Consider the following 282,767-nt stretch of genomic DNA (forward strand, 5'->3'; position numbering starts at 1 on the left):
CCTTGGAAGAGACTTGCAGGTCGCAGGAGCTTAACAAGTCAGTTTAAATGCCCCTTGAAAGAGACGCGCAGGTCGCAGTAGCTTAACAAGACGGTTAAAATGCCCCTTGGAAGAGCGGTGGAGGTCGCAGTAGCTTAACAAGACGGTTTAAATGCCCCTTGCAAGAGACGAGCAGGTCGCAGTAGTTTAATAAGACTGTTTAAATGCCCCTTGGTAGAAACGTGCAGGTCACAGTAGCTTAACAAGACGGTTTAAATGCCACTTGGAAGAGACGTGCAGGTCGCAGTAGCTTAAAAAGACGGTTTAAATGCCCCTTGGAAGAGCGGTGGAGGTCGCAGTAGCTTAACAAGACGGTTTAAATGCCCCTTGGAAGAGACATGCAGGTCGCAGCTGCTTAACAAGACGGTTTAAATGCCCCTTGAAAGAGACGTGCAGGTCGAAGTAGCTTAATAAGACGGTTTTTAATGCCATTTGGAAGAGACATCCAGGTCGCAGTAGCTTAACAATACGGTTTAAATGCCCCTTGGAAGAGACGTGCAGGTCGCAGTAGCTTAACAAGACGGTTTAAATGCCCATTGGAAAAGTGGTGGAAGTTACAGTAGCTTAACAAGACGGTTTAAATGCCCCTTGGAAAAGACATGCAAGTCGCAGTAGCTTAACAAGATGGTTTAAATTCCCCTTGGAAGAGACATGCAGGTCGCAGCAGCTTATCAAGACGGTTTAAATGCCCCTTGGAAGAGACTTGCAGGTCGCAGTAGCTTAACAAGACATTTTAAATGCCCCTTAGAAGAGACATGCAGGTCGCAGCAGCTTATCAAGACAGTTTAAATGCCCCTTGGAAGAGACTTACAGGTCGCAGTAGCTTAACAAGACGGTTTAAATGCCCCTTGGAAGAGAAGTGCAGGTTGCAGTAGCTTAACAAGACGGTTTAAATGCCCCTTGGAAAAGACGTGCAAGGCGCAGAAGCTTAACAAGACTGTATAAATGCCCGTTGAAAGAGACGTGCAGGTCGCAGTAGCTTAACAAGACGGTTAAAATGACCCTTGGAAGAGCGGTGGCAGTAGCAGTAGCTTAACAAGACTGTTTAAATGCCCCTTGGAAGAGACTTGCAGGTCGCAGTAGCTTAACAAGATGGTTTAAATGTCCCTTGGAAGAGACATGCAGGTCGCAGTAGCTTAACAAGACGGTTTAAAGGCTCCTTGGAAAAGACGAACAGGTCGCAATAGCTTAACAAGACGGTTTAAAGGCCCCTTGGAAGAGACGAGCAAGTCGCAGTGGCTTAACAAGACGGTTTAAATGTCCCTTGGAAAAGTGGTGGAGGTTACAATAGCTTAACAAGACGGTTTAAATGCCCCTTGGAAGAAATGTGCAGATCGCAGTAGCTTAAGAAGAAGGTTTAAATGCCCCTTGGAAGAGATGTGCAGGTCGCAGTAGCTTAACAAGACGGTTTAAATGCACCTTGGAAGAGACGTGGAGGTCGCAGTAGCTTAACAAGACAGCTTAAATGCCCCTTGCAAGAGACATGCAGGTTGCAGTAGCTTAACAAGACGGTTGAAATGCCCCTTGGAAGAGCAGTGGCGGTATCAGTAGCTTAACAAGAGGATTTAAATGACCCTTGGAAGAGACATGCAGGTCGCAGTAGCTTAACAAGATGGTTTAAATGCCCCTTGGAAGAGCGGTGGAGTTCGCAGTAGCTTAACAAGACTGTTTAAATGCCCCTTGGAAGAGACATGCAGGTCGCAGCAGCTTAACAAGACAGTTTAAATGCCCCTTGGAAGAGATGTGCAGGTTGCAGTAGCTTAACAAGACAGTTTAAATGCCCCTTGGAAGAAACATGCAGGTCGCAGTAGTTGAACAAGATGGTTTAAATGCTCCTTGAAAGAGACGTGCAGGTCACAGTAGCTTAACAAGATGGTTTAAATGCCCCTTGGAAAAGAGGTAGAGGTTACAGTAGCTTAACAAAACTGTTTAAATGCCCCTTGGGAAACACGTGCAATTCGCAGTAGCTTAACAAGACGGTTTAGATGCCCCTTGGAAGAGACGTGCAGGTCGCAGTAGCTTAACAAGTCAGTTTAAATACCCCTTGAAAGAGACGCACAGGTCGCAGTAGCTAAACAAGACGGTTAAAATGCCCCTTGGAAGAGCGGTGGAGGTCGCAGTAGCTTACCAAGACGGTTTAAATGCCCCTTGGAAAAGAGGTGGAGGTTACAGTAGCTTAACAAGACGGTTTAAATTCCCATTGAAAGAGACGTGCAGGTCGCAGTAGCTTAACAACACGGTTAAAATGCCCCTTGGAAGAGCGGTGGCGGTAGCAGTAGCTTAACAAGACGGTTTAAATGCCCCTTGGAAGAGACATGCAGGTCGCAGTAGCTTAACAAGACGGTTTAAATGCCCCTTGGAAGAGCGGTAAAGGTCGCAGTAGCTTAACAAGATGGTTTAAATGCCCCTTGGAAAAGATGTGCAAGGCGCAGAAGCTTAACAAGACTGAATAAATGCCCTTTGAAAGAGACGTGCAGGTCGCAGTAGCTTAACAAGACGGTTAAAATGACCCTTGGAAGAGTGGTGGCAGTAGCAGTATCTTAACAAGACTGTTTAAATGCCCCTTGGAAGAGACGTGCAGGTCGCAGTAGCTTAACAAGACGGTTTAAATGCCCCTTGGTAGAGCGGTGGAGGTCGCAGTAGTTTAACAAGACGGTTTAAATGCCCATTGGTTGAGACATGCAGGTCGCAGCAGCTTAACAAGAAGGTTTAAATGCCTCTTGGAAGAGCGGTGGAGGTCGCAGTAGCTTAACAAGACGGGTTAAATGCCCCTTGGAAGAGACATGCAGGTCGCAGCAGCTTATCAAGACGGTTTAAATGCCCCTTGGAAGAGACTTGCAGGTCGCAGTAGCTTAACAAGATGGTTTAAATGCCCCTTGGAAGAGACATGCAGGTCGCAGTAGCTTAACAAGACGGTTTAAAGGCTCCTTGGAAAAGACGAACAGGTCGCAGTAGCTTAACAAGACGGTTTAAAGGCCCCTTGGAAGAGACGAGCAAGTCGCAGTGGCTTAACAAGACGGCTTAAATGTCCCTTGGAAAAGTGGTGGAGGTTACAATAGCTTAACAAGACGGTTTAAATGCCCCTTGGAAGAGACGTGCAGGTCGCAGTAGCTTAACAAGAAGGTTTAAATGCCCCTTGGAAGAGATGTGCAGGTCGCAGTAGCTTAACAAGACGGTTTAAATGCACCTTTGAAGAGACGTGGAGGTCGCAGTAGCTTAACAAGACAGCTTAAATGCCCCTTGCAAGAGACATGCAGGTTGCAGTAGCTTAACAAGACGGTTGAAATGCCCCTTGGAAGAGCGGTGGAGTTCGCAGTAGCTTAACAAGATGGTTTAAATGCCCCTTGGAAGAGCGGTGGAGTTCGCAGCAGCTTAACAAGACGGTTTAAATGCCCCTTGGAAGAGATGTGCAGGTCGCAGTAGCTTAACAAGACAGTTTAAATGCCCCTTGGAAGAAACATCCAGGTCGCAGTAGTTGAACAAGATGGTTTAAATGCTCCTTGAAAGAGACGTGCAGGTCACAGTAGCTTAACAAGATGGCTTAAATGCCCCTTGGAAAAGTGTTGGAGGTTACAGTAGCTTAACAAAACTGTTTAAATGCCCCTTGGGAAACACGTGCAATTCGCATTAGCTTAACAAGACGGTTTAGATGCCCCTTGGAAGAGACGTGCAGGTCGCAGGAGCTTAACAAGTCAGTTTAAATGCCCCTTGAAAGAGACGCGCAGGTCGCAGTAGCTTAACAAGACGGTTAAAATGCCCCTTGGAAGAGCGGTGGAGGTCGCAGTAGCTTAACAAGACGGTTTAAATGCCCCTTGCAAGAGACGAGCAGGTCGCAGTAGTTTAATAAGACTGTTTAAATGCCCCTTGGTAGAAACGTGCAGGTCACAGTAGCTTAACAAGACGGTTTAAATGCCCCTTGGTAGAGCGGTGGAGGTCGCAGTAGTTTAACAAGACGGTTTAAATGCCCATTGGTTGAGACATGCAGGTCGCAGCAGCTTAACAAGAAGGTTTAAATGCCTCTTGGAAGAGCGGTGGAGGTCGCAGTAGCTTAACAAGACGGGTTAAATGCCCCTTGGAAGAGACATGCAGGTCGCAGCAGCTTATCAAGACGGTTTAAATGCCCCTTGGAAGAGACTTGCAGGTCGCAGTAGCTTAACAAGATGGTTTAAATGCCCCTTGGAAGAGACATGCAGGTCGCAGTAGCTTAACAAGACGGTTTAAAGGCTCCTTGGAAAAGACGAACAGGTCGCAGTAGCTTAACAAGACGGTTTAAAGGCCCCTTGGAAGAGACGAGCAAGTCGCAGTGGCTTAACAAGACGGCTTAAATGTCCCTTGGAAAAGTGGTGGAGGTTACAATAGCTTAACAAGACGGTTTAAATGCCCCTTGGAAGAGACGTGCAGGTCGCAGTAGCTTAACAAGAAGGTTTAAATGCCCCTTGGAAGAGATGTGCAGGTCGCAGTAGCTTAACAAGACGGTTTAAATGCACCTTTGAAGAGACGTGGAGGTCGCAGTAGCTTAACAAGACAGCTTAAATGCCCCTTGCAAGAGACATGCAGGTTGCAGTAGCTTAACAAGACGGTTGAAATGCCCCTTGGAAGAGCGGTGGAGTTCGCAGTAGCTTAACAAGATGGTTTAATTGCCCCTTGGAAGAGCGGTGGAGTTCGCAGCAGCTTAACAAGACGGTTTAAATGCCCCTTGGAAGAGATGTGCAGGTCGCAGTAGCTTAACAAGACAGTTTAAATGCCCCTTGGAAGAAACATCCAGGTCGCAGTAGTTGAACAAGATGGTTTAAATGCTCCTTGAAAGAGACGTGCAGGTCACAGTAGCTTAACAAGATGGCTTAAATGCCCCTTGGAAAAGTGGTGGAGTTTACAGTAGCTTAACAAAACTGTTTAAATGCCCCTTGGGAAACACGTGCAATTCGCAGTAGCTTAACAAGACGGTTTAGATGCCCCTTGGAAGACACGTGCAGGTTGCAGTAGCTTAACAAGTCAGTTTAAATGCCCCTTGAAAGAGACGCGCAGGTCGCAGTAGCTAAACAAGATGGTTAAAATGACCCTTGGAAGAGCGGTGGAGGTCGCTTTAGCTTAACAAGACGGTTTAAATGCCCCTTGGAAGAGACATGCAGGTCGCAGCTGCTTAAAAAGACGGTTTAAATGCCCCTTGAAAGAGACGTGCAGGTCGAAGTAGCTTAACAAGACTGTTTTTAATGCCCCTTGGAAGAGACATCCAGGTCGCAGTAGCTTAACAAGACGGTTTAAATGCCCCTTGGAAGAGACGTGCAGGTCGCAGTAGCTTAACAAGACGGTTTAAATGCCCCTTGGTTGAGACATGCAGGTCGCAGAAGCTTAAGAAGAAGGTTTAAATGCCTCTTGAAAGAGCGGTGGAGGTCGCAGTAGCTTAACAAGACTGTTTAAATGCCCCTTGGAAGAGACATGCAGGTCGCAGCAGCTTAACAAGACAGTTTAAATGCCCCTTGGAAGAGATGTGCAGGTTGCAGTAGCTTAACAAGACAGTTTAAATGCCCCTTGGTAGAAACATGCAGGTCGCAGTAGTTGAACAAGATGGTTTAAATGCTCCTTGAAAGAGACGTGCAGGTCACAGTAGCTTAACAAGATGGTTTAAATGCCCCTTGGAAAAGAGGTAGAGGTTACAGTAGCTTAACAAAACTGTTTAAATGCCCCTTGTTAAACACGTGCAATTCGCAGTAGCTTAACAAGACGGTTTAGATGCCCCTTGGAAGAGACGTGCAGGTCGCAGTAGCTTAACAAGTCAGTTTAAATGCCCCTTGAAAGAGACTTACAGGTCGCAGTAGCTAAACAAGACGGTTAAAATGCCCCTTGGAAGAGCGGTGGAGGTCGCAGTAGCTTAACAAGACGGTTTAAATGCCCCTTGGAAAAGAGGTGGAGGTTACAGTAGCTTAACAAGACGGTTTAAATTCCCATTGAAAGAGACGTGCAGGTCGCAGTAGCTTAACAAGACGGTTAAAATGCCCCTTGGAAGAGCGGTGGCGGTAGCAGTAGCTTAACAAGACGGTTTAAATGCCCCTTGGAAGAGACATGCAGGTCGCAGTAGCTTAACAAGACGGTTTAAATGCCCCTTGGAAGAGCGGTAAAGGTCGCAGTAGCTTAACAAGATGGTTTAAATGCCCCTTGGAAAAGATGTGCAAGGCGCAGAAGCTTAACAAGACTGAATAAATGCCCTTTGAAAGAGACGTGCAGGTCGCAGTAGCTTAACAAGACGGTTAAAATGACCCTTGGAAGAGCGGTGGCGGTAGCAGTAGCTTAACAAGACGGTTTAAATGCCCCTTGGAAGAGACATGCAGATCGCAGCAGCTTATCAAGACTGTTTAAATGCCCCTTGGAAGAGACTTGCAGGTTGCAGTAGCTTAATAAGACTGTTTAAATGCCCCTTGGTAGAAACGTGCAGGTCACAGTAGCTTAACAAGACGGTTTAAATGCCACTTGGAAGAGACGTGCAGATCGCAGTAGCTTAAAAAGACGGTTTAAATGCCCCTTGGAAGAGCGGTGGAGGTCGCAGTAGCTTAACAAGATGGTTTAAATGCCCCTTGGAAGAGACATGCAGGTCGCAGCTGCTTAAAAAGACGGTTTAAATGCCCCTTGAAAGAGACGTGCAGGTCGAAGTAGCTTAACAAGACGGTTTTTAATGCCCCTTGGAAGAGACATCCAGGTCGCAGTAGCTTAACAAGACGGTTTAAATGCCCCTTGGAAGAGACATGCAGGTCGCAGTAGCTTAACAAGATGGTTTAAATGCCCCTTGGAAGAGCGGTGGAGTTCGCAGTAGCTTAACAAGACTGTTTAAATGCCCCTTGGAAGAGACATGCAGGTCGCAGCAGCTTAACAAGACAGTTTAAATGCCCCTTGGAAGAGATGTGCAGGTTGCAGTAGCTTAACAAGACAGTTTAAATGCCCCTTGGAAGAAACATGCAGGTCGCAGTAGTTGAACAAGATGGTTTAAATGCTCCTTGAAAGAGACGTGCAGGTCACAGTAGCTTAACAAGATGGTTTAAATGCCCCTTGGAAAAGAGGTAGAGGTTACAGTAGCTTAACAAAACTGTTTAAATGCCCCTTGGGAAACACGTGCAATTCGCAGTAGCTTAACAAGACGGTTTAGATGCCCCTTGGAAGAGACGTGCAGGTCGCAGTAGCTTAACAAGTCAGTTTAAATGCCCCTTGAAAGAGACGCGCAGGTCGCAGTAGCTAAACAAGACGGTTAAAATGCCCCTTGGAAGAGCGGTGGAGGTCGCAGTAGCTTAACAAGACGGTTTAAATGCCCCTTGGAAAAGAGGTGGAGGTTACAGTAGCTTAACAAGACGGTTTAAATTCCCATTGAAAGAGACGTGCAGGTCGCAGTAGCTTAACAACACGGTTAAAATGCCCCTTGGAAGAGCGGTGGCGGTAGCAGTAGCTTAACAAGACGGTTTAAATGCCCCTTGGAAGAGACATGCAGGTCGCAGTAGCTTAACAAGACGGTTTAAATGCCCCTTGGAAGAGCGGTAAAGGTCGCAGTAGCTTAACAAGATGGTTTAAATGCCCCTTGGAAAAGATGTGCAAGGCGCAGAAGCTTAACAAGACTGAATAAATGCCCTTTGAAAGAGACGTGCAGGTCGCAGTAGCTTAACAAGACGGTTAAAATGACCCTTGGAAGAGTGGTGGCAGTAGCAGTATCTTAACAAGACTGTTTAAATGCCCCTTGGAAGAGACGTGCAGGTCGCAGTAGCTTAACAAAACGGTTTAAATGCCCCTTGGTAGAGCGGTGGAGGTCGCAGTAGTTTAACAAGACGGTTTAAATGCCCATTGGTTGAGACATGCAGGTCGCAGCAGCTTAACAAGAAGGTTTAAATGCCTCTTGGAAGAGCGGTGGAGGTCGCAGTAGCTTAACAAGACGGGTTAAATGCCCCTTGGAAGAGACATGCAGGTCGCAGCAGCTTATCAAGACGGTTTAAATGCCCCTTGGAAGAGACTTGCAGGTCGCAGTAGCTTAACAAGATGGTTTAAATGCCCCTTGGAAGAGACATGCAGGTCGCAGTAGCTTAACAAGACGGTTTAAAGGCTCCTTGGAAAAGACGAACAGGTCGCAGTAGCTTAACAAGACGGTTTAAAGGCCCCTTGGAAGAGACGAGCAAGTCGCAGTGGCTTAACAAGACGGCTTAAATGTCCCTTGGAAAAGTGGTGGAGGTTACAATAGCTTAACAAGACGGTTTAAATGCCCCTTGGAAGAGACGTGCAGGTCGCAGTAGCTTAACAAGAAGGTTTAAATGCCCCTTGGAAGAGATGTGCAGGTCGCAGTAGCTTAACAAGACGGTTTAAATGCACCTTTGAAGAGACGTGGAGGTCGCAGTAGCTTAACAAGACAGCTTAAATGCCCCTTGCAAGAGACATGCAGGTTGCAGTAGCTTAACAAGACGGTTGAAATGCCCCTTGGAAGAGCGGTGGAGTTCGCAGTAGCTTAACAAGATGGTTTAATTGCCCCTTGGAAGAGCGGTGGAGTTCGCAGCAGCTTAACAAGACGGTTTAAATGCCCCTTGGAAGAGATGTGCAGGTCGCAGTAGCTTAACAAGACAGTTTAAATGCCCCTTGGAAGAAACATCCAGGTCGCAGTAGTTGAACAAGATGGTTTAAATGCTCCTTGAAAGAGACGTGCAGGTCACAGTAGCTTAACAAGATGGCTTAAATGCCCCTTGGAAAAGTGGTGGAGTTTACAGTAGCTTAACAAAACTGTTTAAATGCCCCTTGGGAAACACGTGCAATTCGCAGTAGCTTAACAAGACGGTTTAGATGCCCCTTGGAAGACACGTGCAGGTTGCAGTAGCTTAACAAGTCAGTTTAAATGCCCCTTGAAAGAGACGCGCAGGTCGCAGTAGCTAAACAAGATGGTTAAAATGACCCTTGGAAGAGCGGTGGAGGTCGCTTTAGCTTAACAAGACGGTTTAAATGCCCCTTGGAAGAGACATGCAGGTCGCAGCTGCTTAAAAAGACGGTTTAAATGCCCCTTGAAAGAGACGTGCAGGTCGAAGTAGCTTAACAAGACTGTTTTTAATGCCCCTTGGAAGAGACATCCAGGTCGCAGTAGCTTAACAAGACGGTTTAAATGCCCCTTGGAAGAGACGTGCAGGTCGCAGTAGCTTAACAAGACGGTTTAAATGCCCCTTGGTTGAGACATGCAGGTCGCAGAAGCTTAAGAAGAAGGTTTAAATGCCTCTTGAAAGAGCGGTGGAGGTCGCAGTAGCTTAACAAGACTGTTTAAATGCCCCTTGGAAGAGACATGCAGGTCGCAGCAGCTTAACAAGACAGTTTAAATGCCCCTTGGAAGAGATGTGCAGGTTGCAGTAGCTTAACAAGACAGTTTAAATGCCCCTTGGTAGAAACATGCAGGTCGCAGTAGTTGAACAAGATGGTTTAAATGCTCCTTGAAAGAGACGTGCAGGTCACAGTAGCTTAACAAGATGGTTTAAATGCCCCTTGGAAAAGAGGTAGAGGTTACAGTAGCTTAACAAAACTGTTTAAATGCCCCTTGTTAAACACGTGCAATTCGCAGTAGCTTAACAAGACGGTTTAGATGCCCCTTGGAAGAGACGTGCAGGTCGCAGTAGCTTAACAAGTCAGTTTAAATGCCCCTTGAAAGAGACTTACAGGTCGCAGTAGCTAAACAAGACGGTTAAAATGCCCCTTGGAAGAGCGGTGGAGGTCGCAGTAGCTTAACAAGACGGTTTAAATGCCCCTTGGAAAAGAGGTGGAGGTTACAGTAGCTTAACAAGACGGTTTAAATTCCCATTGAAAGAGACGTGCAGGTCGCAGTAGCTTAACAAGACGGTTAAAATGCCCCTTGGAAGAGCGGTGGCGGTAGCAGTAGCTTAACAAGACGGTTTAAATGCCCCTTGGAAGAGACATGCAGGTCACAGTAGCTTAACAAGACGGTTTAAATGCCCCTTGGAAGAGCGGTAAAGGTCGCAGTAGCTTAACAAGATGGTTTAAATGCCCCTTGGAAAAGATGTGCAAGGCGCAGAAGCTTAACAAGACTGAATAAATGCCCTTTGAAAGAGACGTGCAGGTCGCAGTAGCTTAACAAGACGGTTAAAATGACCCTTGGAAGAGCGGTGGCGGTAGCAGTAGCTTAACAAGACGGTTTAAATGCCCCTTGGAAGAGACATGCAGATCGCAGCAGCTTATCAAGACTGTTTAAATGCCCCTTGGAAGAGACTTGCAGGTTGCAGTAGCTTAATAAGACTGTTTAAATGCCCCTTGGAAGAGCGGTGGAGGTCGCAGTAGCTTAACAAGATGGTTTAAATGCCCCTTGGAAGAGACATGCAGGTCGCAGCTGCTTAAAAAGACGGTTTAAATGCCCCTTGAAAGAGACGTGCAGGTCGAAGTAGCTTAACAAGACGGTTTTTAATGCCCCTTGGAAGAGACATCCAGGTCGCAGTAGCTTAACAAGACGGTTTAAATGCCCCTTGGAAGAGACGTGCAGGTCGCAGTAGCTTAACAAGACGTTTTAAATGCCCCTTGGTTGAGACATGCAGGTCGCAGCAGCTTAAGAAGAAGGTTTAAATGCCTCTTGAAAGAGCGGTGGAGGTCGCAGTAGCTTAACAAGACGGTTTAAATGTCCCTTGGAAGAGACATGCAGGTCGCAGCAGCTTATCAAGACTGTTTAAATGCCCATTGGAAGAGACTTGCAGTTTGCAGTAGCTTAACAAGATGGTTTAAATGCCCATTGGAAGAGACGAGCAGGTCGCAGTAGCTTAACAAGACGGTTTAAAGGCCCCTTGGAAGAGACGAGCAAGTCTCAGTAGCTTAACAAACGGTTTAAATGTCCCTTGGAAAAGTGGTGGAGGTTACAATAGCTTAACAAGACGGTTTCAATGCCCCTTGGAAGAGACGCGCAGGTCGCAGTAGCTTAACAAGACGGTTTAAATGCCCCTTGCAAGAGACAAGCAGGTTGCAGTAGCTTAACAAGACGGTTGAAATGCCCCTTGGAAGAGCAGTGGCGGTAGCAGTAGCTTAACAAGAGGGTTTAAATGCCCTTTGGAAGAGACGTGCAGGTCGCAGTAGCTTAACAAGATGGTTTAAATGCCCCTTGGAACAGCGGTGGAGTTCGCAGTAGCTTAACAAAACTGTTTAAATGCCCCTTGGAAGAGACATGCATGTCGCAGCAGCTTAAAAAGACGGTTTAAATGCCCCTTGGAAGAGATGTGCAGGTCGCAGTAGCTTAACAAGACAGTTTAAATGCCCCTTGGAAGAGATTTGCAGGTCACAGTAGCTTAACAAGACGATTTAAATGCCCCTTGGAAAAGACGTGCAGGTCACAGTAGCTTAACAAGACGGTTTAAATGCCCCTTGGAAAAGACGTGCAGGTTGCAGTAGCTTAACAAGACGGTTTAAATGCCCCTTGGAAAAGAGGTGGAGGTTACAGTAGCTTAACAAGACGGTTTAAATGCCCATTGAAAGAGACGTGCAGGTCGCAGTAGCTTAACAAGACGGTTAAAATGCCCCTTGGAAGAGCTGTGGCGGTAGCAGTAGCTTAACAAGACGGTTTAAATGCCCCTTGGAAGAGATATGCAGGTCGCAGTAGCTTAACAAGACGGTTTAAATGCCCCTTGGAAGAGCGGTAAAGGTCGCAGTAGCTTAAAAAGACGGTTTAAATGCCCCTTGGAAAAGACGTGCAAGGCGCAGAAGCTTAACAAGACTGAATAAATGCCCTTTGAAAGAGACGTGCAGGTCGCAGTAGCTTAACAAGACGGTTAAAATGACCCTTGGAAGAGCGGTGGCAGTAGCAGTAGCTTAACAAGACTGTTTAAATGCCCCTTGGAAGAGACGTGCAGGTCGCAGTAGCTTAACAAGACGGTTTAAATGCCCCTTGGAAGAGCGGTGGAGGTCGCAGTAGCTTAACAAGACGGTTTAAATGCCCCTTGGTTGAGACATGCAGGTCGCAGCAGCTTAACAAGAAGATTTAAATGCCTCTTGGAAGAGCGGTGGAGGTCGCAGTAGCTTAACAAGACGGTTTAAATGCCCCTTGGAAGAGACATGCAGGTTGCAGCAGCTTATCAATACGGTTTAAATGCCCCTTGGAAGAGACTTGCAGGTCGCAGTATCTTAACAAAATGGTTTAAATGTCCCTTGGAAGAGACATGCAGGTCGCAGTAGCTTAACAAGACGGTTTAAAGGCTCCTTGGAAAAGACGAACAGGTCGCAGTAGCTTAACAAGACGGTTTAAAGGCCCCTTGGAAGAGACGAGCAAGTCGCAGTGGCTTAACAAGACGGTTTAAATGTCCCTTGGAAAAGTGGTGGAGGTTACAATAGCTTAACAAGACGGTTTAAATGCCCCTTGGAAGAAATGTGCAGATCGCAGTAGCTTAACAAGAAGGTTTAAATGCCCCTTGGAAGAGATGTGCAGGTCGCAGTAGCTTAACAAGACGGTTTAAATGCACCTTGGAAGAGACGTGGAGGTCGCAGTAGCTTAACAAGACAGCTTAAATGCCCCTTGCAAGAGACATGCAGGTTGCAGTAGCTTAACAAGACGGTTGAAATGCCCCTTGGAAGAGCAGTGGCGGTATCAGTAGCTTAACAACAGGGTTTAAATGCCCCTTGGAAGAGACATGCAGGTCGCAGTAGCTTAACAAGATGGTTTAAATGCCCCTTGGAAGAGCGGTGGAGTTCGCAGTAGCTTAACAAGACTGTTTAAATGCCCCTTAGAAGAGACATGAAGGTCGCAGCAGCTTAACAAGACGGTTTAAATGCCCCTTGGAAGAGATGTGCAGGTCGCAGTAGCTTAACAAGACAGTTTAAATGCCCCTTGGAAGAAACATGCAGGTCGCAGTAGTTGAACAAGATGGTTTAAATGCTCCTTGAAAGAGACGTGCAGGTCACAGTAGCTTAACAAGATGGTTTAAATGCCCCTTGGAAAAGAGGTGGAGGTTACAGTAGCTTAACAAAACTGTTTAAATGCCCCTTGGGAAACACGTGCAATTCGCAGTAGCTTAACAAGACGGTTTAGATGCCCCTTGGAAGAGACGTGCAGGTCACAGTAGCTTAACAAGTCAGTTTAAATGCCCCTTGAAAGAGACGCGCAGGTCGCAGTAGCTAAACAAGATGGTTAAAATGCCCCTTGGAAGAGCGGTGGAGGTCGCAGTAGCTTAACAAGACGGTTTAAATGCCCCTTGGAAAAGAGGTGGAGGTTACAGTAGCTTAACAAGACGGTTTAAATGCCCATTGAAAGAGACGTGCAGGTCGCAGTAGCTTAACAAGACGGTTAAAATGCCCCTTGGAAGAGCGGTGGCGGTAGCAGTAGCTTAACAAGACGGTTTAAATGCCCCTTGGAAGAGACATGCAGGTCGCAGTAGCTTAACAAGACGGTTTAAATGCCCCTTGGAAGAGCGGTAAAGGTGGCAGTAGCTTAACAAGACGGTTTAAATGCCCCTTGGAAAAGACGTGCAAGGCGCAGAAGCTTAACAAGACTGAATAAATGCCCTTTGAAAGAGACGTGCAGGTCGCAGTAGCTTAACAAGACGGTTAAAATGACCCTTGGAAGAGCGGTGGCAGTAGCAGTAGCTTAACAAGACTGTTTAAATGCCCCTTGGAAGAGACGTGCAGGTCGCAGTAGCTTAACAAGACGGTTTAAATGCCCCTTGGTAGACCGGTGGAGGTCGCAGTAGCTTAACAAGACGGTTTAAATGCCCCTTGGTTGAGACATGCAGGTCGCAGCAGTTTAACAAGAAGGTTTAAATGCCTCTTGGAAGAGCGGTGGAGGTCGCAGTAGCTTAACAAGACGGGTTAAATGCCCCTTGGAAGAGACATGCAGGTCGCAGCAGCTTATCAAGACGGTTTAAATGCCCCTTGGAAGAGACTTGCAGGTCGCAGTAGCTTAACAAGATGGTTTAAATGCCCCTTGGAAGAGACATGCAGGTCGCAGTAGCTTAACAAGACGGTTTAAAGGCTCCATGGAAAAGAAGAACAGGTCGCAGTAGCTTAACAAGACGGTTTAAAGGCCCCTTGGAAGAGACGAGCAAGTCGCAGTGGCTTAACAAGACGGCTTAAATGTCCCTTGGAAAAGTGGTGGAGGTTACAATAGCTTAACAAGACGGTTTAAATGCCCCTTGCAAGAGACGAGCAGGTCGCATTAGCTTAATAAGACTGTTTAAATGCCCCTTGGTAGAAACGTGCAGGTCACAGTAGCTTAACAAGACGGTTTAAATGCCACTTGGAAAAGACGTGCAGATCGCAGTAGCTTAAAAAGACGGTTTAAATGCCCCTTGGAAGAGCGGTGGAGGTCGCAGTAGCTTAACAAGACGGTTTAAATGCCCCTTGGAAGAGACATGCAGGTCGCAGCTGCTTAACAAGACAGCTTAAATGCCCCTTGCAAGAGACATGCAGGTTGAAGTAGCTTAACAAGACGGTTGAAATGCCCCTTGGAAGAGCAGTAGCGGTAGCAGTAGCTTAACAAGAGGGTTTAAATACCCCTTGGAAGAGCGGTGGAGTTCGCAGTAGCTTAACAAGATGGTTTAAATGCCCCTTGGAAGAGCGGTGGAGTTCGCAGCAGCTTAACAAGACGGTTTAAATGCCCCTTGGAAGAGATGTGCAGGTCGCAGTAGCTTAACAAGACAGTTTAAATGCCCCTTGGAAGAAACATCCAGGTCGCAGTAGTTGAACAAGATGGTTTAAATGCTCCTTGAAAGAGACGTGCAGGTCACAGTAGCTTAACAAGATGGCTTAAATGCCCCTTGGAAAAGTGGTGGAGTTTACAGTAGCTTAACAAAACTGTTTAAATGCCCCTTGGGAAACACGTGCAATTCGCAGTAGCTTAACAAGATGGTTTAGATGCCCCTTGGAAGAGACGTGCAGTTTGCAGTAGCTTAACAAGTCAGTTTAAATGCCCCTTGAAAGAGACGCGCAGGTCGCAGTAGCTAAACAAGATGGTTAAAATGACCCTTGGAAGAGCGGTGGAGGTCGCAGTAGCTTAACAAGACGGTTTAAATGCCCCTTGCAAGAGACGAGCAGGTCGCATTAGCTTAATAAGACTGTTTAAATGCCCCTTGGTAGAAACGTGCAGGTCACAGTAGCTTAACAAGACGGTTTAAATGCCACTTGGAAAAGACGTGCAGATCGCAGTAGCTTAAAAAGACGGTTTAAATGCCCCTTGGAAGAGCGGTGGAGGTCGCAGTAGCTTAACAAGACGGTTTAAATGCCCCTTGGAAGAGACATGCAGGTCGCAGCTGCTTAAAAAGACGGTTTAAATGCCCCTTGAAAGAGACGTGCAGGTCGAAGTAGCTTAACAAGACGGTTTTTAATGCCCCTTGGAAGAGACATCCAGGTCGCAGTAGCTTAACAAGACGGTTTAAATGCCCCTTGGAAGAGACGTGCAGGTCGCAGTAGCTTAACAAGACGGTTTAAATGCCCATTGGGAAAGTGGTGGAAGTTACAGTAGCTTAACAAGACGGTTTAAATGCCCCTTGGAAAAGACGTGCAAGTCGCAGTAGCTTAACAAGATGGTTTAAATTCCCCTTGGAAGAGACATGCAGGTCGCAGCAGCTTATCAAGACGGTTTAAATGCCCCTTGGAAGAGACTTGCAGGTCGCAGTAGCTTAACAAGACGTTTTAAATGCCCCTTGGAAGAGACATGCAGGTCGCAGCAGCTTATCAAGACGGTTTAAATGCCCCTTGGAAGAGACTTACAGGTCGCAGTAGCTTAACAAGACGGTTTAAATGCCCCTTGGAAGAGAAGTGCAGGTTGCAGTAGCTTAATAAGACGTTTTAAATGCCCCTTGGAAAAGACATGCAAGGCGCAGAAGCTTAACAAGACTGTATAAATGCCCGTTGAAAGAGACGTGCAGGTCGCAGTAGCTTAACAAGACGGTTAAAATGACCCTTGGAAGAGCGGTGGCAGTAGCAGTAGCTTAACAAGACTGTTTAAATGCCCCTTGGAAGAGACGTGCAGGTCGCAGTAGCTTAACAAGACGGTTTAAATGCCCCTTGGAAGAGCGGTGGAGGTTGCAGTAGCTTAACAAGACGGTTTAAATGCCCCTTGGTTGAGACATGCAGGTCGCATCAGCTTAAGAAGAAGGTTTAAATGCCTCTTGAAAGAGCGGTGGAGGTCGCAGTAGCTTAACAAGACGGTTTAAATGCCCCTTGGAAGAGACATGCAGGTCGCAGCAGCTTATCAAGACTGTTTAAATGCCCCTTGGAAGAGAATTGCAGGTTGCAGTAGCTTAACAAGATGGTTTAAATGCCCATTGGAAGAGACGAGCAGGTCGCAGTAGCTTAACAAGACGGTTTAAAGGCCCCTTGGAAGAGACGAGCAAGTCGCAGTAGCTTAACAAACGGTTTAAATGTCCCTTGGAAAAGTGGTGGAGGTTACAATAGCTTAACAAGACGGTTTCAATGCCCTTTGGAAGAGACGTGCAGGTCGCAGTAGCTTAACAAGACGGTTTAAATGCCCCTTGCAAGAGACAAGCAGGTTGCAGTAGCTTAACAAGACGGTTGAAATGCCCCTTGGAAGAGCAGTGGCGGTAGCAGTAGCTTAACAAGAGGGTTTAAATGCCCCTTGGAAGAGACGTGCAGGTCGCAGTAGCTTAACAAGATGGTTTAAATGCCCCTTGGAAGAGACTTGCAGGTCACAGTAGCTTAACAAGACGGTTTAAATGCCCCTTGGAAAAGACGTGCAGGTTGCAGTAGCTTAACAAGACGGTTTAATTGCCCCTTGAAAAAGAGGTGGAGGTTACAGTAGCTTAACAAGATGGTTTAAATGCCCATTGAAAGAGACGTGCAGGTCGCAGTAGCTTAACAAGACGGTTAAAATGCCCCTTGGAAGAGCGGTGGCGGTAGCAGTAGCTTAACAAGACGGTTTAAATGCCCCTTGGAAGAGATATGCAGGTCGCAGTAGCTTAACAAGACGGTTTAAATGCCCCTTGGAAGAGCGGTAAAGGTCGCAGTAGCTTAACAAGACGGTTTAAATGCCGCTTGGAAAAGACGTGCAAGGCGCAGAAGCTTAACAAGATTGAATAAATGCCCTTTGAAAGAGACGTGCAGGTCGCAGTAGCTTAGCAAGACGGTTAAAATGACCCTTGGAAGAGCGGTGGCAGTAGCAGTAGCTTAACAAGACTGTTTAAATGCCCCTTGGAAGAGACGTGCAGGTCGCAGTAGCTTAACAAGACGGTTTAAATGCCCCTTGGAAGAGCGGTGGAGGTCGCAGTAGCTTAACAAGACGGTTTAAATGCCCCTTGATTGAGACATGCAGGTCGCAGCAGCTTAACAAGAAGATTTAAATGCCTCTTGGAAGAGCGGTGGAGGTCGCAGTAGCTTAACAAGACGGTTTAAATGCCCCTTGGAAGAGACATGCAGGTTGCAGCAGCTTATCAATACGGTTTAAATGCCCCTTGGAAGAGACTTGCAGGTCGCAGTAGCTTAACAAGATGGTTTAAATGCCCCTTGGAAGAGACATGCAGGTCGCAGTAGCTTAACAAGACGGTTTAAAGGCTCCTTGGAAAAGACGAACAGGTCGCAGTAGCTTAACAAGACGGTTTAAAGGCCCCTTGGAAGAGACGAGCAAGTCGCAGTGGCTTAACAAGACGGTTTAAATGTCCCTTGGAAAAGTGGTGGAGGTTACAATAGCTTAACAAGACGGTTTAAATGCCCCTTGGAAGAAACGTGCAGATCGCAGTAGCTTAACAAGAAGGTTTAAATGCCCCTTGGAAGAGATGTGCAGGTCGCAGTAGCTTAACAAGACGGTTTAAATGCACCTTGGAAGAGACGTGGAGGTCGCAGTAGCTTAACAAGACAGCTTAAATGCCCCTTGCAAGAGACATGCAGGTTGCAGTAGCTTAACAAGACGGTTGAAATGCCCCTTGGAAGAGCAGTGGCGGTATCAGTAGCTTAACAAGAGGGTTTAAATGCCCCTTGGAAGAGACGTGCAGGTCGCAGTAGCTTAACAAGATGGTTTAAATGCCCCTTGTAAGAGCGGTGGAGTTCGCAGTAGCTTAACAAGACTGTTTAAATGCCCCTTGGAAGAGACATGCAGGTCACAGCAGCTTAACAAGACGGTTTAAATGCCCCTTGGAAGAGATGTGCAGGTCGCAGTAGCTTAATAAGACAGTTTAAATGCCCCTTGGAAGAAACATGCAGGTCGCAGTAGTTGAGCAAGATGGTTTAAATGCTCCTTGAAAGAGACGTGCAGGTCACAGTAGCTTAACAAGATGGTTTAAATGCCCCTTGGAAAAGAGGTGGAGGTTACAGTAGCTTAACAAAACTGTTTAAATGCCCCTTGGGAAACACGTGCAATTCACAGTAGCTTAACAAGACGGTTTAGATGCCCCTTGGAAGAGACGTGCAGGTCGCAGTAGCTTAACAAGTCAGTTTAAATGCCCCTTGAAAGAGACGCGCAGGTCGCAGTAGCTAAACAAGACGGTTAAAATGCCCCTTGGAAGAGCGGTGGAGGTCGCAGTAGCTTAACAAGACGGTTTAAATGCCCCTTGCAAGAGACGAGCAGGTCGCAGTAGCTTAATAAGACTGTTTAAATGCCCCTTGGTAGAAACGTGCAGGTCACAGTAGCTTAACAAGACGGTTTAAATGCCACTTGGAAGAGACGTGCAGGTCGCAGGAGCTTAAAAAGACGGTTTAAATGCCCCTTGGAAGAGCGGTGGAGGTCGCAGTAGCTTAACAAGACGGTTTAAATGCCGCTTGGAAGAGACATGCAGGTCGCAGCTGCTTAACTAGACGGTTTAAATGCCCCTTGAAAGAGACGTGCAGGTCGAAGTAGATTAACAAGACGGTTTTTAATGCCCCTTGGAAGAGACATCCAGGTCGCAGTAGCTTAACAAGACGATTTAAATGCCCCTTGCAAGAGACATGCAGGTTGCAGTAGCTTAACAAGACGGTTGAAAAGCCCCTTGGAAGAGACATGCAGGTCGCAGCAGCTTATCAAAACTGTTTAAATGCCCCTTAGAAGAGACTTACAGGTCGCAGTAGCTTAACAAGATGGTTGAAATTCCACTTATAAGAGACAGGCAGGTCGCAGTAGCTTAACAAGATGGTTTAAATGCCCCTTGGAAGAGACGTGCTGGTCGCTGTAGCTAAACAAGACCATTTAAATGCCCCTTGGAAGAGACATGCAGGTCGCAGTAGCTTAACAAGATGGTTTAAATGCCCCTTGGAAGAGAAGTGCAGGTCGCAGTAGATTAACAAGACGTTTTAAATGCCCCTTGGAAAAGTGGTGGAGCTTACAGTAGCTTAACAAGACGGTTTAAATGCCCCTTGGAAAAGACTTGCAAGTCGCAGTAGCTTAACAAGACGGTTTAAATGCCCCTTGTAAGAGCGGTGGAGTTCGCAGTAGCTTAACAAGACTGTTTAAATGCCCCTTGGAAGAGACATGCAGGTCGCAGCAGCTTAACAAGACGGTTTAAATGCCCCTTGGAAGAGATGTGCAGGTCGCAGTAGCTTAACAAGACAGTTTAAATGCCCCTTGGAAGAAACATGCAGGTCGCAGTAGTTGAACAAGATGGTTTAAATGCTCCTTGAAAGAGACGTGCAGGTCACAGTAGCTTAACAAGATGGTTTAAATGCCCCTTGGAAAAGAGGTGGAGGTTACAGTAGCTTAACAAAACTGTTTAAATGCCCCTTGGGAAACACGTGCAATTCACAGTAGCTTAACAAGACGGTTTAGATGCCCCTTGGAAGAGACGTGCAGCTCGCAGTATCTTAACAAGTCAGTTTAAATGCCCCTTGAAAGAGACGCGCAGGTCGCAGTAGCTAAACAAGACGGTTAAAATGCCCCTTGGAAGAGCGGTGAAGGTCGCAGTAGCTTAACAAGACGGTTTAAATGCCCCTTGCAAGAGACGAGCAGGTCGCAGTAGCTTAATAAGACTGTTTAAATGCCCCTTGGTAGAAACGTGCAGGTCACAGTAGCTTAACAAGACGGTTTAAATGCCACTTGGAAGAGACGTGCAGGTCGCAGGAGCTTAAAAAGACGGTTTAAATGCCCCTTGGAAGAGCGGTGGAGGTCGCAGTAGCTTAACAAGACGGTTTAAATGCCGCTTGGAAGAGACATGCAGGTCGCAGCTGCTTAACAAGACGGTTTAAATGCCCCTTGAAAGAGACGTGCAGGTCGAAGTAGATTAACAAGACGGTTTTTAATGCCCCTTGGAAGAGACATCCAGGTCGCAGTAGCTTAACAAGACTATTTAAATGCCCCTTGCAAGAGACATGCAGGTTGCAGTAGCTTAACAAGACGGTTGAAAAGCCCCTTGGAAGAGACATGCAGGTCGCAGCAGCTTATCAAAACTGTTTAAATGCCCCTTGGAAGAGACTTACAGGTCGCAGTAGCTTAACAAGATGGTTTAAATTCCACTTATAAGAGACATGCAGGTCGCAGTAGCTTAACAAGATGGTTTAAATGCCCCTTGGAAGAGACGTGCTGGTCGCTGTAGCTAAACAAGACCATTTAAATGCCCCTTGGAAGAGACATGCAGGTCGCAGTAGCTTAACAAGATGGTTTAAATGCCCCTTGGAAGAGAAGTGCAGGTCGCAGTAGATTAACAAGACGTTTTAAATGCCCCTTGGAAAAGTGGTGGAGCTTACAGTAGCTTAACAAGACGGTTTAAATGCCCCTTGGAAAAGACTTGCAAGTCGCAGTAGCTTAACAAGACGGTTTAAATGCCCCTTGGAAGAGCGGTGGAGGTCGCAGTAGCTTAACAAGACGGTTTAAATGCCCCTTGCAAGAGACATGCAGGTTGCAGTAGCTTAACAAGACGGTTGAAAAGCCCCTTGGAAGAGACGTGCAGGTCGCAGTAGCTTAACAAGATTGCTTAAATGCCCCTTGGAAGAGCGGTTGAGGTCGCAGTAGCTTGACAAGACTGTTTAAATGCCCCTTGGAAGAGACATGCAGGTCGCAGCAGCTTAACAAGACGGTTTAAATGCCCCTTAGAAGAGATGTGCAGGTCGCAGTAGCTTAACAAGACAGTTTAAATGCCCCTTGGAAGAAACATGCAGGTCGCAGTAGCTTAACAAGATGGTTTAAATGACACTTGGAAAAGACATGCAGGTCGCAGCAGCTTAACAAGATGGTTTAAAGGCTCCTTGGAAAAGACTTACAGGTCGCAGTAGCTTAACAAGACGGTTTAAATGCCCCTTGGAAGAGAAGTGCAGATTGCAGTAGCTTAACAAGACGGTTTAAATGCCCCTTGGAAAAGACATGCAAGGCGCAGAAGCTTAACAAGACTGTATAAATGCCCGTTGAAAGAGACGTGCAGGTCGCAGTAGCTTAACAAGACGGTTAAAATGACCCTTGGAAGAGCGGTGGCAGTAGCAGTAGCTTAACAAGACTGTTTAAATGCCCCTTGGAAGAGACGTGCAGGTCGCAGTAGCTTAACAAGACGGTTTAAATGCCCCTGGGAAGAGCTGTGGAGGTTGCAGTAGCTTAACAAGACGGTTTAAATGCCCCTTGGTTGAGACATGCAGGTCTCAGAAGCTTAAGAAGAAGGTTTAAATGCCTCTTGAAAGAGCGGTGGAGGTCGCAGTAGCTTAACAAGACGGTTTAAATGCCCCTTGGAAGAGACATGCAGGTCGCAGCAGCTTATCAAAACTGTTTAAATGCCCCTTGGAAGAGACTTGCAGGTTGCAGTTGACGCGCCCCCTGGGACATATTCCTTTTTGAGGGGAATACCCGGCACCGGATCAGATGGGGGGGGTTGTAGTCTCCGAGCGGCTGTGACCCGGTCCCGTGCCCAGGGCGTCAAGCTCAGTGTTATGTGGCAGCTTTACAGATGTTACTAAAGTTCTTTTGTGTCGACTACGCCACCCGTTGTGATGCGGTCACTGTGGCCGCCGCTGCAGCAGAGTCCGCTGAGGCTGATGGTGGATGCGCAGCTTGGTGGGATAACCCCCAACGGGAGGGGTATAGCCTCAGAGGGGACAGGCGCAGAGGATGGGGGTTGTGGTGGTGCGGTGCAGCCGGCAATGAAGACAGACTCGGGTTGTGCAGTTAAGGGAGTTTACTTACTGCTGATGTTTCGGTCACTCCAGCTGCTAGTGACCACCCGAGCCGTGCTGCGTCCACCAGGTCCTGGATCCGGCCAACCCCCAAGCAAGTCCAGAGCGTGGCCCTGAGCTCTCCCTCTGTCCTTTCTTCAGCCGTCCCCACCAGTGATTCACCTAGGTCCAGCTCCCTCGGGCCTTCTTTTGGGACACCCTTGGCCCTGGGTTCCCTGACCCTGCATGTGGTGTGCCTTCGGGGTGAATGTGGTGGGTGACCGTGACAGACACTGCCCACGGTCTCCGGTCTCTGGCTGGGGAATGTCTTTGCCCCCACCAGCTTGGGTTCCGGTACCCTCTTGCTGACTCCTCACCCGGTGCTCTAATTTGGGTTCTTGGGTCCCTTCAGTCTTCCCCCTCTGGGTCTTTCTCTGCTCCACTCTCTCTCTCTCCAGGGCTGCTGTTTCCTGCTCTCTCCTCTCCAACTGACTTGTTCTCAGCGTCTGACCCTGATCTAAGTTGGTGCCCTCCTTATATATCCCTCTATGTGTGAGCTCAGGTGACCAGCACCCAATGAGCTCCTATCACTACCCAGACTGCTCCCCCTATCTGCCCCTACACTACATGGGATGTACCACCCCCCTCCCACTCCAGCCAGGAACAGGCTCGGTTGTACCTGCATATTTCTAAGTGGGAGTACCGTCGGCCTGCTCCTCTGAAATGGGATGTATGTAGTGCATGCAGTCTATCTGAGCTCAGTTCCACACTCCATCCTTACCCGGGAGTGGAATATCACACCTCTGGGTTGAGGTGCAATACCCCTGTAGCAGCCGAATCCTCAGGGTGCTACATTCCCCCCTGGTAAATCACAGCACGTCCTCGGGCTGTAAGACAAAACACCACAAAAACAACAATTTTTTTTTTTTTTTTTCATAAACATAACCATATAAAACATTATATAAAACAGTAGATATATATATATAAATAACATTCTCGTCGTCTCTTTCTTTCTTCCTCCTCTGGTCACCGTGCAACTCGTGACCAGGTAAAGTGCGACAGAAAAGCAGTTTCTCCTAAAACCAGTAGGGGGCGCTTTAGGAAGCGCAACTATATACAGGGGAGTTGGCCGCTCTCAGTCCTCGGCCAGGTAAAGGGAAAGGGATGGCTGCTCACAGTCCTCAGCCTGGTTTGGGTAGGGGACACACGGGTTAAACTGTTCACTGGTCCCAACGGGGACTAAACTTTAAAGCAGCCACGGTTACTTGGGTACCCCGACAGGTAACTATATACAGTCCTTTGTACTATCTCAGTCATAGTACCTTCTAGCCTTGAACCCGTCCGGGTCTTCTGGCTCCTCCTCCCTACACCGCAACTCCTCCTCTGTCAGGCGATGCACGTGGAGGGCGTAAGGTCCCTTGGCACACTTGTGCCGGGTGAACGTTACCTCGTCACCGACGTAGAGGTCACGGCCTTTGTGACCCTCTGGCAGGTGGGACTCGACGTCCCGTCGGGTAACGAAGACGTCACCCATGGTGTTCCGGTCCTTTATGAAGCCCCACCCATGCTGCTGGTTGAACTTTATTACAGTCCCGGTGGTGCGGGGACAATGCGCTGCACGGGGGTTCCTCCTAGTCCGGCTCTTCTGCTCCGCGCTCTGGATTTGGGCCTGTTGTTCTCTGACCCGCCTCTCCTCCCGTTCTCTCTTAAACTCTGCCAGCTGTTGACGGCAACACTCTGTACGTTCAGCTGCGGCTGCCCGAGTTTCTCCGGTGAACCCCATCAAATCTGCTCCCGTGGGGTCCCACACGAATTGGGCTTCTGCTAGAGGAGGCGAGACCCGAGCCACGGGCTTCGGAGCCGGGATTAGGGGCTCACACAAGGGCCCTAGTCTTTGCTGCCGCTCCAGCTCAGGGTACCCTTCGGGCCAGATGAAGGGCCGCCCGTCCGGCCATGTGAGCTGGCCGAAGAGGTCCTCCCCCAGGTGTGGCACCCTAGGTATTGCGGGCGCGGTGGTGGTGGCGCCCGGGTTGCCCAGGCCTTGCGGCCAGGCCTGGGGCACCTGGAAGGTGAAGGGCACCGTTAGGACGGCGGCGCCCTGGGCTACCTGGCCCTGCGGCCAGGCCGGAGGCTCCGCGGAGGTAGGGGGCGCTGTTGGTGGTGCGGCGCCCGGGGGTACTAGGCCTTGCGACCAGGCTGGTGGTAATTCCTGCTTTGTCACGCTCCGGGTCGGTGCGTGTGATGTCACAGGGGTCGCGGCGGCGGCTTCCGGTCGGGGCCTAGTCCATGGCGGTGACCTGGCGGCTACGGGCACAGAAGGGGGACTTTCGGGCTCTGCGACGGGGAGCTGGGGCAGGTAAGCGGTGTCACGGCTTGGGGTATAGGCGTCCCCTTTACCTGCCTCCATGCGTTCGGCTCCCTCCTCGGCGCCGTCTCCGGCCTTGGGTCCTCCTGCGCCATCCTCAGAGGCGGTCTGCTTCCTCTTCCAGGGTAGCGTGCTCCGTTGACTGGTCTCTGCTTGCTGGGTCATCTCCCGGCTCCACTCCGCCAGTATCTCGCGCTGTACCCGGGCCATCCTCCTTGCGAGGCCCTCCAGGGCAGTTTGTGCACACTCCCGGTCTCGGGGGAGCTGCGCTAGGATCTCCGCTAGACCTAGCGGGGTTGTGGACTCTAGCAGGCTCCTGACCATCGGGTCGGTGCTGCTCTGCTCTGCTTCCGGCAGGCTCCTGGCCAGCGGGCCGGTGCTGCTCTGCCCTCCTTCCTCGGTCTCTAGCAGACTCCTGGCCAGCGGGCCGGTGCTGTTCTGCTTTCTTTCCATCTCCGGGTGAGCTCCTCCGCTACTCCTTGTTAGACCTCTTGCCTCCGGGTGCGCTCGCTCCAGACTGCTCCAAGCGACACCCATCTTTTCTCTTTTCTTTCGTCTCCTCCCACTTCGAGGGCGGTCCCGGGGCAACTCGGTGACTGTCAGCTCCAGGGGGAGTTCTTTCACGCTGACAGACACCTCCAGCATCACAGTCTCTGTTGGTGGGGGCGGTTTCCACTTTTGGCGCCATTTTCTGTCCTGGCCCACGATGGGAGGTGGCCTCCTGCCCTCCTTTGGCACGCCCATAATGGCGTCCGCTGCTCTTCCAAGGCGGGAAATCTGCGGTTTTGGCGGGAAGCGTCGCCCAGTGGCGGGAAACTCTGCAGATGGCGGGAACAAGCTGGAAATGGCGGACAATCGGCGGGAAACGACTGGTGATGGAGTCCGATGGCGTGGACCCTCCGGAACCGGCGGGAGACTTCTTTCTGAGGTAAACTTGCACTTTTCTTCAGGCACGCAGTACCCGGGTGTTGCGGGCACGTAATCCTGCCGACCACGCCAAAGTTGACGCGCCCCCTGGGACATATTCCTTTTTGAGGGGAATACCCGGCACCGGATCAGATGGGGGGGGTTGTAGTCTCCGAGCGGCTGTGACCCGGTCCCGTGCCCAGGGCGTCAAGCTCAGTGTTATGTGGCAGCTTTACAGATGTTACTAAAGTTCTTTTGTGTCGACTACGCCACCCGTTGTGATGCGGTCACTGTGGCCGCCGCTGCAGCAGAGTCCGCTGAGGCTGATGGTGGATGCGCAGCTTGGTGGGATAACCCCCAACGGGAGGGGTATAGCCTCAGAGGGGACAGGCGCAGAGGATGGGGGTTGTGGTGGTGCGGTGCAGCCGGCAATGAAGACAGACTCGGGTTGTGCAGTTAAGGGAGTTTACTTACTGCTGATGTTTCGGTCACTCCAGCTGCTAGTGACCACCCGAGCCGTGCTGCGTCCACCAGGTCCTGGATCCGGCCAACCCCCAAGCAAGTCCAGAGCGTGGCCCTGAGCTCTCCCTCTGTCCTTTCTTCAGCCGTCCCCACCAGTGATTCACCTAGGTCCAGCTCCCTCGGGCCTTCTTTTGGGACACCCTTGGCCCTGGGTTCCCTGACCCTGCATGTGGTGTGCCTTCGGGGTGAATGTGGTGGGTGACCGTGACAGACACTGCCCACGGTCTCCGGTCTCTGGCTGGGGAATGTCTTTGCCCCCACCAGCTTGGGTTCCGGTACCCTCTTGCTGACTCCTCACCCGGTGCTCTAATTTGGGTTCTTGGGTCCCTTCAGTCTTCCCCCTCTGGGTCTTTCTCTGCTCCACTCTCTCTCTCTCCAGGGCTGCTGTTTCCTGCTCTCTCCTCTCCAACTGACTTGTTCTCAGCGTCTGACCCTGATCTAAGTTGGTGCCCTCCTTATATATCCCTCTATGTGTGAGCTCAGGTGACCAGCACCCAATGAGCTCCTATCACTACCCAGACTGCTCCCCCTATCTGCCCCTACACTACATGGGATGTACCACCCCCCTCCCACTCCAGCCAGGAACAGGCTCGGTTGTACCTGCACATTTCTAAGTGGGAGTACCGTCGGCCTGCTCCTCTGAAATGGGATGTATGTAGTGCATGCAGTCTATCTGAGCTCAGTTCCACACTCCATCCTTACCCGGGAGTGGAATATCACACCTCTGGGTTGAGGTGCAATACCCCTGTAGCAGTCGAATCCTCAGGGTGCTACACATTAGCTTAACAAGATGGTTTAAATGCCCATTGGAAGAGACGAGCAGGTCGCAGTAGCTTAACAAGAAGGTTTAAAGGCCCCTTGGAAGAGACAAGCAAGTCGCAGTAGCTTAACAAACGGTTTAAATGTCCCTTGGAAAAGTGGTGGAGGTTACAATAGCTTAACAAGACGGTTTAAATGCCCCTTGCAAGAGACAAGCAGGTTGCAGTAGCTTAACAAGACGGTTGAAATGCCCCTTGGAAGAGCAGTGGCGGTAGCAGTAGCTTAACAAGAGGGTTTAAATGCCCCTTGGAAGAGACGTGCAGGTCGCAGTAGCTTAACAAGATGTTTAAATGCCCCTTGGAAGAGCGGAGGAGTTCGCAGTAGCTTAACAAAACTGTTTAAATGCCCCTTGGAAGAGACATGCAGGTCGCAGCAGCTTAACAAGACGGTTTAAATGCCCCTTGGAAGAGATGTGCAGGTCGCAGTAGCTTAACAAGACAGTTTAAATGCCCCTTGGAAGAGACTTGCAGGTCACAGTAGCTTAACAAGACGGTTTAAATGCCCCTTGGAAAAGACGTGCAGGTTGCAGTAGCTTAACAAGACGGTTTAAATGCCCCTTGGAAAAGAGGTGGAGGTTACAGTAGCTTAACAAGACGGTTTAAATGCCCATTGAAAGAGACGTGCAGGTCGCAGTAGCTTAACAAGACGGTTAAAATGCCCCTTGGAAGAGCGGTGGCGGTAGCAGTAGCTTAACAAGACGGTTTAAATGCCCCTTGGAAAAGAGGTGGAGGTTACAGTAGCTTAACAAGACGGTTTAAATGCCCGTTGAAAGAGACGTGCAGGTCGCAGTAGCTTAACAAGATGGTTAAAATGCCCCTTGGAAGAGCGGTGGCGGTAGCAGTAGCTTAACAAGACGGTTTAAATGCCCCTTGGAAGAGACTTGCAGGTCACAGTAGCTTAACAAGATGGTTTAAATGCCCCGTCGAAGAGACATGCAGGTCGCAGTAGCTTAACAAGACGGTTTAAATGCCCCTTGGAAGAGACGTGCAGGTCGCAGTAGCTTAACAAGACGCTTTAAATGCCCCTTGGAAGAGACATGCAGGTCGCAGCAGCTTATCAAGACAGTTTAAATGCCCCTTGGAAGAGACTTGCAGGTCACAGTAGCTTAACAAGACGGTTTAAATGCCCCTTGGAAAAGACGTGCAGGTTGCAGTAGCATAACAAGACGGTTTAAATGCCCCTTGGAAAAGAGGTGGAGGTTACAGTAGCTTAACAAGACGGTTTAAATGCCCATTGAAAGAGACGTGCAGGTCGCAGTAGCTTAACAAGACGGTTAAAATGCCCCTTGGAAGAGCGGTGGCGGTAGCAGTAGCTTAACAAGACTGTTTAAATGCCCCTTGGAAGAGACGTGCAGGTCACAGTAGCTTAACAAGACGGTTTAAATGCCCCTTGGAAGAGCGGTGGAGGTCGCAGTAGCTTAACAAGACGGTTTAAATGCCCCTTGGTTGAGACATGCAGGTCGCAGCAGCTTAACAAGAAGGTTTAAATGCCTCTTGGAAGAGCGGTGGAGGTCGCAGTAGCTTAACAAGACGGTTTAAATGACCCTTGGAAGAGACATGCAGGTCGCAGCAGCTTATCAAGACGGTTTAAATGCCCCTTGGAAGAGACTTGCAGGTCGCAGTAGCTTAACAAGATGGTTTAAATGCCCCTTGGAAGAGACATGCAGGTCGCAGTAACTTAACAAGACGGTTTAAAGGCTCCTTGGAAAAGACGAACAGGTCGCAGTAGCTTAACAAGACGGTTTAAAGGCCCCTTGGAAGAGACGAGCAAGTCGCAGTGGCTTAACAAGACGGCTTAAATGTCCCTTGGAAAAGTGGTGGAGGTTACACTAGCTTAACAGGACGGTTTAAATGCCCCTTGGAAGAGACGTGCAGGTCGCAGTAGCTTAACAAGAAGGTTTAAATGCCCCTTGGAAGAGATGTGCAGGTCGCAGTAGCTTAACAAGACGGTTTAAATGCACCTTGGAAGAGACGTGGAGGTCGCAGTAGCCTAACAAGTCAGCTTCAATGCCCCTTGCAAGAGACATGCAGGTTGCAGTAGCTTAACAAGACGGTTGAAATGCCCCTTGGAAGAGCAGTGGCGGTAGCAGTAGCTAAACAAGAGGGTTTAAATGCCCCTTGGAAGAGACGTGCAGGTCGCAGTAGCTTAACAAGACTGTTTAAATGCCCCTTGGAAGAGACATGCAGGTCGCAGTAGCTTAACAAGACGGTTTAAATGCCCCTTGGAAGAGATGTGCAGGTCGCAGTAGCTTAACAAGACAGTTTAAATGCCCCTTGGAAGAAACATGCAGGTCGCAGTAGTTGAACAAGATGGTTTAAATGCTCTTTGAAAGAGACGTGCAGGTCACAGTAGCTTAAAAAGATGGTTTAAATGCCCCTTGGAAAAGTGGTGGAGGTTACAGTAGCTTAACAAAACTATTTAAATGCCCCTTGGGAAACACGTGCAATTCGCAGTAGCTTAACAAGATGGTTTAGATGCCCCTTGGAAGAGACGTGCAGGTCGCTGTAGCTTAACAAGTCAGTTTAAATGCCCCTTGAAAGAGACGCGCAGGTCGCAGTAGCTAAACAAGACGGTTAAAATGCCCCTTGGAAGAGCGGTGGAGGTCGCAGTAGCTTAACAAGACGGTTTAAATGCCCCTTGCAAGAGACGAGCAGGTCGCAGTAGCTTAATAAGACTGTTTAAATGCCCTTTGGTAGAAACGTCCAGGTCACAGTAGCTTAACAAGACGGTTTAAACGCCACTTGGAAGAGACGTGCAGGTCGCAGGAGCTTAAAAAGACGGTTTCAATGCCCCTTGGAAGAGCGGTGGAGGTCGCAGTAGCTTAACAAGACGGTTTAAATGCCCCTTGGAAGAGACATGCAGGTCGCAGCTGCTTAACAAGACGGTTTAAATGCCCCTTGAAAGAGACGTGCAGGTCGAAGTAGCTTAACAAGACGGTTTTTAATGCCCCTTGGAAGAGACATCCAGGTCGCAGTAGCTTAATAAGACGGTTTAAATGCCCCTTGGAAAAGACGTGCAAGTCACAGTAGCTTAACAAGATGGTTTAAATTCCCCTTGGAAGAGACATGCAGGTCGCAGTAGCTTAACAAGACGGTTTAAAGGCTCCTTGGAAAAGACGAACAGGTCGCAGTAGCTTAACAAGATGGTTTAAAGGCCCCTTGGAAGAGACGAGCAAGTCGCAGTGGCTTAACAAGACGGTTTAAATGTCCCTTGGAAAAGTGGTGGAGGTTACAATAGCTTAACAAGACGGTTTAAATGCCCCTTGGAAGAAACGTGCAGATCGCAGTAGCTTAACAAGTCAGTTTAAATGCCCCTTGAAAGAGACGCGCAGGTCGCAGTACCTAAACAAGACGGTTAAAATGCCCCTTGGAAGAGAGGTGGAGGTCGCAGTAGCTTAACAAGACGGTTTAAATGCCCCTTGGAAGAGACATGCAGGTCGCAGCAGCTTATCAAGACGGTTTAAATGCCCCTTGGAAGAGACTTGCAGGTCGCAGCAGCTTAACAAGATGGTTTAAATGCCCCTTGGAAGAGACATGCAGGTCGCAGTAGCTTAACAAGACGGTTTAAAGGCTCCTTGGAAAAGACGAACAGGTCGCAGTAGCTTAACAAGACGGTTTAAAGGCCCCTTGGAAGAGACGAGCAAGTCGCAGTGGCTTAACAAGACGGCTTAAATGTCCCTTGGAAAAGTGGTGGAGGTTGCACAAGCTTAACAGGACGGTTTAAATGCCCCTTGGAAGAGACGTGCAGGTCGCAGTAGCTTAACAAGAAGGTTTAAATGCCCCTTGGAAGAGATGTGCAGGTCGCAGTAGCTTAACAAGACGGTTTAAATGCACCTTGGAAGAGACGTGGAGGTCGCAGTAGCCTAACAAGACAGCTTAAATGCCCCTTGCAAGAGACATGCAGGTCGCAGTAGCTTAACAAGACGGTTGAAATGCCCCTTGGAAGAGCAGTGGCGGTAGCAGTAGCTAAACAAGAGGGTTTAAATGCCCCTTGGAAGAGACGTGCAGGTCGCAGTAGCTTAACAAGACTGTTTAAATGCCCCTTGGAAGAGACATGCAGGTCGCAGTAGCTTAACAAGACGGTTTAAATGCCCCTTGGAAGATATGTGCAGGTCGCAGTAGCTTAACAAGACAGTTTAAATGCCCCTTGGAAGAAACATGCAGGTCGCAGTAGTTGAACAAGATGGTTTAAATGCTCTTTGAAAGAGACGTGCAGGTCACAGTAGCTTAAAAAGATGGTTTAAATGCCCCTTGGAAAAGTGGTGGAGGTTACAGTAGCTTAACAAAACTATTTAAATGCCCCTTGGGAAACACGTGCAATTCGCAGTAGCTTAACAAGATGGTTTAGATGCCCCTTGGAAGAGACGTGCAGGTCGCTGTAGCTTAACAAGTCAGTTTAAATGCCCCTTGAAAGAGACGCGCAGGTCGCAGTAGCTAAACAAGACGGTTAAAATGCCCCTTGGAAGAGCGGTGGAGGTCGCAGTAGCTTAACAAGACGGTTTAAATGCCCCTTGCAAGAGACGAGCAGGTCGCAGTAGCTTAATAAGACTGTTTAAATGCCCTTTGGTAGAAACGTCCAGGTCACAGTAGCTTAACAAGACGGTTTAAACGCCACTTGGAAGAGACGTGCAGGTCGCAGGAGCTAAAAAAGACGGTTTCAATGCCCCTTGGAAGAGCGGTGGAGGTCGCAGTAGCTTAACAAGACGGTTTAAATGCCCCTTGGAAGAGACATGCAGGTCGCAGCTGCTTAACAAGACGGTTTAAATGCCCCTTGAAAGAGACGTGCAGGTCGAAGTAGCTTAACAAGACGGTTTTTAATGCCCCTTGGAAGAGACATCCAGGTCGCAGTAGCTTAATAAGACGGTTTAAATGCCCCTTGGAAAAGACGTGCAAGTCGCAGTAGCTTAACAAGATGGTTTAAATTCCCCTTGGAAGAGACATGCAGGTCGCAGTAGCTTAACAAGACGGTTTAAAGGCTCCTTGGAAAAGACGAACAGGTCGCAGTAGCTTAACAAGACGGTTTAAAGGCCCCTTGGAAGAGAGGAGCAAGTCGCAGTGGCTTAACAAGACGGTTTAAATGTCCCTTGGAAAAGTGGTGGAGGTTACAATAGCTTAACAAGACGGTTTAAATGCCCCTTGGAAGAAACGTGCAGATCGCAGTAGCTTAACAAGTCAGTTTAAATGCCCCTTGAAAGAGACGCGCAGGTCGCAGTAGCTAAACAAGACGGTTAAAATGCCCCTTGGAAGAGCGGTGGAGGTCGCAGTAGCTTAACAAGACGGTTTAAATGCCCCTTGCAAGAGACGAGCAGGTCGCAGTAGCTTAATAAGACTGTTTAAATGCCCTTTGGTAGAAACGTCCAGGTCACAGTAGCTTAACAAGACGGTTTAAACGCCACTTGGAAGAGACGTGCAGGTCGCAGGAGCTTAAAAAGACGGTTTCAATGCCCCTTGGAAGAGCGGTGGAGGTCGCAGTAGCTTAACAAGACGGTTTAAATGCCCCTTGGAAGAGACATGCAGGTCGCAGCTGCTTAACAAGACGGTTTAAATGCCCCTTGAAAGAGACGTGCAGGTCGAAGTAGCTTAACAAGACGGTTTTTAATGCCCCTTGGAAGAGACATCCAGGTCGCAGTAGCTTAATAAGACGGTTTAAATGCCCCTTGGAAAAGACGTGCAAGTCGCAGTAGCTTAACAAGATGGTTTAAATTCCCCTTGGAAGAGACATGCAGGTCGCAGTAGCTTAACAAGACGGTTTAAAGGCTCCTTGGAAAAGACGAACAGGTCGCAGTAGCTTAACAAGACGGTTTAAAGGCCCCTTGGAAGAGACGAGCAAGTCGCAGTGGCTTAACAAGACGGTTTAAATGTCCCTTGGAAAAGTGGTGGAGGTTACAATAGCTTAACAAGACGGTTTAAATGCCCCTTGGAAGAAACGTGCAGATCGCAGTAGCTTAACAAGAAGGTTTAAATGCCCCTTGGAAGAGATGTGCAGGTCGCAGTAGCTTAACAAGACGGTTTAAATGCACCTTGGAAGAGACGTGGAGGTCGCAGTAGCTTAACAAGACAGCTTAAATGCCCCTTGCAAGAGACATGCAGGTTGCAGTAGCTTAACAAGACGGTTGAAATGCCCCTTGGAAGAGCAGTGGCGGTATCAGTAGCATAACAATAGGGTTTAAATGCCCCTTGGAAGAGACGTGCAGGTCGCAGTAGCTTAACAAGATGGTTTAAATGCCCCTTGTAAGAGCGGTGGAGTTCGCAGTAGCTTAACAAGACTGTTTAAATGCCCCTTGGAAGAGACATGCAGGTCGCAGCAGCTTAACAAGACGGTTTAAATGCCCCTTGGAAGAGATGTGCAGGTCGCAGTAGCTTAACAAGACAGTTTAAATGCCCCTTGGAAGAAACATGCAGGTCGCAGTAGTTGAACAAGATGGTTTAAATGCTCCTTGAAAGAGACGTGCAGGTCACAGTAGCTTAACAAGATGGTTTAAATGCCCCTTGGAAAAGAGGTGGAGGTTACAGTAGCTTAACAAAACTGTTTAAATGCCCCTTGGGAAACACGTGCAATTCGCAGTAGCTTAACAAGACGGTTTAGATGCCCCTTGGAAGAGACGTGCAGGTCGCAGTAGCTTAACAAGTCAGTTTAAATGCCCCTTGAAAGAGGCGCGCAGGTCGCAGTAGCTAAACAAGACGGTTAAAATGCCCCTTGGAAGAGCGGTGGAGGTCGCAGTAGCTTAACAAGACGGTTTAAATGCCCCTTGCAAGAGACGAGCAGGTCGCAGTAGCTTAATAAGACTGTTTAAATGCCCCTTGGTAGAAACGTGCAGGTCACAGTAGCTTAACAAGACGGTTTAAATGCCACTTGGAAGAGACGTGCAGGTCGCAGGAGCTTAAAAAGACGGTTTAAATGCCCCTTGGAAGAGCGGTGGAGGTCGCAGTAGCTTAACAAGACGGTTTAAATGCCGCTTGGAAGAGACATGCAGGTCGCAGCTGCTTAACAAGACGGTTTAAATGCCCCTTGAAAGAGACGTGCAGGTCGAAGTAGATTAACAAGACGGTTTTTAATGCACCTTGGAAGAGACATCCAGGTCGCAGTAGCTTAACAAGACGATTTAAATGCTCCTTGGAAAAGACGTGCAAGTCGCAGTAGCTTAACAAGATGGTTTAAATTCCACTTATAAGAGACATGCAGGTCGCAGTAGCTTAACAAGATGGTTTAAATGCCCCTTGGAAGAGACGTGCTGGTCGCTGTAGCTAAACAAGACCATTTAAATGCCCCTTGGAAGAGACATGCAGGTCGCAGTAGCTTAACAAGATGGTTTAAATGTCCCTTGGAAGAGAAGTGCAGGTCGCAGTAGATTAACAAGACGTTTTAAATGCCCCTTGGAAAAGTGGTGGAGCTTACAGTAGCTTAACAAGACGGTTTAAATGCCCCTTGGAAAAGACTTGCAAGTCGCAGTAGCTTAACAAGACGGTTTAAATGCCCCTTGGAAGAGCGGTGGAGGTCGCAGTAGCTTAACAAGACGGTTTAAATGCCCCTTGCAAGAGACATGCAGGTTGCAGTAGCTTAACAAGACGGTTGAAAAGCCCCTTGGAAGAGACGTGCAGGTCGCAGTAGCTTAACAAGATTGCTTAAATGCCCCTTGGAAGAGCGGTTGAGGTCGCAGTAGCTTGACAAGACTGTTTAAATGCCCCTTGGAAGAGACATGCAGGTCGCAGCAGCTTAACAAGACAGTTTAAATGCCCCTTGGAAGAGATGTGCAGGTCGCAGTAGCTTAACAAGACAGTTTAAATGCCCCTTGGAAGAAACATGCAGGTCGCAGTAGCTTAACAAGATGGTTTAAATGACACTTGGAAAAGACTTGCATGTCGCAGTAGCTTAACAAGATGGTTTAAATGCCCCTTGGAAGAGACATGCAGGTCGCAGTAGCTTAACAAGATGGTTTAAAGGCTCCTTGGAAAAGACGAGCAGGTCGCAGTAGCTTAACAAGACGGTTTAAAGGCCCCTTGGAAGAGACGAGCAAGTCGCAGTAGCTTAACAAGACGGTTTAAATGTCCCTTGGAAAAGTGGTGGAGGTTACAATAGCTTAACAAGACGGATTAAATGCCCCTTGGAAGAGACGTGGAGGTCGCAGTAGCTTAACAAGACAGCTTAAATGCCCCTTGCAAGAGACATGCAGGTTGCAGTAGCTTAACAAGACGGTTGAGATGCCCCTTGGAAGAGCAGTGGCGGTAGCAGTAGCTTAATAAGAGGGTTTAAATGCCCCTTGGAAGAGACGTGCAGGTCGCAGTAGCTTAACAAGATGGTTTAAATGCCCCTTGGAAGAGCGGTGGAGTTCGCAGTAGCTTAACAAGACTGTTTAAATGCCCCTTGGAAGAGACATGCAGGTCGCAGCAGCTTAACAAGACAGTTTAAATGCCCCTTGGAAGAGATGTGCAGGTCGCAGTAGCTTAACAAGACAGTTTAAATGCCCCTTGGAAGAAACATGCAGGTCGCAGTAGTTGAACAAGATGGTTTAAATGCTCCTTGAAAGAGACGTGCAGGTCACAGTAGCTTAACAAGATGGTTTAAATGCCCCTTGGAAAAGTGGTGGAGGTTACAGTAGCTTAACAAAACTGTTTAAATGCCCCTTGGAAACACGTGCAAATCGCAGTAGCTTAACAAGACGATTTAGATGCCCCTTGGAAGAGACGTACAGGTCGCAGTAGCTTAACAAGACGGTTTAAATGCCCCTTGGAAGAGAAGTGCAGGTTGCAGTAGCTTAACAAGACGGTTTAAATGCCCCTTGGAAAAGAGGTGGAGGTTACAGTAGCTTAACAAGACGGTTTAAATGCCCGTTGAAAGAGGCGTGCAGGTCGCAGTAGCTTAACAAGACGGTTAAAATGCCCCTTGGAAGAGCGGTGGCGGTAGCAGTAGCTTAACAAGATGGTTTAAATGCCCCTTGGAAGAGACTTGCAGGTCACAGTAGCTTAGCAAGATGGTTTAAATGCCCCTTCGAAGAGACATGCAGGTCGCAGTAGCTTAACAAGACGGTTTAAATGCCCCTTGGAAGAGACGTGCAGGTCGCAGTAGCTTAACAAGACGTTTTAAATGCCCCTTGGAAGAGACATGCAGGTCGCAGCAGCTTATCAAGACAGTTTAAATGCCCCTTGGAAGAGACTTGCAGGTCACAGTAGCTTAACAAGACGGTTTAAATGCCCCTTGGAAAAGACGTGCAGATTGCAGTAGCTTAACAAGACGGTTTAAATGCCCCTTGGAAAAGAGGTGGAGGTTACAATAGCTTAACAAAACGGTTTAAATGCCCATTGAAAGAGACGTGCAGGTCGCAGTAGCTTAACAAGACGGTTAAAATGCCCCTTGGAAGAGCGGTGGCGGTAGCAGTAGCTTAACAAGACGGTTTAAATGCCCCTTGGAAGAGACATGCAGGTCGCAGTAGCTTAACAAGACGGTTTAAATGCCCCTTGGAAGAGCAGTGGAGGTCGCAGTAGCTTAACAAGACGGTTTAAATGCTCCTTGGAAGAGACATGCAGGTCGCAGCTGCTTAACAAGACGGTTTAAATGCCCCTTGAAAGAGACGTGCAGGTCGAAGTAGCTTAACAAGACGGTTTTAAATGCCCCTTAGAAGAGACATCCAGGTCGCAGTAGCTTAACAAGACGGTTTAAATGCCCATTGGAAAAGTGGTGGAAGTTACAGTAGCTAAACAAGACGGTTTAAATGCCCCTTGGAAAAGACGTGCAAGTCGCAGTAGCTTAACAAGATGGTTTAAATTCCCCTTGGAAGGGACATGCAGGTCACAGCAGCTTATCAAGACGGTTTAAATGCCCCTTGGAAGAGACTTACAGGTCGCAGTAGCTTAACAAGACGTTTTAAATGCCCCTTGGAAGAGACATGCAGGTCGCAGCAGCTTATCAAGACGGTTTAAATGCCCCTTGGAAGAGACTTACAGGTCGCAGTAGCTTAACAAGACGGTTTAAATGCCACTTGGAAGAGAAGTGCAGATTGCAGTAGCTTAACAAGACGGTTTAAATGCCCCTTGGAAAAGACATGCAAGGCGCAGAAGCTTAACAAGACTGTTTAAATGCCCCTTGGAAGAGACGTGCAGGTCACAGTAGCTTAACAAGACGGTTTAAATGCCCCTGGGAAGAGCTGTGGAGGTTGCAGTAGCTTAACAAGACGGTTTAAATGCCCCTTGGTTGAGACATGCAGGTCGCAGAAGCTTAAGAAGAAGGTTTAAATGCCTCTTGAAAGAGCGGTGGAGGTCGCAGTAGCTTAACAAGACGGTTTAAATGCCCCTTGGAAGAGACATGCAGGTCGCAGCAGCTTATCAAGACTGTTTAAATGCCCCTTGGAAGAGACTTGCAGGTTGCAGTAGCTTAACAAGATGGTTTAAATGCCCATTGGAAGAGACGAGCAGGTCGCAGTAGCTTAACAAGAAGGTTTAAAGGCCCCTTGGAAGAGACAAGCAAGTCGCAGTAGCTTAACAAACGGTTTAAATGTCCCTTGGAAAAGTGGTGGAGGTTACAATAGCTTAACAAGATGGTTTCAATGCCCCTTGCAAGAGACAAGCAGGTTGCAGTAGCTTAACAAGACGGTTGAAATGCCCCTTGGAAGAGCAGTGGCGGTAGCAGTAGCTTAACAAGAGGGTTTAAATGCCCCTTGGAAGAGACGTGCAGGTCGCAGTAGCTTAACAAGATGTTTAAATGCCCCTTGGAAGAGCGGAGTAGTTCGCAGTAGCTTAACAAAACTGTTTAAATGCCCCTTGGAAGAGACATGCAGGTCGCAGCAGCTTAACAAGATGGTTTAAATGCCCCTTGGAAGAGATGTGCAGGTCGCAGTAGCTTAACAAGACAGTTTAAATGCCCCTTGGAAGAGACTTGCAGGTCACAGTAGCTTAACAAGACGGTTTAAATGCCCCTTGGAAAAGACGTGCAGGTTGCAGTAGCTTAACAAGACGGTTTAAATGCCCCTTGGAAAAGAGGTGGAGGTTACAGTAGCTTAACAAGACGGTTTAAATGCCCATTGAAAGAGACGTGCAGGTCGCAGTAGCTTAACAAGACGATTTAAATGCCCCTTGGAAAAGACGTGCAAGTCGCAGTAGCTTAACAAGATGGTTTAAATTCCACTTATAAGAGACATGCAGGTCGCAGTAGCTTAACAAGATGGTTTAAATGCCCCTTGGAAGAGACGTGCTGGTCGCTGTAGCTAAACAAGACCATTTAAATGCCCCTTGGAAGAGACATGCAGGTCGCAGTAGCTTAACAAGATGGTTTAAATGTCCCTTGGAAGAGAAGTGCAGGTCGCAGTAGATTAACAAGACGTTTTAAATGCCCCTTGGAAAAGTGGTGGAGCTTACAGTAGCTTAACAAGACGGTTTAAATGCCCCTTGGAAAAGACTTGCAAGTCGCAGTAGCTTAACAAGACGGTTTAAATGCCCCTTGGAAGAGCGGTGGAGGTCGCAGTAGCTTAACAAGACGGTTTAAATGCCCCTTGCAAGAGACATGCAGGTTGCAGTAGCTTAACAAGACGGTTGAAAAGCCCCTTGGAAGAGACGTGCAGGTCGCAGTAGCTTAACAAGATTGCTTAAATGCCCCTTGGAAGAGCGGTTGAGGTCGCAGTAGCTTGACAAGACTGTTTAAATGCCCCTTGGAAGAGACATGCAGGTCGCAGCAGCTTAACAAGACGGTTTAAATGCCCCTTAGAAGAGATGTGCAGGTCGCAGTAGCTTAACAAGACAGTTTAAATGCCCCTTGGAAGAAACATGCAGGTCGCAGTAGCTTAACAAGATGGTTTAAATGACACTTGGAAAAGACTTGCATGTCGCAGTAGCTTAACAAGATGGTTTAAATGCCCCTTGGAAGAGACATGCAGGTCGCAGTAGCTTAACAAGATGGTTTAAAGGCTCCTTGGAAAAGACGAGCAGGTCGCAGTAGCTTAACAAGACGGTTTAAAGGCCCCTTGGAAGAGACGAGCAAGTCGCAGTAGCTTAACAAGACGGTTTAAATGTCCCTTGGAAAAGTGGTGGAGGTTACAATAGCTTAACAAGACGGATTAAATGCCCCTTGGAAGAGACGTGGAGGTCGCAGTAGCTTAACAAGACAGCTTACATGCCCCTTGCAAGAGACATGCAGGTTGCAGTAGCTTAACAAGACGGTTGAAATGCCCCTTGGAAGAGCAGTGGCGGTAGCAGTAGCTAAACAAGAGGGTTTAAATGCCCCTTGGAAGAGACGTGCAGGTCGCAGTAGCTTAACAAGACTGTTTAAATGCCCCTTGGAAGAGACATGCAGGTCGCAGTAGCTTAACAAGACGGTTTAAATGCCCCTTGGAAGAGATGTGCAGGTCGCAGTAGCTTAACAAGACAGTTTAAATGCCCCTTGGAAGAAACATGCAGGTCGCAGTAGTTGAACAAGATGGTTTAAATGCTCCTTGAAAGAGACGTGCAGGTCACAGTAGCTTAACAAGATGGTTTAAATGCCCCTTGGAAAAGTGGTGGAGGTTACAGTAGCTTAACAAAACTATTTAAATGCCCCTTGGGAAACACGTGCAATTCGCAGTAGCTTAACAAGATGGTTTAGATGCCCCTTGGAAGAGACGTGCAGGTGGCTGTAGCTTAACAAGTCAGTTTAAATGCCCCTTGAAAGAGACGCGCAGGTCGCAGTTGCTAAACAAGACGGTTAAAATGCCCCTTGGAAGAGCGGTGGAGGTCGCAGTAGCTTAACAAGACGGTTTAAATGCCCCTTGCAAGAGACGAGCAGGTCGCAGTAGCTTAATAAGACTGTTTAAATGCCCTTTGGTAGAAACGTCCAGGTCACAGTAGCTTAACAAGACGGTTTAAACGCCACTTGGAAGAGACGTGCAGGTCGCAGGAGCTTAAAAAGACGGTTTCAATGCCCCTTGGAAGAGCGGTGGAGGTCGCAGTAGCTTAACAAGAAGGTTTAAATGCCCCTTGGAAGAGACATGCAGGTCGCAGCTGCTTAACAAGACGGTTTAAATGCCCCTTGAAAGAGACGTGCAGGTCGAAGTAGCTTAACAAGATGGTTTTTAATGCCCCTTGGAAGAGACATCCAGGTCGCAGTAGCTTAACAAGACGGTTTAAATGCCCCTTGGAAAAGACGTGCAAGTCGCAGGAGCTTAACAAGATGGTTTAATTTCCCCTTGGAAGAGACATGCAGGTCGCAGCAGCCTATCAAGACGGTTTAAATGCCCCTTGGAAGAGACTTGCAAGTCGCAGTAGCTTAACAAGACGTTTTAAATGCCCCTTGGAAGAGACATGCAGGTCGCAGCAGCTTATCAAGACGGTTTTAATGCCCCTTGGAAGAGACTTACAGGTCGCAGTAGCTTAACAAGACGGTTTAAATGCCCCTTGGAAGAGAAGTGCAGGTTGCAGTAGCTTAACAAGACGGTTTAAATGCCCCTTGGAAAAGACGTGCAAGTCGCAGTAGCTTAACAAGATGGTTTAAATGCCCCTTGGAAGAGACATGCAGGTCGCAGTAGCTTAACAAGACGGTTTAAATGCCCCTTGGAAGAGCGGTAAAGGTCGCAGTAGCTTAACAAGACCGTTTAAATGCCCCTTGGAAAAGACGTGCAAGGCGCAGAAGCTTAACAAGACTGTATAAATGCCCGTTGAAAGAGACGTGCAGGTCGCAGTAGCTTAACAAGACGGTTAAAATGACCCTTGGAAGAGCGGTGGCAGTATCAGTAGCTTAACAAGACTGTTTAAATGCCCCTTGGAAGAGACGTGCAGGTCGCAGTAGCTTAACAAGGCGGTTTAAATGCCCCTTGGAAGAGCGGTGGAGGTTGCAGTAGCTTAACAAGACGGTTTAAATGCCCCTTGGTTGAGACATGCAGGTCGCAGCAGCTTAAGAAGAAGGTTTAAATGACTCTTGAAAGAGCGGTAGAGGTCGCAGTATCTGAACAAGACGGTTTAAATGCCCCTTGGAAGAGACATGCAGGTCGCAGCAGCTTATCAAGACGGTTTAAATGCCCCTTGGAAGAGACTTGCAGGTTGCAGTAGCTTAACAAGATGGTTTAAATGCCCCTTGGAAGAGACGAGCAGGTCGCAGTAGCTTAACAAGACAGTTTAAAGGCCCCTTGGAAGAGACGAGCAAGTCGCAGTAGCTTAACAAACGGTTTAAAGGTCCCTTGGAAAAGTGGTGGAGGTTACAATAGCTTAACAAGACGGTTTCAATGCCCCTTGGAAGAGACGTGCAGGTCACAGAAGCTTAACAAGACGGTTTAAATGCCCCTTGCAAGAGACAAGCAGGTTGCAGTAGCTTAACAAGACGGTTGAAATGCCCCTTGGAAGAGCAGTGGCGGTAGCAGTAGCTTAACAAGAGGGTTTAAATGCCCCTTGGAAGAGACGTGCAGGTTGCAGTAGCTTAACAACATGGTTTAAATGCCCCTTGGAAGAGCGGTGGAGTTCGCAGTAGCTTAACAAAACTGTTTAAATGCCCCTTGGAAGAGACATGCAGGACGCAGCAGCTTAACAAGACGGTTTAAATGCCCCTTGGAAGAGATGTGCAGGTCGCAGTAGCTTAACAAGACAGTTTAAATGCCCCTTGGAAGAAACATGCAGGTCGCAGTAGTTGAACAAGACGGTTTAAATGCTCCTTGAAAGAGACGTGCAGGTCACAGTAGCTTAACAAGATCGTTTAAATGCCCCATGGAAAAGTGGTTGAGGTTACAGTAGCTTAACAAAACTGTTTGAATGCCCCTTGGGAAACACGTGCAAGTCACAGTAGCTTAACAAGACGGTTTAGATGCCCCTTGGAAGAGACGTGCAGGTCGCAGTAGCTTAACAAGACGGTTTAAATGCCCCTTGGAAGAGCGATGGAGATCGCAGTAGCTTAAAAAGTCAGTTTAAATGCCCCTTGAAAGAGACGCGCAGGTCGCAGAACCTAAACAAGACGGTTAAAATGCCCCTTGGAAGAGCGGTGGAGGTCGCAGTAGCTTAACAAGACGGTTTAAATGCCCCTTGCAAGAGACGAGCAGGTCGCAGTAGCTTAATAAGACTGTTTAAATGCCCCTTGGTAGAAACGTGCAGGTCACAGTAGTTTAACAAGACGGTTTAAATGCCACTTGGAAGAGACGTGCAGGTCGCAGTATCTTAAAAAGTCGGTTTAAATGCCCCTTGGAAGAGCGGTGGAGGTCGCAGTAGCTTAACAAGACGGTTTAAATGCCCCTTGGAAGAGACGTGCAGGTCGAAGTAGCTTAACAAGACGGTTTTTAATGCCCCTTGGAAGAGACATCCAGGTCGCAGTAGCTTAACAAGACGGTTAAATGCCCCTTGGAAGAGACGTGCAGGTCGCAGTAGCTTAACAAGACGTTTTAAATGCCCCTTGGAAGAGACATGCAGGTCGCAGCAGCTTAACAAGACGGTTTAAATGCCCCTTGAAAGAGACGTGCAGGTCGAAGTAGCTTAACAAGACCGTTTTTAATGTCCCTTGGAAGAGACATCCAGGTCGCAGTAGCTTAACAAGACGGTTTAAATGCCCCTTGGAAGAGACGTGCAGGTCGCAGTAGCTTAACAAGACGGTTTAAATGCCCATTGGAAAAGTGGTGAAAGTTACAGTAGCTTAACAAGACGGTTTAAATGCCAATTGGAAAAGACGTGCAAGTCGCAGTAGCTTAACAAGATGGTTTAAATTCCCTTTGGAAGAGACATGCAGGTCGCAGCAGCTTATCAAGACGGTTTAAATGCCCCTTGGAAGAGACTTGCAGGTCGCAGTAGCTTAACAAGACGTTTTAAATGCCCCTTGGAAGAGACATGCAGGTTGCAGCAGCTCATCAAGACGGTTTAAATGCCCCTTGGAAGAGACTTGCAGGTCGCAGTAGCTTAACAAGACAGTTTAAATGCCCCTTGGAAGAGAAGTGCAGGTTGCAGTAGCTTAACAAGACGGTTTAAATGCCCCTTGGAAAAGAGGTGGAGGTTACAGTAGCTTAACAAGACGGTTTAAATGCCCGTTGAAAGAGACGTGCAGTTCGCAGTAGCTTAACAAGACGGTTAAAATGCCCCTTGGAAGAGCGGTGGCGGTAGCAGTAGCTTAACAAGACGGTTTAAATGCCCCTTAGAAGAGACATGCAGGTCGCAGTAGGTTAACAAGACGGTTTAAATGCCCCTTGGAAGAGCGGTAAAGGTCGCAGTAGCTTAACAAGACGATTTAAATGCCCCTTGGAAGAGACATGCAGTTCGCAGAAGCTTAACAAGATGGTTTAAATGCCCCTTGGAAGAAACGTCGAGTTCGCAGTAGCTTAACAAGACGGTTTAAATGCCTCTTGTAAGAGACATGTGACTCGCCCCCTGGGCCGTGGGGCACGCGGATCTGGGCGATAGGGGAACGATGGGGGTAGTAGTGGCAACCCGGTTCCACGGCTCAGGGTGGTCAGGCCAATGGTAGTCTGCTACGTGCTTTAGATAATGTCCGACTACGCCACCCGTGGATTATGGTTATTAGGAACCGCCGCTGCAAGGCAGTCCGCTGGGGCTGATGATGGGTGCAGCTGAGGTGATGTGACTCCCCACGGCAAGAGTGCAGCCCCAGGGCAGTGTAGTGGATGTTGGGAGTGATGGTAGTGCGAGTCCCGGTGCTGATAGTGCTGGAAGCGCGAAGGAGCACACAGACAACAAGTTACAGTCCAGGGTCTTTACTCAGTTCGTTTGTTCCAGGTCACTTCGGCCAGCAGTGACCGCCTGAGCCGTGCTGCGTCCACCAGGTGAGGGGCTCGGTCAACTCCCAGGCAGTTCAGGAGCATGGCACAGGACCCCCTTTTATCCTTTCTCTGGCCTGCCTCACCAGTGACCCACTTTTGTCCAGCTGCCGCGGACCTGTGCGGTTAAACGTGGGCCCCGTCCTCCGCTGTCCTATATGGTGCCTTCCTAGCAGGTTTGATGAGGTGTCGCACCAATATATGATCACGACGACCGGTCTTTGGCTGAGGGTTGTTTCTCCTCCACCAACTTGGGATCCGGTACCCTTAATCTGCCTGACCCTGCACCCTGGATTCTCGTGGGTTCTTAGGGTCCCTTCCACCTTCTTGTTCCTGAGCCCTTCTGTTTCTCTGTCTCTCCTTCTTTGCAGTTCCTTTCTGTTTCTGTTCCTTTCTCTTGGAGCTGAGATGAGCCAGAATCTCAGCTCCCCTTCACCTCCTCCTCGGCCTCTTCTCCAGGCCCACTTCTCCTTCTCCTCTCAGGCCCCGGCCTCTTCCCTAGGCCTGCCTCTGGAGCAGCACTCAGCCTGAGCTGCTGCTCCCTGTCTTCTCCTCTCCACACAGACTGAACACTGATCTAAGATGGTGCCCACCTTTTATACCTCCCTCTGACCATGAGCCCAGGTGACCAGCAACCAATGAGCTCCTTCCTACACTCAGGAACTGTCCCCTATCTGCCCCTACAGCACTGGGTGTTCCACCCCTCCCTCCCCACTCCAGCAGGGACATGGTCGGTCGTGCCTGCACTTCTGTCTAGTGGGAGCACCGTTGAGCTGTCCCTGGGAAATGGGGTGTGTGTGCTGCATGCAGCTAACTGAGCCCTGGTCCATACTCCATCCTTACCTAGGAGTGGAATATCACACCTCTGGCAGAGGTGCAATACCCCTGTAGCGGCCGAACCCTCGGGGCGCTACACATGCAGGTCGCAGCAGCTTAACAAGACGGTTTAAATGCCCCTTGAAAGAGGCGTGCAGGTCGCAATAGCTTAACAAGACCGTTTAAATGCCCCTTGGAAGAGACATGCAGGTCGCAGTAGCTTAACAAGACGGTTTAAATGCCCCTTGGAAGAGACGTGCAGGTTGCTGTAGCTTAACAAGATGGTTTAAATGCCCCTTGGAAAAGAGGTGGATGTTACAGTAGCTTAACAAGACGTTTTAAATGTCCGTTGAAAGAGACGTGCAGGTCGCAGTAGCTTAACAAGAAGGTTAAAATGCCCCTTGGAAGAGCGGTGGTGGTAACATTAGCTTAACAAGACGGTTTAAATGCCCCTTGGAAGAGACGTGCAGGTCGCAGTAGCTTAACAAGACGGTTTAAATGCCTCTTGGAAGAGACATGCAGGTCGCAGTAGCTTAACAAGACTGTTTAAATGCCCCTTTGAAGAGCGGTAAAGGTCGCAGTAGCTTAACAAGACGGTTTAAATGCCCCTTGGAAAAGACGTGCAAGGCGCAGTAGCTTAACAAGACGGTTTAAATGCCCGTTAAAAGAGACGTGCAGATCGTAGTAGCTGAAAAAGACGGTTAAAATGCCCCTTGGAAGAGCGGTGGCGGAAGCAGTAGCTTAGCAAGACGGTTTAAATGCCCCTTGGAAGAGACGTGCAGGTCGCAGTAGCTTAACAAGACTGTTTAAATGCCCCTTGGAAGAGCGGTGGAGGTCGCAGTAGCTTAACAAGACGGTTTAAATGCCACTTGGTTGAGACATGCAGGTCGCAGCAGCTTAACAAGACGGTTTAAATGCCCCTTGGAAGAGACGTGCAGGTCGAAGTAGCTTAACAAGATGGTTTAAATGCCGCTTGGAAGAGACATGCAGGACGCAGTAGCTTAACAAGACGGTTTAAATGCACCTTGGAAGAGCGGAGGAGATCGCAGTATCTTAACAAGATGGTTTAAATGCCCCTTGGAAGAGACGTGCAGGTCGTAGTAGCTTAACAAGATGGTTTAAATGCCCCTTGGAAGAGCGGTGGAGGTCGCAGTACCTTAACAAGACAGTTTAAATGCCCCTTGGAAGAGACATGCAGGTCGCAGCAGCTTATCAAGACGGTTTAAATGCCCCTTGGAAGAGACTTGCAGGTCGCAGTAGCTTAACAAGACGGTTTAAATGCCCCTTGGAAGAGACATGCAGGTTGCAGTAGCTTAACAAGACTGTTTAAATGCCTCTTGGAAAAGAGGTGGAGGTTACAGTAGCTTAACAGGATGGTTTAAATGCCCGTTGAATGAGACGTGCAGGTCACAGTAGCTTAACAAGACGGTTAAAATGCCCATTAGAAGAGCGGTGGCGGTAGCAGTAGCTTAACAAGACGGTTTAAATGCCCCTTGGAAGAGACTTGCAGGTCGCAGTAGCTTAACAAGATGGTTTAAATGCCCCTTGGAAGAGACATGCAGGTTGCAGTAGCTTAACAAGACGGTTTAAATGCCCCTTGGAAGAGACGTGCTGGTCGCAGTAGCTTAACAAGACGTTTTAAATGCCCCTTGGAAGAGACGTGCAGGTCGCAGTAGCTTAACAAGACGGTTAAAATGCCCCTTGGAAGAGCGGTGGCGGTAGCAGTAGCTTAACAAGACGGTTTAAATGCCTCTTGGAAGAGACGTGCAGGTCGCATTAGCTTAACAAGACGTTTTAAATGCCCCTTGGAAGAGACGTGCAGGTCGCAGAAGCTTAACAAGATGGTTTAAATGCCCCTTGGAAGAGACTTGGAGGTCGCAGTAGCTTAACAAGACGGTTTAAATGCCCCTTGCAAGAGACATGCAGGTCGCAGTAGCTTAACAAGACTGTTTAAATGCCCCTTAGAAGACACGTGCAGGTCGCAGTAGCTTAACAAGACGGTTTAAATGCCCCTTGGAAGAGACGTGCAGGTTGCAGTAGCTTAACAAGACAGTTTAAATGCCCCTTGGAAAAGAGGTGGAGGTTACAGTAGCTTAACAAGACGATTTAAATGCCCGTTGAAAGAGACCTGCAGGTCGCAGTAGCTTAACAAGAAGGTTCAAATGCCCTTGGAAGAGATGTGCAGGTCGCATTAGCTTAACAAGACGGTTTAAATGCCCCTTGGAAGAGACGTGCAGGTCGCAGAAGCTTAAAAAGATGGTTTAAATGCCCCTTGGAAGAGACGTGGAGGTCGCAGTAGCTTAACAAGATGGTTTAAATGCCCCTTGCAAGAGACATGCAGGTCGCAGTAGCTTAACAAGACGGTTGAAATGCCCCTTGGAAGAGCGGTGGCGGTAGCAGTAGCTTAACAAGACGCTTTATTTGCCCCTTGGAAGAGACGTGGAGGTCGCAGTAGCTTAACAAGATGGTTTAAATGCCCCTAGAAAGAGACTTGGAGGTCACAGTAGCTTAACAAGACCGTTTAAATGCCCCTTGGAAGAAACATACAGGTCGCAGCAGCTTAACAAGACGGTTTAAATGCCCCTTGGAAGAGACGTGCAGGTCGCAGTAGCTTAACAAGACCGTTTAAATGCCCCTTGGAAGAGACATGCAGGTCGCAGTAGCTTAACAAGACGGTTTAAATGCCCCTTGGAAGAGACGTGCAGGTTGCTGTAGCTTAACAACATGGTTTAAATGCCCCTTGGAAAAGAGGTGGAGGTGACAGTAGCTTAATAAGACGGTTTAAATGCCCGTTGAAAGAGACGTGCAGGTCGCAGTAGCTTAACAAGACGGTTAAAATGCCCCTTGGAAGAGAGGTGGCGGTAGCAGTAGCTTAACAAGACGGTTTAAATGCCCCTTGGAAGAGCGGTGGAGGTCGCAGTAGCTTAACAAGACGGTTTAAATGCCCCTTGGTTGAGAAATACAGGTCGCAGCAGCTTAAGAAGATGGTTTAAATGCCCCTTGGAAGAGACGTGCAGGTCGCAGTAGCTTAACAAAATCGTTTAAATGCCCCTTGGAAGAGACATGCAGGTCGCAGCAGCTTAACAAGACGGTTTAAATGCCCCTTGGAAGAGCGGAGGAGGTCGCAGTAGCTTAACTAGATGGTTTAAATGCCCCTTGGAAAAGACGTGCAAGTCACAGTAGCTTATCAAGACGGTTTAAATGTCCCTTGGAAGAGACATGCAGGTCACAGCAGCTTAACAAGACGGTTTAAATGCCCCTTGGAAGAGACTTGCAGGTCGCAGTAGCTTAACAAGACGGTTTAAATGCCCCTGGAAAAGACGTGCAAGTCGCCGTAGCTTAACAAAACGGTTTAAATGCCCCTTGGAAAAGTGGGGGAGGTTACAGTAGCTTAACAAGACGGTTTAAATGCCCCTTGGAAAAGACGTGCAAGTCACAGTAGCTTAACAAGACGGTTTAAATGCCCCTTGGAAGAGACGCGAAGGTCGCAGTAGCTTTTCAAGACGGTTTAAATGCCCCTTGGAAGAGACATGCAGGTCGCAGTAGCTTAACAAGACGGCTTACATGCCCCTTGGAAGAGCGGTGGCGGTCGCAGTAGCTTAACAAGACAGTTTAAATGCCCCTTGAAAGAGACATGCAGGTCGTAGAAGCTTAACAAGATGGATTAAATGCCCCTTGGAAGAGCAGTGGAGGTCGCATTAGCTTAACAAGACGGTTTAATTTCCCCTTGGTAGAGACGTGCAGGTCACAGTAGCTTAACAAGACGGTTAAAATGCCCTTTGGAAGAGACATGCAGGTCGCAGTAGCTTAACAAGACGGCTTACATGCCCCTTGGAAGAGCGGTGGCGGTCGCAGTAGCTTAACAAGACAGTTTAAATGCCCCTTGAAAGAGACGTGCAGGTCGCAGTAGCTTAACAAGATGGTTAAAATGCCCAATGTAAGTGCGGTGGCGATAGCAGTAGCTTAACAAGACATTTTAAATGCCCATTGGAAGAGAAGTACAGGTCGCAATAGCTTAACAAGACGGTTTAAATGCCCCTTGGAAGAGCGGTGGAGGTCGCAGTAGCTTAACAAGTCAGTTTAAATGCCCCTTGTAAGAGACGTGCAGGTCGCAGTAGCTTAACAAGACGGTTTAAATACCCCTTGGAAGAGACGTGCAGGTCGCAGTAGCTTAAAAAGACGGTTTAAATGCCCCTTGGAAGAGCTTTGGAGGTTTCAGTAGCTTAACAAGACAGTTTGAATGCCCCTTGGAAGAGACGTGGAGGTCGCAGTAGCTTAACAAGACGGTTTAAATGCCCCTTGGCAGAGCGGTGGAGGTCGCAGTAGCTTAACAATACACGTTAAATGCCCCTTGGAAGAGACATGCAGGTCGCAGTAGCTTAACAAGACTGTTTTAATGCCCTTTGGAAGAGACGTGCAGGTCACAAAAGCTTAACAAGACGGTTTAAATGCCCCTTGGAAGAGATGGACAGTTCGCAGTAGCTTAACAAGACGGTTTAAATGGCCCTTGGAAGAGACGTGCAGGTCGTAGAAGCTTAACAAGATGGATTAAATGCCCCTTGGAAGAGCAGTGGAGTTCGCATTAGCTTAACAAGACTGTTTAAATGCCCCTTGGTAGAGACGTGCAGGTCACAGTAGCTTAACAAGACGGTTAAAATGCCCTTTGGAAGAGTGGTGGAGGTCGCATTGGCTTAACAAGACGGTTTAAATGCCCTTTGTAAGAGATGAGCAGGTCGCAGTAGCTTAACAATATGGTTTAAAAGCCCCTTGGAAGAGCGGTGGAGGTCGCAGTAGCTTAACAAGTTAGTTTAAATGCCCCTTGGAAGAGACTTGCAGGTCGCAGTAGCTTAACAACACGGTGTAAATGCCCCTTGAAAGAGCGGTGGAGGTCGCAGTAGCTTAACAAGACAGTTTAAATGCCCCTTGGAAGAGAAGTGCAGGTCGCAGTAGCTTAATAAGACGGATTAAATGCCCCTTGGAAAAGACGTGCAGGTCGCAGTAGCTTAACAAGACGGTTTAAATTCCCCTTGGAAAAGACGTGCAGGTCACAGTAGCTTAACTAGATGGTTTAAATGCCTCTTGGAAAAGGCCTGCAGGTCGCAGTAGCTTAATAAGACGGTTTAAATGCCCCTTGGAAGAGGCTTGCAGGTCGCAGTAGCTTAACAAGATGGTTTAAATGCCCCTTGGAAGAGCAGTGAAGGTCGCAGTAGCTTAACAAGATGGTTTAAATGCACCTTGGAAGAGACATGCAGGTCACAGCAGCTTAACAAGACTGTTTAAATGCCCCTTGAAAGAGACGTGCAGGTTGCAGTAGCTTAACAAGACGGTTTAAATGCCCCTTGGTAGAGACATGCAGGTCGCAATAGCTTAACAAGACGGTTTAAACGCCCCTTGGAAGAGACGTGCAGGTCGCAGTAGCTTAACAAGACGGTTTAAATGCCCCTTGGAAAAGTGGTGGAGGTTACAGTAGCTTAACAAGACGGTTTAATTGCCCCTTGGAAGACACGTGCAAGTCGCAGTAGCTTAAAAAGACGGTTTAAATGCCCCTTGGAAGAGATGTGCAGGTCGCAATAGCTTAACAAGATGGTTTATATGCCCCTTGGAAGAAACGTGCAGGTCGCAGTAGCTTAACAAGACGGTTTAAATGCCCCTTGGAAGAGTGGTGAAGGTCGCAGTAACTTAACAAGACAGTTTGAATGCCCCTTGCAAGAGACTCGCAGGTCGCAGTAGCTTAACAACACAGTGTAAATGCCCCTTGAAAGAGCGGTGGAGGTCGCAGTAGCTTAACAAGACAGTTCAAATGCCCCTTGGAAGAGAAGTGCAGGTCGCAGTAGCTTAATAAGACGGATTAAATGCCCCTTGGAAAAGACGTGCAGGTCGCAGTAGGTTAACAAGACGGTTTTAATTCCCCTTGGAAAAGACGTGCAGGTCACAGTAGCTTAACTAGATGGTTTAAATGCCTCTTGGAAAAGGCCTGCAGGTCGCAGTAGCTTAATAAGACAGTTTAAATGCCCCTTGGAAGAGAAGTGCAGGTCGCAGTAGCTTAACAAGATGGTTTAAATGCCCCTTGGAAGAGCAGTGGAGGTCGCAGTAGCTTAACAAGATGGTTTAAATGCACCTTGGAAGAGACATGCAGGTCACAGCAGCTTAACAAGACTGTTTAAATGCCCCTTGAAAGAGACGTGCAGGTTGCAGTAGCTTAACAAGACGCTTTAAATGCCCCTTGGTAGAGACATGCAGGTCGCAATAGCTTAACAAGACGGTTTAAACGCCCCTTGGAAGAGACGTGCAGGTCGCAGTAGCTTAACAAGACGGTTTAAATGCCCCTTGGAAAAGTGGTGGAGGTTACAGTAGCTTAACAAGACGGTTTAAATGCCCGTTGGAAGACACGTGCAAGTCGCAGTAGCTTAAAAAGACGGTTTAAATGCCCCTTGGAAGAGATGTGCAGGTCGCAATAGCTTAACAAGATGGTTTATATGCCCCTTGGAAGAAACGTGCAGGTCGCAGTAGCTTAACAAGACGGTTTAAATGCACCTTGGAAGAGTGGTGGAGGTCGCAGTAGCTTAACAAGACAGTTTGAATGCCTCTTGGAAGAGACGTGCAGGTCGCAGTAGCTTAACAAGACGGTTTAAATGCCCCTTGGCAGAGCGGTGGAGGTCGCAGTAGCTTAACAATACAGTTTAAATGCCCCTTGGAAGAGACATGCAGCTCGCAGTAGCTTAACAAGACGGTTTAAATGCCCCTTGGAAGAGACGTGCAGGTCGCATTAGCTTAACAAGACGGTTTAAATGCCCCTTGGTAGAGACGTGCAGGTCACAGTAGCTTAACAAGACGGTTAAAATGCCCTTTGGAAGAGTGGTGGAGGTCGCAGTGGCTTAACAAGATGGTTTAAATGCCCCTTGTAAGAGATGTGCAGGTCGCAGTAGCTTAACAAGACAGATTAAATGCCCCTTGGAAGAGCAGTGGAGGTCGCATTAGCTTAACAAGACGGTTTAAATGCCCCTTGGTAGAGACGTGCAGGTCACAGTAGCTTAACAAGACGGTTAAAATGCCCTTTGGAAGAGTGGTGGAGGTTGCAGTAGCTTAACAAGACGGTTTAAATGCCCCTTGTAAGAGATGTGCAGGTCGCAGTAGCTTAACAAGATGGTTTCAATGCCCCTTGGAAGAGCGGTGGAGGTCGCAGTAGCTTAACAAGACGGTTTAAATGCCACTTGGAAGAGACATGCAGGTCGCAGCAGCTTAAAAAGACGGTTTAAATGCCCCTTGGAAGAGACGTGCAGGTCGCAGTAGCTTAACAAGACGGTTTAAATGCCCCTTGGAAGAGACGAGCAGGTCGCAGTAGCTAAACTAGACGGTTTAAATGCCCCTTGGAAAAGTGGTGGAGGTTACAGTAGCTTAACAAGCCGGTTTAAATGCCCCTTGGAAGAGATGAGCAGCTCGCAGTAGCTTAACTAGGCGGTTTAAATGCCCCTTGGAAAAGTGGTGGAGGTTACAGTAGCTTAACAAGATGGTTTAAATGCCCCTTGGAAGAGACTTGCAAGTCGCAGCAGCTTAAAAAGACGGTTTAAATGCGCCTTGGAAGAGACGTGCAGGTCGCAGTAGCATAACAAGACGGTTTAAATGCCCCTTGGTAGAGAAGAGCAGGTCGCAGTAGCTTAACAAGATGGTTTAAACGCCCCTTGGAAGAGCGGTGGAGGTCGCAGTAGCTTAACAAGTTAGTTTAAATGCCCCTTGGAAGAGATTTGCAGGTCGCATTAGCTAAACAACACGGTGTAAATGCCCCTTGAAAGAGCGGTGGAGGTCGCAGTAGCTTAACAAGACAGTTTAAATGCTCCTTGGAAGAGAAGTGCAGGTCGCAGTAGCTTAATAAGACGGATTAAATGCCCCTTGGAAAAGACGTGCAGGTCGCAGTAGCTTAACAAGACGGTTTAAATGCCCCTTGGAAAAGACGTGCAGGTCACAGTAGCTTAAATAGATGGTTTAAATGCCTCTTGGAAAAGGCGTGCAGGTCGCAGTAGCTTAATAAGATGGTTTAAATGCCCCTTGGAAGAGGCTTGCAGGTCGCAGTAGCTTAACAAGATGGTTTAAATGCCCCTTTGAAGAGCGGTGGAGGTCGCAGTAGCTTAACAAGATGGTTTAAATGTACCTTGGAAGAGACATGCAGGTCACAGCAGCTTAACAAGACTGTTTAAATGCCCCTTGAAAGAGACATGCAGGTGGCAGTAGCTTAACAAGACGGTTTAAATGCCCCTTGGTAGAGACATGCAGGTCGCAATAGCTTAACAAGACGGTTTAAACGCCCCTTGGAAGAGACGTGCAGGTCGCAGTAGCTTAACAAGACGGTTTAAATGCCCCTTGGAAAAGTGGTGGAGGTTACAGTAGCTTAACAAGATGGTTTAAATGCCCCTTGGAAGACACGTGCAAGTCGCAGTAGCTTAACAAGATGGTTTAAATGCCCCTTGGAAGAGATGTGCAGGTCACAGTAGCTTAACAAGACGGTTTATATGCCCCTTGGAAGAAACGTGCAGGTCGCAGTAGCTTAACAAGATGGTTTAAATGCCCCTTGGAAGAGTGGTGGAGTTCGCAGTAGCTTAACAAGACAGTTTAAATGCCCCTTGGAAGAGACGTGCAGGTCGCAGTAGCTTAACAAGACGATTTAAATGCCACTTGGAAGAGACGTGCAGGTCGCAGTAGCTTAAAAAGATGGTTTAAATGCCCCTTGGAACAGATGTGCAGGTCGCAGTAGCTTAACAAGATGGTTTAAATGCCCCTTGGAAGAGAGGTGGAGGTCGCAGTAGCTTAACAAGATGGTTTTAATGCCCCTTGGAAGAGACGTGCAGGTCGCCGTAGCTTAACAAGATGGTTTAAATGCCCCTTGCAAGAGACATGCAGGTAGCAGTAGCTTAACAAGACTGTTTAAATGCCCCTTGGAAGAGAAGTGCAGGTCGCAGTAGCTTAACAAGACGGTTTAAATGCCCCTTGGAAGAGACGTGCAGGTAGCAGTAGCTTAACAAGACGGTTTAAATGCCCCTTGGAAAAGAGGTGGAGGTTACAGTAGCTTAACAAGACGGTTTAAAAGCCCGTTGAAAGAGACCTGCAGGTCGCTGTAGCTTAACAAGACGGTTTAAATGCCCCTTGGAAAAGACGTGCAAGTCGCAGTAGCTTAACAAGACGGTTTAAATGCCCCTTGGAAGAGACGTGAAGGTCGCAGTAGCTTTTCAAGACGGTTTAAAAGCCCCTTGGAAGAGACATGCAGGTCGCAGTAGCTTAACAAGACGGTTTACATGCCCCTTGGAAGAGCGGTGGCGGTCGCAGTAGCTTAACAAGACAGTTTAAATGCCCCTTGAAAGAGACGTGCAGGTCGGAGTAGCTTAACAAGATGGTTAAAATGCCCATTGGAAGTGCGGTGGCGGTAGCAGTAGCTTAACAAGACATTTTAAATGCCCATTGGAAGAGAAGTGCAGGTCGCAATAGCTTAACAAGACGGTTTACATGCCCCTTGGAAGAGCGGTGGAGTTCGCAGTAGCTTAACAAGTCAGTTTAAATGCCCCTTGTAAGAGACGTGCAGGTCGCAGTAGCTTAACAAGATGGTTAAAATGCCCCTTGGAAGAGCGGTGGAGGTCGCATTAGCTTAACAAGACGGTTTAAATGCCCCTTGCAAAAGACGTGCAAGTCACAGTAGCTTAACAAGACGGTTTAAATGCCCCTTGCAAGAGACGTGCTGGTCGCAGTAGCTTATTAAGATGGTTTAAATGCCGCTTGGTAGAAACGTGCAGGTCACAGTAGCTTAAAAAGACGGTTTAAATGCCACTTGGAAGAGACGTGCAGGTCACAGTAGCTTAAGAAGACGGTTTAAATGTCCCTTGGAAGAGCGGTGGAGGTCGCAGTAGCATAACAAGACGGTTTAAATGCCCATTGGAAGAGACGTGCAGGTAGCAGAAGCTTATTAAGACGGTTTAAATGCCCCTTGGAAGAGACGTGCAGGATGCAGTATCTTAACAAGACGGTTTAAATGCCCCTTGGAAGAGACGTGCAGGTCGCAGTATCTTAACAAGACGGTTTAAATGCCCCTTGGAAGAGACGTGCAGGTCGCAGTAGCTTAACAAGACGGTTTAAATGCCCCTTGGAAGTGCGGTGGAGGTCGCAGTAGCTTAACAAGACGGTTTAAATGCCCCTTGGAAGAGACATGCAGGTCGCAGCACCTTAACATTACTGTTTAAATGCCCCTTGGAAGAGACGTGCAGGTCGCAGTAGCTTAACAAGACCGATTAAATGTCCCTTGGAAGAGACATGCAGGTCGCAGTAGCTTAACAAAGCTTTTTAAATGCCCCTTGGAAGAGACGTGCAGGTCGCAGTAGCTTAGCAAGACGGTTTAAATGACCCTTAGAAAAGTTGTGGAGGTTACAGTAGCTTAACAAGACGGTTTAAATGCCCCTTGGAAGAGACGTGCAAGTTGCAGTAGCTTAAAAAGACGGCTTAAATGCCCCTTGGAAGAGACATGCAGGTCGCAGTAGCTTAACAAGACGGTTTAAATGCCCCTTGGAAGAGACATGCAGGTCGCAGTAGCTTAAAAAGACGGTTTAAATGCCCATTGGAAGAGCGGTGGAGTTCGCAGTAGCTTAACAAGTCAGTTTAAATGCCCCTTGTAAGAGACGTGCAGGTCGCAGTAGCTTAAGAAGATGGTTAAAATGCCCCTTGGAAGAGCGGTGGAGGTCGCATTGGCTTAACAAGACGGTTTAAATGCCCCTTGCAAAAGACGTGCAAGTCACAGTAGCTTAACAAGACGGTTTAAATGCCCCTTGCAAGAGACGTGCAGGTCGCAGTAGCTTATTAAGATGGTTTAAATGCCGCTTGGTAGAAACGTGCAGGTCACAGTAGCTTAAAAAGACGGTTTAAATGCCACTTGGAAGACACGTGCAGGTCACAGTAGCTTAAGAAGACGGTTTAAATGCCCCTTGGAAGAGCGGTCGAGGTCGCAGTAGCATAACAAGACGGTTTAAATGCCCATTGGAAGAGACGTGCAGGTAGCAGAAGCTTATTAAGACGGTTTAAATGCCCCTTGGAAGAGACGTGCAGGACGCAGTAGCTTAACAAAACGGTTTAAATGCCCCTTGGAAGAGACGTGCAGGTCGCAGTAGCTTAACAAGACGGTTTAAATGCCCCTTGGAAGTGCGGTGGAGGTCGCAGTAGCTTAACAAGACGGTTTAAATGCCCCTTGGAAGAGACATGCAGGTCGCAGCAGCTTAACATTACTGTTTAATTGCACCTTGGAAGAGACGTGCAGGTCGCAGTAGCTTAACAAAGCATTTTAAATGCCCCTTGAAAGAGACGTGCAGGTCGCAGTAGCTTAGCAAGAAGGTTTAAATGCCCCTTAGAAAAGTTGTGGAGGTTACAGTAGCTTAACAAGTCGGTTTAAATGCCCCTTGGAAGAGACGTGCAGGTTGCAGTAGCTTAAAAAGACGGCTTAAATGCCCCTTGGAAGAGACGCGCAGGTCGCAGTAGCTTAACAAGACGGTTTAAATGCCCCTTGGAAGAGACATGCAGGTCGCAGTAGCTTAACAAGACAGTTTGAATGCCCCTTGGAAGAGACGTGCAGGTCGCAGTAGCTTAACAAGACGCTTTAAATGCCCCTTGGCAGAGCGGTGGAGTTCTCAGTAGCTTAACAATACAGTTTAAATGCCCCTTGGAAGAGACATGCAGGTCGCAGTAGCTTAACAAGACGGTTTTAATGCCCCTTGGAAGAGACGTGCAGGTCACAAAAGCTTAACAAGACGGTTTAAATGCCCCTTGGAAGAGACGTACAGTTCGCAGTAGCTTAACAAGACGGTTTAAAGGCCCCTTGGAAGAGACGTGCAGGTCGCAGAAGCTTAACAGGACAGATTAAATGCCCCTTGGAAGAGCAGTGGAGGTCGCATTTGCTTAACAAGACGGTTTAAATGCCCCTTGGTAGAGACGTGCAGGTCACAGTAGCTTAACAAGACGGTTAAAATGCACTTTGGAAGAGTGGTGGAGGTCGCAGTGGCTTAACAGGACGGTTTAAATGCCCCTTGTAAGAGATGTGCAGGTCGCAGTAGCTTAACAAGATGGTTTAAATGCCCCTTGGAAGAGCGGTGGAGGTCGCAGTAGCTTAAAAAGACGGTTTAAATGCCACTTGGAAGAGACATGCAGGTCGCAGCAGCTTAAAAAGACGGTTTAATTGCCCCTTGGCAGAGACGTGCAGGTCGCAGTGGCTTAACAAGACGGTTTAAATGCCCCTTGGAAGAGACGTGCAGGTCGCAGTAGCTTAACTAGACGGTTTAAATGCCCCTTGGAAAAGTGGTGGAGGTTACAGTAGCTTAGCAAGACGGTTTAAATGCCCCTTGGAAGAGACGTGCAAGTCGCAGTAGCTTAAAAAGACAGTTTAAATGCACATTGGAAGAGACGTGCAGGTCGCAGTAGCATAACAAGACGGTTTAAATGCCCCTTGGAAGAGACGTGCAGGTCGCAGTAGCTTAACTAGACGGTTTAAATGCCCCTTGGAAAAGTGGTGGAGGTTACAGTAGCTTAATAAGACGGATTAAATGCCCCTTGGAAAAGACGTGCAAGTCGCAGTAGCTTAACAAAACGGTTTAAATGCCCCTTGGAAAAGACGTGCAGGTCACAGTAGCTTAACTAGATGGTTTAAATGCCTCTTGGAAAAGGCGTGCAGGTCGCAGTAGCTTAATAAGACGGTTTAAATGCCCCTTCGAAGAGGCTTTACAGGTCGCAGTAGCTTAACAAGATGGTTTAAATGCCCCTTGGATGAGCGGTGGAGGTCGCAGTAGCTTAACAAGATGGTTTAAATGCACCTTGGAAGAGACATGCAGGTCACAGCAGCTTAACAGGACTGTTTAAATGCCCCTTGCAAGAGACGTGCAGGTTGCAGTAGCTTAACAAGACGGTTTAAATGCCCCTTGGTAGAGACATGCAGGTCTCAATAGCTTAACAAGACGGTTTAAACGCCCCTTGGAAGAGACGTGCAGGTCACAGTAGCTTAACAAGACTGTTTAAATGCCCCTTGGAAAAGTGATGGAGGTTACAGTAGCTTAACAAGACAGTTTAAATGCCCCTTGGAAGACACGTGCAAGTCGCAGTAGCTTGACAATACGGTTTAAATGCCCCTTGGAAGAGATGTGCAGGTCGCAGTAGCTTAACAAGATGGTTTACATGCCCCTTGGAAGAAACGTGCAGGTCGCAGTAGCTTAACAAGACGGTTTAAATGCCCCTTGGAAGAGTGGTGCAAGTTGCAGTAGCTTAAAAAGACGGCTTAAATGCCCCTTGGAAGAGACGCGCAGGTCGCAGTAGCTTAACAAGACGGTTTAAATGCCCCTTGGAAGAGACATGCAGGTCGCAGTAGCTTAACAAGACAGTTTGAATGCCCCTTGGAAGAGACGTGCAGGTCACAAAAGCTTAACAAGACGGTTTAAATGCCCCTTGGAAGAGACGTACAGTTCGCAGTATCTTAAAAAGGTGGTTTAAAGGCCCCTTGGAAGAGACGTGCAGGTCGCAGAAGCTTAACAAGACAGATTAAATGCCCCTTGGAAGAGCAGTGGAGGTCGCATTTGCTTAACAAGACGGTTTAAATGCCCCTTGGTAGAGACGTGCAGGTCACAGTAGCTTAACAAGACGGTTAAAATGCCCTTTGGAAGAGTGGTGGAGGTCGCAGTGGCTTAACAAGACGGTTTAAATGCAACTTGTAAGAGATGTGCAGGTCGCAGTAGCATAACAAGATGGTTTAAATGCCCCTTGGAAGAGCGGTGGAGGTCGCAGTAGCTTAACAAGATGGTTTATATGCCCCTTGGAAGAAACGTGCAGGTCGCAGTAGCTTAACAAGACGGTTTAAATGCCCCTTGGAAGAGTGGTGGAGGTCGCAGTAGCTTAATAAGACAGTTTAAATGCCCCTTGGAAGAGACGTGCAGGTCGCAGTAGCTTAATAAGACGGTTTAAATGCCCCTTGGAAGAGACGTGCAGGTCGCAGTAGCTTAACAAGACAGTTTAAATGCCCCTTGGAAGAGACGTGCAGGTCGCAGTAGCTTAACAAGACGGTTTAAATGCCCCTTGGAAGAGAGGTGGAGGTCGCAGTAGCTTAAAAAGACAGTTTAAATGCCCCATGGAAGAGAGGTGCAGGTCGCAGTAGCTTAATAAGACGGTTTAAATGCCACTTGGAAGAGACGTGCAGGTCGCAGTAGCTTAAAAAGATGGTTTAAATGTCCCTTGGAAGAGACGTGCAGGTCGCCGTAGCTTAACAAGAGGGTTTAAATGCCCCTTGCAAGAGACGTGCAGGTCGCAGTAGCTTAACAAGACGGTTTAAATGCCCCTTAGAAGAGGCTTGCAGGTCGCAGTAGCTTACCAAGACAGTTTAAATGCCCCTTGGAAGAGAAGTGCAGGTCACAGTAGCTTAAGAAGATGGTTTAAATGCCCCTTGGAAGAGCGGTGGAGGTCGCAGTAGCTTAACAAGACGATTTAAATGCCCATTGGAAAAGACGTGCAGGTAGCAGTAGCTTAACAAGATGGTTTAAATGCCCCTTGGTAGAGACGTGCAGGTCTCAGTAGCTTAACAAGACGGTTTAAATGCCCCTTGGAAGAGGCTTGCAGGTCGCTGTAGCTTACCAAGACGGTTTAAATGTCACTTGGAAGAGACGTGCAGGTCGCAGTAGCTTAACAAGACGGTTTAAATGCCCCTTGGAAGAGACATGCAGGTCGCAGTAGCTTAACAAGACAGTTTGAATGCCCCTTGGAAGAGACGTGCAGGTCGCAGTAGCTTAACAAGACGCTTTAAATGCCCCTTGGCAGAGCGGTGGAGTTCGCAGTAGCTTAACAATACAGTTTAAATGCCCCTTGAAAGAGACATGCAGGTCGCAGTAGCTTAACAAGACGGTTTTAATGCCCCTTGGAAGAGACGTGCAGGTCACAAAAGCTTAACAAGACGGTTTAAATGCCCCTTGGAAGAGACGTACAGTTCGCAGTAGCTTAACAAGATGGTTTAAAGGCCCCTTGGAAGAGACGTGCAGGTCGCAGTAGATTAACAAGACGGTTTAAATGCCCCTTGCAAGAGACGTGCAGGTGGCAGTAGCTTAACCAGAGGGTTTAAATGCCCCTTAGAATAGGCTTGCAGATCGCAGTAGCTTACCAAGACGGTTTAAATGCCCCTTGGAAGAGAAGTGCAGGTCGCAGTAGCTTAACAAGATGGGTTTAAATGCCCGTTGGAAGAGCGGTGGAGGTCGCAATAGCTTAACAAGATGGTTTAAATGCCCCTTGGAAAAGACCTGCAGGTCGCAATAGCTTAACAAGATGGTTTAAAAGCCCCTTTTTAGAGACGTGCAGGTCTCAGTAGCTTAACAAGACGGTTTAAATGCCCCTTGGAAGAGGCTTGCAGCTCGCTGTAGCTTACCAAGACGGTTTAAATGTCACTTGGAAAAGACGTGCAGGTCGCAGTAGCTTAACAAGACGGTTTAAATGCCCCTTGGAAGAGCGGTGTAGGTCGCAGCAGCTTAACAAGACGGTTTAAATGCCCCTTGGAAGAGACATGCAGGCAGCAGCAGCTTAACAAGCCTGTTTAAATTCACCTTTGAAGAGACGTGCAGGTCGCAGTAACTTAACAAGACGGTTTAAATGCCCCTTGGTAGAAACATGCAGGTCGCAGTAGCTTACCAAGACTGTTTAAGTGCCCCTTGGAAGAGACGTGCAGGTCGCAGTAGATTAACAAGACGGTTTAAATGCCCCTTGGAAGAGACGTGCAGATCGCAGTAGCTTAACAAGACGGTTTAAATGCCCCCTGCAAGAGACGAGCAGGTCGCAGTAGCTTAACAAGAGGGTTTAAATGCCCCTTAGAAGAGGCTTGCAGGACGCAGTAGCTTACCAACACGGTTTAAATGCCCCTTGGTGGAGAAGTGCAGGTCGCAGTAACTTAACAAGATGGTTTAAATGCCCCTTGGAAGAGCGGTGGAGGTCGCAGTAGCTTAACAAGATTGTTTAAATGCCCCTTGGAAAATACGTGAACGTCGCAGTAGCTTAACAAGATGGTTTAAATGCCCCTTGGAAAAGTGATGGAGGTTACAGTAGCTTAACAAGATGGTTTAAATGCCCCTTGGAAGAGACGTTCAAGTCGCAGTAGCTTAAAAAGACAGTTTAAATGCGCCTTGGAAGAGACGTGCAGGTCGCAGTAGCATAACAAGAAAGTTTAAATGCGCCTTTGAAGAGACGTGCAGGTCGCAGTGGCTTAACAAGACGGTTTAAATGCCCCTTGGAAGAGCGGTGGAGGTTGCAGTACCTTAACAAGACAGTTTAAATGCCCCTTGGAAGAGACATGCAGGACGCAGTAGCTTTATAAGACGGTTTAAATGACCCTTGAAAGAGACGTGCAGTTCGCAGTAGCTTAACAAGACGGTTTAAATGCCCCTTGGACGAGAAATGCAGGTCACAGTAGCTTAAAAAGACGGTTAAATGCCCCTTAGAAGAGACGTGCAGGTCGCAGTAGCTAAACAAGACGGTTAAAATGCCCCTTGGAAGAGCGGTGGAGGTCGCAGTAGCTTAACAAGACGGTTTAAATGCCCCTTGCAAGAGACGAGCAGGTCGCAGTAGCTTAATAAGACTGTTTAAATGCCCCTTGGTAGAAACGTGCAGGTCACAGTAGCTTAACAAGACGGTTTAAATGCCACTTGGAAGAGACGTGCAGGTCGCAGGAGCTTAAAAAGACGGTTTAAATGCCCCTTGGAAGAGCGGTGGAGGTCGCAGTAGCTTAACAAGACGGTTTAAATGCCGCTTGGAAGAGACATGCAGGTCGCAGCTGCTTAACAAGACGGTTTAAATGCCCCTTGAAAGAGACGTGCAGGTCGAAGTAGATTAACAAGACGGTTTTTAATGCCCCTTGGAAGAGACATCCAGGTCGCAGTAGCTTAACAAGACGATTTAAATGCCCCTTGGAAAAGACGTGCAAGTCGCAGTAGCTTAACAAGATGGTTTAAATTCCACTTATAAGAGACATGCAGGTCGCAGTAGCTTAACAAGATGGTTTAAATGCCCCTTGGAAGAGACGTGCTGGTCGCTGTAGCTAAACAAGACCATTTAAATGCCCCTTGGAAGAGACATGCAGGTCGCAGTAGCTTAACAAGATGGTTTAAATGTCCCTTGGAAGAGAAGTGCAGGTCGCAGTAGATTAACAAGACGTTTTAAATGCCCCTTGGAAAAGTGGTGGAGCTTACAGTAGCTTAACAAGACGGTTTAAATGCCCCTTGGAAAAGACTTGCAAGTCGCAGTAGCTTAACAAGACGGTTTAAATGCCCCTTGGAAGAGCGGTGGAGGTCGCAGTAGCTTAACAAGACGGTTTAAATGCCCCTTGCAAGAGACATGCAGGTTGCAGTAGCTTAACAAGACGGTTGAAAAGCCCCTTGGAAGAGACGTGCAGGTCGCAGTAGCTTAACAAGATTGCTTAAATGCCCCTTGGAAGAGCGGTTGAGGTCGCAGTAGCTTGACAAGACTGTTTAAATGCCCCTTGGAAGAGACATGCAGGTCGCAGCAGCTTAACAAGACGGTTTAAATGCCCCTTAGAAGAGATGTGCAGGTCGCAGTAGCTTAACAAGACAGTTTAAATGCCCCTTGGAAGAAACATGCAGGTCGCAGTAGCTTAACAAGATGGTTTAAATGACACTTGGAAAAGACTTGCATGTCGCAGTAGCTTAACAAGATGGTTTAAATGCCCCTTGGAAGAGACATGCAGGTCGCAGTAGCTTAACAAGATGGTTTAAAGGCTCCTTGGAAAAGACGAGCAGGTCGCAGTAGCTTAACAAGACGGTTTAAAGGCCCCTTGGAAGAGACGAGCAAGTCGCAGTAGCTTAACAAGACGGTTTAAATGTCCCTTGGAAAAGTGGTGGAGGTTACAATAGCTTAACAAGACGGATTAAATGCCCCTTGGAAGAGACGTGGAGGTCGCAGTAGCTTAACAAGACAGCTTAAATGCCCCTTGCAAGAGACATGCAGGTTGCAGTAGCTTAACAAGACGGTTGAGATGCCCCTTGGAAGAGCAGTGGCGGTAGCAGTAGCTTAATAAGAGGGTTTAAATGCCCCTTGGAAGAGACGTGCAGGTCGCAGTAGCTTAACAAGATGGTTTAAATGCCCCTTGGAAGAGCGGTGGAGTTCGCAGTAGCTTAACAAGACTGTTTAAATGCCCCTTGGAAGAGACATGCAGGTCGCAGCAGCTTAACAAGACAGTTTAAATGCCCCTTGGAAGAGATGTGCAGGTCGCAGTAGCTTAACAAGACAGTTTAAATGCCCCTTGGAAGAAACATGCAGGTCGCAGTAGTTGAACAAGACGGTTTAAATGCCCCTTGGAAGAGAAGTGCAGGTTGCAGTAGCTTAACAAGACGGTTTAAATGCCCCTTGGAAAAGAGGTGGAGGTTACAGTAGCTTAACAAGACGGTTTAAATGCCCGTTGAAAGAGGCGTGCAGGTCGCAGTAGCTTAACAAGACGGTTAAAATGCCCCTTGGAAGAGCGGTGGCGGTAGCAGTAGCTTAACAAGATGGTTTAAATGCCCCTTGGAAGAGACTTGCAGGTCACAGTAGCTTAGCAAGATGGTTTAAATGCCCCTTCGAAGAGACATGCAGGTCGCAGTAGCTTAACAAGACGGTTTAAATGCCCCTTGGAAGAGACGTGCAGGTCGCAGTAGCTTAACAAGACGTTTTAAATGCCCCTTGGAAGAGACATGCAGGTCGCAGCAGCTTATCAAGACAGTTTAAATGCCCCTTGGAAGAGACTTGCAGGTCACAGTAGCTTAACAAGACGGTTTAAATGCCCCTTGGAAAAGACGTGCAGGTTGCAGTAGCTTAACAAGACGGTTTAAATGCCCCTTGGAAAAGAGGTGGAGGTTACAATAGCTTAACAAAACGGTTTAAATGCCCATTGAAAGAGACGTGCAGGTCGCAGTAGCTTAACAAGACGGTTAAAATGCCCCTTGGAAGAGCGGTGGCGGTAGCAGTAGCTTAACAAGACGGTTTAAATGCCCCTTGGAAGAGACATGCAGGTCGCAGTAGCTTAACAAGACGGTTTAAATGCCCCTTGGAAGAGCAGTGGAGGTCGCAGTAGCTTAACAAGACGGTTTAAATGCCCCTTGGAAGAGACATGCAGGTCGCAGCTGCTTAACAAGACGGTTTAAATGCCCCTTGAAAGAGACGTGCAGGTCGAAGTAGCTTAACAAGACGGTTTTAAATGCCCCTTAGAAGAGACATCCAGGTCGCAGTAGCTTAACAAGACGGTTTAAATGCCCATTGGAAAAGTGGTGGAAGTTACAGTAGCTAAACAAGACGGTTTAAATGCCCCTTGGAAAAGACGTGCAAGTCGCAGTAGCTTAACAAGATGGTTTAAATTCCCCTTGGAAGGGACATGCAGGTCACAGCAGCTTATCAAGACGGTTTAAATGCCCCTTGGAAGAGACTTACAGGTCGCAGTAGCTTAACAAGACGTTTTAAATGCCCCTTGGAAGAGACATGCAGGTCGCAGCAGCTTATCAAGACGGTTTAAATGCCCCTTGGAAGAGACTTACAGGTCGCAGTAGCTTAACAAGACGGTTTAAATGCCACTTGGAAGAGAAGTGCAGATTGCAGTAGCTTAACAAGACGGTTTAAATGCCCCTTGGAAAAGACATGCAAGGCGCAGAAGCTTAACAAGACTGTATAAATGCCCGTTGAAAGAGACGTGCAGGTCGCAGTAGCTTAACAAGACGGTTAAAATGACCCTTGGAAGAGCGGTGGCAGTAGCAGTAGCTTAACAAGACTGTTTAAATGCCCCTTGGAAGAGACGTGCAGGTCGCAGTAGCTTAACAAGACGGTTTAAATGCCCCTGGGAAGAGCTGTGGAGGTTGCAGTAGCTTAACAAGACGGTTTAAATGCCCCTTGGTTGAGACATGCAGGTCGCAGAAGCTTAAGAAGAAGGTTTAAATGCCTCTTGAAAGAGCGGTGGAGGTCGCAGTAGCTTAACAAGACGGTTTAAATGCCCCTTGGAAGAGACATGCAGGTCGCAGCAGCTTATCAAGACTGTTTAAATGCCCCTTGGAAGAGACTTGCAGGTTGCAGTAGCTTAATAAGATGGTTTAAATGCCCATTGGAAGAGACGAGCAGGTCGCAGTAGCTTAACAAGAAGGTTTAAAGGCCCCTTGGAAGAGACAAGCAAGTCGCAGTAGCTTAACAAACGGTTTAAATGTCCCTTGGAAAAGTGGTGGAGGTTACAATAGCTTAACAAGATGGTTTCAATGCCCCTTGCAAGAGACAAGCAGGTTGCAGTAGCTTAACAAGACGGTTGAAATGCCCCTTGGAAGAGACGTGCAGGTCGCAGTAGCTTAACAAGATGTTTAAATGCCCCTTGGAAGAGCGGAGGAGTTCGCAGTAGCTTAACAAAACTGTTTAAATGCCCCTTGGAAGAGACATGCAGGTCGCAGCAGCTTAACAAGATGGTTTAAATGCCCCTTGGAAGAGATGTGCAGGTCGCAGTAGCTTAACAAGACAGTTTAAATGCCCCTTGGAAGAGACTTGCAGGTCACATTAGCTTAACAAGACGGTTTAAATGCCCCTTGGAAAAGACGTGCAGGTTGCAGTAGCTTAACAAGACGGTTTAAATGCCCCTTGGAAAAGAGGTGGAGGTTACAGTAGCTTAACAAGACGGTTTAAATGCCCATTGAAAGAGACGTGCAGGTCGCAGTAGCTTAACAAGACGATTTAAATGCCCCTTGGAAAAGACGTGCAAGTCGCAGTAGCTTAACAAGATGGTTTAAATTCCACTTATAAGAGACATGCAGGTCGCAGTAGCTTAACAAGATGGTTTAAATGCCCCTTGGAAGAGACGTGCTGGTCGCTGTAGCTAAACAAGACCATTTAAATGCCCCTTGGAAGAGACATGCAGGTCGCAGTAGCTTAACAAGATGGTTTAAATGTCCCTTGGAAGAGAAGTGCAGGTCGCAGTAGATTAACAAGACGTTTTAAATGCCCCTTGGAAAAGTGGTGGAGCTTACAGTAGCTTAACAAGACGGTTTAAATGCCCCTTGGAAAAGACTTGCAAGTCGCAGTAGCTTAACAAGACGGTTTAAATGCCCCTTGGAAGAGCGGTGGAGGTCGCAGTAGCTTAACAAGACGGTTTAAATGCCCCTTGCAAGAGACATGCAGGTTGCAGTAGCTTAACAAGACGGTTGAAAAGCCCCTTGGAAGAGACGTGCAGGTCGCAGTAGCTTAACAAGATTGCTTAAATGCCCCTTGGAAGAGCGGTTGAGGTCGCAGTAGCTTGACAAGACTGTTTAAATGCCCCTTGGAAGAGACATGCAGGTCGCAGCAGCTTAACAAGACGGTTTAAATGCCCCTTAGAAGAGATGTGCAGGTCGCAGTAGCTTAACAAGACAGTTTAAATGCCCCTTGGAAGAAACATGCAGGTCGCAGTAGCTTAACAAGATGGTTTAAATGACACTTGGAAAAGACTTGCATGTCGCAGTAGCTTAACAAGATGGTTTAAATGCCCCTTGGAAGAGACATGCAGGTCGCAGTAGCTTAACAAGATGGTTTAAAGGCTCCTTGGAAAAGACGAGCAGGTCGCAGTAGCTTAACAAGACGGTTTAAAGGCCCCTTGGAAGAGACGAGCAAGTCGCAGTAGCTTAACAAGACGGTTTAAATGTCCCTTGGAAAAGTAGTGGAGGTTACAATAGCTTAACAAGACGGATTAAATGCCCCTTGGAAGAGACGTGGAGGTCGCAGTAGCTTAACAAGACAGCTTAAATGCCCCTTGCAAGAGACATGCAGGTTGCAATAGCTTAACAAGACGGTTGAGATGCCCCTTGGAAGAGCAGTGGCGGTAGCAGTAGCTTAATAAGAGGGTTTAAATGCCCCTTGAAAGAGACGTGCAGGTCGCAGTAGCTTAACAAGATGGTTTAAATGCCCCTTGGAAGAGCGGTGGAGTTCGCAGTAGCTTAACAAGACTGTTTAAATGCCCCTTGGAAGAGACATGCAGGTCGCAGCAGCTTAACAAGACAGTTTAAATGCCCCTTGGAAGAGATGTGCAGGTCGCAGTAGCTTAACAAGACAGTTTAAATGCCCCTTGGAAGAAACATACAGGTCGCAGTAGTTGAACAAGATGGTTTAAATGCTCCTTGAAAGAGACGTGCAGGTCACAGTAGCTTAACAAGATGGTTTAAATGCCCCTTGGAAAAGTGGTGGAGGTTACAGTAGCTTAACAAAACTGATTAAATGCCCCTTGGAAACACGTGCAAATCGCAGTAGCTTAACAAGACGATTTAGATGCCCCTTGGAAGAGACGTACAGGTCGCAGTAGCTTAACAAGACGGTTTAAATGCCCCTTGGAAGAGAAGTGCAGGTTGCAGTAGCTTAACAAGACGGTTTAAATGCCCCTTGGAAAAGAGGTGGAGGTTACAGTAGCTTAACAAGACGGTTTAAATGCCCGTTGAAAGAGGCGTGCAGGTCGCAGTAGCTTAACAAGACGGTTAAAATGCCCCTTGGAAGAGCGGTGGCGGTAGCAGTAGCTTAACAAGATGGTTTAAATGCCCCTTGGAAGAGACTTGCAGGTCACAGTAGCTTAGCAAGATGGTTTAAATGCCCCTTCGAAGAGACATGCAGGTCGCAGTAGCTTAACAAGACGGTTTAAATGCCCCTTGGAAGAGACGTGCAGGTCGCAGTAGCTTAACAAGACGTTTTAAATGCCCCTTGGAAGAGACATGCAGGTCGCAGCAGCTTATCAAGACAGTTTAAATGCCCCTTGGAAGAGACTTGCAGGTCACAGTAGCTTAACAAGACGGTTTAAATGCCCCTTGGAAAAGACGTGCAGGTTGCAGTAGCTTAACAAGACGGTTTAAATGCCCCTTAGAAGAGATGTGCAGGTCGCAGTAGCTTAACAAGACAGTTTAAATGCCCCTTGGAAGAAACATGCAGGTCGCAGTAGCTTAACAAGATGGTTTAAATGACACTTGGAAAAGACTTGCATGTCGCAGTAGCTTAACAAGATGGTTTAAATGCCCCTTGGAAGAGACATGCAGGTCGCAGTAGCTTAACAAGATGGTTTAAAGGCTCCTTGGAAAAGACGAGCAGGTCGCAGTAGCTTAACAAGACGGTTTAAAGGCCCCTTGGAAGAGACGAGCAAGTCGCAGTAGCTTAACAAGACGGTTTAAATGTCCCTTGGAAAAGTGGTGGAGGTTACAATAGCTTAACAAGACGGATTAAATGCCCCTTGGAAGAGACGTGGAGGTCGCAGTAGCTTAACAAGACAGCTTAAATGCCCCTTGCAAGAGACATGCAGGTTGCAGTAGCTTAACAAGACGGTTGAGATGCCCCTTGGAAGAGCAGTGGCGGTAGCAGTAGCTTAATAAGAGGGTTTAAATGCCCCTTGGAAGAGACGTGCAGGTCGCAGTAGCTTAACAAGATGGTTTAAATGCCCCTTGGAAGAGCGGTGGAGTTCGCAGTAGCTTAACAAGACTGTTTAAATGCCCCTTGGAAGAGACATGCAGGTCGCAGCAGCTTAACAAGACAGTTTAAAAGCCCCTTGGAAGAGATGTGCAGGTCGCAGTAGCTTAACAAGACAGTTTAAATGCCCCTTGGAAGAAACATGCAGGTCGCAGTAGTTGAACAAGACGGTTTAAATGCCCCTTGGAAGAGAAGTGCAGGTTGCAGTAGCTTAACAAGACGGTTTAAATGCCCCTTGGAAAAGAGGTGGAGGTTACAGTAGCTTAACAAGACGGTTTAAATGCCCGTTGAAAGAGGCGTGCAGGTCGCAGTAGCTTAACAAGACGGTTAAAATGCCCCTTGGAAGAGCGGTGGCGGTAGCAGTAGCTTAACAAGATGGTTTAAATGCCCCTTGGAAGAGACTTGCAGGTCACAGTAGCTTAGCAAGATGGTTTAAATGCCCCTTCGAAGAGACATGCAGGTCGCAGTAGCTTAACAAGACGGTTTAAATGCCCCTTGGAAGAGACGTGCAGGTCGCAGTAGCTTAACAAGACGTTTTAAATGCCCCTTGGAAGAGACATGCAGGTCGCAGCAGCTTATCAAGACAGTTTAAATGCCCCTTGGAAGAGACTTGCAGGTCACAGTAGCTTAACAAGACGGTTTAAATGCCCCTTGGAAAAGACGTGCAGGTTGCAGTAGCTTAACAAGACGGTTTAAATGCCCCTTGGAAAAGAGGTGGAGGTTACAATAGCTTAACAAAACGGTTTAAATGCCCATTGAAAGAGACGTGCAGGTCGCAGTAGCTTAACAAGACGGTTAAAATGCCCCTTGGAAGAGCGGTGGCGGTAGCAGTAGCTTAACAAGACGGTTTAAATGCCCCTTGGAAGAGACATGCAGGTCGCAGTAGCTTAACAAGACGGTTTAAATGCCCCTTGGAAGAGCAGTGGAGGTCGCAGTAGCTTAACAAGACGGTTTAAATGCCCCTTGGAAGAGACATGCAGGTCGCAACTGCTTAACAAGACGGTTTAAATGCCCCTTGAAAGAGACGTGCAGGTCGAAGTAGCTTAACAAGACGGTTTTAAATGCCCCTTAGAAGAGACATCCAGGTCGCAGTAGCTTAACAAGACGGTTTAAATGCCCATTGGAAAAGTGGTGGAAGTTACAGTAGCTAAACAAGACGGTTTAAATGCCCCTTGGAAAAGACGTGCAAGTCGCAGTAGCTTAACAAGATGGTTTAAATTCCCCTTGGAAGGGACATGCAGGTCACAGCAGCTTATCAAGACGGTTTAAATGCCCCTTGGAAGAGACTTACAGGTCGCAGTAGCTTAACAAGACGTTTTAAATGCCCCTTGGAAGAGACATGCAGGTCGCAGCAGCTTATCAAGACGGTTTAAATGCCCCTTGGAAGAGACTTACAGGTCGCAGTAGCTTAACAAGACGGTTTAAATGCCACTTGGAAGAGAAGTGCAGATTGCAGTAGCTTAACAAGACGGTTTAAATGCCCCTTGGAAAAGACATGCAAGGCGCAGAAGCTTAACAAGACTGTATAAATGCCCGTTGAAAGAGACGTGCAGGTCGCAGTAGCTTAACAAGACGGTTAAAATGACCCTTGGAAGAGCGGTGGCAGTAGCAGTAGCTTAACAAGACTGTTTAAATGCCCCTTGGAAGAGACGTGCAGGTCGCAGTAGCTTAACAAGACGGTTTAAATGCCCCTGGGAAGAGCTGTGGAGGTTGCAGTAGCTTAACAAGACGGTTTAAATGCCCCTTGGTTGAGACATGCAGGTCGCAGAAGCTTAAGAAGAAGGTTTAAATGCCTCTTGAAAGAGCGGTGGAGGTCGCAGTAGCTTAACAAGACGGTTTAAATGCCCCTTGGAAGAGACTTGCAGGTTGCAGTAGCTTAACAAGATGGTTTAAATGCCCATTGGAAGAGACGAGCAGGTCGCAGTAGCTTAACAAGAAGGTTTAAAGGCCCCTTGGAAGAGACAAGCAAGTCGCAGTAGCTTAACAAACGGTTTAAATGTCCCTTGGAAAAGTGGTGGAGGTTACAATAGCTTAACAAGATGGTTTCAATGCCCCTTGCAAGAGACAAGCAGGTTGCAGTAGCTTAACAAGACGGTTGAAATGCCCCTTGGAAGAGCAGTGGCGGTAGCAGTAGCTTAACAAGAGGGTTTAAATGCCCCTTGGAAGAGACGTGCAGGTCGCAGTAGCTTAACAAGATGTTTAAATGCCCCTTGGAAGAGCGGAGGAGTTCGCAGTAGCTTAACAAAACTGTTTAAATGCCCCTTGGAAGAGACATGCAGGTCGCAGCAGCTTAACAAGATGGTTTAAATGCCCCTTGGAAGAGATGTGCAGGTCGCAGTAGCTTAACAAGACAGTTTAAATGCCCCTTGGAAGAGACTTGCAGGTCACAGTAGCTTAACAAGACGGTTTAAATGCCCCTTGGAAAAGAAGTGCAGGTTGCAGTAGCTTAACAAGACGGTTGAAAAGCCCCTTGGAAGAGACGTGCAGGTCGCAGTAGTTTAACAAGATTGCTTAAATGCCCCTTGGAAGAGCGGTTGAGGTCGCAGTAGCTTGACAAGACTGTTTAAATGCCCCTTGGAAGAGACATGCAGGTCGCAGCAGCTTAACAAGACGGTTTAAATGCCCCTTAGAAGAGATGTGCAGGTCGCAGTAGCTTAACAAGACAGTTTAAATGCCCCTTGGAAGAAACATGCAGGTCGCAGTAGCTTAACAAGATGGTTTAAATGACACTTGGAAAAGACTTGCATGTCGCAGTAGCTTAACAAGATGGTTTAAATGCCCCTTGGAAGAGACATGCAGGTCGCAGTAGCTTAACAAGATGGTTTAAAGGCTCCTTGGAAAAGACGAGCAGGTCGCAGTAGCTTAACAAGACGGTTTAAAGGCCCCTTGGAAGAGACGAGCAAGTCGCAGTAGCTTAACAAGACGGTTTAAATGTCCCTTGGAAAAGTGGTGGAGGTTACAATAGCTTAACAAGACGGATTAAATGCCCCTTGGAAGAGACGTGGAGGTCGCAGTAGCTTAACAAGACAGCTTAAATGCCCCTTGCAAGAGACATGCAGGTTGCAGTAGCTTAACAAGACGGTTGAGATGCCCCTTGGAAGAGCAGTGGCGGTAGCAGTAGCTTAATAAGAGGGTTTAAATGCCCCTTGGAAGAGACGTGCAGGTCGCAGTAGCTTAACAAGATGGTTTAAATGCCCCTTGGAAGAGCGGTGGAGTTCGCAGTAGCTTAACAAGACTGTTTAAATGCCCCTTGGAAGAGACATGCAGGTCGCAGCAGCTTAACAAGACAGTTTAAATGCACCTTGGAAGAGATGTGCAGGTCGCAGTAGCTTAACAAGACAGTTTAAATGCCCCTTGGAAGAAACATGCAGGTCGCAGTAGTTGAACAAGACGGTTTAAATGCCCCTTGGAAGAGAAGTGCAGGTTGCAGTAGCTTAACAAGACGGTTTAAATGCCCCTTGGAAAAGAGGTGGAGGTTACAGTAGCTTAACAAGATGGTTTAAATGCCCGTTGAAAGAGGCGTGCAGGTCGCAGTAGCTTAACAAGACGGTTAAAATGCCCCTTGGAAGAGCGGTGGCGGTAGCAGTAGCTTAACAAGATGGTTTAAATGCCCCTTGGAAGAGACTTGCAGGTCACAGTAGCTTAGCAAGATGGTTTAAATGCCCCTTCGAAGAGACATGCAGGTCGCAGTAGCTTAACAAGACGGTTTAAATGCCCCTTGGAAGAGACGTGCAGGTCGCAGTAGCTTAACAAGACGTTTTAAATGCCCCTTGGAAGAGACATGCAGGTCGCAGCAGCTTATCAAGACAGTTTAAATGCCCCTTGGAAGAGACTTGCAGGTCACAGTAGCTTAACAAGACGGTTTAAATGCCCCTTGGAAAAGACGTGCAGGTTGCAGTAGCTTAACAAGACGGTTTAAATGCCCCTTGGAAAAGAGGTGGAGGTTACAATAGCTTAACAAAACGGTTTAAATGCCCATTGAAAGAGACGTGCAGGTCGCAGTAGCTTAACAAGACGGTTAAAATGCCCCTTGGAAGAGCGGTGGCGGTAGCAGTAGCTTAACAAGACGGTTTAAATGCCCCTTGGAAGAGACATGCAGGTCGCAGTAGCTTAACAAGACGGTTTAAATGCCCCTTGGAAGAGCAGTGGAGGTCGCAGTAGCTTAACAAGACGGTTTAAATGCCCCTTGGAAGAGACATGCAGGTCGCAGCTGCTTAACAAGACGGTTTAAATGCCCCTTGAAAGAGACGTGCAGGTCGAAGTAGCTTAACAAGACGGTTTTAAATGCCCCTTAGAAGAGACATCCAGGTCGCAGTAGCTTAACAAGACGGTTTAAATGCCCATTGGAAAAGTGGTGGAAGTTACAGTAGCTAAACAAGACGGTTTAAATGCCCCTTGGAAAAGACGTGCAAGTCGCAGTAGCTTAACAAGATGGTTTAAATTCCCCTTGGAAGGGACATGCAGGTCACAGCAGCTTATCAAGACGGTTTAAATGCCCCTTGGAAGAGACTTACAGGTCGCAGTAGCTTAACAAGACGTTTTAAATGCCCCTTGGAAGAGACATGCAGGTCGCAGCAGCTTATCAAGACGGTTTAAATGCCCCTTGGAAGAGACTTACAGGTCGCAGTAGCTTAACAAGACGGTTTAAATGCCACTTGGAAGAGAAGTGCAGATTGCAGTAGCTTAACAAGACGGTTTAAATGCCCCTTGGAAAAGACATGCAAGGCGCAGAAGCTTAACAAGACTGTATAAATGCCCGTTGAAAGAGACGTGCAGGTCGCAGTAGCTTAACAAGACGGTTAAAATGACCCTTGGAAGAGCGGTGGCAGTAGCAGTAGCTTAACAAGACTGTTTAAATGCCCCTTGGAAGAGACGTGCAGGTCGCAGTAGCTTAACAAGACGGTTTAAATGCCCCTGGGAAGAGCTGTGGAGGTTGCAGTAGCTTAACAAGACGGTTTAAATGCCCCTTGGTTGAGACATGCAGGTCGCAGAAGCTTAAGAAGAAGGTTTAAATGCCTCTTGAAAGAGCGGTGGAGGTCGCAGTAGCTTAACAAGACGGTTTAAATGCCCCTTGGAAGAGACATGCAGGTCGCAGCAGCTTATCAAGACTGTTTAAATGCCCCTTGGAAGAGACTTGCAGGTTGCAGTAGCTTAATAAGATGGTTTAAATGCCCATTGGAAGAGACGAGCAGGTCGCAGTAGCTTAACAAGAAGGTTTAAAGGCCCCTTGGAAGAGACAAGCAAGTCGCAGTAGCTTAACAAACGGTTTAAATGTCCCTTGGAAAAGTGGTGGAGGTTACAATAGCTTAACAAGATGGTTTCAATGCCCCTTGCAAGAGACAAGCAGGTTGCAGTAGCTTAACAAGACGGTTGAAATGCCCCTTGGAAGAGACGTGCAGGTCGCAGTAGCTTAACAAGATGTTTAAATGCCCCTTGGAAGAGCGGAGGAGTTCGCAGTAGCTTAACAAAACTGTTTAAATGCCCCTTGGAAGAGACATGCAGGTCGCAGCAGCTTAACAAGATGGTTTAAATGCCCCTTGGAAGAGATGTGCAGGTCGCAGTAGCTTAACAAGACAGTTTAAATGCCCCTTGGAAGAGACTTGCAGGTCACATTAGCTTAACAAGACGGTTTAAATGCCCCTTGGAAAAGACGTGCAGGTTGCAGTAGCTTAACAAGACGGTTTAAATGCCCCTTGGAAAAGAGGTGGAGGTTACAGTAGCTTAACAAGACGGTTTAAATGCCCATTGAAAGAGACGTGCAGGTCGCAGTAGCTTAACAAGACGATTTAAATGCCCCTTGGAAAAGACGTGCAAGTCGCAGTAGCTTAACAAGATGGTTTAAATTCCACTTATAAGAGGCATGCAGGTCGCAGTAGCTTAACAAGATGGTTTAAATGCCCCTTGGAAGAGACGTGCTGGTCGCTGTAGCTAAACAAGACCATTTAAATGCCCCTTGGAAGAGACATGCAGGTCGCAGTAGCTTAACAAGATGGTTTAAATGTCCCTTGGAAGAGAAGTGCAGGTCGCAGTAGATTAACAAGACGTTTTAAATGCCCCTTGGAAAAGTGGTGGAGCTTACAGTAGCTTAACAAGACGGTTTAAATGCCCCTTGGAAAAGACTTGCAAGTCGCAGTAGCTTAACAAGACGGTTTAAATGCCCCTTGGAAGAGCGGTGGAGGTCGCAGTAGCTTAACAAGACGGTTTAAATGCCCCTTGCAAGAGACATGCAGGTTGCAGTAGCTTAACAAGACGGTTGAAAAGCCCCTTGGAAGAGACGTGCAGGTCGCAGTAGCTTAACAAGATTGCTTAAATGCCCCTTGGAAGAGCGGTTGAGGTCGCAGTAGCTTGACAAGACTGTTTAAATGCCCCTTGGAAGAGACATGCAGGTCGCAGCAGCTTAACAAGACGGTTTAAATGCCCCTTAGAAGAGATGTGCAGGTCGCAGTAGCTTAACAAGACAGTTTAAATGCCCCTTGGAAGAAACATGCAGGTCGCAGTAGCTTAACAAGATGGTTTAAATGACACTTGGAAAAGACTTGCATGTCGCAGTAGCTTAACAAGATGGTTTAAATGCCCCTTGGAAGAGACATGCAGGTCGCAGTAGCTTAACAAGATGGTTTAAAGGCTCCTTGGAAAAGACGAGCAGGTCGCAGTAGCTTAACAAGACGGTTTAAAGGCCCCTTGGAAGAGACGAGCAAGTCGCAGTAGCTTAACAAGACGGTTTAAATGTCCCTTGGAAAAGTAGTGGAGGTTACAATAGCTTAACAAGACGGATTAAATGCCCCTTGGAAGAGACGTGGAGGTCGCAGTAGCTTAACAAGACAGCTTAAATGCCCCTTGCAAGAGACATGCAGGTTGCAATAGCTTAACAAGACGGTTGAGATGCCCCTTGGAAGAGCAGTGGCGGTAGCAGTAGCTTAATAAGAGGGTTTAAATGCCCCTTGAAAGAGACGTGCAGGTCGCAGTAGCTTAACAAGATGGTTTAAATGCCCCTTGGAAGAGCGGTGGAGTTCGCAGTAGCTTAACAAGACTGTTTAAATGCCCCTTGGAAGAGACATGCAGGTCGCAGCAGCTTAACAAGACAGTTTAAATGCCCCTTGGAAGAGATGTGCAGGTCGCAGTAGCTTAACAAGACAGTTTAAATGCCCCTTGGAAGAAACATACAGGTCGCAGTAGTTGAACAAGATGGTTTAAATGCTCCTTGAAAGAGACGTGCAGGTCACAGTAGCTTAACAAGATGGTTTAAATGCCCCTTGGAAAAGTGGTGGAGGTTACAGTAGCTTAACAAAACTGATTAAATGCCCCTTGGAAACACGTGCAAATCGCAGTAGCTTAACAAGACGATTTAGATGCCCCTTGGAAGAGACGTACAGGTCGCAGTAGCTTAACAAGACGGTTTAAATGCCCCTTGGAAGAGAAGTGCAGGTTGCAGTAGCTTAACAAGACGGTTTAAATGCCCCTTGGAAAAGAGGTGGAGGTTACAGTAGCTTAACAAGACGGTTTAAATGCCCGTTGAAAGAGGCGTGCAGGTCGCAGTAGCTTAACAAGACGGTTAAAATGCCCCTTGGAAGAGCGGTGGCGGTAGCAGTAGCTTAACAAGATGGTTTAAATGCCCCTTGGAAGAGACTTGCAGGTCACAGTAGCTTAGCAAGATGGTTTAAATGCCCCTTCGAAGAGACATGCAGGTCGCAGTAGCTTAACAAGACGGTTTAAATGCCCCTTGGAAGAGACGTGCAGGTCGCAGTAGCTTAACAAGACGTTTTAAATGCCCCTTGGAAGAGACATGCAGGTCGCAGCAGCTTATCAAGACAGTTTAAATGCCCCTTGGAAGAGACTTGCAGGTCACAGTAGCTTAACAAGACGGTTTAAATGCCCCTTGGAAAAGACGTGCAGGTTGCAGTAGCTTAACAAGACGGTTTAAATGCCCCTTAGAAGAGATGTGCAGGTCGCAGTAGCTTAACAAGACAGTTTAAATGCCCCTTGGAAGAAACATGCAGGTCGCAGTAGCTTAACAAGATGGTTTAAATGACACTTGGAAAAGACTTGCATGTCGCAGTAGCTTAACAAGATGGTTTAAATGCCCCTTGGAAGAGACATGCAGGTCGCAGTAGCTTAACAAGATGGTTTAAAGGCTCCTTGGAAAAGACGAGCAGGTCGCAGTAGCTTAACAAGACGGTTTAAAGGCCCCTTGGAAGAGACGAGCAAGTCGCAGTAGCTTAACAAGACGGTTTAAATGTCCCTTGGAAAAGTGGTGGAGGTTACAATAGCTTAACAAGACGGATTAAATGCCCCTTGGAAGAGACGTGGAGGTCGCAGTAGCTTAACAAGACAGCTTAAATGCCCCTTGCAAGAGACATGCAGGTTGCAGTAGCTTAACAAGACGGTTGAGATGCCCCTTGGAAGAGCAGTGGCGGTAGCAGTAGCTTAATAAGAGGGTTTAAATGCCCCTTGGAAGAGACGTGCAGGTCGCAGTAGCTTAACAAGATGGTTTAAATGCCCCTTGGAAGAGCGGTGGAGTTCGCAGTAGCTTAACAAGACTGTTTAAATGCCCCTTGGAAGAGACATGCAGGTCGCAGCAGCTTAACAAGACAGTTTAAAAGCCCCTTGGAAGAGATGTGCAGGTCGCAGTAGCTTAACAAGACAGTTTAAATGCCCCTTGGAAGAAACATGCAGGTCGCAGTAGTTGAACAAGACGGTTTAAATGCCCCTTGGAAGAGAAGTGCAGGTTGCAGTAGCTTAACAAGACGGTTTAAATGCCCCTTGGAAAAGAGGTGGAGGTTACAGTAGCTTAACAAGACGGTTTAAATGCCCGTTGAAAGAGGCGTGCAGGTCGCAGTAGCTTAACAAGACGGTTAAAATGCCCCTTGGAAGAGCGGTGGCGGTAGCAGTAGCTTAACAAGATGGTTTAAATGCCCCTTGGAAGAGACTTGCAGGTCACAGTAGCTTAGCAAGATGGTTTAAATTCCCCTTCGAAGAGACATGCAGGTCGCAGTAGCTTAACAAGACGGTTTAAATGCCCCTTGGAAGAGACGTGCAGGTCGCAGTAGCTTAACAAGACGTTTTAAATGCCCCTTGGAAGAGACATGCAGGTCGCAGCAGCTTATCAAGACAGTTTAAATGCCCCTTGGAAGAGACTTGCAGGTCACAGTAGCTTAACAAGACGGTTTAAATGCCCCTTGGAAAAAACGTGCAGGTTGCAGTAGCTTAACAAGACGGTTTAAATGCCCCTTGGAAAAGAGGTGGAGGTTACAATAGCTTAACAAAACGGTTTAAATGCCCATTGAAAGAGACGTGCAGGTCGCAGTAGCTTAACAAGACGGTTAAAATGCCCCTTGGAAGAGCGGTGGCGGTAGCAGTAGCTTAACAAGACGGTTTAAATGCCCCTTGGAAGAGACATGCAGGTCGCAGTAGCTTAACAAGACGGTTTAAATGCCCCTTGGAAGAGCAGTGGAGGTCGCAGTAGCTTAACAAGACGGTTTAAATGCCCCTTGGAAGAGACATGCAGGTCGCAGCTGCTTAACAAGACGGTTTAAATGCCCCTTGAAAGAGACGTGCAGGTCGAAGTAGCTTAACAAGACGGTTTTAAATGCCCCTTAGAAGAGACATCCAGGTCGCAGTAGCTTAACAAGACGGTTTAAATGCCCATTGGAAAAGTGGTGGAAGTTACAGTAGCTAAACAAGACGGTTTAAATGCCCCTTGGAAAAGACGTGCAAGTCGCAGTAGCTTAACAAGATGGTTTAAATTCCCCTTGGAAGGGACATGCAGGTCACAGCAGCTTATCAAGACGGTTTAAATGCCCCTTGGAAGAGACTTACAGGTCGCAGTAGCTTAACAAGACGTTTTAAATGCCCCTTGGAAGAGACATGCAGGTCGCAGCAGCTTATCAAGACGGTTTAAATGCCCCTTGGAAGAGACTTACAGGTCGCAGTAGCTTAACAAGACGGTTTAAATGCCACTTGGAAGAGAAGTGCAGATTGCAGTAGCTTAACAAGACGGTTTAAATGCCCCTTGGAAAAGACATGCAAGGCGCAGAAGCTTAACAAGACTGTATAAATGCCCGTTGAAAGAGACGTGCAGGTCGCAGTAGCTTAACAAGACGGTTAAAATGACCCTTGGAAGAGCGGTGGCAGTAGCAGTAGCTTAACAAGACTGTTTAAATGCCCCTTGGAAGAGACGTGCAGGTCGCAGTAGCTTAACAAGACGGTTTAAATGCCCCTGGGAAGAGCTGTGGAGGTTGCAGTAGCTTAACAAGACGGTTTAAATGCCCCTTGGTTGAGACATGCAGGTCGCAGAAGCTTAAGAAGAAGGTTTAAATGCCTCTTGAAAGAGCGGTGGAGGTCGCAGTAGCTTAACAAGACGGTTTAAATGCCCCTTGGAAGAGACATGCAGGTCGCAGCAGCTTATCAAGACTGTTTAAATGCCCCTTGGAAGAGACTTGCAGGTTGCAGTAGCTTAACAAGATGGTTTAAATGCCCATTGGAAGAGACGAGCAGGTCGCAGTAGCTTAACAAGAAGGTTTAAAGGCCCCTTGGAAGAGACAAGCAAGTCGCAGTAGCTTAACAAACGGTTTAAATGTCCCTTGGAAAAGTGGTGGAGGTTACAATAGCTTAACAAGATGGTTTCAATGCCCCTTGCAAGAGACAAGCAGGTTGCAGTAGCTTAACAAGACGGTTGAAATGCCCCTTGGAAGAGCAGTGGCGGTAGCAGTAGCTTAACAAGAGGGTTTAAATGCCCCTTGGAAGAGACGTGCAGGTCGCAGTAGCTTAACAAGATGTTTAAATGCCCCTTGGAAGAGCGGAGGAGTTCGCAGTAGCTTAACAAAACTGTTTAAATGCCCCTTGGAAGAGACATGCAGGTCGCAGCAGCTTAACAAGATGGTTTAAATGCCCCTTGGAAGAGATGTGCAGGTCGCAGTAGCTTAACAAGACAGTTTAAATGCCCCTTGGAAGAGACTTGCAGGTCACAGTAGCTTAACAAGACGGTTTAAATGCCCCTTGGAAAAGAAGTGCAGGTTGCAGTAGCTTAACAAGACGGTTTAAATGCCCCTTGGAAAAGAGGTGGAGGTTACAGTAGCTTAACAAGACGGTTTAAATGCCCATTGAAAGAGACGTGCAGGTCGCAGTAGCTTAACAAGACGATTTAAATGCCCCTTGGAAAAGACGTGCAAGTCGCAGTAGCTTAACAAGATGGTTTAAATTCCACTTATAAGAGACATGCAGGTCGCAGTAGCTTAACAAGATGGTTTAAATGCCCCTTGGAAGAGACGTGCTGGTCGCTGTAGCTAAACAAGACCATTTAAATGCCCCTTGGAAGAGACATGCAGGTCGCAGTAGCTTAACAAGATGGTTTAAATGTCCCTTGGAAGAGAAGTGCAGGTCGCAGTAGATTAACAAGACGTTTTAAATGCCCCTTGGAAAAGTGGTGGAGCTTACAGTAGCTTAACAAGACGGTTTAAATGCCCCTTGGAAAAGACTTGCAAGTCGCAGTAGCTTAACAAGACGGTTTAAATGCCCCTTGGAAGAGCGGTGGAGGTCGCAGTAGCTTAACAAGACGGTTTAAATGCCCCTTGCAAGAGACATGCAGGTTGCAGTAGCTTAACAAGACGGTTGAAAAGCCCCTTGGAAGAGACGTGCAGGTCGCAGTAGCTTAACAAGATTGCTTAAATGCCCCTTGGAAGAGCGGTTGAGGTCGCAGTAGCTTGACAAGACTGTTTAAATGCCCCTTGGAAGAGACATGCAGGTCGCAGCAGCTTAACAAGACGGTTTAAATGCCCCTTAGAAGAGATGTGCAGGTCGCAGTAGCTTAACAAGACAGTTTAAATGCCCCTTGGAAGAAACATGCAGGTCGCAGTAGCTTAACAAGATGGTTTAAATGACACTTGGAAAAGACTTGCATGTCGCAGTAGCTTAACAAGATGGTTTAAATGCCCCTTGGAAGAGACATGCAGGTCGCAGTAGCTTAACAAGATGGTTTAAAGGCTCCTTGGAAAAGACGAGCAGGTCGCAGTAGCTTAACAAGACGGTTTAAAGGCCCCTTGGAAGAGACGAGCAAGTCGCAGTAGCTTAACAAGACGGTTTAAATGTCCCTTGGAAAAGTGGTGGAGGTTACAATAGCTTAACAAGACGGATTAAATGCCCCTTGGAAGAGACGTGGAGGTCGCAGTAGCTTAACAAGACAGCTTAAATGCCCCTTGCAAGAGACATGCAGGTTGCAGTAGCTTAACAAGACGGTTGAGATGCCCCTTGGAAGAGCAGTGGCGGTAGCAGTAGCTTAATAAGAGGGTTTAAATGCCCCTTGAAAGAGACGTGCAGGTCGCAGTAGCTTAACAAGATGGTTTAAATGCCCCTTGGAAGAGCGGTGGAGTTCGCAGTAGCTTAACAAGACTGTTTAAATGCCCCTTGGAAGAGACATGCAGGTCGCAGCAGCTTAACAAGACAGTTTAAATGCCCCTTGGAAGAGATGTGCAGGTCGCAGTAGCTTAACAAGACAGTTTAAATGCCCCTTGGAAGAAACATGCAGGTCGCAGTAGTTGAACAAGATGGTTTAAATGCTCCTTGAAAGAGACGTGCAGGTCACAGTAGCTTAACAAGATGGTTTAAATGCCCCTTGGAAAAGTGGTGGAGGTTACAGTAGCTTAACAAAACTGATTAAATGCCCCTTGGAAACACGTGCAATTCGCAGTAGCTTAACAAGACGATTTAGATGCCCCTTGGAAGAGACGTACAGGTCGCAGAAGCTTAACAAGACGGTTTAAATGCCCCTTGGAAGAGAAGTGCAGGTTGCAGTAGCTTAACAAGACGGTTTAAATGCCCCTTGGAAAAGAGGTGGAGGTTACAGTAGCTTAACAAGACGGTTTAAATGCCCGTTGAAAGAGGCGTGCAGGTCGCAGTAGCTTAACAAGACGGTTAAAATGCCCCTTGGAAGAGCGGTGGCGGTAGCAGTAGCTTAACAAGATGGTTTAAATGCCCCTTGGAAGAGACTTGCAGGTCACAGTAGCTTAGCAAGATGGTTTAAATGCCCCTTCGAAGAGACATGCAGGTCGCAGTAGCTTAACAAGACGGTTTAAATGCCCCTTGGAAGAGACGTGCAGGTCGCAGTAGCTTAACAAGACGTTTTAAATGCCCTTTGGAAGAGACATGCAGGTCGCAGCAGCTTATCAAGACAGTTTAAATGCCCCTTGGAAGAGACTTGCAGGTCACAGTAGCTTAACAAGACGGTTTAAATGCCCCTTGGAAAAGACGTGCAGGTTGCAGTAGCTTAACAAGACGGTTTAAATGCCCCTTGGAAAAGAGGTGGAGGTTACAATAGCTTAACAAAACGGTTTAAATGCCCATTGAAAGAGACGTGCAGGTCGCAGTAGCTTAACAAGACGGTTAAAATGCCCCTTGGAAGAGCGGTGGCGGTAGCAGTAGCTTAACAAGACGGTTTAAATGCCCCTTGGAAGAGACATGCAGGTCGCAGTAGCTTAACAAGACGGTTTAAATGCCCCTTGGAAGAGCAGTGGAGGTCGCAGTAGCTTAACAAGACGGTTTAAATGCCCCTTGGAAGAGACATGCAGGTCGCAGCTGCTTAACAAGACGGTTTAAATGCCCCTTGAAAGAGACGTGCAGGTCGAAGTAGCTTAACAAGACGGTTTTAAATGCCCCTTAGAAGAGACATCCAGGTCGCAGTAGCTTAACAAGACGGTTTAAATGCCCATTGGAAAAGTGGTGGAAGTTACAGTAGCTAAACAAGACGGTTTAAATGCCCCTTGGAAAAGACGTGCAAGTCGCAGTAGCTTAACAAGATGGTTTAAATTCCCCTTGGAAGGGACATGCAGGTCACAGCAGCTTATCAAGACGGTTTAAATGCCCCTTGGAAGAGACTTACAGGTCGCAGTAGCTTAACAAGACGTTTTAAATGCCCCTTGGAAGAAACATGCAGGTCGCAGCAGCTTATCAAGACGGTTTAAATGCCCCTTGGAAGAGACTTACAGGTCGCAGTAGCTTAACAAGACGGTTTAAATGCCACTTGGAAGAGAAGTGCAGATTGCAGTAGCTTAACAAGACGGTTTAAATGCCCCTTGGAAAAGACATGCAAGGCGCAGAAGCTTAACAAGACTGTATAAATGCCCGTTGAAAGAGACGTGCAGGTCGCAGTAGCTTAACAAGACGGTTAAAATGACCCTTGGAAGAGCGGTGGCAGTAGCAGTAGCTTAACAAGACTGTTTAAATGCCCCTTGGAAGAGACGTGCAGGTCGCAGTAGCTTAACAAGACGGTTTAAATGCCCCTGGGAAGAGCTGTGGAGGTTGCAGTAGCTTAACAAGACGGTTTAAATGCCCCTTGGTTGAGACATGCAGGTCGCAGAAGCTTAAGAAGAAGGTTTAAATGCCTCTTGAAAGAGCGGTGGAGGTCGCAGTAGCTTAACAAGACGGTATAAATGCCCCTTGGAAGAGACATGCAGGTCGCAGCAGCTTATCAAGACTGTTTAAATGCCCCTTGGAAGAGACTTGCAGGTTGCAGTAGCTTAACAACATGGTTTAAATGCCCATTGGAAGAGACGAGCAGGTCGCAGTAGCTTAACAAGAAGGTTTAAAGGCCCCTTGGAAGAGACAAGCAAGTCGCAGTAGCTTAACAAACGGTTTAAATGTCCCTTGGAAAAGTGGTGGAGGTTACAATAGCTTAACAAGATGGTTTCAATGCCCCTTGCAAGAGACAAGCAGGTTGCAGTAGCTTAACAAGACGGTTGAAATGCCCCTTGGAAGAGCAGTGGCGGTAGCAGTAGCTTAACAAGAGGGTTTAAATGCCCCTTGGAAGAGACGTGCAGGTCGCAGTAGCTTAACAAGATGTTTAAATGCCCCTTGGAAGAGCGGAGGAGTTCGCAGTAGCTTAACAAAACTGTTTAAATGCCCCTTGGAAGAGACATGCAGGTCGCAGCAGCTTAACAAGATGGTTTAAATGCCCCTTGGAAGAGATGTGCAGGTCGCAGTAGCTTAACAAGACAGTTTAAATGCCCCTTGGAAGAGACTTGCAGGTCGCAGCTGCTTAACAAGACGGTTTAAATGCCCCTTGAAAGAGACGTGCAGGTCGAAGTAGCTTAACAAGACGGTTTTAAATGCCCCTTAGAAGAGACATCCAGGTCGCAGTAGCTTAACAAGACGGTTTAAATGCCCATTGGAAAAGTGGTGGAAGTTACAGTAGCTAAACAAGACGGTTTAAATGCCCCTTGGAAAAGACGTGCAAGTCGCAGTAGCTTAACAAGATGGTTTAAATTCCCCTTGGAAGGGACATGCAGGTCACAGCAGCTTATCAAGACGGTTTAAATGCCCCTTGGAAGAGACTTACAGGTCGCAGTAGCTTAACAAGACGTTTTAAATGCCCCTTGGAAGAGACATGCAGGTCGCAGCAGCTTATCAAGACGGTTTAAATGCCCCTTGGAAGAGACTTACAGGTCGCCGTAGCTTAACAAGACGGTTTAAATGACACTTGGAAGAGAAGTGCAGATTGCAGTAGCTTAACAAGACGGTTTAAATGCCCCTTGGAAAAGACATGCAAGGCGCAGAAGCTTAACAAGACTGTATAAATGCCCGTTGAAAGAGACGTGCAGGTCGCAGTAGCTTAACAAGACGGTTAAAATGACCCTTGGAAGAGCGGTGGCAGTAGCAGTAGCTTAACAAGACTGTTTAAATGCCCCTTGGAAGAGACGTGCAGGTCGCAGTAGCTTAACAAGACGGCTTAAATGCCCCTGGGAAGAGCTGTGGAGGTTGCAGTAGCTTAACAAGACGGTTTAAATGCCCCTTGGTTGAGACATGCAGCTCGCAGAAGCTTAAGAAGAAGGTTTAAACGCCTCTTGAAAGAGCGGTGGAGGTCGCAGTAGCTTAACAAGACGGTTTAAATGCCCCTTGGAAGAGACATGCAGGTCGCAGCAGCTTATCAAGACTGTTTAAATGCCCCTTGGAAGAGACTTGCAGGTTGCAGTAGCTTAACAAGATGGTTTAAATGCCCATTGGAAGAGACGAGCAGGTCGCAGTAGCTTAACAAGAAGGTTTAAAGGCCCCTTGGAAGAGACAAGCAAGTCGCAGTAGCTTAACAAACGGTTTAAATGTCCCTTGGAAAAGTGGTGGAGGTTACAATAGCTTAACAAGATGGTTTCAATGCCCCTTGCAAGAGACAAGCAGGTTGCAGTAGCTGAACAAGACGGTTGAAATGCCCCTTGGAAGAGCAGTGGCGGTAGCAGTAGCTTAACAAGAGGGTTTAAATGCCCCTTGGAAGAGACGTGCAGGTCGCAGTAGCTTAACAAGATGTTTAAATGCCCCTTGGAAGAGCGGAGGAGTTCGCAGTAGCTTAACAAAACTGTTTAAATGCCCCTTGGAAGAGACATGCAGGTCGCAGCAGCTTAACAAGATGGTTTAAATGCCCCTTGGAAGAGATGTGCAGGTCGCAGTAGCTTAACAAGACAGTTTAAATGCCCCTTGGAAGAGACTTGCAGGTCACAGTAGCTTAACAAGACGGTTTAAATGCCCTTTGGAAAAGACGTGCAGGTTGCAGTAGCTTAACAAGACGGTTTAAATGCCCCTTGGAAAAGAGGTGGAGGTTACAGTAGCTTAACAAGACGGTTTAAATGCCCATTGAAAGAGACGTGCAGGTCGCAGTAGCTTAACAAGACGGTTAAAATGCCCCTTGGAAGAGCGGTGGCGGTAGCAGTAGCTTAACAAGACGGTTTAAATGCCCCTTGGAAAAGAGGTGGAGGTTACAGTAGCTTAACAAGACGGTTTAAATGCCCGTTGAAAGAGACGTGCAGGTCGCAGTAGCTTAACAAGACGGTTAAAATGCCCCTTGGAAGAGCGGTGGCAGTAGCAGTTGCTTAACAAGACTGTTTAAATGCCCCTTGGAAGAGACTTGCAGGTCACAGTAGCTTAACCAGATGGTTTAAATGCCCCGTCGAAGAGACATGCAGGTCGCAGTAGCTTAACAAGACGGTTTAAATGCCCCTTGGAAGAGACTTGCAGGTCACAGTAGCTTAACCAGATGGTTTAAATGCCCCGTCGAAGAGACATGCAGGTCGCAGTAGCTTAACAAGACGGTTTAAATGCCCCTTGGAAGAGACATGCAGGTCGCAGTAGCTTAACAAGACGTTTTAAATGCCCCTTGGAAGAGACATGCAGGTCGCAGCAGCTTATCAAGACAGTTTAAATGCCCCTTGGAAGAGACTTGCAGGTCACAGTAGCTTAACAAGACGGTTTAAATGCCCCTTGGAAAAGACGTGCAGGTTGCAGTAGCTTAACAAGACGGTTTAAATGCCCCTTGGAAAAGAGGTGGAGGTTACAGTAGCTTAACAAGACGGTTTAAATGCCCATTGAAAGAGACGTGCAGGTCGCAGTAGCTTAACAAGACGGTTAAAATGCCCCTTGGAAGAGCGGTGGCGGTAGCAGTAGCTTAACAAGACTGTTTAAATGCCCCTTGGAAGAGACGTGCAGGTCACAGTAGCTTAACAAGACGGTTTAAATGCCCCTTGGAAGAGCGGTGGAGGTCGCAGTAGCTTAACAAGACGGTTTAAATGCCCCTTGGTTGAGACATGCAGGTCGCAGCAGCTTAACAAGAAGGTTTAAATGCCTCTTGGAAGAGCGGTGGAGGTCGCAGTAGCTTAACAAGACGGTTTAAATGCCCCTTGGAAGAGACATGCAGGTCGCAGCAGCTTATCAAGACGGTTTAAATGCCCCTTGGAAGAGACTTGCAGGTCGCAGTAGCTTAACAAGATGGTTTAAATGCCCCTTGGAAGAGACATGCAGGTCGCAGTAGCTTAATAAGACGGTTTAAAGGCTCCTTGGAAAAGACGAACAGGTCGCAGTAGCTTAACAAGACGGTTTAAAGGCCCCTTGGAAGAGACGAGCAAGTCGCAGTGGCTTAACAAGACGGCTTAAATGTCCCTTGGAAAAGTGGTGGAGGTTACAATAGCATAACAGGAAGGTTTAAATGCCCCTTGGAAGAGACGTGCAGGTCGCAGTAGCTTAACAAGAAGGTTTAAATGCCCCTTGGAAGAGATGTGCAGGTCGCAGTAGCTTAACAAGACGGTTTAAATGCACCTTGGAAGAGACGTGGAGGTCGCAGTTGCCTAACAAGACAGCTTACATGCCCCTTGCAAGAGACATGCAGGTTGCAGTAGCTTAACAAGACGGTTGAAATGCCCCTTGGAAGAGCAGTGGCGGTAGCAGTAGCTAAACAAGAGGGTTTAAATGCCCCTTGGAAGAGACGTGCAGGTCGCAGTAGCTTAACAAGACTGTTTAAATGCCCCTTGGAAGAGACATGCAGGTCGCAGTAGCTTAACAAGACGGTTTAAATGCCCCTTGGAAGAGATGTGCAGGTCGCAGTAGCTTAACAAGACAGTTTAAATGCCCCTTGGAAGAAACATGCAGGTCGCAGTAGTTGAACAAGATGGTTTAAATGCTCCTTGAAAGAGACGTGCAGGTCACAGTAGCTTAACAAGATGGTTTAAATGCCCCTTGGAAAAGTGGTGGAGGTTACAGTAGCTTAACAAAACTATTTAAATGCCCCTTGGGAAACACGTGCAATTCGCAGTAGCTTAACAAGATGGTTTAGATGCCCCTTGGAAGAGACGTGCAGGTCGCTGTAGCTTAACAAGTCAGTTTAAATGCCCCTTGAAAGAGACGCGCAGGTCGCAGTTGCTAAACAAGACGGTTAAAATGCCCCTTGGAAGAGCGGTGGAGGTCGCAGTAGCTTAACAAGACGGTTTAAATGCCCCTTGCAAGAGACGAGCAGGTCGCAGTAGCTTAATAAGACTGTTTAAATGCCCTTTGGTAGAAACGTCCAGGTCACAGTAGCTTAACAAGACGGTTTAAACGCCACTTGGAAGAGACGTGCAGGTCGCAGGAGCTTAAAAAGACGGTTTCAATGCCCCTTGGAAGAGCGGTGGAGGTCGCAGTAGCTTAACAAGAAGGTTTAAATGCCCCTTGGAAGAGACATGCAGGTCGCAGCTGCTTAACAAGACGGTTTAAATGCCCCTTGAAAGAGACGTGCAGGTCGAAGTAGCTTAACAAGACGGTTTTTAATGCCCCTTGGAAGAGACATCCAGGTCGCAGTAGCTTAACAAGACGGTTTAAATGCCCCTTGGAAAAGACGTGCAAGTCGCAGGAGCTTAACAAGATGGTTTAATTTCCCCTTGGAAGAGACATGCAGGTCGCAGCAGCCTATCAAGACGGTTTAAATGCCCCTTGGAAGAGACTTGCAAGTCGCAGTAGCTTAACAAGACGTTTTAAATGCCCCTTGGAAGAGACATGCAGGTCGCAGCAGCTTATCAAGACGGTTTTAATGCCCCTTGGAAGAGACTTACAGGTCGCAGTAGCTTAACAAGACGGTTTAAATGCCCCTTGGAAGAGAAGTGCAGGTTGCAGTAGCTTAACAAGACGGTTTAAATGCCCCTTGGAAAAGACGTGCAAGTCGCAGTAGCTTAACAAGATGGTTTAAATGCCCCTTGGAAGAGACATGCAGGTCGCAGTAGCTTAACAAGACGGTTTAAATGCCCCTTGGAAGAGCGGTAAAGGTCGCAGTAGCTTAACAAGACCGTTTAAATGCCCCTTGGAAAAGACGTGCAAGGCGCAGAAGCTTAACAAGACTGTATAAATGCCCGTTGAAAGAGACGTGCAGGTCGCAGTAGCTTAACAAGACGGTTAAAATGACCCTTGGAAGAGCGGTGGCAGTATCAGTAGCTTAACAAGACTGTTTAAATGCCCCTTGGAAGAGACGTGCAGGTCGCAGTAGCTTAACAAGGCGGTTTAAATGCCCCTTGGAAGAGCGGTGGAGGTTGCAGTAGCTTAACAAGACGGTTTAAATGCCCCTTGGTTGAGACATGCAGGTCGCAGCAGCTTAAGAAGAAGGTTTAAATGACTCTTGAAAGAGCGGTAGAGGTCGCAGTATCTGAACAAGACGGTTTAAATGCCCCTTGGAAGAGACATGCAGGTCGCAGCAGCTTATCAAGACGGTTTAAATGCCCCTTGGAAGAGACTTGCAGGTTGCAGTAGCTTAACAAGATGGTTTAAATGCCCCTTGGAAGAGACGAGCAGGTCGCAGTAGCTTAACAAGACAGTTTAAAGGCCCCTTGGAAGAGACGAGCAAGTCGCAGTAGCTTAACAAACGGTTTAAAGGTCCCTTGGAAAAGTGGTGGAGGTTACAATAGCTTAACAAGACGGTTTCAATGCCCCTTGGAAGAGACGTGCAGGTCACAGAAGCTTAACAAGACGGTTTAAATGCCCCTTGCAAGAGACAAGCAGGTTGCAGTAGCTTAACAAGACGGTTGAAATGCCCCTTGGAAGAGCAGTGGCGGTAGCAGTAGCTTAACAAGAGGGTTTAAATGCCCCTTGGAAGAGACGTGCAGGTCGCAGTAGCTTAACAACATGGTTTAAATGCCCCTTGGAAGAGCGGTGGAGTTCGCAGTAGCTTAACAAAACTGTTTAAATGCCCCTTGGAAGAGACATGCAGGACGCAGCAGCTTAACAAGACGGTTTAAATGCCCCTTGGAAGAGATGTGCAGGTCGCAGTAGCTTAACAAGACAGTTTAAATGCCCCTTGGAAGAAACATGCAGGTCGCAGAAGTTGAACAAGACGGTTTAAATGCTCCTTGAAAGAGACGTGCAGGTCACAGTAGCTTAACAAGATCGTTTAAATGCCCCATGGAAAAGTGGTTGAGGTTACAGTAGCTTAACAAAACTGTTTGAATGCCCCTTGGGAAACACGTGCAAGTCACAGTAGCTTAACAAGACGGTTTAGATGCCCCTTGGAAGAGACGTGCAGGTCGCAGTAGCTTAACAAGACGGTTTAAATGCCCCTTGGAAGAGCGATGGAGATCGCAGTAGCTTAAAAAGTCAGTTTAAATGCCCCTTGAAAGAGACGCGCAGGTCGCAGAACCTAAACAAGACGGTTAAAATGCCCCTTGGAAGAGCGGTGGAGGTCGCAGTAGCTTAACAAGACGGTTTAAATGCCCCTTGCAAGAGACGAGCAGGTCGCAGTAGCTTAATAAGACTGTTTAAATGCCCCTTGGTAGAAACGTGCAGGTCACAGTAGTTTAACAAGACGGTTTAAATGCCACTTGGAAGAGACGTGCAGGTCGCAGTATCTTAAAAAGTCGGTTTAAATGCACCTTGGAAGAGCGGTGGAGGTCGCAGTAGCTTAACAAGACGGTTTAAATGCCCCTTGGAAGAGACGTGCAGGTCGAAGTAGCTTAACAAGACGATTTTTAATGCCCCTTGGAAGAGACATCCAGGTCGCAGTAGCTTAACAAGACGGTTTAAATGCCCCTTGGTTGAGAAATACAGGTCGCAGCAGCTTAAGAAGATGGTTTAAATGCCCCTTGGAAGAGACGTGCAGGTCGCAGTAGCTTAACAAAATCGTTTAAATGCCCCTTGGAAGAGACATGCAGCTCGCAGCAGCTTAACAAGACGGTTTAAATGCCCCTTGGAAGAGCGGAGGAGGTCGCAGTAGCTTAACTAGATGGTTTAAATGCCCCTTGGAAAAGACGTGCAAGTCACAGTAGCTTATCAAGACGGTTTAAATGTCCCTTGGAAGAGACATGCAGGTCACAGCAGCTTAACAAGACGGTTTAAATGCCCCTTGGAAGAGACTTGCAGGTCGCAGTAGCTTAACAAGACGGTTTAAATGCCCCTGGAAAAGACGTGCAAGTCGCCGTAGCTTAACAAAACGGTTTAAATGCCCCTTGGAAAAGTGGGGGAGGTTACAGTAGCTTAACAAGACGGTTTAAATGCCCCTTGGAAAAGACGTGCAAGTCACAGTAGCTTAACAAGACGGTTTAAATGCCCCTTGGAAGAGACGCGAAGGTCGCAGTAGCTTTTCAAGACGGTTTAAATGCCCCTTGGAAGAGACATGCAGGTCGCAGTAGCTTAACAAGACGGCTTACATGCCCTTTGGAAGAGCGGTGGCGGTCGCAGTAGCTTAACAAAGACAGTTAAATGCCCCTTGAAAGAGACGTGCAGGTCGCAGTAGCTTAACAAGATGGTTAAAATGCCCATTGGAAGTGCGGTGGCGATAGCAGTAGCTTAACAAGACATTTTAAATGCCCATTGGAAGAGAAGTACAGGTCGCAATAGCTTAACAAGACGGTTTAAATGCCCCTTGGAAGAGCGCTGGAGGTCGCAGTAGCTTAACAAGTCAGTTTAAATGCCCCTTGTAAGAGACGTGCACGTCGCAGTAGCTTAACAAGACGGTTTAAATACCCCTTGGAAGAGACGTGCAGGTCGCAGTAGCTTAAAAAGACGGTTTAAATGCCCCTTGGAAGAGCTTTGGAGGTTTCAGTAGCTTAACAAGACAGTTTGAATGCCCCTTGGAAGAGACGTGCAGGTCGCAGTAGCTTAACAAGACGGTTTAAATGCCCCTTGGCAGAGCGGTGGAGGTCGCAGTAGCTTAACAATACACATTAAATGCCCCTTGGAAGAGACATGCAGGTCGCAGTAGCTTAACAAGACGGTTTTAATGCCCCTTGGAAGAGACGTGCAGGTCACAAAAGCTTAACAAGACGGTTTAAATGCCCCTTGGAAGAGATGTACAGTTCGCAGTAGCTTAACAAGACGGTTTAAATGCCCCTTGGAAGAGACATGCAGGTCGTAGAAGCTTAACAAGATGGATTAAATGCCCCTTGGAAGAGCAGTGGAGGTCGCATTAGCTTAACAAGACGGTTTAATTTCCCCTTGGTAGAGACGTGCAGGTCACAGTAGCTTAACAAGACGGTTAAAATGCCCTTTGGAAGAGACATGCAGGTCGCAGTAGCTTAACAAGACGGCTTACATGCCCCTTGGAAGAGCGGTGGCGGTCGCAGTAGCTTAACAAGACAGTTTAAATGCCCCTTGAAAGAGACGTGCAGGTCGCAGTAGCTTAACAAGATGGTTAAAATGCCCATTGTAAGTGCGGTGGCGATAGCAGTAGCTTAACAAGACATTTTAAATGCCCATTGGAAGAGAAGTACAGGTCGCAATAGCTTAACAAGACGGTTTAAATGCCCCTTGGAAGAGCGGTGGAGGTCGCAGTAGCTTAACAAGTCAGTTTAAATGCCCCTTGTAAGAGACGTGCAGGTCGCAGTAGCTTAACAAGACGGTTTAAATACCCCTTGGAAGAGACGTGCAGGTCGCAGTAGCTTAAAAAGACGGTTTAAATGCCCCTTGGAAGAGCTTTGGAGGTTTCAGTAGCTTAACAAGACAGTTTGAATGCCCCTTGGAAGAGACGTGGAGGTCGCAGTAGCTTAACAAGACGGTTTAAATGCCCCTTGGCAGAGCGGTGGAGGTCGCAGTAGCTTAACAATACACGTTAAATGCCCCTTGGAAGAGACATGCAGGTCGCAGTAGCTTAACAAGACTGTTTTAATGCCCCTTGGAAGAGACGTGCAGGTCACAAAAGCTTAACAAGACGGTTTAAATGCCCCTTGGAAGAGATGTACAGTTCGCAGTAGCTTAACAAGACGGTTTAAATGGCCCTTGGAAGAGACGTGCAGGTCGTAGAAGCTTAACAAGATGGATTAAATGCCCCTTGGAAGAGCAGTGGAGTTCGCATTAGCTTAACAAGACTGTTTAAATGCCCCTTGGTAGAGACGTGCAGGTCACAGTAGCTTAACAAGACGGTTAAAATGCCCTTTGGAAGAGTGGTGGAGGTCGCATTGGCTTAACAAGACGGTTTAAATGCCCTTTGTAAGAGATGAGCAGGTCGCAGTAGCTTAACAATATGGTTTAAAAGCCCCTTGGAAGAGCGGTGGAGGTCGCAGTAGCTTAACAAGTTAGTTTAAATGCCCCTTGGAAGAGACTTGCAGGTCGCAGTAGCTTAACAACACGGTGTAAATGCCCCTTGAAAGAGCGGTGGAGGTCGCAGTAGCTTAACAAGACAGTTTAAATGCCCCTTGGAAGAGAAGTGCAGGTCGCAGTAGCTTAATAAGACGGATTAAATGCCCCTTGGAAAAGACGTGCAGGTCGCAGTAGCTTAACAAGACGGTTTAAATTCCCCTTGGAAAAGACGTGCAGGTCACAGTAGCTTAACTAGATGGTTTAAATGCCTCTTGGAAAAGGCCTGCAGGTCGCAGTAGCTTAATAAGACGGTTTAAATGCCCCTTGGAAGAGGCTTGCAGGTCGCAGTAGCTTAACAAGATGGTTTAAATGCCCCTTGGAAGAGCAGTGAAGGTCGCAGTAGCTTAACAAGATGGTTTAAATGCACCTTGGAAGAGACATGCAGGTCACAGCAGCTTAACAAGACTGTTTAAATGCCCCTTGAAAGAGACGTGCAGGTTGCAGTAGCTTAACAAGACGGTTTAAATGCCCCTTGGTAGAGACATGCAGGTCGCAATAGCTTAACAAGACGGTTTAAACGCCCCTTGGAAGAGACGTGCAGGTCGCAGTAGCTTAACAAGACGGTTTAAATGCCCCTTGGAAAAGTGGTGGAGGTTACAGTAGCTTAACAAGACGGTTTAATTGCCCCTTGGAAGACACGTGCAAGTCGCAGTAGCTTAAAAAGACGGTTTAAATGCCCCTTGGAAGAGATGTGCAGGTCGCAATAGCTTAACAAGATGGTTTATATGCCCCTTGGAAGAAACGTGCAGGTCGCAGTAGCTTAACAAGACGGTTTAAATGCCCCTTGGAAGAGTGGTGAAGGTCGCAGTAACTTAACAAGACAGTTTGAATGCCACTTGCAAGAGACTCGCAGGTCGCAGTAGCTTAACAACACAGTGTAAATGCCCCTTGAAAGAGCGGTGGAGGTCGCAGTAGCTTAACAAGACAGTTTAAATGCCCCTTGGAAGAGAAGTGCAGGTCGCAGTAGTTTAACAAGACGGTTTTAATTCCCCTTGGAAAAGACGTGCAGGTCACAGTAGCTTAACTAGATGGTTTAAATGCCTCTTGGAAAAGGCCTGCAGGTCGCAGTAGCTTAATAAGACAGTTTAAATGCCCCTTGGAAGAGAAGTGCAGGTCGCAGTAGCTTAACAAGATGGTTTAAATGCCCCTTGGAAGAGCAGTGGAGGTCGCAGTAGCTTAACAAGATGGTTTAAATGCACCTTGGAAGAGACATGCAGGTCACAGCAGCTTAACAAGACTGTTTAAATGCCCCTTGAAAGAGACGTGCAGGTTGCAGTAGCTTAACAAGACGGTTTAAATGCCCCTTGGTAGAGACATGCAGGTCGCAATAGCTTAACAAGACGGTTTAAACGCCCCTTGGAAGAGACGTGCAGGTCGCAGTAGCTTAACAAGACGGTTTAAATGCCCCTTGGAAAAGTGGTGGAGGTTACAGTAGCTTAACAAGACGGTTTAAATGCCCGTTGGAAGACACGTGCAAGTCGCAGTAGCTTAAAAAGACGGTTTAAATGCCCCTTGGAAGAGATGTGCAGGTCGCAATAGCTTAACAAGATGGTTTATATGCCCCTTGGAAGAAACGTGCAGGTCGCAGTAGCTTAACAAGACGGTTTAAATGCACCTTGGAAGAGTGGTGGAGGTCGCAGTAGCTTAACAAGACAGTTTGAATGCCTCTTGGAAGAGACGTGCAGGTCGCAGTAGCTTAACAAGACGGTTTAAATGCCCCTTGGCAGAGCGGTGGAGGTCGCAGTAGCTTAACAATACAGTTTAAATGCCCCTTGGAAGAGACATGCAGCTCGCAGTAGCTTAACAAGACGGTTTAAATGCCCCTTGGAAGAGACGTGCAGGTCGCATTAGCTTAACAAGACGGTTTAAATGCCCCTTGGTAGAGACGTGCAGGTCACAGTAGCTTAACAAGACGGTTAAAATGCCCTTTGGAAGAGTGGTGGAGGTCGCAGTGGCTTAACAAGATGGTTTAAATGCCCCTTGTAAGAGATGTGCAGGTCGCAGTAGCTTAACAAGACAGATTAAATGCCCCTTGGAAGAGCAGTGGAGGTCGCATTAGCTTAAAAAGACGGTTTAAATGCCCCTTGGTAGAGACGTGCAGGTCACAGTAGCTTAACAAGACGGTTAAAATGCCCTTTGGAAGAGTGGTGGAGGTTGCAGTAGCTTAACAAGATGGTTTAAATGCCCCTTGTAAGAGATGTGCAGGTCGCAGTAGCTTAACAAGATGGTTTCAATGCCCCTTGGAAGAGCGGTGGAGGTCGCAGTAGCTTAACAAAACGGTTTAAATGCCACTTGGAAGAGACATGCAGGTCGCAGCAGCTTAAAAAGACGGTTTAAATGCCCCTTGGAAGAGACGTGCAGGTCGCAGTAGCTTAACAAGACGGTTTAAATGCCCCTTGGAAGAGACGAGCAGGTCGCAGTAGCTAAACTAGACGGTTTAAATGCCCCTTGGAAAAGTGGTGGAGGTTACAGTAGCTTAACAAGCCGGTTTAAATGCCCCTTGGAAGAGATGAGCAGCTCGCAGTAGCTTAACTAGGCGGTTTAAATGCCCCTTGGAAAAGTGGTGGAGGTTACAGTAGCTTAACAAGATGGTTTAAATGCCCCTTGGAAGAGACTTGCAAGTCGCAGCAGCTTAAAAAGACGGTTTAAATGCGCCTTGGAAGAGACGTGCAGGTCGCAGTAGCATAACAAGACGGTTTAAATGCCCCTTGGTAGAGAAGAGCAGGTCGCAGTAGCTTAACAAGATGGTTTAAACGCCCCTTGGAAGAGCGGTGGAGGTCGCAGTAGCTTAACAAGTTAGTTTAAATGCCCCTTGGAAGAGATTTGCAGGTCGCAGTAGCTAAACAACACGGTGTAAATGCCCCTTGAAAGAGCGGTGGAGGTCGCAGTAGCTTAACAAGACAGTTTAAATGCTCCTTGGAAGAGAAGTGCAGGTCGCAGTAGCTTAATAAGACGGATTAAATGCCCCTTGGAAAAGACGTGCAGGTCGCAGTAGCTTAACAAGACGGTTTAAATGCCCCTTGGAAAAGACGTGCAGGTCACAGTAGCTTAAATAGATGGTTTAAATGCCTCTTGGAAAAGGCGTGCAGGTCGCAGTAGCTTAATAAGATGGTTTAAATGCCCCTTGGAAGAGGCTTGCAGGTCGCAGTAGCTTAACAAGATGGTTTAAATGTACCTTGGAAGAGACATGCAGGTCACAGCAGCTTAACAAGACTGTTTAAATGCCCCTTGAAAGAGACATGCAGGTGGCAGTAGCTTAACAAGACGGTTTAAATGCCCCTTGGTAGAGACATGCAGGTCGCAATAGCTTAACAAGACGGTTTAAACGCCCCTTGGAAGAGACGTGCAGGTCGCAGTAGCTTAACAAGACGGTTTAAATGCCCCTTGGAAAAGTGGTGGAGGTTACAGTAGCTTAACAAGATGGTTTAAATGCCCCTTGGAAGACACGTGCAAGTCGCAGTAGCTTAACAAGATGGTTTAAATGCCCCTTGGAAGAGATGTGCAGGTCACAGTAGCTTAACAAGACGGTTTATATGCCCCTTGGAAGAAACGTGCAGGTCGCAGTAGCTTAACAAGATGGTTTAAATGCCCCTTGGAAGAGTGGTGGAGTTCGCAGTAGCTTAACAAGACAGTTTAAATGCCCCTTGGAAGAGACGCGCAGGTCGCAGTAGCTTAACAAGACGATTTAAATGCCACTTGGAAGAGACGTGCAGGTCGCAGTAGCTTAAAAAGATGGTTTAAATGCCCCTTGGAACAGATGTGCAGGTCGCAGTAGCTTAACAAGATGGTTTAAATGCCCCTTGGAAGAGAGGTGGAGGTCGCAGTAGCTTAACAAGATGGTTTTAATGCCCCTTGGAAGAGACGTGCAGGTCGCCGTAGCTTAACAAGATGGTTTAAATGCCCCTTGCAAGAGACATGCAGGTAGCAGTAGCTTAACAAGACTGTTTAAATGCCCCTTGGAAGAGAAGTGCAGGTCGCAGTAGCTTAACAAGACGGTTTAAATGCCCCTTGGAAGAGACGTGCAGGTAGCAGTAGCTTAACAAGACGGTTTAAATGCCCCTTGGAAAAGAGGTGGAGGTTACAGTAGCTTAACAAGACGGTTTAAAAGCCCGTTGAAAGAGACCTGCAGGTCGCTGTAGCTTAACAAGACGGTTTAAATGCCCCTTGGAAAAGACGTGCAAGTCGCAGTAGCTTAACAAGACGGTTTAAATGCCCCTTGGAAGAGACGTGAAGGTCGCAGTAGCTTTTCAAGACGGTTTAAAAGCCCCTTGGAAGAGACATGCAGGTCGCAGTAGCTTAACAAGACGGTTTACATGCCCCTTGGAAGAGCGGTAGCGGTCGCAGTAGCTTAACAAGACAGTTTAAATGCCCCTTGAAAGAGACGTGCAGGTCGGAGTAGCTTAACAAGATGGTTAAAATGCCCATTGGAAGTGCGGTGGCGGTAGCAGTAGCTTAACAAGACATTTTAAATGCCCATTGGAAGAGAAGTGCAGGTCGCAATAGCTTAACAAGACGGTTTACATGCCCCTTGGAAGAGCGGTGGAGTTCGCAGTAGCTTAACAAGTCAGTTTAAATGCCCCTTGTAAGAGACGTGCAGGTCGCAGTAGCTTAACAAGATGGTTAAAATGCCCCTTGGAAGAGCGGTGGAGGTCGCATTAGCTTAACAAGACGGTTTAAATGCCCCTTGCAAAAGACGTGCAAGTCACAGTAGCTTAACAAGACGGTTTAAATGCCCCTTGCAAGAGACGTGCTGGTCGCAGTAGCTTATTAAGATGGTTTAAATGCCGCTTGGTAGAAACGTGCAGGTCACAGTAGCTTAAAAAGACGGTTTAAATGCCACTTGGAAGAGACGTGCAGGTCACAGTAGCTTAAGAAGACGGTTTAAATGTCCCTTGGAAGAGCGGTGGAGGTCGCAGTAGCATAACAAGACGGTTTAAATGCCCATTGGAAGAGACGTGCAGGTAGCAGAAGCTTATTAAGACGGTTTAAATGCCCCTTGGAAGAGACGTGCAGGATGCAGTATCTTAACAAGACGGTTTAAATGCCCCTTGGAAGAGACGTGCAGGTCGCAGTATCTTAACAAGACGGTTTAAATGCCCCTTCGAAGAGACGTGCAGGTCGCAGTAGCTTAACAAGACGGTTTAAATGCCCCTTGGAAGTGCGGTGGAGGTCGCAGTAGCTTAACAAGACGGTTTAAATGCCCCTTGGAAGAGACATGCAGGTCGCAGCAGCTTAACATTACTGTTTAAATGCCCCTTGGAAGAGACGTGCAGGTTGCAGTAGCTTAACAAGACCGATTAAATGTCCCTTGGAAGAGACATGCAGGTCGCAGTAGCTTAACAAAGCTTTTTAAATGCCCCTTGGAAGAGACGTGCAGGTCGCAGTAGCTTAGCAAGACGGTTTAAATGACCCTTAGAAAAGTTGTGGAGGTTACAGTAGCTTAACAAGACGGTTTAAATGCCCCTTGGAAGAGACGTGCAAGTTGCAGTAGCTTAAAAAGACGGCTTAAATGCCCCTTGGAAGAGACATGCAGGTCGCAGTAGCTTAACAAGACGGTTTAAATGCCCCTTGGAAGAGACATGCAGGTCGCAGTAGCTTAAAAAGACGGTTTAAATGCCCATTGGAAGAGCGGTGGAGTTCGCAGTAGCTTAACAAGTTAGTTTAAATGCCCCTTGTAAGAGACGTGCAGGTCGCAGTAGCTTAAGAAGATGGTTAAAATGCCCCTTGGAAGAGCGGTGGAGGTCGCATTGGCTTAACAAGACGGTTTAAATGCCCCTTGCAAAAGACGTGCAAGTCACAGTAGCTTAACAAGACGGTTTAAATGCCCCTTGCAAGAGACGTGCAGGTCGCAGTAGCTTATTAAGATGGTTTAAATGCCGCTTGGTAGAAACGTGCAGGTCACAGTAGCTTAAAAAGACGGTTTAAATGCCACTTGGAAGACACGTGCAGGTCACAGTAGCTTAAGAAGACGGTTTAAATGCCCCTTGGAAGAGCGGTCGAGGTCGCAGTAGCATAACAAGACGGTTTAAATGCCCATTGGAAGAGACGTGCAGGTAGCAGAAGCTTATTAAGACGGTTTAAATGCCCCTTGGAAGAGACGTGCAGGACGCAGTAGCTTAACAAAACGGTTTAAATGCCCCTTGGAAGAGACGTGCAGGTCGCAGTAGCATAACAAGACGGTTTAAATGCCCCTTGGAAGTGCGGTGGAGGTCGCAGTAGCTTAACAAGACGGTTTAAATGCCCCTTGGAAGAGACATGCAGGTCGCAGCAGCTTAACATTACTGTTTAATTGCACCTTGGAAGAGACGTGCAGGTCGCAGTAGCTTAACAAAGCATTTTAAATGCCCCTTGAAAGAGACGTGCAGGTCGCAGTAGCTTAGCAAGAAGGTTTAAATGCCCCTTAGAAAAGTTGTGGAGGTTACAGTAGCTTAACAAGTCGGTTTAAATGCCCCTTGGAAGAGACGTGCAAGTTGCAGTAGCTTAAAAAGACGGCTTAAATGCCCCTTGGAAGAGACGCGCAGGTCGCAGTAGCTTAACAAGACGGTTTAAATGCCCCTTGGAAGAGACATGCAGGTCGCAGTAGCTTAACAAGACAGTTTGAATGCCCCTTGGAAGAGACGTGCAGGTCGCAGTAGCTTAACAAGACGCTTTAAATGCCCCTTGGCAGAGCGGTGGAGTTCTCAGTAGCTTAACAATACAGTTTAAATGCCCCTTGGAAGAGACATGCAGGTCGCAGTAGCTTAACAAGACGGTTTTAATGCCCCTTGGAAGAGACGTGCAGGTCACAAAAGCTTAACAAGACGGTTTAAATGCCCCTTGGAAGAGACGTACAGTTCGCAGTAGCTTAACAAGACGGTTTAAAGGCCCCTTGGAAGAGACGTGCAGGTCGCAGAAGCTTAACAAGACAGATTAAATGCCCCTTGGAAGAGCAGTGGAGGTCGCATTTGCTTAACAAGACGGTTTAAATGCCCCTTGGTAGAGACGTGCAGGTCACAGTAGCTTAACAAGACGGTTAAAATGCACTTTGGAAGAGTGGTGGAGGTCGCAGTGGCTTAACAGGACGGTTTAAATGCCCCTTGTAAGAGATGTGCAGGTCGCAGTAGCTTAACAAGATGGTTTAAATGCCCCTTGGAAGAGCGGTGGAGGTCGCAGTAGCTTAAAAAGACGGTTTAAATGCCACTTGGAAGAGACATGCAGGTCGCAGCAGCTTAAAAAGACGGTTTAATTGCCCCTTGGCAGAGACGTGCAGGTCGCAGTGGCTTAACAAGACGGTTTAAATGCCCCTTGGAGGAGACGTGCAGGTCGCAGTAGCTTAACTAGACGGTTTAAATGCCCCTTGGAAAAGTGGTGGAGGTTACAGTAGCTTAGCAAGATGGTTTAAATGCCCCTTGGAAGAGACGTGCAAGTCGCAGTAGCTTAAAAAGACAGTTTAAATGCACCTTGGAAGAGACGTGCAGGTCGCAGTAGCATAACAAGACGGTTTAAATGCCCCTTGGAAGAGACGTGCAGGTCGCAGTAGCTTAACTAGACGGTTTAAATGCCCCTTGGAAAAGTGGTGGAGGTTACAGTAGCTTAATAAGACGGATTAAATGCCCCTTGGAAAAGACGTGCAAGTCGCAGTAGCTTAACAAAACGGTTTAAATGCCCCTTGGAAAAGACGTGCAGGTCACAGTAGCTTAACTAGATGGTTTAAATGCCTCTTGGAAAAGGCGTGCAGGTCGCAGTAGCTTAATAAGACGGTTTAAATGCCCCTTCGAAGAGGCTTTACAGGTCGCAGTAGCTTAACAAGATGGTTTAAATGCCCCTTGGATGAGCGGTGGAGGTCGCAGTAGCTTAACAAGATGGTTTAAATGCACCTTGGAAGAGACATGCAGGTCACAGCAGCTTAACAGGACTGTTTAAATGCCCCTTGCAAGAGACGTGCAGGTTGCAGTAGCTTAACAAGACGGTTTAAATGCCCCTTGGTAGAGACATGCAGGTCTCAATAGCTTAACAAGACGGTTTAAACGCCCCTTGGAAGAGACGTGCAGGTCACAGTAGCTTAACAAGACTGTTTAAATGCCCCTTGGAAAAGTGATGGAGGTTACAGTAGCTTAACAAGACGGTTTAAATGCCCCTTGGAAGACACGTGCAAGTCGCAGTAGCTTGACAATACGGTTTAAATGCCCCTTGGAAGAGATGTGCAGGTCGCAGTAGCTTAACAAGACGGTTTATATGCCCCTTGGAAGAAACGTGCAGGTCGCAGTAGCTTAACAAGACGGTTTAAATGCCCCTTGGAAGAGTGGTGCAAGTTGCAGTAGCTTAAAAAGACGGCTTAAATGCCCCTTGGAAGAGACGCGCAGGTCGCAGTAGCTTAACAAGACGGTTTAAATGCCCCTTGGAAGAGACATGCAGGTCGCAGTAGCTTAACAAGACAGTTTGAATGCCCCTTGGAAGAGACGTGCAGGTCACAAAAGCTTAACAAGACGGTTTAAATGCCCCTTGGAAGAGACGTACAGTTCGCAGTAGCTTAAAAAGATGGTTTAAAGGCCCCTTGGAAGAGACGTGCAGGTCGCAGAAGCTTAACAAGACAGATTAAATGCCCCTTGGAAGAGCAGTGGAGGTCGCATTTGCTTAACAAGACGGTTTAAATGCCCCTTGGTAGAGACGTGCAGGTCACAGTAGCTTAACAAGACGGTTAAAATGCCCTTTGGAAGAGTGGTGGAGGTCGCAGTGGCTTAACAAGACGGTTTAAATGCAACTTGTAAGAGATGTGCAGGTCGCAGTAGCTTAACAAGATGGTTTAAATGCCCCTTGGAAGAGCGGTGGAGGTCGCAGTAGCTTAACAAGACGGTTTAAATGCCACTTGGAAGAGACATGCAGGTCGCAGCAGCTTAAAAAGACGGTTTAATTGCCCCTTGGCAGAGACCTGCAGGTCGCAGTGGCTTAACAAGATGGTTTAAATGCCCCTTGGAAGAGACGTGCAGGTCGCAGTAGCTTAACTAGACGGTTTAAATGCCCCTTGGAAAAGTGGTGGAGGTTACAGTAGCTTAATAAGACGGATTAAATGCCCCTTGGAAAAGACGTGCAAGTCGCAGTAGCTTAACAAAACGGTTTAAATGCCCCTTGGAAAAGACGTGCAGGTCACAGTAGCTTAACTAGATGGTTTAAATGCCTCTTGGAAAAGGCGTGCAGGTCGCAGTAGCTTATTAAGACGGTTTAAATGCCCCTTCGAAGAGGCTTTACAGGTCGCAGTAGCTTAACAAGATGGTTTAAATGCCCCTTGGATGAGCGGTGGAGGTCGCAGTAGCTTAACAAGATGGTTTAAATGCACCTTGGAAGAGACATGCAGGTCACAGCAGCTTAACAAGACTGTTTAAATGCCCCTTGCAAGAGACGTGCAGGTTGCAGTAGCTTAACAAGACGGTTTAAATGCCCCTTGGTAGAGACATGCAGGTCTCAATAGCTTAACAAGACGGTTTAAACGCCCCTTGGAAGAGACGTGCAGGTCGCAGTAGCTTAACAAGACTGTTTAAATGCCCCTTGGAAAAGTGGTGGAGGTTACAGTAGCTTAACAAGACGGTTTAAATGCCCCTTGGAAGACACGTGCAAGTCGCAGTAGCTTGACAAGACGGTTTAAATGCCCCTTGGAAGAGATGTGCAGGTCGCAGTAGCTTAACAAGACGGTTTATATGCCCCTTGGAAGAAACGTGCAGGTCGCAGTAGCTTAACAAGACGGTTTAAATGCCCCTTGGAAGAGTGGTGGAGGTCGCAGTAGCTTAATAAGACAGTTTAAATGCCCCTTGGAAGAGACGTGCAGGTCGCAGTAGCTTAATAAGACGGTTTAAATGCCACTTGGAAGAGACGTGCAGGTCGCAGTAGCTTAACAAGACAGTTTAAATGCCCCTTGGAAGAGACGTGCAGGTCGCAGTAGCTTAACAAGACGGTTTAAATGCCCCTTGGAAGAGAGGTGGAGGTCGCAGTAGCTTAAAAAGACAGTTTAAATGCCCCATGGAAGAGAGGTGCAGGTCGCAGTAGCTTAATAAGACGGTTTAAATGCCACTTGGAAGAGACGTGCAGGTCGCAGTAGCTTAAAAAGATGGTTTAAATGTCCCTTGGAAGAGACGTGCAGGTCGCCGTAGCTTAACAAGAGGGTTTAAATGCCCCTTGCAAGAGACGTGCAGGTCGCAGTAGCTTAACAAGATGGTTTAAATGCCCCTTAGAAGAGGCTTGCAGGTCGCAGTAGCTTACCAAGACAGTTTAAATGCCCCTTGGAAGAGAAGTGCAGGTCACAGTAGCTTAAGAAGATGGTTTAAATGCCCCTTGGAAGAGCGGTGGAGGTCGCAGTAGCTTAACAAGACGATTTAAATGCCCATTGGAAAAGACGTGCAGGTAGCAGTAGCTTAACAAGATGGTTTAAATGCCCCTTGGTAGAGACGTGCAGGTCTCAGTAGCTTAACAAGACGGTTTAAATGCCCCTTGGAAGAGGCTTGCAGGTCGCTGTAGCTTACCAAGACGGTTTAAATGTCACTTGGAAGAGACGTGCAGGTCGCAGTAGCTTAACAAGACGGTTTAAATGCCCCTTGGAAGAGACATGCAGGTCGCAGTAGCTTAACAAGACAGTTTGAATGCCCCTTGGAAGAGACGTGCAGGTCGCAGTAGCTTAACAAGACGCTTTAAATGCCCCTTGGCAGAGCGGTGGAGTTCGCAGTAGCTTAACAATACAGTTTAAATGCCCCTTGAAAGAGACATGCAGGTCGCAGTAGCTTAACAAGACGGTTTTAATGCCCCTTGGAAGAGACGTGCAGGTCACAAAAGCTTAACAAGACGGTTTAAATGCCCCTTGGAAGAGACGTACAGTTCGCAGTAGCTTAACAAGATGGTTTAAAGGCCCCTTGGAAGAGACGTGCAGGTCGCAGAAGCTTAACAAGACAGATTAAATGCCCCTTGGAAGAGCAGTGGAGGTCGCATTTGCTTAACAAGACGGTTTAAATGCCCCTTGGTAGAGACGTGCAGGTCACAGTAGCTTAACAAGACGGTTAAAATGCCCTTTGGAAGAGTGGTGGAGGTCGCAGTGGCTTAACAAGACGGTTTAAATGCCCCTTGTAAGAGATGTGCAGGTCGCAGTAGCTTAACAAGATGGTTTAAATGCCCCTTGGAACAGCGGTGGAGGTCGCAGTAGCTTAACAAGACGGTCAAATGCCACTTGGAAGAGACATGCAGGTCGCAGCAGCTTAAAAAGACGATTTAATTGCCCCTTGGCAGAGACGTGCAGGTCGCAGTGGCTTAACAAGACGGTTTAAATGCCCCTTGGAAGAGACGTGCAGGTCGCAGTAGCTTAACTAGACGGTTTAAATGCCCCTTGGAAAAGTGGTGGAGGTTACAGTAGCTTAATAAGACGGTTTAAATGCCCCTTGGAAGAGACGTGCAAGTCGCAGTAGCTTAAAAAGGCGGTTTAAATGCACCTTGGAAGAGACGTGCAGGTCGCAGTAGGATAACAAGACGGTTTAAATGCCCTTTGGAAGAGACGTGCAGGTCGCAGTAGCTTAACTAGACGGTTTAAATGCCCCTTGGAAAAGTGGTGGAGGTTACAGTAGCTTAATAAGACGGATTAAATGCCCCTTGGAAAAGACGTGCAAGTCGCAGTAGCTTAACAAAACGGTTTAAATGCCCCTTGGAAAAGACGTGCAGGTCACAGTAGCTTAACTAGATGGTTTAAATGCCTCTTGGAAAAGGCGTGCAGGTCGCAGTAGCTTAATAAGACGGTTTAAATGCCCCTTCGAAGAGGCTTTACAGGTCGCAGTAGCTTAACAAGATGGTTTAAATGCCCCTTGGATGAGCGGTGGAGGTCGCAGTAGCTTAACAAGATGGTTTAAATGAACCTTGGAAGAGACATGCAGGTCACAGCAGCTTAACAAGACTGTTTAAATGCCCCTTGCAAGAGACGTGCAGGTTGCAGTAGCTTAACAAGACGGTTTAAATGCCCCTTGGTAGAGACATGCAGGTCTCAATATCTTAACAAGACGGTTTAAACGCCCCTTGGAAGAGACGTGCAGGTCGCAGTAGCTTAACAAGACTGTTTAAATGCCCCTTGGAAAAGTGGTGGAGGCTACAGTAGCTTAACAAGATGGTTTAAATGCCCCTTGGAAGACACGTGCAAGTCGCAGTAGCTTGACAAGACGGTTTAAATGCCCCTTGGAAGAGATGTGCAGGTCGCAGTAGCTTAACAAGACGGTTTAAATGCCCCTTGGAAGAGACATGCAGGTCACAGCAACTTAACAAGACAGTTTAAATGCCCCTTGGAAGAGACGTGCAGGTTGCAGTAGCTTAACAAGACGGTTTAAATGCCCCTTGGTAGAGACGTGCAAGTCGCAGTAGCTTACCAAGACGGTTTAAATGTCCCTTGGAAGAGACGTGCAGGTCGCAGTAGATTAACAAGACGGTTTAAATGCCCCTTGCAAGAGACGTGCAGGTGGCAGTAGCTTAACCAGAGGGTTTAAATGCCCCTTAGAATAGGCTTGCAGATCGCAGTAGCTTACCAAGACGGTTTAAATGCCCCTTGGAAGAGAAGTGCAGGTCGCAGTAGCTTAACAAGATGGGTTTAAATGCCCCTTGGAAGAGCGGTGGAGGTCGCAATAGCTTAACAAGATGGTTTAAATGCCCCTTGGAAAAGACCTGCAGGTCGCAATAGCTTAACAAGATGGTTTAAATGCCCCTTTTTAGAGACGTGCAGGTCTCAGTAGCTTAACAAGACGGTTTAAATGCCCCTTGGAAGAGGCTTGCAGCTCGCTGTAGCTTACCAAGACGGTTTAAATGTCACTTGGAAAAGACGTGCAGGTCGCAGTAGCTTAACAAGACGGTTTAAATGCCCCTTGGAAGAGCGGTGTAGGTCGCAGCAGCTTAACAAGACGGTTTAAATGCCCCTTGGAAGAGACATGCAGGTAGCAGCAGCTTAACAAGCCTGTTTAAATTCACCTTTGAAGAGACGTGCAGGTCGCAGTAACTTAACAAGACGGTTTAAATGCCCCTTGGTAGAAACATGCAGGTCGCAGTAGCTTACCAAGACTGTTTAAGTGCCCCTTGGAAGAGACGTGCAGGTCGCAGTAGATTAACAAGACGGTTTAAATGCCCCTTGGAAGAGACGTGCAGATCGCAGTAGCTTAACAAGACGGTTTAAATGCCCCCTGCAAGAGACGAGCAGGTCGCAGTAGCTTAACAAGAGGGTTTAAATGCCCCTTAGAAGAGGCTTGCAGGACGCAGTAGCTTACCAACACGGTTTAAATGCCCCTTGGTGGAGAAGTGCAGGTCGCAGTAACTTAACAAGATGGTTTAAATGCCCCTTGGAAGAGCGGTGGAGGTCGCAGTAGCTTAACAAGATTGTTTAAATGCCCCTTGGAAAATACGTGAACGTCGCAGTAGCTTAACAAGATGGTTTAAATGCCCCTTGGAAAAGTGATGGAGGTTACAGTAGCTTAACAAGATGGTTTAAATGCCCCTTGGAAGAGACGTTCAAGTCGCAGTAGCTTAAAAAGACAGTTTAAATGCGCCTTGGAAGAGACGTGCAGGTCGCAGTAGCATAACAAGAAAGTTTAAATGCGCCTTTGAAGAGACGTGCAGGTCGCAGTGGCTTAACAAGACGGTTTAAATGCCCCTTGGAAGAGCGGTGGAGGTTGCAGTACCTTAACAAGACAGTTTAAATGCCCCTTGGAAGAGACATGCAGGACGCAGTAGCTTTATAAGACGGTTTAAATGACCCTTGAAAGAGACGTGCAGTTCGCAGTAGCTTAACAAGACGGTTTAAATGCCCCTTGGACGAGAAATGCAGGTCACAGTAGCTTAAAAAGACGGTTAAATGCCCCTTAGAAGAGACGTGCAGGTCGCAGTAGCTTAACAAGTGTGTTTAAATGCCCCTTGGAAGAGCGGTGGAGGTCGCAGTAGCTTAACAAGACGATTTAAATGCCCCTTTGAAGAGACATGCAGGTCACAGCAACTTAACTAGACAGTTTAAATGCCCCTTGGAAGAGACGTGCAGGTCGCAGTAGCTTAACAAGTGTGTTTAAATGCCCCTTGGTAGAGACGTGCAAGTCGCATTAGCTTACCAAGACGGTTTAAATGTCCCTTGGAAGAGACGTGCAGTTCGCAGTAGATTAACAAGACGGTTTAAATGCCCCTTGCAAGAGACGTGCAGGTCGCAGTAGCTTAACCAGAGGGTTTAAATGCCCCTTAGAATAGGCTTGCAGATCGCAGTAGCTTACCAAGACGGTTTAAATGCCCCTTGGAAGAGAAGTGCAGGTCGCAGTAGCTTAACAAGATGGGTTTAAATGCCCCTTGGAAGAGCGGTGGAGGTCGCAATAGCTTAACAAGATGGTTTAAATGCCCCTTGGAAAAGACCTGCAGGTCGCAGTAGCTTAACAAGATGGTTTAAATGCCCCTTGGAAGAGATGTGCAGGTAGCAGTAGCTTAACAAAGCCTTTTTAAATGCCCCTTGGAAAAGTGGTGCAGGTTACAGTTGCTTAACAAGACGGTTTAAATGCCCCTTGGAAGAGACGTTCAAGTCGCAGTAGCTTAAAAAGACTGTTTAAATGCGCCTTGGAAGAGACGTGTAGGTCGCAGTAGCTTAACAAGACGGTTTAAATGCCCCTTGGAAGAGACGAGCAGGTTGCAGTAGCTTAACAAAACGGTTTAAATGCCCCCTGGAAAAGAGGTGGAGGTCGCAGTAGCTTAACAAGACAGTTTAAATGCCACTTTGAAGAGACGTCCAGGTCGCAGTAGCTTAACAAGATGGTTTAAATGCCCCTTGGAAGAGCGGTGGAGGTCGCAGTAGCTTAACAAGACAGTTTAAATGCCCCTTGGAAGAGACATACAGGATGCAGTAGCTTAATAAGACGGTTTAAATGACCCTTGGAAGAGACGTGCAGGTCGCAGTAGCTTAACAAGACAGTTTAAATGCCCCTTGGAAGAGAAATGCAGGTCGCAGTAGCTTAAAAAGACAGTTTAAATGCTCCTTGGAAGAGACGTGCATGTCGAAGTAGCTTAACAAGACGGTTTACATGCCCCTTGGAAGAGACGTGCAGGTCGCATTAGCTTAACAAGTCGGTTTAAATGCTCCTTGGAAGAGCGGTGGAGGTCGCAGTAGCTTAACAAGATGGTTTAAATGCCCCTTGGAAGAGACATGCAGGTCACAGCAGCTTTGCAAGACTGTTTAAATGCCCCTTGGAAGAGACGTGCAGGTCACAGTAGCTTAACAAGACGGTTTAAATGCCCCTTGGAAGAGACGTGCAGGTCGCAGTAGCTTAACAAGACGGTTTAAATGCCCCTTGGAAAAGTGGTGGAGGTTACAGTAGCTTAACAAGACGGTTTAAATGCCCCTTGGAAGACACGTGCAAGTCGCAGTAGCTTAACAAGACGGCTTAAATGCCCCTTGAAAGAGACGTGCAGGTCGCAGTAGCTTAACAAGACGGTTTATATGCCCCTTGGAAGCGAAGTGCAGGTCGCAGTAGCTTAAAAAGACGGTTTAAATGCCCCTTGGAAGAGCGGTGGGGGTCGCAGTAGCTTAACAAGACAGTTTAAATGCCCCTTGGAAGAGACGTGCTGGTCGCAGTAGCTTAATAAGACGGTTTAAATGCCCATTGGAAGAGACGTGCAAGTCGCAGTAGCTTAATAAGACTGTTTAAATGCCCATTGGAAGAGACGTGCAGGTCGCAGTAGCTTAACAAGACAGTTTAAATGCCCCTTGGAAAAGACGTGCAGGTCGCAGTAGCTTAATAACACGGTTTAAATGCCCCTTGGAAGAGAGGTGGAAGTCGCAGTAGCTTAACAAGACAGTTTAAATGCCCCTTGGAAGAGACGTGCAGGTCGCAGTAGCTTAACAAGACAGTTTAAATGCCCCTTGGAAGAGACGAGCAGTTCACTGTAGCTTAACAAGACAGTTTAAATGCCTCTTGGAAAAGACGTGCAGGTTGCAGTAGCTTAATAAGACGGTTTAAATGGCCCTTGGAAGAGACGTGCAGGTCGCAGTAGCTTAACAAGATGGTATAAATGACCCTTGGAAGAGCGGTGGAGGTCGCAGTAGCTTAACAAGATGGTTTAAATGCCCCTTTGAAGGGACATGCAGGTCGCAATAGCTTATCAAGACGGTTTAAATGCCCCTTGGAAGAGACGTGCAGGTCGCAGAAGCTTAACAAGACGGTTTAAATGCCCCTTGGAAAAGTGGTGGAGGTTACAGTAGCTTAATAACACGGTTTAAATGCCCCATGGAAGAGACGTGCAGTTCGCAGTAGTTTAACAAGACGGTGTATATGCCCCTTGAAAGAGAAGTGCAGGTCGCAGTAGCTTAACAAGACGGTTTAAATGCCCCTTGGAAGAGCGGTGGAGGTCTCAGCAGCTTAACAAGACAGTTTAAATGCCCCTTGGAAGAGGCTTGCAGGTCGCAGTAGCTTACCAAGACAGTTTAAATGCCCCTTGGAAGAGACGTGCAGGTCGCAGTAGCTTAATAAGATGGTTTAAATGCCCCTTGGAAGAGACATGCAAGTCGCAGCAGCTTAATAAGACGGTTTAAATGCCCCTTGGAAGAGACGTGCAGGTCGCACTAGCTTAACAAGACGGTTTAAATGCCACTTGGAAAAGACGTGCAGTTCACTGTAGCTTAACAAGACGGTTTAGATGCCCCTTGGAAGAGACGTGCAGGTCGCAGAAGCTTAACAAGACGGTTTAAATGCCCCTTGGAAGAGCGGTGGAGGTCGCAGTAGCTTAACAAGATGGTTTAAATGCCCCTTGGAAGGGACATGCAGGTTACAGCAGCTTTACAAGACTGTTTAAATGCCCCTTGGAAGAGACGTGCAGGTCGCAGTAGCTAAACAAAATGGTTTAAATGCCCCTTGGTAGAGACATGCAGGTCGCAATAGCTTAATAACACGGTTTAAATGCCCCATGGAAGAGACGTGCAGTTCGCAGTAGCTTAACAAGACGGTTTATATGCCCCTTGGAAGAGAAGTGCAGGTCGCAGTAGTTTAACAAAACGGTTTAAATGCCCCTTGGAAGAGCGTTGGAGGTCGCAGCAGCTTAACAAGACAGTTTAAATGCCCCTTGGAAGAGGCTTGCAGGTCGCAGTAGCTTACCAAGACGGTTTAAATGGCCCTTGGAAGAGACGTGCAGGTCGCAGTAGCTTAACAAGATGGTTTAAATTCCCCTTGGAAGAGCGGTGGAGGTCGCAGTAGCTTAACAAGATGGTTTAAATACCCTTTGGAAGGGACATGCAGGTCACAGCAGCTTTACAAGACTGTTTAAATGCCCCTTGGAAGAGACATGCAGGTCGCAGTAGCTAAACAAGACGGTTTAAATTCCCCTTGGTAGAGACATGCAGGTCGCAATAGCTTAACAAGACGGTTTAAATGCCCCTTGGAAGAGACGTACAGGTCGCAGAAGCTTAACAAGACGGTTTAAATGCCCCTTGGAAGAGCGGTGGAGGTCGCAGTAGTTTAACAAGACGGTTTAAATTCCCCTTGGAAGAGCGGTGGAGGTCGCAGCAGTTTAACAAGACAGTTTAAATGCCCCTTGGAAGAGGCTTGCAGGTCGCAGTAGCTTACCAAGAAGGTTTAAATGGCCCTTGGAAGAGACGTGCAGGTCGCAGTAGCTTAACAAGATGGTTTAAATGCCTCTTGGAAGAGCGGTGGAGGTCGCAGTAGCTTAACAAGATGGTTTAAATGCCCTTTGGAAGAGACATGCAGGTCACAGCAGCTTTACAAGACTGTTTAAATGCCCCTTGGAAGAGACGTGCAGGTCGCAGTAGCTTAACAAGACAAATTAAATTCCTCTTGGTAGAGACATGCAGGTCGCATTAGCTTAACAAGACGGTTTAAATGCCCCTTGGAAGAGACATGCAGGTCGCAGTAGCTTAACAAGATGGTTTAAATGCCCCTTGGAAGAGACGTGCAGGTCGCTGTAGTTTAACAAGACAGTTTAAATGCCCCTTGCAAGAGACGTGCAATTCGCAGTAGCTTAACAAGACGGTTTAAAAGCCCCTTGGAAGAGCGGTGGAGGTCACAGTAGCTTAACAAGACTGTTTAAATGCCCATTGGAAAAGTGGTGGAGGTTACAGCAGCTTAACAAGACGGTTTAAATGCCCATTGGAAGACAAGTGCAAGTCGCAGTAGCTTAACAAGATGGTTTAAATGCCCCTTGGAAGAGAAGTGCAGGTCGCAGTAGCTTAACATGACGGTTTAAATGCCCCTTGGAAGAGCGGTGGTGGTCGCAGTAGCTTAACAAGACAGTTTAAATGCCCCTTTGAAGAGATGTGCAGGTCGCAGTAGCTTAACAAGACGGTTTAAATGCCCCTTGGAAGAGCGGTGGAGGTTGCAGTACCTTAAGAAGACAGTTTAAATGCCCCTTGGAAGAGACATGCAGGACGCAGTAGCTTTATAAGACGGTTTAAATGACCCTTGAAAGAGACGTGCAGTTCGCAGTAACTTAACAAGACGGTTTAAATGCCCCTTGGACGAGAAATGCAGGTCACAGTAGCTTAAAAAGACGGTTTAAATGCCCCTTAGAAGACACGTGCAGGTCGAAGTAGCTTAACAAGATGGTTTAAATGCCCCTTGGATGAGCGGTGGAGGTCGCAGTAGCTTAACAAGACGGTTTAAATGCCCCTTGGAAGAGACGTGCAGGTCACAGCAACTTAACAAGACAGTTTAAATGCCCCTTGGAAGAGACGTGCAGGTCGCAGTAGCTTAACAAGACGGTTTAAATACCCCTTGGTAGAGACGTGCAAGTCGCAGTAGCTTACCAAGACGGTTTAAATGTCCCTTGGAAGAGACGTGCAGGTCGCAGTAGAGTAACAAGACGGTTTAAATGCCCCTTGCAAGAGACGTGCAGGTCGCAGTAGCTTAACCAGAGGGTTTAAATGCCCATTAGAATAGGCTTGCAGATCGCAGTAGCTTACCAAGACGGTTTAAATGCCCCTTGGAAGAGAAGTGCAGGTCGCAGTAGCTTAACAAGATGGGTTTAAATGCCCCTTGGAAGAGCGGTGGAGGTCGCAATAGCTTAACAAGATGGTTTAAATGCCCCTTGGAAAAGACCTGCAGGTCGCTGTAGCTTACCAAGACGGTTTAAATGTCACTTGGAAGAGACGTGCAGGTCGCAGTAGCTTAACAAGACGGTTTAAATGCCCCTTGGAAGAGACATGCAGGTCGCAGCAGCTTAACAAGCCTGTTTAAATTCACCTTTGAAGAGACGTGCAGGTCGCAGTAACTTAACAAGACGGTTTAAATGCCCCTTGGTAGAGACATGCAGGTCGCAGTAGCTTACCAAGACTGTTTAAGTGCCCCTTGGAAGAGACGTGCAGGTCGCAGTAGATTAACAAAACGGTTTAAATGCCCCTTGGAAGAGACGTGCAGATCGCAGTAGCTTAACAAGACGGTTTAAATGCCCCCTGCAAGAGACGAGCAGGTCGCAGTAGCTTAACAAGAGGGTTTAAATGCCCCTTAGAAGAGGCTTGCAGGACGCAGTAGCTTACCAAGACGGTTTAAATGCCCCTTGGTGGAGAAGTGCAGGTCGCAGTAACTTAACAAGTTGGTTTAAATGCCCCTTGGAAGAGCGGTGGAGGTCGCAGTAGCTTAACAAGACTATTTAAATGCCCCTTGGAAAAGACGTGCACGTCGCAGTAGCTTAACAAGATGGTTTAAATGCCCCTTGGAAAAGTGATGGAGGTTACAGTAGCTTAACAAGATGGTTTAAATGCCCCTTGTAAGAGACGTTCAAGTCTCAGTAGCTTAAAAAGACAGTTTAAATGCGCCTTGGAAGAGACGTGCAGGTCGCAGTAGCATAACAAGACAGTTTAAATGCCCCTTTGAAGAGACGTGCAGATCGCAGTAGCTTAACAAGACGGTTTAAATGCCCCTTGGAAGAGCGGTGGAGGTCGCAGTAGCTTAACAAGACGGTTTAAATGCCCCTTGGAAGAGACATGCAGGTCACAGTAACTTAACAAGACAGTTTAAATGCCCCTTGGAAGAGACGTGCAGGTCGCAGTAGCTTAACAAGTATGTTTAAATGCCCCTTGGTAGAGACGTGCAAGTCGCATTAGCTTACCAAGACGGTTTAAATGTCCCTTGGAAGAGACGTGCAGGTCGCAGTAGATTAACAAGACGGTTTAAATGCCCCTTGGTAGAGACATGCAGGTCGCAGTAGCTTACCAAGACTGTTTAAGTGCCCCTTTGAAGAGACGTGCAGGTCGCAGTAGATTAACAAGACGGTTTAAATGCCCCTTGGAAGAGACGTGCAGATCGCAGTAGCTTAACAAGACGGTTTAAATGCCCCCTGCAAGAGACGAGCAGGTCGCAGTAGCTTAACAAGATGGTTTAAATGCCCCTTAGAAGAGGCTTGCAGGACGCAGTAGCTTACCAAGACGGTTTAAATGCCCCTTGGTGGAGAAGTGCAGGTCGCAGTAACTTAACAAGTTGGTTTAAATGCCCCTTGGAAGAGCGGTGGAGGTTGCAGTAGCTTAACAAGACTGTTTAAATGCCCCTTGGAAAAGACGTGCACGTCGCAGTAGCTTAACAAGATGGTTTAAATGCCCCTTGGAAAAGTGATGGAGGTTACAGTAGCTTAACAAGATGGTTTAAATGCCCCTTGTAAGAGACGTTCAAGTCTCAGTAGCTTAAAAAGACAGTTTAAATGCGCCTTGGAAGAGACGTGCAGGTCTCAGTAGCATAACAAGAGAGTTTAAATGCCCCTTTGAAGAGACGTGCAGGTCGCAGTAGCTTAACAAGACGGTTTAAATGCCCCTTGGAAGAGCGGTGGAGGTCGCAGTAGCTTAACAAGACGGTTTAAATGCCCCTTGGAAGAGACATGCAGGTCACAGCAACTTAACAAGACAGTTTAAATGCCCCTTGGAAGAGACGTGCAGGTCGCAGTAGCTTAACAAGTGTGTTTAAATGCCCCTTGGTAGAGACGTGCAAGTCGCATTAGCTTACCAAGACGGTTTAAATGTCCCTTGGAAGAGACGTGCAGGTCGCAGTAGATTAACAAGACGGTTTAAATGCCCCTTGCAAGAGACGTGCAGGTCGCAGTAGCTTAACCAGAGGGTTTAAATGCCCCTTAGAATAGGCTTGCAGATCGCAGTAGCTTACCAAGACGGTTTAAATGCCCCTTGGAAGAGAAGTGCAGGTCGCAGTAGCTTAACAAGATGGGTTTCAATGCCCCTTGGAAGAGCGGTGGAGGTCGCAATAGCTTAACAAGATGGTTTAAATGCCCCTTGGAAAAGATCTGCAGGTCGCAGTAGCTTAACAAGATGGTTTAAATGCCCCTTGGAAGAGATGTGCAGGTAGCAGTAGCTTAACAAAGCCTTTTTAAATGCCCCTTGGAAAAGTGGTGCAGGTTACAGTTGCTTAACAAGACGGTTTAAATGCCCCTTGGAAGAGACGTTCAAGTCGCAGTAGCTTAAAAAGACTGTTTAAATGCGCCTTGGAAGAGACGTGTAGGTCGCAGTAGCTTAACAAGACGGTTTAAATGCCCCTTGGAAGAGACGAGCAGGTTGCAGTAGCTTAACAAAACGGTTTAAATGCCCCCTGGAAAAGAGGTGGAGGTCGCAGTAGCTTAACAAGACAGTTTAAATGCCACTTTGAAGAGACGTCCAGGTCGCAGTAGCTTAACAAGATGGTTTAAATGCCCCTTGGAAGAGCGGTGGAGGTCGCAGTAGCTTAACAAGACAGTTTAAATGCCCCTTGGAAGAGACATACAGGATGCAGTAGCTTAATAAGACGGTTTAAATGACCCTTGGAAGAGACGTGCAGGTCGCAGTAGCTTAACAAGACAGTTTAAATGCCCCTTGGAAGAGAAATGCAGGTCGCAGTAGCTTAAAAAGACAGTTTAAATGCTCCTTGGAAGAGACGTGCATGTCGAAGTAGCTTAACAAGACGGTTTAAATGCCCCTTGGAAGAGACGTGCAGGTCACATTAGCTTAACAAGTCGGTTTAAATGCTCCTTGGAAGAGCGGTGGAGGTCGCAGTAGCTTAACAAGATGGTTTAAATGCCCCTTGGAAGAGACATGCAGGTCACAGCAGCTTTGCAAGACTGTTTAAATGCCCCTTGGAAGAGACGTGCAGGTCGCAGTAGCTTAACAAGACGGTTTAAATGCCCCTTGGAAGAGACGTGCAGGTCGCAGTAGCTTAACAAGACGGTTTAAATGCCCCTTGGAAGAGAAGTGCAGGTCGGAGTAGCTTAAAAAGATGGTTTAAATGCCCCTTGGAAGAGCGGTGGAGGTCGCAGTAGCTTAACAAGACAGTTTAAATGCTCCTTGGAAGAGACGTGCTGGTCGCAGTAGCTTAATTAAACGGTTTAAATGCCCATTGGAAGAGACGTGCAAGTCGCAGTAGCTTAATTAGACTGTTTAAATGCCCATTGGAAGAGACGTGCAGGTCGCAGTAGCTTAACAAGACAGTTTAAATGCCCCTTGGAAGAGACGTGCAGATCGCAGTAGCTTAACAACACGGTTTAAATGCCCCTTGGAAGAGAGGTGGAAGTCGCAGTAGCTTAACAAGACAGTTTAAATGCCCCTTGGAAGAGACGTGCAGGTCGCAGTAGCTTAACAAGACAGTTTAAATGCCCCTCGGAAGAGACGTGCAGTTCACTGTAGCTTAACAAGACGGTTTAAATGCCTCTTGGAAAAGACGTGCAGGTTGAAGTAGCTTAATAAGACGGTTTAAATGGCCCTTGGAAGAGACGTGTAGGTCGCAGTAGCTTAACAAGATGGTATAAATGCCCCTTGGAAGAGCGGTGGAGGTCGCAGTAACTTAACAAGATGGTTTAAATGCCCCTTTGAAGGGACATGCAGGTCGCAGTAGCTTACCAAGACAGTTTAAATGCCCCTTTGAAGAGACGTGCAGGTCGCAGTAGCTTAATAAGACGGTTTAAATGCCCCTTGGAAGAGACATGCAAGTCGCAGTAGCTTAATAAGACGGTTTAAATGCCCCTTGGAAGAGACGTGCAGGTCGCACTAGCTTAACAAGACGGTTTAAATGCCACTTGGAAAAGACGTGCAGTTCACTGTAGCTTAACAAGACGGTTTAAAAGCCCCTTGGAAGAGACGTGCAGGTCGCAGAAGCTTAACAAGACGGTTTAAATGCCCCTTGGAAGAGTGGTGGAGGTCGAAGTAGCCTAACAAGATGGTTTAAATGCCCCTTGGAAGGGACATGCAGGTCACAGCAGCTTTACAAGACTGTTTAAATGCCCCTTGGAAGAGACGTGCAGGTCGCAGTAGCTAAACAAAACGGTTTAAATGCCCCTTGGTAGAGAAATGCAGGTCGCAATAGCTTAATAACACGGTTTAAATGCCCCATGGAAGAGACGTGCAGTTCGCAGTAGCTTAACAAGACGGTTTATATGCCCCTTGGAAGAGAAGTGCAGGTCGCAGTAGTTTAACAAAACGGTTTAAATGCCCCTTGGAAGAGCGGTGGAGGTCGCAGCAGCTTAACAAGACAGTTTAAATGCCCCTTGGAAGAGGCTTGCAGGTCGCAGTAGCTTACCAAGACGGTTTAAATGGCCCTTGGAAGAGACGTGCAGGTCGCAGTAGCTTAACAAGATGGTTTAAATGCCCCTTGGAAGTGCGGTGGAGGTCGCAGTAGCTTAACAAGATGGTTTAAATACCCTTTGGAAGGGACATGCAGGTCACAGCAGCTTTACAAGACTGTTTAAATGCCCCTTGGAAGAGACATGCAGGTCGCAGTAGCTAAACAAGACGGTTTAAATTCCCCTTGGTAGAGATATGCAGGTCGCAATAGCTTAACAAGACGGTTTAAATGCCCCTTGGAAGAGACGTGCAGGTCGCAGAAACTTAACAAGACGGTTTAAATGTCCCTTGGAAGAGCGGTGGAGGTCACAGTAGTTTAACAAGACGGTTTAAATTCCCCTTGGAAGAGCGGTGGAGGTCGCAGCAGTTTAACAAGACAGTTTAAATGCCCCTTGGAAGAGACATGCAGGTCGCAGTAGCTTACCAAGAAGGTTTAAATGGCCCTTGCAAGAGACGTGCAGGTCGCAGCAGCTTAACAAGATGGCTTAAATGCCTCTTGGAAGAGCGGTGGAGGTCACAGTAGCTTAACAAGACGGTTTAAATGCCCTTTGGAAGAGACATGCAGGTCACAGCAGCTTTACAAGACTGTTTAAATGCCCCTTGGAAGAGACGTGCAGGTCACAGTAGCTTAACAAGACAGTTTAAATTCCCCTTGGTAGAGAAATGCAGGTCGCATTAGCTTAACAAGACGGTTTAAATGCCCCTTGGAAGAGACATGCAGGTCGCAGTAGCTTAACAAGATGGTTTAAATGCCCCTTGGAAGAGACGTGCAGGTCGCTGTAGCTTAACAAGACAGTTTAAATGCCCCTTGCAAGAGACGTGCAATTCGCAGTAGCTTAACAAGACGGTTTAAATACCCCTTGGAAGAGCGGTGGAGGTCGCAGTAGCTTAACAAGACTGTTTAAATGCCCATTGGAAAAGTGGTGAAGGTTACAGCAGCTTAACAAGACGGTTTAAATGCCCATTGGAAGAGACGTGCAAGTCGCAGTAGCTTAATAAGACGGTTTAAATGCCCATTGGAAGAGACGTGCAGGTCGCAGTAGCTTAACAAGACAGGTTAAATGCCCCTTGGAAGAGACGTGCAGGTCGCAGTAGCTTAACAAGACGGTTTAAATGCCCCTTGGAAGAGAGGTGGAGGTCGCAGCAGCTTAACAAGACAGTTTAAATGCCCCTTGGAAGAGACGTGCAGGTCGCAGTAGCTTAATAAGACGGTTTAAATGCCCCTTGGAAAAGACATGCAAGCCGCAGTAGCTTAATAAGACGGTTTAAATGCCCCTTGGAAGAGACGTGCAGGTCGCAGTAGCTTAACAAGACGGTTTAAATGCCATTTGGAAAAGACGTGCAGTTCACTGTAGCTTTACAAGACTGTTTAAATGCCCCTTGGTAGAGACATGCAGGTCGCAATAGCTTAACAAGACGGTTTAAATGCCATTTGGAAAAGACGTGCAGTTCACTGTAGCTTTACAAGACTGTTTAAATGCCCCTTGGAAGAGACGTGCAGGTCGCACAAGTTTAACAAGACGGTTTAAATGCCCCTTGGAAAAGTGGTGGATGTTACATTAGCTTAATAACACGGTTTATATGCCCCATGGAAGAGACGTGCAGTTCGCAGTAGCTTAACAAGATGGTTTAAATGCCCCTTGGAAGAGAAGTGAAGGTCGCAGTAGCTTAACAAGACAGTTTATATGCCCCTTGGAAGAGAAGTGCAGGTCGCAGTAGCTTAACAAGACGGTTTAAATGCCCCTTGGAAGAGCGGTGGAGGTCGCAGCAGCTTAACAAGACAGTTTAAATGCCCCTTGGAAGAGGCTTGCAGGTCGCAGTAGCTTACCAAGACAGTTTAAATGCCCCTTGGAAGAGACGTGCAGGTCGCAGTAGCTTAATAAGACTTTTTATATGCCCCTTGGAAGAGACATGCAAGTCGCAGTAGCTTAATAAGACGGTTTAAATGCCGCTTGGAAGAGACGTGCAGGTCGCAGTAGCTTAACAAGACGGTTTAAATGCCTCTTTGAAAAGACGAGCAGGTTGCAGTAGCTTAAGAAGACGGTTTAAATGGCCCTTGGAAGAGACGTGCAGGTCGCAGTAGCTTAACAAGATGGAATAAATGCCCCTTGGAAGAGCGGTGGAGGTCGCAGTAGCTTAACAAGATGGTTTAAATGCCCCTTGGAAGGGACATGCAGGTCACAGCAGCTTTACAAGACTGTTTAAATGCCCCTTGGAAGAGACGAGCAGGTCGCAGTAGCTAAACAAGACGGTTTAAATGCCCCTTGGAAGAGCGGTGGAGGTCGCAGCAGCTTAACAAGACAGTTTAAATGCCCCTTGGAAGAGGCTTGCAGGTCGCAGTAGCTTACCAAGACAGTTTAAATGCCCCTTGGAAGAGACGTGCAGGTCGCAGTAGCTTAATAAGACGGTTTAAATGCCGCTTGGAAGAGACGTGCAGGTCGCAGTAGCTTAACAAGACGGTTTAAATGCCTCTTTGAAAAGACGAGCAGGTTGCAGTAGCTTAAGAAGACGGTTTAAATGGCCCTTGGAAGAGACGTGCAGGTCGCAGTAGCTTAACAAGATGGAATAAATGCCCCTTGGAAGAGCGGTGGAGGTCGCAGTAGCTTAACAAGATGGTTTAAATGCCCCTTGGAAGGGACATGCAGGTCACAGCAGCTTTACAAGACTGTTTAAATGCCCCTTGGAAGAGACGAGCAGGTCGCAGTAGCTAAACAAGACGGTTTAAATGCCCCTTGGTAGAGACATGCAGGTCGCAATAGCTTAACAAGATGGTTTAAATGCCCCTTGGAAGAGACGTGCAGGTCGCAGTAGCTTAACAAGATGGTTTAAATGCCCCTTGGAAGAGCGGTGGATGTCGCAGTAGCTTAACAAGACAGTTTAAATGCCCCTTGGAAAAGTGGTGGAGGTTACAGTAGCTTAACAAGACGGTTTAAATGCCCCTTGGAGGACACGTGCAAGTCGCAGTAGCTTAACAAGACGGTTTAAATGCCCATTGGAAGAGACGTGCAGGTTGCAGTCGCTTAACAAGACGGTTTAAATGCCCCTTGGAAGAGACGTGCAGGTCGCAGTAGCTTAACAAGACGGTTTAAATGCCCCTTGGAAGAGAGGTTGAGGTCGCAGTAGCTTAACAAGACAGTTTAAATGCCCCTTGGAAGAGACGTGCAGGTCGCAGTAGCTTAATAAGACGGTTTAAATGCCCCTTGGAAGAGACGTGCAGGTCGCAGTAGCTTAAAAAGATGGTGTAAATGCCCCTTGGAAGAGACGTGCAGGACGCAGTAGCTTAACAAGAGGGTTTAAATGCCCCTTAGAAGAGGCTTGCAGGTCGCAGTAGCTTACCAAGACGGTTTAAATGCCCCTTGTAAGAGAATTGCAGGTCGCGGTAGCTTATCAAGATGGTTTAAATGCCACTTGGAAAAGCGGTGGAGGTCGCAGTAGCTTAACATGACGGTTTATATGCCCCTTGGAAAAGACGTGCAGGTCGCAGTAGCTTAACAAGACTGTTTAAATGCCCCTTGGAAGAGCGGTGGAGGTCGCAGTAGCTTAACAAGCCTGTATAAATGCCGCTTGGAAGAGACGTGCAGGTCGCAGTAGCTTAACAAGATGGTTTAAATGCCCCTTGGTAGAGACATGCAGGTCGCAGTAGCTTACCAAGACGGTTTAAATGCCCATTGGAAGAGACGTGCAGGTCGTAGTAGATTAACAAGATGGATTAAATGCCCCTTGGAAGAGACGTGCAGGTCGCAGTAGCTTAACAAGACGGTTTAAATGCCCCTTGCAAGAGACGTGCAGGTCGCAGGAGCTTAACAAGAGGGTTTAAATGCCCCTTAGAAGAGCGGTGGAGGTCGCAGTAGCTTAACAAGATGGTTTAAATGCCCCTTGGAAGGGACATGCAGGTCACAGCAGCTTTACAAGACTGTTTAAATGCCCCTTGGAAGATACGTGCAGGTCGCAGTAGCTAAACAAGACGGTTTAAATGCCCCTTGGTACAGACATGCAGGTCGCAATAACTTAATAACACGGTTTAAATGCCCCATGAAAGAGACGTGCAGTTCGCAGTAGCTTAACAAGACGGTTTATATGCAACTTGGAAGAGAAGTGCAGGTCGCAGTAGTTTAACAAGACGGTTTAAATGCCCCTTGGAAGAGCGGTGGAGGTCACAGCAGCTTAACAAGACAGTTTAAATGCCCCTTGGAAGAGGCTTGCAGGTCGCAGTAGCTTACCAAGAAGGTTTAAATGGCCCTTGGAAGAGACGTGCAGGTCGCAGTAGCTTAACAAGATGGTTTAAATGCCTATTGGAAGAGCGGTGGAGGTCGCAGTAGCTTAACAAGATGGTTTAAATGCCCTTTGGAAGAGACATGCAGGTCACAGCAGCTTTGCAAGACTGTTTAAATGCCCCTTGGAAGAGACGTGCAGGTCGCAGTAGCTTAACAAGACAGTTTAAATTCCCCTTGGTAGAGACATGCAGGTCGCATTAGCTTAACAAGACGGTTTAAATGCCCCTTGGAAAAGACATGCAGGTTGCAGTAGCTTAACAAGATGGTTTAAATGCCCCGTGGAAGAGACGTACAGGTCGCTGTAGCTTAACAAGACTGTTTAAATGCCCCTTGCAAGAGACGTGCAATTCGCAGTATCTTAACAAGACGGTTTAAATGCCCCTTGGAAGAGCGGTGGAGGTCGCAGTAGCTTAACAAGACAGTTTAAATGCCCCTTGGAAAAGTGGTGGAGGTTACAGTAGCTTAACAAGACGGTTTAAATGCCCCTTGGAAGAGACGTGCAGGTCGCAGAAGCTTAACAAGACAGTTTAAATGCCCCTTGGAAAAGACGTGCAGGTCGCAGTAGCTTAAAAAGACGGTTTAAATGCCCCTTGGAAGAGAGGAGGAGGTCGCAGTACCTTAACAAGATGGTTTAAATGGCCCTTGGAAGAGACGTGCAGGTCGCAGTAGCTTAACAAGACAGTTTAAATGCCCCTTGGAAGAGACGTGCAGGTCACAGTAGCTTAATAAGACGGTTTAAATGCCCCTTGGAGGAGACATGCAAGTCGCAGTAGCTTAATAAGATGGTTTAAATGCCCCTTGGAAGAGCGGTGGAGGACGCAGTAGCTTAACAAGATGGTTTAAATGCCCTTTGGAAGAGACATGCAGGTCACAACAGATTTACAAGACTGTTTAAATGCCCCTTGGAAGAGACGTGCAGGTCGCATTAGCTTAACAAGACGGTTTAAATGCCCCTTGGAAGAGACATGCAGGTCTCTGTAGCTTAACAAGATGGTTTAAATGCCCCTTGGAAGAGACGTGCAGGTCTCTGTAGCTTAACAAGACGGTTTAAATGCCCCTTGCAATAGACGTGCAATAAGCAGTAGCTTAACAAGACGGTTTAAATGCCCCTTGGAAGAGCGGTGGATGTCGCAGTAGCTTAACAAGACAGTTTAAATGCCCCTTGGAAAAGTGGTGGAGGTTACAGTAGCTTAAAAGACGGTTTAAATGCCCCTTGGAAGACACGTGCAAGTCGCAGTAGCTTAACAAGACAGTTTAAATGTATATTGGAAGAGACGTGCAGGTCGCAGTCGCTTAACAAGACGGTTTAAATGCCCCTTGGAAGAGACGTGCAGGTCGCAGTAGCTTAACAAGATGGTTTAAATGCCCCTTGGAAGAGAGGTGGAGGTCGCAGTAGCTTAACAAGACAGTTTAAATGCCCCTTGGAAGAGACGTGCAGGTCGCAGTAGCTTAATAAGACGGTTTAAATGCCCCTTGGAAGAGACGTGCAGGTCGCAGTAGCTTAACAAGATGGTGTAAATGCCCCTTGGAAGAGACGTGCAGGTCGCAGTAGCTTAACAATAGGGTTTAAATGCCCCTTAGAAGAGGCTTGCAGGTCGCAGTAGCTTACCAAGACGGTTTAAATGCCCCTTGGAATAGAAGTGCAGGTCGCGGTAACTTAACAAGATGGTTTAAATGCCACTTGGAAAAGCGGTGGAGGTCGCAGTAGCTTAACATGATGGTTTATATGCCCCTTGGAAAAGACGTGCAGGTCGCAGTAGCTTAACAAGACTGTTTAAATGCCCCTTGGAAGAGCGGTGGAGGTCGCAGTAGCTTAACAAGCCTGTATAAATGCCGCTTGGAAGAGATGTGCAGGTCGCAGTAGCTTAACAAGACGGTTTAAATGCCCCTTGGTAGAGACATGCAGGTCGCAGTAGCTTACCAAGACGGTTTAAATGCCCCTTGGAAGAGACATGCAGGTCGCAGTAGATTAACAAGATGGATTAAATGCCCCTTGGAAGAGACGAGCAGGTCGCAGTAGCTTAACAAGACGGTTTAAATGCCCCTTGCAAGAGACGTGCAGGTCGCAGGAGCTTAACAAGAGGGTTTAAATGCCCCTTAGAAAAGCGGTGGAGGTCGCAGTAGCTTAACAAGATGGTTTAAATGCCCCTTGGAAGAGACGTGCAGGTCGCAGTAGCTTTACAAGACTGTTTAAATGCCCCTTGGAAGAGACGTGCAGGTCGCAGTAGCTAAACAAGACGGTTTAAATGCCCCTTGGTAGAGACATGCAGGTCGCAATAGCTTAATAACACGGTTTAAATGCCCCATGGAAGAGACGTGCAGTTCGCAGTAGCTTAACAAGACGGTTTATATGCCCCTTGGAAGAGAAGTGCAGGTCGCAGTAGTTTAACAAGACGGTTTTAATGAACCTTGGAAGAGACGTGCAGGTCGCAGTAGCTTAACAAGATGGTTTAAATGCCCCTTGGAAGAGCGGTGGAGGTCGCAGTAGCTTAAAAAGATGGTGTAAATGCCCTTTGGAAGGGACATGCAGGTCACAGCAGCTTTACAAGACTGTTTAAATGCCCCTTGGAAGAGACATGCAGGTCGCAGTAGCTAAACAAGACGGTTTAAATGCCCCTTGGTAGAAACATGCAGGTCGCAATAGCTTAACAAGACGGTTTAAATGCCCCTTGGAAGAGACGTGCAGGTCGCAGAAGCTTAACAAGACGGTTTAAATGCCCCTTGGAAGAGCGGTGGAGGTCGCAGTAGCTTAACAAGATGGTTTAAATGCCACTTGGAAGAGACGTGCAGGTCGCAGTAGCTAAACAAGACGGTTTAAATGCCCCTTGGTAGAGACATGCAGGTCGCAATAGCTTAATAACACAGTTTAAATGCCCCATGGAAGAGACGTGCAGTTCGCAGTAGCTTAACAAGACGGTATATATGCCCCTTGGAAGAGAAGTGCAGGTCGCAGTAGTTTAAGAAGACGGTTTAAATGCCCCTTGGAAGAGCGGTGGAGGTCGCAGCAGCTTAACAAGACAGTTTAAATGCCCCTTGGAAGAGGCTTGCAGGTCGCAGTAGCTTACCAAGACGGTTTAAATGGCCCTTGAAAGAGACGTGCAGGTCGCAGTAGCTTAACAAGATGGTTTAAATGCCCCTTGGAAGAGCGGTGGAGGTCACAGTAGCTTAACAAGATGGTTTAAATGCCCTTTGGAAGAGACATGCAGGTCACAGCAGCTTTACAAGACTGTTTAAATGCACCTTGGAAGAGACATGCAGGTCGCAGTAGCTTAACAAGACAGTTTAAATTCCCCTTGGTAGAGACATGCAGGTCGCATTAGCTTAACAAGACGGTTTAAATGCCCCTTGGAAGAGACATGCAGGTCGCAGTAGCTTAACAAGATGGTTTAAATGCCCCTTGGAAGAGATGTGCAGGTCGCTGTAGCTTAACAAGACGGTTGAAATGCCCCTTGCAAGAGACGTGCAATTCGCAGTAGCTTAACAAGACGGTTTAAATGCCCCTTGGAAGAGCGGTGGAGGACGCAGTAGCTTAACAAGACAGTTTAAATGCCCCTTGGAAAAGTGGTGGAGGTTACAGTAGCTTAACAAGACGGTTTAAATGCCCCTTGGAAGACACGTGCAAGTCGCAGTAGCTTAACAAGACGGGTTTAAATGCCCCTTGGAAGAGACGTGGAGGTCGCAGTAGCTTAACCAGACGGTTTATATGCCCCTTGGAAGAGAAGTGCAGGTCGCAGTAGCTTAATAAGACGGTTTAAATGCCCATTGGAAGAGACGTGCAAGTCGCAGTAGCTTAATAAGATGGTTTAAATGCCCATTGGAAGAGACGTGCAAGTCGCAGTAGCTTAATAAGATGGTGTAAATGCCCATTGGAAGAGACGTGCAGGTCGCAGTAGCTTAACAAGACAGTTTAAATGCCCCTTGGAAGAGACATGCAGGTCGCAGCAGCTTAACAAGACAGTTTAAATGCCCCTTGGAAGAGGCTTGCAGGTCGCAGTAGCTTACCAAGACAGTTTAAATGCCCCTTGGAAGAGACGTGCAGGTCGCAGTAGCTTAATAAGACGGTTTAAATGCCCCTTGGAAGAGAGGTGCAGGTCGCAGTAGCTTAACAAGACGGTTTAAATGCCTCTTGGAAAAGACGAGCAGGTTGCAGTAGCTTAATAAGACGGTTTAAATGGCCCTTGGAAGAGACGTGCAGGTCACAGTAGCTTAACAAGATGGAATAAATGCCCCTTGGAAGAGCGGTGGAGGTCGCAGTAGCTTAACAAGATGGTTTAAATGCCCCTTGGAAGGGACATGCAGGTCACAGCAGCTTTACAAGACTGTTTAAATGCCCCTTGTAAGAGACGTGCAGGTCGCAGTAGCTAAACAAGACGGTTTAAATGCCCCTTGGTAGAGACATGCAGGTCGCAATAGCTTAACAAGACGGTTTAAATGCCCCTTGGAAGAGACGTGCAGGTCGCAGAAGCTTAACAAGACGGTTTAAATGCCCCTTGGAAGAGCGGTGGAGGTCGCAGTAGCTTAACAAGATGGTTTAAATGCCCCTTGGAAGGGACATGCAGGTCACAGCATCTTTACAAGACTGTTTAAATGCCCCTTGGAAGAGACGGGCAGGTCGCAGTAGCTAAACAAGACGGTTTAAATGCCCCTTGGTAGAGACATGCAGGTCGCAATAGCTTAATAACACGGTTTAAATGCCCCATGGAAGAGACGTGCAGTTCGCAGTAGCTTAACAAGACGGTTTATATGCCCCTTGGAAGAGAAGTGCAGGTCGCAGTAGTTTAACAAGACGGTTTAAATGCCCCTTGGAAGAGGCTTGCAGGTCGCAGTAGCTTACCAAGACGATTTAAATGGCCCTTGGAAGAGACGTGCAGGTCGCAGTAGCTTAACAAGATGGTTTAAATGCCCCTTGGAAGAGCGGTGGAGGTCGCAGTAGCTTAACAAGATGGTTTAAATGCCCTTTGGAAGAGACATGCAGCTCACAGCAGCTTTACAAGACTGTTTAAATGCCCCTTGGAAGAGACGTGCAGGTCGCAGTAGCTTAACAAGACAGTTTAAATTCCCCTTGGTAGAGACATGGAGGTCGCATTAGCTTAACAAGATGGTTTAAATGCCCCTTGGAAGAGACATGCAGGTCACAGTAGCTTAACAAGACGGTTTAAATGCCCCTTGCAATAGACGTGCAATTCGCAGTAGCTTAACAAGACGGTTTAAATGCCCCTTGGAAGAGCGGTGGATGTCGCAGTTGCTTAACAAGACAGTTTAACTGCCCCTTGGAAAAGTGGTGGAGGTTACAGTAGCTTAACAAGACGGTTTAACTGCCCCTTGGGAGACACGTGCAAGTCGCAGTAGCTTAACAAGACGGTTTAAATGCCCATTGGAAGAGACGTGCAGGTCGCAGTCGCTTAACAAGACGGTTTAAATGCCCCTTGGAAGAGACGTGCAGGTCGCAGTAGCTTAACAAGACGGTTTAAATGCCCCTTGGAAGAGAGGTGGAGGTCGCAGTAGCTTAACAAGACAGTTTAAATGCCCCTTGGAAGAGACGTGCAGGTCGCAGTAGCTTAATAAGACGGTTTAAATGCCCCTTGGAAGAGACGTGCAGGTCGCAGTAGCTTAACAAGATGGTTTAAATGCCCTTTGGAAGAGACATGCAGGTCACAGCAGCTTTAAAAGACTGTTTAAATGCCCCTTGGAAGAGACATGCAGGTCGCAGTAGCTTAACAAGACAGTTTAAATTCCCCTTGGTAGAGACATGCAGGTCGCATTACCTTAACAAGACGGTTTTAATGCCCCTTGGAAGAGACATGCAGGTCGCAGTAGCTTAACAAGATGGTTTAAATGCCCCTTGGAAGAGACGTGCAGGTCGCTGTAGCTTAACAAGATGGTTTAAATGCCCCTTGCAAGAGACGTGCAATTCGCAGTAGCTTAACAAGACGGTTTAAATGCCCCTTGGAAGAGCGGTGGAGGTCGCAGTAGCTTAACAAGACAGTTTAAATGCCCCTTGGAAAAGTGGTGGAGGTTACAGTAGCTTAACAAGACGGTTTCAATGCCCCTTGGAAGAGACGTGCAGGTCGCAGTAGCTTAACAAGACGGTTTAAATGCCCCTTGGAAGAGAGGTGGAGGTAGCAGTACCTTAACAAGACGGTTTAAATGGCCCTTGCAAGAGACGTGCAGGTCGCAGTAGCTTAACAAGACAGTTTAAATGCCCCTTGGAAGAGACGTGCAGGTCGCAGTAGCTTAATAAGACGGTTTAAATGCCCCTTGGAAGAGACATGCAAGTCGCAGTAGCTTAATAAGACGGTTTAAATGCCCCTTGGTAGAGACATGCAGGTCGCAATAGTTTAATAACACGGTTTAAATGCCCCATGGAAGAGACGTGCAGTTCGCAGTAGCTTAACAAGACGGTTTATATGCCCCTTGGAAGAGAAGTGCAGGTCGCAGTAATTTAACAAGACGGTTTAAATGCCCCTTGGAAGAGCGGTGGAGGTCGCAGCAGCTTAACAAGACAGTTTAAATGCCCCTTGGAAGAGGCTTGCAGGTCGCAGTAGCTTACCAAGACGGTTTAAATGGCCCTTGGAAGAGACGTGCAGGTCGCAGTAGCTTAACAAGATGGTTTAAATGCCCCTTGGAAGAGCGGTGGAGGTCGCAGTAGCTTAACAAGATGGTTTAAATGCCCTTTGGAAAAGACATGCAGGTCACAACAGCTTTACAAGACTGTTTAAATGCCCCTTGGAAGAGACGTGCAGGTCGCAGTAGCTTAACAAGACAGTTTAAATTCCCCTTGGTATAGACATGGAGGTCGCATTAGCTTAACAAGACGGTTTAAATGCCCCTTGGAAGATACATGCAGGTCGCAGTAGCTTAACAAGATGGTTTAAATGCCCCTTGGAAGAGACATGCAGGTAGCTGTAGCTTAACAAGACGGTTTAAATGCCCCTTGCAATAGACGTGCAATAAGCAGTAGCTTAACAAGACGGTTTAAATGCCCCTTGGAAAAGTGGTGGAGGTTACAGTAGCTTAACAAGACGGTTTAAATGCCCCTTGGAAGACACGTGCAAGTTGCAGTAGCTTAACAAGATGGTTTAAATGCCCATTGTAAGAGACGTGCAGGTCGCAGTCGCTTAACAAGATGGTTTAAATGCCCCTTGGAAGAGACGTGCAGGTCGCAGTAGCTTAACAAGACGGTTTAAATGCCCCTTGGAAGAGAGGTGGAGGTCGCAGTAGCTTAACAAGACAGTTTAAATGCCCCTTGGAAGAGACGTGCAGGTCGCAGTAGCTTAATAAGACGGTTTAAATGCCCCTTGGAAGAGACGTGCAGGTCGCAGTAGCTTAACAAGATGGTGTAAATGCCCCTTGGAAGAGACGTGCAGGTCGCAGTAGCTTAACAATACGGTTTAAATGCCCCTTGGAAGGGAGGTGGAGGTCGCAGTAGCTTAACAAGACGGTTTAAATGCCCCTTGGAAAAGGCTTGCAGGTCGCAGTAGCTTACCAAGACGGTTTAAATGGCCCTTGGAAGAGACGTGCAGGTCGCAGTAGCTTAACAAGATGGTTTAAATGCCCCTTGGAAGAGCGGTGGAGGTCGCAGTAGCTTAACAAGATGGTTTAAATGCCCTTTGGAAGGGACCTGCAGGTCACAGCAGCTTAACAAGACGGTTTAAATGCCCCTTGGAAGAGACGTGCAGGTCGCAGTAGCTAAACAAGACCGTTTAAATGCCCCTTGGTAGAGACATGCAGGTCGCAATAGCTTAATAACACGGTTTAAATGTCCCATGGAAGAGACGTGCAGTTCGCAGTAGCTTAACAAGACGGTTTAAATGCCTCTTGGAAGAGCGGTGGAGGTCGCAGTAGCTTAACAAGACAGTTTAAATGCCCCTTGGAAAAGTGGTGGAGGTTACAGTACCTTAACAAGATGGTTTAAATGCCCCTTGGAAGACACATGCAAGTCACAGTAGCTTAACAAGACGGTTTAAATGCCCCTTGGAAGAGACGTGCAGGTCGCAGTAGCTTAACCAGACGGTTTATATGCCCCTTGGAAGAGAAGTGCAGGTCGCAGTAGCTTAACAAGACGGTTTAAATGCCCCTTGGAAGAGCGGTGGTGGTCGCAGTAGCTTAACAAGACAGTTTAAAAGCCCCTTGGAAGAGACATGCTGGTCGCAGTAGCTTAATAAGACGGTTTAAATGCCCATTGGAAGAGACGTGCAAGTCGCAGTAGCTTAATAAGATGGTTTAAATGCCCCTTGGAACAGACGTGCAGGTCGCAGTAGCTTAACAAGACAGTTTAAATGCCCTTTGGAAGAGACGTGCAGGTCGCAGTAGCTTAATAAGACGGTTTAAATGCCCCTTGGAAGAGAGGTGAAGGTCGCAGTAGCTTAACAAGACAGTTTAAGTGCCCCTTGGAAGATACGTGCAGGTCGCAGTAGCTTAATAAGACGGTTTAAATGCCCCTTGGAAGAGACATGCAAGTCGCAGTAGCTTAATAAGAAGGTTTAAATGCCCCTTGGTAGAAACATGCAGGTCGCAATAGCTTAATAACACGGTTTAAATGCCCCATGGAAGAGACGTGCAGTTCGCAGCAGCCTAACAAGACGGTTTATATGCCCCTTGGAAGAAAAGTGCAGGTCGCAGTAGTTTAACAAGACGGTTTAAATGCCCCTTGGAAGAGCGGTGGAGGTTGCAGCAGCTTAACAAGACAGTTTAAATGCCCCTTGGAAGAGGCTTGCAGGTCGCAGTAGCTTACCAAGACGGTTTAAATGGCCCTTGGAAGAGACGTACAGGTCGCAGTAGCTTAACAAGATGGTTTAAATGCCCATTGGAAGAGCGGTGGAGGTCGCAGTAGCTTAACAAGATGGTTTAAATGCCCTTTGGAAGAGACATGCAGGTCACAGCAGCTTTACAAGACTGTTTAAGTGCCCCTTGGAAGAGACGTGCAGGTCGCAGTAGCTCAACAAGACAGTTTAAATTCCCCTTGGTAGAGACATGCAGGTCGCATTAGCTTAACAAGACGGTTTAAATGCCCCTTGGAAGAGACATGCAGGTCGCAGTAGCTTAACAAGACGGTTTAAATGCCCCTTGGAAGAGCGGTGGAGGTCGCAGTAGCTTAACAAGACAGTTTAAATGCCCCTTGGAAAAGTGGTGGAGGTTACAGTAGCTTAACAAGACGGTTTCAATGCCCCTTGGAAGAGACGTGCAGGTCGCAGAAGCTTAACAAGACAGTTTATATGCCCCTTGGAAGAGACGTGCAGGTCGCAGTAGCTTAACAAGACGGTTTAAATGCCCCTTGGAAGAGAGGTGGAGGTCGCAGTACCTTAACAAGACGGTTTAAATGGCCCTTGCAAGAGACGTGCAGGTCGCAGTAGCTTAACAAGACAGTTTAAATGCCCCTTGGAAGAGACGTGCAGGTCGCAGTAGCTTAATAAGACGGTTTAAATGCCCCTTGGAAGAGACATGCAAGTCGCAGTAGCTTAATAAGATGGTTTAAATGCCCCTTGGTAGAGACATGCAGGTCGCAATAGTTTAATAACACGGTTTTAATGCCCCATGGAAGAGACGTGCAGTTCGCAGTAGCTTAACAAGACGGTTTATATGCCCCTTGGAAGAGAAGTGCAGGTCGCAGTAATTTAGCAAGACGGTTTAAATGCCCCTTGGAAGAGCGGTGGAGGTCGCAGCAGCTTAACAAGACAGTTTAAATGCCCCTTGGAAGAGGCTTGCAGGTCGCAGTAGCTTACCAAGACGGTTTAAATGGCCCTTGGAAGAGACGTGCAGGTCGCAGTAGCTTAACAAGATGGTTTAAATGCCCCTTGGAAGAGCGGTGGAGGTCGCAGTAGCTTAACAAGATGGTTTAAATGCCCTTTGGAAAAGACATGCAGGTCACAACAGCTTTACAAGACTGTTTAAATGCCCCTTGGAAGAGACGTGCAGGTCGCAGTAGCTTAACAAGACAGTTTAAATTCCCCTTGGTATAGACATGGAGGTCGCATTAGCTTAACAAGACGGTTTAAATGCCCCTTGGAAGATACATGCAGGTCGCAGTAGCTTAACAAGATGGTTTAAATGCCCCTTGGAAGAGACATGCAGGTAGCTGTAGCTTAACAAGACGGTTTAAATGCCCCTTGCAATAGACGTGCAATAAGCAGTAGCTTAACAAGACGGTTTAAATGCCCCTTGGAAAAGTGGTGGAGGTTACAGTAGCTTAACAAGACGGTTTAAATGCCCCTTGGAAGACACGTGCAAGTTGCAGTAGCTTAACAAGACGGTTTAAATGCCCATTGTAAGAGACGTGCAGGTCGCAGTCGCTTAACAAGACGGTTTAAATGCCCCTTGGAAGAGACGTGCAGGTCGCAGTAGCTTAACAAGACGGTTTAAATGCCCCTTGGAAGAGAGGTGGAGGTCGCAGTAGCTTAACAAGACAGTTTAAATGCCCCTTGGAAGAGACGTGCAGGTCGCAGTAGCTTAATAAGACGGTTTAAATGCCCCTTGGAAGAGACGTGCAGGTCGCAGTAGCTTAACAAGATGGTGTAAATGCCCCTTGGAAGAGACGTGCAGGTCGCAGTAGCTTAACAATACGGTTTAAATGCCCCTTGGAAGGGAGGTGGAGGTCGCAGTAGCTTAACAAGACGGTTTAAATGCCCCTTGGAAAAGGCTTGCAGGTCGCAGTAGCTTACCAAGACGGTTTAAATGGCCCTTGGAAGAGACGTGCAGGTCGCAGTAGCTTAACAAGATGGTTTAAATGCCCCTTGGAAGAGCGGTGGAGGTCGCAGTAGCTTAACAAGATGGTTTAAATGCCCTTTGGAAGGGACCTGCAGGTCACAGCAGCTTAACAAGACGGTTTAAATGCCCCTTGGAAGAGACGTGCAGGTCGCAGTAGCTAAACAAGACCGTTTAAATGCCCCTTGGTAGAGACATGCAGGTCGCAATAGCTTAATAACACGGTTTAAATGTCCCATGGAAGAGACGTGCAGTTCGCAGTAGCTTAACAAGACGGTTTAAATGCCTCTTGGAAGAGCGGTGGAGGTCGCAGTAGCTTAACAAGACAGTTTAAATGCCCCTTGGAAAAGTGGTGGAGGTTACAGTACCTTAACAAGATGGTTTAAATGCCCCTTGGAAGACACATGCAAGTCACAGTAGCTTAACAAGACGGTTTAAATGCCCCTTGGAAGAGACGTGCAGGTCGCAGTAGCTTAACCAGACGGTTTATATGCCCCTTGGAAGAGAAGTGCAGGTCGCAGTAGCTTAACAAGACGGTTTAAATGCCCCTTGGAAGAGCGGTGGTGGTCGCAGTAGCTTAACAAGACAGTTTAAAAGCCCCTTGGAAGAGACATGCTGGTCGCAGTAGCTTAATAAGACGGTTTAAATGCCCATTGGAAGAGACGTGCAAGTCGCAGTAGCTTAATAAGATGGTTTAAATGCCCCTTGGAACAGACGTGCAGGTCGCAGTAGCTTAACAAGACAGTTTAAATGCCCTTTGGAAGAGACGTGCAGGTCGCAGTAGCTTAATAAGACGGTTTAAATGCCCCTTGGAAGAGAGGTGAAGGTCGCAGTAGCTTAACAAGACAGTTTAAGTGCCCCTTGGAAGATACGTGCAGGTCGCAGTAGCTTAATAAGACGGTTTAAATGCCCCTTGGAAGAGACATGCAAGTCGCAGTAGCTTAATAAGAAGGTTTAAATGCCCCTTGGTAGAAACATGCAGGTCGCAATAGCTTAATAACACGGTTTAAATGCCCCATGGAAGAGACGTGCAGTTCGCAGCAGCCTAACAAGACGGTTTATATGCCCCTTGGAAGAAAAGTGCAGGTCGCAGTAGTTTAACAAGACGGTTTAAATGCCCCTTGGAAGAGCGGTGGAGGTTGCAGCAGCTTAACAAGACAGTTTAAATGCCCCTTGGAAGAGGCTTGCAGGTCGCAGTAGCTTACCAAGACGGTTTAAATGGCCCTTGGAAGAGACGTACAGGTCGCAGTAGCTTAACAAGATGGTTTAAATGCCCATTGGAAGAGCGGTGGAGGTCGCAGTAGCTTAACAAGATGGTTTAAATGCCCTTTGGAAGAGACATGCAGGTCACAGCAGCTTTACAAGACTGTTTAAGTGCCCCTTGGAAGAGACGTGCAGGTCGCAGTAGCTCAACAAGACAGTTTAAATTCCCCTTGGTAGAGACATGCAGGTCGCATTAGCTTAACAAGACGGTTTAAATGCCCCTTGGAAGAGACATGCAGGTCGCAGTAGCTTAACAAGACGGTTTAAATGCCCCTTGGAAGAGCGGTGGAGGTCGCAGTAGCTTAACAAGACAGTTTAAATGCCCCTTGGAAAAGTGGTGGAGGTTACAGTAGCTTAACAAGACGGTTTCAATGCCCCTTGGAAGAGACGTGCAGGTCGCAGAAGCTTAACAAGACAGTTTATATGCCCCTTGGAAGAGACGTGCAGGTCGCAGTAGCTTAACAAGACGGTTTAAATGCCCCTTGGAAGAGAGGTGGAGGTCGCAGTACCTTAACAAGACGGTTTAAATGGCCCTTGCAAGAGACGTGCAGGTCGCAGTAGCTTAACAAGACAGTTTAAATGCCCCTTGGAAGAGACGTGCAGGTCGCAGTAGCTTAATAAGACGGTTTAAATGCCCCTTGGAAGAGACATGCAAGTCGCAGTAGCTTAATAAGATGGTTTAAATGCTCCTTGGTAGAGACATGCAGGTCGCAATAGTTTAATAACACGGTTTTAATGCCCCATGGAAGAGACGTGCAGTTCGCAGTAGCTTAACAAGACGGTTTATATGCCCCTTGGAAGAGAAGTGCAGGTCGCAGTAATTTAACAAGACGGTTTAAATGCCCCTTGGAAGAGCGGTGGAGGTCGCAGCAGCTTAACAAGACAGTTTAAATGCCCCTTGGAAGAGGCTTGCAGGTCGCAGTAGCTTACCAAGACGGTTTAAATGGCCCTTGGAAGAGACGTGCAGGTCGCAGTAGCTTAACAAGATGGTTTAAATGCCCCTTGGAAGAGCGGTGGAGGTCGCAGTAGCTTAACAAGATGGTTTAAATGCCCTTTGGAAAAGACATGCAGGTCACAACAGCTTTACAAGACTGTTTAAATGCCCCTTGGAAGAGACGTGCAGGTCGCAGTAGCTTAACAAGACAGTTTAAATTCCCCTTGGTATAGACATGGAGGTCGCATTAGCTTAACAAGACGGTTTAAATGCCCCTTGGAAGATACATGCAGGTCGCAGTAGCTTAACAAGATGGTTTAAATGCCCCTTGGAAGAGACATGCAGGTAGCTGTAGCTTAACAAGACGGTTTAAATGCCCCTTGCAATAGACGTGCAATAAGCAGTAGCTTAACAAGACGGTTTAAATGCCCCTTGGAAAAGTGGTGGAGGTTACAGTAGCTTAACAAGACGGTTTAAATGCCCCTTGGAAGACACGTGCAAGTTGCAGTAGCTTAACAAGACGGTTTAAATGCCCCTTGGAAGAGACGTGCAGGTCGCAGTAGCTTAACAAGACGGTTTAAATGCCCCTTGGAAGAGAGGTGGAGGTCGCAGTAGCTTAACAAGACAGTTTAAATGCCCCTTGGAAGAGACGTGCAGGTCGCAGTAGCTTAATAAGACGGTTTAAATGCCCCTTGGAAGAGACGTGCAGGTCGCAGTAGCTTAACAAGATGGTGTAAATGCCCCTTGGAAGAGACGTGCAGGTCGCAGTAGCTTAACAATACGGTTTAAATGCCCCTTGGAAGGGAGGTGGAGGTCGCAGTAGCTTAACAAGACGGTTTAAATGCCCCTTGGAAAAGGCTTGCAGGTCGCAGTAGCTTACCAAGACGGTTTAAATGGCCCTTGGAAGAGACGTGCAGGTCGCAGTAGCTTAACAAGATGGTTTAAATGCCCCTTGGAAGAGCGGTGGAGGTCGCAGTAGCTTAATAAGATGGTTTAAATGCCCTTTGGAAGGGACCTGCAGGTCACAGCAGCTTAACAAGACGGTTTAAATGCCCCTTGGAAGAGACGTGCAGGTCGCAGTAGCTAAACAAGACCGTTTAAATGCCCCTTGGTAGAGACATGCAGGTCGCAATAGCTTAATAACACGGTTTAAATGTCCCATGGAAGAGACGTGCAGTTCGCAGTAGCTTAACAAGACGGTTTAAATGCCTCTTGGAAGAGCGATGGAGGTCGCAGTAGCTTAACAAGACAGTTTAAATGCCCCTTGGAAAAGTGGTGGAGGTTACAGTACCTTAACAAGATGGTTTAAATGCCCCTTGGAAGACACGTGCAAGTCACAGTAGCTTAACAAGACGGTTTAAATGCCCCTTGGAAGAGACGTGCAGGTCGCAGTAGCTTAACCAGACGGTTTATATGCCCCTTGGAAGAGAAGTGCAGGTCGCAGTAGCTTAACAAGACGGTTTAAATGCCCCTTGGAAGAGCGGTGGTGGTCGCAGTAGCTTAACAAGACAGTTTAAAAGCCCCTTGGAAGAGACATGCTGGTCGCAGTAGCTTAATAATACGGTTTAAATGCCCATTGGAAGAGACGTGCAAGTCGCAGTAGCTTAATAAGATGGTTTAAATGCCCCTTGGAACAGACGTGCAGGTCGCAGTAGCTTAACAAGACAGTTTAAATGCCCCTTGGAAGAGACGTGCAGGTCGCAGTAGCTTAACAAGACGGTTTAAATGCCCCTTGGAAGAGAGGTGAAGGTCGCAGTAGCTTAACAAGACAGTTTAAGTGCCCCTTGGAAGATACGTGCAGGTCGCAGTAGCTTAATAAGACGGTTTAAATGCCCCTTGGAAGAGACATGCAAGTCGCAGTAGCTTAATAAGAAGGTTTAAATGCCCCTTGGTAGAAACATGCAGGTCGCAATAGCTTAATAACACGGTTTAAATGCCCCATGGAAGAGACGTGCAGTTCGCAGCAGCCTAATAAGACGGTTTATATGCCCCTTGGAAGAAAAGTGCAGGTCGCAGTAGTTTAACCAGACGGTTTAAATGCCCCTTGGAAGAGCGGTGGAGGTTGCAGCAGCTTAACAAGACAGTTTAAATGCCCCTTGGAAGAGGCTTGCAGGTCGCAGTAGCTTACCAAGACGGTTTAAATGGCCCTTGGAAGAGACGTGCAGGTCGCAGTAGCTTAACAAGATGGTTTAAATGCCCATTGGAAGAGCGGTGGAGGTCGCAGTAGCTTAACAAGATGGTTTAAATGCCCTTTGGAAGAGACATGCAGGTCACAGCAGCTTTACAAGACTGTTTAAATGCCCCTTGGAAGAGACGTGCAGGTCGCAGTAGCTCAACAAGACAGTTTAAATTCCCCTTGGTAGAGACATGCAGGTCGCATTAGCTTAACAAGACGGTTTAAATGCCCCTTGGAAGAGACATGCAGGTCGCAGTAGCTTAACAAGATGGTTTAAATGCCCCTTGGAAGAGACGTGCAGGTCGCTGTAGCTTAAGAAGACGGTTTAAATGCCCCTTGCAAGAGACGTGCAATTCGCAGTAGCTTAACAAGACGGTTTAAATGCCCCTTGGAAGAGCGGTGGAGGTCGCAGTAGCTTAACAAGACAGTTTAAATGCCCCTTGGAAAAGTGGTGGAGCTTACAGTAGCTTAACAAGACGGTTTAAATGCCCCTTGGAAGACACGTGCAAGTCGCAGTAGCTTAACAAGACGGTTTAAATGCCTCTTGGAAGAGACGTGCAGGTCGCAGTAGCTTAACAAGACGGTTTATATGCCCCTTGGAAGAGAAGTGCAGGTCGCAGTAGCTTAACAAGACGGTTTAAATGCCCCTTGGAAGAGCGCTGGCGGTCACAGTAGCTTAACAAGACAGTTTAAAAGCCCCTTGGAAGAGACGTGCTGGTCGCAGTAGCTTAATAAGACGGTTTAAATGCTCATTGGAAGAGACGTGCAAGTCGCAGTAGCTTAATAAGACGGTTTAAATGCCCATTGGAAGAGACGTGCAGGTCGCAGTAGCTTAAGAAGACGGTTTAAATGCCCCTTGGAAGAGAGGTGGAGGTCGCAGTAGCTTAACAAGACAGTTTAAATGCCCCCTGGAAGAGACGTGCAGGTCGCAGTAGCTTAATAAGACGGTTTAAATGCCCCTTGGAAGAGACATGCAAGTCGCAGTAGCTTAATAAGACGGTTTAAATGCCCCTTGGAAGATATGTGCAGGTCGCAGTATCTTAACAAGACGGTTTAAATGCCATTTGGAAAAGACGTGCATTTCACTGTAGCTTAAAAAGACGGTTTAAATGCCCCTTGGAAAAGACGTGCAGGTTGCAGTAGCTTAATAAGACGGTTTAAATGGCCCTTGGAAGAGACGTGCAGGTCGCAGTAGCTTAACAAGATGGTATAAATGCCCCTTGGAAGAGCGGTGGAGGTCGCAGTAGCTTAACAAGATGGTTTAAATGCCCCTTGGAAGGGACATGCAGGTCACAGCAGCTTTACAGGACTGTTTAAATGCCCCTTGGAAGAGACGTGCAGGTCGCAGAAGCTTAACAAGACGGTTTAAATGCCCCTTGGAAAAGTGGTGGAGGTTACCGTAGCTTAATAACACGGTTTAAATGCCCCATGGAAGAGACGTGCAGTTCGCAGTAGCTTAACAAGACGGTTTATATGCCCCTTGGAAGAGAAGTGCAGGTCGCAGTAGCTTAACAATAAGGTTGAAATGCCCCTTGGAAGAGCGGTGGAGGTCGCAGCAGCTTAACAAGACAGTTTAAATGCCCCTTGGAAGAGGCTTGCAGGTCGCAGTAGCTTACCAAGACAGTTTAAATGCCCCTTGGAAGAGACGTGCAGGTCGCAGTAGCTTAATAAGACGGTTTAAATGCCCCTTGGAAGAGACATGCAAGTCGCAGTAGCTTAATAAGACGGTTTAAATGCCCCTTGGAAGAGACATGCAGGTTGCAGTAGCTTAACAAGACGGTTTAAATGCCTCTTGGAAAAGACGTGCAGGTTGCAGTAGCTTAAAAAGACGGTTTAAATGGCCCATGGAAGAGACGTACAGGTCGCAGTAGCTTAACAAGATGGAATAAATGCCCCTTGGAAGAGCGGTGGAGGTCGCAGTAGCTTAACAAGATGGTTTAAATGCCCCTTGGAAGGGACATGCAGGTCACAGCAGCTTTACAAGACTGTTTAAATGCCCCTTGGAAGAGACGTGCAGGTCGCAGTAGCTAAACAAGACGGTTTTAATGCCCCTTGGTAGAGACATGCAGGTTGCAATAGCTTAACAAGATGGTTTAAATGCCCCTTGAAAGAGACGTTCAGGTCGCAGAAGCTTAACAAGACGGTTTAAATGCCCCTTGGAAGAGCGGTGGAGGTCGCAGTAGCTTAACAAGATGGTTTAAATGCCCCTTGGAAGGGACATGCAGGTCACAGCAGCTTTACAAGACTGTTTAAATGCCCCTTGGAAGAGACGTGCAGGTTGCAGTAGCTTAACAAGACGGTTTATATTCCCCTTGGAAGAGAAGTGCAGGTCGCAGTAGCTTAACAAGACGGTTTAAATGCCCCTTGGAAGAGGCTTGCAGGTCGCAGTAGCTTACCAAGATGGTTTAAATGGCCCTTGGAAGAGACGTGCAGGTCGCAGTAGCTTAACAAGATGGTTTAAATGCCCCTTGGAAGAGCGGTGGAGGTCGCAGTAGCTTAACAAGATGGTTTAGATGCCCTTTGGAAGAGACATGCAGGTCACAGCAGCTTTACAAGACTGGTTAAATGCCCCTTGGAAGAGACGTGCAGGTCGCAGTAGCTTAACAAGACAGTTTAAATTCCCCTTGGTAGAGACATGCAGGTCGCATTAGCTTAACAAGAAGGTTTAAATGCCCCTTATAAGAGACATGCAGGTCGCAGTAGCTTAACAAGATGGTTTAAATGCCCCTTGGAAGAGACGTGCAGGTCGCTGTAGCTTAACAAGACGGTTTAAATGCCCATTGCAATAGACGTGCAATTCGCAGTAGCTTAACAAGACAGTTTAAATGCCCCTTGGAAGAGCGGTGGAGGTAGCAGTAGCTTAACAAGACGGTTTAAATGCCCCTTGGAAAAGTGGTGGAGGTTACAGTAGCTTAACAAGACGGTTTAAATGCCCCTTGGAAGACACGTGCAAGTCGCAGTAGCTTAACAAGACGGTTTAAATGCCCCTTGGAAGAGACGTGATGGTCGCAGTAGCTTAACAAGACGGTTTATATGCCTCTTGGAAGAGAAGTGCAGGTCGCAGTAGCTTAACAAGATGGTTTAAATTCCCCTTGTAAGAGCGGTGGTGGTCGCAGTAGCTTAACAAGACAGTTTAAAAGCCCCTTGGAAGAGACGTGCAGGTCGCAGTAGCTTAATAAGACGGTTTAAATGCCCATTGGAAGAGACGTGCAGGTCGCAGTAGCTTAACAAGACGGTTTAAATGCCCCTTGGAAGAGACGTGCAGGTCGCAGTAGCTTAACAAGACGGTTTAAATGCCCCTTGGAAGAGAGGTGGAGGTCGCAGTAGCTTAACAAGACAGTTTAAATGCCCCTTGGAAGAGACGTGCAGGTCGCAGTAGCTTAATAAGACGGTTTAAATGCCCCTTGGAAGAGACGTGCAGGTCGCAGTAGCTTAACAAGATTGTGTAAATGCCCCTTGGAAGAGACGTGCAGGTCGCAGTAGCTTAACAAGAGGGTTTAAATGCCCCTTAGAAGAGGATTGCAGGTCGCAGTAGCTTACCAAGACGGTTTAAATGCCCCTTGGAAGAGAAGTGCAGGCCGCGGTAGCTTAACAAGATGGTTTAAATGCCACTTGGAAAAGCGGTGGAGGTCGCAGTAGCTTAACATGACGGTTTATATGCCCCTTGGAAAAGACGTGCAGGTAGCAGTAGCTTAACAAGACTGTTTAAATGCCCCTTGGAAGAGCGGTGGAGGTCGCAGTAGCTTAACAAGACTGTATAAATGCCGCTTGGAAGAGATGTGCAGGTCGCAGTAGCTTAACAAGACGGTTTGAATGCCCCTTGGTAGAGAGATGCAGGTCGCAGTAGCTTACCAAGATGGTTTAAATGCCCCTTGGAAGAGACGTGCAGGTCGCAGTAGATTAACAAAATGGATTAAATGCCCCTTGGAAGAGACGTGCAGGTCGCAGTAGCTTAACAAGACAGTTTAAATGCCCCTTGCAAGAGACGTGCAAGTCACAGTTGATTAACAAGAGGGTTTAAATGCCCCTTAGAAGAGGCTTGCAGGTCGCAGTAGCTTACCAAGACGGTTTAAATGCCCCTTGGAAGAGAAGTGCAGGTCGCAGTAGCTTAACAAAATGGTTTAAATGCCCCTTGGAAGAGCGGTGGAGGTCGCAGTAGCTTAACAAGATGGTTTAAATGCCCTTTGGAAAAGACATGCAGGTCACAACAGCTTTACAAGACTGTTTAAATGCCCCTTGGAAGAGACGTGCAGGTCGCAGTAGCTTAACAAGACAGTTTAAATTCCCCTTGGTATAGACATGGAGGTCGCATTAGCTTAACAAGACGGTTTAAATGCCCCTTGGAAGATACATGCAGGTCGCAGTAGCTTAACAAGATGGTTTAAATGCCCCTTGGAAGAGACATGCAGGTAGCTGTAGCTTAACAAGACGGTTTAAATGCCCCTTGCAATAGACGTGCAATAAGCAGTAGCTTAACAAGACGGTTTAAATGCCCCTTGGAAAAGTGGTGGAGGTTACAGTAGCTTAACAAGACGGTTTAAATGCCCCTTGGAAGACACGTGCAAGTTGCAGTAGCTTAACAAGACGGTTTAAATGCCCATTGTAAGAGACGTGCAGGTCGCAGTCGCTTAACAAGACGGTTTAAATGCCCCTTGGAAGAGACGTGCAGGTCGCAGTAGCTTAACAAGACGGTTTAAATGCCCCTTGGAAGAGAGGTGGAGGTCGCAGTAGCTTAACAAGACAGTTTAAATGCCCCTTGGAAGAGACGTGCAGGTCGCAGTAGCTTAATAAGACGGTTTAAATGCCCCTTGGAAGAGACGTGCAGGTCGCAGTAGCTTAACAAGATGGTGTAAATGCCCCTTGGAAGAGACGTGCAGGTCGCAGTAGCTTAACAATACGGTTTAAATGCCCCTTGGAAGGGAGGTGGAGGTCGCACTAGCTTAACAAGACGGTTTAAATGCCCCTTGGAAAAGGCTTGCAGGTCGCAGTAGCTTACCAAGACGGTTTAAATGGCCCTTGGAAGAGACGTGCAGGTCGCAGTAGCTTAACAAGATGGTTTAAATGCCCCTTGGAAGAGCGGTGGAGGTCGCAGTAGCTTAATAAGATGGTTTAAATGCCCTTTGGAAGGGACCTGCAGGTCACAGCAGCTTAACAAGACGGTTTAAATGCCCCTTGGAAGAGACGTGCAGGTCGCAGTAGCTAAACAAGACCGTTTAAATGCCCCTTGGTAGAGACATGCAGGTCGCAATAGCTTAATAACACGGTTTAAATGTCCCATGGAAGAGACGTGCAGTTCGCAGTAGCTTAACAAGACGGTTTAAATGCCTCTTGGAAGAGCGATGGAGGTCGCAGTAGCTTAACAAGACAGTTTAAATGCCCCTTGGAAAAGTGGTGGAGGTTACAGTACCTTAACAAGATGGTTTAAATGCCCCTTGGAAGACACGTGCAAGTCACAGTAGCTTAACAAGACGGTTTAAATGCCCCTTGGAAGAGACGTGCAGGTCGCAGTAGCTTAACCAGACGGTTTATATGCCCCTTGGAAGAGAAGTGCAGGTCGCAGTAGCTTAACAAGACGGTTTAAATGCCCCTTGGAAGAGCGGTGGTGGTCGCAGTAGCTTAACAAGACAGTTTAAAAGCCCCTTGGAAGAGACATGCTGGTCGCAGTAGCTTAATAATACGGTTTAAATGCCCATTGGAAGAGACGTGCAAGTCGCAGTAGCTTAATAAGATGGTTTAAATGCCCCTTGGAACAGACGTGCAGGTCGCAGTAGCTTAACAAGACAGTTTAAATGCCCCTTGGAAGAGACGTGCAGGTCGCAGTAGCTTAACAAGACGGTTTAAATGCCCCTTGGAAGAGAGGTGAAGGTCGCAGTAGCTTAACAAGACAGTTTAAGTGCCCCTTGGAAGATACGTGCAGGTCGCAGTAGCTTAATAAGACGGTTTAAATGCCCCTTGGAAGAGACATGCAAGTCGCAGTAGCTTAATAAGAAGGTTTAAATGCCCCTTGGTAGAAACATGCAGGTCGCAATAGCTTAATAACACGGTTTAAATGCCCCATGGAAGAGACGTGCAGTTCGCAGCAGCCTAATAAGACGGTTTATATGCCCCTTGGAAGAAAAGTGCAGGTCGCAGTAGTTTAACCAGACGGTTTAAATGCCCCTTGGAAGAGCGGTGGAGGTTGCAGCAGCTTAACAAGACAGTTTAAATGCCCCTTGGAAGAGGCTTGCAGGTCGCAGTAGCTTACCAAGACGGTTTAAATGGCCCTTGGAAGAGACGTGCAGGTCGCAGTAGCTTAACAAGATGGTTTAAATGCCCATTGGAAGAGCGGTGGAGGTCGCAGTAGCTTAACAAGATGGTTTAAATGCCCTTTGGAAGAGACATGCAGGTCACAGCAGCTTTACAAGACTGTTTAAATGCCCCTTGGAAGAGACGTGCAGGTCGCAGTAGCTCAACAAGACAGTTTAAATTCCCCTTGGTAGAGACATGCAGGTCGCATTAGCTTAACAAGACGGTTTAAATGCCCCTTGGAAGAGACATGCAGGTCGCAGTAGCTTAACAAGATGGTTTAAATGCCCCTTGGAAGAGACGTGCAGGTCGCTGTAGCTTAAGAAGACGGTTTAAATGCCCCTTGCAAGAGACGTGCAATTCGCAGTAGCTTAACAAGACGGTTTAAATGCCCCTTGGAAGAGCGGTGGAGGTCGCAGTAGCTTAACAAGACAGTTTAAATGCCCCTTGGAAAAGTGGTGGAGCTTACAGTAGCTTAACAAGACGGTTTAAATGCCCCTTGGAAGACACGTGCAAGTCGCAGTAGCTTAACAAGACGGTTTAAATGCCTCTTGGAAGAGACGTGCAGGTCGCAGTAGCTTAACAAGACGGTTTATATGCCCCTTGGAAGAGAAGTGCAGGTCGCAGTAGCTTAACAAGACGGTTTAAATGCCCCTTGGAAGAGCGCTGGCGGTCACAGTAGCTTAACAAGACAGTTTAAAAGCCCCTTGGAAGAGACGTGCTGGTCGCAGTAGCTTAATAAGACGGTTTAAATGCTCATTGGAAGAGACGTGCAAGTCGCAGTAGCTTAATAAGACGGTTTAAATGCCCATTGGAAGAGACGTGCAGGTCGCAGTAGCTTAAGAAGACGGTTTAAATGCCCCTTGGAAGAGAGGTGGAGGTCGCAGTAGCTTAACAAGACAGTTTAAATGCCCCCTGGAAGAGACGTGCAGGTCGCAGTAGCTTAATAAGACGGTTTAAATGCCCCTTGGAAGAGACATGCAAGTCGCAGTAGCTTAATAAGACGGTTTAAATGCCCCTTGGAAGATATGTGCAGGTCGCAGTATCTTAACAAGACGGTTTAAATGCCATTTGGAAAAGACGTGCATTTCACTGTAGCTTAAAAAGACGGTTTAAATGCCCCTTGGAAAAGACGTGCAGGTTGCAGTAGCTTAATAAGACGGTTTAAATGGCCCTTGGAAGAGACGTGCAGGTCGCAGTAGCTTAACAAGATGGTATAAATGCCCCTTGGAAGAGCGGTGGAGGTCGCAGTAGCTTAACAAGATGGTTTAAATGCCCCTTGGAAGGGACATGCAGGTCACAGCAGCTTTACAGGACTGTTTAAATGCCCCTTGGAAGAGACGTGCAGGTCGCAGAAGCTTAACAAGACGGTTTAAATGCCCCTTGGAAAAGTGGTGGAGGTTACCGTAGCTTAATAACACGGTTTAAATGCCCCATGGAAGAGACGTGCAGTTCGCAGTAGCTTAACAAGACGGTTTATATGCCCCTTGGAAGAGAAGTGCAGGTCGCAGTAGCTTAACAATAAGGTTGAAATGCCCCTTGGAAGAGCGGTGGAGGTCGCAGCAGCTTAACAAGACAGTTTAAATGCCCCTTGGAAGAGGCTTGCAGGTCGCAGTAGCTTACCAAGACAGTTTAAATGCCCCTTGGAAGAGACGTGCAGGTCGCAGTAGCTTAATAAGACGGTTTAAATGCCCCTTGGAAGAGACATGCAAGTCGCAGTAGCTTAATAAGACGGTTTAAATGCCCCTTGGAAGAGACATGCAGGTTGCAGTAGCTTAACAAGACGGTTTAAATGCCTCTTGGAAAAGACGTGCAGGTTGCAGTAGCTTAAAAAGACGGTTTAAATGGCCCATGGAAGAGACGTACAGGTCGCAGTAGCTTAACAAGATGGAATAAATGCCCCTTGGAAGAGCGGTGGAGGTCGCAGTAGCTTAACAAGATGGTTTAAATGCCCCTTGGAAGGGACATGCAGGTCACAGCAGCTTTACAAGACTGTTTAAATGCCCCTTGGAAGAGACGTGCAGGTCGCAGTAGCTAAACAAGACGGTTTTAATGCCCCTTGGTAGAGACATGCAGGTTGCAATAGCTTAACAAGATGGTTTAAATGCCCCTTGAAAGAGACGTTCAGGTCGCAGAAGCTTAACAAGACGGTTTAAATGCCCCTTGGAAGAGCGGTGGAGGTCGCAGTAGCTTAACAAGATGGTTTAAATGCCCCTTGGAAGGGACATGCAGGTCACAGCAGCTTTACAAGACTGTTTAAATGCCCCTTGGAAGAGACGTGCAGGTTGCAGTAGCTTAACAAGACGGTTTATATGCCCCTTGGAAGAGAAGTGCAGGTCGCAGTAGCTTAACAAGACGGTTTAAATTCCCCTTGGAAGAGGCTTGCAGGTCGCAGTAGCTTACCAAGATGGTTTAAATGGCCCTTGGAAGAGACGTGCAGGTCGCAGTAGCTTAACAAGATGGTTTAAATGCCCCTTGGAAGAGCGGTGGAGGTCGCAGTAGCTTAACAAGATGGTTTAGATGCCCTTTGGAAGAGACATGCAGGTCACAGCAGCTTTACAAGACTGGTTAAATGCCCCTTGGAAGAGACGTGCAGGTCGCAGTAGCTTAACAAGACAGTTTAAATTCCCCTTGGTAGAGACATGCAGGTCGCATTAGCTTAACAAGAAGGTTTAAATGCCCCTTGGAAGAGACATGCAGGTCGCAGTAGCTTAACAAGATGGTTTAAATGCCCCTTGGAAGAGACGTGCAGGTCGCTGTAGCTTAACAAGACGGTTTAAATGCCCATTGCAATAGACGTGCAATTCGCAGTAGCTTAACAAGACAGTTTAAATGCCCCTTGGAAGAGCGGTGGAGGTAGCAGTAGCTTAACAAGACGGTTTAAATGCCCCTTGGAAAAGTGGTGGAGGTTACAGTAGCTTAACAAGACGGTTTAAATGCCCCTTGGAAGACACGTGCAAGTCGCAGTAGCTTAACAAGACGGTTTAAATGCCCCTTGGAAGAGACGTGCAGGTCGCAGTAGCTTAACAAGACGGTTTATATGCCTCTTGGAAGAGAAGTGCAGGTCGCAGTAGCTTAACAAGATGGTTTAAATTCCCCTTGTAAGAGCGGTGGTGGTCGCAGTAGCTTAACAAGACAGTTTAAAAGCCCCTTGGAAGAGACGTGCAGGTCGCAGTAGCTTAATAAGACGGTTTAAATGCCCATTGGAAGAGACGTGCAGGTCGCAGTAGCTTAACAAGACGGTTTAAATGCCCCTTGGAAGAGACGTGCAGGTCGCAGTAGCTTAACAAGACGGTTTAAATGCCCCTTGGAAGAGAGGTGGAGGTCGCAGTAGCTTAACAAGACAGTTTAAATGCCCCTTGGAAGAGACGTGCAGGTCGCAGTAGCTTAATAAGACGGTTTAAATGCCCCTTGGAAGAGACGTGCAGGTCGCAGTAGCTTAACAAGATTGTGTAAATGCCCCTTGGAAGAGACGTGCAGGTCGCAGTAGCTTAACAAGAGGGTTTAAATGCCCCTTAGAAGAGGATTGCAGGTCGCAGTAGCTTACCAAGACGGTTTAAATGCCCCTTGGAAGAGAAGTGCAGGCCGCGGTAGCTTAACAAGATGGTTTAAATGCCACTTGGAAAAGCGGTGGAGGTCGCAGTAGCTTAACATGACGGTTTATATGCCCCTTGGAAAAGACGTGCAGGTAGCAGTAGCTTAACAAGACTGTTTAAATGCCCCTTGGAAGAGCGGTGGAGGTCGCAGTAGCTTAACAAGACTGTATAAATGCCGCTTGGAAGAGATGTGCAGGTCGCAGTAGCTTAACAAGACGGTTTGAATGCCCCTTGGTAGAGAGATGCAGGTCGCAGTAGCTTACCAAGATGGTTTAAATGCCCCTTGGAAGAGACGTGCAGGTCGCAGTAGATTAACAAAATGGATTAAATGCCCCTTGGAAGAGACGTGCAGGTCGCAGTAGCTTAACAAGACAGTTTAAATGCCCCTTGCAAGAGACGTGCAAGTCACAGTTGATTAACAAGAGGGTTTAAATGCCCCTTAGAAGAGGCTTGCAGGTCGCAGTAGCTTACCAAGACGGTTTAAATGCCCCTTGGAAGAGAAGTGCAGGTCGCAGTAGCTTAACAAAATGGTTTAAATGCCCCTTGGAAGAGCGGTGGAGGTCGCAGTAGCTTAACAAGACGGTTTATATGACCCTTGGAAGAGAAGTGCAGGTCGCAGTAGCTTAACAAGACGGTTTAAATGCCCCTTGGAAGACACGTGTAAGTCGCAGTAGCTTAACAAGACGGTTTAAATGCCCCTTGGAAGAGACGTGCAGGTCGCAGTAGCTTAACAAGTCGGTTTATATGCCCCTTGGAAGAGAAGTGCAGGTCGCAGTAGCTTAACAAGACGGTTTAAATGCCCCTTGGAAGAGCGGTGGTGGTCGCAGTAGCTTAACAAGACAGTTTAAAAGCCCCTTGGAAGAGGCGTGCAGGTCGCAGTAGCTTAATAAGACGGTTTAAATGCCCCTTGGTAGAGACATGCAGGTCGCAATAGCTTAACAAGATGGTTTAAATGCCCCTTGGAAGAGACGTGCAGGTCGCAGAAGCTTAACAAGACGGTTTAAATGCCCCTTGGAAGAGCGGTGGAGGTCGCAGTAGCTTAACAAGATGGTTTAAATGCCCCTTGGAAGGGACATGCACGTCACAGCAGCTTTACAAGACTGTTTAAATGCCCCTTGGAAGAGACGTGCAGGTTGCAGTAGCTAAACATGACGGTTTAAATGCCCCTTGGTAGAGACATGCAGGACGCAATAGCATAATAACACGGTTTAAATGCCCCATGGAAGAGACGTGCAGTTCGCAGTAGCTTAATAAGACGGTTTAAATGCCCCTTGGAAGAGACATGCAAGTCGCAGTAGCTTAATAAGACGGTTTAAATGCCCCTTGGAAGAGACGTGCAGGTTGCAGTAGCTTAACAAGACGGTTTAAATGCCTCTTGGAAAAGACGTGCAGGTTGCAGTAGCTTAATAAGACGGTTTAAATGGCCCTTGGAAGAGACGTACAGGTCGCAGTAGCTTAACAAGATGGAATAAATGCCCCTTGGCAGAGCGGTGGAGGTCGCAGTAGCTTAACAAGATGGTTTAAATGCCCCTTGGACGGGACATGCAGGTCACAGCAGCTTTACAAGACTGTTTAAATGCCCCTTGGAAGAGACGTGCAGGTCGCAGTACCTAAACAAGACGGTTTAAATGCCCCTTGGTAGAGACATGCAGGTCGCAGAAGCTTAATAACACGGTTTAAATGCCCCATGGAAGAGACGTGCAGTTCGCAGTAGCTTAACAAGACGGTTTATTTGCCCCTTGGAAGAGAAGTGCAGGTCGCAGTAGTTTAACAAGACGGTTTAAATGCCCCTTGGAAGAGGCTTGCAGGTCGCAGTAGCTTACCAAGACGGTTTAAATGGCCCTTGGAAGAGACGTGAAGGTCGCAGTAGCTTAACAAGATGGTTTAAATGCCCCTTGGAAGAGCGGTGGAGGTCGCAGTAGCTTAACAAGATGGTTTAAATGCCCTTTGGAAGAGACATGCAGGTCACATCATGTTTACAAGATTGTTTAAAAGCCCCTTGGAAGAGACGTGCAGGTCGCAGTAGCTTAACAAGACAGTTTAAATTCCCCTTGGTAGAGACATGCAGGTCGCATTAGCTTAACAAGACGGTTTAAATGCCCCTTGGAAGAGACATGCAGGTCGCAGTAGCTTAACAAGATGGTTTAAATGCCCCTTGGAAGAGACGTGCAGGTCGCTGTAGCTTAACAAGACAGTTTAAATGCCCCTTGGAAAAGTGGTGGAGGTTACAGTAGCTTAACAAGACGGTTTAAATGCCCCTTGGAAGACACGTGCAAGTCGCAGTAGCTTAACAAGACGGTTTAAATGCCCCTTGGAAGAGACGTGCAGGTCACAGTAGCTTAACAAGACGGTTTATATGCCCCTTGGAAGAGAAGTGCAGGTCGCAGTAGCTTAACAAGACGGTTTAAATGCCCCTTGGAAGAGCGGTGGTGGTCGCAGTAGCTTAAAAAGACAGTTTAAAAGCCCCTTGGAAGAGACGTGCTGGTCGCACTAGCTTAATAAAACGGTTTAAATGCCCCTTGGAAGAGACGTGCAGGTCGCAGTCGCTTAACAAGACGGTTTAAATGCCCCTTGGAAGAGACGTGCAGGTCGCAGTAGCTTAACAAGGCGGTTTAAATGCCCCTTGGAAGAGAGGTGGAGGTCACAGTAGCTTAACAAGACAGTTTAAATGCCCCTTGGAAGAGACGTGCAGGTCGCAGTAGCTTAATAAGATGGTGTAAATGCCCCTTGGAAGAGACGTGCAGGTCGCAGTAGCTTAACAAGACAGTTTAAATGCCCCTTAGAAGAGGCTTGCAGGTCGCAGTAGCTTACCAAGACGGTTTAAATGCCCCTTGGAAGAGAAGTGCAGGTCGCGGTAGCTTAACAAGATGGTTTAAATGCCACTTGGAAAAGCGGAGGAGGCCGCAGTAGCTTAACATGACGGTTTATATGCCCCTTGGAAAAGACGTGCAGGTCGCAGTAGCTTAACAAGACTTTAAATGCCCCTTGGAAGAGCGGTGGAGGTCGCAGTAGCTTAACAAGCCTGTATAAATGCCGCTTGGAAGAGACGTGCAGGTCGCAGTAGCTTAACAAGACGGTTTAAATGCCCCTTGGTAGAGACATGCAGGTCGCAATAGCTTACCAAGACAGTTTAAATGCCCCTTGGAAGAGACGTGCAGGTCGCAGTAGATTAACAAGATGGATTAAATGCCCCTTGGAAGAGACGTGCAGATCGCAGTAGCTTAACAAGACTTTTTAAATGCCCCTTGCAAGAGACGTGCAGGTCGCAGGAGCTTAACAAGAGGGTTTAAATGCCCCTTAGAAGAGGCTTGCAGGTCACAGTAGCTTACCAAGACGGTTTAAATGCCCCTTGGAAGAGAAGTGCAGGTCGCAGTAGCTTAACAAAATGGTTTAAATGCCCCTTGGAAGAGCGGTGGAGGTCGCAGTAGCTTAACAAGATGGTTTATATGCCCCTTGGAAGAGAAGTGCAGGTCGCAGTAGCTTAACAAGACGGTTTAAATGCCCCTTGGAAGAGCGGTGGAGGTCGCAGCAGCTTAACAAGACAGTTTAAATGCCCCTTGGAAGAGAAGTGCAGGTCGCAGTAGCTTAACAAAATGGTTTAAATGCCCCTTGGAAGAGCGGTGGAGGTCGCAGTAGCTTAACAAGATGGTTTATATGCCCCTTGGAAGAGAAGTGCAGGTCGCAGTAGCTTAACAAGATGGGTTAAGTGCCCCTTGTAAGAGCGTTGGAGGTCGCAGTAGCTTAACAAGATGGTTTAAATGCCCCTTGGAAGAGACATGCAGGTCACAGCAGCTTTACAAGACTGTTTAAATGCCCCTTGGAAGAGACGTTCAGGTCGCTATAGCTTAACAAGACGCTTTAAATGCCCCTTCGTAGAGATAGGCAGGTCGCAATAGCTTAACAAGGCGGTTTATATGCCCTTTGGAAGAGACGTGCTGGTTGCAGTAGCTTAACAAAACGGTTTAAATGCCCCTTGTAAGAGACGTGCAGGTCGCAGTAGCTTAACAAGATGGTTTAAATGCCCCTTGGAAGAGAGGTGGAGGTTGCAGTAGCTTAACAAGACAGTTTAAATGCCCTTGGAAGAGACGTGCAGGTCGTAGTAGCTTAACAAGACGGTTTAAATGCCCCTTGGAAGAGAGGAGGAGGTCGCAGTAGCTTAACAAGACAGTTTAAATGCCCCTTGGAAGAGACGTGCAGGTCGCAGTAGCTTAATAAGACGGTTTAAATGCCCCTTGGAAGAAACATGCAAGTCGCAGTAGTTTAATAAGATGGTTTAAATGCCCCTTGGAAGAGACGTGCAGGTTGCTGTACTTTAACAAGACGGTTTAAATGCCAATTGGAAAAGACGTGCAGTTCACTGTAGCTTAACAAGATGGTTTAAATGCCTCTTGGAAAAGACGTGCAGGTTGCAGTAGCTTAATATGACGGTTTAAATGCCCCATGGAAGAGGCTTGCAGGTCGCAGTAGCTTACCAAGACGGTTTAAATGGCCCTTGGAAGAGACGTGCAGGTCGCAGTAGCTTAACAAGATGGTTTAAATGCCCCTTGGAAGAGCGGTGGAGTGCGCAGTAGCTTAACAAGATGGTTTAAATGCCCCTTGGAAGAGACATGCAGGTCACAGCAGCTTTACAAGACTGTTTAAATGCCCCTTGGAAGAGACGTGCAGGTCGCAGTAGCTAAATAAGACGGTTTAAATGCCCCTTGGTAGAGACATGCAGGTCGCAATAGCTTAACAAGACGGTTTAAATGCCCCTTGGAAGAGACGTGCAGGTCGCAGAAGCTTAACAAGAAGGTTTAAATGCCCCTTGGAAAAGTGGTGGAGGTTACAGTAGCTTAACAACACGGTTTAAATGCCCCATGGAAGAGACAAGCAGGTCGCAGTAGCTTAACAAGACGGTTTATATGCCCCTTGGAAGAGAAGTGCAGGTCGCAGTAGCTTAACAAGCCTGTTTAAATGCCCCTTGGAAGAGACGTGCAGGTCGCAGCAGCTTAACATGACGGTTTAAATGCCCCTTGGTAGAGACATGCAGGTCGCAGTAGCTTACCAAGACGGTTTAAATGCCCCTTGGAAGAGACGTGCAGGTCGCAGTAGATTAACAGGACGGTTTAAATGCCCCTTGGAAGAGACATGCAGGTCGCAGTAGCTTAACAAGACGGTTTAAATGCCCCTTGCAAGAGACGTGCAGGTCACAGTAGCTTAACAAGAGGGTTTAAATGCCCCTTAGAAGTGGCTTGCAGGTCGCAGTAGCTTAACAAGACGGTTTAAATGCCCCTTGGAAAAGACGTGCAGGTCGCAGTAGCTTAACAAGACGGTTTAAATGCCCCTTGGAAGAGCGGTGGAGGTAGCAGTAGCTTAACAAGACGGTTTAAATGCCCCTTGCAAGAGAAGTGCAGGTCACAGTTGCTTAACAAGAGGGTTTAAATGCCCCTTAGAAGAGGCTTGCAGGTCGCAGTAGCTTAACAAGAGGGTTTAAATGGCCCTTAGAAGAGGCTTGCAGGTAACAGTAGCTTACCAAGACGGGTTAAATGCCCCTTGGAAGAGTAGTGCAGGTCGCAGTAGCTTAACAAGATGGTTTAAATGCCTCTTGGAAAAGCGGTGGAGGTCGCAGTAGCTTAACAAGATGGTTTAAATGCCCCTTGGAAGAGATGTGCAGGTCGCAGTAGCTTAACAAGACAGTTTAAATGCCCCTTGGAAAAGTGGTGGAGGTTACAGTAGCTTAACAAGAAGGTTTAAATGCCCCTTGGAAGAGATGTTCAAGTCGCAGTAGCTTAAAAAGACAGTTTAAATGCGCCTTGGAAGAGACGTGCAGGTCGCAGTAGCATAACAAGACGGTTTAAATGCCCATTGGAAGAGACGAGCAGGTTGCAGTAGCTTATCAAGATGTTTTAAATGCCCACTGGAAAAGAGGTGGAGGTCGCAGTAGCTTAACAAAACAGTTTAAATGCCCCTTTGAAGGGACGTGCAGGTCGCAGTAGCTTAACAAGACGGTTTAAATGCCCCTTGGAAGAGAGGTGCAGTACGCAGTAGCTTAGCAAGACGGTTTAAATGCCCCTTGAAAGAGAAATGCAGGTCGCAGTAGCTTAACAAGACGGTTTAAATGCCCCTTGGAAGAGCGGTGGAGGTCGCAGTAGCTTAACAAGATGGTTTAAATGCCCCTTGGAAGAGACGTGCAGGTCGCAGCAGCTTAACAAGCCTGTTTAAATGCCCCTTGGCAGAGACATGCAGGTCGCAGTAGCTTAAAAAGACGGTTTAAATGCCCCTTGGTAGAGACATGCAGGTCGCAGTAGCTTACCAAGACGGTTTAAATGCCCCTTGGAAGAGACGTACAGGTCGCAGTAGATTAACCAGACTGTTTAAATGCCCCTTGGAAGAGACGTGCAGGTCGCAGTAGCTTAACAAGACGGTTTGAATGCCCCTTGCAAGAGACGCGCAGGTCTCAGTAGCTTAACCAGAGGGTTTAAATGCCCCTTAGAAGAGGCTTGGAGGTCGCAGTAGCTTACCAAGACGGTTTAAATGCCCCTTGGAAGAGAAGTGCAGGTCGCAGTAGCTTAACAAGATGGTTTAAATGCCCCTTGGAAGAGCGGTGGAGGTCTCAGTAGCATAAAAAGACGGTTTAAATGCCCCTTGGAAAAGACCTGCAGGACGCAGTAGCTTAACAAGATGGTTTAAATGCCCCTTTGAAGAGATGTGCAGGTCGCAGTAGCTTAACAAGACGGTTTAAATGCCCCTTGGAAGAGTGCTGCAGGTTACACTAGCTTAACAAGATGCTTTAAATGCCCCTTGAAAGAGACGTTCAAGTGGCAGTAGCTTAAAAAGACGGTTTAAATGCGCCTTGGAAGAGACTTGCAGGTCGCAGTAGCTTAACAAGACTTTTTAAATGCCCCTTGGAAGAGACATGCAGGACGCAGTAGCTTAATAAGACGGTTTAAATGACCCTTGGAAGAGACGTGCAGGTCGCAGTAGCTTAACAAGGCGGTTTAAATGTCACTTGGAAGAGAAATGCAGGTCGCAGTAGCTTAAAAAGAGGGTTTAAATGCCCCTTGGAAGAGACGTGCAGGTCGAAGTAGAGTAACAACACGGTTTAAATGCCCCTTGGAAGAGCGGTGGAGGTCGCAGTAGCTTAAAAAGACGGTTTAAATGCCGCTTGGAAGAGACGTGCAGGTCGCAGTAGCTTAACAAGATGGTTTAAAGGCCCTTGGTAGAAACGTGCAGGTCGCAGTAGCTTAACAAGACGGTTTAAATGCCCCTTGGAAGAGCGGTGGTGGTCGCAGTATCTTAACAAGACGGTTTAAATGCCCCTTGGAAGAGAAGTGCAGGTCGCAGTAGCTTAATAATGAGGTTTAAATGCCCCTTGGAAGAGACGTGCAGGTCGCAGTAACTTAACAAGACGGTTTAAATGCCCCTTGGAAGAGACGTGCAGGTCGCAGTAGCTTAACAAGACGGTTTAAATGCCCCTTGGAAGAGACGTGCAGGTCGCAATAGCTTAGTAAGACGGTTTAAATGCCTCTTGGAAGAGACATGCAGGTCGCAGCAGCTTAAAAAGAAGGTTTAAATGCCCCTTGGAAGAGATGTGCAGGTCGCAGTAGCTTCACAAAACAGTTTAAATGCCCCTTGGAAGAGACGTGCAGGTGGCATAGCTTAACAAGATGGTTTAAATGTCCCTTGCAAGAGACATGCAGGTCGCAGTAGCTTAACAAGACGGTTTAAATGCCCCTTGTAAGAAACGTGCAGGTTGCAGTAGCTTAACAAGACAATTTAAATGCCCCTTGGACAGACGTGTAGTTCACAGTAGCTTAACAAGACGGTTTAAATGCCCCTTGGAAGAGAGATGGAGGTTGCAGTAGCTTAACAAGACGGTTTAAATGCCCCTTGGATGAGACGTGCAGGTTGCAGCAGATTAACAAGATGGTATAAATGCCCATTGGAAGAGAAGTACAGGTCGCAGTAGCTTAACAAAATGGTTTAAATGCCCCTTGGAAGAGACGTGCAGGTCGCAGTAGCTTAACAAGATGGTTTAAATGCCCCATGGAAGAGACGTGCAGGTTGCAGTAGCTTAACAAGACGGTTTAAATGCCCCTTGGAAGAGACGTGCAGTTCGCAGTAGCTTAACAAGACTGTTTAAATGCCCCTTGGTAGAAACGTGCAGGTCACAGTAGCTTAACAAGACGGTTTAAATGCCACTTGGAAGAGACGTGCAGGTCGCAGTAGCTTAACAAGATGGTTTAAATGGCCCTTGGTAGAAACGTGCAGGTCACAGTAGCTTAACAAGACGGTTTAAATTCCCCTTGAAAGAGACGTGCAGTTCGCAGTAGCTTAACAAGACGGTTTAAATGCCCCTTGGAAGAGTGCTGCAGGTTACACTAGCTTAACAAGATGCTTTAAATGCCCCTTGGAAGAGACGTTCAAGTGGCAGTAGCTTAAAAAGACGGTTTAAATGCGCCTTGGAAGAGACTTGCAGGTCGCAGTAGCTTAACAAGATGGTTTAAATGCCCCTTTGAAGAGACAAGCAGGTTGCAGTAGCTTAACAAGACTTTTTAAATGCCCCTTGGAAGAGACATGCAGGACGCAGTAGCTTAATAAGACGGTTTAAATGACCCTTGGAAGAGACGTGCAGGTCGCAGTAGCTTAACAAGGCGGTTTAAATGCCACTTGGAAGAGAAATGCAGGTCGCAGTAGCTTAAAAAGAGGGTTTAAATGCCCCTTGGAAGAGACGTGCAGGTCGAAGTAGAGTAACAACACGGTTTAAATGCCCCTTGGAAGAGCGGTGGAGGTCGCAGTAGCTTAAAAAGACGGTTTAAATGCCGCTTGGAAGAGACGTGCAGGTCGCAGTAGCTTAACAAGATGGTTTAAAGGCCCTTGGCAGAAACGTGCAGGTCGCAGTAGCTTAACAAGACGGTTTAAATGCCCCTTGGAAGAGCGGTGGTGGTCGCAGTATCTTAACAAGACGGTTTAAATGCCCCTTGGAAGAGAAGTGCAGGTCGCAGTAGCTTAATAATGAGGTTTAAATGCCCCTTGGAAGAGACGTGCAGGTCGCAGTAACTTAACAAGACGGTTTAAATGCCCCTTGGAAGAGACGTGCAGGTCGCAGTAGCTTAACAAGACGGTTTAAATGCCCCTTGGAAGAGACGTGCAGGTCGCAATAGCTTAGTAAGACGGTTTAAATGCCTCTTGGAAGAGACATGCAGGTCGCAGCAGCTTAAAAAGAAGGTTTAAATGCCCCTTGGAAGAGATGTGCAGGTCGCAGTAGCTTCACAAAACAGTTTAAATGCCCCTTGGAAGAGACGTGCAGGTGGCATAGCTTAACAAGATGGTTTAAATGTCCCTTGCAAGAGACATGCAGGTCGCAGTAGCTTAACAAGACGGTTTAAATGCCCCTTGTAAGAAACGTGCAGGTTGCAGTAGCTTAACAAGACAATTTAAATGCCCCTTGGACAGACGTGTAGTTCACAGTAGCTTAACAAGACGGTTTAAATGCCCCTTGGAAGAGAGATGGAGGTTGCAGTAGCTTAACAAGACGGTTTAAATGCCCCTTGGATGAGACGTGCAGGTTGCAGCAGATTAACAAGATGGTATAAATGCCCATTGGAAGAGAAGTACAGGTCGCAGTAGCTTAACAAAATGGTTTAAATGCCCCTTGGAAGAGACGTGCAGGTCGCAGTAGCTTAACAAGATGGTTTAAATGCCCCATGGAAGAAACGTGCAGGTTGCAGTAGCTTAACAAGACGGTTTAAATGCCCCTTGGAAGAGACGTGCAGTTCGCAGTAGCTTAACAAGACTGTTTAAATGCCCCTTTGTAGAAACGTGCAGGTCACAGTAGCTTAACAAGACGGTTTAAATGCCACTTGGAAGAGACGTGCAGGTCGCAGTAGCTTAACAAGATGGTTTAAATGGCCCTTGGTAGAAACGTGCAGGTCACAGTAGCTTAACAAGACGGTTTAAATGCCACTTGGAAGAGACGTGCAGGTCGCAGTAGCTTAACAAGACGGTTTAAATGCCCATTGGAAGAGACGTGCAGGTCGCAGTAGCTTAAAAAGATGGTTTAAATGCCCCTTGAAAGAGCGATGGAGGTCGCAGTAGCTTAACAAGACAGTTTAAATTCCCCTTGAAAGAGACGTGCAGGTCGCAGTAGCTTAACAAGACGGTTTACATGCCCCTTGAAAGTGTGGTGGAGGTCACAGTAGCTTAACAAGACGGTTTAAATGTCCCTTGGAAGAGACATGCAGGTCGCAGTAGCTTAACAAAGCTTTTTAAATGCCCCTTGGAAGAGACGTGCAGGTCGCAGTAGCTTAACAAGATGGTTTAAATGCCCTTGGAAAAGTGGTGGAGGTTACAGTAGCTTAACAAGACGGTGTACATGCCCCTTGGAAGAGACGTGCAAGTCGCAGTAGTTTAACAAGACTGCTTAAATGCCCCTTGGAAGAGACGTGCAGTTCGCAGTAGCTTAAAAAGACGGTTTAAATGCCCCTTGGAAGATCGGTGGAGGTCGCAGCAGCTTAACAAACAGTTTAAATGCCCCTTGGAAGAGATATGCAGATCGCAGTAGCTTAACAAGACGGTTTAAATGCCCCTTGGCACCGACATGTAGGTCGCAGTAGGTTAACAAGATGGTTTAAATGCCCCTTGGAAGAGACGTGCAGATCGCAAAAGCTTAACAAGACGGTTTAAATGCCCCTTGGAAAAGACGTGCAGTTCGCAGTAGCTTAACAAGGTGGTTTAAATGCCCCTTGGAAGAGACGTGCAGGTCGCAGTAGCTTAACAAGACGGATTAAATGGCCCTTGGAAGAGCAGTGGAGGTCGCAGTAGCTTAACAAGACGGTTTAAATGCCTCTTGGTAGAGACGTGCAGGTCACAGTAGCTTAACAAGACGGTTAAAATGCCCTTTGGAAGAGCTGTGGAGGTCGCAGTAGCTTAACAAGATGGTTTAAATGCCCCTTGGAAGAGACGTGCAGGTCGCAGAAGCTTAACAAGACGGTTTAATTGCCCCTTGGAAGAGACGTGTATGTCACAGTAGATTAGCAAGACAGTTTAAATGCCTGTTGGTAGAGACTTGCAGGTCGCAGTAGCTAAACAAGATGGTTTAAATGCCCCTTGGAAGAGACGTGCAGGTCACAGTAGCTTAATAAGACAGTTTAGTTGCCCCTTGGAAGAGACGTGCAGGTCCCAGTTAGTGTTGAGCCACCCCCGTAGTGTTCGAGTTCGGTTCGGTTCGTCGAACACCCGTGTGTTCGCCGAACTGTTCGTCGAACTGTTCTTCGAACACCTTCGAACACCGTTAAAACCAATGGCAGGCAAACAAAAACACATAGAAACACATAGAAAACACCTTCAAAGGTGTCCAAAAGCTGACAAACTGCTCAGAAGACACAACTAACACATGGAAAAGTGACAAGTACATATAGTCATGCGAAAAGAAAAGAGGTGGAGGAGTAAAAGGAGGGGGAGACACAGATATAGGCATGTCATGCCCTTCTAAAATCCAAAAAGTGAGAAGCCGACACGGCCAGTCCGCTCCTGCCCGTGCCACCTCCGTGTCGCCGGGTTTGTGCCAGAGCCGCGGTGAACCCTGACGGCCAGCCCCCCTCTCCCAATACTGGTGCCTGTCCGCTGGTGGGTCAAGAGAGCCCCCCTGTGGTGGAGGCAGCTCTAAGCTTTTTAATTTAAATTGTCCCTCTAATTTGAATGAATACACTTTAAATCCATTTACAAGGATCTATTGGAGGGCAAGTCTCATGCCAGCAGCCGCGTAATTCCAGCTCCAGTAGCGTCCACTAAAGCTGCTGCAGTTAAAAAGCTTTTATAAGGATCGAGCTCGGCTGTCCACCGCAAGGCATCCTAGTGCCAGTCCCAGCCCCTATGCCTTGGGGTGCCTCCTGATGCTCTTCACTGAGTATCCCGTGGTCCCGAAGCATTTCCTTTGAAAAAATTAAGTGTCCAAACTACAGGTGGTGTAGCTTGCTTAACAGCCGGGATAATCCGCTGACTAGCAGACACTGCTACTAGGCACAAAGTATTTCCTGGGCTAGATGCAGTTAAAAATTTGTAAGTAGATACTCTCGTTGGATGCTGAGAAAGCATTCCATAGAGTCTCCTGGCACGCCATATATGATTCTCTTAAAAAGCTTGGGGTAGGGGTCTAGGGGACCCTTTTATAGCCAAAATCATGGCCCTGTATCACAATACGTCACCTAGGCTGAAGATAAATGGAACTGTAGCACCGAGGGCTCGGTTGCTACAGACGTATTGCACCTCACCCAGAGGTGTGATATCTCACTCTCAGATAAGGATGGAGTGTGGATCAGGACCCGACACCTGCATGCATTACACCACATTGCCGTGGGGCAGGGCGACCAATATGCCCCTGAGATGGGCACGACAGTCCCTGTCCCTGGCTGGAGTGGGGGGAGGGAACACTGAGGAAGGGGAACCCTGCAGTGCAGGAGCAGGGAGGAAGCAGTTCCTGGGTGCATTGAGAAGGGAGTATAAAAGGTGGGCACCATCTTAGTTCAGTGCAGAGAAGTCTGAGCAGAAGTGGCAGGGAGCAGGGGCTCTGCATGAGCTCTGCTCCGGAGGCGGGCCTAGTAACAGAGGCCCAGGCCTGCAAGAGGGAGAAGGAAGGAAGAGGAGCGGAGAAGGCTCCAGGAACGAGGAATGAAGGGATCCCAGGGGTGCGGACGGGCGAGTCGCCACCGCACGCCCGAATCCACCTGCGTGGAGGGGTCAGGCCAAAGGGGGAGACCGGTCCCCGAACTAGTGGAGGCAGGAAACGACCCTCAGCTAGAAACCGGAGGCTCTGACATTTTATGTGGCGCAGCCCCTTGCTCCACCCGCTAGGAAGGCACCACATATGGTCAGGGAAACTAGCGCCAAGTTTACCAAGAGGAGGCCCGAGGCAGCCGGACAGAAGTGTTGGTAAGAAAGGCCAGACAAAGGACACACAAAGGGGGTCCTGTGAAGCGCTCCAAAGTTATCTGGGAGTTGTCTGAGCCCCTCACCTGGTGAGCACAGTACGACGTGGGCAGCCGTTACCTGCAGACGTGGTCTGGATAATAAGAACTGTGAGTAAAGGCCCTGAACTGCATCACTGACTCCGTGTCGTTACTGCTGCTGCCCTGCACCATCACCCCCATCCTCCGCATACACTGCCCTGAGGCTATACTCCTCCCGTGGGGAGTTATGCTATGCTCTGCTGCACCCACAACACCAGCCTTAGCGGTCTGCCCTGTAGCGGCGGTTCACTCTGACCGCAATCCACGGGTGGCGTAGTCGGACATTTAAACATCAAAACCACATAAATAGTTCCGCCACTGGTTTGACCGCCCTGAGCCACGGAACCGGATCGCCGCCACGAAGACTACAACCACCAGCATCCACCAAAAAGGGTCCGGCTCCGGGTGTCCCAAGGCCCAGGGGGTGCGTCAGAACATTTTCATCACCTTTCACAATCACCAATGGGACAAGGCAGGGATGTCCTCTGTCCCCTCTCTTATACATCCTAGTGACGGAGCACCTGCTCTCATCAATTCGCCATAACCCCAATGTTAGGTGGATTGAGGTGGGAGGCACCGAGTACAAGTGCTCTCTATTTGCTGATGATGTCCTAGTATATATCACTCAATCACATATATCCATCCCTGCTGTTATGGCTGAAATAGATCACTTTGTTACATGGTAAAATTTTAAAATCAATGCAGCGAAGTCTGAGGCCCTCGATGTCTCCCTCCCTAAATCCATATAGGATTCCATCCAGTCCAACTTTCCCTTTGCCTGGCCCTCACAGGGTATCAAATACTTAGGAATTCCTATTCATAGAGACCTCTCCCATCTATGTTATCTTAATTTTGGGCCCTTTATTGAACAATTCCATACAGACCACGGTTGGCAAGTTAGAACTGTAAGATTCACTACGTGAACCACTGGTGTTTTGTGGAAAAGCACATGTACACCGCGTTCCAAATTATTATGCAAAAAGTGTTTAGGAGTGATAAGGGAAGAATTTGTTTGTTTGTCAGTTAAACTCATTGATGGTGATGTGTGTCAGGGCTCTTTATATCACTGTAAGCAATTGCAGACACCTGTGCTAATTAGTTTGGCAGGTGTGTCCAATGAAAGGCAAGACTACTTAAGAAGGCTCTCTCACATTATTAAGCAGCCTACATTTTCTGCCAAAATGGGAAAGAAAAAGGATGTGTCGGCTGCTGAGAAGCAACAAATTGTGGAGTGTTTAGGTCAAGGCATGACTACAATCAACATTGTGCGATGATCAGGATGAAGTGTCTTGGCAATCAAGAAGTATGTAGCTGATTCACAGTACACACGTGTGCGTGCTGATAAGGGCAAATTGAGGACTCTTTCCTACAGGCAATTACGTCAGGTTGAAAGAGCAGCGGCAAAAAAGCCTTGTCATAGCAGCAGACAAGTTTTTGAAGCTGCTTGTGCCTCCAACGTCCCCCGAACAACAAGATGCAGGGTCCTTCAGAGGTTTGCAGCTGTGCATACGCCATCCTGTCGACCTCCTCTATCCACTTCACACAAGCAGAAACGGCTCCAGTGGGCCAAACATTACATGAAGACTGATTTCAAAACTGTTTTGTTCACGTATGAGTGCCGTGCAGCGCTCGATGGTCCAGATGAATGGAGTGGAGGATGGCTGGTTGATGGACACCCCACGCAAACACGGCTACAGCGCCAACAAGGAGGAGGTGGAGTAATGTTTTGGGCTGGAATCATGGGGAGAGAGATTGTCGGCCCCTTTAGGATCTCTGAAGGCGCTAAAGATGAACTCCATAATGTATGTGGATTTTCTCAAACAGCACTTCCTGCCATGGTTCAAGAAGAAGAACCGTGTATTTCACAGCAAGATCATTTTTCTGCATGATAATGCACCATCTCATGCTGCACATAAAACATCTGCATCTCTGGCTGATATGGGCATAAAAAGGGACAAACTTATGGTGTGACCCCCATGCTCCCCTGACCTCTACCCCATTCAGAACCTTTGGAGCATCATTAAAAGGAGTGTCTATGATGGCGGGAGGCAGTTCACATCTAAGCACCAGCTCTGGGAGGGTATTCTGTCCTCATGCAAAACAATTGAAGCAGAAACCATCCAAAACCTGACAAATTCAATGGATGAGAGAGTTCAGAAGCTCCTTTCGAACAAGGGGTCCTATGTGAAAATGTAACATCACCTAGAATAAAGTTTTGAGTTGAAAACTGTTTGATTTCAGTTTCTAACAACCTGCTAATGCTTATAATTTCAAAAATGACCATTTTTTTGGTCTTTATTAAAATGAAAAGGTTGATCGAAAAGTTTGGGGGATCTAAGAGTGTGGCAACCCAGTAGTCATGATTACTTCGAATTCTGACAATATGAGGGTCATGCTGCAGGTAGTGCAGCAAGAAGGCACTTATGTGTCTTGCGCATCTCGGAGCCCCAAAATTATTTTCCGGCCTAGATGCAGCTAAAAATTATTTTTAATTTTAAATCTGGTGAAGCTTATTATAGATGGCCTAATAGGATCAGTGCTGCACACTGCTACAAAGCCCAAATTAATTTCCAGTCAAGATACAGATAAACATGATTAGTAATTTGAAAGCTTAAAACGGTTGGTAGGGTGATTTTAACCAATCATCAAGCTTTTACTCTCCCCAGGATGACACAGGGGTAGAAAAGTCGTTTCGGATCCATGATTTGTTCATCTTTATGAACGTGAGTCTGTCTACATTATCAGTGGAGAGCCGCGTGCGCTTATCTGTCAGCACACCACCAGCAGCGCTGAACACACGTTCAGACAGAACGCTGGCTGCGAGGCATGACAAGATCTCCAAGGCGTAAGTGGCTAGCTCCGGCCATTTATCCAGATTGGAAGCCCAAAAAGAGCAAGGGTCCAGTGACACAGTCGTGGCTTCAATGTTTACTTGGAGATACTCCTGTACCATCGTCTCTAGGCGTTGACTATGTGTCAGACTTCTTGTCTCCTGTGGCCTTGCAAAGGATGGGCTAAAAAAGTGGTGAAATGATTCCGCAAAATTGATGTTACCAGCAGATACTGTGGTTCTGTTACGGTTTGAGTGCTGAACACTTGACGGTCCCACGGTTGTCAAGTTGGAACTGTGAGATTCACTACGTGCACCACTGGTATTTTGTGGAAAAGCACATGTAAGATTCTGCAACAGTCTCTGCTGATACTCCTGCATGCGTGCATCCCTTTCTATGGCAGGAATAATTTCTGCAAATTTACTTTTGTACCGGGGATCTAACAGTGTGGCAACCCAGTAGTCAGGATTATTTCTAATTCTCACAATTCGAGGGTCATGTTGCAGGTAGTGCAGCAAGAAGGCACTCATGTGTGTTGCGCATCCAGGAGCACCAAGTCCCTGTTGTGTTGGTGGCGAGGTAACAATCATGCTTCCTTCCTCTGTCCTCTCCCCCCAACCTCGCACAACAGAAATGTGATCAAGGTCTCCCTCATCTGATGAGTCTTCCTGGGCTCCTGCACCTTCCTCACTAGTTTGGCTGCTACCATGCGCCCTGGTAAAATCATCTCCCCCACCCTCACATGCCTGCCGCCTTGGTGCTGCCGACCGTCTGGACCTTGCAGATGTTAGCCCTTCCGCATACAACTCCTCCTCCTCTACTTCCTCCACCTCCTCTTGTGCCACCACCTGACTCCGAATTCTGTTTAACATGTGCTCCAGCATGTAAATCACCGGAATAGTCATGCTGATAATGGCATCGTCAGCACTAAACATCTTCGTCGCCATTTCAAAACTGTGCAGAAGGGTGCATAGGTCCCTGATCTGAGACCACTCCTCCAGCGTGATTTGCCCCACCTCTGAATCTCGTTGGCCCAGGCTATACGTCAGAACGTATTGCACCAGGGCTTGTCGGTGCTGCCACAGTCGCTGCAACATGTGCAGAGTTGAATTCCACCTGGTAGGCACATCGCATTTTAGCCGGTGAAGTGGCAGGCCCAACGACTTCTGTAGAGATGTAAGTCGCTGAGCTGCGGGATGCGAACGGCGGAAGTGAGCACACAGCGACCGTGCCCTCTGCAGAAGGCCATCTAGTCTGGGATAGTGGGCTAAAAATTGCTGGACAACCAGGTTCAACACGTGAGCCATACAAGGCACGTGTGTGACATTGCCCCGGCGAAGGGCCGCACCCAGGTTTGCAGCATTGTCGCACACGACCTTCCCTGGTTTCAGGTCCAGTGGACACAACCATTCATGAAATTGGTTCTCCAGAGCTGACCACAACTCCTCAGCTGTGTGACTCACATTTCCCAGACATTTCAATGTAAAAACCGCCTGATGACGTTGAGCCCTACTGCCAGCATAGTAAGGAATTGTGCAGGATCCCTTCTGCGCAGTTAGAAAGCTTGTGGCATGACCAGACAGGCTTTGGGTGCAGGTGGAAGACCGAGAGGAGGTTGAGGAGGCAGAAGCAGTGGAGGAACTTTGACATAAAGAGGATTGACGCACAACTCGTGGGGACGGCAAGACTTGGACAGCAGCCCCTTGTCCTGCTGTCACCATAGTTACCCAGTGCCCAGTCAGCGACATGTAACGCCCCTGTCCATGCCTACTCGTCCAAGTGTCTGTGGTGAAATGCACCCTGTCACACACAGAGTTTCTCAAAGAAGCGGTGATGTTGTGTGCGACATGCTGGTTTGAGAAGTAGTGCCGACTGGGCATCTGGTACTGGGGCACTGCGACGGACATAAGGTCTCGAAAATCCTCTGTGTCCACCAGGCGGAAAGGCAGCATTTCTGTAGCCAAGAGCTTGCAGATGGTGAAATTCAACCTCTTAGCTTTCTCATGGCTAGGAGGAAATGGTCTTTTACTTGTCCACATCTGAGGGACCGAGGGCTGGCTATTGTGCTTAGACGGGGTTGATAAGGGTGTCCCCGGCAAACTGCCGGTCTGTGAGGAAGATGCAGGCGGACATGTTAGGTTGCCTTGATCCAAAGGTGGTGCTATCGATGTCGGACAGCGCTCAAGATCAGCTGGTGTTACCACCTCCAAAGAAAATGATGACCTGCCAATCACGCTGGCTGTTGCGGGTAAAGAGGTGGCAGGTCTGCGCCCCAAAACAGGTGTGACTGCTGTCCCCCCAGTCACAGAGGATGAAGAGGCCGCGGATGCACAAGATATGGCAGACGGTGGTTGGCCCGGCCGGCTAGGCCGCATTGTAGCACACTGAGCTTCCCACTGCAACTTATGCTTCATGTCCATGTTCCGGTTCATGCATGAAGTACTCAAACTATGTATTTTTTGGCCTCTACTTAGCTTTTGCTGACAAATGTTACAGATAACACGAGTTGGGTCATCTTTATCGATCTGAAAAAATGCCCAGGCTATGCAAGGCTTAGCACCCATGCGACCTGAAGAGCCACCACGACTTGTGGTGAGAGGCAGAGTTGTGTTTGAGGATGCAGTTGTTGACGTGCTTCCAGTACTACGTCTCTGTCCAGGAAGGCGCAACCTGACCTCGTCGTCACTAGCATCTTCCTCCACCTCCTCTGCTGACCTCATCTCTTGGCTGACTGTGGGTTGACAGTAAGTGGGATCTCCGACCTCATCATCATCACCCTGTGCGTTATCACACCCGTCGTCCTCAGAGCCAACCTGTTCCTGCCCTGACAAAAAACTAAAGTTGTCGCTCCAATCAGGTATTTGAGTCTTATCATCGTCTTCCTCATTGTCTCCACCAACAGGAGTTACAGTTTGGGAATGAGGGTCTACATTATGGTCAGAACCTTCTGCGTCTGGTCCTGGATCCGACTCATAAAGATTCTGGGCATCAGTGCAGATCATTTCCTCGTCTGGATTCACAGAAGCGCTGGAGTCGACCTCTGATTCCCAGGCTATAGTTTGAGTAAACAGCTCTGCAGACTCAACCATCTGTTCTACCTCATACTCAGACGGGCAGCTGGAGATTTGGGAGCTGTGAGGAAGCAAGTGCGATTTGGGTGACACCTTTGAGGACTGGAGTATTTGTGATGTTGAAGTTGATGTGGAGGAGAGCCCACTTAAAGGAGCACTTGATATCCGTTGAAGCACCTGCTGTTTTTGTGCCTCATCTGGAATTTGTAGCGATTGGCGTGGCCGTAAGAAAGGGATCTTATCACATTGTCCGCTAAAAGAAGTAGACATTTTAGTTTGGCTGGAAGATGGTCTTTCTTCTGCACCTACCCCACGGACACAACCTTTTTTCCCCTTCCCAACACGCCTATTCCCCTTTCCACCAGCAGCAGGCCTTTTTCCACTCATTTTGGTGGTTAACTAATTCACAACTCTGGAGTTGTTTGCACAAAAAAACAATGGATGGTAACCGAGCAGAGCTGAGTGGCCAAACTGTGGTATTAGGACAAAACTATTGGCTGGGTTAGATGCAGAAAAAAATTATTTTTAATTTGCAACCTGATGGAGGTCAGTATAGATGGACTAATAGACCAAGTCCCACACACCGCTAGAAGCCCAAATATTTTTTCAGAGCTAGATGCAGAAATTTTTTTTATTCAATTTGCAACCTGATGGAGGTCAGTATAGATGGACTAATAGACCAAGTCCCACACACTGCTAGAAGCCCAAATATTTTTTCAGAGCTAGATGCAGAAAAAAATTATTTTTAATTTGCAACCTGATGGAGGTCAGTATAGATGGACTAATAGACCAAGTCCCACACACCGCTAGAAGCCCAAATATTTTTTCAGAGCTAGATGCAGAAAAAAATTATTTTTAATTTGCAACCTGATGGAGGTCAGTATAGATGGACTAATAGACCAAGTCCCACACACTGCTAGAAGCCCAAATATTTTTTCAGAGCTAGATGCAGAAAAAAATTATTTTTAATTTGCAACCTGATGGAGGTCAGTATAGATGGACTAATAGACCAAGTCCCACACACCGCTAGAAGCCCAAATATTTTTTCAGAGCTAGATGCAGAAAAAAATTATATTCAATTTGCAACCTGCTGGAGGTCAGTATAGAAGGACTAATAGAACAAGTCCCACACACTGCTAGAAGCCCAAATATTTTTTCAGAGCTAAATGAAGAAAAAAATTATTTTTAATTTGCAACCTGATGGAGGTCAGTATAGATGGACTAATAGACCAAGTCCCACACACTGCTAGAAGCCCAAATATTTTTTCAGAGCTAGATGCAGAAAAAAATTATTTTTAATTTGCAACCTGATGGAGGTCAGTATAGATGGACTAATAGACCAAGTCCCACACACCGCTAGAAGCCCAAATATTTTTTCAGAGCTAGATGCAGAAAAAAATTATTTTTAATTTGCAACCTGATGGAGGTCAGTATAGATGGACTAATAGACCAATTCCCACACACCGCTAGAAGCCCAAATATTTTTTCAGAGCTAGATGCAGAAAATTTTTTTATTCAATTTGCAACCTGATGGAGGTCAGTATAGATGGACTAATAGACCAAGTCCCACACACTGCTAGAAGCCCAAATATTTTTTCAGAGCTAGATGCAGAAAAAAATTATTTTTAATTTGCAACCTGATGGAGGTCAGTATAGATGGACTAATAGACCAAGTTCCACACACCGCTAGAAGCCCAAATATTTTTTCAGAGCTAGATGCAGAAAAAAATTATATTCAATTTGCAACCTGTTGGAGGTCAGTATAGAAGGACTAATAGAACAAGTCCCACACACTGCTAGAAGCCCAAATATTTTTTCAGAGATAAATGAAGAAAAAAATTATTTTTAATTTGCAACCTGATGGAGGTCAGTATAGATGGACTAATAGACCAATTCCCACACACCGCTAGAAGCCCAAATATTTTTTCAGAGCTAGATGCAGAAAATTTTTTTATTCAATTTGCAACCTGATGGAGGTCAGTATAGATGGACTAATAGACCAAGTCCCACACACTGCTAGAAGCCCAAATATTTTTTCAGAGCTAGATGCAGAAAAAAATTATTTTTAATTTGCAACCTGATGGAGGTCAGTATAGATGGACTAATAGACCAAGTTCCACACACCGCTAGAAGCCCAAATATTTTTTCAGAGCTAGATGCAGAAAAAAATTATATTCAATTTGCAACCTGTTGGAGGTCAGTATAGAAGGACTAATAGAACAAGTCCCACACACTGCTAGAAGCCCAAATATTTTTTCAGAGATAAATGAAGAAAAAAATTATTTTTAATTTGCAACCTGATGGAGGTCAGTATAGATGGACTAATAGACCAAGTCCCACACACTGCTAGAAGCCCAAATATTTTTTCAGAGCTAGATGCAGAAAAAAATTATTTTTAATTTGCAACCTGATGGAGGTCAGTATAGATGGACTAATAGAATGATGCTATGCCCAAAAGATTTTACTTCACTAGGTGCAGTAAAAAAATTGGTATTCTATACACAGGTGGTATATCTTGCAACACAGATAGGCTACTCCACTGACTAACACACTCTGCAATAGGCCAAAAAGGATTAGCTTTGCTAGATTCAGCCAAATGCTGTGAAAAAAACTTGCACGGCACTGGCACAGACCTGCCTGGCAAAAACTGATAGGAACTGATGTAACCTAGTCCTGAAAAGGACTCCAATTACAATTAGTCTTTACTCCCACAATCTATCTATTTAAGAGCACAGACCTGCTTGATAAAAGTCGTAGGAAATGCTGTAACCTAGTCCTTAAAAGGACTGCAATCACAACTATTCCCTACTCCCAAGCTATCTGTATATTTGTGCGAAAATTGGCTTGAAATTAACAAGGTATAGCGCACACAGCAACAGCGGTGCCGTCTAACACGCAGCTGCAGCAGTGAGAAAATGGTGGCGACGGGGAAAATGGCTTGGTCTTATAGGGCAAGGACATGTGACATACACTGCCAATCACACATGCCCTTGCTTGTGTGAAAAAAAGCACTTCGCTCCGTGTGTGCGCTGCTGATAGGCTGACAGATTGCACCTCCCCACTGCAAATGCGGGAAAGAGAAAAAAAAATGGAGATCTTCATTGTTCCTGCAGAGATCCATCCCCTGACCCTCCCCCCGCCCCGCTGTACACTCAAACTGCGTATTAACATTAATTTTCATCATTACTGAGAAAAAATCCAGTTATGATTTTGGTGCACGAACAGTTATCGAAGATAACCTCGAACAGCCGAATTTTTCTCAAATTGTTCGTGTTCGCCGACCGGCTCGAACACCGCCCAAAACAGCTCGAATTTGAGATTGGCGAACAGTTCGAGTAGAACAACGCTCATCTCTAATCCCAGTAGCTTAACAAGATGGTTTAAATGCCCCTTTGAAAAGCTGTGGAGGTCGCAGTAGCTTAACAAGACGGTTAAAATGCCCCTTGGAAGAGACGTGCAGGTCGCAGTAGCTTAACAAAACGGTTTAAATTCCCCTTGCAAGAGACGTGCAGGTCGCAGTAGCTTAACAAGAAGGTTTAAATGCCCCTTGGAAGAAACGTGCAGGTCGCAGTAGCTTTACAAGACGGTTTAAATGCCCCTTGGAAGAGACGTGCAGGTCGCAGTAGCTTAAAAAGACGGTTTAAATGCCCATTGGAAGAGCGGTGGAGGTCGTAGTAGCTTAACAAAACGGATTTAATGCCCCTTGATAGAGACCTGCAGGTCGCAGCAGCTTAACAAGACGGTTTAAATACCCTTTGGTACAGTAGTGCAGGTCACAGTAGCTTAACAAGACGGTTTAAATGCCCCATGGAAGAGACGTGCAGGTCGCAGTAGCTTAACAAGGCGGTTTAAATGCCCCTTGGAAGAGCGATGGAGGTCGCAGTAGCTTAACAAGACGGTTTAAATGCCCCTTGGAATAGCGGTGGAGGTCGCAGTAGCTTAACAAGATGGTTTAAATGCCCCTTGGAAGAGACGTGCAGGTCCCAGTAGCTTAACAAGACGGTTTAAATGCCCCTTGAAAGAGACGTGCAGGTCGCAGTAGCTTAACAAGACGGTTTAAATGCCCCTTGGAAGAGACGTGCAGGTCGCAGTATCTTAACAAGACGGTTTAAATGCCCCTTGGAAGAGACGTGCAGGTCGCAGTAGCTTAACAAGACTGTTTAAATGCCCCTTGGAATAGCGGTGGAGGTCGCAGTAGCTTAACAAGATGGTTTAAATGCCCCTTGGAAGAGACGTGCAGGTCCCAGTAGCTTAACAAGACGGTTTAAATGCCCCTTGAAAGAGACGTGCAGGTCGCAGTAGCTTAACAAGACGGTTTAAATGCCCCTTGGAAGAGACGTGCAGGTCGCAGTATCTTAACAAGACGGTTTAAATGCCCCTTGGAAGAGACGTGCAGGTCGCAGTAGCTTAACAAGACTGTTTAAATACCCTTTGGTAGAGTAGTGCAGGTCACAGTAGCTTAACAAGACGGTTTAAATGCCCCTTGGAAGAGACGTGCAGGTCCCAGTAGCTTAACAAGACGGTTTAAATGCCCCTTGGAAGAGACATGCAGGTCACAGTAGCTTAACAAGACGGTTTAAATGCCCCTTGGAATAGCGGTGGAGGTCGCAGTAGCTTAACAAGACGGTTTAAATGCCCATTGGAAGAGACGTGCAGGACCCAGTAGCTTAACAAGACGGTTTAAATGCCCCTTGGAAGAGACATGCAGGTCGCAGTAGCTTAACAAAAAGGAATAAATGCCCCTTGGTAAAGACCTGCAGGACGTAGCAGCTTAACAAGACGGTTTAAATGCCCCTTGGAAGAGACATGCAGGTCGCAGTAGATTAACAAGACTGTTTAAATGCCCCTTGCAAGAGACGTGCAGGTCGCAGTAGCTTAATGAGACGGTTTAAATGCCCCTTGGTAGAAACGTGCAGGTAACAGTAGCTTAACTAGACGGTTTAAATGCCACTTGGAAGAGACGTGCAGGTCGCAGTAGATTAACAAGACGGTTTAAATACCCCTTGGAAGAGCGGTGGAGGTCGCAGTAGCTTAACAAGACAGTTTAAATGCCCCTTGAAAAAGACGCGCAGGTCGCAGTAGCTTAACAAAACGGTTTAAATGCCCCTTGGAAGTGCGGTGGAGGTCGCAGTAGCTTAACAAGACGGTTTAAATGTCCCTTGGAAGAGACATGCAGGTCGCAGCAGCTTAACAAGACGCTTTAAATGCCCCTTTGAAGAGACTTGCAGGGAGCAGTAGCTTAACAAGACGGATTAAATGCCCCTTGGAAGAGACATGCAGGTAGCAGTAGCTTAACAAAGCTTATTAAATGCCCCTTGGAAGAGACGTGCAGGTCACAGTAGCTTAACAAGACGGTTTAAATGCCCCTTGGAAAAGTGGTGGAGGTTACAGTAGCTTAACAAGATGGTTTAAATGCCCCTTGAAGAGACGTACAAGTCGCAGTAACTTAACAAGACGGCTTAAATGCCCCTTGGAAGAGACGTGCAGATCGCAGTAGCTTAACAAGATGGTTTAAATGCCCCTTAGAAGAGACGTGCAGCACGCAGTAGCTTAAAAAGACGGTTTAAATGCCCCTTGGAAGAGCGGTGGAGTTGGCAATAGCTTAACAAGACAGTTTAAATGCCCCTTGGAAGAGACGTGCAGGTCGCAGTAGCTTAACAAGACGGTTTAAATGCCCCTTGGCAGAGCTGTGGAGGTCGCAGTAGCTTAACAAGACAGTTTAAATGCCCCTTGGAAGAGACGTGCAGTTCGCAAAAGCTTAACAAGACGGTTTAAATACCCCTTGGAAGAGTAGTGGAGGTCACAGTAGCTTAACAAAACGGTTAAAATGCCCTTTGGAAGAGCGGTGGAGGTCGCAGTAGCTTAACAAGATGGTTTAAATGAAACTTGGAAGAGACGTGCAGGTCGCAGTAGATTAACAAGAAAGTTTAAATGCCCCTTGGTGGAGACGTGCAGGTTGCAGTAGCAAAACAAGACGGTTTAAATGCCCCTTGGAAGAGACGTGCAGGTCACAGTAGCTTAATAAGACCGTTTAAATGCTCCTTGGAAGAGACGTGCAGGTCCCAGTAGCTTAAGAAGATGGTTTAAATACCCCTTTGAAAAGCGGTGGAGGTCGCAGTAGCTTAACAAGACGGTTTAAATGCCCTTTGGAAGAGACGTGCAGGTCGCAGTAACTTAACAAAACGGTTTAAATACCCCTTGCAAGAGACGTGCAGGTCGCAGTAGCTTAGCAAGACGGTTTAAATGTCCCTTGGAAGAAACGTGCAGGTCGCAGTAGCTTTTCAAGACGGTTTAAATGCCCCTTGGAAGAGACGTGCAGGTCGCAGTAGCTTAACAAGATGGTTTAAATGCCCCTTGGAAGAGCGGTGGATGTCGTAGTAGCTTAACAAAATGGATTAAATGCCCCTTGGTAGAGACCTGGAGGTCGCAGCAGCTTAACAAGACGGTTTAAATGCCCCTTGGAAGAGACGTGCAGGTGGCAGTAGCTTAGCAAGACTGTTTAAATGCCTGTTGGAAGAGACGTGCAGGTCGCAGTAGCTTAACAAGACGGTTTAAATGCCCCTTGGAAGAGACGTGCAGGTCGCAGTAGCTTAACAAGATGGTTTAAATGCCCCATGGAAGAGACGTGCAGGTCGCAGTAGCTTAACAAGTCAGTTTAAATGCCCCTTGGAAGAGCGGTGGACGTCGCAGTAGCTTAACAAGACGGTTTAAATGCCCCTTGCAAGAGACGTGCAGGTCGCGGTAGCTTAACAAGACCGTGTAAATGCCCCTTGGAAAAGCCGTGAAGGTCGCAGTAGATTAAAAAGATGGTTTAAATGCTCCTTGGAAGAGACGTGCAGGTCGCAGTAGCTTAACAAGACGGTTTAAATGCCCCTTGGAAGAGCGGTGGAGGTCGCAGTAGCTTAACAAGATGGTTTAAATACCCTTTGGTAGAGTAGTGCAGGTCACAGTAGCTTAACAAGACTGTTTAAATGACTCTTGGAAGAGCGGTGGAGGTCGCAGTAGCTTAACAAGACGGTTTAAATGCCCATTGGAAGAGACGTGCAGGTCACAGTAGCTTAAAAAGACGGTTTAAATGCCCCTTGGAAGAGACGTGCAGGTCGCAGTAGCTTAACAAGTCGGTTTAAATGCCCCTTGGAAGAGCGGTGGACGTCGCAGTAGCTTAACAAGACGGTTTAAATGCCCCTTGCAAGAGACGTGCAGGTCGCGGTAGCTTAACAAGACCGTGTAAATGCCCCTTGGAAAAGCCGTGAAGGTCGCAGTAGATTAAAAAGATGGTTTAAATGCTCCTTGGAAGAGACGTGCAGGTCGCAGTAGCTTAACAAGACGGTTTAAATGCCCCTTGGAAGAGCGGTGGAGGTCGCAGTAGCTTAACAAGATGGTTTAAATCCCCTTTGGTAGAGTAGTGCAGGTCACAGTAGCTTAACAAGACTGTTTAAATGACTCTTGGAAGAGCGGTGGAGGTCGCAGTAGCTTAACAAGACGGTTTAAATGCCCATTGGAAGAGACGTGCAGGTCACAGTAGCTTAAAAAGACGGTTTAAATGCCCCTTGGAAGAGCGGTGGAGGTCGCAGTAGCTTAACAAGACAGTTTAAATGCCCCTTGAAAGAGACGTGCAGGTCGCAGTAGCTTAACAAGACGGTTTAAATGCCCCTTGGAAGTGCGGTGGAGGTCGCAGTAGCTTAACAAGACGGTTTAAATGTCCCTTGGAAGAGACATGCAGGTCGCAGCAGCTTAACAAGACGGTTTAAATGCCCCTTGGAAGAGACGTGCAGGGCACAGTAGCTTAACAAGACGGATTAAATGCCCCTTGGAAGAGACATGCAGGTCGCAGTACCTTAACAAAACGGTTTAAATGCCCCTTGGAAAAGTGGTGGAGGTTACAGTAGCTTAACAAGATGGTTTAAATGCCCCTTGGAAGAGACGTGCATGTCGCAGTAGCTTAACAAGACGGCTTAAATGCCCCTTGGAAGAGACGTGCAGGTCGCAGTAGCATAACAAGATGGTTTAAATGCCCCTTGGAAGAGACGTGCAGTTCGCAGTAGGTTAAAAAGACGGTTTAAATGCCCCTTGGAAGAGCGTTGGAGGTCGCAGTAGCTTAACAAGACAGTTTAAATGCCCCTTGCAAGAGACGTGCAGGTCGCAGTAGCTTAACAAGACGGTTTAAATGCCCCTTGGCAGAGCAGTGGAGGTCGCAGTAGCTTAACAAGACAGTTTAAATGCCCCTTGGAAGAGACATGCACGTCACAGTAGCTTAACAAGATGGTTTAAATGCCCCTTGGTAGAGACGTGCAGTTCGCAGTAGCTTAACAAGACGGTTTAAATGCCCCTTGGAAGAGACGTGCAGGTCGCAGTAGCTTAACAAGACGGTTTAAATGCCCCTTGGAAGGTCGGTGGAGGTCGCAGTAGCTTAACAAGACGGTTTAAATGCCCCTTGCATGAGACATGCAGTTCGCAGTAGCTTAACAAGACGGTTTAAATGCGCCTTGGAAAAGCGGTGGAGGTCGCAGTAGATTAAAAAGATGGTTTAAATGCTCCTTGGAAGAGACGTGCAGGTCGCAGTAGCTTAACAAGACGGTTTAAATGCCCCTTGGAAGAGCGGTGGAGGTCGCAGCAGCTTAACACAATGGTTTAAATGCCCCTTGGAAGAGACGTGCAGGTCGCAGTAGCTTAACAAGACTGTTTAAATGCCCCTTGCAAGAGACGTGCAGGTCGCAGTAGCTTAATGAGACGGTTTAAATGTCCCTTGGTAGAAACGTGCAGGTCACTGTAGCTTAACAAGACGGTTGAAATGCCACTTGGAAGAGACGTGCACGTCGCAGTAGCTTAACAAGGCTGTCTAAATGCCCCTTGGAAGAGCGGTGGAGGTCGTAGTAGCTTAACAAAACGGTTTAAATGCCCATTGGAAGAGACGTGCAGGTCGCAGTAGCTTAACAAGACGGTTTAAATGCCCCTTGAAAGAGACGTGTAGTTCGCTGTTAGAGATGAGCGTTGTTCGACTCGAACTGTTCGCCAATCTCAAATTCAAGCTGTTTTGGGCGGATTTTGAGCCGTTCGGCGAACACGAACGATTTGAAAAAAATTCGGCTGTTCGAGGTTATGTTCGATAACTGTTCGTGCACCAAAATCATAACAGGATTTTTTTTTCAGTAATGATGAAAATTAATGTTAATACGCAGTTTGAGTGTACAGCGGGGCGGGGGGAGGGGCAGGGGATGGATCTCTGCAGGAATAATGAAGATCTCCATTTTTTTTTCTCTTTCCCGCATTTACAGTGGGGAGGTGCAGTCTGTCAGCCTATCAGCAGCGCACACACGGAGCGAAGTGCTTTTTTTCACACAAGCAAGGGCATGTGTCATTGGCAGTGTATGTCACATGTCCTTGCCCTATAAGACCCAGCCATTTTCCCCTTCGCCACCATTTTCTCACTGCTGCAGCTGCGTGTTAGACGGCACCACTGTTTTTTTCGCAGCATTTGGCTAAATCTAGCAAATCTATTCCTTTTTGGCCTATTGCAGAGTGTGTTAGTCAGTGGAGTAGCCTATCTGTGTTGCAAGCTACACCACCTGTGTATAGAATACCAATTTTTTTACTGTACCTAGTGAAGTAAAACCTTTTGGGCATAGCATCATTCTATTAGTCCATCTATACTGACCTCCATCAGGTTGCAAAGTGAATACAATTTTTTTCTGCATCTAGCTCTGAAAAAATATTTGGGCTTCTAGCAGTGTGTGGGACTTGTTCTATTAGTCCATCTATACTGACCTCCACCAGGTTGCAAATTGAATATAATTTTTTTCTGCATCTAGCTCTGAAAAAATATTTGGGCTTCTAGCAGTGTGTGGGACTTGTTCTATTAGTCCATCTATACTGACCTCCATCAGGTTGCAAATTAAAAATAATTTTTTTCTGCATCTAGCTCTGAAAAAATATTTGGGCTTCTAGCAGTGTGTGGGACTTGTTCTATTAGTCCATCTATGCTGACCTCCATCAGGTTGCAAATTAAAAATAATTTTTATCTGCATCTAGCTCTGAAAAAATATTTGGGCTTCTAGCAGTGTGTGGGACTTGTTCTACTAGTCCATCTATACTGACCTCCACCAGGTTGAAAACTGAATATAATTTTTTTCTGCATCTAGCTCTGAAAAAATATTTGGGCTTCTAGCAGTGTGTGGGACTTGTTCTATTAGTACATCTGTACTGACCTCCATCAGGTTGCAAATTGAATATAATTTTTTTCTGCATCTAGCTCTGAAAAAATATTTGGGCTTCTAGCAGTGTGTGGGACTTGTTCTATTAGTCCATCTATACTGACCTCCATCAGGTTGCAAATTAAAAATAATTTTTATCTGCATCTAGCTCTGAAAAAATATTTGGGCTTCTAGCAGTGTGTGAGACTTGGTCTATTAGTCCATCTATACTGACCTCCATCAGGTTGCAAATTAAAAATAATTTTTATCTGCATCTAGCTCTGAAAAAATATTTGGGCTTCTAGCAGTGTGTGGGACTTGTTCTATTAGTCCATCTATACTGACCTCCATCAGGTTGCAAATTAAAAATAATTTTTATCTGCATCTAGCTCTGAAAAAATATTTGGGCTTCTAGCAGTGTGTGGGACTTGTTCTATTAGTCCATCTATACTGACCCCCATCAGGTTGCAAATTCAATATAATTTTTTTCTGCATCTAGCTCTGAAAAAATATTTGGGCTTCTAGCAGTGTGTGGGACTTGGTCTATTAGTCCATCTCTACTGACCTCCACCAGGTTGCAAATTGAATATAATTTTTTTCTGCATCTAGCTCTGAAAAAATATTTGGGCTTCTAGCAGTGTGTGGGACTTGTTCTATTAGTCCATCTATACAGACCTCCATCAGGTTGCAAATTAAAAATAATTTTTATCTGCATCTAGCTCTGAAAAAATATTTGGGCTTCTAGCAGTGTGTGGGACTTGGTCTATTAGTCCATCTATACTGACCTCCACCAGGTTGCAAATTGAATATCATTTTTTTCTGCATCTAGCGCTAAAAAAATATTTGGGCTTCTAGCAGTGTGTGGGACTTGTTCTGTTAGTCCATCTATACTGACCTCCACCAGGTTGCAAATTTAATATAATTTTTTTCTGCATCTAGCTCTGAAAAAATATTTGGGCTTCTAGCAGTGTGTGGGATTTGGTCTATTAGTCCATCTATACTGACCTCCATCAGGTTGCAAATTAAAAATAATTTTTATCTGCATCTAGCTCTGAAAAAATATTTGGGCTTCTAGCCGTGTGTGGGACTTGTTCTATTAGTCCATCTATACTGACCTCCACCAGGTTGCAAATTGAATATAATTTTTTTCTGCATCTAGCTCTGAAAAAATATTTGGGCTTCTATCAGTGTGTGGGACTTGGTCTATTAGTCCATCTATACTGACCTCCATCAGGTTGCAAATTGAATATAATTTTTTTCTGCATCTAACCCAGCCAATAGTTTTGGCCTAATACCACAGTTTGGCCACTCAGCTCTGCTCGGTTCCCATCCATTGTTTTTTTGTGCAAACAACTCCAGAGTTATGAATTAGTTAACCACCAAAATGAGTGGAAAAAGGCCTGCTGCTGGTGGAAAGGGGAATAGGCATGTTGGGAAGGGGAAAAAGGTTGTGTCCATGGGGTAGGTGTTAAAGCAACAGTAACATCTGCAGAAGAAAGACCATCTTCCAGCCAAACTAAAATGTCTACTTCTTTAGCGGACAATGTGATAAGATCCCTTTCTTATGGCCACGCCAATCGCTACAAATTCCAGATGAGGCACAAAAACAGCAGGTGCTTCAACGGATATCAAGTGCTCCTTTAAGTGGGCTCTCCTCCACATCAACTTCAACATCACAAATACTCCAGTCCTCAGAGGTGTCACCCCAATCGCACTTGCTTCCTCACAGCTCCCAAATCTCCAGCTGCCCGTCTGAGTATGAGGTAGAACAGATGGTTGAGTCTGCAGAGCTGTTTACTCATACTATAGCCTGGGAATCAGAGGTCGGCTCCAGCGCTTCTGTGAATCCAGACGAGGAAATGATCTGCACTGATGCCCAGAATCTTTATGAGTCGGATCCAGCACCAGACGCAGAAGGTTCTGACCATAATGTAGACCCTCATTCCCAAACTGTAACTCCTGTTGGTGGAGACAATGAGGAAGACGATGATGAGACTCAAATACCTGATTGGAGCGACAACTTTAGTTTTTTGTCAGGGCAGGAACAGGTTGGCTCTGAGGACGACGGGTGTGATAACGCACAGGGTGATGATGATGAGGTTGGAGATCCCACTTACTGTCAACCCACAGTCAGCCAAGAGATGAGGTCAGCAGAGGAGGTGGAGGAGAATGCTAGTGACGACGAGGTCAGTTTGCGCCTTCCTGGACAGAGACGTAGTACTGGAAGCACGTCAACAACTGCATCCTCAAACACAACTCTGCCTCTCACCACAAGTCGTGGTGGCTCTTCAGGACGCATGGGTGCTAAGCCTTGCATAGCCTGGGCATTTTTTCAGATCGATAAAGATGACCCAACTCGTGTTATCTGTAACATTTCTCAGCAAAAGCTAAGTAGAGGCCAAAAAATACATAGTTTGAGTACTTCATGCATGAACCGGCACATGGACATGAAGCATAAGTTGCAGTGGGAAGCTCAGTGTGCTACAATGCGGCCTAGCCGGCCGGGCCAACCACCGTCTGCCACATCTTGTGCATCCGCGGCCTCTTCATCCTCTGTGACTGGGGGGACAGCAGTCACACCTGTTTTGGGACGCAGACCTGCCACCTCTTTACCCGCAACAGCCAGCGTGATTGGCAGGTCATCATTTTCTTTGGAGGTGGTAACACCAGCTGGTGTTGAGCGCTGTCCGACATCGATAGCACCACCTTTGGATCAAGGCAACCTAACATGTCCGCCTGCATCTTCCTCACAGACCGGCAGTTTGCCGGGGACAACCTTATCAACCCCGTCTAAGCACAACAGCCAGCCCTCGGTCCCTCAGATGTGGACAAGTAAAAGACCATTTCCTCCTAGCCATGAGAAAGCTAAGAGGTTGAATTTCACCATCTGCAAGCTCTTGGCTACAGAAATGCTGCCTTTCCGCCTGGTGGACACAGAGGATTTTCGAGACCTTATGTCCGTCGTAGTGCCCCAGTACCAGATGCCCAGTCGGCACTACTTCTCAAGGAAAGGTGTGCCTGCGCTCCACCAGCATGTCGCACACAACATCACCGCTTCTTTGAGAAACTCTGTGTATGACAGGGTGCATTTCACCACAGACACTTGGACGAGTAGGCATGGACAGGGGCGTTACATGTCGCTGACTGGGCACTGGGTAACTATGGTGACAGCAGGACAAGGGGTTGCTGTCCAAGTCTTGCCGTCCCCACGAGTTGTGCGTCAATCCTCTTTATCTCAAAGTTCCTCCACTGCTTCTGCCTCCTCAACCTCCTCTCGGTCCTCCACCTGCACCCAAAGCCTGTCTGGTCATGCCACAAGGTTTCTAACAGGGATCCTGCACACCTCATAGAATCATAGAATGGTAGAGTTGGAAGGGACCTCCTGGGTCATCTGGTCCAACCTCCTGCTCAAAGCAGGATTCACTAAATCATCTCAGACAGATGTCTGTCCAGCCTCTGTTTGAAGACGTCCATTGAAGGGGAACTCACCACCTCTCGTGGCAGCCTGTTCCACTCATTAATCACCCTAAATGTCAAAAAGTTTTTTCTAATATCTAATCTGTGTCTCCTCCCATTTAGTTTCATCCCATTGCTTCTAGTCTTTCCTTGTGCAAATGAGAATAAAGATGATCCTTCTACAATGTGACAGCCCTTGACATATTTGTAGACAGCTATTAAGTCTCCTCTCAGTCTTCTTTTTTGCAAGCTAAACATTTCCAAATCCTGCAACCGTTCCTCATAGGACATAGTTTGCAGACCAGTCACCATTCTGGTCACTCTTCTCTGAACTTGCTCCAGTTTGTCTATGTCTTTTTTAAAATGTGGTGCCCAAAACTGTACACAGTATTCCAGATGAGGTCTGACCAAAGAGGAGTAAAGACCGATAATGACTTCACGTGATCTAGACTGTATGCTTCTGTTAATACATCCCAGAATTGTATTTGCCTTTTTTGCTGCTGCATCACACTGTTGACTCATGTTCAGTCTATGATCTATTAGTATACCTAAGTCTTTTTCACATGTACTGTTGCTTAGCTCTATTCCTCCCATTCTGTATATGCTTTTTTCATTTTTATTGCCCAGATGTAGTACTTTGCATTTTTCCCTGTTAAAAACCATTCTGTTGTTTGCTGCTCCAGTTTATTTAGGTCTTTTTGAATCCCCTCTCTCTCTTTTCTAGTATTAGCTATCCCTCCTAGCTTTGTGTCATCAGCAAATTTAATCAGTTTACCCTCAATTCCTTCATCTAAATCATTGATAAAGATGTTGGACAATACAGGTCCCAGGACGGAGCCCTGTGGTACCCCACTTGAGACATTCATCCAGCTGGATGTGAAGCCATTTACAACCACCCTTTGAGTCCGATCACTAAGCCAGTTATGAATCCACCTAACAGTTGCCTGGTCCATTGCATACTTGGTCATTTTTTCAATAAGGATGGTGTGAGATACTTTGTCAAATGCTTTGCTGAAGTCAAGATATACTATATCTACAGCATTTCCCTGATCCACCCAGTCAGTGATTCTGTCATAGAAGGAAATTAAGTTAGTCTGACATGACTTGTTAGTTACAAACCCATGCTGACTCTGGTTAATCACTTCATTCTTATCCATGTACTTACATACATGTTGTTTAATAATTTGTTCAAAGATCTTTCCTGGTATAGAAGTCAGACTCACCGGCCTATAGTTGCCTGGGTCCACATAGTAAGGTCCTCCTTACTATGCTGGCAGTAGGGCTCAACGTCATCAGGCGGTTTTTACTTTGAAATGTCTGGGAAATGTGAGTCACACAGCTGAGGAGTTGTGGTCAGCTCTGGAGAACCAATTTCATGAATGGTTGTCTCCACTGGACCTGAAACCAGGGAAGGCCGTGTGTGACAATGCTGCAAACCTGGGTTCGGCCCTTCGCCGGGGCAATGTCACACACGTGCCTTGTATTGCTCATGTGTTGAACCTGGTTGTCCAGCAATTTTTAGCCCACTATCCCGGACTAGATGGCCTTCTGCAGAGGGCACGGTCGCTGTGTGCTCACTTCCGCCGTTCGCATCCCGCAGCTCAGCGACTTACATCTCTACAGAAGTCGTTGGGCCTGCCACTTCACCGGCTAAAATGCGATGTGCCTACCCGGTGGAATTCAACTCTGCACATGTTGCAGCGACTGTGGCAGCACCGACAAGCCCTGGTGCAATACGTTCTGACGTATAGCGTGGGCCAACGAGATCCAGAGGTGGGGCAAATCACGCTGGAGGAGTGGTCTCAGATCAGGGACCTATGCACCCTTCTGCACAGTTTTGAAATGGCGACGAAGATGTTTAGTGCTGACGATGCCATTATCAGCATGACTATTCCGGTGATTTACATGCTGGAGCACATGTTAAACAGAATTCGGAGTCAGGTGGTGGCACAAGAGGAGGTGGAGGAAGTAGAGGAGGAGGAGTTGTATGCGGAAGGGCTAACATCTGCAAGGTCCAGACGGTCGGCAGCACCAAGGCGGCAGGCATGTGAGGGTGGGGGAGATGGTTTTACCAGGGCGCATGGTAGCAGCCAAACTAGTGAGGAAGGTGCAGGAGCCCAGGAAGAAGTGGAGGACGAACTGATGGAAGACTCATCAGATGAGGGAGACCTTGATCACATTTCTGTTGTGCGAGGTTGGGGGGAGAGGACAGAGGAAGGAAGCATGATTGTTACCTCGCCACCAACACAACAGGGACTTGGTGCTCCTGGATGCACAAGACACATGAGTGCCTTCTTGCTGCACTACCTGCAACATGACCCTCGAATTGTGAGAATTAGAAATAATCCTGACTACTGGGTTGCCACACTGTTAGATCCCCGGTACAAAAGTAAATTTGCAGAAATTATTCCTGCCATAGAAAGGGATGCACGCATGCAGGAGTATCAGCAGAGACTGTTGCAGAATCTTAATGTGCTTTTCCACAAAACACCAGTGGTGCACGTAGTGAATCTCACAGTTCCAACTTGCCAACCATGGGACCGTCGAGTGTTCAGCACTCAAACCGTAACAGAAACACAGTATCAGCTGGTAACATCAATTTTGCGGAATCATTTCACCACTTTTTTAGCCCGTCCTTTGCAAGGCCACAGGAGACAAGAAGTCTGACACATAGTCAACGCCTTGAGACGATGGTACAGGAGTATCTCCAAGTAAACATTGAAGGCATGACTGTGTCACTGGACCCTTGCTCTTTTTGGGCTTCCAATCTGGATAAATGGCCGGAGCTAGCCACTTACGCCTTGGAGATCTTGTCATGCCCCGCAGCCAGCGTTCTGTCTGAACGTGTGTTCAGCGCTGCTGGTGGTGTGCTGACAGATAAGCGCACGCGGCTCTCCACTGATAATGTAGACAGACTCACGTTCATAAAGATGAACAAATCATGGATCCAAAATGACTTTTCTACCCCTGTGTCATCCTGGGGAGAGTAAAAGCTTGATGATTGGTTAAAATCACCTCACCAACCGTTTTAAGCTTTCAAATTACTAATCATGTTTATCTGTATCTTGGCTGGAAAATAATTTGGGCTTTGTAGCAGTGTGCAGTACTGATTCTATTAGGCCATCTATACTAAGCTCCACCAGATTTAAAATTACTAATCATGTTTATCTGTATCTTGGCTGGAAAATAATTTGGGCTTTGTAGCAGTGTGCAGTACTGATTCTATTAGGCCATCTATACTAAGCTCCACCAGATTTAAAATTACTAATCATGTTTATCTGTATCTTGGCTGGAAAATAATTTGGGCTTTGTAGCAATGTGCAGTACTGATTCTATTAGGCCATCTGTACTAAGCTCCACCAGCTTTCAAATTAATAATAATTTTTAGCTGCATCTAGCCCGGAAAATAATTTTGGGGCTCCGAGATGCGCAAGACACATAAGTGCCTTCTTGCTGCACTACCTGCAACATGACCCTCAGATTGTCAGAATTCGAAGTAATCCTGACTACTGGGTTGCCACACTCTTAGATCCCCCACACTCTTCGATCAACCTTTTCATTTTAATAAAGAGAAAAAAAAAGGTCATTTTTGAAATTATAAGCATTAGCAGGTTATTAGAAACCGAAATCAAACAGTTTTCAACTCAAAACTTTATTCTAGGCGATGTTACATTTGCACATAGGACCCCTTGTTCGAAAGGAGCTTCTGAACTCTCTCGTCCATTGAATTTGTCAGGTTTTGGATGGTTTCTGCTTCAATTGTTTTGCATGAGGACAGAATACCCTCCCAGAGCTGTTGCTTAGATGTGAACTGCCTCCCGCCATCATAGACACTCCTTTTGATGATGCTCCAGAGGTTCTGAATGGGGTAGAGGTCAGGGGAGCATGGGGGTCACACCATAAGTTTGTCCCCTTTTATGCCCATATCAGCCAGAGATGCAGATGTGTTATGTGCAGCATGAGACGGTGCATTATCATGCATGAAAATGATCTTGCTGTGGAATACACGGTTCTTCTTCATGAACCATGGCAGGAAGTGCTGTTTGAGAAACTCCACATACATTATGGAGTTCATCTTTACCCCTTCAGGGATCCTAAAGGGGCCGACAATCTCTCTCCCCATGATTCCAGCCCAAAACATTACTCCACCTCCTCCTTGTTGGCGCTGTAGCCGTGTTTGCGTGGGGTGTCCATCAACCAGCCATCCTCCACTCCATCCATCTGGACCATCGAGCGTTGCATGGCACTCATCCGTGAACAAAACAGTTTTGAAATCAATCTTCATGTATTGTTTGGCCCACTGGAGCCGTTTCTGCTTGTGTGCAGTGGATAGAGGAGGTCGACAGGATGGCGTACGCACAGCTGCAAACCTCTGAAGGACCCTGCATCTTGTTGTTCGGGGGACGTTGGAGGCACCAGCAGCTTCAAAAACTTGTCTGCTGCTATGACAAGGCTTTTTTGCCGCTGCTCTTTTAACCTGACGTAATTGCCTGTAGTAAAGAGTCCTCAATTTGCCCTTATCAGCACGCACACGTGTGTACTGTGAATCAGCTACATACTTCTTGATTGCCGAGACACTTCATCCTGATCATCGCACAATGTTGATTGTAGTCATGCCTTGACCTAAACACTGCACAATTTTTTGCTTCTCAGCAGCCGACACATCCTTTTTCTTTCCCACTTTGGCAGAAAATGTAGGCTGCTTAATAATGTGGGACAGCCTTCTTAAGTAGTCTTGCCTTTCATTGGACACACCTGCCAAACTAATTAGCACAGGTGTCTGCAATTGCTTACAGTGATATAAAGAGCCCTGACACACATCACCATCAATGAGTTTAACTGACAAACATACAAATTCTTCCCTTATCACCCCTAAACACTTTTTGCATAATAATTTGGAACACAGTGTACATGTGCTTTTCCACAAAACACTAGTGGTTCACATAGTGAATCTTACAGTTCTAACGTGCCTACCGTGGTCTGTATGGAGTTGTTCAATAAAGGGCCCAAAATTAAGATAACATAGATGGGAGAGGTCTCTATGAATAGGAATTCCTAAGTATTTGATACCCTGTGAGGGCCAGGCAAAGGGAAAGTTGGACTGGATGGAATCCTGTATGGATTTGGGGAGGGAGACATCGAGGGCCTCAGACTTCGCTGCATTGATTTTAAAATTTGACCATGTAACAAAGTGATCTATTTCAGCATAACAGCAGGGATGAATATATGTGATTGAGTGATATATACTAGGACATCATCAGCAAATAGAGAGCACTTGTACTCGGTGCCTCCCACCTCAATCCACCTAATATTGGGGTTATGGCAAATTGATGAGAGCAGGTGCTCCGTCACTAGGATGTATAAGAGAGGGGACAGAGGACATCCCTGCCTTGTCCCATTGGTGATTATGAAAGGTGATGAAAATGTTCTGATGCGCCCCCTGGGCCTTGGGACACCCAAAGCCGGACCCTTTTTGGTGGATGCTGGTGGTTGTAGTCTCCGTGGCGGCGACCCGGTTCCGTGGCTCAGCGCGGTCAAACCAGTGGCGGAACTATTTATGTGGTTTTGATGTTTAAACGTCCGACTACGCCACCCGTGGATTGCGGTCAGAGTGAACCGCCGCTGCAGGGCAGACCGCTGAGGCTGGTGTTGTGGGTGCAGCAGAGCGTAGCACAACTCCCCACGGGAGGAGTATAGCCTCAGGGCAGTGTATGCCGAGGATGGGGGTGATGGTGCAGGGCAGCAGCAGTAACGACACGGAGTCAGTGATGCAGTCCAGGGCCTTTACTCACAGTTCTTATTATGCAGACCACTTCTGCAGGTAACGGCTGCCCACGTCGTACTGTGCTCACCAGGTGAGAGGCTCAGACAACTCCCAGATAACTTTGGAGCGCTTCACAGGACCCCCTTTGTGTGTCCTTTGTCTGGCCTTTCTTACCAACCCTTCTGTCCGGCTGCCTCAGGCCTCCTCTTGGTAAACTTGGCGCCAGTTTCTCTGACCCTATGTGGTGCTTTCCTAGCGGGTGTAGCAAGGGGCTGTGCCACATAAAATGTCACAGCCTCCGGTTTCTAGCTGAGGGTCGTTTCCCGCCTCCACTAGTTTCGGGGACCGGTCTCCCCCTTTGGCCTGACCCCTCCACGCAGGTGGATTCGGGCGTGCGGTGGCGACTCGCCCGTCCGCACCCCTGGGATCCCTTCGTTTCTCGTTCCTGGAGCCTTCTCCGCTCCTCTTCCTTCCTTCTCCCTCTTCCAGGCCTGGGCCTCTGTTACTGTGTTACTCTGTTGCAGAGCCCCTGCTCCCTGTCACTTCTGCTCAGACTTCTCTGCACTGAACTAAGATGGTGCACACCTTTTATACTCCCTTCTCAATGCACCCAGGAACTGCTTCCTCCCTGCTCCTGCACTACAGGGTTCCCCTTCCTCAGTGTTCCCTCCTCCCACTCCAGCCAGGGACAGGGACAGTCGTGCCCATCTCAGGAGCATATTGGTCGCCCTGCCCCATGGCAATGTGGTGTAATGCATGCAGGTGTCGGGTCCTGATCCACACTCCATCCTTACCTGAGAGTGAGATATCACACCTCTGGGTGAGGTGCAATACCTCTGTAGCAACCGAGCCCTCAGGTTACTACAGTTCCATTTATCTTCAGCCTAGGTGACGTATTGCGATACAGGGCCGTGATTTTGGCTATAAAAGGGTCCCCTAGACCCCTACCCCAAGCTTTTTAAGAGAATAATATATGGCGTGCCAGGAGACTCTATGGAATGCTTTCTCAGCATCCAACGAGAGTATCTAATTACAAATTTTTAACTGCATCTAGCCCAGGAAATACTTTGTGCCTAGTAGCAGTGTCTGCTAGTCAGAGGATTATCCCGGCTGTTAAGCAAGCTACACCACCTGTAGTTTGGACACTTAATTTTTTCAAAGGAAATGCTTCGGGACCACGGGATACTCAGTGAAGAGCATCAGGAGGCTGGGACTGGCGGTAGGATGCCTTGCGGTCGACAGCCGAGCTCGATCCTTATAAAAGCTTTTTAACTGCAGCAGCTTTAGTGGACGCTACTGGAGCTGGAATTACGTAGCTGCTGGCATGAGACTTGCCCTCCAATAGATCCTTGTAAAAGGATTTAAAGTGTATTCATTCAAATTAGAGAGACAATTTAAATTAAAAAGCTTAGAGCTGCCTCCACCACAGGGGGGCTCGCTCGACCCACCAGCGGACAGGCACCAGTATTGGGAGAGGGGGGCTGGCCGTCAGGGTCCACCGCGGCTCTGGCACAATCCCGGCGACATGGAGGTGGCACGGGCAGGAACGGACTGGCCGTGTCGGCTTCTCACTTTTTGGATTTTAGAAGGGCATGACATGCCTATATCTGTGTCTCCCCCTCCTTTTACTCCTCCACCTCTTTTCTTTTCGCATGACTATATGTACTTGTCACTTTTCCATGTGTTAGTTATGTCTTCTGAGCAGTTTGTCAGCTTTTGGACACCTTTGACGGTCTTTTCTATGTGTTTCTATGTGTTTTTGTTTGCCTGCCATTGGTTTTAACGGTGTTCGAAGGTGATCGACGAACAGTTCGATGGACAGTTCGGCGAACACACGGGTGTTCGACGAACTGAACCGAACTCGAACACTACGGGGGTGGCTCAACACTAGTCGCAGTAGCTTAACAAGACGGTTTAAATGCCCCCAGGAAGTGCGGTGGAGGTTGCAGTAGCTTAAAAAGACGGTTTAAATGTCCCTTGGAAGAGATATGCAGGTCGCAGCGGCTTAACAAGACGGTTTAAATGCCCCTTGGAAGAGACGTGCAGGGCGCAGTAGCTTAACAAGACGGATTAAATGCCCCTTGGAAAAGACATGCAGGTCGCAGTAGCTTAACAAAGCTTTTTAAATGCCACTTGGAAGAGACGTGCAGGTCGCAGTAGCTTAACAAGACGGTTTAAATGCACCTTGGAAAAGTGGTGGAGGTTACAGTAGCTTAACAAGACGGTTTAAATGCCCCTTGGAACAGTCGCTCTTCCAAGGGGCATTTAAGCCGTCTTGTACTGCTTAACAAGACGGCTTAAATGCCCCTTGGAAGAGACGTGCAGTTCGCAGTAGCTTAAAAAGACGGTTTAAATGCCCCTTGGAAGAGCGGTGGAGGTCGCAGTAGCTTAACAAGACAGTTTAAATGCCCCTTGGAAGAGACATGCAGGTCGCAGTAGCTTAACAAGACGGTTTAAATGCCCCTTGGAAGAGACGTGCAGGTCGCAAAAGCTTAACAAGACGGTTTAAATGCCCCTTGGAAGAGACGTGCAGTTCGCAGTAGCTTATCAAGACGGTTTAAATGCCCCTTGGAAGAGACGTGCAGGTCGCAGTAGCTTAACAAGACGGATTAAATGGCCCTTGGAAGAGCAGTGGGGAGGTCGCAGAAGCTTAACAAGATGGTTTAAATGCCTCTTGGTAGAGACGTGCAGTTCACAGTAGCTTAACAAGATGGTTTAAATACCCTTTGGCAGAGCGGTGGAGGACGCAGTAGATTAACAAGATGGTTTAAATGCCCCTTGGAAGAGACGTGCAGGTCGGAGTAGCTTAACAAGATGGTTTAAATGCCCCTTTGAAAAGCAGTGGAGGTCGCAGTAGCTTAACAAGAAGGTTTAAATGCCCCTTGGAAGAGACGTGCAGGTGGCAGTAGCTTAACAAAACGGTTTAAATACCGCTTGGAAGAAACGTACAGGTCGCAGTAACTTTACAAGATGGTTTAAATGCCCCTTGGAAGAGACGTGCAGGTCGCAGTAGCTTAACAAGACGGTTTAAATGCCCCTTGGAAGAGAGGTGGAGGTCGTAGTAGCTTAACAAAATGGATTAAATGCCCTTTGATAGAGACCTGCATATCGCAGCAGCTTAACAAGACGGTTTAAATGCCCCTTGGAAGAGACGTGCAGGTCGCAGTAGATTAACAAGACTGTTTAAATGCCCGTTGGAAGAGACGTGCAGGTCTCAGTAGCTTAACAAGACGGTTTAAATGCCCCTTGGAAAAGCGGTGGAGGTCGCAGTAGATTAAAAAGATGGTTTAAATGCTACTTGGAAGAGACGTGCAGGTCGCAGTAGCTTAACAAGTCGGTTTAAATGCCCCTTGGAAGAGACGTGCAGGTCGCAGTAGCATAACAAAACGGTTTAAATATTCTTTGGTAGAGTAGTGCAGGTGACAGTAGCTTAACAAGACGGTTTAAATGCCCCTTGGAAGTGCCGTGCAGGTCACAGTAGCTTAACAAGACATTTTAAATGCCCCTTGGAAAAGCGGTGGAGGTCGCAGTAGATTAAAAAGATGGTTTAAATGCTCCTTGAAAGAGACGTGCAGGTCGCAGTAGCTTAACAAGAGGGTTTAAATGCCCCTTGCAAGAGCGGTGGAGGTCGAAGTAGCATAACAAGACGGTTTAAATGCCCCTTGGAAGAGGCGTGCAGGTCGCAGTAGCATAACCAAACGGTTTAAATATTCTTTGGTAGAGTAGTGCAGGTCACAGTAGCTTAACAAGACAGTTTAAATGCCCCTTGGAATAGCGGTGGAGGTCGCAGTAGCTTAACAAGACGGTTTAAATGCCCCTTGGAAGAGACGTGCAGGTCCCAGTAGCTTAACAAGACGGTTTAAATGCCCCTTGGAAGAGACGTGCAGGTCGCAGTAGCTTAACAAGACGGTTTAAATGCCCCTTGGAAGAGCGGTGGAGGTCGCAGTAGCTTAACAAGACGGTTTAAATGCCCCTTGGAAAAGCGGTGGAGGTCGCATAAGCTTAACAAGATCGTTTAAATGCCCCTTGGAAGAGACGTGCAGGTCGCAGTAGCTTAACAAGATGGTTTAAACACCCTTTGGTAGAGTAATGCAGGTCGCAGTAGCTTAACAAGACGGTTTAAATGCCCCTTTGAAAAGCGGTAGAGGTCGCAGTAGCTTAACAAGACGATTTAAATGCCCCTTGGAAGAGACGTGCAGGTCGCAGTAGCGTAACAAGACGGTTTAAATGCCCCTTGGAAGAGCGGTGGAGGTCGTAGTAGCTTAACAAAACGGATGAAATGCCCCTTGATACAGACCTGCAGATCGCAGCAGCTTAAGAAGACTGTTTAAATGCCCCTTGGAAAAGCGGTGGAGGTCGCAGTAGATTAAAAAGATGGTTTAAAAGCTCCTTGGAAGAGACGTGCAGGTCGCAGTAGCTTAACAAGAGGGTTTAAATGCCCCTTGGAAGAGCGGTGGAGGTCGCAGTAGCTTAAGAAGACGGTTTAAATGCCCCTTGGAAGAGACGTGCAGGTCGCAGTAGCATAACCAAACGGTTTAAATGTTCTTTGGTAGAGTAGTGCAGGTCAATGTAGCTTAACAAGACGGTTTAAATGCCCCTTGGAAGAGCGGTGGAGGTCGCAGTAGCTTAACAAGATGGTTTAAATGCCCCTTGGAAGAGACGTGCAGGTCCCAGTAGCTTAACAAGATGGTTTAATTGCCCCTTGGAAGAGACGAGCAGGTCGCAGTAGCTTAACAAGATGGTTTAAATGCCCCATGGAAGAGACGTGCAGGTCTCAGTAGCTTAACAAGACGGTTTAAATGGCCCTTGGAAGAGCGGTGGAGGTCGCAGTAGCTTAACAAGACGGTTTAAATGCCCCTTGGAATAGAGGTGCAGGTCGCAGTAGCTTAACAAGACGGTTTAAATGCCCCTTGGAAAAGAGGTGGAGGTCGCAGTAGATTAATAAGATGGTTTAATTGCCCCTTGGAAGAGACATGCAGGTCGCAGTAGCTTAACAAGACGGTTTAAATGCCTTTTGGAAGAACGGTGGAGGTCGCAGTAGCTTAACAAGACGGTTTAAATGCCCCTTGGAAGAGAAGTGCAGGTCGCAGTAGCTTAACAAGAAGGTTTAAATGCCACTTGGAAGAGCGATGGAGGTCGCAGTAGCTTAACAAGACAGTTTAAATGCCCCTTGGAAGAGATGTGCAGGTTGCAGTAGCTTAACAAGACGGTCTAAATGCCCCTTGGAAGAGCGGTGGAGGTCGCAGTAGCTTAACAAGACTGTTTAAATGCCCCTTGGAAAAGTGGTGGAGGTTACAGTAGCTTAAAAAGAAGGTTTAAATGCCCCTTGGAAGAGACGTGCAAGTCGCAGTAGCTTAACAAGACGGTTTAAATGCCCCTTGGAAGAGACGTGTAGGTCGCAGTAGCTTAACAAGATGGTTTATATGCCCCTTGGAAGAGACGTGCAGGTCGCAGTAGCTTAACAAGACGGTTTAAATGCCCTTTGGAAGAGCGGTGGAGGTCGCATTAGCTTAACAAGACAATTTTAATGCCCTTTGGAAGAGACATGCAGGTCACAGTAGCTTAATAAGACGGTGTAAATGCCCCTTGGAAGAGACGTGCAGGTCGCAGTAGCTTAGGAAGACGGGTTAAATGCCCCTTGGAAGAGACGTGCAGGTCGTAGTAGCTTAAAAAGACGGTTTAAATGCCACTTGGAAGAGAGGTGGAGGTCGCAGTAGCTTAATAAGACGGTTTGAATGCCCCTTGGAAGAGACGTGCAGGTCGCAGTAGCTTAACGAGATGGTTTAAATGCACCTTGGAAGAGGCTTGCAGGTCGCAGTAGCTTAACAAGACGGTTTAAATGGCACTTGGAACAGACGTGCTGGTCGCAGTAGAATAACAAGACGGTTTAAATGACCCTTGGAAGAGCGGTGGAGGTCGCAGTAGCTTACCAATACGGTTTAAATGCCCCTTGGAAGAGAAGTGCAGGTTGCAGTAGCTTAACAAGATGGTTTAAATGCCCCTTGGAAGAGACGTGCAGGTCGCAGTAGCTTAACAAGACGGTTTAATTGCCTCTTGGAAGTGGCTTGCAGGTCGCAGTAGCTTACCAAGACGGTTTAAATGGCACTTGGAACAGACGTGCAGGTAGCAGTAGCCTAACAAGATGGTTTAAATGCCCCTTGGAAGAGTGGTGGAGGCCGCAGTAGCTTAACAAGACGGTTTAAATGCCCCTTGGAAGAGACATGCAGGACGCAGCAGCTTAACAAGCCTGTTTAAATGTCCCTTGGAAGAGACGTGCAGGTCGCAGTAGCTTAACAAGACGGTTTAAATGCCCCTTGGTATAGACATGCAGGTCGCAGTAGCTTACCAAGACAGTTTAATTGCCCCTTGGAAGAGTCGTGCAGGTTGCAGTAGCTTAACAAGACGGTTTAAATGCCCCTTGCAAGAGACGTGCAGGTCGCAGTAGCTTAACAAGAAGGTTTAAATGCCCCTTAGAAGAGGCCTGCAGGTCGCAGTAGCTTACCATGACGGTTTAAATGCCCCTTGGAAGAGAAGTGCAGGTCGCAGTAGCTTAACAAGATGGTTTAAATGCACCTTCGAAGAGCGGTGGAGGTTGCAGTAGCTTAACAAGACGGTTTAAATGCCCCTTGCAAAACACGTGCAGGTCACAGTAGTTTAACAAGAAGGTTTAAATGCCCCTTGGAAGAGACGTGCAGGTTGCAGTAGCTTAACTAGACGGTTTAAATATCACTTGGAAGAGATATGCAGGTCGCAGTAGCTTAACAAGATGGATTAAATGCCCCTTGGAAGAGCGGTGGAGGTCGCAGTAGCTTAACAAGATGGTTTAAATGCCCCTTGGAAGAGACATGCAGGTCGCAGTAGCTTAACAAGCCTGTTTAAATGCCCCTTGGAAGAGACTTGCAGGTCGCAGTTGCTTAACAAGACGGTTTAAATGCCTCTTGGTAGAGACATGCAGATCGCAGTAGCTTACCAAGACGGTTTAAATACCCCTTGGAAGAGACGTGCAGGTCGCAGAAGCTTAACAACACGGTTTAAATGCCCCTTGGAAAAGACGTGCAGGTCGCAGTAGCTTAAGAAGACGGTTTAAATGCCCCTTACAAGAGACATGCAGGTCGCAGCAGCTTAACAAGATGGTTTAAATGCCCCTTAGAAGAGACATGCAGGTCTCAGTAGCTTAACAAGACGGTTTAAATGCCCCTTGGAAGAGACATGCAGGTCGCAGTAGCTTAACAAGACGGTTTAAATGCCCCTTACAAGAGACATGCAGGTCGCAGCAGCTTAACAAGAGGGTTTAAATGCCCCTTAGAATAGGCTTGCAGGTCGCAGTAGCTTACCAAAATGGTTTAAATGCCTCTTGGAAGAGAAGTGCAGGTCGCAGTAGCTTAACAAGAAGGTTTAAATGCCCCTTGGAAGAGCGGTGGAGGTCGCAGTAGCTTAACAAGACGGTTTAAATGCCCATTGGAAGAGACGTGCAGGTCGCTGTAGCTTAATAAGACTGTTTAAATGCCCCTTGGAAGAGACGTGCAGGTCCCAGTAGCTTAACAAGACGGTATAAATGCCCCATGGAAGAGCGGTGGAGGTCGCAGTAGCTTAACAAGACGGTTTAAATGCCCATTGGAAGAGACTTGCAGGTCGTAGTAGCTTAATAAGACTGTTTAAATGCCCCTTGGAAGAGACGTGCAGGTCGCAGTAACTTAACAAGACGGTTTAAATGCCCCTTGGAATAGACGTGCTGGTCGCAGTATCTTAAAAAGAAGGTTTAAATCTCCCTTGAAAGAGCGGTGGAGGTCGAAGTAGCTTAACAAGACAGTTTAAATGCCCCTTGAAAGAGACGTGCAGGTCGCAGTAGCTTAACAAGACGGTTTAAATGCACCTTGGAAGTGCGGTGGAGGTCGCAGTAGCTTAACAAGACTGTTTAAATGCCCCTTGGAAGAGACATGCATGTCGCAGCAGCTTAACAAGACAGTTTAAATGCCACTTGGAAGAGACGTGCAGGTCGCAGTAGCTTAAAAAGACGGTTTAAATGCCCCTTGGAACAGACATGCAGGACGCAGTAGCTTAACAAAGCTTTTTAAATGCCCCTTGGAAGAGACGTGCAGGTCGCAGTAGCTTAACAAGACGGTTTATATGCACCTTGGAAAAGGGGTGGAGGTTACAGTAGCTTAACAAGAAGGTTTAAAGGCCCCTTGGAAGAGGCTTGCAGGTCGCAGTAGCTTACCAAGATGGTTTAAATGGCCCTTGGAAGAGACGTGCAGGTCGCACTAGCTTAACAAGACGGTTTAAATGCCCCTTGGAAGAGCTGTGGAGGTCGCAGTAGCTTAACAAGCCTGTTTAAATGCCCCTTGGAAGAGACCTGCAGGTCGCAGTAGCTTAACAAAACGGTTTAAATGCCCCTTGGAAGAGACGTGCAGGTAGCAGTAGTTTAACAAGACAGTTTAAAAGCCCCTTGGAAGAGACGTGCAGGTCGCAGTAGCTTAATAAGTCGGTTTAAATGCCCCTTGGTAGAAACGTGCAGGTCAAGGTAGCTTAACAAGACGGTTTAAATGCTACTTGGAAGAGACGTGCAGGTCGCAGTAGCTTAACAAGACGGTTTAAATGCCCCTTGGAAGAGCGGTGGAGGTCGCGGTAGCTTAACAAGACGGTTTAAATGCCCCTTGGAAGAGACGTGCAGGTCGCAGTAGCTTAAAAAGACGGTTTAAATGCCCCTTGGAAGTGCGGTGGAGGTCGAAGTAGCTTAATAAAACGGTTTAAATGCCCCTTGGAAGAGACATGCAGGTCGCAGCAGCTTAACAAGACGATTTAAATGCCCCTTGGAAGAGACGTGCAGGTCGCAGTAGCTTAACAAGATGGTTTAAATGCCCCTTGGAAAAGTGGCGGAGGTTACAGAAGCTTAATAGGACTGTTTAAGGGCCCCTGGAAGAGACGTGCAAGTCGCAGTAGCTTAACAAGACGGCTTAAATGCGCCTTGGAAGAGCGGTGGAGGTCGCAGTAGCTTAACAAGACGGTTTAAATGACCTTGGAAGAGACGTACAGGTCGCAGTACCTTAACAAGACGGTTTAAATGCCCCTTGGCAGAGCTGTGGAGGTCGCAGTAGCTTAACAAGACAGTTTAAATGCCCCTTGGAAGAGACATGCAGGTCGCAGTAGCTTAACAAGACGGTTTAAATGCCCCTTGGAAGAGACGTGCAGGTCACAGAAGCTTTCAAGACTGTTTAAATGCCCCTTGGAAGAGAAGTTCAGTTCGCAGTAGCTTAACAAGACGGTTTAAATGCCCCTTGGAAGAGACGTCCAGGTCGCAGTAGCTTAACAAGACGGTTTAAATGCCCCTTGGAAAAGTGGTGGAGCTTGCAGTAGCTTAACAAGACTGTTTAAATGCCCCTTGGAAGAGACGTGCAAGTCACAGTAGCTTAACAAGACGGCTTAAATGCCCCTTGGAAGAGACATGCAGGTCGCAGTAGCTTAACAAGACGGTTTAAATGCCCCTTGGTAGAGACGTGCAGGTAACAGTAGCTTAACAAGACGGTTAAAATGCCCTTTGGAAGAGCGGTGGAGGTCGCAGTAGCTTAAAAAACGGTTTAAATGCCCCTTGGAAGAGCGGTGGAGGTCGCAGTAGCTTAACAAGGCAGCTTAAATGCCCCTTGGAAGAGACGTGAAGGTCGCAGTAGCTTAACACGACGGTTAAAATGCCCCTTGGAAGAGACGTGCAGGTCGCAAAAGCTTAACAAGACGGTTAAAATGCCCCTTGAAAGAGACGTGCAGTTCACAGTAGCTTAACAAGACGGTTTAAATGCCCCTTGGAAGAGACGTGCAGGTTGCAGAAGCTTAAATAGACGGTTTAAATGCCCCTTGGAAGAGACGTGCAGTTAACAGTAGCTTAACAAGACGGAATAAATGCCCCTTGGAAGAGCAGTGGAGGTCGCAGTAGTATAACAAGACGGTTTAAATGCCCCTTGGTAGAGACGTGCAGGTCACAGTAGCTTAACAAGATGGTTAAAATGCCGTTTGGAAGAGCGGTGGAGGTCGCAGTAGCTTAACAAGACGGTTTAAATGCCCCTTGGAACAGAAGTGTAGGTCGCAGTAGCTTAACAAGACGGTTTAAATGCCACTTGGAAGAGAAGTGCAGGTCGCAGTAGCTTAAGAAGAAGGTTTAAATGCCCCTTGGAAGAGCAGTGGAGGTTGCAGTAGCTTAACAAGACGGTTTAAATGCCGCTTGGAAGAGCGGTGGAGGTCGCAGTAGCTTAACAAGACAGTTTAAATGCCCCTTGGAAGAGAAGTGAAGGTCGCAGTAGCTTAACAAGACGGTTAAAATGCCCCTTGGAAGAGACTTGCAGGTCGCAGAAGCTTAACAAGACGGTTTAAATGCCCCTTGGAAGAGACGTGCAGTTCGCAGTAGCTTAACAAGACGTTTTAAATGCCCCTTGGAAGAGACGTGCAGGTCGCAGTAGCTTAACAAGACGGATTAAATGCCCCTTGGAAGAGCAGTGGAGGTCGCAGTAGCTTAACAAGATGGTTTAAATGCCCCTTGGTAGAGACGTGCAGGTCACAGAAGCTTAACAAGATGGTTAAAATGCCCTTTGGAAGAGCGGTGGAGGTCGCAGTAGCTTAACAAGACAGTTTAAATTCCCCTTGGAAGAGACGTGCAGGTCGCAGTAGCTTAACAAGACGGTTTAAATGCTCCTTTGAAGAGACGTGCAGGTCGCAGTAGCTTAACAAGATGGTTTAAATTCCCCTTGGAAGAGCGGCGGAGGTCGCAGTAGCTTAACAAGACAGTTTAAATACCCCTTGGAAGAGACGTGCAGGTCGTAGTAGCTTAACAAAACGGTTTATACGTCCCTTGGAAGAGACGTGCAGGTCGCAGTAGCTTAACAAGACGGTTTAAATGCCCCTTGGAAGAGAAATCCAGGTCGCAGTAGCTTAACAAGACGGTTTAAATGCCACTTGGAAGAGCGGTGGAGGTTGCAGTAGCTTAACAAGACAGTTTAAATGGCCCTTGGAAGAGATGTACAGGTCGCAGTAGCTTAATAAGAAGGTTTAAATGCCCCTTGGAAGAGACGTGCAGGTCGCAGTAGCTTAACAAGACGGTTTAAATGCCCCTTGGAAGAGACGTGCAGGTCGCAGTAGCTTCACAAGACAGTTTAAATCCCACTTGATAGAGACGTGCAAGTTGCAGTAGCTTAACAAGAGGGTTTAAATGCCCTGGGATTAGGCTTGCAGGTCGCAGTATCTTACCAAGACGGTTTAAATGCCTCTTGGAAGAGACGTGCAGGTCACAGTAGCTTAACAAGACGGTTTAAATGCCCCTTGGAAAATATGGTGGAGATTACAGTAGCTTAACAAGACGTTTTGAATGCCCCTTGGAAGTGACGTGCAAGTCGCAGTAGCTTAAAAAGACGGTTTAAATGCCCCTTGGAAAAGTGGTGGAGGTTACAGTAGCTTAACATGACCGTTTGAATGCCCCTTGGAAGAGAAGTGCAGGTCGCAGTAGCTTAAAAAGAAGGTTTAAATGTGCCTTGGAAGAGACGTTCAGGTCGCAGTAGCTTAACAAGACGGTTTAAATGCCCATTGGAAAAGCGGTGGATGTCACAGTAGCTTAACAAGACAGTTTAAATGCCCCTTGGAAGAGACGTGCATGTAGCAGTAGCTTAACAAGACGGATTAAATGCCCCTTGGAAGAGCAGTGGAGGTCGCAGTAGCTTAACAAGACTGTTTAAATGCCCCTTGGAAAAGTGGTGGAGGTTACAGTAGCTTAAAAAGAAGGTTTAAATGCCCCTTGGAAGAGACGTGCAAGTCGCAGTAGCTTAACAAGACGGTTTAAATGCCCCTTGGAAGAGACGTGTAGGTCGCAGTAGCTTAACAAGATGGTTTATATGCCCCTTGGAAGAGACGTGCAGGTCGCAGTAGCTTAACAAGACGGTTTAAATGCCCTTTGGAAGAGCGGTGGAGGTCGCATTAGCTTAACAAGACAATTTTAATGCCCTTTGGAAGAGACATGCAGGTCACAGTAGCTTAATAAGACGGTGTAAATGCCCCTTGGAAGAGACGTGCAGGTCGCAGTAGCTTAGGAAGACGGGTTAAATGCCCCTTGGAAGAGACGTGCAGGTCGCAGTAGCTTAAAAAGACGGTTTAAATGCCACTTGGAAGAGAGGTGGAGGTCGCAATAGCTTAATAAGACGGTTTGAATGCCCCTTGGAAGAGACGTGCAGGTCGCAGTAGCTTAACAAGATGGTTTAAATGCACCTTGGAAGAGGCTTGCAGGTCGCAGTAGCTTACCAAGACGGTTTAAATGGCACTTGGAACAGACGTGCTGGTCGCAGTAGAATAACAAGACGGTTTAAATGACCCTTGGAAGAGCGGTGGAGGTCGCAGTAGCTTACCAAGACGGTTTAAATGCCCCTTGGAAGAGAAGTGCAGGTTGCAGTAGCTTAACAAGATGGTTTAAATGCCCCTTGGAAGAGACGTGCAGGTCGCAGTAGCTTAACAAGACGGTTTAATTGCCTCTTGGAAGTGGCTTGCAGGTCGCAGTAGCTTACCAAGACGGTTTAAATGGCACTTGGAACAGACGTGCAGGTAGCAGTAGCCTAACAAGATGGTTTAAATGCCCCTTGGAAGAGTGGTGGAGGCCGCAGTAGCTTAACAAGACGGTTTAAATGCCCCTTGGAAGAGACATGCAGGACGCAGCAGCTTAACAAGCCTGTTTAAATGTCCCTTGGAAGAGACGTGCAGGTCGCAGTAGCTTAACAAGACGGTTTAAATGCCCCATGGTATAGACATGCAGGTCGCAGTAGCTTACCAAGACAGTTTAATTGCCCCTTGGAAGAGTCGTGCAGGTTGCAGTAGCTTAACAAGACGGTTTAAATGCCCCTTGCAAGAGACGTGCAGGTCGCAGTAGCTTAACAAGAAGGTTTAAATGCCCCTTAGAAGAGGCCTGCAGGTCGCAGTAGCTTACCATGACGGTTTAAATGCCACTTGGAAGAGAAGTGCAGGTCGCAGTAGCTTAACAACATGGTTTAAATGCACCTTCGAAGAGCGGTGGAGGTTGCAGTAGCTTAACAAGACGGTTTAAATGCCCCTTGCAAAACACGTGCAGGTCACAGTAGTTTAACAAGAAGGTTTAAATGCCCCTTGGAAGAGACGTGCAGGTTGCAGTAGCTTAACTAGACGGTTTAAATATCACTTGGAAGAGATATGCAGGTCGCAGTAGCTTAACAAGATGGTTTAAATGCCCCTTGGAAGAGCGGTGGAGGTCGCAGTAGCTTAACAAGATGGTTTAAATGCCCCTTGGAAGAGACATGCAGGTCGCAGTAGCTTAACAAGCCTGTTTAAATGCCCCTTGGAAGAGACGTGCAGGTCGCAGAAGCTTAACAACACGGTTTAAATGCCCCTTGGAAAAGACGTGCAGTTCGCAGTATCTTAAGAAGACGGTTTAAATGCCCCTTACAAGAGACATGCAGGTCGCAGCAGCTTAACAAGATGGTTTAAATGCCCCTTAGAAGAGACATGCAGGTCGCAGTAGCTTAACAAGATGGTTTAAATGCCCCTTGGAAGAGACATGCAGGTCGCAGTAGCTTAACAAGACGGTTTAAATGCCCCTTACAAGAGACATGCAGGTCGCAGCAGCTTAACAAGAGGGTTTAAATGCCCCTTAGAATAGGCTTGCAGGTCGCAGTAGCTTACCAAAATGGTTTAAATGCCTCTTGGAAGAGAAGTGCAGGTCGCAGTAGCTTAACAAGAAGGTTTAAATGCCCCTTGGAAGAGCGGTGGAGGTCGCAGTAGCTTAACAAGACGGTTTAAATGCCCATTGGAAGAGACGTGCAGGTCGCTGTAGCTTAATAAGACTGTTTAAATGCCCCTTGGAAGAGACGTGCAGGTCCCAGTAGCTTAACAAGACGGTATAAATGCCCCATGGAAGAGCGGTGGAGGTCGCAGTAGCTTAACAAGACGGTTTAAATGCCCATTGGAAGAGACTTGCAGGTCGTAGTAGCTTAATAAGACTGTTTAAATGCCCCTTGGAAGAGACGTGCAGGTCGCAGTAACTTAACAAGACGGTTTAAATGCCCCTTGGAATAGACGTGCTGGTCGCAGTATCTTAAAAAGAAGGTTTAAATCTCCCTTGAAAGAGCGGTGGAGGTCGAAGTAGCTTAACAAGACAGTTTAAATGCCCCTTGAAAGAGACGTGCAGGTCGCAGTAGCTTAACAAGACGGTTTAAATGCACCTTGGAAGTGCGGTGGAGGTCGCAGTAGCTTAACAAGACTGTTTAAATGCCCCTTGGAAGAGACATGCATGTCGCAGCAGCTTAACAAGACAGTTTAAATGCCACTTGGAAGAGACGTGCAGGTCGCAGTAGCTTAAAAAGACGGTTTAAATGCCCCTTGGAACAGACATGCAGGACGCAGTAGCTTAACAAAGCTTTTTAAATGCCCCTTGGAAGAGACGTGCAGGTCGCAGTAGCTTAACAAGACGGTTTATATGCACCTTGGAAAAGGGGTGGAGGTTACAGTAGCTTAACAAGAAGGTTTAAAGGCCCCTTGGAAGAGGCTTGCAGGTCGCAGTAGCTTACCAAGACGGTTTAAATGGCCCTTGGAAGAGACGTGCAGGTCGCACTAGCTTAACAAGACGGTTTAAATGCCCCTTGGAAGAGCTGTGGAGGTCGCAGTAGCTTAACAAGCCTGTTTAAATGCCCCTTGGAAGAGACCTGCAGGTCGCAGTAGCTTAACAAAACGGTTTAAATGCCCCTTGGAAGAGACGTGCAGGTAGCAGTAGTTTAACAAGACAGTTTAAAAGCCCCTTGGAAGAGACGTGCAGGTCGCAGTAGCTTAATAAGTCGGTTTAAATGCCCCTTGGTAGAAACGTGCAGGTCAAGGTAGCTTAACAAGACGGTTTAAATGCTACTTGGAAGAGACGTGCAGGTCGCAGTAGCTTAACAAGACGGTTTAAATGCCCCTTGGAAGAGCGGTGGAGGTCGCGGTAGCTTAACAAGACGGTTTAAATGCCCCTTGGAAGAGACGTGCAGGTCGCAGTAGCTTAAAAAGACGGTTTAAATGCCCCTTGGAAGTGCGGTGGAGGTCGAAGTAGCTTAATAAAACGGTTTAAATGCCCCTTGGAAGAGACGTGCAGGTCGCAGCAGCTTAACAAGACGATTTAAATGCCCCTTGGAAGAGACGTGCAGGTCGCAGTAGCTTAACAAGACGGTTTAAATGCCCCTTGGAAAAGTGGCGGAGGTTACAGAAGCTTAACAGGACTGTTTAAGGGCCCCTGGAAGAGACGTGCAAGTCGCAGTAGCTTAACAAGACGGCTTAAATGCGCCTTGGAAGAGCGGTGGAGGTCGCAGTAGCTTAACAAGACGGTTTAAATGACCTTGGAAGAGACGTACAGGTCGCAGTACCTTAACAAGACGGTTTAAATGCCCCTTGGAAGAGACGTGCAGGTCACAGAAGCTTTCAAGACTGTTTAAATGCCCCTTGGAAGAGAAGTTCAGTTCGCAGTAGCTTAACAAGACGGTTTAAATGCCCCTTGGAAGAGACGTCCAGGTCGCAGTAGCTTAACAAGACGGTTTAAATGCCGCTTGGAAAAGTGGTGGAGGTTTCAGTAGCTTAACAAGACTGTTTAAATGCCCCTTGGAAGAGACGTGCAAGTCACAGTAGCTTAACAAGACGGCTTAAATGCCCCTTGGAAGAGACATGCAGGTCGCAGTAGCTTAACAAGACGGTTTAAATGCCCCTTGGTAGAGACGTGCAGGTCACAGTAGCTTAACAAGACGGTTAAAATGCCCTTTGGAAGAGCGGTGGAGGTCGCAGTAGCTTAAAAAACGGTTTAAATGCCCCTTGGAAGAGCGGTGGAGGTCGCAGTAGCTTAACAAGGCAGCTTAAATGCCCCTTGGAAGAGACGTGAAGGTCGCAGTAGCTTAACACGACGGTTAAAATGCCCCTTGGAAGAGACGTGCAGGTCGCAAAAGCTTAACAAGACGGTTAAAATGCCCCTTGAAAGAGACGTGCAGTTCGCAGTAGCTTAACAAGACGGTTTAAATGCCCCTTGGAAGAGACGTGCAGGTTGCAGAAGCTTAAAAAGACGGTTTAAATGTCCCTTGGAAGAGACGTGCAGTTAACAGTAGCTTAACAAGACGGAATAAATGCCCCTTGGAAGAGCAGTGGAGGTCGCAGTAGTATAACAAGACGGTTTAAATGCCCCTTGGTAGAGACGTGCAGGTCACAGTAGCTTAACAAGATGGTTAAAATGCCGTTTGGAAGAGCGGTGGAGGTCGCAGTAGCTTAACAAGACGGTTTAAATGCCCCTTGGAACAGAAGTGTAGGTCGCAGTAGCTTAACAAGACGGTTTAAATGCCACTTGGAAGAGAAGTGCAGGTCGCAGTAGCTTAAGAAGAAGGTTTAAATGCCCCTTGGAAGAGCAGTGGAGGTTGCAGTAGCTTAACAAGACGGTTTAAATGCCGCTTGGAAGAGCGGTGGAGGTCGCAGTAGCTTAACAAGACAGTTTAAATGCCCCTTGGAAGAGAAGTGAAGGTCGCAGTAGCTTAACAAGACGGTTAAAATGCCCCTTGGAAGAGACTTGCAGGTCGCAGAAGCTTAACAAGACGGTTTAAATGCCCCTTGGAAGAGACGTGCAGTTCGCAGTAGCTTAACAAGACGGTTTAAATGCCCCTTGGAAGAGACGTGCAGGTCGCAGTAGCTTAACAAGACGGATTAAATGCCCCTTGGAAGAGCAGTGGAGGTCGCAGTAGCTTAACAAGATGGTTTAAATGCCCCTTGGTAGAGACGTGCAGGTCACAGAAGCTTAACAAGATGGTTAAAATGCCCTTTGGAAGAGCGGTGGAGGTCGCAGTAGCTTAACAAGACAGTTTAAATTCCCCTTGGAAGAGACGTGCAGGTCGCAGTAGCTTAACAAGACGGTTTAAATGCCCCTTTGAAGAGACGTGCAGGTCGCAGTAGCTTAACAAGATGGTTTAAATTCCCCTTGGAAGAGCGGCGGAGGTCGCAGTAGCTTAACAAGACAGTTTAAATACCCCTTGGAATAGACGTGCAGGTCGTAGTAGCTTAACAAAACGGTTTATACGTCCCTTGGAAGAGACGTGCAGGTCGCAGTAGCTTAACAAGACGGTTTAAATGCCCCTTGGAAGAGAAATCCAGGTCGCAGTAGCTTAACAAGACGGTTTAAATGCCACTTGGAAGAGCGGTGGAGGTTGCAGTAGCTTAACAAGACAGTTTAAATGGCCCTTGGAAGAGATGTACAGGTCGCAGTAGCTTAATAAGAAGGTTTAAATGCCCCTTGGAAGAGACGTGCAGGTCGCAGTAGCTTAACAAGACGGTTTAAATGCCCCTTGGAAGAGACGTGCAGGTCGCAGTAGCTTCACAAGACAGTTTAAATCCCACTTGGTAGAGACGTGCAAGTTGCAGTAGCTTAACAAGAGGGTTTAAATGCCCTGGGATTAGGCTTGCAGGTCGCAGTAGCTTACCAAGACGGTTTAAATGCCTCTTGGAAGAGACGTGCAGGTCACAGTAGCTTAACAAGACGGTTTAAATGCCCCTTGGAAAATATGGTGGAGATTACAGTAGCTTAACAAGACGTTTTGAATGCGCCTTGGAAGTGACGTGCAAGTCGCAGTAGCTTAAAAAGACGGTTTAAATGCCCCTTGGAAAAGTGGTGGAGGTTACAGTAGCTTAACATGACCGTTTGAATGCCCCTTGGAAGAGAAGTGCAGGTCGCAGTAGCTTAAAAAGAAGGTTTAAATGTGCCTTGGAAGAGACGTGCAGGTCGCAGTAGCTTAACAAGACGGTTTAAATGCCCATTGGAAAAGCGGTGGATGTCACAGTAGCTTAACAAGACAGTTTAAATGCCCCTTGGAAGAGACGTGCATGTAGCAGTAGCTTAACAAGACGGATTAAATGCCCGTTGGAAGAGCAGTGGAGGTCGCAGTAGCTTAACAAGACGGTTTAAATGCCCCTTGGTAGAGACCTGCAGGTCACAGTAGCTTAACAAGACTGTCTAAATGCCCCTTGGAAAAGTGGTGGAGGTTACAGTAACTTAACAAGACAGTTTAAATGCCCCTTGGAAGAGACGTGCAAGTGGCAGTAGTTTAAAAAGACGGTTTAAATGCACCTTGGAAAAGTGGTGGAGGTTACAGTAGCTTAACAAGATGGTTTAAATGCACCTTGGAAGAGACGTGCAAGTCTCAGTAGCTTAGCAATACGGTTTAAATGCCCCTTGCAAGAGACGTGCAGGTCGCAGTAGCTTAACAAGACGGTTTAAATGCCCCTTGGAAGAGCGGTGGAGGTCACAGTAACTTAACAAGACAGTTTAAAGGCCCCTTGGAAGAGATGTGCAGGTCACAGTAGTTTAATAAGAAGGTTTAAATGCCCCTTGAAAGAGACGTGCAGGTCGCAGTAGCTTAACAAGACAGTTTAAATGCCCCTTGGAAGAGACGTGCAGGTCGCAGTAGCTTAACAAGACGGTCTAAATGCCCCTTGGAAAAGTGGTGGAGGTTACAGTAACTTAACAAGACAGTTTAAATGCCCCTTGGAAGAGACGTGCAAGTGGCAGTAGTTTAAAAAGACGGTTTAAATGCGCCTTGGAAGAGACGTGCAGGTCGCACTAGCTTAAAAAGAGGGTTTAAATGCCCTTTGAAAGAGACGAGCATGTCGCAGTAGGTTAACAAGACGGTTTAAATGCCCCCTGGAAGAGAGGTGGAGGTCGCAGTAGCTTAACAAGACAGTTTAAATGCCCCTTTGAAGAGACATGCAGGTCGCATTAGCTTAACAAGACGGTTTAAATGCCCCTTGGAAAAGTGGTGGAGGTAACAGTAGCTTAACAAGACGGTTTAAATGCCCCTTGGAAGAGACGTGCAAGTCGCAGTAGCTTAGCAAGACGGTTTAAATGCCCCTTGCAAGAGACGTGCAGGTCGCAGTAGCTTAACAAGATTGTTTAAATGCCACTTGGAAGAGACGTGCAGGTCGCAGTAGCTTAACAAGACAGTTTAAGTGCCCCTTGGAAGAGACGTGCAGGTCGCAGTAGCTTAACAAGACAGTTTAAATACCCCTTGGAAGAGACGTGCAGGTCGTAGTAGCTTAACAAGACGGTTTAAATGCCCCTTGGAAGAGACGTGCAAGTCGAAGTAGCTTAGCAAGACGGTTTAAATGCCCCTTGCAAGAGACGTGCAGGTCGCAGTAGCTTAACAAGATTGTTTAAATGCCACTTGGAAGAGACGTGCAGGTCGCAGTAGCTTAACAAGACAGTTTAAATGCCCCTTGGAAGAGATGTGCAGGTCACATTAGTTTAATAAGAAGGTTTAAATGCCCCTTGAAAGAGAGTTGCAGGTCGCAGTAGCTTAACAAGACAGTTTAAATGCCCCTTGGAAGAGACGTGCAGGTCGCAGTAGCTTACCAAGACGGTCTAAATGCCCCTTGGAAGAGACGTGCAGGTCGCAGTAGCTTAACAAGACGGTTTAAATGCCCCTTGGAAGAGACGTGCAGGTCGCAGTAGCTTAACAAGACAGTTTAAATACCCCTTAGAAGAGACGTGCAGGTTGTAGTAGCTTAATAAGACTGTTTAAATGCCCTTTGGATGAGACGTGCAGGTCGCACTAGCTTAACAAGACGGTTTAAATGTCCCTTGGAAGAGCGGTGGAGGTCGCAGTAACTTAACAAGACAGTTTAAAGGCCCCTTGGAAAAGACGTGCAGGTCACAGTAGTTTAATAAGAAGGTTTAAATGCCCCTTGAAAGAGAGGTGCAGGTCGCAGTAGCTTAACAAGACATTTTAAATGCCCCTTGGAAGAGACGTGCAGGTCGCAGTAGCTTAACAAGACGGTCTAAATGCCCCTTGGAAAAGTGGTGGAGGTTACAGTAACTTAACAAGACGGTTTAAATCCCCCTTGGAAGAGACGTGCAAGTGGCAGTAGCTTAAAAAGACGGTTTAAATGCGCCTTGGAAGAGACGAGCAGGTCGCAGTAGGTTATCAAGACGGTTTAAATGCCCCCTGGAAGAGAGGTGGAGGTCGCAGTAGCTTAACAAGACAGTTTAAATGCCCCTTTGAAGAAACGTGCAGGTCGCAGTAGCTTAATAAGACGGTTTGAAGGCCCCTTGGAAGAGCTGTGGACGTCGCAGTAGCTTAACAAGTCAGTTTAAATGCCCCTTGGACGAGAAATGCAGGACGCAGCAGCATAATAAGACGGTTTAAATGCCCCTTGGTAGAGACGTGCAGGTCACAGTAGCTTAACAAGATGGTTAAAATGCCCTTTGGAAGAGCGGTGGAGGTCGCAGTAGCTTAAAAAACGGTTTAAATGCCCCTTTGAAGAGCGGTGGAGGTCGCAGTAGCTTAACAAGACGGTTTAAATGCCCCTTGGAAGAGACGTGCAGGTCGCAGTAGCTTAACAATACGGTTTAAATGCCCCTTGGAAGAGAAATGCAGGTCGCATTAGCTTAAAAAGACGGTTTAAATGCCCCTTGGAAGAGAAGTGCAGGTCTCAGTAGCTTAACAAGACGGTTTAAATGCCCCTTGGAAGAGCGGTGGAGGTAGCAGTAGCTTAAAAAGACAGTTTAAATGCCCCTTGGAAGAGACGTGCAGATCGCAGAAGCTTAACAAGACGGTTTAAACGCCCCTTGGTAGAGACATGCAAGTCGCAGTAGCTTAACAAGACGGTTTAAATGCCCCTTGGAAGAGCAGTGGTGGTCGCAGTAGCTTAACAAGACAGTTTAAATGCCCCTTGGAAGAGACGTGCAGGTCGCAGTAGATTAACAAGACGGTTTAAATGCCCCATGGAAGAGACGTGCAGTTTGCAGCAGCTTATCAAGACGGATTTAATGCCCCTTGGAAGAGCAGTGGAGGTTGCAATAGCTTAACAAGACAGTTTAAATACCCCTTGGAAGAGAAGATAAGGTCGCAGTAGCTTAACAAGACGGTTAAAATGCCCCTTGGAAGAGAAGTGCAGGTAGCAAAAGCTTAACAAGACGGTTTAAATGCCGCTTGGAAGAGACGTGCAGTTCGCAGTAGCTTAACAAGACGGTTTAAATGCCCCTTGGAAGAGACGTGCAGTTCGCAGTAGCTTAACAAGACGGATTAAATGCCCCTTGGAAGAGCAGTGGAGGTCGCAGTAGCTTAGCAAAACGGTTTAAATGCCCCTTGGTGGAGACGTGCAGGTCACAGAAGCTTAACAAGATGGTTAAAATGCCCTTTGGAAGAGCGGTGGAGATCGCAGTAACTTAACAAGACGGTTTAAATGCCCCTTGGAAGAGACGTGCAGGTTGCAGTAGCTTAAAAAGACGGTTTAAATGCCCCTTGGAAGAGACGTGCAAGTGGCAGTAGCTTAAAAAGATGGTTTAAATGCGCCTTGGAAAAGACGTGCAGGTTGCACTAGCTTAACAAGAGGGTTTAAATGCCCCTTGGAAGAGACGAGCAGGTCGCAGTAGGTTACCAAGATGGTTTAAATGCCCCCTGGAAGAGAGGTGGAGGTCGCAGTAGCTTAACAAGACAGTTTAAATGCCCCTTTGAAGAGACGTTCAGGTCGCAGTGGCTTAACAAGACGGTTTAAATCCCCCTTGGTAGAGCGGTGGACGTCGCAGTAGCTTAACAAGACAGTTTAAATGTCCCTTGGAAGAGACATGCAGGACGCAGTTGCTTAATAAGAAGGTTTAAATGACCCTTGGAAGAGACGTGCAGGTCGTACTAGCTTAATAAGACGGCTTAAATGTCCCTTCGAAGAGACATGCAGGTCGCAGTAGCTTAACAAGACGGTTTAAAAGCCCCTTGGAAGAGAAGTGCAGGTCGCAGTAGCTTAACAAGACGGTTTAAATGCCCCTTGGAAGAGATGTGCAGGTCACAGTAGCTTAATAAGAAGGTTTAAATGCCCCTTGAAAGAGACATGCAGGTCGCAGTAGCTTAACAAGACAGTTTAAATGCCCCTTGGTAGAGACGTGCAGGTCGCATTAGCTTAACAAGACGGTTTAAATGTGCCTTGGAAGAGAAGTGCAGGTCGCAGTAGCTTAACAAGACGGTTTAAATGCCCCTTGGAAAAGCGGTGGATGTCACAGTAGCTTAACAAGACAGTTTAAATGCCCCTTGGAAGAGACGTGCATGTAGCAGTAGCTTAACAAAACGGATTAAATGCCCCTTGGAAGAGCAGTGGAGGTCGCAGTAGCTTAACAAGACGGTTTAAATGCCCCTTGGTAGAGACGTGCAGGTCACAGTAGCTTAACAAGACGGTTAAAATGCCCTTTGGAAGAGCGGTGGAGGTCGCAGTAGCTTAAAGAGACGGTTTAAATGCCCCTTGGAAGAGCGGTGGAGGTCGCAGTAGCTTAACAAGACGGTTTAAATGCCCCTTGGAAGAGCAGTGGTGGTCGCAGTAGCTTAACAAGACAGTTTAAATGCCCCTTGGAAGAGACGTGCAGGTCGCAGTAGCTTAACAAGACGGTTTAAATGCCCCATGGAAGAGACGTGCAGTTTGCAGCAGCTTAACAAGACGGATTTAATGCCCCTTGGAAGAGCAGTGGAGGTTGCAGTAGCTTAACAAGACAGTTTAAATACCCCTTGGAAGAGAAGATAAGGTCGCAGTAGCTTAACAAGACGGTTAAAATGCCCCTTGGAAGAGACGTGCAGGTAGCAAAAGCTTAACAAGACGGTTTAAATGCCGCTTGGAAGAGACGTGCAGTTCGCAGTAGCTTAACAAGACGGTTTAAATGCCCCTTGGAAGAGACGTGCAGTTCGCAGTAGCTTAACAAGACGGATTAAATGCCCCTTGGAAGAGCAGTGGAGGTCGCAGTAGCTTAGCAAAACAGTTTAAATGCCCCTTGGTGGAGACGTGCAGGTCACAGAAGCTTAACAAGATGGTTAAAATGCCCTTTGGAAGAGCGGTGGAGATTGCAGTAACTTAACAAGACGGTTTAAATGCCCCTTGGAAGAGACGTGCAGGTTGCAGTAGCTTAAAAAGACGGTTTAAATGCCCCTTGGAAGAGACGTGCAAGTGGCAGTAGCTTAAAAAGACGGTTTAAATGCTCCTTGGAAAAGACGTGCAGGTTGCACTAGCTTAACAAGAGGTTTTAAATGCCCCTTGGAAGAGACGAGCAGGTCGCAGTAGGTTACCAAGATGGTTTAAATGCCCCCTGGAAGAGAGGTGGAGGTCGCAGTAGCTTAACAAGACAGTTTAAATGCCCCTTTGAAGAGACGTTCAGGTCGCAGTGGCTTAACAAGACGGTTTAAATCCCCCTTGGTAGAGCGGTGGAGGTCGCAGTAGCTTAACAAGACAGTTTAAATGCCCCTTGGAAGAGACATGCAGGACGCAGTTGCTTAATAAGAAGGTTTAAATGACCCTTGGAAGAGACGTGCAGGTCGTACTAGCTTAATAAGACGGCTTAAATGTCCCTTCGAAGAGACATGCAGGTCGCAGTAGCTTAACAAGACGGTTTAAATGCCCCTTGGAAGAGAAGTGCAGGTCGCAGTAGCTTAACAAGACGGTTTAAATGCCCCTTGGAAGAGATGTGCAGGTCACAGTAGCTTAATAAGAAGGTTTAAATGCCCCTTGAAAGAGACATGCAGGTCGCAGTAGCTTAACAAGACAGTTTAAATGCCCCTTGGTAGAGACGTGCAGGTCGCATTAGCTTAACAAGACGGTTTAAATGCCCCTTGGAAGAGATGTGCAGGTCGCAGTAGCTTAACAAGACTGTCTAAATGCCCCTTGGAAAAGTGGTGGAGGTTACAGTAACTTAACAAGACAGTTTAAATGCCCCTTGGAAGAGACGTTCAAGTGGCAGTAGTTTAAAAAGACGGTTTAAATGCGCCTTGGAAGAGACGTGCAGGTCGCACTAGCTTAACAAGAGGGTTTAAATGCCCCTTGGAAGAGACGTCCAGGTCGCAGTAGGTTAACAAGACGGTTTAAATGCCCCCTGGAAGAGAGGTGGAGGTCGCAGTAGCTTAACAAGACAGTTTAAATGCCCCTTTGAAGAGACGTGCAGGTCGCAGTAGCTTAACAAGATATATTAAAAGACCCCTTGGAAAAGTGGTGGAGGTTACAGTAGCTTAACAAGACGGTTTAAATGCCCCTTGGAAGAGACGTGCAAGTCGCAGTAGCTTAGCAATACGGTTTAAATGCCCCTTGCAAGAGACGTGCAGGTCGCAGTAGCTTAACAAGATTGTTTAAATGCCACTTGGAAGAGACGTCAGGTCGCAGTAGCTTAACAAGACAGTTTAAATGCCCCTTGGAAGAGACGTGCAGGTCGCAGCAGCTTAACAAGACGGTTTAAATGCCCCTTGGAAGAGACGTGCAGGTCGCACTAGCTTAACAAGACGGTTTAAATGCCCCTTGGAAGAGCGGTGGAGGTCGCAGTAACTTAACAAGGCAGTTTAAAGGCCCCTTGGAAGAGATGTGCAGGTCACAGTAGTTTAATAAGAAGGTTTAAATGCCCCTTGAAAGAGAGGTGCAGGTCGCAGTAGCTTAACAATACAGTTTAAATGCCCCTTGGAAGAGACATGCAGGTCGCAGTAGCTTAACAAGACGGTTTAAATGTCCCTTGGCAAACTGGTGGAGGTTACAGTAGCTTAACAAGACGGTTTTAATGCCCCTTGTAAGAGACGTGCAAGTCGCAGTAGCTTAACAAGACGGTTTAAATGCCCCTTGGAAGAGACGTGCAGGTCGCAGTAGCTTAACAAGACGGTTTAAATGCCCCTTTGAAGAGACGTGCAGGTCGCAGTAGCTTAACAAGATGGTTTAAATTCCCCTTGGAAGAGCAGTGGAGGCCGCAGTAGCTTAACAAGACAGTTTAAATACCCCTTGGAAGAGACGTGCAGGTCGTAGTAGCTTAACAAAACGGTTTATACGTCCCTTGGAAGAGATGTGAAGGTCGCAGTAGCTTAACAAGACGGTTTAAATGCCCCTTGGAAGAGAAGTCCAGGTCGCAGTAGCTTAACAAGACGGTTTAAATGCCACTTGGAAGAGCGGTGGAGGTTGCAGTAGCTTAACAAGACAGTTTAAATGACCCTTGGAAGACATGTGCAGGTCGCAGTAGCTTAATAAGAAGGTTTATATGCCCCTTGGAAGAGACGTGCAGGTCGCAGTAGCTTAACAAGATGGTTTAAATGCCCCTTGGAAGAGACGTGCAGGTCGCAGTAGCTTCACAAGACAGTTTAAATCCCACTTGGTAGAGACGTGCAAGTTGCAGTAGCTTAACAAGAGGGTTTAAATGCCCTGGGATTAGGCTTGCAGGTCGCAGTAGCTTACCAAGACGGTTTAAATGCCTCTTGGAAGAGACGTGCAGGTCAGAGTAGCTTAACAAGACGGTTCAAATGCCCCTTGGAAAAGTGGTGGAGGTTACAGTAGCTTAACAAGACGTTTTGAATGCCCCTTGGAAGTGACGTGCAAGTCGCAGTAGCTTAAAAAGACGGTTTAAATGCCCCTTGGAAAAGTGGTGTAGGTTACAGTAGCTTAACATGACCGTTTGAATGCCCCTTGGAAGACAAGTGCAGGTCGCAGTAGCTTAAAAAGACGGTTTAAATGTGCCTTGGAAGAGAAGTGCAGGTCGCAGTAGCTTAACAAGACGGTTTAAATGCCCCTTGGAAAAGTGGTGGATGTCACAGTAGCTTAACAAGACAGTTTAAATGCCCCTTGGAAGAGACGTGCATGTAGCAGTAGCTTAACAAAACGGATTAAATGCCCCTTGGAAGAGCAGTGGAGGTCGCAGTAGCTTAACAAGACGGTTTAAATGCCCCTTGGTAGAGACGTGCAGGTCACAGTAGCTTAACAAGACGGTTAAAATGCCCTTTGGAAGAGCGGTGGAGGTCGCAGTAGCTTAAAGAGACGGTTTAAATGCCCCTTGGAAGAGCGGTGGAGGTCGCAGTAGCTTAACAAGACAGCTTAAATGCCCCTTGGAAGAGACGGGAAGGTCGCAGTAGCTTAACAAGACTTTTTAAATGCCCCTTGGAAGAGACGTGCAGGTCGCAGAAGCTTAACAAGACGGTTTAAATGCCCCTTGGAAGAGACGTGCAGTTAGCAGTAGCTTAACAAGACGGATTAAATGCCCCTTGGAAGAGCAGTGGAGGTCGCAGTAGCTTAACAAGACGGTTTAAATGCCCCTTGGTAGAGACGTGCAGGTCACAGTATCTTAACAAGATGGTTAAAATGCCCTTTGGAAGAGCGGTGGAGGTCGCAGTAGCTTAACTAGACGGTTTAAATGCCCCTTGGAAGAGACGTGCAGGTCGCAGTAGCTTAAAAAGATGGTTTAAATACCCTTTGGTACAGTAGAGCAGGTCGCAGTAGCTTAACAAGACGGTTTAAATGCCCCTTGGAAGAGACATGCAGGTCGCAGCAGCTTAACAAGACGGTTTAAATGCCCCTTGGAAGAGACGTGCAGGTCGCAGTAGCTTAACAAGACGGTTTGAATGCCCCTTGGAAAAGTGGTGGAGGTTACAGTAGCTAAACAAGACGGTTTAAATGCCCCTTGGAAGAGACATGCAGGTCGCACTAGCTTAACAAGACGGTTTAAACGCCCCTTGGAAGAGCGGTGGAGGTCACAGTAACTTAACAAGACAGCTTAAAGGCCCCTTGGAAGAGATGTGCAGGTCACAGTAGCTTAACAAGACGGTCTAAATGCCCCTTGGAAAAGTGGTGGAGGTTACAGTAACTTAATAAGACAGTTTAAATGCCCCTTGGAAGAGACGTGCAAGTGGTAGTAGTTTAAAAAGATGGTTTAAATGTGCCTTGGAAGAGACGTGCAGGTCGCACTAGCTTAACAAGAGGGTTTAAATGCCCCTTGGAAGAGACGAGCAGGTCGCAGTAGGTTAACAAGACGGTTTAAATGCCCCCTGGAAGAGAGGTGGAGGTCGCAGTAGCTTAACAAGACAGTTTAAATGCCCCTTTGAAGAGACGTGCAGGTCGCAGTAGCTTAACAAGATGTATTAAAAGACCCCTTGGAAAAGTGGTGGAGGTTACAGTAGCTTAACAAGACGGTTTAAATGCCCCTTGGAAGAGACGTGCAAGTCGCAGTAGCTTAGCAAGACGGTTTAAATGCCCCTTGCAAGAGACGTGCAGGTCGCAGTAGCTTAACAAGATTGTTTAAATGCCACTTAGAAGAAACGTGCAGGTCGCAGTAGCTTAACAAGACAGTTTAAATGCCCCTTGGAAGAGACGTGCAGGTCGCAGTAGCTTAACAAGACAGTTTAAATACCCCTTGGAAGAGACGTGCAGGTCGTAGTAGCTTAATAAGACGGTTTAAATGCCCCTTGGAAGAGACGTGCAGGTCGCACTAGCTTAACAAGACGGTTTAAATGCCCCTTGGAAGAGCGGTGGAGGTCGCAGTAACTTAACAAGACAGTTTAAAGGCCCCTTGGAAGAGATGTGCAGGTCACAGTAGTTTAATAAGAAGGTTTAAATGCCCCTTGAAAAAGAGGTGCAGGTCCCTGTAGCTTAACAAGACAGTTTAAATGCCCCTTGGAAGAGACGTGCAGGTCGCAGTAGCTTAACAAGACGGTCTAAATGCCCCTTGGAAAAGTGGTGGAGGTTACAGTAACTTAACAAGACGGTTTAAATGCCCCTTGGAAGAGACGTGCAAGTCGCAGTAGCTTAGCAAGACGGTTTAAATGCCCCTTGGAAGAGACGTGCAGGTCGCAGTAGCTTAACAAGATGGTTTAAATGCCCCTTGGAAGAGACGTGCAGGTCGCAGTAGCTTAACAAGACGGTTTAAATGCCCCTTGGAAGAGACGTGCAGGAAGCAGTAGCTTAACAAGACAGTTTAAATACCCCTTGGAAGAGACGTGCAGGTCGTAGTAGCTTAATAAGACTGTTTAAATGTCCCTTGGAAGAGACGTGCAGGTCGCACTAGCTTAACAAGACGGTTTAAATGCCCCTTGGAAGAGCGGTGGAGGTCGCAGTAACTTAACAAGACAGTTTAAAGGCCCCTTGGAAGAGACGTGCAGGTCACAGTAGTTTAATAAGAAGGTTTAAATGCCCCTTGAAAGAGAGGTGCAGGTCGCAGTAGCTTAACAAGACATTTTAAATGCCCCTTGGAAGAGACGTGCAGGTCGCAGTAGCTTAACAAGACGGGCTAAATGCCCCTTGGAAGAGACGTGCAAGTGGCAGTAGCTTAAAAAGACGGTTTAAATGTGCCTTGGAAGAGACGAGCAGGTCGCAGTAGGTTATCAAGACGGTTTAAATGCCCCCTGGAAGAGAGGTGGAGTTCGCAGTAGCTTAACAAGACAGTTTAAATGCCCCTTTGAAGAGACGTGCAGGTCGCAGTAGCTTAATAAGACAGTTTAAAGGCCCCTTGGAAGAGCTGTGGACGTCGCAGTAGCTTAACAAGTCAGTTTAAATGCCCCTTGGAAGAGAAATGCAGGACGAAGTAGCATAATAAGAAGGTTTAAATGACCCTTGGAAGAGACGTGCAGGTCGCAGTAGCTTAACAATACGGTTTAAATGCCCCTTGAAAGAGAAATGCAGGTCGCATTAGCTTAAAAAGACGGATTAAATGCCCCTTGGAAGAGCAGTGGAGGTCGCAGTAGCTTAGCAAAACGGTTTAAATGCCCCTTGGTGGAGACGTGCAGGTCACAGAAGCTCAACAAGATGGTTAAAATGCCCTTTGGAAGAGCGGTGGAGATCGCAGTAACTTAACAAGACGGTTTAAATGCCCCTTGGAAGAGACGTTCAGGTTGCAGTAGCTTAACAAGACGGTTTAAATGCCCCTTGGAAGAGACGTGCAAGTGGCAGTAGCTTAAAAAGACGGTTTAAATGCGCCTTGGAAAAGACGTGCAGGTTGCACTAGCTTAACAAGAGGGTTTAAATGCCCCTTGGAAGAGATGAGCAGGTTGCAGTAGGTTACCAAGACGGTTTAAATGCCCCCTGGAAGAGAGGTGGAGGTCGCAGTAGCTTAACAAGACAGTTTTAATGCCCCTTTGAAGAGACGTTCAGGTCGCAGTGGCTTAAAAAGACGGTTTAAATCCCCCTTGGAAGAGCGGTGGAGGTCGCAGTAACTTAACAAGACAGTTTAAAGGCCCCTTGGAAGAGACGTGCAGGTCACAGTAGTTTAATAAGAAGGTTTAAATGCCCCTTGAAAGAGAGGTGCAGGTCGCAGTAGCTTAACAAGACATTTTAAATGCCCCTTGGAAGAGACGTGCAGGTCGCAGTAGCTTAACAAGACGGGCTAAATGCCCCTTGGAAGAGCAGTGGAGGTCGCAGTAGCTTAGCAAAAAGGTTTAAATGACCCTTGGAAGAGACGTGCAGGTCGTACTAGCTTAATAAGACGGCTTAAGTGTCCCTTCGAAGAGACGTGCAGGTCGCAGTAGCTTAACAAGACGGTTTAAATGCCCCTTGGAAGAGAAGTGCAGTTCGCAGTAGCTTAACAAGACTGTTTAAATGCCCCTTGGAAGAGATGTGCAGGTCACAGTAGCTTAATAAGAAGGTTTAAATGCCCCTTGAAAGAGACATACAGGTCGCAGTAGCTTAACAAGACAGTTTAAATGCCCCTTGGAAGAGACGTGCAGGTCGCATTAGCTTAACAAGACTGTTTAAATGCCCCTTGGAAAAGTGGTGGAGGTTACAGTAGCTTAACAAGACGGTTTAAATGCCCCTTGGAAGAGACGTGCAAGTGGCAGTAGCTTAAAAAGTCTGTTTAAATGCGCCTTGGAAAAGACGTGCAGGTCGCACTAGCTTAACAAGAGGGTTTAAATGCCCCTTGGAAGAGACGAGCAGGTCGCAGTAGGTTACCAAGACGTTTTAAATGCCCCCTGGAAGAGAGGTGGAGGTCGCAGTAGCTTAACAAGACAGTTTAAATGCCCTTTTGAAGAGACGTTCAGGTCGCAGTAGCTTAACAAGACTGTTTAAATGCCCCTTGGAAGAGACAAGCAGGACGCAGTAGCTTAATAAGAAGGTTTAAATGACCCTTGGAAGAGACGTGCAGGTCGCAGTAGCTTAAAAAGACGGTTTAAATGCCCCTTGGAAGAGAAATGCAGGTCGCATTAGCTTAAAAAGACGGTTTAAATGCCCCTTGGAAGAGACGTGCAGGTCTCAGTAGCTTAACAAGACGGTTTAAATGCCCCTTGGAAGAGCGGTGGAGGTCGCAGTAGCTTATAAAGACAGTTTAAATGCCCCTTGGAAGAGACGTGCAGGTCGCAGAAGCTTAACAAGATGGTTTAAACTCCCCTTGGTAGAGACGTGCAGGTCGCAGTAGCTTAACAAGACGGTTTAAATGCCAATTGGAAGAGCGGTCGTGGTCGCAGTAGCTTAACAAAACGGTTTAAATGCCCCTTGGAAGAGACGTGCAGGTCGCAGTAGCTTAATAAGAAGGTTTAAATGCCCCTTGGAAGAGACTTGCAGGTCGCAGTAGCTTAACAAGACGGTTTAAATGCCACTTGGAAGAGACATGCAGGTCGCAGTAGCTTAACAAGACGGTTTAAATGCCACTTGGAAGAGACGTGCAGGTCGCAGCAGCTTAACAAGACGGTTTAAATGCCCCTTGGAAGAGCGGTGGAGGTCGCAGTAGCTTAACAAGACGGTGTAAATGCCCCTTGGAAGAGACGTGCACGTCGCAGTAGCTTAAAAAGACAGTTTAAATGCCCCTTGGAAGTGCGGTGGAGGTCGAAGTAGCTTAACAAGATGGTTTAAATGCCCCTTGGAAGAGACATGCAGGTCGCAGCAGCTTAACAAGACGATTTAAATGCCCCTTTGAAGAGACATGCAGGTCGCAATAGCTTAACAAAGCTCTTTAAATGCCCCTTGGAAGAGACGTGCAGGTCGCAGTAGCTTAACAAGACGGTTTAAATGCCTCTTGGAAAAGTGGCGGAGGTTACAGTAGCTTAACAGGACGGTTCAAGGGCCCCTGGAAGAGATGTGCAAGTCGCAGTAGCTTAACAAGACGGCTTAAATGCGCCTTGGAAGAGCGGTGGAGGTCGCAGTAGCTTAACAAGACAGTTTTATTGCCCCTTGGAAGAGACGTGCAGGTCGCAGTACCTTACCAAGACGGTTTAAATGCCCCTTGGCAGAGCTGTGGAGTTCGCAGTAGCTTAACAAGACAGTTTAAATGCCCCTTGGAAGAGACATGCAGGTCGCAGTAGCTTAACAAGATGGTTTAAATGCCCCTTGCAAGAGACGTGCAGGTCACAGAAGCTTAGCAAGACGGTTTAAATGCCCCTTGGAAGAGCGGTGGAGGTCGCAGTAGCTTAACAAGGCAGCCTAAATGCCCCTTGGAAAGGTGGTGGAGGTTGCAGTAGCTTAACAAGACTGTTTAAATGCCCCTTGGAAGAGACGTGCAAGTCACAGTAGCTTAACAAGACGGCTTAAATGCCCCTTGGAAGAGAAGTGCAGGTCGCAGTAGCTTAACAAGACTGTTTAAATGCCCCATGGAAGAGCGGTGGAGGTCGCAGTAGCTTAAAAAACGGTTTAAATGCCCCATGGAAGAGCGGTGGAGGTCGCAGTAGCTTAACAAGGCAGCCTAAATGCCCCTTGGAAAGGTGGTGGAGGTTGCAGTAGCTTAACAAGACTGTTTAAATGCCCCTTGGAAGAGACGTGCAAGTCACAGTAGCTTAACAAGACGGCTTAAATGCCCCTTGGAAGAGAAGTGCAGGTCGCAGTAGCTTAACAAGACGGTTTAAATGCCCCTTGGTAGAGACGTGCAGGTCACAGTAGCTTAACAAGACGGTTAAAATGCCCTTTGGAAGAGCGGTGGAGGTCGCAGTAGCTTAAAAAACGGTTTAAATGCCCCATGGAAGAGCGGTGAAGGTCGCAGTAGCTTAACAAGGCAGCCTAAATGCCCCTTGGAAGAGACGTGAAGGTCGCAGTAGCTTAACACGACGGTTAAAATGCCCCTTGGAAGAGACGTGCAGGTCGCAAAAGCTTAACAAGACGGTTTAAATGCCCCTTGGAAGAGACGTGCAGTTAACAGTAGCTTAACAAGACGGATTAAATGCCCCTTGGAAGAGCAGTGGAGGTCGCAGTAGCTTAACAAGACGGTTTAAATGCCCCTTGGTAGAGACGTGCAGGTCACAGTAGCATAAAAAGATGGTTAAAATGCCCTTTGGAAGAGCGGTGGAGGTCTCAGTAGCTTAACAAGACGGGTTAAATGCCCCTTGGAAGAGCGGTGGAGGTCGCAGTAGCTTAACAAGATGGTTTAAATGCCCCTTGGAAGAGACGTGCAGGTCGCTGTAGCTTAACAAGACGGTTTAAATACCCTCTGGTAGAGTAGAGCAGGTCGCAGTAGCTTAACAAGACTGTTTAAATGCCCCTTGGTAGAGCGGTGGAGGTCGCAGTAGCTTAAGAAGACGGTTTAAATGCCACTTGGAAGAGACGTGCAGGTCGCAGCAGCTTAACAAGATGATTTAAATGCCCATTGGAAGAGACATGCAGGTCGCAGTAGCTTAACAAGATGGTTTAAATGCCCCTTGGAAAAGTGGTGGAGGTTACAGTAGCTTAACAAGACGGTTTAAATGCCCCTTGGAAGAGACGTGCAAGTAGCAGAAGCTTAACAAGACGGCTTAAATGCCCCGTGGAAGAGACGTGCAGGTCGCAGTAGCTTAACAAGACGGTTTAAATGCCCCTTGCCAGAGCGGTGGAGATCGCAGTAGCTTAACAAGACGGTTTAAATGCCCCTTGGAAGAGACGTACAGGTCGCAGTAGCTTAACAAGCCTGTTTAAATGCCCCTTGGAAGAGACGTGCAGGTAGCAGTAGCTTAACAAGACGGTTTAAATGCCTCTTGGAGGAGACGTGCAGATCGCAGTAGCTTAACAAGACGGTTTAAATGCTGCTTGCAAGAGACGTACAGGTCGCAGTAGCTTAATAAGTCGGTTTAAATGCCCCTTGGTAGAAACGTGCAGGTCACAGTAGCTTAACAGGACGGTTTAAATGCCCCTTGGAAGAGACGTGCAAGTCGCAGTAGCTTAGCAAGACGGTTTAAATGCCCCTTGGTAGAGACGTGCAGGTCACAGTAGCTTAACAAGACGGTTAAAATGCCCTTTGGAAGAGCGGTGGAGGTCGCAGTAGCTTAAAAAACGGTTTAAATGCCCCGTGGAAGAGCGGTGGAGGTCGCAGTAGGTTAACAAGGCAGCTTAAATGCCCCTTGGAAGAGACGTGAAGGTCGCAGTAGCTTAACACGACGGTTAAAATGCCCCTTGGAAGAGACGTGCAGGTCGCAAAAGCTTAACAAGACGGTTAAAATGCCCCTTGGAAGAGACGTGCAGTTCGCAGTAGCTTAACAAGACGGTTTAAATGCCCCTTGGAAGAGACGTGCAGGTCGCAGAAGCTTAAAAAGACGGTTTAAATGCCCCTTGGAAGAGACGTGCAGTTAACAGTAGCTTAACAAGACGGATTAAATGCCAATTGGAAGAGCAGTGGAGGTCGCAGTAGCTTAACAAGAAGGTTTAAATGCTCCTTGGTAGAGACGTGCAGGTCACAGTAGCTTAAAAAGATGGTTAAAATGCCCTTTGGAAGAGCGGTGGAGGTCGCAGTAGCTTAACAAGACGGTTTAAATGCCCCTTGGAAGAGCGGTGGAGGTCGCAGTAGCTTAACAAGATGGTTTAAATGCCCCTTGGAAGAGACGTGCAGGTCGCTGTAGCTTAACAAGACGGTTTAAATACCCTCTGGTAGAGTAGAGCAGGTCGCAGTAGCTTAACAAGACTGTTTAAATGCCCCTTGGTAGAGCGGTGGAGGTCGCAGTAGCTTAACAAGATGGTTTAAATGCCCCTTGTAAGAGACGACAAGGTCGCAGTAGCTTAACAAGACAGTTTAAATGCCCCTTTGAAGAGCGGTGAAGGTCGCAGTAGCTTAAGAAGATGGTTAAAATGCCCTTTGGAAGAGCGGTGGAGGTCGCAGTAGCTTAACAAGACGGTTTAAATGCCCCTTGGAAGAGCGGTGGAGGTCGCAGTAGCTTAACAAGATGGATTAAATGCCACTTGGAAGAGACGTGCAGGTCGCAGCAGCTTAACAAGATGATTTAAATGCCCATTGGAAGAGACATGCAGGTCGCAGTAGCTTAACAAGGTGGTTTAAATGCCCCTTGGAAGAGACGTGCAGGTCGCAGTAGCTTAACAAGATGGTTTAAATGCACCTTGGAAAAGTGGTGGAGGTTACAGTACCTTAACAAGACGGTTTAAGTGCCCCTTGGAAGAGACGTGCAAGTCGCAGTAGCTTAACAAGACGGCTTAAATGCCCCGTGGAAGAGACGTGCAGGTCGCAGTAGCTTAACAAGACGGTTTAAATGCCCCTTGCCAGAGCGGTGGAGATCGCAGTAGCTTAACAAGACGGTTTAAATGCCCCTTGGAAGAGACGTACAGGTCGCAGAAGCTTAACAAGCCTGTTTAAATGCCCCTTGGAAGAGACGTGCAGGTAGCAGTAGCTTAACAAGACGGTTTAAATGCCTCTTGGAGGAGACGTGCAGGTCGCAGTAGCTTAACAAGACGGTTCAAATGCCGCTTGCAAGAGACGTACAGGTCGCAGTAGCTTAATAAGTCAGTTTAAATGCCCCTTGGTAGAAACGTGCAGGTCACAGTAGCTTAACAAGACGGTTTAAATGCCACTTGGAAGAGACGTGCAGGTCGCAGTAGCTTAACAAGACGGTTTAAATGCCCCTTGGAAGAGCGGTGGAGGTCGCAGTAGCTTAACAAGACGGTTTAAATGCCCCTTGGAAGAGACGTGCAGGTCGAAGTAGCTTAAAAAGACGGTTTAAATGCCCCTTGGAAGTGCGGTGGAGGTCGAAGTAGCTTAACAAGATGGTTTAAATGCCCCTTGGAAGAGACATGCAGGTCGCAGCAGCTTAACCAGACGATTTAAATGCCCCTTGGAAGAGACATGCAGAACGTAATAGCTTAACTAAGCTCTTTAAATGCCCCTTGGAAGAGACGTGCAGGTCGCAGTAGCTTAACAAGACGGTTTAAATGCCCCTTGGAAAAGTGGCGGAGGTTACAGTAGCTTAGCAGGACGGTTTAAGGGCCCCTGGAAGAGACGTGCAAGTCGCAGTAGCTTAACAAGACGGCTTAAATGCGCCTTGGAAGAGCGGTGGAGGTCGCAGAAGCTTAACAAGACGGTTTAAATGCCACATGGAAGAACGGTGGAGGTCGCAGTAAATTAACAAGACAGTTTAAATGCCCCTTGGAAAAGTGGTGGAGGTTACAGTAGCTTAACAAGACGGTTTAAATGCCCCTTGGAAGAGACGTGCAAGTTGCAGTAGCTTAACAAGACGGTTTAAATGCCCCTTGGAAGAGACGTGCAGGTCGCAGTAGCTTAACAAGACGGTTTAAATGCCCCTTGGAAGAGACGTGCAGGTCGCAGTAGCTTAACAAGATAGTTTAAATTCCTCTTGGAAGAGCGCTGGAGGTCGCACTAGCTTAACAAGACAGTTTAAATGCCCCTTGGAAGAGACGTGCAGGTCGTAGTAGCTTAACAAGACGGTTTAAATGTCCCTTGGAAGAGACGTGCAGGTCGCAGTAGCTTTACAAGACGGTTTAAATGCCCCTTGGAAGAGAAGTGCAGGTCGCAGTAGCTAACAAGACGGTTTAAATGCCACTTGGAACAGCGGTGGAGGTCACAGTAGCTTAACAAGACAGTTTAAATGGCCCTTGGAAGAGATGTGCAGGTCGCAGTAGCTTAATAAGAAGGTTTAAATGCCCCTTGGAAGAGACGTGCAGGTCGCAGTAGCTTAACAAGACGGTTTAAATGCCCCTTGGAAGAGACGTGCAGGTCGCAGTAGCTTCACAATACAGTTTAAATCCCCCTTGGTAGAGACGTGCAGGTCGCAGTAGCTTCACAAGACAGTTTAAATCCCCCTTGGTAGAGACGTGCAGGTTGCAGTAGCTTAACAAGAGGATTTAAATGCCCCATGGAATAGGCTTGCAGGTCGCAGTAGCTTATCTAGAAGGTTTAAATGCCTCTTGGAAGAGACGTGCAAGTCACAGTAGCTTAACAAGACGGTTTAAATGCCCCTCGGAAAAGTGGTGGAGGTTACAGTAGCTTAACAAGATGGTTTAAATGGCCCTTGGAAGTGACATGCAAGTCGCAGTAGCTTAAAAAGACGGTTTAAATGCGCCTTGGAAGAGACATGCAGGTCGCAGTAGCTTAAAAAGATGCTTTAAATGTGCCTTGAAAGAGACGTGCAGGTCGCAGTAGCTTAACAAGACGGTTTAAATGCCCCTTGGAAGAGCGGTGGAGGTCACAATAGCTTAACAAGACAGTTTAAATGCCCCTTGGAAGAGAAGTGCAGGTAGCAGTAGCTTAACAAGACGATTTAAATGCCCCTTGGAAGAGCAGTGGAGGTCGTAGTAGCTTAACAAGACGGTTTAAATGCCCTTTTTAAGAGCGGTGGAGGTCGCAGTAGCTTAAAAAGACAGCTTAAATGCCCTTTGGAAGAGACGTGAAGGTCGCAGTAGCTTAACAAGATGGTTAAAATGCCCATTGGAAGAGACGTGCAGGTCGCAGAAGCTTAATAAGACAGTTTAAATGCCCCTTGGAAGAGAAGTGCAGTTCGCAGTAGCTTAACAAGATGGTTTAAATGCCCATTGGAAGAGACGTGCAAGTCGCAGAAGCTTAACAAGAAGGTTTAAATGCCCCTTGGAAGAGACGTGCAGTTCGCAGTAGCTTAACAAGACGGATTAAATGCCCCTTGGAAGAGCAGTGGAGGTCACAGTAGCTTAACAAGACGGTTTAAATGCCCCTTGGCAGAGACGTACAGGTTACAGTAGCTTAACAATATGGTTAAAATGCCCTTTGGAAGAGCGGTGGAGGTCGCAGTAGCTTAACAAGACGGCTTAAATGCCCCTTGGAAGAGACGTGTAGGTCGCAGTAGCTTAACAAGACGGTTTAAATGCCCCTTGTAAGAGCGGTGGAGGTCGCAGTAGCTTAACAAGACGGTTTAAATGCCCCTTGGAAGAGACGTGCAGGTCGCAGTAGCTTAACAAGACGGTTTAAATACCCTTTGGTAGAGTAGAGCAGGTCGCAGTAGCTTAACAAGACGGTATAAATGCCCCTTGGGAGAGACATGCAGGTCGCAGCAGCTTAACAAGATGGTTTAAATGCCCCCTGTAAGAGACGTGCAGGTCCAAGTAGCTTAACAAGACGGTTTAAATGCCCCTTGGAAGAAACGTGCAAGTCGCAGTAGCTTAACAAGACGGTTTAAATGCCCCTTGGAAAAGTGGTGGAGGTTACAGTAGCTAAACAAGAAGGTTTAAATGCCCCTTGGAAGAGACGTGCAAGTCGCAGTAGCTTAAAAAGACGGTTTAAATGCCCCTTGGAAGAGACATGCAGGTCGCAGTAGTTAACAAGACGGTTTAAATGCACCTTGGAAGAGAAGTGCAGGTCGCAGTAGCTTAACAAGACGGTTTAAATGCCACTTGGAAGAGCGGTGGAGGTCACAGTAGCTTAACAAGACAGTTTAAATGGCCCTTGTAAGACATGTGCAGGTCGCAGTAGTTTAATAAGAAGGTTTAAATGCCCCTTGGAAGAGACGTGCAGGTCGCAGTAGCTTAACAAGACGGTTTAAATGCCCCTTGGAAGAGACGTGCAGGTCGCAGTAGCTTCACAAGACAGTTTAAATCCCCCTTGATAGAGACGTGGAGGTTGCAGTAGCTTAACAAGAGGATTTAAATGCCCCATGGAATAGGCTTGCAGGTCACAGTAGCTTAACAAGACGGTTTAAATGCCCCTTGGAAGAAACGAGCAGGTCGCAGTAGCTTAACAAGAGGGTTTAAATGCCCTTGGAAGAGCGGTGGAGGTCACAATAGCTTAACAAGACAGTTTAAATGCCCCTTGGAAGAGAAGTGCAGGTAGCAGTAGCTTAACAAGATGGATTAAATGCCCCTTGGAAGAGCAGTGGAGGTCGTAGTAGCTTAACAAGACGGTTTAAATGCCCTTTGGAAGAGCGGTGGAGGTCGCAGTAGCTTAAAAAGACGGTTTAAATGCCCCTTGGAAGAGCGGTGGAGGTCGCAGTAGCTTAACAAGACAGCTTAAATGCCACTTAGAAGAGACGTGAAGGTCGCAGTAGCTTAACAAGACGGTTAAAATGCCCCTTGGAAGAGACATGCAGGTCGCAGAAGCTTAACAAGACGGTTTAAATGCCCCTTGGAAGAGACGTGCAAGTCGCAGAAGCTTAACAAGACGGTTTAAATGCCCCTTGGAAGAGACGTGCAGTTCGCAGTAGCTTAACAAGATAGTTTAAATGCCCCGTGGAAGAGACGTGCAAGTCGCAGTAGCTTAACAAGACGGTTTAAATGCCCCTTGGAAGAGACGTGCAAGTCGCAGTAACTTAACAAGACGGTTTAAATGCCCCTTGGAAGAGAAGTGCAGTTCGCAGTAGCTTAACAAGACGGTTTAAATGCCCCTTGGAAGAGACGTGCAAGTCGCAGAAGCTTAACAAGACGGTTTAAATGCCCTTTGGAAGAGACGTGCAGTTCGCAGTAGCTTAACAAGACGGATTAAATGCCCCTTGGAAGAGCAGTGGAGGTCGCAGTAGCTTAACAAGACGGTTTAAATGCCCCTTGGTAGAGCGGTGGAGGTCGCAGTAGCTTAACAAGACGGTTTAAATGCCCCTTGGAAGAGACATGCAGGTCGCAGCAGCTTAACAAGAGGGATTAAATGCCCCTTGGAAGAGACGTGCAGGTCCCAGTAGCTTAACAAGACGGTTTAAATGCCCCGTGGAAGAGACATGCAGGTCGCAGTATTTTAACCAGACGGTTTAAATGCCCCTTGGAAAAGTGGTGGAGGTTACAGTAGCTATGTTAGAACCTTGCTGTTAGGTTTTTTTTCCTTTGCTGGTCACATGACCTTGTTGGCCTATTTAATCCTGCTCCGCCCTTCTGGCTTTGCTGGACTTCATTGTATATCTACTTTCTAGCTTGCCTGTGCTCTGTATCTAACTCTGTTAGTTTGCTTGGTCTACGGACCTCTATGTTCTATCTATTTTGTTTGTTCTTCTGTCTGCTACTATTTCTGTTAGGAGGTGTCCCATATTCCTCCCAGTCCTTAGTACTTGTAGGGATTCCCTCCCCACATCTATAGGTCTCCGTACAGACTAGATTAGGACTTTAGCAGGTCTGATCGCAGGATCAGGTTCCCTGTTGCATCGTAGGGATTCAGCTGAGTCTTATAGTAGGGACAGATCTCCTCTCTTTCCTTAGCTTTGGTAGCAGAACATAACAGTAAGTCCAGCCTGCAAATTCTCTAAGGAAAGATTTTTTTTGTTCCATCATGGTGTCGGTTCAGGATTTGGCTAAACACCTGCAGGGACTCTCTCTGGAAGTGGCCGAGCTCCATCAGCACGTGAGTAACTGTCCTGGAGCATATTTCTTGGAGCCTAAGGTATGTTTGCCGGATTTATTTTTTGGTGAACATCGAGAATTTTTTTCATTTAAAAATGCTTGCTTATTGTATTTTCGTTTGAGACCCAAGTCCTTTGGGGATGAATCCCAGCGCGTAGGGTTCATAATGTCACTTTTGCGCAAAGAGCCTCAGGAGTGGGCCTTTTCTTTGCAACCTAGTGATACATGCTTCAGATCAGTGGATAGTTTTTTTTCTGCTTTAGGACTATTATATGATGATCCTGACCGTGTCGCATCAGCTGAGACTGAGTTGAGACGTTTAAAACAGGGATCAGGTAATGTAGAAAAATATTGTACACATTTCCGTCGTTGGTCCACTCAAACAGGGTGGAACGACTCTGCTCTGAAAAGTCTATTTCTTGCTGGGCTCAGTGAAAGGGTTAAAGACCTGCTAATTGCTTATCCTACACCTGAGGATTTGCAACAGGCTATGCAATTAGCTATACGGGTGGATAGAAGACTGCGTGCTAGGGTTAATGAGAGCAAATCCTCTGCTATGTCAGTTTCTGGTTATGAGAATGTGTGTACTAACAGTGGTGAACCGATGGAGATTGGATCGGTGGCACCTCGCTCTCAAGAAAAAGATCGTCGTTTTTCGGAAGGCTTGTGTTTCTATTGCGGGAAATCTGGTCATTTGATTAAAGGCTGTGAGCTTCGTATAAAGAAAAAAAAAAAAATGGTCAGTCACGCCCGTATTGCCTGTTTAAATTCCAAGGGTATATTTTTAGCTGCTTCCACGATTGCTCAGGAAAAATTAATGGAATTTCGGGTGTTTGTTGATTGCGGGTCTACACTGAATGTAATTGATGGGGGATTCGTGGAAAAACTCAATTTAAAACCTGAACCTTTATCATCCCCCATTGCTGTGGTTTCTGTGGATGGCTCCCCTTTGAAGAATATTACTCTCAAGGTCAGTGAATTTCCTCTCACTATTAATGGTGTTCACCATGAGAAATTGGATTTGGTAGTGTTGAATAACTTGCCTTCTCCAGTAATATTGGGTTTGCCCTGGTTAAAATTTCACAATCCTGTACTGGATTGGTCTACCAGTGAAATTAAATCCTGGAGCCATAAATGTTATGACAAGTGTTGTAACGGGCGTATTGCAGCTTTGGATAGGGGAGAATTGCCTGTTCCTATTCAGGATTTTTGGAGAGTTTTTTCTGAGAAGGAATCGCAGGTTTTGCCTCCCCATAGAGACTATGATTGTTCTATTGAATTTGTCCCTGGAGCGACTCTTCCTAAAAGTCGTTTATTTAACCTTACTATTCCTGAGAGGAAGGCTTTGGAGGAATACATACAGACAAGTTTGGCCGCCGGTCACATTAGGCCCTCTAAGTCTCCTGTGGCGGTTGGATTTTTTTTTGTAAAAAAAAAGGACGGCGGTTTACGTCCTTGTCTGGATTTCCGTGAGATTAACAAAATTACGGTACGCAATCCTTACCCACTGCCATTGATTCCTGATCTGTTTAACCAGTTATTGGGGGCCAAGTGGTTCTCTAAAATTGACCTTAAGGGGGCATACAATCTGTTGCGCATGAAGGAGGGTGATGAATGGAAGACTGCTTTTAACACTCCTGTGGGTCATTTTGAGAATCTGGTTATGCCTTTTGGTCTTACTAATGCTCCTGCATTTTTTCAGAATCTGATTAATGACATCCTTAGACCTTTGATTGGTAAAAATGTGGTTGTGTATTTGGATGACATTTTGATTTATTCGTCAGATCTGGAGTCTCATTGGCGGAGCGTGCGTGAGGTATTACAGTTATTAATGGACAATTCGCTTTTTGCTAAGCTCGAGAAATGTGAGTTCGCTGTACAGAGAATTAGTTTTTTGGGCTACATTATCTCCAGCAAAGGTTTTGAGATGGATCCGGTTAAGGTTCAGGCTGTGCAGGAATGGCCTAGGCCTATTGGTTTGAAATCGATACAGAGGTTTTTGGGTTTCGCCAATTACTATAGAAAATTCATAAAAAAATTTTCTAGTATTGTCAAACCTCTGACTGATCTCACCAGGAAAGGTGCTGATGCGGTTCAGTGGTCTTCTGAGGCCATTGAAGCTTTTGTGTATCTCAAGGAGAGGTTCACCTCTGCTCCCATCCTTATGCAGCCTGATGTTACTAGGCCGTTTTTGGTTGAGGTTGATGCTTCCTCTGTGGGGGTTGGCGCAGTATTGTCTCAGGATAACGGGGATGGATTACATCCCTGTGCCTTTTTTTCCAAAAAATTTTCGGAGACTGAATTGAATTACGATATTGGTAATCGGGAATTATTGGCTATTAAACTCGCATTTGAACACTGGTGCCACTTCTTGGAAGGTGCGGAATTTCCCGTTCAGGTTCTTACGGATCATAAAAATCTGATATATCTTGATGCTGCCAAGCGCCTGAATGCCCGTCAGGCTAGGTGGGCACTGTTTTTCTCGCGGTTTAATTTCTCCGTTACTTACATCCCTGGTACTAAGAATGTTAAGGCGGATGCCTTGTCTCGCAGTTTTTCTCCCATAGTCGGTGCTGAGAAAGAGGAAAACATTTTACAAGAAGGTGTTGTGATAGCTGCTTTAGACTCCGTTTTGGAAGATGAGATTCTAAAAGCTCAGGAGAATGCCCCATCTAACACCCCTCATGGGAGGTTGTTTGTGCCTGGGACCTTTAGGAGAGATTTGTTTGTTGAGTGTCACGAATCTCGGTTGGCAGGTCATCCCGGAATCTCTGAGACCAAGAGACTGGTGGGTCGCAGTTTTTGGTGGCCTGGATGGCAGAAGGAAGTCATTAAGTGGGTGCGCCAATGTACTATATGTGCTAGATCCAAGTCCTCACATACTCCTGCTGCGGGGTTGCTTTGTCCTTTGGAGGTCCCCAGTGCTCCTTGGACACATTTGGCTATGGACTTTATAACTGACCTTCCCCCCTCTGAGGGTTTTACTGTCATCTGGGTGGTCGTGGACCGTTTTAGCAAGATGTGTCACTTGGTTCCCTTCGTCAAACTGCCCTGCGCTAAAACTCTCGCTAAGGCCTTTGTCAAGGAAATTGTCAGACTTCATGGCGTTCCTACTGACATTGTTTCTGATAGGGGTCCTCAGTTCGTGGCTCGTTTTTGGCGTGCCTTTTGTGACAGGTTGGGAATTCATTTGTCGTTTTCGTCCGGATACCATCCTGAATCTAATGGCCAGACAGAAAGGAAAAACCAGGATGTTGAGCAGTTCTTGCGTTGTTTTGTGGCAGACAATCAAGAGGGGTGGTCTGAGTTTCTGCCACTTGCCGAATTTGCTCTGAACAATCATACATCTTCTTCTGCTGGTTGTTCGCCTTTTTTTTGTTGTTCTGGGAGACATCCGTCGTTTGGGTCGTTCTCCAAGTTGGGATCTGCCGTGCCTGAGGAGGAGAATTTTTCCGGTGATTTGGAAAGAGTTTGGACGGATGTGCGTGGTAATCTTCAGGAGGCCAACAGAAAATCTAAAGACTACTTTGATAGGAAACGACAGGAGGTTTTGTTCGCTGTTGGTGACATGGTTTGGTTGTCCTCTAGGAATCTGCGGTTGAGGATTCCTTCTAAGAAATTGGGTCCCAAGTTTGTAGGGCCCTTTAAGGTGCTTCAGGTTGTCAACCAATCTGCTGTTAGGTTGGAGGTTCCTACCTCCTGGAGAATTAATCCGGTCTTTCATGTCTCTCTGTTAAAAAAAGCTGTCGTGTCGGATGGTGACGCCTCTGCCTCTGTTCCTCCGGTGGTGGAGGACGGGGAATATGAAATTTCTCGCATCCTTGACTCTAGGCGGTATAGAGGTAGTTTGCAGTATCTTGTGGCCTGGAAAGGTTTCGGACCCGAGGATAACTCTTGGGTGAGGTCAGATGATGTTTCCGCGTCCAGACTTATCAGAGCGTTTCACAGGAGATTTCCTGATAAGCCTGGTCCTAGGGGATCCGGAGGATCCTCTTAGAAGGGGGGGTACTGTTAGAACCTTGCTGTTAGGTTTTTTTTCCTTTGCTGGTCACATGACCTTGTTGGCCTATTTAATCCTGCTCCGCCCTTCTGGCTTTGCTGGACTTCATTGTATATCTACTTTCTAGCTTGCCTGTGCTCTGTATCTAACTCTGTTAGTTTGCTTGGTCTACGGACCTCTATGTTCTATCTATTTTGTTTGTTCTTCTGTCTGCTACTATTTCTGTTAGGAGGTGTCCCATATTCCTCCCAGTCCTTAGTACTTGTAGGGATTCCCTCCCCACATCTATAGGTCTCCGTACAGACTAGATTAGGACTTTAGCAGGTCTGATCGCAGGATCAGGTTCCCTGTTACATCGTAGGGATTCAGCTGAGTCTTATAGTAGGGACAGATCTCCTCTCTTTCCTTAGCTTTGGTAGCAGAACATAACAAGCTAAACAAGAAGGTTTAAATGCCCCTTGGATGAGACGTGCAAGTCGCAGTAGCTTAATAAGACGGTTTAAATACCCCTTGGAAGAGACATGCAGGTCGCAGTAGCTTAACAAGACGGTTTAAATGCCACATGGAAGAAACATGCAGGTCGCAGTAGCTTAAAAGGACGGTTTAAATGCCCCTTGGAAGAGACATGCAGGTCTCAGTAGCTTAACAAGACGGTTTAAATGCCCCTTGGAAAAGTGGTGGAGGTTACAGTAGCTTAACAAGACGGTTTAAATGCCCCTTGGAAGAGACGTGCAAGTCGCAGTAGCTTAAGAAGATGGTTTAAATGCCCCTTGGAAGAGACGTGCAGGTCCCAGTAGCTTAACAAGATGGTTTAAATGCCCCTTGGAAGAGACGTGAAGGTCGCAGTAGCTTAACAAGATGGTTTAAATTCCCCTTGGAAGAGCGGTGGAGGTCCCTGTAGCTTAACAAGACAGTTTAATTACCCCTTGGAAGAGACGTGCAGGTCGTAGTAGCTTAACAAGACGGTTTAAATGCCCCTTGGAAGAGAAGTGCAGGTCGCAGTAGCTTAACAAGACGGTTTAAATGCCACATGGAAGAGCGGTGGAGGTCGCAGTAAATTAACAAGACAGTTTAAATGCCCCTTGGAAAAGTGGTGGAGGTTACAGTAGCTTAACAAGACGGTTTAAATGCCCCTTGGAAGAGACGTGCAGATCGCAGTAGCTTAAGAAGATGGTTTAAATGCCCCTTGGAAGAGTCGTGCGGGTCGCAGTAGCTTAACAAGATGGTTTAAATGCCCCTTGGAAGAGACGTGAACGTCGCAGTAGCTTAACAAGATGGTTTAAATTCCCCTTGGAAGAGCGGTGGAGGTCCCTGTAGCTTAACAAGACAGTTTAAATACCCCTTGGAAGAGACGTGCAGGTCGTAGTAGCTTAACAAGACGGTTTAAATGCCCCTTGGAAGAGAAGTGCAGGTCGCAGTAGCTTAACAAGACGGTTTAAATGCCACATGGAAGAGCGGTGGAGGTCGCAGTAAATTAACAAGACAGTTTAAATGCCCCTTGGAAAAGTGGTGGAGGTTACAGTAGCTTAACAAGACGTTTTAAATGCCCCTTGGAAGAGACGTGCAAGTTGCAGTAGCTTAACAAGACGGTTTAAATGCCCCTTGGAAGAGACGTGCAGGTCGCAGTAGCTTAACAAGACGGTTTAAATGCCCCTTGGAAGAGACGTGTAGGTCGAAGTAGCTTATCAAGATAGTTTAAATTCCCCTTGGAAGAGCGATGGAGGTCGCAGTAGCTTAACAAGACAGTTTAAATACCCCTTGGAAGAGACGTGCAGGTCGTAGTAGCTTAACAAGACGGTTTAAATGTCCCTTGGAAGAGACGTGCAGGTCGCAGTAGCTTAAAAAGATGGTTTAAATGCCCCTTGGAAGAGAAGTGCAAGTTGCAGTAGCTTAACAAGACGGTTTAAATGCCAGTTGGAAGAGCGGTGGAGGTCACAGTAGCTTAACAAGACAGTTTAAATGGCCCTTGGAAGAGATGTGCAGGTCGCAGTACCTTAATAAGAAGGTTTAAATGCCCCTTGGAAGAGCCGTGCAGGTCGCAGTAGATTAACAAGACGGTTTAAATGCCCCTTGGAAGAGACGTGCAGGTCGCAGTAGCTTCACAAGACAGTTTAAATCCCCCTTGGTAGAGATGTGCAGGTTGCAGTAGCTTAACAAGAGCATTTAAATGCCCCATGGAATAGGCTTGCAGGTCGCAGTAGCTTACCAAGACGGTTTAAATGCCTCTTTGGAAGAGACGTGCAGGTCACAGTAGCTTAACAAGACGGTTTAAATGCCCCTCGGAAAAGTGGTGGAGGTTACAGTAGCTTAACAAGACGGTTTCAATGCCCCTTGGAAGTGACGTGAAAGTCGCAGTAGCTTAAAAAGACGGTTTAAATGCGCCTTGGAAGAGAGATGCAGGTCGCAGTAGCTTAAATAGACGGTTTAAATGTGCCTTGGAAGAGACGTGCAGGTTGCAGTAGCTTAACAAGACAGTTTAAATGCCCCTTGGAAGAGACGAGCAGGTTGCAGTAGCTTAACAAGACGGTTTAATTGCCCCTTGGAAGAGCGGTGAAGGTCACAATAGCTTAACAAGACAGTTTAAATGCCCCTTGGAAGAGAAGTGCAGGTAGCAGTAGCTTAACAAGACGGATTAAATGCCCCTTGGAAGAGCAGTGGAAGTCGTAGTAGCTTAACAAGAGGCTTTAAATGCACTTTGGAAGAGCGGTGGAGGTTGCAGTAGCTTAAAAAAACGGTTTAAATGCCCCTTGGAAGAGCGGTGGAGGTCGCAGTAGCTTAACAAGACAGCTTAAATGCCCCTTGGAAGAGACGTGAAGGTCGCAGTAGCTTAACAAGACGTTTAAAATGCCCCTTGGAAGAGACGTGCCGGTCACAGAAGCTTAACAAGACGGTTTAAATGCCCCTTGGAAGAGAAGTGCAGTTCGCAGTAGCTTAACAAGACAGTTTAAATGCCCCTTGGAAGAGACGTGCAGGTAGCAGTAGCTTAACAAGACGGTTTAAATGCCCCTTGGAAGAGACGTGCAGGTCGCAGTAGCTTAAGAAGACGTTTAAATACCCTTTGGTTGAGTAGAGCAGGTCGCAGTAGCTTAACAAGACGGTTTAAATGCCCCTTGGAAAAGTGGTGGAGGTTACAGCAGCTAAACAAGAAGGTGTAAATGCCCCTTGGAAGAGACTTGCAAGTCGTAGTAGCTTAAGAAGACGGTTTAAATGACCCCTTGGAAGAGACGTGCAGGTCGCAGTAACTTAAAAAGACAGTTTAAATGCCCCTTGGAAGAGACATGCAGGTCGCAGTAGCTTAACAAGACTGTTTAAATGCCCCTTGGAAAAGTGGTGGAGGTTACAGTAGCTTAACAAGATGGTTTAAATGCCCCTTGGAAGAGAAGTGCAAGTCGCAGTAGCTTAACAAGATGGTTTAAATGCCCCTTGGAAGAGACGTGCAGGTCGCAGTAGCTTAACAAGACGGTTTAAATGCCCCATAGACGAGATGTGCAGGTCGCAGTAGCTTAAGAAGATGGTTTAAATTCCCCTTGGAAGAGCGCTGGAGGTTGAAGTAGCTTAACAAGAAATTTTAAATACACCTTGCAAGAGACATGCAGGTCGTAGTAGCTTAACAAGACGGTTTAAATGCCCCTTGGAAGAGAAGTGCAGGTCGCAGTAGCTTAACAAGACGGTTTAAATGCCACTTGGAAGAGCGGTGGAGGTCACTGTAGCTTAACAAGACAGTTTAAATGGCCCTTGGAAGAGATGTGCAGGTCGCAGTAGTTTAATAAGAAGGTTTAAATGCCCCTTGGAAGAGACGTGCAGGTCGCAGTAGCTTAGCAAGACGGTTTAAATGCCCCTTGGAAGAGACATGCAGGTCTCAGTAGCTTAACAAGACGGTTTAAATGCCCCTTGGAAAAGTGGTGGAGGTTACAGTAGCTTAACAAGACGGTTTAAATGCCCCTTGGAAGAGACGTGCAAGTCGCAGTAGCTTAAGAAGATGGTTTAAATGCCCCTTGGAAGAGACGTGCAGGTCGCAGTAGCTTAACAAGATGGTTTAAATGCCCCTTGGAAGAGACGTGAAGGTCGCAGTAGCTTAACAAGATGGTTTAAATTCCCCTTGGAAGAGCGGTGGAGGTCCCTGTAGCTTAACAAGACAGTTTAAATACCCCTTGGAAGAGACGTGCAGGTCGTAGTAGCTTAACAAGACGGTTTAAATGCCCCTTGGAAGAGAAGTGCAGGTCGCAGTAGCTTAACAAGACGGTTTAAATGCCACATGGAAGAGCGGTGGAGGTCGCAGTAAATTAACAAGACAGTTTAAATGCCCCTTGGAAAAGTGGTGGAGGTTACAGTAGCTTAACAAGACGGTTTAAATGCCCCTTGGAAGAGACGTGCAAGTCGCAGTAGCTTAAGAAGATGGTTTAAATGCCCCTTGGAAGAGTCGTGCAGGTTGCAGTAGCTTAACAAGATGGTTTAAATGCCCCTTGGAAGAGACGTGAACGTCGCAGTAGCTTAACAAGATGGTTTAAATTCCCCTTGGAAGAGAGGTGGAGGTCCCTGTAGCTTAACAAGACAGTTTAAATACCCCTTGGAAGAGACGTGAAGGTCGTAGTAGCTTAACAAGACGGTTTAAATGCCCCTTGGAAGAGAAGTGCAAGTCGCAGTAGCTTAACAAGACGGTTTAAATGCCACATGGAAGAGCGGAGGAGGTCGCAGTAAATTAACAAGACAGTTTAAATGCCCCTTGGAAAAGTGGTGGAGGTTACAGTAGCTTAACAAGACGTTTTAAATGCCCCTTGGAAGAGACGTGCAAGTTGCAGTAGCTTAACAAGACGGTTTAAATGCCCCTTGGAAGAGACGTGCAGGTCGCAGTAGCTTAACAAGACGGTTTAAATGCCCCTTGGAAGAGACGTGCAGGTCGAAGTAGCTTATCAAGATAGTTTAAATTCCCCTTGGAAGAGCGCTGGAGGTCGCAGTAGCTTAACAAGACAGTTTAAATACCCCTTGGAAGAGACGTGCAGGTCGTAGTAGCTTAACAAGACGGTTTAAATGTCCCTTGGAAGAGACGTGCAGGTCGCAGTAGCTTAACAAGATGGTTTAAATGCCCCTTGGAAGAGAAGTGCAAGTTGCAGTAGCTTAACAAGACGGTTTAAATGCCAGTTGGAAGAGCGGTGGAGGTCCCAGTAGCTTAACAAGACAGTTTAAATGGCCCTTGGAAGAGATGTGCAGGTCGCAGTACCTTAATAAGAAGGTTTAAATGCCCCTTGGAAGAGCCGTGCAGGTCGCAGTAGATTAACAAGACGGTTTAAATGCCCCTTGGAAGAGACGTGCAGGTCGCAGTAGCTTCACAAGACAGTTTAAATCCCCCTTGGTAGAGATGTGCAGGTTGCAGTAGCTTAACAAGAGCATTTAAATGCCCCATGGAATAGGCTTGCAGGTGGCAGTAGCTTACCAAGACGGTTTAAATGCCTCTTGCAAGAGACGTGCAGGTCACAGTAGCTTAACAAGACGGTTTAAATGCCCCTCAGAAAAGTGGTGGAGGTTACAGTAGCTTAACAAGACGGTTTCAATGCCCCTTGGAAGTGACGTGAAAGTCGCAGTAGCTTAAAAAGACGGTTTAAATGCGCCTTGGAAGAGACATGCAGGTCGCAGTAGCTTAAATAGACGGTTTAAATGTGCCTTGGAAGAGACGTGCAGGTTGCAGTAGCTCAACAAGACAGTTTAAATGCCCCTTGGAAGAGACGTGCAGGTTGCAGTAGCTTAACAAGACGGTTTAATTGCCCCTTGGAAGAGCGGTGAAGGTCACAATAGCTTAACAAGACAGTTTAAATGCCCCTTGGAAGAGAAGTGCAGGTAGCAGTAGCTTAACAAGACGGATTAAATGCCCCTTGGAAGAGCAGTGGAAGTCGTAGTAGCTTAACAAGAGGCTTTAAATGCCCTTTGGAAGAGCGGTGGAGGTTGCAGTAGCTTAAAAAAACGGTTTAAATGCCCCTTGGAAGAGCGGTGGAGGTCGCAGTAGCTTAACAAGACAGCTTAAATGCCCCGTGGAAGAGACGTGAAGGTCGCAGTAGCTTAACAAGACGTTTAAAATGCCCCTTGGAAGAGACGTGCCGGTCACAGAAGCTTAACAAGACGGTTTAAATGCCCCTTGGAAGAGAAGTGCAGTTCGCAGTAGCTTAACAAGACAGTTTAAATGCCCCTTGGAAGAGACGTGCAGGTAGCAGTAGCTTAACAAGACGGTTTAAATGCCCCTTGGAAGAGACGTGCAGGTCGCAGTAGCTTAACAAGACGTTTAAATACCCTTTGGTTGAGTAGAGCAGGTCGCAGTAGCTTAACAAGACGGTTTAAATGCCCCTTGGAAAAGTGGTGGAGGTTACAGCAGCTGAACAAGAAGGTGTAAATGCCCCTTGGAAGAGACTTGCAAGTCGTAGTAGCTTAACAAGACGGTTTAAATGACCCCTTGGAAGAGACGTGCAGGTCGCAGTAACTTAAAAAGACAGTTTAAATGCCCCTTGGAAGAGACATGCAGGTCGCAGTAGCTTAACAAGACTGTTTAAATGCCCCTTGGAAAAGTGGTGGAGGTTACAGTAGCTTAACAAGATGGTTTAAATGCCCCTTGGAAGAGAAGTGCAAGTCGCAGTAGCTTAACAAGATGGTTTAAATGCCCCTTGGAAGAGACGTGCAGGTCGCAGTAGCTTAACAAGACGGTTTAAATGCCCCATAGACGAGATGTGCAGGTCGCAGTAGCTTAACAAGATGGTTTAAATTCCCCTTGGAAGAGCGCTGGAGGTTGAAGTAGCTTAACAAGACATTTTAAATACACCTTGCAAGAGACATGCAGGTCGTAGTAGCTTAACAAGACGGTTTAAATGCCCCTTGGAAGAGAAGTGCAGGTCGCAGTAGCTTAACAAGACGGTTTAAATGCCACTTGGAAGAGCGGTGGAGGTCACTGTAGCTTAACAAGACAGTTTAAATGGCCCTTGGAAGAGATGTGCAGGTCGCAGTAGTTTAATAAGAAGGTTTAAATGCCCCTTGGAAGAGACGTGCAGGTCGCAGTAGCTTAGCAAGACGGTTTAAATGCCCCTTGGAAGAGACGTGCAGGTCGCAGTAGCTTCACAAGACAGTTTAAATTCCCCTTGATCGAGACGTGGAGGTTGCAGCAGCTTAACAAGAGGATTTAAATGCCCCATGGAATAGGCTTGCAGGTCACAGTAGCTTAACAAGACGGTTTAAATGCCCCTCGGAAAAGTGGTGGAGGTTACAGTAACTTAACGAGACGGTTTAAATGCCCCTTGGAAGTGACGTGCAAGTCGCAGTAGCTTAAAAAGACGGTTTAAATGTGCCTTGGAGGAGACGTGCAGGTCGCAGTAGCTTAACAAGACGGTTTAAATGCCCCTTGGAAGAAACAAGCAGGTCGCTGTAGCTTAACAAGAGGGTTTAAATGCCCTTGGAAGAGCGGTGGAGGTCACAATAGCTTAACAAGACAGTTTAAATGCCCCTTGGAAGAGAAGTGCAGGTAGCAGTAGCTTAACAAGACGGATTAAATGCCCCTTGGAAGAGCAGTGGAGGTCGTAGTAGCTTAACAAGACGGTTTAACTGCCCTTTGGAAGAGCGGTGGAGGTCGCAGTAGCTTAAAAAGACAGTTTAAATGCCCCTTGGAAGAGCGGTGGAGGTCGCAGTAGCTTAACAAGACAGCATAAATGCCACTTGGAAGAGACGTGAAGGTCGCAGTAGCTTAACAAGACGGTTAAAATGGCCCTTGGAAGAGACGTGCAGGTCGCAGAAGCTTAACAAGACGGTTTAAATGCCCCTTGGAAGAGACGTGCAAGTCGCAGAAGCTTAGCAAGACGGTTTAAATGCCCCTTGGAAGAGACGTGCAGTTCGCAGTAGCTTAACAAGACGGTTTAAATGCCCCTTGGAAGAGACGTGCAAGTCGCAGAAGCTTAACAAGACGGTTTAAATGCCCCTTGGAAGAGACATGCAGTTCGCAGTAGCTTAACAAGACGGTTTAAATGCCCCTTGGAAGAGACGTGCAAGTCGCAGAAGCTTAACAAGACTGTTTAAATGCCCCTTGGAAGAGACGTGCAGTTCGCAGTAGCTTAACAAGACGGATTAAATGCCCCTTGGAAGAGCAGTGGAGGTCGCAGTAGTTTAACAAGACGGTTTAAATGCCCCTTGGTAGAGCGGTGGAGGTGGCAGGAGCTTAACAAGACGGTTTAAATGCCCCTTGGAAGAGACATGCAGGTCGCAGCAGCTTAAAAAGACGGTTTAAATGCCCTTGGAAGAGACGTGCAGGTCCCAGTAGCTTAACAAGACGGTTTAAATGCCCCTTGGAAGAGACATGCAGGTCGCAGTAGCTTAACCAGACGGTTTAAATGCCCCTTGGAAAAGTGGTGGAGGTTACAGTTGCTAAACAAGAAGGTTTAAATGCCCCTTGGAAGAGACGTGCAAGTCGCAGTAGCTTAACAAGACGGTTTAAATACCCCTTGGAAGAGACATGCAGGTCGCAGTAACTTAACAAGACGGTTTAAGTGCCACATGGAAGAAACATGCAGGTCGCAGTAGCTTAAAAGGACGGTTTAAATGCCCCTTGGAAGAGACATGCAGGTCGCAGAAGCTTAACAAGACGGTTTAAATGCCCCTTGGAAAAGTGGTGGAGGTTACAGTAGCTTAACAAGACGGTTTAAATGCCCCTTGGAAGAGACGTGCAAGTCGCAGTAGCTTATCAAGATGGTTTAAATGCCCCTTGGAAGAGACATGCAGGTCGCAGTAGCTTAACAAGATGGTTTAAATGCCCCTTGGAAGAGACGTTAAGGTCGCAGTAGCTTAACAAGAAGGTTTAAATTCCCCTTGGAAGAGCGGTGGAGGTCGCAGTAGCTTAACAAGACAGTTTAAATACCCCTTGGAAGAGACGTGCAGGTCGTAGTAGCTTAATAAGACGGTTTAAATGCCCCTTGGAAGAGAAGTGTAGGTCGCAGTAGCTTAACAAGACGGTTTAAATGCCACATGGAAGAGCGGTGTAGGTCGCAGTAAATTAACAAGACAGTTTAAATGCCCCTTGGAAAAGTGGTGGAGGTTACAGTAGCTTAACAAGATGGTTTAAATGCCCCTTGGAAGAGAAGTGCAAGTCGCAGTAGCTTAACAAGATGGTTTAAATGCCCCTTGGAAGAGACGTGCAGGTCGCAGTAGCTTAACAAGACGGTTTAAATGCCCCATAGACGAGATGTGCAGGTCGCAGTAGCTTAACAAGATGGTTTAAATTCCCCTTGGAAGAGCGCTGGAGGTTGAAGTAGCTTAACAAGACATTTTAAATACACCTTGCAAGAGACATGCAGGTCGTAGTAGCTTAACAAGACGGTTTAAATGCCCCTTGGAAGAGAAGTGCAGGTCGCAGTAGCTTAACAAGACGGTTTAAATGCCACTTGGAAGAGCGGTGGAGGTCACTGTAGCTTAACAAGACAGTTTAAATGGCCCTTGGAAGAGATGTGCAGGTCGCAGTAGTTTAATAAGAAGGTTTAAATGCCCCTTGGAAGAGACGTGCAGGTCGCAGTAGCTTAGCAAGACGGTTTAAATGCCCCTTGGAAGAGACGTGCAGGTCGCAGTAGCTTCACAAGACAGTTTAAATTCCCCTTGATCGAGACGTGGAGGTTGCAGCAGCTTAACAAGAGGATTTAAATGCCCCATGGAATAGGCTTGCAGGTCACAGTAGCTTAACAAGACGGTTTAAATGCCCCTCGGAAAAGTGGTGGAGGTTACAGTAACTTAACAAGACGGTTTAAATGCCCCTTGGAAGTGACGTGCAAGTCGCAGTAGCTTAAAAAGACGGTTTAAATGTGCCTTGGAGGAGACGTGCAGGTCGCAGTAGCTTAACAAGACGGTTTAAATGCCCCTTGGAAGAAACGAGCAGGTCGCTGTAGCTTAACAAGAGGGTTTAAATGCCCTTGGAAGAGCGGTGGAGGTCACAATAGCTTAACAAGACAGTTTAAATGCCCCTTGGAAGAGAAGTGCAGGTAGCAGTAGCTTAACAAGACGGATTAAATGCCCCTTGGAAGAGCAGTGGAGGTCGTAGTAGCTTAACAAGATGGTTTAACTGCCCTTTGAAAGAGCGGTGGAGGTCGCAGTAGCTTAAAAAGACGGTTTAAATGCCCCTTGGAAGAGCGGTGGAGGTCGCAGTAGCTTAACAAGACAGCTTAAATGCCACTTGGAAGAGACGTGAAGGTCGCAGTAGCTTAACAAGACGGTTAAAATGGCCCTTGGAAGAGACGTGAAGGTCGCAGAAGCTTAACAAGACGGTTTAAATGCCCCTTGGAAGAGACGTGCAAGTCGCAGAAGCTTAGCAAGACGGTTTAAATGCCCCTTGGAAGAGACGTGCAGTTCGCAGTAGCTTAACAAGACGGTTTAAATGCCCCTTGGAAGAGACGTGCAAGTCGCAGAAGCTTAACAAGACGGTTTAAATGCCCCTTGGAAGAGACATGCAGTTCGCAGTAGCTTAACAAGACGGTTTAAATGCCCCTTGGAAGAGACGTGCAAGTCGCAGAAGCTTAACAAGACTGTTTAAATGCCCCTTGGAAGAGACGTGCAGTTCGCAGTAGCTTAACAAGACGGATTAAATGCCCCTTGGAAGAGCAGTGGAGGTCGCAGTAGTTTAACAAGACGGTTTAAATGCCCCTTGGTAGAGCGGTGGAGGTGGCAGGAGCTTAACAAGACGGTTTAAATGCCCCTTGGAAGAGACATGCAGGTCGCAGCAGCTTAAAAAGACGGTTTAAATGCCCTTGGAAGAGACGTGCAGGTCCCAGTAGCTTAACAAGACGGTTTAAATGCCCCTTGGAAGAGACATGCAGGTCGCAGTAGCTTAACCAGACGGTTTAAATGCCCCTTGGAAAAGTGGTGGAGGTTACAGTAGCTAAACAAGAAGGTTTAAATGCCCCTTGGAAGAGACGTGCAAGTCGGAGTAGCTTAACAAGACGGTTTAAATACCCCTTGGAAGAGACATGCAGGTCGCAGTAGCTTAACAAGACGGTTTAAGTGCCACATGGAAGAAACATGCAGGTCGCAGTAGCTTAAAAGGACGGTTTAAATGCCCCTTGGAAGAGACATGCATGTCGTAGAAGCTTAACAAGACGGTTTAAATGCCCCTTGGAAAAGTGGTGGAGGTTACAGTTGCTTCACAAGACGGTTTAAATGTCCCTTGGAAGAGACGTGCAAGTCGCAGTAGCTTATCAAGATGGTTTAAATGCCCCTTGGAAGAGACGTGCAGGTCGCAGTAGCTTAACAAGATGGTTTAAATGCCCCTTGGAAGAGACGTTAAGGTCGCAGTAGCTTAACAAGAAGGTTTAAATTCCCCTTGGAAGAGCGGTGGAGGTCGCAGTAGCTTAACAAGACAGTTTAAATACCCCTTGGAAGAGACGTGCAGGTCGTAGTAGCTTAATAAGACGGTTTAAATTCCCCTTGGAAGAGAAGTGTAGGTCGCAGTAGCTTAACAAGACGGTTTAAATGCCACATGGAAGAGCGGTGTAGGTCGCAGTAAATTAACAAGACAGTTTAAATGCCCCTTGGAAAAGTGGTGGAGGTTACAGTAGCTTAACAAGAAGGTTTAAATTCCCCTTGGAAGAGCGCTGGAGGTCGCAGTAGCATAACAAGACAGTTTAAATACTCCTTGGAAGAGACGTGCAGGTCGCAGTAGCTTAACAAGATGGTTTAAATGCCCCTTGGAAGAGAAGTGCAAGTTGCAGTAGCTTAACAAGACGGTTTAAATGCCACTTGGAAGAGCGGTGGAGGTCACAGTAGCTTAACAAGACAGTTTAAATGACCCTTGGAGAGATGTGCAGGTCGCAGTAGCTTAATAAGAAGGTTTAAATGCCCCTTGGAAGAGCCGTGCAGGTCGCAGTAGATTAACAAGACGGTTTAAATGCCCCTTGGAAGAGACGTGCAGGTCGCAGTAGCTTCACAAGACAGTTTAAATCCCCCTTGGTAGAGACGTGCAGGCTGCAGTATCTTAACAAGAGCATTTAAATGCCCCATGGAATAGGCTTGCAGGTCGCAGTAGCTTACCAAGACGGTTTAAATGCCTCTTGGAAGAGACGTGCAGGTCACAGTAGCTTAACAAGACGGTTTAAATGCCCCTCGGAAAAGTGGTGGAGGTTACAGTAGCTTAACAAGACGGTTTCAATGCCCCTTGGAAGTGACGTGAAAGTCGCAGTAGCTTAAAAAGACGGTTTAAATGCGCCTTGGAAGAGACATGCAGGTCGCAGTAGCTTAAATAGACGGTTTAAATGTGCCTTGGAAGAGACGTGCAGGTTGCAGTAGCTTAACAAGACGGTTTAAATGCCCTTGGAAGAGACGAGCAGGTTGCAGTAGCTTAACAAGACGGTGTAAATGCCCCTTGGAAGAGCGGTGAAGGTCACAATAGCTTAACAAGACAGTTTAAATGCCCCTTGGAAGAGAAGTGCAGGTAGCAGTAGCTTAACAAGACGGATTAAATGCCCCTTGGAAGAGCAGTGGAAGTCGTAGTAGCTTAACAAGACGCTTTAAATGCCCTTTGGAAGAGCGGTGGAGGTCGCAGTAGCTTAAAAAAATGGTTTAAATGCCCCTTGGAAGAGCGGTGGAGGTCGCAGTAGCTTAACAAGACAGCTTAAATGCCCCTTGGAAGAGAAGTGAAGGTCGCAGTAGCTGAACAAGACGGTTAAAATGCCCCTTGGAAGAGACGTGCCGGTCGCAGAAGCTTAACAAGACGGTTTAAATGCCCCTTGGAAGAGAAGTGCAGTTCGCAGTAGCTTAACAAGACAGTTTAAATGCCCCTTGGAAGAGACGTGCAGGTAGCAGTAGCTTAATAACACGGTTTAAATGCCCCTTGGAAGAGCGGTGGAGGTCGCAGTAGCTTAACAAGACGGTTTAAATGCTCCTTGGAAGAGACGTGCAGGTCGCAGTAGCTTAACAAGACTGTTTAAATACCCTTTGGTTGAGTAGAGCAGGTCGCAGTAGCTTAACAAGATGGTTTAAATGCCCCTTGGAAAAGTGGTGGAGGTTATAGCAGCTAAACAAAAAGGTGTAAATGCCCCTTGGAAGAGACTTGCAAGTCGTAGTAGCTTAACAAGACGGTTTAAATGACCCCTTGGAAGAGACGTGCAGGTCGCAGTAGCTTAAAAAGTCGGTTTAAATGCCCCTTGGAAGAGACATGCAGGTCGCAGTAGCTTAACAAGACTGTTTAAATGCCCCTTGGAAAAGTGGTGGAGGTTACAGTAGCTTAACAAGATGGTTTAAATGCCCCTTGGAAGAGAAGTGCAAGTCGCAGTAGCTTAACAAGATGGTTTAAATGCCCCTTGGAAGAGACGTGCAGGTCGCAGTAGCTTAACAAGACGGTTTAAATGCCCATAGACGAGATGTGCAGGTCGCAGTAGCTTAACAAGATGGTTTAAATTCCCCTTGGAAGAGCGCTGGAGGTTGCAGTAGCTTAACAAGACATTTTAAATACACCTTGGAAGAGACGTGCAGGTCATAGTAGCTTAACAAGATGGTTTAAATGTCCCTTGGAAGAGACGTGCAGGTCGCAGTAGCTTAACAAGATGGTTTAAATGCCCCTTGGAAGAGAAGTGCAGGTCGCAGTAGCTTAACAGGACGGTTTAAATGCCACTTGGAAGAGCGGTGGAGGTCACAGTAGCTTAACAAGACGGTTTAAATGCCCATAGACGAGATGTGCAGGTCGCAGTAGCTTAACAAGATGGTTTAAATTCCCCTTGGAAGAGCGCTGGAGGTTGCAGTAGCTTAACAAGACATTTTAAATACACCTTGGAAGAGACGTGCAGGTCATAGTAGCTTAACAAGATGGTTTAAATGTCCCTTGGAAGAGATGTGTAGGTCGCAGTAGTTTAATAAGAAGGTTTAAATGCCCCTTGGAAGAGACGTGCAGGTCGCAGTAGCTTAGCAAGACGGTTTAAATGTCCCTTGATAGAGACGTGGAGGTTGCAGTAGCTTCACAAGACAGTTTAAATCCCCCTTGATAGAGACGTGCAGGTCGCAGTAGCTTCACAAGACAGTTTAAATCCCCCTTGATAGAGACGTGGAGGTTGCAGTAGCTTAACAAGAGGATTTAAATGCCCCATGGAATAGGCTTGCAGGTCACAGTAGCTTAACAAGACGGTTTAAATGCCCCTCGGAAAAGTGGTGGAGGTTACAGTAACTTAACAAGACGGTTTAAATGCCCCTTGGAAGTGACGTGCAAGTCGCAGTAGCTTAAAAAGACGGTTTAAATGCGCCTTGGAAGAGACATGCAGGTCGCAGTAGCTTAAAAAGACGGTTTAAATGTGCCTTGCAGGAGACGTGCAGGTCGCAGTAGCTTAACAAGACGGTTTAAATGCCCCTTGGAAGAAACGAGCAGGTCGCAGTAGCTTAACAAGATTGTTTAAATGCCCTTGGAAGAGCGGTGGAGGTCACAATAGCTTAACAAGATAGTTTAAATGCCCCTTGGAAGAGAAGTGCAGGTAGCAGTAGCTTAACAAGACGGATTAAATGCCCCTTGGAAGACCAGTGGAGGTCGTAGTAGCTTAACAAGACGGTTTAAATGCCCTTTGGAAGAGCGGTGGAGGTCGCAGTAGCTGAAAAAGACGGTTTAAATGTCCCTTGGAAGAGCGTTGGAGGTCGCAGTAGCTTAACAAGACAGCTTAAATGCCACTTGGAAGAGACGTGAAGGTCGCAGTAGCTTAACAAGACGGTTAAAATGGCCCTTGGAAGAGACGTGCAGGTCGCAGAAGCTTAACAAGACGGTTTAAATGCCCCTTGGAAGAGACGTGCAAGTCGCAGAAGCTTAACAAGACGGTTTAAATGCCCCTTGGAAGAGACGTGCAGTTCGCAGTAGCTTAACAAGACGGTTTAAATGCCCCTTGGAAGAGACGTGGAAGTCGCAGAAGCTTAACAAGACGGTTTAAATGCCCCTTGGAAGAGAAGTGCATTTCGCAGTAGCTTAACAAGACAGTTTAAATGCCCCTTGGAAGAGACGTGCAAGTCGCAGAAGCTTAACAAGACTGTTTAAATGCAGATTGGAAGAGACGTGCAGTTCGCAGTAGCTTAACAAGACGGATTAAATGCCCCTTGGAAGAGCAGTGGAGGTCGCAGTAGCTTAACAAGACGGTTTAAATGCCCCTTGGTAGAGCGGTGGAGGTGGCAGTAGCTTAACAAGACGGTTTAAATGCCCCTTGGAAGAGACATGCAGGTCGCAGCAGCTTAACAAGACGGTTTAAATGCCCCTTGGAAGAGACATGCAGGTCGCAGTAGCTTAACCAGACGGTTTAAATGCCCCTTGGAAAAGTGGTGGAGGTTACAGTAGCTAAACAAGAAGGTTTAAATGCCCCTTGGAAGAGACGTGCAAGTCGCGGTAGCTTAACAAGACGGTTTAAATACCCCTTGGAAGAGACTTGCAGGTCGCAGTAGCTTAACAAGACGGTTTAAATCCCCCTTGATAGAGACGTGGAGGTTGCAGTAGCTTAACAAGAGGATTTAAATGCCCCATGGAATAGGCTTGCAGGTCACAGTAGCTTAACAAGACGGTTTAAATGCCCCTCGGAAAAGTGGTGGAGGTTACAGTAACTTAACAAGACGGTTTAAATGCCCCTTGGAAGTGACGTGCAAGTCGCAGTAGCTTAAAAAGACGGTTTAAATGCGCCTTGGAAGAGACATGCAGGTCGCAGTAGCTTAAAAAGACGGTTTAAATGTGCCTTGGAGGAGACGTGCAGGTCGCAGTAGCTTAACAAGACGGTTTAAATGCCCCTTGGAAGAAACGAGCAGGTCGCAGTAGCTTAACAAGATTGTTTAAATGCCCTTGGAAGAGCGGTGGAGGTCACAATAGCTTAACAAGATAGTTTAAATGCCCCTTGGAAGAGAAGTGCAGGTAGCAGTAGCTTAACAAGACGGATTAAATGCCCCTTGGAAGACCAGTGGAGGTCGTAGTAGCTTAACAAGACGGTTTAAATGCCCTTTGGAAGAGCGGTGGAGGTCGCAGTAGCTGAAAAAGACGGTTTAAATGTCCCTTGGAAGAGCGTTGGAGGTCGCAGTAGCTTAACAAGACAGCTTAAATGCCACTTGGAAGAGACGTGAAGGTCGCAGTAGCTTAACAAGACGGTTAAAATGGCCCTTGGAAGAGACGTGCAGGTCGCAGAAGCTTAACAAGACGGTTTAAATGCCCCTTGGAAGAGACGTGCAAGTCGCAGAAGCTTAACAAGACGGTTTAAATGCCCCTTGGAAGAGACGTGCAGTTCGCAGTAGCTTAACAAGACGGTTTAAATGCCCCTTGGAAGAGACGTGGAAGTCGCAGAAGCTTAACAAGACGGTTTAAATGCCCCTTGGAAGAGAAGTGCATTTCGCAGTAGCTTAACAAGACAGTTTAAATGCCCCTTGGAAGAGACGTGCAAGTCGCAGAAGCTTAACAAGACTGTTTAAATGCAGATTGGAAGAGACGTGCAGTTCGCAGTAGCTTAACAAGACGGATTAAATGCCCCTTGGAAGAGCAGTGGAGGTCGCAGTAGCTTAACAAGACGGTTTAAATGCCCCTTGGTAGAGCGGTGGAGGTGGCAGTAGCTTAACAAGACGGTTTAAATGCCCCTTGGAAGAGACATGCAGGTCGCAGCAGCTTAACAAGACGGTTTAAATGCCCCTTGGAAGAGACATGCAGGTCGCAGTAGCTTAACCAGACGGTTTAAATGCCCCTTGGAAAAGTGGTGGAGGTTACAGTAGCTAAACAAGAAGGTTTAAATGCCCCTTGGAAGAGACGTGCAAGTCGCGGTAGCTTAACAAGACGGTTTAAATACCCCTTGGAAGAGACTTGCAGGTCGCAGTAGCTTAACAAGACGGTTTAAATGCCACATGGAAGAAACATGCAGGTCGCAGTAGCTTAAAAGGACGGTTTAAATGCCCCTTGGAAGAGACATGCAGGTCGCAGTAGCTTAACAAGACGGTTTAAATGCCCCTTGGAAAAGTGGTGGAGGTTACAGTAGCTTAAAAAGACGGTTTAAATGCCCCTTGGAAGAGACGTGCAAGTCGCTGTAGCTTAACAAGATGGTTTAAATGCCCCTTGGAAGAGACGTGAAGGTCGCAGTAGCTTAACAAGATGGTTTAAATTCCCCTTGGAAGAGCGGTGGAGGTCGCAGTAGCTTAACAAGACAGTTTAAATACCCCTTGGAAGAGACGTGCAGGTCGTAGTAGCTTAACAAGACGGTTTAAATGCCCCTTGGAAGAGAAGTGCAGGTCGCAGTAGCTTAACAAGACGGTTTAAATGCCACATGGAAGAGCGGTGGGGGTCGCAGTAAATTAACAAGACAGTTTGAATGCCCCTTGGAAAAGTGGTGGAGGTTACAGTAGCTTAACAAGACGGTTTAAATGCCCCTTGGAAGAGACGTGCAAGTTGCAGTAGCTTAACAAGACGGTTTAAATGCCCCTTGGAAGAGACGTGCAGGTCGCAGTAGCTTAACAAGACGGTTTAAATGCCCCTTGGAAGAGACGTGCAGGTCGAAGTTGCTTAACAAGATAGTTTAAATTCCCCTTGGAAGAGCGCTGGAGGTCGCAGTAGCTTAACAAGACAGTTTAAATACTCCTTGGAAGAGACGTGAAGGTCGTAGTAGCTTAAGAAGACGGTTTAAATGTCCCTTGGAAGAGACGTGCAGGTCGCAGTAGCTTAACAAGATGGTTTAAATGTCCCTTGGAAGAGAAGTGCAAGTTGCAGTAGCTTAACAAGACGGTTTAAATGCCACTTGGAAGAGCGGTGGAGGTCACAGTAGCTTAACAAGACAGTTTAAATGGCCCTTGGAGAGATGTGCAGGACGCAGTAGCTTAATAAGAAGGTTTAAATGCCCCTTGGAAGAGCCGTGCAGGTCGCAGTAGATTAACAAGACAGTTTAAATGCCCCTTGGAAGAGACGTGCAGGTCGCAGTAGCTTCACAAGACAGTTTAAATCCCCCTTGGTAGAGACGTGCAGGTTGCATTAGCTTAACAAGAGCATTTAAATTCCCCCATGGAATAGGCTTGCAGGTCGCAGTAGCTTACCAAGACGGTTTAAACGCCTCTTGGAAGAGACGTGCAGGTCACAGTAGCTTAACAAGACGGTTTAAATGCCCCTTGGAAGTGACGTGAAAGTCGCAGTAGCTTAAAAAGACGGTTTAAATGCGCCTTGGAAGAGACATGCAGGTCGCAGTAGCTTAAATAGACGGTTTAAATGTGCCTTGGAAGAGACGTGCAGGTTGCAGTAGCTTAAATAGACGGTTTAAATGTGCCTTGGAAGAGACATGCAGGTCGCAGTAGCTTAAAAAGACGGTTTAAATGTGCCTTGGAAGAGACGTGCAGGTTGCAGTAGCTTAACAAGACGGTTTAAATGCCCCTTGGAAGAGACGAGCAGGTTGCAGTAGCTTAACAAGACGGTTTAAATGCCCCTTGGAAGAGCGGTGAAGGTCACAATAGCTTAACAAGACAGTTTAAATGCCCCTTGGAAGAGAAGTGCAGGTAGCAGTAGCTTAACAAGACGGATTAAATGCCCCTTGGAAGAGCAGTGGAAGTCGTTGTAGCTTAACAAGCCGCTTTAAATGCCCTTTGGAAGAGCGGTGGAGGTCGCAGTAGCTTAAAAAAACGGTTTAAATGCCCCTTGGAAGAGCGGTGGAGGTCACAGTAGCTTAACAAGACAGCTTAAATGCCCCTTGGAAGAGACGTGAAGGTCGCAGTAGCTTAACAAGACGGTTAAAATGCCCCTTGGAAGAGACGTGCCGGTCGCAGAAGCTTAACAAGACGGTTTTAATGCCGCTTGGAAGAGAAGATCAGTTCGCAGTAGCTTAACAAGACAGTTTAAATGCCCCTTGGAAGAGACGTGCAAGTCGCAGAAGCTTAACAAGACGGTTTAAATGCCCCTTGGAAGAGACGTGCAGTTCGCAGTAGCTTAACAAGACGGATTAAATGCCACTTGGCAGAGACGTGCAGGTCACAGTAGCTTAACAAGATGGTTAAAATGCCCTTTGGAAGAGCGGTGGAGGTCGCAGTAGCTTAACAAGACGGAATAAATGCCCCTTGGAAGAGCGGTGGAGGTTGCAGTAGCTTAACAAGACGGTTTAAATGCCCCTTGGAAGAGACGTGCAGGTCGCAGTAGCTTAACAAGACGGTTTAAATACTCTTTGGTAGAGTAGAGCAGGTCGCAGTAGCTTAATAAGACTGTTAAAAAGCCCCTTGGTAGAGCGGTGGAGGTCACAGTAGCTTAACAAGATGGTTTAAATGCCCCTTGGAAGAGACATGCAGGTCCCAATAGCTTAACAAGACGGATTAAATGCCCCTTGGAAGAGACGTGCAGGTCGCAGTAGCTTAACAAGACGGTTTGAATGACCCTTGGAAAAGTGGTGGAGGTTACAGTAGCTAAACAAGAAGGTTTAAATGCCCCTTGGAAGAGACGTGCAAGTCGCAGTAGCTTAACAAGACGGTTTAAATGCCCCTTGGAAGAGACGTGCAGGTCGCAGTAGCTTAAAAAGATGGTTTAAATGCCCCTTGGAAGAGACATGCAGGTCACAGTAGCTTAACAAGATGGTTTAAATGCCCCTTGGAAAAGTGGTGGAGGTTACAGTAGCTTAACAAGACGTTTTAAATGCCCCTTGGGAGAGACGTGCAGGTCGCAGTAGCTTAACAATACGGTTTAAATGCCCCTTGGAAGAGCGGTGGAGGTCGCAGTAGCTTAACAAGATGGTTTAAATGCCCCTTGGAAGAGACGTGCAGGTCGCAGTAGCTTAACAAGATGGTTTAAATGCCCCTTGGAAGAGACGTGAAGGTCGCAGTAGCTTAACAAGATGGTTTAAATTCCCCTTGGAAGAGAGGTGAAGGTCCCTGTAGCTTAACAAGACAGTTTAAATACCCCTTGGAAGAGACGTGCAGGTCGTAGTAGCTTAACAAGACGGTTTAAATGCCCCTTGGAAGAGAAGTGCAGGTCGCAGTAGCTTAACAAGACGGTTTAAATGCCACATGGAAGAGCGGTGGAGGTCGCAGTAAATTAACAAGACAGTTTAAATGCCCCTTGGAAAATTGGTGGAGGTTACAGTAGCTTAACAAGACCGTTTAAATGCCCCTTGGAAGAGACGTGCAAGTTGCAGTAGCTTAACAAGACGGTTTAAATGCCCCTTGGAAGAGACGTGCAGGTCGCAGTAGCTTAACAAGACGGTTTAAATGCCCCTTGGAAGAGACGTGCAGGTCGAAGTAGCTTAACAAGATAGTTTAAATTCCCCTTGGAAGAGCGCTGGAGGTCGCAGTAGCTTAACAAGACAGTTTAAATACCCCTTGGAAGAGACGTGCAGGTCGTAGTAGCTTAACAAGATGGTTTAAATGTCCCTTGGAAGAGACGTGCAGGTCGCAGTAGCTTAACAAGACGGTTTAAATGCCCCTTGGAAGAGAAGTGGAAGTTGCAGTAGCTTAACAAGACGGTTTAAATGCCACTTGGAAGAGCGGTGGAGGTCACAGTAGCTTAACAAGACAGTTTAAATGGCCCTTGGAAGAGATGTGCAGGTCGCAGTAGCTTAATAAGAAGGTTTAAATTCCCTTTGGAAGAGCCGTGCAGGTCGCAGTAGATTAACTAGAAAGTTTAAATGCCCCTTGGAAGAGACGTGCAGGTCGCAGTAGCTTCACAAGACAGTTTAAATCCCCCTTGGTAGAGACGTGCAGGTTGCAGTAGCTTAACAAGAGCATTTAAATGCCCCATGGAATGGGCTTGCAGGTCGCAGTAGCTTACCAAGACGGTTTAAATGCCTCTTGGAAGAGACGTGCAGGTCACAGTAGCTTAACAAGACGGTATAAATGCCCCTCGGAAAAGTGGTGCAGGTTACAGTAGCTTAACAAGACGGTTTCAATGCCCCTTGGAAGTGACGTGAAAGTCGCAGTAGCTTAAAAAGACGGTTTAAATGCACCTTGGAAGAGACATGCAGGTCGCAGTAGCTTAAATAGACGGTTTAAATGTGCCTTGGAAGAGACGTGCAGGTTGCAGTAGCTTAACAAGACAGTTTAAATGCCCCTTGGAAGAGACGAGCAGGTTGCAGTAGCTTAACAAGACGGTTTAAATGCCCCTTGGAAGAGCGGTGAAGGTCACAATAGCTTAACAAGACAGTTTAAATGCCCCTAGGAAGAGAAGTGCAGGTATCAGTAGCTTAACAAGACGGATTAAATGCCCCTTGGAAGAGCAGTGGAAGTCGTAGCAGCTTAACAAGACGCTTTAAATGCCCTTTGGAACAGCGGTGGAGGTCGCAGTAGCTTAAAAAGACGGTTTAAATGCCCCTTGGAAGAGCGGTGGAGGTCGCAGTAGCTTAACAAGACAGCTTAAATGCCCCTTGGAAGAGACGTGAAGGTCGCAGTAGCTTAACAAGACGGTTAAAATGCCCCTTGGAAGAGACGTGCCGGTCGCAGAAGATTAACAAGACGGTTTAAATACCCCTTGGAAGAGAAGTGCAGTTCGCAGTAGCTTAACAAGACGGTTTAAATGCCTCTTGGAAGAGACGTGCAAGTCGCAGAAGCTTAACAAAACGGTTTAAATGCCCCTTGGAAGAGACGTGTAGTTCGCAGTAGCTTAACAAGACGGATTAAATGCCCCTTGGCAGAGACGTGCAGGTCACAGTAGCTTAACAAGATGGTTAAAATGCCCTTTGGAAGAGCGGTGGAGGTCGCAGTAGCTTAACAAGACGGTTTAAATGCCCCTTGGAAGAGATCTGCAGATCGCAGTAGCTTAACAAGACGGTTTAAATGCCCCTTGGAAGAGCGGTGGAGGTCGCAGTAGCTTAACAAGACGGTTTAAATGCCCCTTGGAAGAGACGTGCAGGTCGCAGTAGCTTAACAAGACGGTTTAAATACCCTTTGGTAGAGTAGAGCAGGTCGCAGTAGCTTAATAAGACGGTTTAAATGCCCCTTGGTAGAGCGGTGGAGGTCACAGTAGCTTAACAAGATGGTTTAAATGCCCCTTGGAAGAGACATGCAGGTCGCAGCAGCTTAACAAGCTGGTTTAAATGCCCCTTGGAAGAGACGTGCAGGTCCCACTAGCTTAACAAGACGGATTAAATGCCCCTTGGAAGAGACATGCAGGTCGCAGTAGCTTAACAAGACGGTTTAAATGCCCCTTGGAAAAGTGGTGGAGGTTACAGTAGCTAAACAAGAAGGTTTAAATGCCCCTTGGAAGAGAAGTGCAAGTCGCAGTAGCTTAACAAGATGGTTTAAATGCCCCTTGCAAGAGACGTGGAGGTCGCAGTAGCTTAAAAAGATGGTTTAAATGCCCCTTGGAAGAGACGTGCAGGACGCAGTAGCTTAACAAGACGGTTTAAATGCCCCTTGGAAGAGCGGTGGAGGTCGCAGTAGCTTAACAAGATGGTTTAAATGCCCCTTGGAAGAGCGGTGGTGGTCGCAGTAGCTTAAAAAGACGGTTTACATGCTCCTTGGAAGAGACATGCAGGTCGCAATAGCTTAACAAGATGGTTTAAATTCCCCTTGGAAGAGACGTGCAGGTCGCAGTAGCTTAACAAGACGGTTTAAATGCCCCTTGGAAGAGACGTACATGTCGCAGTAGCTTAATAAGACGGTTTAAATCCCTTTTGGAAGAGACATGCAGGTCGCAGCAGCTTAACAAGACGATATAAATGCCCCTTGGAAGAGACATGCAGGTAGCAGTAGCTTAACAAAACGGTTTAAATGCCCCTTGGAAGAGACGTGCAGGTCGCAGTAGCTTAACTAGACGGTCTAAATGCCCCTTGCAAGAGACATGCAGGTCGCATTAGCTTAACATGACGATTTAAATGCCCCTTGGAAGAAACGTGCAGGTCGCAGTAGCTTAAAAAGACTGTTTAAATGTCCCTTGTAAAAGACGATAAGGTCGCAGTAGCTTAACAAGACGTTTTAAATGCCCCTTGGAAGAGCGATGGAGGTCGCAGTAGCTTAACAAGATGGTTTAAATGCCCCTTGGAAGAGACACGCTGGACGCAGTAGCTTAATAAGAAGGTTTAAATGACCCTTGGAAGAGACGTGCAGGTCGCAGTAGCTTAACAAGACAGTTTAAATGCCCCTTGGAAGAGAAATGCTGGTCGTATTAGCTTAAAAAGACGGTTTAAATGCCCCTTGGAAGAGACGTGCAGGTCTCAGTAGCATAACAAGACTGTTTAAAAGCCCCTTGGAAGAGCGGTGGAGATCGCAGTAGCTTAAAAAGACGGTTTAAATGCCCCTTGGAAGAGACGTGCAGGTCGCAGTAGCTTAACAAGATGGTTTAAATGCCCCTTGGAAGAGCGGTGGTGGTCGCAGTAGCTTAACAAGACGGTTTACATGGTGCTTGGAAGAGACGTGCAGGTCGCAGTAGCTTAATAAGAAGGTTTAAATGCCCCTTGGAAGAGACATGTAGGACGCAGTAGCTTAACAAGACGGTTTAAATGCCCTTTGGAAGAGACGTGCAGGTCGCAGTAGCTTAACAAAACCGTTTAAATGCCCCTTGGAAGAGACGTGCAGTTCGCAGTAGCTTAACAAGACGGTTTAAATGCCCCTTGGAAGAGACGTGCTGGTCGCAGTAGCTTAACAAGATAGTTTAAATTCCCCTTGAAAGAGCGCTGGAGGTCGCAGTAGCTTAACAAGACAGTTTAAATACCCCTTGGAAGAGACGTGCAGGTCGTAGTAGCTTAACAAGATGGTTTAAATGTCCCTTGGAAGAGACGTGCAGGTCGCAGTAGCTTAACAAGACGGTTTAAATGCCCCTTGGAAGAGAAGTCAAGTTGCAGTAGCTTAACAAAACGGTTTAAATGCCACTTGGAAGAGCGGTGGAGGTCACAGTAGCTTAACAAGACAGTTTAAATGGCCCTTGGAAGAGATGTGCAGGTCGCAGTAGCTTAATAAGAAGGTTTAAATGCCCCTTGGAAGAGCCGTGCAGGTCGCAGTAGATTAACAAGACGGTTTAAATGCCCCTTGGAAGATACGTGCAGGTCACAGTAGCTTCACAAGACAGTTTAAATCCCCCTTGGTAGAGATGTGCAGGTTGCAGTAGCTTAACAAGAGCATTTAAATGCCCCATGGAATAGGCTTGCTGGTCGCAGTAGCTTACCAAGACGGTTTAAATGCCTCTTGGATGAGACGTGCAGGTCACAGTAGCTTAACAAGACGGTTTAAATGCCCCTCGGAAAAGTGGTGGAGGTTACAGTAGCTTAACAAGACGGTTTCAATGCCCCTTGGAAGTGACGTGCAAGTCGCAGTAGCTTAAAAAGACGGTTTAAATGCGCCTTGGAAGAGACATGCAGGTCGCAGTAGCTTAAATAGAGGGTTTAAATGTGCCTTGGAAGAGACGTGCAGGTCGCAGTAGCTTAACAAGACGGTTTAAATGCCCCTTGGAAGAGACGTGCAGGTCGCAGTAGCTTAACAAGATGGTTTAAATGCCCCTTAGAAGAGACGTGCAGGTCGCAGTAGCTTAACAAGATGGTTTAAATGCCCCTTGGAAGAGACGTGAAGGTCGCAGTAGCTTAACAAGATGGTTTAAATTCCCCTTGGAAGAGACGTGAAGGTCGCAGTAGCTTAACAAGATGGTTTAAATTCCCCTTGGAAGAGCGGTGATGATCTCTGTAGCCTAACAAGACAGTTTAAATACCCCTTGGAAGAGACGTGCAGGTCGTAGTAGCTTAACAAGACGGTTTAAATGCCCCTTGGAAGAGAAGTTCAGGTCGCAGTAGCTTAACAAGACGGTTTAAATGCCACATGGAAGAGCGGTGGAGGTCGCAGTAAATTAACAAGACAGTTTAAATGCCCCTTGGAAAAGTGGTGGAGGTTACAGTAGCTTAACAAGACGGTTTAAATGCCCCTTGGAAGAGACGTGCAAGTTGCAGTAGCTTAACAAGACGGTTTAAATGCCCCTTGGAAGAGACGTGCAGGTCGCAGTAGCTTTACAAGACGGTTTAAATACCCTTTGGTAGAGTAGAGCAGGTCGCAGTAGCTTAATAAGACGGTTTAAATGCCCCTTGGTAGAGCGGTGGAGGTCACAGTAGCTTAACAAGATGGTTTAAATACCCCTTGGAAGAGACATGCAGGTCGCAGCAGCTTAACAAGCTGGTTTAAATGCCCCTTGGAAGAGACGTGTAGGTCCCACTAGCTTAACAAGACGGATTAAATGCCCCTTGGAAGAGACATGCAGGTCGCAGTAGCTTAACAAGACGGTTTAAATGCCCCTTGGAAAAGTGGTGGAGGTTACAGTAGCTAAACAAGAAGGTTTAAATGCCCCTTGGAAGAGAAGTGCAAGTCGCAGTAGCTTAACAAGATGGTTTAAATGCCCCTTGGAAGAGACGTGGAGGTCGCAGTAGCTTAAAAAGATGGTTTAAATGCCCCTTGGAAGTGACATGCAGGTCGCAGTAGCTTAACAAGACGTTTTAAATGCCCCTTGGAAGAGACGTGCAGGACGCAGTAGCTTAACAAGACGGTTTAAATGCCCCTTGGAAGAGCGGTGGTGGTCGCAGTAGCTTAACAAGATGGTTTAAATGCCCCTTGGAAGAGCGGTGGTGGTCGCAGTAGCTTAAAAAGACGGTTTACATGCTCCTTGGAAGAGACATGCAGGTCGCAATAGCTTAACAAGACGGTTTAAATTCCCCTTGGAAGAGAGGTGCAGGTCGCAGTAGCTTAACAAGACGGTTTAAATGCCCCTTGGAAGAGACGTGCAGGTCGCAGTAGCTTAATAAGACGGTTTAAATCCCTTTTGGAAGAGACATGCAGGTCGCAGCAGCTTAACAAGACGCTTTAAATGCCCCTTGGAAGAGACATGCAGGTCGCAGTAGCTTAACAAAACGGTTTAAATGCCCCTTGGAAGAGACGTGCAGGTCGCAGTAGCTTAACTAGACGGTTTAAATGCCCCTTGCAAGAGACATGCAGGTCGCATTAGCTTAACATGACGATTTAAATGCCCCTTGGAAGAAACGTGCAGGTCGCAGTAGCTTAAAAAGACCGTTTAAATGCCCCTTGTAAAAGACGATAAGGTCGCAGTAGCTTAACAAGACGTTTTAAATGCCCCTTGGAAGAGCGATGGAGGTCGCAGTAGCTTAACAAGATGGTTTAAATGCCCCTTGGAAGAGACACGCTGGACGCAGTAGCTTAATAAGAAGGTTTAAATGACCCTTGGAAGAGACGTGCAGGTCGCAGTATCTTAACAAGACGGTTTAAATGCCCCTTGGAAGAGAAATGCTGGTCGTATTAGCTTAAAAAGACGGTTTAAATGCCCCTTGGAAGAGACGTGCAGGTCTCAGTAGCATAACAAGACTGTTTAAAAGCCCCTTGGAAGAGACATGCAGGTCGCATTAGCTTAACATGACGATTTAAATGCCCCTTGGAAGAAACGTGCAGGTCGCAGTAGCTTAAAAAGACCGTTTAAATGCCCCTTGTAAAAGACGATAAGGTCGCAGTAGCTTAACAAGACGTTTTAAATGCCCCTTGGAAGAGCGATGGAGGTCGCAGTAGCTTAACAAGATGGTTTAAATGCCCCTTGGAAGAGACACGCTGGACGCAGTAGCTTAATAAGAAGGTTTAAATGACCCTTGGAAGAGACGTGCAGGTCGCAGTATCTTAACAAGACGGTTTAAATGCCCCTTGGAAGAGAAATGCTGGTCGTATTAGCTTAAAAAGACGGTTTAAATGCCCCTTGGAAGAGACGTGCAGGTCTCAGTAGCATAACAAGACTGTTTAAAAGCCCCTTGGAAGAGCGGTGGAGATCGCAGTAGCTTAAAAAGACGGTTTAAATGCCCCTTGGAAGAGACGTGCAGGTCGCAGTAGCTTAACAAGACGGTTTAAATGCCCCTTGGAAGAGCGGTGGTGGTCGCAGTAGCTTAACAAGACGGTTTACATGCTCCTTGGAAGAGACGTGCAGGTCGCAGTAGCTTAATAAGAAGGTCTAAATGCCCCTTGGAAGAGACATGCAGGTCGCAGTAGCTTAACAAGACGGTTTAAATGCCCTTTGGAAGAGACGTGCAGGTCACAGTAGCTTAGCAAGACGGTTTAAATGCCCCTTGGAAGAGACGTGCAGGTCGCAGTAGCTTAACAAGACGGTTTAAATGCCCCTTGGAAGAGACGTGCTGGTCGCAGCAGCTTAACAAGATAGTTTAAATTCCCCTTGAAAGAGCGCTGGAGGTCGCAGTAGCTTAACAAGACAGTTTAAATACCCCTTGGAAGAGACGTGCAGGTCGTAGTAGCTTAACAAGACGGTTTAAATGTCCCTTGGAAGAGACGTGCAGGTCGCAGTAGCTTAACAAGACGGTTTAAATGCCCCTTGGAAGAGAAGTCAAGTTGCAGTAGCTTAACGAGACGGTTTAAATGCCACTTGGAAGAGCGGTGGAGGTCACAGTAGCTTAACAAGACAGTTTAAATGGCCCTTGGAAGAGATGTGCAGGTCGCAGTAGCTTAATAAGAAGGTTTAAATGCCCCTTGGAAGAGCCGTGCAGGTCGCAGTAGATTAACAAGACGGTTTAAATGCCCCTTGGAAGATACGTGCAGGTCACAGTAGCTTCACAAGACAGTTTAAATCCCCCTTGGTAGAGATGTGCAGGTTGCAGTAGCTTAACAAGACCATTTAAATGCCCCATGGAATAGGCTTGCTGGTCGCAGTAGCTTACCAAGACGGTTTAAATGCCTCTTGGATGAGACGTGCAGGTCACAGTAGCTTAACAAGACGGTTTAAATTCCCCTTGGAAGAGACGTGCAGGTCGCAGTAGCTTAACAAGACGGTTTAAATGCCCCTTGGAAGAGACGTGTAGGTCGCAGTAGCTTAATAAGACGGTTTAAATCCCTTTTGGAAGAGACATGCAGGTCGCAGCAGCTTAACAAGACGCTTTAAATGCCCCTTGGAAGAGACATGCAGGTCGCAGTAGCTTAACATGACGATTTAAATGCCCCTTGGAAGAAACATGCAGGTCGTAGTAGCTTAACAAGACGGTTTAAATGCCCCTTGGAAGAGAAGTGCAGGTCGCAGTAGCTTAACAAGACGGTTTAAATGCCACATGGAAGAGCGGTGGAGGTCGCAGTAAATTAACAAGACAGTTTAAATGCCCCTTGGAAAAGTGGTGGAGGTTACAGTAGCTTAACAAGACGGTTTAAATGCCCCTTGGAAGAGACGTGCAAGTTGCAGTAGCTTAACAAGACGGTTTAAATGCCCCTTGGAAGAGACGTGCAGGTCGCAGTAGCTTAACAAGACGGTTTAAATGCCCCTTGGAAGAGACGTGCAGGTCGAAGTAGCTTAACAAGATAGTTTAAATTCCCCTTGGAAGAGCGATGGAGGTCGCAGTAGCTTAACAAGACAGTTTAAATACCCCTTGGAAGAGACGTGCAGGTCGTAGTAGCTTAACAAGATGGTTTAAATGTCCCTTGGAAGAGACGTGCAGGTCGCAGTAGCTTAACAAGACGGTTTAAATGCCCCTAGGAAGAGAAGTGGAAGTTGCAGTAGCTTAACAAGACGGTTTAAAAGCCACTTGGAAGAGCGGTGGAGGTCACAGTAGCTTAACAAGACAGTTTAAATGGCCCTTGGAAGAGATGTGCAGGTCGCAGTAGCTTAAATAGACGGTTTAAATGTGCCTTGGAAGAGACGTGCAGGTTGCAGTAGCTCAACAAGACAGTTTAAATGCCCCTTGGAAGAGACGTGCAGGTTGCAGTAGCTTAACAAGACAGTTTAAATGCCCCTTGGAAGAGACGAGCAGGCTGCAGTAGCTTAACAAGATGGTTTAAATGCCCCTTGGAAGAGCGGTGAAGGTCACAATAGCTTAACAAGACAGTTTAAATGCCCCTTGGAAGAGAAGTGCAGGTAGCAGTAGCTTAACAAGACGGATTAAATGCCCCTTGGAAGAGCAATGGAAGTCATAGTAGCTTAACAAGATGCTTTAAATGCCCTTTGGAACAGCGGTGGAGGTCGCAGTAGCTTAAAAAAACGGTTTAAATGCCCCTTGGAAGAGCGGTGGAGGTCGCAGTAGCTTAACAAGACAGCTTAAATGCCCCTTGGAAGAGACGTGAAGGTCGCAGTAGCTTAACAAGACGGTTAAAATGCCCCTTGGAAGAGACGTGCCGGTCGCAGAAGATTAACAAGACGGTTTAAATGCCCCTTGGAAGAGAAGTGCAGTTCGCAGTAGCTTAACAAGACAGTTTAAATGCCCCTTGGAAGAGACGTGCAAGTCGCAGAAGCTTAACAAGACGGTTTAAATGCCCCTTGGAAGAGACGTGCAGTTCGCAATAGCTTAACAAGACGGATTAAATGCCCCTTGGCAGAGACGTGCAGGTCACAGTAGCTTAACAAGATGGTTAAAATGCCCTTTGGAAGAGCGGTGGAGGTCGCAGTAGCTTAACAAGACGGTTTAAATGCCCCTTGGAAGAGACGTGCAGATCGCAGTAGCTTAACAAGATGGTTTAAATGCCCCTTGGAAGAGCGGTGGAGGTCGCAGTAGCTTAACAAGACGGTTTAAATGCCCCTTGGAAGAGACGTGCAGGTCGCAGTAGCTTAACAAGACGGTTTAAATACCCTTTGGTAGAGTAGAGCAGGTCGCAGTAGCTTAATAAGACGGTTTAAATGCCCCTTGGTAGAGCGGTGGAGGTCACAGTAGCTTAACAAGATGGTTTAAATGCCCCTTGGAAGAGACATGCAGGTCGCAGCAGCTTAACAAGATGATTTAAATGCCCCTTGGAAGAGACGTGCAGGTCCCACTAGCCTAACAAGACAGATTAAATGCCCCTTGGAAGAGACATGCAGGTCGCAGTAGCTTAACAAGACGGTTTAAATTCCCCTTGGAAAAGTGGTGGAGGTTACAGTAGCTAAACAAGAAGGTTTAAATGCCCCTTGGAAGAGACGTGCAAGTCGCAGTAGCTTAACAAGACGGTTTAAATGCCCCTTGGAAGAGACGTGGAGGTCGCAGTAGCTTAAAAAGATGGTTTAAATGCCCCTTGGAAGAGACATGCAGGTCGCAGTAGCTTAACAAGACGGTTTAAATGCCCCTTGGAAAAGTGGTGGAGGTTACAGTAGCTTAACAAGATGTTTTAAATGCCCCTTGGAAGAGACGTGCAGGTCGCAGTAGCTTAACAAGACGGTTTAAATGCCCCTTGGAAGAGCGGTGGTGGTCGCAGTAGCTTAAAAAGACGGTTTACATGCTCCTTGGAAGAGACGTGGACGTCACAGTAGCTTAATAAGAAGGTTTAAATGCCCTTGTAAGAGACATGCAGGTCGCAGTAGCTTAACAAGACGGTTTAAATTCCCCTTGGAAGAGACGTGCAGGTCGCAGTAGCTTAACAAGACGGTTTAAAAGCCCCTTGGTAGAGACGTGTAGGTCGCAGTAGCTTAATAAGACGGTTTAAATCCCTTTTGGAAGAGACATGCAGGTCGCAGCAGCTTAACAAGACGCTTTAAATGCCACATGGAAGAGCGGTGGAGGTCGCAGTAAATTAACAAGACAGTTTAAATGCCCCTTGGAAAAGTGGTGGAGGTTACATTAGCTTAACAAGACGGTTTAAATGCCCCTTGGAAGAGACGTGCACGTTGCAGTAGCTTAACAAGACGGTTTAAATGCCCCTTGGAAGAGACGTGCAGGTCGCAGTAGCTTAACAAGACGGTTTAAATGCCAATTGGAAGAGACGTGCAGGTCGAAGTAGTTTAACAAGATAGTTTAAATTCCCCTTGGAAGAGCGATGGAGGTCGCAGTAGCTTAAAAAGACAGTTTAAATACCCCTTGGAAGAGACGTGCAGGTCGTAGTAGCTTAACAAGATGGTTTAAATGTCCCTTGGAAGAGACGTGCAGGTCGCAGTAGCTTAACAAGACGGTTTAAATGCCCCTTGGAAGAGACGTGGAGGTCGCAGTAGCTTAAAAAGATGGTTTAAATGCCCCTTGGAAGAGACATGCAGGTCGCAGTAGCTTAACAAGACAGTTTAAATGCCCCTTGGAAAAGTGGTGGAGGTTACAGTAGCTTAACAAGATGTTTTAAATGCCCCTTGGAAGAGACGTGCAGGTCGCAGTAGCTTAACAAGACGGTTTAAATGCCCCTTGGAAGAGCGGTGGAGGTCGCAGTAGCTTAACAAGATGGTTTAAATGCCCCTTGGAAGAGCGGTGGTGGTCGCAGTAGCTTAAAAAGACGGTTTACATGCTCCTTGGAAGAGACGTGCACGTCACAGTACCTTAATAAGAAGGTTTAAATGCCCTTGGAAGAGACATGCAGGTCGCAGTAGCTTAACAAGACGGTTTAAATTCCCCTTGGAAGAGACGTGCAGGTCGCAGTAGCTTAACAAGACGGTTTAAAAGCCCCTTGGTAGAGACGTGTAGGTCGCAGTAGCTTAATAAGACGGTTTAAATCCCTTTTGGAAGAGACATGCAGGTCGCAGCAGCTTAACAAGACGCTTTAAATGCCACATGGAAGAGCGGTGGAGGTCGCAGTAAATTAACAAGACAATTTAAATGCCCCTTGGAAAAGTGGTGGAGGTTACAGTAGCTTAACAAGACGGTTTAAATGCCCCTTGGAAGAGACGTGCAAGTTGCAGTAGCTTAACAAGACGGTTTAAATGCCCCTTGGAAGAGACGTGCAGGTCGCAGTAGCTTAACAAGTCGGTTTAAATGCCCCTTGGAAGAGACGTGCAGGTCGAAGTAGCTTAACAAGATAGTTTAAATTCCCCTTGGAAGAGTGATGGAGGTCGCAGTAGCTTAAAAAGACAGTTTAAATACCCCTTGGAAGAGACGTGCAGGTCGTAGTAGCTTAACAAGATGGTTTAAATGTCCCTTGGAAGAGACGTGCAGGTCGCAGTAGCTTAACAAGACGGTTTAAATGCCCCTTGGAAGAGAAGTGGAAGTTGCAGTAGCTTAACAAGACGGTTTAAAAGCCACTTGGAAGAGCGGTGGAGGTCGCAGTAGCTTAACAAGACAGTTTAAATGGCCCTTGGAAGAGATGTGCAGGTCGCAGTAGCTTAATAAGAAGGTTTAAATGCCCTTTGGAAGAGCCGTGCAGGTCGCAGTAGATTAACTAGAAAGTTTAAATGCCCCTTGGAAGAGACGTGCAGGTCGCAGTAACTTCACAAGACAGTTTAAATCCCCCTTGGTAGAGATGTGCAGGTTGCAGTAGCTTAACAAGAGCATTTAAATGCCCCATGGAATAGACTTGCAGGTCGCAGTAGCTTACCAAGACGGTTTAAATGCCTCTTGGAAGAGAGGTGCAGGTCACAGTAGCTTAACAAGACGGTATAAATGCCCCTCGGAAAAGTGGTGCAGGTTACAGTAGCTTAACAAGACGGTTTCAATGCCCTTTGGAAGTGACGTGAAAGTCGCAGTAGCTTAAAAAGACGGTTTAAATCGCCTTGGAAGAGACATGCAGGTCGCAGTAGCTTAAATAGACGGTTTAAATGTGCCTTGGAAGAGACGTGCAGGTTGCAGTAGCTTAACAAGACAGTTTAAATGCCCCTTGGAAGAGACGAGCAGGTTGCAGTAGCTTAACAAGACGATTTAAATGCCCCTTGGAAGAGCGGTGAAGGTCACAATAGCTTAACAAGACAGTTTAAATGCCCCTTGGAAGAGAAGTGCAGGTAGCAGTAGCTTAACAAGACGGATTAAATGACCCTTGGAAGAGCAGTGGAAATCGTAGTAGCTTAACAAGACGCTTTAAATGCCCTTTGGAACAGCGGTGGAGGTCGCAGTAGCTTAAAAAAACGGTTTAAATGCCCCTTGGAAGAGCGGAGGAGGTCGCAGTAGCTTAACAAGACGGGTAAAATGCCCCTTGGAAGAGACGTGCCGGTCGCAGAAGATTAACAAGACGGTTTAAATGCCCCATGGAAGAGAAGTGCAGTTCGCAGTAGCTTAACAAGACTTTTTAAATGCCCCTTGGAAGAGAAGTGCAAGTCGCAGAAGCTTAACAAGACGGTTTAAATGCCCCTTGGAAGAGCGGAGGAGGTCGCAGTAGCTTAACAAGACGGGTAAAATGCCCCTTGGAAGAGACGTGCCGGTCGCAGAAGATTAACAAGATGGTTTAAATGCCCCTTGGAAGAGACGTGCAGTTCGCAGTAGCTTAACAAGACGGATTAAATGCCCCTTGGCAGAGACGTGCAGGTCACAGTAGCTTAACAAGATGGTTAAAATGCCCTTTGGAAGAGCGGTGGAGGTCGCAGTAGCTTAAAAAGACGGTTTAAATGCCCCTTGGAAGAGACGTGCAGATCGCAGTAGCTTAACAAGACGGTTTAAATGCCCCTTGGAAGAGCGGTGGAGGTCGCAGTAGCTTAACAAGACGGTTTAAATGCCCCTTGGAAGAGACGTGCAGGTCGCAGTAGCTTAACAAGACGTTTTAAATACCCTTTGGTAGAGTAGAGCAGGTCGCAGTAGCTTAATAAGACGGTTTTAATGCCCCTTGGTAGAGCGGTGGAGGTCAAAGTAGCTTAACAAGATGGTTTAAATGCCCCTTGGAAGAGACATGCAGGTCGCAGCAGCTTAACAAGATGATTTAAATGCCCCTTGGAAGAGACGTGCAGGTCCCACTAGCTTAACAAGACAGATTAAATGCCCCTTGGAAGAGACATGCAGGTCGCAGTAGCTTAACAAGACGGTTTAAATGCCCCTTGGAAAAGTGGTGGAGGTTACAGTAGCTAAACAAGAAGGTTTAAATGCCCCTTGGAAGAGACGAGCAAGTCGCAGTAGCTTAACAAGACGGTTTAAATGCCCCTTGGAAGAGACGTGGAGGTCGCAGTAGCTTAGAAAGATGGTTTAAATGCCCCTTGGAAGAGACATGCAGGTCGCAGTAGCTTAACAAGACGGTTTAAATGCCCCTTGGAAAAGTGGTGGAGGTTACAGTAGCTTAACAAGACGTTTTAAATGCCCCTTGGAAGAGACGTGCAGGTCGCAGTAGCTTAACAAGACGGTTTAAATGCCCCTTGGAAGAGCGGTGGAGGTCGCAGTAGCTTAACAAGATGGTTTAAATGCCCCTTGGAAGAGCGGTGGTGGTCGCAATAGCTTAAAAAGACGGTTTACATGCTCCTTGGAAGAGACGTGCAGGTCACAGTAGCTTAATAAGAAGGTTTAAATGCCCCTTGGAAGAGACGTGCAGGTCTCAGTAGCATAACAAGACTGTTTAAAAGCCCCTTGGAAGAGCGGTGGAGGTCGCAGTAGCTTAAATAGACGGTTTAAATGCCCCTTGGAAGAGACGTGCAGGTCGCAGTAGCTTAACAAGACGGTTTAAATGCCTCTTGGAAGAGCGGTGGTGGTCGCAGTAGCTTAACAGGACGGTTTACATGCTCCTTGGAAGAGACGTGCAGGTCGCAGTAGCTTAATAAGAAGGTTTAAATGCCCCTTGGAAGAGACATGCAGGTCGCAGTAGCTTAACAAGACGGTTTAAATGCCCTTTGGAAGAGACGTGCAGGTCGCAGTAGCTTAACAAGACGGTTTAAATGCCCCTTGGAAGAGACGTGCTGGTCGCAGTAGCTTAACAAGATAGTTTAAATTCCCCTTGGAAGAGCGCTGGAGGTCGCAGTAGCTTAACAAGACAGTTTAAATACCCCTTGGAAGAGACGTGCAGGTCGCAGTAGCTTCACAAGACAGTTTAAATCCCCCTTGGTAGAGACGTGCAGGTTGCAGTAGCTTAACAAGAGCATTTAAATGCCCCATGGAATAGGCTTGCAGGTCGCAGTAGCTTACCAAGACGGTTTAAATGCCTCTTGGATGAGACGTGCAGGTCACAGTAGCTTAACAAGACGGTTTAAATGCCCCTCGGAAAAGTGGTGGAGGTTACAGTAGCTTAACAAGACGGTTTAAATGCCCCTTGGAAGAGAAGTCAAGTTGCAGTAGCTTAACAAGACGGTTTAAATGCCACTTGGAAGAGCGGTGGAGGTCACAGTAGCTTAACAAGACAGTTTAAATGGCCCTTGGAAGAGATGTGCAGGTCGCAGTAGCTTAATAAGAAGGTTTAAATGCCCCTTGGAAGAGCCGTGAAGGTCGCAGTAGATTAACAAGACGGTTTAAATGCCCCTTGGAAGAGACGTGCAGGTCGCAGTAGCTTCACAAGACAGTTTAAATCCCCCTTGGTAGAGACGTGCAGGTTGCAGTAGCTTAACAAGAGCATTTAAATGCCCCATGGAATAGGCTTGCAGGTCGCAGTAGCTTACCAAGACGGTTTAAATGCCTCTTGGATGAGACGTGCAGGTCACAGTAGCTTAACAAGACGGTTTAAATGCCCCTCGGAAAAGTGGTGGAGGTTACAGTAGCTTAACAAGACGGTTTCAATGCCCCTTGGAAGTGACGTGCAAGTCGCAGTAGCTTAAAAAGACGGTTTAAATGCGCCTTGGAAGAGACATGCAGGTCGCAGTAGCTTAAATAGATGGTTTAAATGTGCCTTGGAAGAGACGTGCAGGTCACAGTAGCTTAACAAGACGGTTTAAATGCCCCTTGGAAGAGACGAGCAGGTTGCAGTAGCTTAACAAGACGGTTTAAATGTCCCTTGGAAGAGCGGTGGAGGTCACAATAGCTTAACAAGACTATATAAATGCCCCTTGGAAGAGAAGTGCAGGTCGCAGTAGCTTAACAAGACGGATTAAATGCCCCTTGGAAGAGCAGTGGAAGTCGTAGTAGCTTAACAAGACGCTTTAAATGCCCTTTGGAAGAGCGATGGAGGTCGCAGTAGCTTAACAAGACAGCTTAAATGCCCCTTGGAAGAGACGTGAAGGTCGCAGTAGCTTAACAAGACGGTTAAAATGTCCCTTGGAAGAGACGTGCCGGTCGCAGAAGCTTAACAAGACGGTTTAAATGCCCCTTGGAAGAGAAGTGCAGTTCGCAGTAGCTTAACAAGACAGTTTAAATGCCCCTTGGAAGAGACGTGCAAGTCGCAGAAGTTTAACAAGACGGTTTAAATGCCCCTTGGAAGAGACGTGTGTAGCACCCCGAGGACTCGGCTGCTACAGGGGTATTGCACCTCGAACCAGAGTTGTGGTATTCCACTCCCGGGTAAGGATGGAGTGTGGGACTGAGCTCAGCAAGCTGCATGCACTACACTCATCCCATTTCCGGGGGACAGAACAACGGTACTCCCACCAGCTAGATGTGCAGGTACGACAGCGTCTGTCCCTGGCTGGAGTGGGAGGGGGGGAGGAACATCCCAGTAGTGTAGGAGCAGACAGGGGAGGGACTCTGGGCATAGGTAGGAGCCCATTGGTTGCATTGTCACCAGGGCTCGGGTGTCAGAGGGAGTATATAAGGTGGGCACCATCTTTAGACAGGGTTCAGTTCAGTCTGAGTAGAAGCTGAGGGAGAGTTCAGCCAGAGAGGGCTGACAGGGAGCTGTGGCTCCGGCTGGGCCCAGCTCCAGAGCCAGGCCTGGAGAGAAGGCCTGAAGCAGAGAGAGAGAGAGAAGGAAGAAACAGAAACACCAAGAAAGGCCCAGAGACGCAAGAGCAGAGGGAACCCTGAGATCCCACGAGAGAACAAGTTAACGGGTGAAGGGTTGGCAGAAAAGGGTACCGGATCCCAAACTGGTAGAGGCTAATCATCCTTAGCCAGGAACCGGAGGTCGTGGTCAAGTTTTGGCACGACCCCTCACCACATCCACCAGGAAGGCACGCCACATAGGGTCAAGGAAACCGGAGAGAGGTTCTACCCCCATAAGGCCCGAGGAAGCCGGACAAAGGTGGGTCCCTGGTGGGGACGGCCAGTAGGAAGGAAGAGAGGGGAGCTCAGGACCACGCTCTGGAACTGCCCGGGAGTTTGCCGAGTCCCGCACCTGGTGGACGCAGCACGGCTCGGGTGGTCACTCTTGGCCGAAGTGACCGGAGCAACACCTGTGAGTAAAAGCCTTGAAACTGCACCACACGTCTCTGAGCTTCCTTGCTGCACCATCACTACCACTATCATCCACATCTGCTGCCCTGAGGCCATACCCCTCCCGTTGGGGGTTATACCATCTACGCTGCACAACCATATCACCGGTCTCAGCGGTCTGCCCTGCAGCGGCGGCCTCATAGCCGCAATCAACGGGTGGCGTAGTCGAACACCGTACCATCTTCTGCTAAAGACTGCCACTCAGTTTGACTCCCTGGGCACGGACCGGGTCACCACCACGAGACTACTACCCCCAACAGATCCGGCTCCGGGTAAGCCCTCGCGCGCGCAACGCTACTCAGCACAGGCCCAGGGGTGCGTCAACTTTGGCGTAGTCGGCAGGATTACGTGCCCGCAACCACCGGGTACTGCGTGCCTGAAGAGAAGTTCACAATTACCTCAAAAAGGAGTCTCCCGCCAATTCCGGAGGGTTCCCGCCATCGGACACCGTCCGGAGTCGTTTCCCGCCGTTTGCCCGCCATCTGTAGCCTTTGCCCGCCATCCTCGAAGTTTCCCGCCATCCGGCGCCATCTTCTGCCTTCTTCCCGCCATCCGTGGAGTTTTCCCGCCATCAGGAGACAATTCCCGCCATCTGGGACAGTTTCCCGCCCTGGCAGAGTGGACGCCATTATGGGCGTGCCAGAGGGTGGCAAGAGACCACCTCCCATCGTCGGCGTGGTCCCAGAAGAGCGCCAAAAGCGGGCACCGCCCCCACCAGCAGAGACTGCAGTGATGAAAATGTCCATCAGCGTGGGAGGGTTGCCCCTGAAGCTGACAGTCACCAAGTTGCCCTGGGGCCACTCCCAAGGGGGGCGGATAGAGAACAAAGAGGAGAAGATGGGTGTGGCCTGGAGGAGTCTGGAGAGATCGCACCCGGAGATGGAGGAAGAGGCGAGCGGCGCCGACCCCGTGGTCCGGAGCCTGCTGCAGGCTGCCACCCCAGAAGGCCTGGTGGAGATCCTTGCACAGCTCCCCAGAGATCGGGAGCGTGCACATACCGCGCTGGAGGCTTTGGCCCGGAAGATGGCCCGAGTACAGCAAGAAGCACTAGCCGAGTGGAGAAGGGAGATGGCCCAGCAGGCTGGAACCCGCCAGCCGAGGACGCCACCCGCAACGTGGAGCGTGTCTGCCCCTGAGGATGGTGCAGGACGGACGAAGGCCGGAGACGACGCCGTGGAGGGAGCCGCAGGGATGGAAGCAGGTAATGGGGACGTCATCACCCCGTGCCCAGTAGTCGTAAGCCTGCCCCAGCTCCCCGTCGCAGAGCCCGAAGTCCCCCTCACCGCGCCCGTTGCCGCACCGCCACTGTTTCCAACAAGGCCTCAAGCGACAGGAGCCGCGGCCGCGCCTCGTTCCGCGCCATGCCCCTGGATCCTGAGCGCGGCAAAGGAGGAAGTGCCACCGGCCTGGTCGCAAGGCCGAGTGCCCCCGGGCGCCGCGGTCTCCATAGCACCCTCTATCTCCACAGTGCCGCCGGCCTGGTCGCAAGGCCGAGTACCTCCGGGCGCCGCAGTCCCCGCAGCGTCCTTCTCCCGGCAGGTGCCATACTTGGACCCAGAAAGGATGCCTCCGGCCTGGACGCAAGGCCCATTACTTCCGGGCGCCGCTGCCCCTACAGCACCCTCTACCTCCACCGTGCCACCCCTGGGTGAAGATCTGTATGCGCAACATACTTGCCCGGATGGGCAGCCCTTTGTGTGGCCCCCGGAGTACATTAACCCCCGACTCCGGAAGGAAAGGACCCTGTGTGAGCCCCTGATCCCGGCACCGGCGCCCGCCAAAATTGTCCCGCTCCCGTTGGAGGAAGCCCAATTCGAATGGGACCCCACCGGTGAGGACCTCATGGGGTTCACCAAGGAGACCCGGGCAGCCGCAGCCCGGCGTGAGGAGTGCTGCCGTCATCAGCTAGAGGTCTTCGAGAGAGAACGGCGAGAGAGAAGGACCCGCGAGGAGCAGCTGCAGGTCCAAAGCGCGGAGCAGAAACGCCGGACCCGACGAAACCGCCGTGCGGCCCACGGTCCCCGCGCCACCGGGACTGTAATAAAGTTCCAGCTGGAGCATGGCTGGGGCTTTATCCGGGATCACCGAACCCCCGGCGACGTCTTTGTCACCCGCAGGGATGTCGAGAGCCACCTGCCGGAGGGACACCGCGGACGTAACCTCTACCCGGGTGACGAGGTCACCTTCACCCGGCATCAGTGTGCCAAAGGACCCTACGCCCTCCACGTGCACCGGCTGACTGAGGAGGAGTTGCAGTGTGAGGAAGACCAAGAGGACCCGGACGGGTCTGAAGACTACCCTCAGGAGGAGACAAGGAGAGGACACCGCTGCTGAAGGGAAGTAGCATAAACTGAAACTGTATATAGTTACCCGTCAGGGTACTTGTCATGCTGCTAATTAGAGTGTGGTCCCCGTTGGGACTAGTGTGGAACTGTTAAAGAACTGTTTCCTGTGTGCCCCTATCCCTAACCAGGCTGAGGACTGTGAGCAGCCATTCCCTTATTCCCCACTGGCCGAGGACTGAGAGCGGCCATACCCTGTAAATAGTTGCGCTTCTTAAGGCGCCCCCTACTGGTTTTATAGAGGAACTGTTTTTCTATTACAGAATTAGTGACTGTTGCACTTTACCTGGTCACAAGTTGCACGGTGGCCAGGGATCAAGGACGTACTAGTCAAGAATGTTTTATATGAAAAGGTTTATATTATGCTAAAAGAGTTAATATTATTTTATAATGTGTCCGTAACGTTTTATACCAGTAACATGCTAAGAGAAAAGTACCTCCCATAAAGGGATAAGTTAAAAGTTGATATATTTTATATGTAAGTGCACTTTAAAAAATTTTGTATGTTTTGTTTTATTCTTTTACAGCCCGAGGACGTGCTGTGATTTACCAGGGGGGAATGTAGCACCCCGAGGACTCGGCTGCTACAGGGGTATTGCACCTCGAACCAGAGGTGTGGTATTCCACTCCCGGGTAAGGATGGAGTGTGGGACTGAGCTCAGCAAGCTGCGTGCACTACACTCATCCCATTTCCGGGGGACAGAACAACGGTACTCCCACCAGCTAGATGTGCAGGTACGACAGCGTCTGTCCCTGGCTGGAGTGGGAGGGGGGGAGGAACATCCCAGTAGTGTAGGAGCAGACAGGGGAGGGACTCTGGGTATAGGTAGGAGCCCATTGGTTGCATTGTCACCAGGGCTCGGGTGTCAGAGGGAGTATATAAGGTGGGCACCATCTTTAGACAGGGTTCAGTTCAGTCTGAGGAGAAGCTGAGGGAGAGTTCAGCCAGAGAGGGCTGACAGGGAGCTGTGGCTCCGGCTGGGCCCAGCTCCAGAGCCAGGCCTGGAGAGAAGGCCTGAAGCAGAGAGAGAGAGAGAAGGAAGAAACAGAAACACCAAGAAAGGCCCAGAGACACAAGAGCAGAGGGAACCCTGAGATCCCACGAGAGAACAAGTTAACGGGTGAAGGGTTGGCAGAAAAGGGTACCGGATCCCAAACTGGTAGAGGCTAATCATCCTTAGCCAGGAACCGGAGGTCGTGGTCAAGTTTTGGCACGACCCCTCACCACATCCACCAGGAAGGCACGCCACATAGGGTCAGGGAAACCGGAGAGAGGTTCTACCCCCATAAGGCCCGAGGAAGCCGGACAAAGGTGGGTCCCTGGTGGGGACGGCCAGTAGGAAGGAAGAGAGGGGAGCTCAGGACCACGCTCTGGAACTGCCCGGGAGTTGGCCGAGTCCCGCACCTGGTGGACGCAGCACGGCTCGGGTGGTCACTCTTGGCCGAAGTGACCGGAGCAACACCTGTGAGTAAAAGCCTTGAAACTGCACCACTTGTCTCTGAGCTTCCTTGCTGCACCATCACTACCACCATCATCCACATCTGCTGCCCTGAGGCCATACCCCTCCCATTGGGGGTTATACCATCTACGCTGCACAACGATATCACCGGCCTCAGCGGTCTGCCCTGCAGCGGCGGCCTCATAGCCGCAATCAACGGGTGGCGTAGTCGAACACCGTACCATCTTCTGCTAAAGACTGCCACTCAGTTTGACTCCCTGGGCACGGACCGGGTCACCGCCACGAGACTACTACCCCCAACAGATCCGGCTCCGGGTAGGCCCTCGCGCGCGCAACGCTACTCAGCACAGGCCCAGGGGTGCGTCACGTGCAGTTCGCAGTAGCTTAACAACACGGGTTAAATGACCCTTGGAAGAGCAGTGGAGGTCGCAGTAGCTTAACAAGACGGTTTAAATGCCCCTTGGCAGAGACGTGGAGGTCTCAGTAGCTTAACAAGATGGTTAAAATGCCATTTGGAAGAGCGGTGGAGGTCGCAGTAGCTTAACAAGACGGTTTAAATGCCCCTTGGAAGAGACGTGCAGATCGCAGTAGCTTAACAAGACGGTTTAAATGCCCCTTGGAAGAGCGGTGGAGGTCGCAGTAGCGTAACAAGACGGTTTAAATGCCCCTTGGAAGAGACGTGCAGGTCGCAGTAGCTTAACAAGACGGTTTAAATACCCTTTGGTAGAGTAGAGCAGGTCGCAGTAGCTTAAGAAGACGGATTAAATGCCCCTTGGAAGAGACATGCAGGTCGCAGTAGCTTAACAAGACTGTTTAAATGCCCCTTGGAAAAGTGGTGGAGGTTACAGTAGCTAAACAAGAAGGTTTAAATACCCCTTGGAAGAGACGTGCAAGTCGAAGTAGCTTAAGAAGACGGTTTAAATGCCCCTTGGAAGAGACGTGCAGGTCGCAGTAGCTTAAAAAGATGGTTTAAATGCCCCTTGGAGGAGACATGCAGGTCGCAGTAGCTTAACAAGACGGTTTAAATGCCCCTTGGAAAAGTGGTGGAGGTTACAGTAGCTTAACAAGTCGGTTTAAATGCCCCTTGGAAAAGACGTGCAGGTCGCAGTAGCTTAACAAGACGGTTTAAATGCCCCTTCGAAGAGCGGTGGAGGTCGCAGTAGCTTAACAAGACGGTTTAAATGCCCCTTGGAAGAGCGGTGGTGGTCGCAGTAGCTTAACAAGATGGTTTAAATGTTCCTTGGAAGAGACGTGCAGGTCGCAGTAGCTTAATAAGAAGGTTTAAATGCTCCTTGGAAGAGACATGCAGGTCGCAGAAGCTTAACAAGACGGTTTAAATTCCCCTTGGAAGAGACGTGCAGGTCCCAGTAGGTTAACAAGACGGTTTAAATGCCACTTGGAAGAGACGTGCAGGTCGCAGCAGCTTAACAAGACGCTTTAAGTGCCCCTTGGAAGAGACGTGCAGGTCGCAGTAGCTTAACAAAACGGTTTAAATGCCTCTTGGAAGAGACGTGCAGGTCGCAGTAGCTTAACAAGACGGTTTAAATGCCCCTTGCAAGAGACATGCAGGTCGCAGTAGCTTAACATGACGATTTAAATGGCCCTTGGAAGAAACGTGCAGGTCGCAGTAGCTTAACAAGACCGTTTAAATGCCCCTTGTAAAAGACGATAAGGTCGCTGTAGCTTAACAAGACGTTTTAAATGCCCCTTGGAAGAGCGGTGGAGGTCGCAGTAGCTTAACAAGATGGTTTAAATGCCCCTTGGAAGAGACACGCAGGACGCAGTAGCTTAATAAGAAGGTTTAAATGACCCTTGGTAGAGACGTGCAGGTCGCAGTAGCTTAACAAGACGGTTTAAATGCCCCTTGGAAGAGACGTGCAGGTCGCAGTAGCTTAACAAGACGGTTTAAATGCCCCTTGGAAGAGACGTGCAGATCGAAGTAGCTTAACAAGATAGTTTAAATTCCCCTTGGAAGAGCGCTGGAGGTCGCAGTAGCTTAACAAGACAGTTTAAATACCCCTTGGAAGAGACGTGCAGGTCATAGTAGCTTAACAAGACGGTTTAAATGTCCCTTGGAAGAGACGTGCAGGTCGCAGTAGCTTAACAAGACGGTTTAAATGCCCCTTGGAAGAGAAGTGCAAGTTGCAGTAGCTTAACAAGACGGTTTAAATGCCACTTGGAAGAGCGGTGGAGGTCACAGTAGCTTAACAAGACAGTTTAAATGGCCCTTGGAAGAGATGTGCAGGTCGCAGTAGATTAACTAGATGGTTTAAATGCCCCTTGGAAGAGACGTGCAGGTCGCAGTAGCTTCACAAGACAGTTTAAATCCCCCTTGGTAGAGACGTGCAGGTTGCAGTAGCTTAACAAGAGCATTTAAATGCCCCATGGAATAGGCTTGCAGGTCGCAGTAGCTTACCAAGACGGTTTAAATGCCTCTTGGAAGAGACATGCAGGTCACAGTAGCTTAACAAGACGGTTTAAATGCCCCTCGGAAAAGTGGTGGAGGTTACAGTAGCTTAACAAGACGGTTTCAATGCCCCTTGGAAGTGACGTGAAAGTCGCAGTAGCTTAAAAAGACGGTTTAAATGAGCCTTGGAAGAGACATGCAGGTCGCAGTAGCTTAAATAGACGGTTTAAATGTGCCTTGGAAGAGACGTGCAGGTTGCAGTAGCTTAACAAGACGGTTTAAATGCCCCTTGGAAGAGACAAGCAGGTTGCAGTAGCTTAACAAGACGGTTTAAATGCTCCTTGGAAGAGCGGTGAAGGTCACAATAGCTTAACAAGACAGTTTAAATGCCCCTTGGAAGAGAAGTGCAGGTAGCAGTAGCTTAACAAGACGGATTAAATGCCCCTTGGAAGAGCAGTGGAAGTCGTAGTAGCTTAACAAGACGCTTTAAATGCCCTTTGGAAGAGCGGTGGAGGTCGCAGTAGCTTAAAAAAACGGTTGAAATGCCCCTTGGAAGAGCGGTGGAGGTCTCAGTAGCTTAACAAGACAGCTTAAATGCCCCTTGGAAGAGACGTGAAGGTCGCAGTAGCTTAACAAGACGGTTATAATGCCCCTTGGAAGAGACGTGCCGGTCGCAGAAGCTTAACAAGACGGTTTAAATGCCCTTGGAAGAGAAGTGCAGTTCGCAGTAGCTTAACAAGACAGTTTAAATGCCCCTTGGAAGAGACGTGCAAGTCGCAGAAGCTTAACAAGACGGTTTAAATGCCCCTTGGAAGAGACGTGCAGTTCGCAGTAGCTTGACAAGACGGATTAAATGCCCCTTGGCAGAGACGTGCAGGTCACAGTAGCTTAACAAGATGGTTAAAATGCCCTTTGGAAGAGCGGTGGAGGTCGCAGTAGCTTAACAAGACGGTTTAAATGCCCCTTGGAAGAGACGTGCACGTCGCAGTAGCTTAAAAAGACGGTTTAAATACCTTTGGTAGAGTAGAGCAGGTCGCAGTAGCTTAATAAGACGGTTTAAATGCCCCTTGGTAGAGCGGTGGAGGTCAAAGTAGCTTAACAAGATGGTTTAAATGCCCCTTGGAAGAGACATGCAGGTCGCAGCAGCTTAACAAGATGGTTTAAATGCCCCTTGGAAGAGACGTGCCGGTCCCACTAGCTTAACAAGACGGATTAAATGCCCCTTGGAAGAGACATGCAGGTCGCAGTAGCTTAACAAGACGGTTTAAATGCCCCTTGGAAAAGTGGTGGAGGTTACAGTAGCTAAACTAGAAGGTTTAAATGCCCCTTGGAAGAGACGTGCAAGTCGCAGTAGCTTAACAAGACAATTTAAATGCCCCTTGGAAGAGACGTGCAGGTCGCAGTAGCTTAAAAAGATGGTTTAAATGCCCCTTGGAAGAGACATGCAGGTCGCAGTAGCTTCACAAGACAGTTTAAATCCCCCTTGGTAGAGACGTGCAGGTTGCAGTAGCTTAACAAGAGCATTTAAATGCCCCATGGAATAGGCTTGCAGGTCGCAGTAGCTTACCAAGACGGTTTAAATGCCTCTTGGAAGAGACATGCAGGTCACAGTAGCTTAACAAGACGGTTTAAATGCCCCTCGGAAAAGTGGTGGAGGTTACAGTAGCTTAACAAGACGGTTTAAATGGCCCTTGGAAGAGATGTGCAGGTCGCAGTAGATTAACTAGATGGTTTAAATGCCCCTTGGAAGAGACGTGCAGGTCGCAGTAGCTTCACAAGACAGTTTAAATCCCCCTTGGTAGAGACGTGCAGGTTGCAGTAGCTTAACAAGAGCATTTAAATGCCCCATGGAATAGGCTTGCAGGTCGCAGTAGCTTACCAAGACGGTTTAAATGCCTCTTGGAAGAGACATGCAGGTCACAGTAGCTTAACAAGACGGTTTAAATGCCCCTCGGAAAAGTGGTGGAGGTTACAGTAGCTTAACAAGACGGTTTCAATGCCCCTTGGAAGTGACGTGAAAGTCGCAGTAGCTTAAAAAGACGGTTTAAATGAGCCTTGGAAGAGACATGCAGGTCGCAGTAGCTTAAATAGACGGTTTAAATGTGCCTTGGAAGAGACGTGCAGGTTGCAGTAGCTTAACAAGACGGTTTAAATGCCCCTTGGAAGAGACAAGCAGGTTGCAGTAGCTTAACAAGACGGTTTAAATGCTCCTTGGAAGAGCGGTGAAGGTCACAATAGCTTAACAAGACAGTTTAAATGCCCCTTGGAAGAGAAGTGCAGGTAGCAGTAGCTTAACAAGACGGATTAAATGCCCCTTGGAAGAGCAGTGGAAGTCGTAGTAGCTTAACAAGACGCTTTAAATGCCCTTTGGAAGAGCGGTGGAGGTCGCAGTAGCTTAAAAAAACGGTTGAAATGCCCCTTGGAAGAGCGGTGGAGGTCTCAGTAGCTTAACAAGACAGCTTAAATGCCCCTTGGAAGAGACGTGAAGGTCGCAGTAGCTTAACAAGACGGTTATAATGCCCCTTGGAAGAGACGTGCCGGTCGCAGAAGCTTAACAAGACGGTTTAAATGCCCTTGGAAGAGAAGTGCAGTTCGCAGTAGCTTAACAAGACAGTTTAAATGCCCCTTGGAAGAGACGTGCAAGTCGCAGAAGCTTAACAAGACGGTTTAAATGCCCCTTGGAAGAGACGTGCAGTTCGCAGTAGCTTGACAAGACGGATTAAATGCCCCTTGGCAGAGACGTGCAGGTCACAGTAGCTTAACAAGATGGTTAAAATGCCCTTTGGAAGAGCGGTGGAGGTCGCAGTAGCTTAACAAGACGGTTTAAATGCCCCTTGGAAGAGACGTGCACGTCGCAGTAGCTTAAAAAGACGGTTTAAATACCTTTGGTAGAGTAGAGCAGGTCGCAGTAGTTTAATAAGACGGTTTAAATGCCCCTTGGTAGAGCGGTGGAGGTCAAAGTAGCTTAACAAGATGGTTTAAATGCCCCTTGGAAGAGACATGCAGGTCGCAGCAGCTTAACAAGATGGTTTAAATGCCCCTTGGAAGAGACGTGCCGGTCCCACTAGCTTAACAAGACGGATTAAATGCCCCTTGGAAGAGACATGCAGGTCGCAGTAGCTTAACAAGACGGTTTAAATGCCCCTTGGAAAAGTGGTGGAGGTTACAGTAGCTAAACTAGAAGGTTTAAATGCCCCTTGGAAGAGACGTGCAAGTCGCAGTAGCTTAACAAGACAATTTAAATGCCCCTTGGAAGAGACGTGCAGGTCGCAGTAGCTTAAAAAGATGGTTTAAATGCCCCTTGGAAGAGACATGCAGGTCGCAGTAGCTTAACAAGATGGTTTAAAGGCCCCTTGGAAAAGTGGTGGAGGTTACAGTAGCTTAACAAGACGGTTTAAATGCCCCTTGGAAGAGCGGTGGAGGTCGCAGTAGCTAAACAAGACGGTTTAAATGCCCCTTGGAAGAGCGGTGGTGGTCGCAGTAGCTTAACAAGACGGTTTATATGCTCCTTGGATGAGACGTGCAGGTCGCAGTAGCTTAATAAGAAGGTTTAAATGCTCCTTGGAAGAGACATGCAGTTCGCAGTAGCTTAACAAGACGGTTTAAATTCCCCTTGGAAGAGACGTGCAGGTCGCAGTAGCTTAACAAGACGGTTTAAATGCCCCTTGGAAGAGACGTGAATGTCGCAGTAGCTTAATAAGACGGTTTAAATCCCTTTTGGAAGAGACATGCAGGTCGCAGCAGCTTAACAAGACGCTTTAAATGCCCCTTGGAAGAGACGTGCAGGTCGCAGTAGCTTAACAAAACGGTTTAAATGCCCCTTGGAAGAGACGTGCAGGTCGCAGTAGCTTAACAAGACGGTTTAAATGCCCCTTGCAAGAGACGTGCAGGTCGCAGTAGCTTAACAAAATGGTTTAAATGCCCCTTGGAAGAGACGTGCAGGTCGCAGTAGCTTAACATGACGATTTAAATGCCCCTTGGAAGAAACGTGCAGGTCGCAGTAGCTTAACAAGACCGTTTAAATGCCCCTTGTAAAAGACGATAAGGTCGCTGTAGCTTAACAAGACGTTTTAAATGCCCCTTGAAAGAGCGGTGGAGGTCGCAGTAGCTTAACAAGATGGTTTAAATGCCCCTTGGAAGAGACACGCAGGACGCAGTAGCTTAATAAGAAGGTTTAAATGACCCTTGGAAGAGACGTGCAGGTCGCAGTAGCTTAACAAGACGGTTTAAATGCCCCTTGGAAGAGAACTGCTGATCGCATTAGCTTAAAAAGACGGTTTAAATGCCCCTTGGAAGAGACTTGCAGGTCTCAGTAGCATAACAAGACTGTTTAAAAGCCCCTTGGAAGAGCGGTGGAGGTCGCAGTAGCTTAAAAAGACGGTTTAAATGCCCCTTGGAAGAGACGTGCAGGTCGCAGAAGCTTAACAAGATGGTTTAAACGCCCCTTGGTAGAGATGTGCAGGTCGCAGTAGCTTAACAATACGGTTTAAATGCCCCTTGGAAGAGCGGTGGTGGTCGCAGTAGCTTAACAAGACGGTTTACATGCTCCTTGGAAGAGACGTGCAGGTCGCAGTAGCTTAATAAGAAGGTTTAAATGCCCCTTGGAAGAAACATGCAGGTCGCAGTAGCTTAACAAGACGGTTTAAATGCCCTTTGGAAGAGACGTGCATGTCGCAGTAGCTTAACAAGATAGTTTAAATTCCCCTTGGAAGAGCGCTGGAGGTCGCAGTAGCTTCACAAGACAGTTTAAATACCCCTTGGAAAAGACGTGCAGGTCGTAGTAGCTTAACAAGACGGTTTAAATGTCCCTTGGAAGAGACGTGCAGGTCGCAGTAGATTAACAAGACGGTTTAAATGCCCCTTGGAAGAGACCTGCAGGTCGCAGTAGCTTCACAAGACAGTTTAAATCCCCCTTGGTAGAGACGTGCAGGTTGCAGTAGCTTAACAAGAGCATTTAAATGCCCCATGGAATAGGCTTGCAGGTCGCAATAGCTTACCAAGACGGTTTAAATGCCTCTTGGAAGAGACGTGCAGGTCACAGTAGCTTAACAAGATGGTTTAAATGCCCCTCGGAAGCGACGTGCAAGTCGCAGTAGCTTAAAAAGACGGTTTAAATGCGCCTTGGAAGAGACATGCAGGTCGCAGTAGCTTAAATAGACGGTTTAAATGTTCCTTGGAAGAGACGTGCAGGTCGCAGTAGCTTAACAAGACGGTTTAAATGCCCCTTGGAAGAGACGAGCAGGTTGCAGCAGCTTAACAAGACGGTTTAAATGCCCCTTGGAAGAGCGGTGGAGGTCACAGTAGCTTAACAAGACAGTTTAAATGGCCCTTGGAAGAGACGTGCAAGTCGCAGTAGCTTAACAAGACGGTTTAAATGGCCCTTGGAAGAGATGTGCAGGTCGCAGTAGCTTAATAAGAAGGTTTAAATGCCCCTTGGAAGAGCCGTGCAGGTCGCAGTAGATGAAGAAGACGGTTTAAATGCCCCTTGGAAGAGACGTGCAGGTCGCAGTAGCTTCACAAGACAGTTTAAATCCCCCTTGGTAGAGACGTGCAGGTTGCAGTAGCTTAACAAGAGCATTTAAATGCCCCATGGAATAGGCTTGCAGGTCGCAGTAGCTTACCAAGACGGTTTAAATGCCTCTTGGAAGAGCGGTGGAGGTCGCAGTAGCTTAAAAAGACGGTTTAAATGCCCCTTGGAAGAGACGTGCAGGTCACAGAAGCTTAACAAGATGGTTTAAACGCCCCTTGGTAGAGACGTGCAGGTCGCAGTAGCTTAACAATACGGTTTAAATGCCCCTTGGAAGAGCGGTGGTGGTCGCAGTAGCTTAACAAGACGGTTTACATGCTCCTTGGAAGAGACGTGCAGGTCGCAGTAGCTTAATAAGAAGGTTTAAATGCCCCTTGGAAGAAACATGCAGGTCGCAGTAGCTTAACAAGACGGTTTAAATGCCCTTTGGAAGAGACGTGCATGTCGCAGTAGCTTAACAAGACGGTTTAAATGCCCCTTGGAAGAGACGTGCAGGTCGCAGTAGCTTAACAAGACGGTTTAAATGTCCCTTGGAAGAGACGTGCAGGTCGCAGTAGCTTAACAAGATAGTTTAAATTCCCCTTGGAAGAGCGCTGGAGGTCGCAGTAGCTTAACAAGACAGTTTAAATACCCCTTGGAAGAGACGTGCAGGTCGTAGTAGCTTAACAAGACGGTTTAAATGTCCCTTGGAAGAGATGTGCAAGTCGCAATAGCTTAACAAGACGCTTTAAATGCCCCTTGGAAGAGAAGTGCAAGTTGCAGTAGCTTAACAAGACGGTTTAAATGCCACTTGGAAGAGCGGTGGAGGTCACAGTAGCTTAACAAGACAGTTTAAATGGCCCTTGGAAGAGATGTGCAGGTCGCAGTAGCTTAATAAGAAGGTTTAAATGCCCCTTGGAAGAGCCGTGCAGGTCGCAGTAGATTAACAAGACGGTTTAAATGCCCCTTGGAAGAGACCTGCAGGTCGCAGTAGCTTCACAAGACAGTTTAAATCCCCCTTGGTAGAGACGTGCAGGTTGCAGTAGCTTAACAAGAGCATTTAAATGCCCCATGGAATAGGCTTGCAGGTCGCAGTAGCTTACCAAGACGGTTTAAATGCCTCTTGGAAGAGACGTGCAGGTCACAGTAGCTTAACAAGACGGTTTAAATGCCCCTCGGAAAAGTGGTGGAGGTTACAGTAGCTTAACAAGACGGTTTCAATGCCCCTTGGAAGCGACGTGCAAGTCGCAGTAGCTTAAAAAGACGGTTTAAATGCGCCTTGGAAGAGACATGCAGGTCACAGTAGCTTAAATAGACGGTTTAAATGTGCCTTGGAAGAGACGTGCAGGTCGCAGTAGCTTAAGAAGACGGTTTAAATGCCCCTTGGAAGAGACGAGCAGGTTGCAGCAGCTTAACAAGACGGTTTAAATGCCCCTTGGAAGAGCGGTGGAGGTCACAGTAGCTTAACAAGACAGTTTAAATGGCCCTTGGAAGAGACGTGCAAGTCGCAGTAGCTTAACAAGACGGTTTAAATGGCCCTTGGAAGAGATGTGCAGGTCGCAGTAGCTTAATAAGAAGGTTTAAATGCCCCTTGGAAGAGCCGTGCAGGTCGCAGTAGATTAACAAGACGGTTTAAATGCCCCTTGGAAGAGACGTGCAGGTCGCAGTAGCTTCACAAGACAGTTTAAATCCCCCTTGGTAGAGACGTGCAGGTTGCAGTAGCTTAACAAGAGCATTTAAATGCCCCATGGAATAGGCTTGCAGGTCGCAGTAGCTTACCAAGACGGTTTAAATGCCTCTTGGAAGAGACGTGCAGGTCACAGTAGCTTAACAAGACGGTTTAAATGCCCCTCGGAAAAGTGGTGGAGGTTACAGTAGCTTAACAAGACGGTTTCAATGCCCCTTGGAAGTGACGTGCAAGTCGCAGTAGCTTAAAAAGACGGTTTAAATGCGCCTTGGAAGAGACATGCAGGTCGCAGTAGCTTAAGTAGACGGTTTAAATGTGCCTTGGAAGAGACGTGCAGGTCGCAGTAGCTTAACAAGACGGTTTAAATGCCCCTTGGAAGAGACGAGCAGGTTGCAGTAGCTTAACAAGACGGTTTAAATGCCCCTTGGAAGAGCGGTGGAGGTCACAATAGCTTAACAAGACAGGTTAAATGCCCCTTGGAAGAGAAGTGCAGGTAGCAGTAGCTTAACAAGACGGATTAAATGCCCCTTGGAAGACCAGTGGAAGTCGTAGTAGCTTAACAAGACGCTTTAAATGCCCTTTGGAAGAGCGGTGGAGGTCGCAGTAGCTTAAAAAAATGTTTTAAATGCCCCTTGGAAGAGCGGTGGAGGTCGCAGTAGCTTAACAAGACAGCTTAAATGCCCCTTGGAAGAGAAGTGAAGGTCACAGTAGCTTAACAAGACGGTTAAAATGCCCCTTGGAAGAGACGTGCCGGTCGCAGAAGCTTAACAAGACGGTTAAAATGCCCCTTGGAAGAGAAGTGCAGTTCGCAGTAGCTTAACAAGACAGTTTAAATGCCCCTTGGAAGAGATGTGCAAGTCGCAGAAGCTTAACAAGACGGTTTAAATGCCCCTTGGAAGAGACGTGCAGTTCGCAGTAGCTTGACAAGACGGATTAAATGCCCCTTGGCAGAGACGTGCAGGTCACAGTAGCTTAACAAGACGGTTTAAATGCCCCTTGGAAGAGACGTGCAGGTCGCAGTAGCTTAAAAAGACGGTTTAAATACCTTTGGTAGAGTAGAGCAGGTCGCAGGAGCTTAATAAGACAGTTTAATTGCCCCTTGGTAGAGCGGTGGAGGTCACAGTAGCTTAACAAGATGGTTTAAATGCCCCTTGGAAGAGACATGCAGGTCGCAGCAGCTTAACAAGATGGTTTAAATGCCCCTTGGAAGAGACGTGCAGGTCCCACTAGCTTAACAAGACGGATTAAATGCCCCTTGGAAGAGACATGCAGGTCGCAGTAGCTTAACAAGACGGTTAAAATGTCCCTTGGAAAAGTGGTGGAGGTTACAGTAGCTAAACAAGAAGGTTTAAATGCCCCTTGGAAGAGACGTGCAAGTCGCAGTAGCTTAACAAGACGATTTAAATGCCCCTTGGAAGAGACGTGCAGGTCGCAGTAGCTTAAAAAGATGGTTTAAATGCCCCTTGGAAGAGACATGCAGGTCGCAGTAGCTTAACAAGACGGTTTAAAGGCCCCTTGGAAAAGTGGTGGAGGTTACAGTAGCTTAACAAGACGTTTTAAATGCCCCTTGGAAGAGAAGTGCAGGTCGCAGTAGCTTAACAAGACGGTTTAAATGCCCCTTGGAAGAGCGGTGGAGGTCGCAGTAGCTTAACAAGACGGTTTAAATGCCCCTTGGAAGAGCGGTGGTGGTCGCAGTAGCTTAACAAGACGGTTTACATGCTCCTTGGAAGAGACGTGCAGGTCGCAGTAGCTTAATAAGAAGGTTTAAATGCTCCTTGGAAGAGACATGCAGGTCGCAGTAGCTTAACAAGACGGTTTAAATTCCCCTTGGAAGAGACGTGCAGGTCGCAGTAGCTTAACAAGACGGTTTAAATGCCCCTTGGAAGAGACGTGCAGGTCGCATTAGCTTAATAAGACGGTTTAAATCCCTTTTGGAAGAGACATGCAGGTCGCAGCAGCTTAACAAGACGCTTTAAATGCCCCTTGGAAGAGACGTGCAGGTCGCAGTAGCTTAACAAAACGGTTTAAATGCCCCTTGGAAGAGACGTGCAGGTCGCAGTAGCTTAACAAGACGGATTAAATGCCCCTTGCAAGAGACGTGCAGGTCGCAGTAGCTTAACAAAACGGTTTAAATGCCCCTTGGAAGAGACGTGCAGGTCGCAGTAGCTTAACATGACGATTTAAATGCCCCTTGGAAGAAACGTGCAGGTCGCAGTAGCTTAACAAGACCGTTTAAATGCCCCTTGTAAAAGACGATAAGGTCGCTGTAGCTTAACAAGACGTTTTAAATGCCCCTTGGAAGAGCGGTGGAGGTCGCAGTAGCTTAACAAGATGGTTTAAATGCCCCTTGGAAGAGACACGCAGGACGCAGTAGCTTAATAAGAAGGTTTAAATGACCCTTGGAAGAGACGTGCAGGTCGCAGTAGCTTAACAAGACGGTTTAAATGCCCCTTGGAAGAGAACTGCTGATTGCATTAGCTTAAAAAGACGGTTTAAATGCCCCTGGGAAGAGACGTGCAGGTCTCAGTAGCATAACAAGACTGTTTAAAAGCCCCTTGGAAGAGCGGTGGAGGTCGCAGTAGCTTAAAAAGACGGTTTAAATGCCCCTTGGAAGAGACGTGCAGGTCGCAGAAGCTTAACAAGATGGTTTAAACGCCCCTTGGTAGAGACGTGCAGGTCGCAGTAGCTTAACAATACGGTTTAAATGCCCCTTGGAAGAGCGGTGGAGGTCACAATAGCTTAACAAGACAGTTTAAATGCCCCTTGGAAGAGAAGTGCAGGTAGCAGTAGCTTAACAAGACGGATTAAATGCCCCTTGGAAGACCAGTGGAAGTCGTTGTAGCTTAACAAGATGCTTTAAATTCCCTTTGGAAGAGCGGTGGAGGTCGCAGTAGCTTAAAAAAACGGTTTAAATGCCCCTTGGAAGAGCGGTGGAGGTCGCAGTAGCTTAACAAGACAGCTTAAATGCCCCTTGGAAGAGAAGTGAAGGTCGCAGTAGCTTAACAAGACGTTTTAAATGCCCCTTGGAAGAGACGTGCCGGTCGCAGAAGCTTAACAAGACGGTCTAAATGCCCCTTGGAAGAGAAGTGCAGTTCGCAGTAGCTTAACAAGACAGTTTAAATGCCCCTTGGAAGAGACGTGCAAGTCGCAGAAGCTTAACAAGACGGTTTAAATGCACCTTGGAAGAGACGTGCAGTTCGCAGTAGCTTAACAAGACGGGTTAAATGCCCCTTGGAAGAGCAGTGGAGGTCGCAGTAGCTTAACAAGGCGGTTTAAATGCCCCTTGGCAGAGACGTGCAGGTCACAGTAGATTAACAAGATGGTTAAAATGCCCTTTGGAAGAGCGGTGAAGGTCGCAGTAGCTTAACAAGATGGTTTAAATGCCCCTTGGAAGAGACGTGCAGATCGCAGTAGCTTAACAAGACGGTTTAAATGCCCCTTGGAAGAGTGGTGGAGGTCGCAGTAGCGTAAGAAGACGGTTTAAATGCCCCTTGGAAGAGACGTGCAGGTCGCAGTAGCTTAACAAGACGGTTTAAATACCCTTTGGTAGAGTACAGCAGGTCGCAGTAGCTTAATAAGACGGTTTAAATGCTCCTTGGTAGAGCGGTGGAGGTCACAGTAGTTTAACAAGATGGTTTAAATGCCCCTTGGAAGAGACATGCAGGTCGCAGCAGCTTAACAAGATGGTTTAAATGCCCCTTGGAAGAGACGTGCAGGTCCCACTAGCTTAACAAGACGGATTAAATGCCCCTTGGAAGAGACATGCAGATCGCAGTAGCTTAACAAGACGGTTTAAATGCCCCTTGGAAAAGTGGTGGAGGTTACAGTAGCTAAACAAGAAGGTTTAAATGCCCCTTGGAAGAGACGTGCAAGTCGCAGTAACTTAACAAGACGGTTTAAATGCCCCTTGGAAGAGACGTGCAGGTCGCAGTAGCTTAAAAAGATGTTTTAAATGCCCCTTGGAAGAGACATGCAGGTCGCAGTAGCTTAACAAGAAGGTTTAAATGCCACTTGGAAAAGTGGTGGAGGTTACAGTAGCTTAACAAGACTGTTTAAATGCCCCTTGGAAGAGCGGTGGAGTTTGCAGTAGCTTAATAAGACGGTTTAAATCCCTTTTGGAAGAAACATGCAGGTCGCAGCAGCTTAACAAGACGCTTTAAATGCCCCTTGGAAGAGACGTGCAGGTCGCAGTAGCTTAACAAAACGGTTTAAATGCCCCTTGGAAGAGACGTGCAGGTCGCAGTAGCTTAACAAGACGGTTTAAATGCCCCTTGCAAAAGACATGTAGGTCGCAGTAGCTTAACAAGACGGTTTAAATGCCCCTTGTAAAAGACGATAAGGTCGCTGTAGCTTAACAAGGCGTTTTAAATGCCCCTTGGAAGAGCGGTGGAGGTCGCAGTAGCTTAACAAGATGTTTTAAATGCCCCTTGGAAGAGACACGCAGGACGCAGTAGCTTAATAAGAAGGATTAAAAGCCCCTTGGAAGAGCGGTGGAGGTCGCAGTAGCTTAAAAAGACGGTTTAAATGCCCCTTGGAAGAGACGTGCAGGTCGCAGAAGCTTAACAAGATTGTTTAAACGCCCCTTGGTAGAGACGTGCAGGTTGCAGTAGCTTAACAAGACGGTTTAAATGCCCTTTGGAAGAGCGGTGGTGGTCGCAGTAGCTTAACAAGACGGTTTACATGCTCCTTGGAAGACACGTGCAGGTCGCAGTAGCTTAATAAGAAGGTTTAAATGCCCTTTGGAAGAGACATGCAGGTCGCAGTAGCTTAACAAGACGGTTTAAATGCCTCTTGGAAGAGACGTGCAGGTCACAGTAGCTTAACAAGACGGTTTCAATGCCCCTTGGAAGTGACGTGCAAGTCGCAGTAGCTTAAAAAGACGGTTTAAATGCGCCTTGGAAGAGACATGCAGGTCGCAGTAGCTTAAATAGATGGTTTAAATGTGCCTTGGAAGAGACGTGCAGGTCGCAGTAGCTTAACAAGAAGGTTTAAATGCCCCTTGGAAGAGACGAGCAGTTTGCAGTAGCTTAACAAGATGGTTTAAATGCCCCTTGGAAGAGCGGTGGAGGTCACAATAGCTTAACAAGACAGTTTAAATGCCCCTTGGAAGAGACGTGCAGGTCACAGTAGCTTAACAAGATGGTTAAAATGCCCTTTGGAAGAGCGGTGGAGGTCGCAGTAGCTTAACAAGACGGTTTAAATGCCCCTTGGAAGAGACGTGCAGATCGCAGTAGCTTAACAAGACGGTTTAAATGCCCCTTGGAAGAGCGGTGGAAGTCGCAGTAGGTTAACAAGACAGTTTAAATGCCCCTTGGAAGGGACGTGCAGGTCGCAGAAGCTTAACAAGACGGTTTAAATACCCTTTGGTAGAGTAGAGCAGGTCGCAGTAGCTTAACAAGACGGTTTAAATGCCCCTTGGTAGAGCGGTGGAGGACGCAGTAGCTTAACAAGATGGTTTAAATGCCCCTTGGAAGAGACATGCAGGTCGCAGCAGCTTAACAAGATGGTTTAAATGCCCCTTGGAAGAGACGTGCAGGTCCCACTAGCTTAACAAGACGGATTAAATGCCCCTTGGAAGAGACATGCAGGTCGCAGTAGCTTAACAAGACGGTTTAAATGCCCCTTGGAAAAGTGGTGGAGGTTACAGTAGCTAAACAAGAAGGTTTAAATGCCCCTTGGAAGAGACGTGCAAGTCGCAGTATCTTAACAAGACGGTTTAAATGCCCCTTGGAAGAGACGTGCAGTTCGCAGTAGCTTAAAAAGATGGTTTAAATGCCCCTTGGAAGAGACATGCAGGTCGCAGTAGCTTAACAAGACGTTTTAAATGCCCCTTGGAAAAGTGGTGGAGGTTACAATAGCTTAACAAGACGGTTTAAATGCCCCTTGGAAGAGACGTGCAGGTCGCAGTAGCTTAACAAGTCGGTTTAAATGCCCCTTGAAAGAGGGGTGGAGGTCGCAGTAGCTTAACAAGACGTTTTAAATGCCCCTTGGAAGAGCGGTGGTGGTCTCAGTAGCTTAACAAGACGGTTTAAATGCTCCTTGGAAGAGACATGCAGGTCGCAGTAGCTTAACAAGACGGTTTAAATTCCCCTTTCAAGAGACGTGCAGGTCGCAGTAGCTTAACAAGACGGTTTAAATGCCCCTTGGAAGAGACGTGCAGGTCGCAGTAGCTTAATAAGACGGTTTAAATCCCTTTTGTAAGAGACATGCAGGTCGCAGCAACATAACAAGACGCTTTAAATGCCCTTTGGAAGAGAAGTGCAGGTCGCAGTAGCTTAACAAAACGGTTTAAATGCTCCTTGCAAGAGACGTGCAAGTCGCAGTAGCTTAACAAGATGGTTTAAATGCCCCTTGCAAGAGACATGCAGGTCGCAGTAGCTTAACATGACGATTTAAATGCCCCTTGGAAGAAACGTGCAGGTCGCTGTAGCTTAACAAGACGTTTTAAATGCCCCTTGGAAGAGCGGTGGAGGTCGCAGTAGCTTAACAAGATGTTTTAAATGCCCCTTGGAAGAGACACGCAGGACCCAGTAGCTTAATAAGAAGGTTTAAATGACCCTTGGAAGAGACGTGCAGGTCGCAGTCGCTTAACAAGACGGTTTAAATGCCCCTTGGAAGAGAAATGCAGGTCGCATTAGCTTAAAAAGACGGTTTAAATGCCCATTGGAAGAGACATGCAGGTCTCAGTAGCATAACAAGACTGTTTAAAAGCCCCTTGGAAGAGCGGTGGAGGTCGCAGTAGCTTAAAAAGACGGTTTAAATGCCCCTTGGAAGAGACGTGCAGGTCGCAGAAGCTTAACAAGATGGTTTAAACGCTCCTTGGTAGAGACGTGCAGGTCGCAGTAGCTTAACGAGATGGTTTAAATGCCCCATGGAAGAGCGGTGGTGGTCGCAGTAG

Source organism: Phyllobates terribilis, unplaced genomic scaffold, assembly GCF_046119375.1.
Source record: "Phyllobates terribilis strain yellow unplaced genomic scaffold, ASM4611937v1 Scaffold_44__1_contigs__length_10104851, whole genome shotgun sequence".
In the NCBI taxonomy this organism is placed as follows: domain Eukaryota; kingdom Metazoa; phylum Chordata; class Amphibia; order Anura; family Dendrobatidae; genus Phyllobates; species Phyllobates terribilis.